This window comes from Pyrus communis, chromosome 4, assembly GCF_041283825.1.
Source record: "Pyrus communis isolate YQ-2024b chromosome 4, ASM4128382v1, whole genome shotgun sequence".
NCBI lineage: Eukaryota > Viridiplantae > Streptophyta > Magnoliopsida > Rosales > Rosaceae > Pyrus > Pyrus communis.
This window is the reverse complement of record NC_142568.1, coordinates 1,668,314-1,915,000: the sequence shown is the minus strand read 5'-3', so window position 1 is coordinate 1,915,000 and position 246,687 is coordinate 1,668,314. Positions and strand designations below refer to the sequence as shown.

The 246,687-nt window shown below is 37.1% G+C and overlaps 22 protein-coding genes, 1 non-coding gene and 4 pseudogenes across 46 annotated transcripts; 17 read left to right on the top strand and 10 right to left on the bottom strand.

Annotated features, from left to right (window-relative positions):
* Positions 1 to 22,640: 22,640 nt before the first annotated feature.
* On the top strand, positions 22,641 to 25,445 carry LOC137721868 (vacuolar-processing enzyme-like). The gene is made up of 9 exons (XM_068460895.2): positions 22,641 to 22,896; positions 22,995 to 23,159; positions 23,263 to 23,419; positions 23,548 to 23,630; positions 23,730 to 23,926; positions 24,078 to 24,126; positions 24,236 to 24,427; positions 24,583 to 24,789; positions 24,928 to 25,445. The coding sequence occupies exons 1-9, from the start codon at positions 22,708 to 22,710 to the stop codon at positions 25,075 to 25,077; spliced, it is 1,389 nt and encodes a 462-aa protein (XP_068316996.2). The 5' UTR covers positions 22,641 to 22,707; the 3' UTR covers positions 25,078 to 25,445.
* A 1,232-nt stretch (positions 25,446 to 26,677) lies between these two features.
* LOC137723202 (uncharacterized) lies at positions 26,678 to 28,312 on the bottom strand (annotated as a pseudogene).
* A 5,953-nt stretch (positions 28,313 to 34,265) lies between these two features.
* Positions 34,266 to 36,810, top strand: LOC137721870 (vacuolar-processing enzyme-like). Its single transcript, XM_068460898.2, has 9 exons — positions 34,266 to 34,520; positions 34,639 to 34,803; positions 34,905 to 35,061; positions 35,182 to 35,264; positions 35,377 to 35,573; positions 35,725 to 35,773; positions 35,880 to 36,071; positions 36,227 to 36,433; positions 36,573 to 36,810. Exons 1-9 carry the CDS (start codon positions 34,332 to 34,334, stop codon positions 36,705 to 36,707), a joined length of 1,374 nt encoding a protein of 457 aa, XP_068316999.2. The 5' UTR covers positions 34,266 to 34,331; the 3' UTR covers positions 36,708 to 36,810.
* On the bottom strand, positions 36,717 to 40,143 carry LOC137721871 (uncharacterized). 10 transcript variants are annotated; one of them, XM_088692217.1, is made up of 5 exons: positions 39,768 to 40,143; positions 38,779 to 38,861; positions 38,438 to 38,658; positions 37,723 to 37,823; positions 36,717 to 37,574 (listed from the first exon to the last, which is right to left on the bottom strand). In XM_088692217.1, the coding sequence occupies exons 3-5, from the start codon at positions 38,533 to 38,535 to the stop codon at positions 37,069 to 37,071; spliced, it is 705 nt and encodes a 234-aa protein (XP_088548343.1). In that variant the 5' UTR covers positions 38,536 to 38,658; positions 38,779 to 38,861; positions 39,768 to 40,143; the 3' UTR covers positions 36,717 to 37,068. The 10 variants fall into 10 exon arrangements, with proteins under 10 accessions (XP_088548343.1, XP_088548346.1, XP_068317002.2 ...); XM_088692220.1 differs by having other exon boundaries at positions 38,438 to 38,590; XM_068460901.2 differs by having other exon boundaries at positions 38,786 to 38,861.
* An 8,109-nt stretch (positions 40,144 to 48,252) lies between these two features.
* LOC137723498 (Nucleic acid-binding proteins superfamily) lies at positions 48,253 to 54,026 on the bottom strand. Of its 2 annotated transcripts, XR_015961372.1 has the most exons (11): positions 53,616 to 53,999; positions 52,951 to 53,110; positions 52,301 to 52,362; positions 50,795 to 50,954; positions 50,581 to 50,701; positions 50,267 to 50,348; positions 50,078 to 50,187; positions 49,030 to 49,137; positions 48,821 to 48,899; positions 48,684 to 48,734; positions 48,253 to 48,529 (listed from the first exon to the last, which is right to left on the bottom strand). XR_015961372.1 is itself a non-coding variant. In XM_068462691.2 (10 exons), exons 1-10 carry the CDS (start codon positions 53,868 to 53,870, stop codon positions 48,446 to 48,448), a joined length of 1,164 nt encoding a protein of 387 aa, XP_068318792.2. In that variant the 5' UTR covers positions 53,871 to 54,026; the 3' UTR covers positions 48,253 to 48,445. The 2 variants fall into 2 exon arrangements, 1 of the variants encoding a protein (XP_068318792.2); XM_068462691.2 differs by lacking the exon at positions 49,030 to 49,137 and having other exon boundaries at positions 53,616 to 54,026.
* A 4,817-nt stretch (positions 54,027 to 58,843) lies between these two features.
* Positions 58,844 to 67,477, bottom strand: PDS3 (phytoene desaturase 3). The gene is made up of 14 exons (XM_068461933.2): positions 67,055 to 67,477; positions 66,827 to 66,959; positions 66,559 to 66,647; positions 65,663 to 65,720; positions 64,507 to 64,662; positions 63,944 to 64,092; positions 62,907 to 63,026; positions 62,322 to 62,535; positions 62,123 to 62,225; positions 61,547 to 61,594; positions 60,931 to 60,976; positions 60,390 to 60,577; positions 59,762 to 59,924; positions 58,844 to 59,127 (listed from the first exon to the last, which is right to left on the bottom strand). Exons 1-14 carry the CDS (start codon positions 67,247 to 67,249, stop codon positions 59,065 to 59,067), a joined length of 1,725 nt encoding a protein of 574 aa, XP_068318034.2. The 5' UTR covers positions 67,250 to 67,477; the 3' UTR covers positions 58,844 to 59,064.
* A 1,782-nt stretch (positions 67,478 to 69,259) lies between these two features.
* LOC137722623 (coatomer subunit beta-1) lies at positions 69,260 to 82,765 on the top strand. Of its 3 annotated transcripts, none has more exons than XM_068461669.2 (6): positions 69,263 to 69,458; positions 76,734 to 78,790; positions 79,599 to 80,108; positions 81,076 to 81,161; positions 82,111 to 82,346; positions 82,522 to 82,765. In XM_068461669.2, the coding sequence occupies exons 2-5, from the start codon at positions 76,748 to 76,750 to the stop codon at positions 82,313 to 82,315; spliced, it is 2,844 nt and encodes a 947-aa protein (XP_068317770.2). In that variant the 5' UTR covers positions 69,263 to 69,458; positions 76,734 to 76,747; the 3' UTR covers positions 82,316 to 82,346; positions 82,522 to 82,765. The 3 variants fall into 3 exon arrangements, with proteins under 3 accessions (XP_068317768.2, XP_068317770.2, XP_068317769.2); XM_068461668.2 differs by having other exon boundaries at positions 82,111 to 82,354; XM_068461667.2 differs by having other exon boundaries at positions 69,260 to 69,458; positions 82,111 to 82,765.
* Positions 82,766 to 84,402: 1,637 nt separating this feature from the next.
* LOC137722599 (DNA topoisomerase, type IA, core) lies at positions 84,403 to 94,875 on the bottom strand. Of its 2 annotated transcripts, none has more exons than XM_068461641.2 (15): positions 94,609 to 94,875; positions 94,397 to 94,453; positions 93,266 to 93,369; positions 92,571 to 92,664; positions 92,378 to 92,477; positions 91,556 to 91,796; positions 90,421 to 90,583; positions 90,219 to 90,338; positions 89,177 to 89,256; positions 88,161 to 88,439; positions 87,242 to 87,410; positions 86,820 to 86,948; positions 86,494 to 86,706; positions 86,052 to 86,231; positions 84,403 to 85,210 (listed from the first exon to the last, which is right to left on the bottom strand). In XM_068461641.2, the coding sequence occupies exons 1-15, from the start codon at positions 94,630 to 94,632 to the stop codon at positions 84,575 to 84,577; spliced, it is 2,589 nt and encodes an 862-aa protein (XP_068317742.2). In that variant the 5' UTR covers positions 94,633 to 94,875; the 3' UTR covers positions 84,403 to 84,574. The 2 variants fall into 2 exon arrangements, with proteins under 2 accessions (XP_068317742.2, XP_068317743.2); XM_068461642.2 differs by having other exon boundaries at positions 92,571 to 92,659; positions 94,609 to 94,835.
* A 10,879-nt stretch (positions 94,876 to 105,754) lies between these two features.
* LOC137722385 (transcription factor bHLH62) lies at positions 105,755 to 108,887 on the top strand. Its single transcript, XM_068461372.2, has 8 exons — positions 105,755 to 107,112; positions 107,243 to 107,428; positions 107,545 to 107,610; positions 107,732 to 107,800; positions 107,900 to 107,971; positions 108,082 to 108,309; positions 108,407 to 108,485; positions 108,581 to 108,887. The coding sequence occupies exons 1-8, from the start codon at positions 105,889 to 105,891 to the stop codon at positions 108,616 to 108,618; spliced, it is 1,962 nt and encodes a 653-aa protein (XP_068317473.2). The 5' UTR covers positions 105,755 to 105,888; the 3' UTR covers positions 108,619 to 108,887.
* A 10,634-nt stretch (positions 108,888 to 119,521) lies between these two features.
* Positions 119,522 to 129,177, bottom strand: KINESIN-12B (phragmoplast-associated kinesin-related protein). Its single transcript, XM_068462354.2, has 16 exons — positions 127,077 to 129,177; positions 126,048 to 126,185; positions 125,884 to 125,967; positions 125,660 to 125,785; positions 125,501 to 125,560; positions 125,354 to 125,407; positions 125,173 to 125,265; positions 124,551 to 124,646; positions 124,259 to 124,401; positions 123,605 to 123,754; positions 123,379 to 123,508; positions 122,040 to 123,284; positions 121,842 to 121,940; positions 121,602 to 121,754; positions 120,707 to 121,504; positions 119,522 to 120,035 (listed from the first exon to the last, which is right to left on the bottom strand). Exons 1-16 carry the CDS (start codon positions 127,371 to 127,373, stop codon positions 119,724 to 119,726), a joined length of 3,978 nt encoding a protein of 1,325 aa, XP_068318455.2. The 5' UTR covers positions 127,374 to 129,177; the 3' UTR covers positions 119,522 to 119,723.
* A 4,919-nt stretch (positions 129,178 to 134,096) lies between these two features.
* On the top strand, positions 134,097 to 134,200 carry LOC137724019 (U6 spliceosomal RNA). Its single transcript, XR_011067142.2, has one exon. It is a non-coding gene; the product is annotated as a U6 spliceosomal RNA (small nuclear RNA).
* Positions 134,201 to 134,652: 452 nt separating this feature from the next.
* Positions 134,653 to 135,337, top strand: CYS2 (PHYTOCYSTATIN 2). The gene has a single exon (XM_068462661.2). It carries the CDS (start codon positions 134,795 to 134,797, stop codon positions 135,164 to 135,166), a length of 372 nt encoding a protein of 123 aa, XP_068318762.2. The 5' UTR covers positions 134,653 to 134,794; the 3' UTR covers positions 135,167 to 135,337.
* A 1,183-nt stretch (positions 135,338 to 136,520) lies between these two features.
* On the top strand, positions 136,521 to 139,122 carry LOC137722495 (small ribosomal subunit protein eS8). Its single transcript, XM_068461510.2, has 5 exons — positions 136,521 to 136,641; positions 136,746 to 136,818; positions 137,655 to 137,988; positions 138,471 to 138,640; positions 138,728 to 139,122. Exons 1-5 carry the CDS (start codon positions 136,638 to 136,640, stop codon positions 138,810 to 138,812), a joined length of 666 nt encoding a protein of 221 aa, XP_068317611.1. The 5' UTR covers positions 136,521 to 136,637; the 3' UTR covers positions 138,813 to 139,122.
* An 8,957-nt stretch (positions 139,123 to 148,079) lies between these two features.
* LOC148697276 (protein SUPPRESSOR OF npr1-1, CONSTITUTIVE 1-like) lies at positions 148,080 to 151,874 on the top strand. Its single transcript, XM_088693194.1, has 3 exons — positions 148,080 to 148,877; positions 149,002 to 149,310; positions 149,403 to 151,874. Exons 1-3 carry the CDS (start codon positions 148,080 to 148,082, stop codon positions 151,872 to 151,874), a joined length of 3,579 nt encoding a protein of 1,192 aa, XP_088549320.1.
* A 1,559-nt stretch (positions 151,875 to 153,433) lies between these two features.
* Positions 153,434 to 156,153, top strand: LOC148697275 (uncharacterized; annotated as a pseudogene). The gene is made up of 7 exons (XR_015961369.1): positions 153,434 to 153,611; positions 153,722 to 153,819; positions 153,991 to 154,042; positions 154,752 to 154,842; positions 154,927 to 155,002; positions 155,098 to 155,176; positions 155,310 to 156,153. The product of XR_015961369.1 is annotated as an uncharacterized LOC148697275 (transcript).
* Positions 156,154 to 159,570: 3,417 nt separating this feature from the next.
* Positions 159,571 to 165,257, top strand: LOC137723717 (TMV resistance protein N-like; annotated as a pseudogene). The gene is made up of 4 exons (XR_015961368.1): positions 159,571 to 160,206; positions 160,964 to 162,059; positions 162,186 to 162,560; positions 162,653 to 165,257. The product of XR_015961368.1 is annotated as a TMV resistance protein N-like (transcript).
* A 104-nt stretch (positions 165,258 to 165,361) lies between these two features.
* On the top strand, positions 165,362 to 168,020 carry LOC137723719 (U11/U12 small nuclear ribonucleoprotein 35 kDa protein-like). Of its 4 annotated transcripts, none has more exons than XR_015961371.1 (7): positions 165,362 to 165,551; positions 165,684 to 165,781; positions 165,984 to 166,035; positions 166,219 to 166,289; positions 166,734 to 166,897; positions 166,993 to 167,071; positions 167,245 to 168,020. XR_015961371.1 is itself a non-coding variant. In XM_088692210.1 (7 exons), exons 1-7 carry the CDS (start codon positions 165,362 to 165,364, stop codon positions 167,259 to 167,261), a joined length of 582 nt encoding a protein of 193 aa, XP_088548336.1. In that variant the 3' UTR covers positions 167,262 to 168,020. The 4 variants fall into 4 exon arrangements, 2 of the variants coding, with proteins under 2 accessions (XP_088548336.1, XP_088548335.1); XR_015961370.1 differs by having other exon boundaries at positions 165,984 to 166,053; XM_088692210.1 differs by having other exon boundaries at positions 166,823 to 166,897.
* Positions 168,021 to 169,198: 1,178 nt separating this feature from the next.
* TPR6 (Tetratricopeptide repeat (TPR)-like superfamily protein) lies at positions 169,199 to 170,124 on the bottom strand (the record flags this gene model as incomplete). The annotated part of the gene is made up of 4 exons (XM_088693192.1): positions 169,199 to 169,352; positions 169,470 to 169,597; positions 169,690 to 169,836; positions 169,930 to 170,124. Coding segments are annotated over 4 exons (606 nt in total), but the record flags the coding sequence as incomplete, so codon positions are not given.
* A 4,532-nt stretch (positions 170,125 to 174,656) lies between these two features.
* On the top strand, positions 174,657 to 177,206 carry LOC137723718 (U11/U12 small nuclear ribonucleoprotein 35 kDa protein). 2 transcript variants are annotated; one of them, XM_088692208.1, is made up of 9 exons: positions 174,657 to 174,843; positions 174,955 to 175,052; positions 175,208 to 175,259; positions 175,412 to 175,482; positions 175,891 to 175,981; positions 176,062 to 176,137; positions 176,233 to 176,311; positions 176,484 to 176,716; positions 176,750 to 177,206. In XM_088692208.1, the coding sequence occupies exons 1-9, from the start codon at positions 174,687 to 174,689 to the stop codon at positions 176,868 to 176,870; spliced, it is 978 nt and encodes a 325-aa protein (XP_088548334.1). In that variant the 5' UTR covers positions 174,657 to 174,686; the 3' UTR covers positions 176,871 to 177,206. The 2 variants fall into 2 exon arrangements, with proteins under 2 accessions (XP_088548334.1, XP_068319013.2); XM_068462912.2 differs by having other exon boundaries at positions 176,484 to 177,206.
* Positions 177,207 to 178,437: 1,231 nt separating this feature from the next.
* Positions 178,438 to 181,875, bottom strand: LOC137723110 (70 kDa peptidyl-prolyl isomerase). Its single transcript, XM_068462273.2, has 12 exons — positions 181,314 to 181,875; positions 181,116 to 181,202; positions 180,584 to 180,844; positions 180,424 to 180,498; positions 180,250 to 180,330; positions 179,955 to 180,149; positions 179,780 to 179,866; positions 179,515 to 179,690; positions 179,308 to 179,430; positions 179,068 to 179,214; positions 178,848 to 178,975; positions 178,438 to 178,745 (listed from the first exon to the last, which is right to left on the bottom strand). The coding sequence occupies exons 1-12, from the start codon at positions 181,516 to 181,518 to the stop codon at positions 178,607 to 178,609; spliced, it is 1,704 nt and encodes a 567-aa protein (XP_068318374.2). The 5' UTR covers positions 181,519 to 181,875; the 3' UTR covers positions 178,438 to 178,606.
* Positions 181,876 to 182,679: 804 nt separating this feature from the next.
* On the top strand, positions 182,680 to 188,592 carry LOC137722363 (putative phosphoribosylformylglycinamidine synthase, chloroplastic/mitochondrial). 2 transcript variants are annotated; one of them, XM_068461349.2, is made up of 4 exons: positions 182,680 to 182,970; positions 183,065 to 183,118; positions 183,245 to 187,470; positions 188,313 to 188,592. In XM_068461349.2, the coding sequence occupies exons 2-3, from the start codon at positions 183,077 to 183,079 to the stop codon at positions 187,439 to 187,441; spliced, it is 4,239 nt and encodes a 1,412-aa protein (XP_068317450.2). In that variant the 5' UTR covers positions 182,680 to 182,970; positions 183,065 to 183,076; the 3' UTR covers positions 187,442 to 187,470; positions 188,313 to 188,592. The 2 variants fall into 2 exon arrangements, with proteins under 2 accessions (XP_068317450.2, XP_068317451.2); XM_068461350.2 differs by having other exon boundaries at positions 182,736 to 182,975.
* Positions 188,593 to 200,626: 12,034 nt separating this feature from the next.
* LOC148697274 (small ribosomal subunit protein eS8 pseudogene) lies at positions 200,627 to 201,570 on the top strand (annotated as a pseudogene).
* A 1,207-nt stretch (positions 201,571 to 202,777) lies between these two features.
* Positions 202,778 to 204,046, bottom strand: LOC137723195 (peptidyl-prolyl cis-trans isomerase FKBP65-like). Its single transcript, XM_088692207.1, has 3 exons — positions 203,702 to 204,046; positions 203,496 to 203,582; positions 202,778 to 203,225 (listed from the first exon to the last, which is right to left on the bottom strand). Exons 1-3 carry the CDS (start codon positions 203,904 to 203,906, stop codon positions 202,894 to 202,896), a joined length of 624 nt encoding a protein of 207 aa, XP_088548333.1. The 5' UTR covers positions 203,907 to 204,046; the 3' UTR covers positions 202,778 to 202,893.
* Positions 204,047 to 204,624: 578 nt separating this feature from the next.
* LOC137722375 (putative phosphoribosylformylglycinamidine synthase, chloroplastic/mitochondrial) lies at positions 204,625 to 210,240 on the top strand. 2 transcript variants are annotated; one of them, XM_068461361.2, is made up of 3 exons: positions 204,625 to 204,768; positions 204,893 to 209,118; positions 209,966 to 210,240. In XM_068461361.2, exons 1-2 carry the CDS (start codon positions 204,727 to 204,729, stop codon positions 209,087 to 209,089), a joined length of 4,239 nt encoding a protein of 1,412 aa, XP_068317462.2. In that variant the 5' UTR covers positions 204,625 to 204,726; the 3' UTR covers positions 209,090 to 209,118; positions 209,966 to 210,240. The 2 variants fall into 2 exon arrangements, with proteins under 2 accessions (XP_068317462.2, XP_068317461.2); XM_068461360.2 differs by having other exon boundaries at positions 209,961 to 210,240.
* Positions 210,241 to 217,222: 6,982 nt separating this feature from the next.
* PRD1 (putative recombination initiation defect 1) lies at positions 217,223 to 223,578 on the top strand. Its single transcript, XM_068461513.2, has 9 exons — positions 217,223 to 217,710; positions 218,365 to 218,474; positions 218,572 to 218,747; positions 219,342 to 219,653; positions 220,098 to 221,064; positions 221,170 to 221,881; positions 221,960 to 222,237; positions 222,321 to 222,990; positions 223,140 to 223,578. The coding sequence occupies exons 1-9, from the start codon at positions 217,225 to 217,227 to the stop codon at positions 223,380 to 223,382; spliced, it is 3,954 nt and encodes a 1,317-aa protein (XP_068317614.2). The 5' UTR covers positions 217,223 to 217,224; the 3' UTR covers positions 223,383 to 223,578.
* Positions 223,579 to 224,017: 439 nt separating this feature from the next.
* On the bottom strand, positions 224,018 to 231,573 carry LOC137722498 (protein transport protein SEC23 E). Its single transcript, XM_068461514.2, has 12 exons — positions 230,412 to 231,573; positions 230,124 to 230,297; positions 229,619 to 229,780; positions 228,236 to 228,378; positions 227,494 to 227,569; positions 227,194 to 227,366; positions 226,990 to 227,071; positions 226,221 to 226,298; positions 225,634 to 225,795; positions 225,254 to 225,517; positions 225,061 to 225,165; positions 224,018 to 224,821 (listed from the first exon to the last, which is right to left on the bottom strand). The coding sequence occupies exons 1-12, from the start codon at positions 231,165 to 231,167 to the stop codon at positions 224,675 to 224,677; spliced, it is 2,322 nt and encodes a 773-aa protein (XP_068317615.1). The 5' UTR covers positions 231,168 to 231,573; the 3' UTR covers positions 224,018 to 224,674.
* A 4,006-nt stretch (positions 231,574 to 235,579) lies between these two features.
* Positions 235,580 to 238,661, top strand: LOC137722625 (uncharacterized). Of its 3 annotated transcripts, none has more exons than XM_068461673.2 (2): positions 235,580 to 235,910; positions 236,511 to 238,661. In XM_068461673.2, exon 2 carries the CDS (start codon positions 236,552 to 236,554, stop codon positions 238,520 to 238,522), a length of 1,971 nt encoding a protein of 656 aa, XP_068317774.1. In that variant the 5' UTR covers positions 235,580 to 235,910; positions 236,511 to 236,551; the 3' UTR covers positions 238,523 to 238,661. The 3 variants fall into 3 exon arrangements, with proteins under 3 accessions (XP_068317774.1, XP_068317773.1, XP_068317772.1); XM_068461672.2 differs by having other exon boundaries at positions 236,429 to 238,661; XM_068461671.2 differs by having other exon boundaries at positions 235,637 to 235,910; positions 236,503 to 238,661.
* Positions 238,662 to 246,687: the final 8,026 nt, after the last annotated feature.

The following is a 246,687-nucleotide window of genomic DNA, read 5'->3' as shown; positions in this document are numbered from 1 at the left end:
GCTTTATTGACAGACACAAAGCTCGCATCGTTGTCAAAGGATACAATCAACAAGAAGGCCTCGACTACCACGAGACCTTCAGTCCTGTGGTCAAACCGGGAACTATTCGGACCATACTTGCCCTTGTTGATTCCAACAATTGGTCCTCCAACAACTCGATGTGCGTAATGCTTTCCTTGATGAGATTCTACACGAGGGAGTTTATACGAAGCAACCACCTAGGTTTGTTGATTCCCAACACTCTAAGTATGTTTGTTGGCTTCATAAAACTCTTTAGAGCAACTCCAGCGTGGGAGCCCTCCCCCCAGGCTATTCACTATTCAATCCACCTAGTGAACAGTAACTACCCTTAATGAACAGTAATTGTCATTTGCATCTCCACCGTTGCACTTGAATAGCCCTAGCAATAGGCAATAAAATAATAGTATTTTTTTTATTTAAAAAATAATAGTATTTTTTTCACAAAACTAGTCTTAATAGTTGCATCTCCACCGTTGATTTCATTTGCTGCTGTTGCCTTTGTCTCTGTCGAAGCGGGTCGACGGAACCCTTTTGTCCTTCCCCACTGGCTTCCTCCGCCAAGCATGCATCCAATCTCACCCCAATTCCTCCCACCCTCTGCAGTGCCGAGCTCTAGAGCTCTGCTTCAGTGTGGCTCTGGAGCGGTTGCCCACTGCCCAAAACATGAGTCCCGGCATGGAGCCTTCCATCTCTAATGCTCTCATGGCCGCCTTGAAGCAAGCTTAGGCTCACCAGTGCCATGGCTGCCCCGAACAGCTGCAGCAACCTCTGTGGCCCTCAAAAAGCATGGAGACGTCGTCCTAACGTCAGCCCACGTCAGATTGCCTTCGGGTGCTCGGGCCGGCACGAATCGACGGGCCTAGCACTCGAGCCTGCTCGGGCTCCCTCACCAACCAACGCTGGACTTCCTCCCTTGGGCAATCCAACCCTGTTCCGGAGCCCGTCCCTCGAGCAGGAGCTCCCGCTGGAGCTGCTCTTATGGCTTGAAACAAGCCCCCCGAGCTTGGTTCCAACAACTTAATGCTTTCCTATGCGAACAAGGATTTTCTCACAGAAAATCTGATGCGTCTTTATTTATTAATCACCCATCTACATATTCGTTGTATGTTCTCGTTTGTGTTGATGACTTGATTGTCACAGGATCTAATTTAGCTACTATTCACATGTTTATTGATTTGTTGTGCGCCATTTTTGCTAGCCGCAAGTTAGGGGATCTTCATTTTTTTTTCTTGGCATGGAGGTCACACGAACAAGAAGTCATATTCTCTCTATCTTAGACTCATTATGCTTCTGACTTGCTCAAGAAGTTCAAGATGGACATGTGCAAGCCAAGTCCTACTCCATTTCTTTCCTCCACCCGCTTGTCCGCATATGATGGCGATCCCGTTTCTGATCCTGAGTCTTATCGAAGTATGGTTGGTGGCCTTCAGTAGTTAACTTTGTCTTGTCCTGACATCGCTTATGCATTCAATCAAGTATGTCATTTCATGCATAATCCTAAGTCCACTCATCTTCAAGCGTTTAAGCGCATTTACCGTTATATCAAGGGAACTGTTGAGCAAGGCATACTCTTTCGCTCCTCTCAAGACTACTCTTTTCGAGGTTTTTCCGACGCCCATTGTGTCGGTTCTGTTGATGATCGTAGGTCCATCAACGGTCCTTGCATTTTTCTGGGTCCCAATCTTCTTACTTGGACCGCTAAGAAGCAAACTATAGTGTCCCGTTCTAGCTCCGAAGCGGAATACCGTGCTCTCGCTCTCGCTACCACTGCGGCTGAAATACGATGGTATCATTATCTTTTTCGTGAGCTAGGCATTCCCATACGCACTCCACCTTGCATTCTTGTTGATAATATTTCAGCCCTACATATGGCTGCCAATCCCGTCTTCCATGCTCGTACTCGTCATGTCGAAATTGACTACCACTTTGTTCGTGAATTACTTGCTCAAGGCGTTCTTCAAACTCGTCACATCTCCTCTCACAATCAGATTGCCGACGTCTTCACCAAAGGCTTTTCTCGCAAACGGTTCTCTTTTCTTACTTTCAAGCTCAATCTTTACTTCGTTCCATTTCGCTTGAGGGGGGATGACAAGAAAATTATCACAGCCACAAATAACTCCACCAAATCTGCAGAAGAATGTTGCACAAGTCAACCAGACAACAATCCCTCAATTGTCTCCACTCAGCCAAGATCTTCTTCATCATATTAAACTTGCTGATTGTATTACATTAATTGTATAATTACTTACCTGTAATTGTTATACAAAAGTCAATGATGTATATACTTATATATGTACCAATTGATATAGCAGATAATCAATTAAGCTATTCTCTGAATTACAGACTTATGACTTCCTGCACTCATTTTCTTTCCGCTGCTCTCTCTGCTGGTCTCTCCTTTTCTACATCTTTAACTGTGTGCAGAATCTATAGACAGAGATTGACTTATCGACACCTGGATCACGGTCTAATCTTGAATGAATAATATGATACCGTGTGTTTTAAATGTCCCACAAGGCATCTCGTTATTGTCTCAATGCACAGTGCTGTACCGAGGTGTAGGAAAGTTTCTCCCGAATATAGGCACTCATTTACCAAGATGCATACTTGGAGTTGTTCTAAAATTAATATTGGATGACCAGTACATTTATCTTTATATTTACTATAACCTTTTGATCCAACTCTGTTTGGGGTCTTCTTCCCTTCTTGTAGTTGAGTTCACATATGAAAAAGAACAATGATAAAAAACAAACAGTGAGAGACAAGCTATTCAATCAGTTGTACACATGTCTTATTTCTTCTTTTTCCCTTTTGGTTCTTCCATTTTCTGCAGTTACAATTCATTGATGGGAACCAAACATCTGAGAAAATATAAACTCAACAACCAAAACCCAGAATTATAAATCCAAGAAGATAATTGAAAGTTTCTACATTTTCTATCCGTATCATTTCCTGTATAGTTGGAGAACAGAAACTAGATCTTACTATTTCCTTGATTAATTCAGTATTATATTTTCAAACTCAAACAAACGCAGAGTACTAATAGAAGTTTACGGGAATTTTTCTTGTATTGCTTCTTTAGAAATATATACATGTACAATCAGTGTTCAACAAGGAAACAAAATAAAGCTTATAAACAAACCTACTTAATAAAGGACTCCTAGTATTTACATTCCTTTTTTTCCTAATATTGACTCATGACTAACACTCCCCCTTAAGTTGGTGCATAGATATCACACATGCCCAACTTGACAAATGAGTCATCAAACTTTCGAATACATACTGCATGAGTTAGAACATCTGCAAGTTGCTCCTCCGAATTCACAAAAGGTATTGACACAATCTTCCTTTCAAGTTTCTCTTTAATAAAATGTCGATCAACTTCTACATGTTTTGTCCTATCATGCTGTACCAGATTATCAACTATATCTCTTGCTGACTTATTATCACAATATAGTCTCATGGTCTCCTTTGGCTTGAACCCAAGCCCCTCAAGGAGTTTTCGAAGCCAGAGAATCTCACAAATGCCGTGAGCCATCCCTCGATACTCAGCCTCAGCTGAGAATCTTGATACTACCTTCTGTTTTTTACTTCTCCATGTAACCAAATTTCCTCCTACAAAAGTAAAATATCCTGAAGTAGACCGTCGGTCACCCACACTTCCTGCCCAATCAGCATCTGTGAACCCTTCAACCCTCAAATGTCCATGCTTCCGATATAAAACTCTTTTCCCAGGTGCAGACTTCAAATATGCTAAGATACACATAACAGCAGCCATATGATCTACACTCGGTGAATGCATAAATTGACTTACTACACTCACTGCATAAGCAATATCAGGACGTGTATGAGCCAAATAAATTAGTCTCCCTACAAGTCTTTGATATCTCCCCTTATCAATTGATTTCTGATTCGAATCTAAACATAGATGGTGTTTTTCAACAATAGGAGTATCTACTGGCTTACATCCCAGCATACCAGTTTCTTTTAACAAATCCAAAACATACTTACGTTGTGACAAGCAAATACCTTTCGAAGATCGAGCAACTTCAACTCCAAGAAAATACTTCAAATCCCCTAGGTTCTTCATTTCAAACTCAGCTGCAAGATTTCTCTCCAACCTTGAAATCTCATCAAAATCATCTCCAGTAATAATCATATCATCTACATAGATGATTAAAGCTGTCACTCTTTCATGTCTCCGTTTAACAAACAATGTATGATCAGAATGACTCTGATAATACCCAATCTTTTTCATAACTTGAGTAAACCTATCAAACCATGCACGAGGCGATTGCTTAAGCCCATAAAGAGACTTACGCAACCGACATACTCCGGTATTTCTACCAGCACTGTATCCAGGAGGAAAATCCATATATACTTCTTCCTCCAAGTTCCCATGGAGGAAAGCATTTTTCACATCAAACTGTTTTAATGGCCAGTCCATATTAGCAGCTAAAGATATCAGAACACGTACCGTATTCATCTTGGCAACTGGAGAGAACGTTTCTTGATAATCTACACCATATGTTTGGGTGTATCCCTTAGCTACCAACCTTGTTTTGTACCTGTCTAATGATCCATCGGCTTTGTATTTGACAGTAAACACCCACCGACATCCAACTGTTTTTTTTCCTTCTGGTAAGGATGTCACCTCCCAGGTATTATTCTTTTGTAATGCCAACATTTCTTCATCCATTGCTTTTGCCCACTTTGGATCCTTTAGAGCCTCCTTCACACGGGTTGGTACTCGAATAGCCTCCATATTGTCCACCAAGGTCTTGCGTTCTAGTGCAAGACCATTGCAGGAGACATAGTTGGCTATTGGATACTTCACTTTGCCTTCCGGAGAAAACCTGTCAGGTGGCACACCCCGATTTTGTCTCGGTGGCAGCTTATATGCATTTACATCATTACTCGCGTTAGTTACATAATCATCCACAATACTTACCTCAAGTATATCCAGAGAAGATTCATTGGGCAGCATTGTGGAGCTAAAGAGAGAGGGGGTTACGTCCGCAGACTTGTCAACAATCTGCCCTGACTGCAAATCACTCTCGACAGCAACCATTCCTGACTGCATGCTGCTCTCGGCAGCAATCACTCCTGACTGCATGCTGCTCTCGGCAGCAATCATTCCTGACTCCATGCTGCTCTCGGCAACAATCTGCCGTGGCATTCCAGCCTCATTATCACGCACGGCATCTATGATCACTGCCTAATTATGCACGACATCAGCTACAGTGTTCCCTCCCAAGTCCAACCATTCCAGATCACCACTAGAGCTCTCCCTCTGGTGATCTGAAGATGAAGATACGGGAGCATAAAAATACTCCGATTCAGAAAATGTCACATCCATGGTAACATACATATGCCGAGTCTTAGGGTGATAACATTTATATCCTTTTTGGTGAGATGAGAAACCAACAAACACACATCGGAGAGCACATGGATCCAACTTAGTGAGATGAATTTTCTGAATATGCACATAAGCCACACACCCAAATACCTGGGGGGTGAGAGTATGAGTAAACACCACTGGAACATGGTGAGTGAGGGCTTAAAGAGCAGTGCAAAAATCAACCACCCGAGAGGGCATACGATTAATCACGTAGACAGCATAAGTAACTGCTTCAGGCCAAAAAATCTTAGGAACCGATGCGCCCAGAAGTAGAGCACGTGCCGTTTCTAAGATATGGCGATTTTTCCGTTCAGCCACCCCATTTTGCTGTGGAGTATAAGGACAAGTTGTTTCATGGAGAATGCCTTGATCACACAGAAACTCCGACAACTCACAATTAATATACTCACCACCATTATCAGAACGGAGAACTTTAATCACAGACAAGTATTGTGTCCGAATCATCTGAGAAAAAAATCGAAATACCATACCAACATCACTTTTGTTTTTTAACACATATAGCCACGTCATACGAGTGCAATCATCCACAAACTTAACAAACCACTTAATCCTAGAAGAAGTAACAACAGGGGAAGGTCCCCAAACATCCGAGTGCACAAGTTCAAATGGTAAAGCTCTTTTATTCATACTAGGAGGAAACGAAGCACGATGACTTTTAGCAAGAATACATACTTCACAATGTAAGTCTGATTCATTTATTCCACTAAATAGACTAGGTAACATATGCCGTAAATACCCAAAAGATGCATGCCCTAACCGGCGATGCAACAACCACACTTCTTGTAAATTACTAGACCGGGACGCTCGAACTGCATTAGCTCTGCCAGAAACGACGTCGTCCACATAGTACAACCCCTCTCTCTTAGTGCCACGCCCAATTATCTCCTTGGTCTGAATATCCTGAAGTAGACAAAAGGACAGATACATTAGAACAACACAATCCAATTGTTTAGTAACCTGTGGTATGGACAACAAGTGATGGGATAAAGAAGGAACAAGCAAGCAATGATGCAAGGGAAGTGACGGGGTGAGATGCACAGTGCCGGCACCACACACGGGTGCCAAAGTACCATTGGTAGTTGATATATTTTTTCTGTGAGATGTAGTCATGTATTGAAACATATTTTTATCATATGTCATATGATCCGTTGCCCCAGAGTCCAGAATCCAACCTGTATGGTGCTGAATTTCGGAGACTAAGTCGGAAGACGAGTCACCTCGAGTACGAGTCAACAAATTTTGACTAGAGTCACTGGAGCTAGGCACGGCTTCCTGGACTGTTGGTGTAGCCGCAGCAAGGGAGGTACGGCCTCCACTGGACCCGGATGCTCCACGCTCCTTGGCACGCAATTTTTTCTTTAACTCTGGAAACCAATCAGGCACCTCATGCTTAGCAAAGCATGTATCTTCAGTATGACGGGTTTGTCCACAGAAAGTACACTTCAAATCATCTTTATTTTCTCGGTTAAAGGGACGAGAATTTAAAGATTGAGTAGAAGAATTACTAGGACGAGAAGCACCAACTGGCCGAGAGATCATGGCCATGGACGGCAACCCTCCGTGATTGTTATTTCCAACCATCATAGTAACATGTTGTTGAGCTTCACGCCGAACAACAGAAAACACCTCTTTAAAAGATGGTAGGGGCTGAGTACGTAAAATATCACTACGCACTTTATCAAACACATTATCCAAACCCGCCAAAAAGGCATACACACGATCAATCTGAATTTCTTCTCGAAGTGTCTTGAGATCCACATCACATTCCATCTTGATTGGTCTCCGTTGATCTAACTCTTGCCAAACGGACTTGAGATCAACATAATACACGCCAACTGGCCGACCCTCTTGACGAAGTCTGAACGATTTAACCTTCAATTCATAAATCTGAGAAATGTCTGAACCATCATAATAGGTCCGAGCCACCTCTTCCCAAATTTCTTTAGCGGTACGCAGGTGAATAAAAAATCCCATGATAGCAGGTTCCATGGAATTGATCAACCACCATTTTACTATTGCATTTCCTGTCTTCCAAGTCTCATACTCAGAATTATTCTCAGCCGGCTCCTTGGTACTCCCAGTCACAAAGCCCTTCCTACCGCGTCCAGCGATGTGGATCTCCAAAACTTTGGACCAAAGAGGATAATTTGATCCATTTAATTTCATGGTATTTGATACAGCAGACGCATCACTCTGAATAACGACCAGATTCAATACTGGATTATTGGTTGAGTTACTGCCCTCTAACTTCAACATGCCACTGCCTCCTCCTGACGCCATTCGGTTTTTCCCAAAAAATCAACACTAATGCACGCACACGGCAAAATTGTGCAGAAACGCCAATTAAACACAGTCCAGCCACACACTGCTGCACACGCAGCAAGATCACCCACTCACGGCTACCCTGTTTTCTGGAGAAAATTTGCAGAAAAAGCAGTCAACCAAGCACAGCGGAAAGAACTAGGGTTTCGGCAACTCTAGCTCTTGATACCAAATAGAACTTTATGGGAATTTTTCTTGTATTGCTTCTTTAGAAATATATACATGTACAATCAGTGTTCAACAAGGAAACAAAATAAAGCTTATAAACAAACCTACTTAATAAAGGACTCCTAGTATTTACATTCTTTTTTTCCTAATATTGACTCATGACTAACAATACTGATGTCAAATATTACCAAGAAAAGAGAGATTTTTGTATCTATGTCAAGAATCAAACAAAAAATCCCACCCAAAGTAAAAATCAATAACAATAATAACAAGGTTTGACAAAAATACTCTTAAAAGGTGGTCAAAGGTTGTTCATCTGACAATTTAATAAGATTTTTCATAGACTTACCAAAGTAATTTACAGTGGACAAAATCAGGGTTTCATTACAATTATGCAATGTCAGAGACCATTTTGGATAAAAATAAAATTAATAAAAATGGATAATACTAGGAAGACTAAATTTACAAATTAAATGATATGTCACTAACAAAAATGAACAAGTTTATTAACGTTTAAGTAACAATTCAATCATCAACTCACATGTCATTTAGTTTACAAAATTTTGTTTATAAATTTAATCTTCCTAACATTACTCAATAAAAAATAGGAGAATAATAGATAATGGGTATGTGGACAAACAATCATAGAAGCATAAACGATGGATGTAAGCAAGTTTTACTAAGATTTCACAAATGGGTACTGAACTGATGTTAGGGTTTTGAAGTTGTACAAATTACTAGAGCCAAAAGCAGATTTCTAGGCTATGAAACTGATCCTAGTCTCTTTCCCTTGAAAACTCAGCCATTTTCTTCTTTAGCTCCTGCAGAGTAACACCTTCTCTTTCTGCAACTCCAACTCCAACTCCAACTCCAACTCCAGCCATATCTCCAACCGCTGAATAATCACCAAACCCTCGAACTCTTACAGACTCAATGTCAGTCTCAAACTCTTCTGGTGGTGGCTGGTCTATTTTCTTCATAAACAGGACCTTATTAGACTGGCTACCGGATTTTGCAGGTTCCATCCGGGGGGATTTTGATTTTCATTTGACAGGCACGCGCCGGTTTGCTGGTAGGGATTTGGGGGGACCATTTGTTGTTGGTTGGGGGAATATCCCCGATGGACATTTTTGGAAAACCGTATCGTGCAAAAGTGCAATGATGGGATAACCTTTGGCTTCGGATGTGGATGGACTCGTGGTCACTCAAACACTAACGTCAAGTTGATTTCATCTTCTGTGTGAAATGGTGCCACACGGTTATCAATCTCTTTTATTTTCATGACGAATAATGTAAAGTAGATTAATTTTTTTTAGTAATGCTAGTTAGATTAAAATTGTAGACTAAGAACTTGTTTAGAAATGTTTTTAAAATAATTGAATGAGTTTTTGGTGAAAGTGTTTTTAGGTTCTAAAAGCACTTCAAGTGCTTTATGCAAGAAGCACCAGTTATGTGTTTCTTGCAGAAAACACCAGTTATGTGCGTCTTGTAGGATTCACCATTTATGTGCTTCTTGCAGGATCACTTGCACTTTTACTAAGAATTGGTTAAAAAAAAAAAAAAAAAAAAAAAAAACTCTCTTCAAAAGCGATTTCAGTCATTTTAAAACCACTTCCAAAAGAGTTCTAAATTTGCAAACTAAATGATGTGTCACTAATAAAAAATAAGCACGTTAATCAACACTTAAGTAATAATTCAATCATCAACTTTCATGTCATTTAGTTTATAATATTTAGACTACATATTTAATCTCTAGCATTAGTGTATCGTGCAAAAATGCAATGATGGGAGAACCTTCGGCTTTGGGTGTGGATGGACATGCGGTCACTCAAACTCTAAAGTCAATTTCATCTTGTGTGTATAGGGGTGTGACACAGTTATTAGTCTCTCTTATTTTTATGAATGCTAGGTAGACTAATTTTTTGAGTAAGCTAGTTAGACTAAATATGTAGACTAAGAGCTCATTTAAAAATGCTTTTAAAATAATTGAAGAGGTTTTTGGGTTCCAAAAGCACTTATATTGCTTCCTGCAAAAAGCACCAGTTTTGTGCTTCTTATAAGAAGCACTTCAAGTACTTTTTTAGGATTCACTTGAATTTTTACTAAGAATTGGTTCAAAAAATATTTTCATCAAAAGCGATTTCAGTCATTTTAAAAGTATTTACAAACGAGCCCTAAAGTTGCTAAAAGATGTGTCACCAATAATAAAAAAAGCATGTTAATTAACACTTAAGTAATAATCCAATCATCAACTTTCATGTCATTTAGTTTATAAAATTTAGTCTATATATTTAATCTCCTTTAGCATTACCGTATTGTGCAAAAATGCAATGATGGGAGAACCTTTGGCTTTGGGTGTGGATGGACATGTGGTCACTCAAACTCTAAAGTCAAGTTGATTTCATCTTGGGTGTACAGGGGCGTGACACAGTTATTAGTCTCTCTTATTTTCTTGAATGTTAGGTAAACTAATTTTTTTAGTAATGCTAGTTAGACTAAATTTGTAGACTAAGAACTTGTTTAGAAATGCTTTTAAAATAATTGAAGGGGGTTTTCGTGAAAGTGTTTTTGGGTTCCAAAAGCACTTAAAGTGCTTCTTGCAAAAAGCACTTCAAGTACTTTTTCAGGATTCACTTGCACTTTTACTAAGAATTGGTTTTAAAAAGACACTATCAAAAGCGATTTAGTCATTTGAAAATAACTTCCAAACGAGACTTAAATTTGCAAACTAAATGATGTATCACTAATAAAAAATAAGCACGTTAATCAACACTTAAATAATAATCCAATCATCAACTTTCATGTCATTTAGTTTATAAAATTTAGTCTACATATTTAATTTCCTTAGCACTACCGTATCGTACAAAAATGCAATGATGGAAGAACCTTTGGCTTTGGGTGTGGATGAACCTGTGGTCACTCAAACTCTAAGTCAAGTTGATTTCATCATGCTTGTATTGGGGTACGACACGATTATCAATTTCTCTTATTTTCACAATGAGTAGTGTTAAGTAGATCAAATTTTTAGATTGAATTTGTAAACTACATAATGTGTCACAACAAAAATAAGATGTTAATCAATACTTAAGTAAATCTGATCATTAACAATCACGTCATATGGCTTATAAAATTTGGTATAAAAAATTGATCTTTGTAATATTACCTTTTTGTGATACAACGGGTCTTAATTAAGAGAGTTTCCCTTGTCTGACCAGTATTTAGTAATGTCATTCCTTAATAAATAAAATTAAACTAGTGAATTCCCAAGTATTATCTATTAACTTGACTCTTTAACGAATGAGAAGGATTTCTTCCCCAATTTACTACGTGTTTGATCGATGGAACTTTATGTGTGACGACCAGTCCCTAATTTTTCATGTAATTTCCTTCCCGAGTGTGTAAAATGACGATTATGCCCTTGTTGACAAAATGGAACCTGACGTTGACGTAGTTATTCGGCTTTTATATATTTTTCCTATTTTCGTAATTCAATAGTACTTGTTGTTACGAATGCGTGAGTGTGAGTTAGACCCGAATTAGATTGGTAACAAAGAAGTTGCGATTAGTTAAAGTACGTTAACAACGGGTAAAATTGTACACGCATGTGCTAATTATTTAGAGTTGGGAATACTATTTTTGATAAGGTGAGCCGGATTATGTATTTTTATATTGTACCAAATCTTATCACTTTTTCTCTTTAAAAATTTGTCACGTGACCATACCTCACCACCAATCAGCTTTTGCCCCATTTCTTCTCACCCAATCAGAGACCTCATTTTTGTCCAATCAAAAGTCTTCCCTCTCTCTCTCTATCTTCTTCTTCTCTCCCTCACACCGAGTCTCCCTTCTCTCTTCAACAACTAAGAACCATCATCAAACCTCATGGATCAGACCTCAAATCACCACCATCGTGATCCTCTCATTCCCACGAGTCTATCCGTACAAACTGATTAAAAAATGATCGAGTTTTGAGCTTCCAACTCGGAGCAACTCGAAGCTCCGACTCAGGTGGTTCTCCAGCGACTTTCCATTCAAGTTGCAAGGTTTTGGAATGTTTAGATGTAACTATGCAACTCCCTGGAGTCCCTAACCTAAGTTTGAAGTCGAGCCAACGTGTAAACACGCGGCTTTGGGAAGTTGGAGTTGGTCCGAGACTTTTGAGCTATTTTCAGTCCATTTCCGTCCATCTTTTGGACTTTCGAAAGGTACAATCTTGTTCTTCTCTTCCCAAGTTTCATTTCCATATCAACTACGTCGAAAATGGTTGAGAAATGACAAAGACATAGAGTTTTAAAGTTTTTACAAAATCTCGGCAAAATTTTCCAAAATCCGGCAAACCAAACGACGGCGGAGGACAATTGGAAAAGAAGGAGAATAATATATTAAAGTTAACGAAATATTCTGACGCTGTTAAGGTAACGCTATTAAATTTAATGGAATATTCTATCAAATCTGACGGAATATTCCCTGGGGATCTACCAACGCGTGGGCAAGCGTGACCTACTCGTGGGCGCACGTGGCCTGCTCGTGGGCGTAAGTGGCCTACGTGTGGGTGCACGTGGCCTGCGCATAGGCACACGTATGGCCGCGACCTGGCGGCGTGTGGTCAACCTATACGGGTCCGTGACGTCGACTAAAATGTTTTCATATATTTAAACCCTCCGTTTGAGCAAAACTATGGGGGATTTTCCTATCCTTTTGGTGTATGTCCTAATTAATTAATTACTATAGTTGTTTCACATATAGGAGAGAATTATCCCGAGGAGGTACGAGGACAAACAAGGCTAGGATGCTACAATCCGACTACGTATCAGTAAGTGGGCATTTATATATATATATATATAAAGTTTTATAGTTTCCAAAAATGCTTTTAGATTGATATTATGCCTGTCATGCCATGTTTTATTTAATTTAAAAAATGCTATTATATTGTTGAGATTTATAAATTGTCATGCATATTCATATACATTATACTTGATCATCATGCATGTTTGCATCGGTGTAGTACTCGCCTGGGCTAAGGCTAGGCTTCACATGTATGTTCAAATTGCAATGCACGCTCACCTTGGATCCATTGTAGGTGCTAGTCCTATCATAGGTTGCAATAGGCAATTAGGACTCGTATGTGATGCGCCTAGCGCCAATCTTCACGTGATTGTAGTACCAGGGTGTATATTATGATTACACCCAGTCCTGGTCATGTTAGAATCCCTCTGCATGAACTCGTGTGTTAGCATAGATTGATGAGCACTAGATTTTTTTTATGCCACGGTTGAGATATCATGATTTGTGTATTTTTAGAATTATTGTTGATTTACATTTGATATCATACTTATACGTAGTATGATTTTCTGGAAACTATAATTGTTTTACGGCTAGGGGTTAGTATGTTCAGAAAATAACTGTATTTTATAAACCTTTGTTTTTGCCCACTCACCCTTCTGTTTTTCGCCCCTCCAGGACCTAGTTAGGTGAATTCTTTGTGGCGTACGAGGGGTTTATGGCGGTTCTGACATCTTCATAAATAAATGTAGGAGCTTATTTCTGGTTGTGTAATAAGTACCTTAATTAGATTCAACTACTCTACTTAGGTCGTAATGTCATCTATGCTCTGACTACTTATGTTTTATGGGTTCTTCCCACTACTGCGCACTCTCTTTATTAGCTTAAATAAATGCTACTTTGGTTTAAATTTATCCATATTTTTATGCATCACCTTCCTTTTGGCTACATCACCTTCAGGTGTCGGCCAACATGCCTCGACTCCGGTCGGAGATGTGTCATTATGATTATGATCGGAATCGTTCATATTAGAAAGTAATTTGTAAGGATCACATGTGCAAAAAATAAATAAAATATGAAATAGTTTAGTCATCAAACTATTTTAAAATAGATGGATGGATTTTATAAACCGACGAGAACCGTCTATTTATTTCTAAAATGATCTTCGTTTTGATTAAGTTTTTGCATTGATAATTTTTATGTACATAATTATAATATGAATGATTAACGTGAAATTTTATGAATCGGCGACTAAGTGAATTGAAGAGGAAGTCTTGAGGAGCCCAGATAACATAATTTTTTTTTTTTTTTTCAATGATGGCATATGAGATTTTATTAGCATCTCTCGAAATTGATTTAACAACTTTCAGTTGGGTTTTGGAGTCAAGCCCACTATTATTTCCTATGGTTGACCTCGTCGTCAACTAAATGTGAAGAATGATTTTCTTCTTGGATATGTGGTAGTGGCACTACTGCTGTTTTCATGTCTCAACCTCAAGGATTTGTTGATTCTATTCACCTTAGTCAAAGTTGTCGACTGCACAATTTGGTTGACTTCTCCGTCAACTGATGTGGGAATGCTTTTCTTCATGAATATGCGAGCACTAATGTTTTTACTCGACCATCCCGGGATTTGTTGATGAGAAGTGATTTTCACACTATTTATAACTTTTTATACAAACCCTTTTTAATCGTGGTTGTTGATTTTGTTCGATTTATTCAATCTGATTACTATAAATAAACAAGGGTATGTGAGAATCTGAGAATCTAAAAAAGATGTGCGAAAATAACTTCTTTTGTTGATTCTGCTCATGTGTCACTTCCTCGAGATTGCCAACTGCACAAAGCTATTTATGGTATTGAGCAAACTGTTTGAGCTTGGTTTTAGTGTATCAGGATTATATCTTTTGCTTGTCTTCTGGTATTATGAATCAGGATTCTATCTTTTGCTTGTCTTCTGGTATTATGGTTCTTATATTGTATTTTGATGCTACGTGTTTCGACTAGCAATCAACCCTATCTTATTTTCTTAGTAACTATTACATGTGGCAATGAGTTCGAACTCTTTTATCTTGGTTCGGCCCGACCTCTAGGTCCTCTATCGATGTTGGACTTCGTCCTTCACAAACCAAGTATACCAGTACCTTCTCAAGTACCACAATATGTCAGATTGTAAGCCATGTAGTTTTCTAGTTTGTACCCTGAAATTGCTAATTTGGTGGATCGAGACCCAGTGCTGACAGTAGTTTCAATCCTACTGTAAAACAGTAAGAACAAACAACACAAGTAGCAGTTCGAAAGCAAAGCTACGAAACACAGATTTGCACGAGTGCGAGGGAAAACAGCTTTTTCACGAAGAGATGATGATGTGTGAATGAATGCTAAGTTTAGAAAACTTTCACCTAGTTGCTCTCAAAACCTAACATATGTTAAAACTCTCCTTTGTCTCACAGATGCAAAATTTGAATATTAGGGTTATGCAAAAGGTGTTTAACGAAAGATGCAGACCTTGTTATTTGAGTTTCGTCGCCTAATTCCTAGGCCAAATCAAAACAGATTTTTCTCTAAAAAATATCCTTAATTAACTAGGTCAAACACTCCTACAGTAAGTCAATAACTAAATGAATTGATCTCACACGCCTAAAATAATTCAGTCACTTAAAGAGTCATTCCCTAAATGAGTGCATAAGAAACTAAGGACTATATGGAAATTAAGGCGAACCATTACAAACTTGTATTGTATACACTCTAGAAAATTAGCCAACTAAAAAAGCTTGCTTTTCATACCTCCAATTTACTGTCCTCTTTGAGGGAGAGTTACATTTATGATGTCATGGAGTACAGATAGCTTGTTGGCTTTCTTCACTATCACACCTTCATTAAAGTCGACATTTCTTTTACACTATGTTTGGATAAGGGAAATGAACTTGAAATTTTGGCAAAAGTAGAATTTTTAAATTGACATGCATTAATTCCCTTGTTTGGATTCATAAACATATAGAAATTTAGAATTTTCACAGGTAAAAAAAGCTTGGAATTTGGGACTACCAATTCCCAAATTTAAATTCTATGTAAATAGGTGTCATTTCCAAATTTCTATGAGTGAGAGTTTTAAAAAATAAATTCCGTATTCAAATTTCATTGTTCTTTTAGGTTAACCAAATAAGAAAATATACAAATTCCAGAAAACAAAGTTCTGTCATTCCAATTTCCATCATTTTAAAATTTCTTAATAATCTTAAATTTCCTCGTCCAACTAGAGTGTTGCATCATAATTTTTTTTGGGGGAAACTTGATATAGGTCCAATTTTTTGAGCCAATAGTAGGAATAGTCCAATTTATTAAAATAAGTCCAATTCCTTAAATCTTATTATTTTATTATCAATAATTATCTCTTAAATGATAAGATTTATTATAAAAATCAAATTTCTTCCTAATTATCTCTTTGATTATTTATTTAATTTTTTTTTGTTCTTTCTTGTTCTTTATCCCTTTTTAAACCCCATTTATAGATTTTATTTTTTATTTTTATAATCAACCTATATCACAGGTTAATTATATTTATATACCTATGTGATAGATTCTTTTTTATAATCAAGTAAGATTCATGTGTCTTACTTGTAAATATATTATGTTTTTTTTCTACCTTTTAGTTAAGTTTCATATCTTACTTATAGGTATGATATACATTCATATATTTATTACTTGAGTTAGGATAGAATGATTTGCAGATAGATTTATGTCAATATATATATTTTTTTTGTTATAAGATATTAATTATATTTTTTGGGGTTGAAAATTCATGATATTAGAAGATTTTAATTGATTTTTAATATTTTTAGAAAATATAAAATGAGCATTAAAAAAAGAAATACATATAATTAGGTAATTGGACTCACTCCTAAAAACTATCTATGTTTTTGGACCTGGATCTAAAAGCCCTCTTTTTTTTTCAGTTATTAAGTGCTCCTCATTCTTCAAATTTGGTTGTTTTTATGCCTATATTTCGCTATTTGTTGGTCTCCATCATATTTGGATTTCTCCTATGCTAATTGACTGTTTGTTCCAACACTCATCAATTGACTATTTATTTTGTATGTTTCTTGGTCTCAACCATATAACTTGGAGTGCTAAAAAACAACCCATTCTTTTATCGATGTTCTTATGAGGCTAAGTACCATTCTCTTGCTCGGTTGTGTGTTGACGCTTGGATTTCTCATTTACTTAATGGGTTGGAAGTTACTCCTACAGTCCTACTTCTACCTTGTTACTTTGTGGCAACCTTATAATTAGCACCACCAATATGGATTTCAATTCGGTGTTTTATGCTCACACAAAGCATGTTAAGGCCGATTACCATGACATATGGGGAGTGCGTGCATTCTTCTGGGTCTCACAATTGGGCCTCAAAACTTTGAAGAGTTCACTCTTTACTACTCTTTCTTTTGAATGGCGACCGGTTTTTAAGTTCCTTTACTTCTCCCATTCTACAGGTGGGGTTTGGTCATCATCCAACCTTTGAGAGCCTGGAAAATAATTTGGGTTACACGTTTTTTTTTTTTTTTTTTTTTTTTTTATAATTTTTGAAGAGACGGATTAAGCGAGATTAGCTCTTCGTCAACAGTGGTGTGCGAGGCACCAACCCTCTCCCGAAGGAGAAAGGACCGTTGCACCCAGAAACTAGACCTGGCATTAGTGTAGTGTTTTTCGTGTTCATATCGTTTTCGTGACATACCCAATATCTTAATGGATTGTATCGTGTAACACCCGTTAAAGTAAACGGATAATATGACCCGAACCGAAACCAGTCTGTTAATGTTATCAAGTAATATGATACGACCCATTATCCGTTAAGAAAAATATGTTTTAAATCAATAAATAATGAAAATGTAAAAAAATAATTTGACCCTAAGAAAATTGAAGAAAAAAGGAAGAGTAAAATAAGCGCGGGAGGAGAGACTAGGCCAATACCCACTAAAAATAATATATTCTAATTTAAGAATTCTTTGACTTCCGTCACCTAAAATTGATTTACTATAAATCCACTGCTCATATTTCACTGCCAAAATCCACCTCCACAACAACAATTTGCTTTCATGAAATTTGGGTTACACGTTGAAAGTGATATGGAGTGCATTCATTATCTTTATTTTCATTATTAAAACTTGATGGGTCTAAATAATCATTTCATATGGTATATAATTCATTTAATAATAAATTTTAATAAAGCTCCTTTCACAATACATAAGGTGCTAATAAAAATAATTATAAAATAAAATATAAATTGTATATTAAAAAAAATACATGAGGTGCTAATAAAAAAATTATAAAATAAAATATAACTTGTATGAAAAAAAAATGGTTGCATTTATTTCCTAGCACAGCTGTTCTTCTAGAAGGGAAAATAAAATAAACATCACACCGTACAAATTACTAGGTCATATAATTTTTTGGTAGACTACATATATATGGAAGACTATGGTGCATGATATCGAAGATAAGCCCACTCCATTGTTGGTCAAATAAAATAAACATTACATGTTCAACGTTGAAATAATTATGTGAGCCATTAATTTGGTTCAATACAAGTAAATTTTTTTTGGTTCGAGAGGAGTTCGGCTAAGTTACATAATAGGCAGCCTAATTTGGTATCGAATTCGCCATCTAACAGATTTCATTACCAATTAGCTCAAATCTCGTGAAGATGAATATCATCAGACCATAAAACTGAGAGATGATACAAGCATTCTTTAAAAACAAGAATTTTGAATTCTAATAACAACCATTGATGTAAGGTGGCTGTGCACATCAAATTAAAGGATGTCCTTTCCATAGCAATTTTTCATGGGTGTCACACAGCAATTCTGTGAGAAATGCCAGTACATAATCAGCAATGTATTCAATTGAACGGAAGAAATTTATCCAAATTTGCATGATTTAATTCCTCAGTTATAGCTACTAATTCCAATGTGAAAATAGAAGATCTATAGTCCAAAACCATGACCCCCTTTTTGGATGACCAAGAATTTTATTGGATGATCCTTGTATGGATGACTTGTGCTGAGAGGCAATTATACCATAGTAAAATATCCAAACCCGAAATCTTTTTTTAGGCAATTAGCTCAAATCAATCTAAGTAGGACATTGTATTAAACATTAAGGAATGGAAAATTTGGCCAAGTTACACAATGTGTTAGTCAAAATAATTTGATGTTAAACTTACTAGATCTACGAAGTCGAATGTAAGACCACTCACTTATAAGTAGAGACAAGTTTTTCATATACAACGATATTGTGGGCTGAAATTTTGGATAAGTCATACGATGAATCAACCATATTTTGGTATCAAATTCAAGGGAGTTGAAACCTATGACCTACCATGCACTTATAATTGAAGAGAAATAACACTAGATTGTAATACTAAGCTTATCATTTTGAAGAATCAAACATAAACCTTATATTTAAAATATAGAAAAATACCAGTAAACTATACTGTAATAAACTAATTTTCATTATCTTTTACACTATATGAGGTTGACAAATGACAAATCGTTGTCCCTAATGGAGGAAAGGGATCATCTCTCCCTTCCACCAAATCCACTAATCCAGATCCTTAAAATTTGATCAAACAGTTAAAATTATTATAACTTTTAAAGAGGGCCCGTATTTTTAGCTGTTGAATCAAATTTCAAGGGTCCAAATTTGTGGATTTGGTGGAACGAATCTTGGAGAGGATCCCTTTTCCCTAATGGATGGTTGTAGTATTTCATTATATTCGTTAGAATTAATTCATGATAAGTGGGCCACGTACGCCTAGGATCACGAAGTTGATGATGACGTGTTTAGTGAACAATACTTGGCTACTTAAAGATGAGTAGGAATTCCTACTCAAAACTTTTAGTATTTTAAACACAGAGTTTTGTACTTATGATCAGAACCGTTTATACTGTGAATCACACTGTAAAAATCATCTCAGCAAAAATAAATTTAAATTAAAGTCGTTTAGGCAATCTATTGTAGCAAATACATAGACGGTTCATAATGCTTTTACCAATACCGTTCATTTGTTTTTAAATAGTTTGATGACTAAACGAACTTAATTTTAATTGATTTTTTGCAGAGATGATCTTTATAGGGTGATTTATAATATGAACGTTCTGATTATAAACACAAAGTTCTATAAATTGGCAATGAACAATTTTGAGGAATTTTAAGTAGGAGTTCCTACTTATCTTTGAGTAGCTAAGTATTGTTCGTGTTGAGTGGGTTGATAAAGTTTGAAAAAAATTATTCGTCAGAGGTTTTTGACATGCATATATATTTTAATCAATTTTCTTAATTGTACATCTCTATAGATAAGGAATCCCTTGTTTATGTCCTACCAAGTCCTAATTGTATAGTACATATGGAACTGTAAGTTTAACTACATTGGTTAGAGTAAATGAGCTCCCGCTTGTACTATTAAAATATAGAGCCTAAACATTGTTATGCATTATTGTCTCTGTCGAGGGATGAATTTATTGAGATACCATCTTTGTTGAGTAAGAAGAAAACATTTTTAATCTATTTTATAACAAAAAATAAAATCCTAACCTTTGTACAAATGGAAGTCTTCCAAGAAAAGAAAAATAAATCACAATTCTATTTTAACTTAGATGTTGACTCACCCCAACGTGAGGACCCGCCAAAATTTGAATTTTCATCCCCAAACTTTAAATTAATTTAAAGTAAAATATAACTTGTATCGAAAAATAAATTGAATATTTATTTCCTAGCACAACTGTTCTTCTAGATGGGAAAATAAAATAAACATGCCACACCATACAAATTATTAGGTCATATAACTTTTTGATAGACTACATATTTATGGAAAGCTGTGGTTGCATGACTTCGGAGACAAGTCCACTCCACTATTTGGTCAAATAAAATAAACATCACATGTTCAACGTGCAAATAATTATGTGAGTCATTAATTTGGTTCGATACAAGTATTTGTTTTTAGTATATCAATATATTTACACTAAAGAAAGAGATGAATTCAGCTAGGTAGCCTATTATTGAATTCGTCAGCTAAGATATTTGAACTTAAGATCTCTTATTTACAAATAAAAAAAAATATCACCAAACAACAATAATGAGTGACGCTACAAATATTCATTAAAAGCTAGAATTTTGAAATCGAATAATCACCATTCATATAAGGTGGTTATGCACATCAAATTAAAGGATGTCCTTTAAAGGATTTGGATCCTCTTCTGAGCCCAAGAAGAGGATCCTCCTGACCAAGACACATGAATTGTTGAATTTTTATCCAACAGTTATAATTATTATAACTTTAAAGGGATCCCTCTGTTTGTAGCCGTTAGATAAAAAATCTAACGATCCACGTGTCTTAATCAGGAGAATCCTCTTCTTAGGCTCCCCTAGGGGAGGATTCAAATCCGTCCTTTACATAGCAATTTTTCATGCGTGTCACACAGCAATTCTCTGAGAAATGCCACTACATCATTTAATTCATCAGTCATAGCTACTAATTCCAATGTGAAAATAGAAGCCATGACCCCCTTTTTGGATGATCAAATTTTTTGAATAGATGACTTGTGCTGAGCGGTAATTATACCATATTAAAATATGAAACTTTAACGAAAAGTTTATGATACTGTTTATTTTAATGAAAATCACATTTTTACGCTAAAAAGTCAATCTTGGTACTATTCACTTTACCTTTTATTTTGTTCTTATCATTAAAACTCAAAATTTTCAAGTCATTTTCATGAGTTTTTCTATTAAAATATCCAAACCCAAAATCTTAATTAAAATATCCAAACCCAAAATCTTAACCTCTAAGGCAATGAGCTCAAATCAATCTTAGGACATTGTATTAAACATTATGAATGGGAAATTTGGCTAAGTTACATTGGTTCTAAAGGACTTTACCTGCTAGTCGGGCGGCGGACTGGGACCTACTGCCTAAGCGGCTAGGCGGGGGTTTAGGCATATTAGACGGATTTAAGTAAATTTATGATATATTGTATAAACAAGTGCCAATTTATACTTTAAAAAACTCATAATTGTAATGGGATACATAAATTGATAAATAATATGACATATAGAATATAAAGTAATAGACAACCATATTGAAAATATGGAGAACAAGCATATAATGAGTGTTCATTCAAATATTCAACAAGTCTCTTGAGAGTCATGATAGAGGTGGGTTTAGGAGTGCTAGGCAGGCTAGGTGGAAGCCTAAGCAGGTTTAGGCGCACTTTCTTAATTTTCAAATGCCTAGGGACTAATCGGGGTTATGTCCAGCCGCCTAGCACTTTTGCGGGAATTTTTAGAACAATATGTGTCAGTCAAAATAATTTGATGTTAAACTCACCAAATCTACGAAGTTGAACGTAAAACCTCTCATTTATAAGTGGACACAAATTTTCATATACAACAATATTGCGGGTTGAAATTTTGGATAAGTCATATGATAAGTCAATCATAATTTGGTATCGAATTCCAGGGAGACGAAACCTATGACCTACCATGCACTTACAAGTGAAGAGGAATACCACTAAACCACAATACTAAGCTTGTCATTTTGAAGAATCAAACATAGACTTCATATTTAAAATAGAGAGAAATACCATTAAACTATACTGTAATAAACTAATATCTATTTTCATTATCTTTTACACTATATGATAGCTGGCGTTTTTCATTATATTTGTTAGAATTAATCCATGATATGGTGGGCCACGTACGTCTAGGATCACAGTTGATGATGAAGAGTTGAGTGGGTTGATGAAGTTTGAAACAATTATTCCTCAGAAGATTTTAGACATGCATTTCCTTCTCGAGCACGTAGGGGGGATTTAATCTGAACCATTCATTTCAACCGTAAGACATCTATAAATTGACTCCTTCATTAGAAGAACATGCAGTCGTACTTGACTTGAGAGTTTGGTTATTGGTTAGTCAAGGTTAATCTGCAGATCATGGATAATCATGGTTATTGTGGGGTTTTACTGTCTCTTACTTTGTTAAGTTTGGCTATTCATGGAAGCTTCTGCTTCCCTGAAATTAATGGAGATAACAAGGGCTCTTCACGTACCACTACTGATAAGGGAAAAGGATGGGCAGTTCTGGTTGCAGGATCAAGTGGTTACGACAACTACAGGCACCAGGTTTAAGCTTGTCCAAAATTTTGATTAATTAGTAACATTTTATGTTAATTGTGTTACAAGTAATAAAATTTAGGGCTAATCCTTGTCGTTCCATGCAGGCTGACATATGCCATGCGTACCAGATACTGAAGAAAGGAGGACTGAAAGACGAGAACATCATCGTTTTCATGTACGATGATATCGCATACAACTCGGAAAATCCTCGAAAAGGTGTCATCATCAACAAGCCAAACGGACCTGATGTTTATAAGGGAGTTCCCAAGGTCGTAACTAATTTTCTGAGTCTGATTTTTAATTTCTAGCTGGTTAATTTGTTAGTTTAACATTGTTTAGTTACCTGTAAGTATTTTTTTTTTTCTGATGCAGGATTATACAGGAGATCATGTTAACGCACGCAATCTCTATGCTGTTATTCTCGGAGACAAAAGTGCTCTCACCGGAGGAAGTGGCAAGGTTCTAAGTAGCGGTCCGAATGACCATGTTTTCATATATTATGCAGACCATGGTTCTGTAGGATTACTTGGTAATTTGCAGCTTTTTTTATTTTAATTTTATTAACTTTGAAAATATATATTTAGTGATCTTATATAGTCCCATAAATTCAGTAAATTTTGTTCTTCGGGTTGCATATAAACAGTATATTGTGTTCAGGGATGCCTAGCGATTATGTTTATGCGAAAGATCTCATACGTGTACTACAGAAGAAGCATGCTTCTAAAGGTTACAAAAGCATGGTAAGAATGTTCACTTGAGTAACAGTCTTACTGAAGTCTTCAACTCTTTTTTTGATGATTTTCTGAGTTTTGATGCATTTATGTGGAAAAAAAAAATAGGTATTTTACCTTGAAGCTTGCGAGGCAGGGAGCATGTTTGAGGGCCTCCTTTCAAGTAATCTGAATATTTATGCTACCACTGCGTCGAATGCAGAAGAGAGTAGTTATGGAACATATTGTCCTGGTGACCGATCACTTCCTGACGAGTTTGATACTTGTTTGGGAGACTTGTATAGCATTTCCTGGATGGAGGATTGGTAATGCAGTGCCTTTCTTTTTGAAAATGCTGTTCTAATTTAACAGAGTACATTACTTTGTCAGTTTCAAACACATTTTCGATCAAATGCCTATACTAATTGCTTTGTTGTTTCGGTGACTTTTGGACCATATTTTCACATTTGAGAGCAGTGACATAAGTGATTTGCATAAAGAAACTTTGGAGAATCAATATGAAAGGGTAATATTTTGAAAGTTTCTCGTGTGTAAAATATTTATGGATATCATAATGTCTAATGTTGGTGAAATTAGAATAATATAACCATGTTACCATGTCGATTGAATTACAGGTTCGAAGAAGAACAACTAATTCGCATGTTATGCAGTACGGAGATATGAGTCATAAACAGGAGTTCCTCTTTGCTTACATGGGTGCAGATCTTTCTAATCGTAGCCATACTTCCACCAGCGATATCTCTTCACCCTCGATCTCAAGGGCTGTTAACCAACGTGACACAAAGCTCCTCTACTTTCAGCAAAAGGTTTCTGCTCTTCTTTTATTCTGAATTCCAAACTTCAATGTGTTTAATTTTCATGTATACACATATATGAATTGATTAGTACATGCCAAACTCTCCGGACAGAGAACTTTTCGTATGTTTTTGACAATTTGTATTTTTTGTTCTATATGTTTCAGCTGCAAAAAGCTCCTACTGGATCTCAAGAGAAACAGGGTGCTCAGAAGCAGCTGCTGCTTGAAATTGCTCATAGGAAAAACGTGGACTATAGCATAACGAAACTAGGGGAGGTTTTGTTCGGACACGAGAAGAGCTCAAACGTTTTAATGAATGTTAGGCCACAGGGGCAACCTGTGGTAGATAATTGGGACTGCTTCAAGAACTTTGTAAGTTTATCTCCTGTAATTCTATACATCAAATTGATACAGACGACACGCAAGTGCTTGTGCTTCTTTGTTCAGTTTTTTGAAGTAAATCAACAACTTTTATCTCTGAGATAATGATTTTGAGTTCTTTCCATGCAGATGAATATTTATGAGAAGTACTGTGGACATTTATCTGCATACGGAATGAAGTACACGCGAGCTATAGCCAACATATGCAATGCTGGGATTACCACAGAGAAAATGGTTGCAGCATCTGATCAAACTTGTGCCAACAAACCCAATGTCTAGAACTTCCTTTCGATCAGATAAATGATCAATACATATATGTGTGATGTGTTGGATGCTAGACTATTTCTGGAGTTGATCTTGAAGTAATTGCAGCAGCTGGACTAATAAAGCCAACGGCTATTTCCTTTGGAAATGTAACGGCCAGTTTAAGTTAAGTGATAGTTTTTCTACAAGTGTAAGGCTTGGATTAAAAGCTCCAATGAAGGGCTAAGATTAGCTTTGTACGAACAGGTTGGTGAGCATTTTGTCAGCTAGCTCCAATGGAGATAAGGGCTGACTGCAATGCCAAAACCCTATCAATGACATATATATGTGTGTTATGAGCTGCCGGAGTAGCCGTCTCCAATAGCCGACAATCCCTTCTTAAATTCTGTGCAATCATCACCATTTTTGGTGATCTCTATCCTTTCCAAAACTAGCATACAAAATGCCATCTTTAATAAGAAAACGAATTAATACAAAATATTTTCGAAAATGGCCTGGCAAGGCTAATCATATGAAGCAAAATCTCTACTGAGAGAAAAGAATTCAACTAAAGAGCGAAAAAAAAAATTAGTTATGTATACCATCGTTGACTAAGTTTGATCCTTTTTAATCGTTGTGAATATTCATCCTTCGTTTCTCTTAAATAATTTGAAGTTTGATATGCCAGCAGTTTCGTTTTTTCATGAAAAGGAGAAAACCTATGTTGGATTTGGCAAAGAAAAGAGTAATATTATTCTTACTACAAATTTATATCACATTTCTTTACCATCTTAGGTGGCATATGAGTTGAACAAGCTACATCATTTAATTTCAATCTTTTTATTAATTAACACACTTAAATAATCTTAGGTGGCAGAAGAAGTCTCATCGTATACCATAATCATCATTTAATTAAAAGTCTTTTTATTAATTATTGATTAACATTTTGAAATTAAATGCTAATTAATTTAGATGATATGACTGTCCACATCAGATGCCACCTAAGGTGGTATACAATTGTGGTACAAAATATGGTAAGAATAGCATTATTGCAAGAGTAATGCTATTCATACCATCTTTTTATACCACATTTCTATACCACCTTAGGTGGCATCTGATGTGGATAGCCATATCATTTGAAAAATTTGCAAAACCCAAAGAAATGAAGGAGAAAGACTCCTCGTATACCACAATCATCATCTAATTAACTAGTTTTTCTTAATTATTAGTTTATTAAATAATGAACTAAATTTAAAAATCTGATTAATTCAAATGATGTGGCTGTCCACATCAAATGCCACCTAAGGTGATATGAAAATGTGGTACAAAACATGGTATGAATAGCATTATTGTTATTGCAAAGGGAATTATATTGCAAGAGGGAAAAAACACTTCTAGTTTTGCAGTTTTGCGAAATGAGGACAGAATAAGTATTGGGAAGATGTTTGGTTGGGCGATTCTTAGTTTGAAGTTCGGTTTCCCAGGCTTTATAATCTATCTAGTTTCCGAAATTCTTCCATTTGTAACATTGGGGAATCTTGCAGAGGAGTGGCGAAATGGAAGTTCAGTTTAGGACAGACCTGAAAGAAGATGAGGTAATTGAACATCCTCTGTTGAAGGTAATATGGGAGGGAGGTACTGCATTGTCTCGTCGTACGCAAGGATTTCCAATCTCATATATTTTCTATTAAACGTCAAATCTTAAATTCAACTAATCAAATAAAATACTAGTTCCAAACTAATTTCAGAATCACAGACAATCATCTAATACTCCTCTTCGACGTTCTCGCTTGCCTTCTAACATTTCTCACCTTGCTAAATTGAAGGCGTCTAGAGCTTCTCACCGTTCGAGACCTGCCCACAACCTGAACAGACCTACCCCGGGACTTTAACCTGACATGGCGATGGCTGCGAGTAACATGCCTACTTGAAGGGTAAATAGAGCTCTGCAGCCTATCCTTTCTTCTCCTGCTGACTGACTTCCGCTTTCTGCTGACGTTTAAGTTATGATAGTTATCCCACAAATCATTTTCTTTACTCGAACTGAAGTCTTGTTTTATGTCTTGAAATTGGTGGCGGCGGTGGCAGTGACCACGTCGGTCTACCCTCCTAGTGTTCCTTAGCTTGTACCACAAGAAACTAGTAGTATCCTCCAATGCAAGCCAATACGTCTCACATGCAGCCCAACACATTTTACATTGGCTTTATCCAATGCATTGGAAGATCCCCAGCTTGAATAATAGATAGAAGAACAATAAAGCTGAAAGAAAATAAAAGATTTGAGTAAGCAACAAATTAACCATTCTGAAAGTGAAACTCAAATTTAAATGCTCTTAGTAGATAATCTTCGAATCGAATGAAATAGTGAATTAAAGATTAAACTTATTAAAGAAGGAAGAATTACTTATGTAGCAGAGGATCGATATCATTAACAGTCTCAACAGATTGGAGACGAAATGATGCTCATAAAACATATCAAATCTCAAGGTCTTGAGATTGACATAACTCTACATTTTGATTTTTGACAATGAAAATCGATAGAAGTGTCCCTAAATGTGTCTACTGTAAATCGTTTTGGTTATTTTGTACAAAAATTTTATCAATATTCTCGTTAAGTGAAGGGGTTAGTCTGACAAAAATACTCTTAAAATGTAGTCATGGGTCGTTCACCTGCAAATTTAATGAGATTTCAAAGAATGACCAAAATAATTTACAACGGACAAAGTCAAGTTTTCATCATTATATAATGTCAAAAACCCATTTTGGATTAAAAAAATTTTAAATTTAAAAAAATTAAAAAAATTAAAAAACCTAATTAAAAGAATAATATTAGGGAAACTAAATTTGTAGACAAAATTTGCAAATTAAATCATGTGTCAGTAATTGGAATAAATAAGTTTATCAATGCTTAAGTAATAAATCAATCATCAACTCTCACATAATTTAGTTTACAAAATTTTATTTACAAATTTAACCTCCGTAACACTACTCAATAAAAAATAGGAGAATAATATATAATGGGTCTGGAAAGACAATCATAGAAGCAGAAACAATGGCTGTAAGCAACTTTTACTAAGATTTGACAAATGGGTACTGAACTAATGTTAGGGTTTTGAAGTTAAACAGATTACCAGAGCCAATAGCAGATTTAAAAGGCTATGAAACTGATCCAGTCTCTCTCCCTTGAAAACTCAGCCATTTTCTTCTTCAGCTCCTGCAGGTTAACACCTTCTCTTTCTGCAACTGCAACTCTAACACCAGCTCCATCCATATCTCCAACCGCTGGATAATCACCAAACCCTCAAACTCTCTTGGTAGTGGCTGGTCTATTTCTTCACAAACAGGACGTCATAAGACTGGCTACCGGATTTTGCCGGTTCTTCCATGGGGGATTTTGATTTTGATTTGACAGGCACGCGCCGCTTTGCTGGTAGGGATCTTGGGGGACCAAACGTTGTTGGTTGGGGGGAAATCCCCGATGGACCATTTTGGAAAACCGTATCGTGCAAAATTGCAATGATGAGAGAAGGGCTGTATCGTGCAAAATTGCAATGATGGGAGAAGGGCTTTGGCTGTGGATAGACCCGTGGTCACTCAAACTCTAAAGTCAAGTTGATTTCATCTTCCTTGTATGAAAGTATTTTTGTTCATCACTATTTAGAGTAGTGTATTTTACCATCCTATTTATCATCGTTATATGAGTTTAAATTTTGAAATTCGTATATAGGATTGTGACACGGTTATCAATTTCTCTTATTTTCATGACAAGTAGTAATAAGTAGATTAAATTTGTAAACTATATGATATGTCATAATAAAAAATAAGAACGTTAATCAATACTTAAGTAATAATCTAATCATTAACAATCACGCCATATGACTTATAAAATTTGAAATTAAACTAGTGATGTCATTCCTTAATAAATAGAAATTAAACTAGTGAATACCTAAGTATTATCTATTAACTTGGCTCCTCAATGAATGAGAAGGATTTCTTCCTTAATTTACCACGTGTTTGATCGACGGAATTTCATGCTTATGATCAGAATTGTTCATATTAGAAAGTAATTTGTAAAGATCACATGTGAAAAAAAATAAATAAAATATGGGATAGTTTAGTCATCGAACTATTTTAAAACAAATGGACTGATTTTGTAAAAGTATCGAGAACCTTCTATTTATTTCTTAAATGACCTTAGTTTTGATTAAGTTTTTGCATTGATAATTTTTATATACAGATTTATAATATGAATCATTAAACCTGAAATTTTATGAACCGGCGTCTTTAGGAGCCCACATAACGCAATTTTTATTCAATGATGGCATATGAGATTTTGTCAGCATCTCGAACTTGATTTGACATAACTTTCAGTTAGGCTTTGGAGTCAAGCCCACTATTGTTAGATTTGTCTTGCATGGATCAATTCCTTTGGTTGCCCTCTTCTTTAACTAAAAGTGAAGAATGGTTTTCTCCTTTGGTTGACCTCTACGTCAACTGAATGTGAAGAATGGTTTTCTTCTTGGATATGTGGCACTGCTGTTTTCATGTCTCAACCTCAAGAATTTGTTGATTCTATTCACCTTAGTTAAAGTTGTCGATTGCACAATTTGGTTGACTTCTCAGTCAACAAGATGTGATAATGTTTTTCTTCATCAGTATGTGAGCACTAATGTTTTCACTCAACCTCTAGGATTTGTTGATAAGAAGTGGTTTTCACACACTATTTTTAAGTTCTTACACAAATCCTATTAATTATGGTCGTTAATTTCGTTTGATTTATTCAATTTGATTGCTATAAATAAAAAGGAATATGTGAGAATGTAAAAAAGATGAGTGAAAATAACTTCTTTTAATTTCCTTTGCTTCTCTCATTCTACAAGTGGGTTTAGTCATCATCCAACCATTCACTATATTCTCTCTGTTTACTTTGACTAACATGCACGCATGGTTTGCTTGTTTCCCGTTCAGCTTATAACCGGATCAACTTGTTGGTTTCTCAACCGACCTCTCCATGCACCGTTTGGAAGTTGGTTGTTTAAAATTCTAGTCCTTTCGGATCGATGGTTTTGGGAGGAGGGTTTGACAACCCACTTAATTTGTGCTTAATTTTTGTTTTAGATATAGTTTACAGTAATCAACTTTTAAATGTACATCTCTATAGATAAGGAATCCCTTGCTTATGTCCTACTAACTCCTAATTGTATTGTACATATACACGTGAGTGTAACTATATTGGCTAAAGCACATGTATTCTCGTTTGTGCTGTTAAAATATAGAGCCTAAAGCTTATGGAGAATATTCTGTTATGCATTATTCTATCTGGAGGCATATATTTTACAGAGATACAATTCCTTGCCGAGTAAGAAGAAAACATTTTTAATTTATACGATAGGAAATAAAATCCTACCTTTATACAAAAATAAATCTTTCAAGAAAAGGAGAATGTATCACAATCTTATTGGATGTTTTTATTTTTTATTTTTAATAAACGATATTATCTAACTAAAGGGAATGAAATGGGTTTAGCCTCATAATGGGCTTGTGGTTCAAATTCTCTTTTGAAGAAAATCAAACCTAAAATATCTCACTTACCAATAAAGAGGAACGTAACTAAACAATAGTACAAGTGTACATGTTGGATGTTGACTCACTTCCATGTGCACCCACCTAAGTTTGAATTTCCATTCGAAATTTTAAATTAGTTTAAAATCAAGAGTTGTTTTATTCACACCACAAATATTGTTGAATACACCTCACATCTACTTTTTTCAATTGATATTCATCTTAAACAACTCACATTCTTTCTCATAGTACCCTCACACCCCACCCTTTCTAATTTTCTCTATGCACACCACAACCCACATTAACCTTTTGTGAACCATATTCGTCTCTTGATTTCAAATTAGATGGTGACGCTACTTCCTTTTGCGCAATTAACCCCATCCTAAGGATGTCTTTCTCTCACTAAGAGAGAGAGGTAAGGAAAAAAAAAAAAAAAACCTTGCATCAATAACATATAACCTAACAGCCTCTTCTCCAACCATTTGGAAAGCAAAAGCAAGTGTACACTTAGTATTGACATATTAGTGCTATTCATACATCTTTTTTTACTTTTCACACACCATTGTTAATCTTTTTCAATTCATTTGATCTGACGACCGAAAATTGAAAGGAGTGTGAAAAGTAAAATTGAATGTGTGGAGAGCACCAACCCATATATGAAGTCTTACCTCATGTGAAAGACCTCTGACAATGTCAATTTTATGTTCTATTTGTCAAAAACAACATTTTCTAATCAACATATTTGTCCTTTTATTGGTTAGAGTTTTGTTATAGAATAGACGATGGGACACTGGGAGTGCCTTTGAGAGCTTAAAAAGTAATTTGGGTTACACTTTGAAAGTGATATGGAGTGCAATCATTATCTTTATTTTTATTGTTAAAACCATATGGGTATAAATAGTCATTTCATATGGCATATAGGTTATTTGACAATAAATTTTAATATACGTCCATTTAACAATACGTGAGGGGTTAATAAAAAAAATCATAAAATAAAATATAACTTGTATTGAAAAAAAAAATGTTTGCATTTATTTCCTAGCACAACTGTTATTCTAAAAGGGAAAATAATATAAACATGTCACACCATACAAATTACTAGGTCATATAATTTTTTGGTAGACTACATATATATGGAAGACTGTGGTGCATGACCTCGGAGATAAGTCCACTAAATTGTTGGTCAAATAAAATAAACATTACATGTTCAACGTTCAAATAATTATGTGAGCCATTAATTTGGTTCGATACAAGTTTTTTTTTTTTTGTTTTTTTGGGTACAACGGTATATTTATAGTAAAGGGAATGGGTGTTCGGTTAAGTCACACAATTGAAAGCCTAATTTGATATCGAATTCACCATCCATAGGATTTCGATACCAATTATCTTAAATCTCGTGCAAAGAAATGTCATCAGACCATAATACTAAGTGATGATACAAGTATTAATTAAAAAAAAAAAAAAGAATTTTGAAATCGAATGACAACCATTCATGTAAGGTGGTTGTGCACATCAAATGAAGGGATGTCCTTTACATAGCAATTTTTCATGGGTGTCACACAGCAATTCTGTGAGAAATGCCAGTACATAATCAGCAATGTAATCAATTGAATGGAAGAAATTTATCCAAATTTGCATGATTTAATTCCCCAGTCATAGCTACTAATTAAATGTGAAAATAGAACATCCATAGTAAAAAACCATGACCCCTATTTTGGATGACCAAGAATTTTATTGGATGATCTTTGTATGGATGATTCGTACTGAGTAGCAATTATACCATTGTAAAATATCCAAACCCAATATCTTAAATTTTTAGGCAATTAGCTCAAATCAATTTAAGTAGGACCTTGTATTAAACATTAAGGAATGGAAAATTTGGCGAAGTTATACAATGTGTCAATCAAAATACTTTGATGTTAAACTCACCAGATCTACGAAGTCGAATGTAAACCTCTCACTTATAAGTAGAGACAAATTTTTCATATACAACGATATTGTGGGTTGAATTTTGGATAAGTCATACAATGAGTCAACCATAGTTTGGTATCGAATTAAATGGAGTCGAAACCTATGACCTACCATGCACTTATAAGTGAAGATGAATACTACTAGACTGTAGTATTAAGCTTGTCATTTGGAAGGATTGAACATAAGAGCAAGTCCAATGTGGGCAATAGCCCTGTGGATTAGCAACAATTGCAAGCCAACTGCACCTAAAGTCATGCTAGCCCAGTTGGACAATTGGGCTGAGGAGGAACCCGTGGTAGAGGTTAGGCAGAAGTCCAAGGCCTAAGCACATGAGGGTGAAGTGATGCAAAGCTGACGTTAGCCACATTCTAAAAGAATTTGCGTCAGGCGCATGGACAACATGCGCGCGTGGGAGAGCGTCTCCGACAGCATTTCAAACGTTGGGGCTCGCGTGGCATCCCACTCAGTTACCGTTTGATGTGGCACAATCTGGACATCTGATTTCTAGATCAACAGCCCACATTCTTCGGCTTTAAAAAAAAAAAAAAAAAAAATGTTACCATTGGGCCATGTGTCAAAATCTCGACTATTGGATTTCAATTTTTGTAATCCAACGCTCCAGACTAACTAAGTTAATAAAATTTCTAAAAATATTAAAAATTAATTACAATTTTTAAAAAAAAAAATGATGATTTTTTTCCTTTCTATAAACATGTAATTTGTATTTTTTTTTTCCTATAAATTTTAAGTTAATAACACCGTTTGGTATGTAATTTGTATTTTAATTTAGTACTTTATGTAATTTCGTATTTATTTAATTTGGTGCTTTATGTAATTTTGCATTTATTTAATTTGGTACTTTGTGTAATTTGTATTTATTAAATTTGACACTTTATTTAAAATTAAACCTGTTCGAAATTAAAAAATAGAATCATTTTTTATTATTTTATAAAATAAATAAAAAATACTAATATTTTAATACGAATTGTCTTGGCTATTCAGTTTTAGGAGAGAAAATGCAATAGACAATTACTGTTCATTAAAGACGATTACTATTCACTTGATTAGCCACACTATACTACGGTTTAGTGGTATTTCTCTTCACTTAGTTGGAAGTGAGAGGTCTTAGGTTCTAATCTCGTGGATGGCTAATTCGATACCAGATTAAGCTGCTCATTGTATGGATTAGCCAAATTCCTCATTCCCTTAATGTAAAAATATCGATGTACTAAAAACAACAAAAAAAAACAAAACAAAAACTCCCCCTTCCCTTAATGTAAAAATATCAATGTAATAAAGACAAAAAAATTTCATGTTGCCAAGAGGGACCTTTATACACTAGACGTACTCTAAACCTCATATTTAAAATATAGAGAAATACTATTAAACTATAATGTAATAAACCATTATCTTTTACACTATATATGAGGTTGACAAATGACAAATCGTTGTCCTTAATGGATGGTTGGAGTATTTCATTATATTTGTTAGTATTAATCCATGATATGGTGTGCCACGTACGTCTAGGATCACCAAGTTGATTATGAAGAGTTGAGTGGGTTGATGAAGTTTGAAACAACTATTCCTCAGAAGATTTTAGACATGCATTTCCTTCTTGAGCACGTAGGGGAGATTTAATCTGAACCATTCATTTCAACCGTAAGACATCTATAAATTGACTCCCTCATTAAAAGAGCATGTATTCGCACTTGACTTGAGAGTTTGGCTATTGGTTTGTCAAGGTTAATCTGCAGATCATGGCTAATCAAGGTTATTGTGTGGTTTTACTATCTTATACTTTGTTAAGTTTGACTATTCATGGAAGCTTGTGCTTCCCTGAAATTAATGGAGATAACAATGGCTCTCCAAGTACCACTGCTGGTAAGGGAAAAATATGGGCAGTTCTTGTTGCAGGATCAAATGGTTACTACAACTATAGGCACCAGGTCTAAGCTTGTCCAAAATTTTGATTATTTATAGTATTATTAGTAAATTATTCATCTTAGATATGTTACAAGTAATAAAAATTAGGGTTACGTCTTAATCTTTTATCGTTCCATGCAGGCTGACATATGCCATGCGTACCAGATACTTAAAAAAGGAGGACTGAAAGACGAGAACATCATCGTTTTCATGTACGATGATATCGCGTACAACTCGGAAAATCCTCGAAAAGGTGTCATCATCAACAAGCCAAACGGACCTGATGTTTATAAAGGAGTTCCCAAGGTTGTAACTAATGTTCTGAGTTTGATTTTTAATTTCTAGCTGGTTAATTTGTTAGTTTAACATTGTTTAATTACCTGTAAGTATTTTTTTTTCTAATGCAGGATTATACAGGAACTCACGTTAACGCACGCAATCTCTATGCTGTTATTCTCGGAGACAAAAGTGCTCTCACCGGAGGAAGTGGCAAGGTTCTAAGTAGCGGTCCGAATGACCATGTTTTCATATATTATGCAGACCATGGTTCTGTAGGATTACTTGGTAATTAGTAGTTCTTTTATTTTTATTTTATTAACTTTGAAAATATATATTTTGTGATCTTATATAGTCCCATAAATTCAGTAAACTTCGGGTTACATATGAACGGTATATTGTGTTCAGGGATGCCTAGTGATCGTGTTTATGCGAAAGATCTCATAAGTGTACTGCAGAAGAAGAATGCTTCTAAAGGTTACAAAAGCATGGTGAGAATTTTCACTTGAGTAACAGTCTTACTGAAGTTTTCAACTCTTTTTTTGATGATTTTCATGTATTTTCTGAGGTTTTGATGTATTTATGTGGAAAAAAAAAAATTAGGTATTTTACATTGAAGCTTGCGAGGCAGGGAGCATGTTTGAGGGCCTCCTTTCAAGTAATCTGAATATTTATGCTACCACCGCATCGAATGCAGAAGAGAGTAGTTATGGAACATATTGTCCCGGTGACCTATCAGTTCCTGCCGAGTTTGATACTTGTTTGGGAGACTTGTATAGCATTTCCTGGATGGAGGATTGGTAAAGCGGTGCCTTTCTTTATGAAAATGCTGTTCTAATGAAACAGAGTACATTACTTTGCCAGTTTCAAATACTTTTTCGATCAAATGCTCATGCTAATTACTTTGTTGTTTTGGTGACTTTTGGACCATATCTTCACATTTGAGAGCAGTGACATAAGTGATTTGCATAAAGAAACTTTGGAGAATCAATATCAAAGGGTAATATTTTGAAAATTTCTCGTATGTAAAATATTTATGGATATCATCTCTAGTGTTGGTGAAATTAGAATAATATGACCATGTGACCATGTCGATTGAATTACAGGTTCGGAGAAGAACAATTAATTCGCATGTTATGCAGTATGGAGATATGAGTCATAAACAGGAGCTCCTCTTTGCTTACATGGGTGTAGATCTTTCTAATCGTAGCCTTACTTCCACCAGCGATATCTCTTCACCTTCATTCTCAAGGGCTGTTAATCAACGTGACACGAAGCTCCTCTACCTTCAGCAAAAGGTTTCTGCTCTTCTTTTATTCTGAATTCCAAACTTCAATGTGTTTAATTTTCATGTACACACATATATGTATTGATTAGTACATGCCAAACTCTCCATATAGAGAACTTTTCATATGTTTTTGACAATTTGTATTTTTTGTTCTATATGTTTCAGCTGCAAAGAGCTCCTACTGGATCTCAAGAGAAACAGGTTGCTCAGAAGCAGCTGCTGCTTGAAATTGCTCTTAGGAAAAACGTGGACTATAGCATAACGAAACTGGGCGAGGTTTTGTTCGGACACGAGAAGAGCTCAAACGTTTTAATGAATGTTAGGCCACAGGGGCAACCTGTGGTAGATAATTGGGACTGCTTCAAGAACTTTGTAAGTTCATCTCCTCTAATTCTATACATCAAATCGATACAGACGACACGCAAGTGAATGTGCTTCTTTGTTCATATTTTTGAAGTAAATCAACAAGTTTTATCTCCGAGATTATTAATTTTGAGTTCTTTCCATGCAGTTGAATATTTATGAGAAGTACTGTGGACATTTATCTGCATACGGAATGAAGTACACGCGAGCTATAGCCAACATATGCAATGCTGGGATTACCACAGAGAAAATGGTTGCAGCATCTGATCAAACTTGTGCCTAACAAACCCAATGTCTAGAACTTCCTTTCTGATCAGACAAATGATCAATACATGTACGTGTGATGCGAATAAGAAAAAAGAAATAATACAAAATATTTTGAGAAATTGTCTTGCAAGGCTAATCATAGGGCAGACCTGAAAGAACCTGAGGTAATTGAACATCCTCTGTTGAAGGTATATGCCTTCATCTGTCCCATGCAGATTCTCAGAAATGGTCTCTGGACTCCGATGGGAGGTATTCGCGCATTGTCTCCTCATACGCGAGGATTTCCAGTCTCATATGTTCATCAAATATATCATATCTTAAATTCAACTAATCAAAATACAATACTAGTTCCAAACTAATTTCAGAATCACAGACAATCATCTAATTCTCCTCCTCTTCAAAGTTCTGGCTTGCCTTCCAACAGTTCTCACCTTGCTTAATTGAAGACGTCTAGAACTTCTCACCGTTCGAGACCTGCCCACAACACGAACAGACCTTCCCCTAGACTTTAACCTTACATGGCGATGGCTGCGAGTATCATGCCTACTTGAAGGGTAAATCGAGCTCTGCAGCCTGTCCTTTCTTCTCCTGCTGACTGACTTCCGCTTTCTACTGACGTTTAAGTTATGATGGTTATCCCACAAGTCATTTTCTTCACTCGAACTGAAGCCTTGTTCTATGTCTCGAAATTGGCGGCGGCAGCGATGGCGGTGACGACGTCGGTCTATCCTCCTAGTGTTCCTTAGCTTGTACCACAAGAAACAAGTAATATCTTCCAATGCAAACCAATACGTCTCACATGCAGCCCAACACATTTTACATAGGCTCTTTCCAACGCATTGGAAGATTCCCAGCTTGAATAATAGATAAAAGAACAACAAAGCTGAAAGAAAATAAAAGATATGAGTAATTAAGCAACAAACCAACCCTTCTGAAAGTGAAGCTCAAATTTAAATGCTCTTCGGAGATAATCTTCGAATCGAAGAAAATTGTGGAATTAAGATTAAACTAATTAAAGAAGGAAGAATTACTTATGTAGCAGAGGATCGATATCATTAACAGTCTCAATAGATTGGAGACACAAAGATGCTCAATGAAACAAATCAAATCCCAGGGTCCTGAACAAACATCCCTGCGGAATCGAAAATATTATAGTATTAGTTGTGAAGTATAATCCAAAGGTAAATTTAGCATACGGTCACATCATCTTTGCTTGAAAATGAACATATGCAAGCCGAGAAGTGTTCATCTTCCCATCTTGCAAAGGAATACTTCCCCTTTCGATCTGCATCAATGCCTACGAGCCTAACGCATTGTTTGTCCACTCAACAACCTCAGAACATAAAGTGCCTATCAATAAGTAAAAATATGAACGCCAATGGCAAAACAAGGACATATAAACTTAAACTTCATGTATAGCGTATCTGTACTAGCATGAAGGGCATTACAATATTTAAGAAGTGCATTACGAAGAAATTCCTTCTGCCAACAAAGTAATTCACCAAAATATTTTACCATCTAAGTAAGTTTACGAGAAAATGGAAAAAAAAAATGTTATACAAAAGAGACTTATAGGAAGCCTCCGAGTCAGTGTAACAAACAAACTACTGCAGATGAAATGAAGTCAGCATCTATTCCGGCAAAGGTGTAGGACATAAACCATCATACTAATTTTTTTTCTGAAATTAGGTCATCTGGTTGGTTGAACAGAACATGGTCAAGAATAAAGAGAACAATACAACTTACTCGCACGAGGTATTGAACATAGTCTTAAATGGAGCCAAAAATGCTTTCTCAAGTAGATCGCCGACCCCATTTGCAGCTTTACTAACGACATCCCCCATTACGATACAAGTTCAAATGATTGTGTTTCCTGCTGCCAACTCCTTTCCAATCGCACTGTGACAAGAAGTCGAACGTTCTTAAGTTAAAGACCAGAGCCCTAGTTAGTCACAACCAAGATCATACTGCACGAATACCAAAAGATCCAGTTACAAAACCAAATTCCATTTTTCTGCTAAATTTTCTGGTAAGTAATAATGCAATGACGGTTACAAATATGAAGTTATCAAATAGGAAATACATACTACTTACGTCTGTCTACTCCATTCCAACGAAGTCGGAGATAAAGTACTTGTTAGGATCGGAGACCTTCTTCCAATCTTCAAGCCTGCTATTAAAAAAACAAACCCACCAAAATCCACGTCAAATACATACTACTCAATCCGGCATAACCTAAAATTTTGATGGAGTTACTCATCCATAATGTATAAAACTAACATTTTCGGACATGCCAAATAACTGTAATTTCATGATCCACATAACAACCCAGTCCAATCAATTATATTGATGTAGGAAAAGGAAAATTACTTAAATTTGAAAAACTAACAGAATCGCCATCTAATTATCTAAACAGAACTTTGACTTGCCAAAAAAAGAAGAAGAAGATGTACGAGGAAGAAGAAGAGGGGAACGATATCTCAGATGTGTAGGGTTCGGTGTTGGGGCGTGAACAAATTACAGATAGGGGAGATGATGCTTGAGAGTGCGTTACAGAGGACAGAAGACGGATATGTGCCATCCGACTTCTAGAGGGGCGGGAGTATAATTTGAAAATGAGAAATTTTATTCGTATCTAACCAATTATATTAGAGTGAATCTCAATTTCCTAACTGAAATTTCGTCAACATTGGTACATGAAATTTTTTTTTATCTTAGAATCATACCTCCAGTTTAAATTTTGGGATAGTTTCATACATTTATTAGAACTTCTATTAACTGATGATGTAGCGTCCACGTAGATAATAATTGAACGCCACGTGTTAAGGCCCACTTCAATATTAAAAAATTATAATAAAAATACAAAAAACCCGCTCGTCGTCTACCTCCCCCAACGCCCTCCCTTCCTTCTTCCCTCTCTGCAACCCGCACCCCTTCCAGATTTGGGTAGAAAATTCAAACAAAAGCCCAAACAGTTGTACTGATACTAAAATGCCTTCGTCTTCCATGGAAGAAATTGAAAATTTAAACCACCCATCAAAGCAGAAAATTACGAGGGAGAAAATCAAATCATTACCTGAGACCCGACGAGAGAGATGCCGAGAGACGTAGAAGAGTGCGAGAAGATGGGAGGATTTTTTTTTTTTTTTTTATCAGATCAAGTTCTAAAGATGCTGGCAGGGTAGCTCGGTGGTGTGCGAGGGGAGAGTGAACTTCTTGTTAGGGTTTAAGAGAGAGTGGTTTTGGGGGTTTCAATTCGAACCGAGAGAGACTGTGCTCGCGAGGATATATTTGTTATTTGAGAACATAGGATAAGGAGGAATGGAGAGAAGGGAGGGAAGGGTGTGGGGGTTGGGGTGCAGGATAAGGAGGAGGAGGAGGAAGAGGAGGGTGGGGGTTAGGAGAGGAATGGTGAAGGGGGGATAAAAATGGGGGAGAGAAAACGGAAAGCCGAAGAGGGTGTTGCAGGTGCAGAAGAGAGAAGAGAGGGAAGGGGGTGCAGGTTAGGGATGGGCAAATAGCCATTGGTTATGGTAACTGCGGTTATCTGTTTATTTAAATTTGACGATTACAGTTATGGGTAATCATTTAAAAAAATAAATGGTTATGGGTATAACCGTTTACCTGTGAAATTTAAATAGACGGTTATGGATATTACTCGTGGTTATAAATGAGTACCCATTTAACCGTCTATTTTAATATATGTAAAGCAAAAAAAAACAAAAAAAAAAAATTAGTTTCTAACTAGATTTAGTATCCCGAGATATATTTGGTTATAAAGGGCTATATAATAAATAAATAAATATATATATATATATATTTATGCCTCACTTGAGAGAAAAATATAATTGATAGAACGGGCTAATGTTTAATATATGTGATTGAATATGCTAAAGTATTACAATGTTCGACAATTTTGTTTTGGAGTCTTTTGAAGTTTTGACCAATTCAAGATAATGATTACCTTGAGCATTTAGAAACATGTTATTATCAGATAATACGTGCCTATATATATTATTAGAGTTGTTAGAGATTGAAGTGAAACGGGAGTCATGTATTATTCTGTTTATTTTCTTCACTAGTATCAGATAAGAGAAATGAACGTAGAGATGGACAAATGAGGAAAACATGATTATTACTTTATGTTTTTTATCTTTTTGTACTACCCATACGATACAAGCATACGCTCTTTTAATGCAATATAATTTTGACTTCTATTCTTCCACTTTCCACCCTTAGCCATATGTGGTTGTTTTTTTTTATGTGGGCATTCACACCAATGTCACAACAGAAATCATTATTTGAATATTTATACTCTCAACAACTACTAATGTTAGTAAGAAACAATTCAAGAATTAATTACAAAAAACAAAAAGGCACAACTTTGTATTACTTGTAGGGCAAGTAACCCCATTATTTTTCTTAAAAAAGGCACAAGGTACGGAGAAATATCATCACAGTAATTCTCAAGCCTATATTTTCTCTTTATGCAACTCCACCCCTCTCTCTCTCCTTTAGTTAATTTAAGCCACAACGCATTGTTAAACACGCTCCTGACACTGAGCTAAGAAACTGAATGCTTGTTTACTACAAAGTCATTCACAATATTCATCAAGCAATCCAAGTAATCTATAAAACATGGTTTCAATTTTGATATTTTTTTTTTAGCAATGATTGCTTGAAACATTCACCATAAAGCATGAACTCTAATTTTAGGTTTTTTTTTTTTTCAAATTATAGATTCAGCTTCAATTTATTGTTCTTATAATTATGGTGAATTGAATATGTGTGAATAAGAGAAGGAAGAAAATGGGGTTTTTCAAACCCTACACGCATAGGAGCCGTAGCCTGAAGCCGCGCTGCCCGAGCCAAGTCGTTCCTATTCCAAAATTCTAAGGTCCAAAACAAAGCCGTTTTACATCACCTTTCTTACAGACCTAGGCTGCCTGCAGTCGACCCGCAATCCAATTGGGCATATGCACCAAACCGTCCCACTTTTTTTTTTTTTTTTTTTCTTTTGGGCCTTATTTTATTTTTGGCTCACATGAAATAACAAGTCTATGGGTTAGGTCTTGTTTTTCACTTTTCCTTCTTAGCCCAATAATTAGGTATATAATTTGTTAACCCATTTACTTCTCCTTTGTTGCCCAGCAACTTAACAACCACTCTTTTTGGTCTACAAGCCACGATAGCCCCATATTTTGGGTCGTCATTCATTCTTTTCGCACATAGGTCCTAAAGCTATTCTCGTTCACTACATATGTATATTGCGTTTGTTTACAGGTATCATGAACCTAGAGTTCGTACTTAAACTTGAACTTGAAGTTTTGAAAATAAGTGTCATAGAAATTCGAAGTTTCATAAAACAATACACCCGTAAAAATCCAGAGTTCTTGTAGGTGATTTATTAGGATTACATGTAGATGATGTTTTTAAAAACAACTGTAAAATTTAGTTTGTGCAAATTACTTTATTGTCCATAATTTTATTTTGTAATAGAAGACAAAAATATTTTTTCACCCTTTTATAGTTGACAAAAAGAGTTTCATTAATATGTGGTTTAAATTAACTTCTTCCTTACAAATCTGGTATGTGTAAATAAACTAGCTTGAAATAGGTCCAATTTTATAGAAAGAGATCCTCTCCAGATCTTTTCCACCAAATTCATTCAATCAATCAATTCAGGCCCTTGAAATTTAATCCAACGGCTACTAACAGGGGACCCATTTAAAAGTTATAATAACTTTAGCCGTTGAACTAAATTTCAAGGATCCGAATTAGGTGATTGGGTGGATTTAGTGGAAGAGATCCGGAAATGATCAATTTCCCAATTTTATGGCCTAACAATTAGATTAGTCCAATTTTTAGTTATTTTTTTATTTAGGTCCATGAATATGACTCCATGTGTCAACACTTTTTGTTGTTAGGTTATACTTTACATTGTGATTACTATTTTACTCTACTATAGCTATTCAATGGAAAAAGAAAAAAAAAATGATACGATCGGTACTTTGCTAACTATTCTTTATCAATATAATCGTTAAAAAGATAGCGACTATTCCTACAAAAAGTCGCTATCTTCCTACCGATCCCTCCTTTTTCAATTTTTTATTTTTCGGTTATTTTTTTATTTTTTTATTTTGTTAATGTTTTTTTTTATTTCTCTTACCATAACAACAAATTATCATATTCGTGTTTTTCAAAATATATTTTTTCCGTGCAAAATATATTATAATTCACTTTTAAACACTTGTAGTCAATGATTTAAAACCTAAATTTAAAGATATTTTTCTATTTTCTCACTTTAAGAATCAATAAAAAATAGTTTCAGGACCTAATAATCGGTAGGATCACATCCAAAAGTTTTGCAATATTTTCCTTAACTCCAACGCAAAATATTTCTTAAAGCTAAAAATTTCAAATTTTTTTTTTCACAAAAAACTGTGTGCTATAAGCCAAAGTTAGAGTCATTCTATTCGCACCAAATATTTCCTAAAATTAATTTAGGACATTTCCAAAATTTCAGACACCTGTAAATCTCTTGGGGGGCCTCGCTATTAGTTATATTATTTTCTTTTTCTTTTTTTTAACTCAGGTACCCTATTAGTCGACATAAACTCAGATTTCAGTTGATCTTTTACAATCTAAGCTACCTATTATATAAGTACTTTTATAATCTAAACTACATGTCATATAAGTACTTGTACAAGCTAAACTACCTATCATATTATAATATTAGTCAACATAAACTTAGATTTCAACTGATCTTTTATAATCTAAACTACATATTATATAAGTATTTTTACAGTCCGAACTACCTGCCATATAAGCACTTGTACAAGCTAAACCACCTATCGTATTGTAACTACCTATCATGGTGGAATAAGTAATTTTACATAATTCTAACAGTAAGATGTAGTCTTCCATCTTGGTAATGTTAAAAGCCCCCGAAGCTAACACAATCAATGTCAAAAGCATCTTGAGCAATTACTTACGTAAGACAATCAATGTATAATACTCACGAATCATGTAGACTAGAATCATGTAACAAATACTAGCAAAAATGAAGCTTACTGTTGTAAACGACTCAACGAAAACATGTAAAATTACTTGTAGTTCTCATAGCTTCATGCGAATTCAAATTCAAATTTGGATACTAATCTGCAAGAATCGTGAGGAAAATTCAAAACATGAGCCGGATAGAGTTTTTGATTAAACCATGAGATTTGATAAGTAACTTTTTTTTTTTTTTTAATACAACAATATATTTTACACTAAAAAAGATGAGAGTTTTTTTATGAAATGATAAGATTTGATGTGTAATTTAAAGTTTCATGTTAATTATGGAAGAGCCATGATAAAACATTCAACGACAGTCGATGCAATTTTGTTTTCAAATTATGGACACTTTAATTGCTCTACTTATTAGACCGTACCTATGAATGTGCAATACATTAGACTCATATCAAAACATACGGATCATGATCCTCTCTTGAGCAAAGGGTGAGGATCCTCTTAACCAAGCCTATCGGGCTGTTGAAATTTTATCCAATGACTACAAACAGAAGGCCCCTCTAAAAGTTATAATAATTGTAGCCGTTGGATAAAATTTCAACAGTCCAATGTGCTTGATGAGGAGGATCCTCACTGCGGGTTGCAAAGGAAAGAAGGAAGGGAGGGGTGGGGGGAGGTAGAAGACGAGTGGTTTTTTTTTTTTTTTTTTTTGAATTTTTTTAATATTGAAGTGGGCCTATATTGACACGTGTCGCTCAGTTATTGTCCACGTAGACGCCCCATCATCAGTTAACAGAAGTTCTAATGAAAAACTTAATGGATGTATTGAACTGTCCCAAAATTAAGACTTGAGGTATGACTCTGGAATGAAAAAACTTCATGTACCAAATGTTGAAAATCATGAAACTTCAAGGTAGTAAACTGAGATTAACCCATTATATTATTACAATTGGTGTACCGACCTTGTCCCGTCACACTAAAAAATCTCAAGTGGAAAAGGGTTCGTTGGGTTTTATTTTAATTTTTTTAGTGGTGTTATACTCACCCTGTTGTCTTATTTTCCCACCCATCTTATATTCTCACCCTGCATAAAAAGTGAAAAAACACATAACTCTTTCCTCACCCACCAATATTCCCAAAACAACCCTAAAGAATTTTTTTGTTAGATTTAACAAAGATATAATTTTATAAAGCAATTATTATTAGACCTTAGTTTAGTTACAGCAATGGAGAACGGGTGCCATTCTCGCTGACATGAATTTGTATCATCTCTTTACACCTAGCCAAACCACCATCGACACCCTCAAATCCTCAGCCCAACCGCACCATTCCCCAAAACCCCATCTCAGACATACCAACACCCTCAAAACCACGCCACATCAACACCCAGTTTCCGCCTAGGTTGCCAACCATCGCAACACCACCACACCTCAAAAATGCTTTAGTGCAAAATCTATATCATCATCCACTTTAATATAAGTCTTCTATGAAATCTTCCACGAAATCCTCTGGGAAAACCTCTTGACGAGAATTCTAACAATTCACTCAATATTATGTTCGTCTTCCTCCACTTTGGTTCCTTGACAACCAAAAAATATGAAATAGTAAATGCAAGGATGGGAAAACCAAAAACCACCAGGTCCTATTGCAATGACTGATACAAGTACAACTCCTGACAAGGATTTTTCATTGTATTGGACTCAGGTTATGTGTATTAATACCGTGATTTATTTTGGGAATGCCAATCCATACGCACGCTATGAATATTTCTGAATTTTGTGCTACAATAAAATGAAAAGAAAAGTTAAAAACATTCATAAACCAGACGAATAACACTTACCCATATAACCCCCTACCAGTAATCTCCACAAGAACACTTGCCTTCTTTAAAGTGATGAAATCTACTAGCATCAAGTACTATGATCTCTCGATTTTTCTATTAGAGATATGTAGTTAATAGCACCATGACAATTGATACAAACCCGCAAATTCTTCATAATCCTTACTTGTACACCCTTAGGAATGTTCATTAAGGCAAAAGCAATCGCCAACTTCTCACTATGATGCTTTAGGTTTCAAAACTTTAAAGCGTATAACTAATAATTATGTGACAAAACTTGATTGGTTGGTCTTTAGGTATTTGGAGGTCATTTTACAAGGATAAATTTGTCCATAAATATATTATTTTCAAACGGGTAAGAAAATAAGACAATGGAGTGTGTTTACTAACACTTTTTTTAGAGCTTTCATGAAAAGGGTTTGGGCTAATTTTATTTTAACAAAAATTCATGCTATAAACTTATTTTTAATGAAAATAATTAAATATTAATGAAAAACCCTTAAATTTTAATTTTTTTAAAAAAAGGAAAAAGAATTTAAATTTTAATGAAAATGACACAATTTTAATATAAAAAATTAAAAAGAAAACCTAATGCTAGGACCCGTGTATCCATCACAGACACTGTTTTTGAAACTGAACATTATTTATGAAACTGGGCACTATTTATGAAACTAAATGGTACTACACTATTTATTGGTCATGTTTCATAAATAGTGTCTAGTTCTTGGTCCACTTTCATAAATAGTGTCTAGTTCTTAGTCATGTTTCATCAATAGTGTCTAGTTATGAGATTCAGTTCCATAAATAGTGTCTAATTATTGGTCCACTTTCATAAATAATGCCTAGTTCTTGGTCAGATTTCATAAATAATGTCTAATTATTGGTCTAATTTCATAAATAGTGTATAGTTTAATTTTATAAATGGTTTCCACCTATAGTTTAAATTTAGAAATAGTGTCTAATTCTTAATTTCATTTCATAAATAATATCTGCAAAATTGAAAAATAACGCAAACTAAATCGATAATGTCAAATACAAAATATCCATCAAATAGTGAGTGCACATATAAAGCTTTCGATCATTTTAGTCTCGGATACTAATTATTTAATTAATCATGATGGCAAGGTCATGCAAGACCCTAGTGGAATAAGCAGGAGATCAAGTTTTGTTGCATTCTCAACTCCTGAATTAAATAAAAAAAATTCTTCATCGTTAATGATTTCCAAGCATTAGTGGAGATCTGGTTTGATGATAAGAACAAGTTGGAGATCAGGTTTGACAAGAAGTTGTACCCAAAACAACGCTTTTGCCGCTTTTCTTACTCTTGCTTTTAATTGGGGTTTTTTTTCTAGTCTTTATCGTTAAATATATATCCACTCATAAAGTGTGTGAAATTTTTTATTCTTTTTTATTTTTGTTTTTTAAATTAAAGAAGAGAGGAAAAGAGGGTGAGAGAACCTAAAAGTAAAGAGAGGGAGGAGAGGTATATTTTTAATTTTTATTTATTTTTTGATTTTTAATTGTTGTAAATTAGGAATGTTAAAGTCACGTGAGATTCAAACAAAAACCAGCAAAATTCTTGTTCTTATCACCAAGCCAGATCTCAACAGAATCAATGATTTTTAATTCTATCATTCGACTTTTCTGTTTACTCACAAAAAATGTGGGTGATTTGAAAACGTGACAAACTTCGGATAATTTCGATCATGACTCATCCATCATCTAACTTCAACTTAAACAAGATATGAAATTTAGGGATGAGTACGGTTTGGTTTGGTGCGATTTTGAAGCCAAAACCGAAATGAAACTAAACCGTTTGGTTTGGTTCAGTACGGTTTCAAATGGTTTCGGTTTGGTTTTTAAGAAAAAAAATGTACAATTTGCAATTTAACATATTAATAAGCATTTCCTAATAGCAATAAGAAAAAGACATTTGTTATCTAAACAATTAGCATGTTGCATGCAATTGTGATGTTAAAACATGTTTGTGCAACAAAAAGGTGTCCCTTACAATGTTTATCATAAAACAAGTTGAATAAATTTGAATTCATTAAACGTGAGCGAAACTTTCATACTAGAATATGTGATATCATGCTTCAAATGAGTGGACTTCATTAGATCATTGTTCAACTCTTGATAACAAGGTTAGTCCACCCTTATACATATATGTGTGTGATGATACAAAATAACAAAGGTCCTTCAAGTTAATGAACCAAAGAAAGTGATGAATGATGACATTCTAGTGTGGTTGAGTCCATACTAAGTATATAAATTCTAACAAACAACCAATTAAACATGAAATCTAATATGGACATTTAATTAAATATTTATTAATATTTGCGGTGTAGTTTGGTTTCAGTGCGGTTTTCAAAAGCTAAAACCAAAACCAAACTGTTTTCTATGTTCGTTTCAAAACCGCAAAACCAAACCGTTTGGTACGGTTCAATTTGATTCGTGTTTCGGTTTCGGTTTTCAGTTCTAAGTGCCCACCCCTAATGAAATCTAATCAAATTCAATCTAAACACCAAACTAGGTTTATATGTAAAACAACGCACAATGATAATTAATTAAAATTGGACTTCAGCTGTTCATCTGTACTTTGAGGCAAATGCAATGAAAACTGAAAAGCCAACTCATTCCTAACAACAACAAAGCGTTCTACTAACTAGGGTTTGCTGTTTGAATTCTAGATCATCATTCCACTCAGTTACGCCAAGTCCCAATTAATTTCTAACAAAAGGAAATTAATGTTAAACATGTATGATATCGACCAACCTTTGCTCGTAATTCTTTTATACAGCTGAGAGCGGAATTTGAAAAAATATATATATTTTTTTTTCTAATTTCTATACAGAAAAAAATCACAACCTGAATATAACTGTGGAATGGAACAGATTCATCTACGGCACACGCTCCAGTACATGCTGCAGGGCTTTTTTGATACCTTCCTGATCAAGTGTTGTAGTCAGTTGTATTTCCTGAACCTGAATCACAGATCATATAAACAACGTTTGTATGTGTGCACTTCCGAAAGCGTACATGTTCTTAACAGTGTTTGATTTGAGAGAGAGAGAGAGAGAGAGAGAGAGAGAGAGAGAGAGAGAGAGAGAGCGTGAGGTCGAACATAATGAAACTCACCTGCCTTCCCGCACGAGCAAGGAGAGTAAATTTCCGATTAATGGCCGGTGACTGTTTAAAAATAAGATAAAAATGAAGGTTTTACAATAAGAAAATAGAGTTGCTTAGATTGAGTCATTTCGCAGAAAGGAACTCACATTCGAAAGCCAAAGCTGCAGGTCCTGTGAAACCACCCTTTTCTCAAACCCCTGGCGACTGATTCGTACATCATCTATACTGGAAAGTATTAAGGCAGCAACAATCAAGACATCAGTTTCTCAAAAACCAAGCAATTCACACGGTATGTTTGAACTCCAAGAAGATAATTAACGAGCAAGATGAATATACACACGCAAAATAAGATTACATTGTGACTACAGAAAATCATTCAAAGGAGGCACATGCTTTTGTAGCTAGCAAACTCCTTCCTCATTTACACCCATTCTGGAAGGCAACATTCATCACGTCTGGAATACTGTTGTTATAACATTACTACTCATATAATATAATAACTGTTAATATATAAATATAATCAATGATCCAAAAATCAAGTTATGAATGGCAAATAAAATATATTGATAGCTCGCTACACTCTCCCTCCTCATGTGTAGCCCCATCCTAGGGATGGAGATCCAAAGAATTGGAGACATCGAAACACATATGGGCGTAGCCCCACCCTGCACCTTGCAAACCAAAGAAGCAGGGAATGGAGATTTGAACCCAGGACCTCATGCAAACCAAGGCTATGATAGAATGTAAGATAATCGCCGACCCTTAAAAGCTTAAGTTGTTGGGGATTGAGCCAATAATGTATATCAAGTAAACAACAAAATACTGTTCCCATTAGATTCAACAAATAAATGTTTACAAGAAACTCCTAATAGACTAATAATCTGAACTGCAACAGTTTACCACTCAGTATTTGAAAGCGTGTAATTTAACCACAACCAATGCTTTGGAAACTTCATGCTTATAAGTGCAATTTTGGAATAATATATTTTGAAAAATATAATGAATTAACTTTTATCTAATGAGAAGCCAAAGATGCCTGGACTACTTTGTTGCAAAAAAATAAAAAAATTAAAATCATCCTTGTGGCCTCAATTCCATGCATGAGTTGTCACCGAAGGAGTTGAGTTTTGACCTCAGAACATGTATGAGTTCATGAATGGAGTTCGATAGTTAATCATTTATTTCTTTATGCACACTTTTTTTGAAGTTCTGACAAAATCTAGTTTTTGGTAACTGTCATCAGTTTATGTTGAGATAAATATTGTCTTGACTCTTGACAGCAATGTTACAGTCTTGGAACTTTTCCAAATCCTAAATATTCATACGGATTCTAGTTTCTCAATCGAAGCCATTAAATTATTCAGAAATAGCTCTTCATAAACCAAAAAATGCAAAAACCTTACCCATCTTCCTGTACTAGCTCTTCAAGTATGGATGCAAGGCCTGGAAGAGGTTCTATATCATTGCTAGTGCTAGTGCTAGTGCTCAAAGAATCAGGATCAATAGAATCATCCTGTGAATCGTCAAACTCATCAGTTGAGAATTATAAACGAGACTACAACTGATATATCAGATATTAGCATGTTACAAACCTGTGGTATTACTTTGTCCAATGTTTCTAGAAGCGGATCTTCCTCCAATTGTTTAATGGAAAGTGTAATTCTTGACTTTTCTCTGCATAAGATTTTCAAATGAAAACTCATCTGAATTTATCTGTATAGGTAAGTCAGGTGGAAACTAAACAATTTTGTTTAATTTTATCATCACATGCACCTTAAGTCTCAACTGTGAACGGTCTTTCTGATCAAACAGATGAGAAATATGGCTTTATTTAAGGACATTTTTGCATGAAATTGTGTGTGCGTGTGCATAACACCTAAAATTTTAATCATACAATAGAACTCACCTATCGATATTAATAATCTTGACCCTTACGTCGTCACCCTCAGTTAAAATGTCTCTTATATCCTGAACTAAATCCCATGAAACCTCTGAGACATGTACTAGTCCAGTCAGATGATAAAGACCTGTTTCATTGTTTTAGATGCCAATTAGGAATTCCGTTCTTTTTTTTTTTTTCATATCGAATCAAAATGTAGAACAGCATATAAGAAAAATACCATCAGGAAATCGCAGGTGAACAAATGCACCATAATCCTCCATAGAACCCACCCGAGCTTCAAAAACATCCCCAACACTAATTTGCTCAGAAAACTTTGACCAGACAGCTTCCTTTTCTGAGAAAATTAGTTTCTTGTTCTCTTCGTCTGCTTGGATCACCTAAAATATCAAGCAACTGAGATAAGTTGTACATTAAAGACAACTCTTTTGTACATTCCAAACAGGAAAAATAGCAAATCTGTATAATAATTGTGACTAGGTAATAGAGTGAAACTTAAAAATGAAATCTTTGCATATCATCATCTGGTCTCACAAAAAGGAAAAACACGACTGTAAAATCTAAAAAAAAGACAAATGCCAAACATTGCACCAACCATGGAAAACGAGTACTGATGCAAGTACAAGTCCAAACTACATTCGTTTTACATCCATATAGTACTAATTTCATCTTCATCTTCTAAGACTCTAGATGACTTTTATGTAATCTGCTTTTTCAAGCTACTTATGTTCTTTAAGTAGTCAGCCTTTCAGCCTTCCATTATTTTTCATTAGTCTTATTGTCGGCCTGACCAATAAGGTCAGAAACAGATTGACCAAATTGACATGATTTTTTTTTTTTTTTTTTTGATTGACATATCAAAGAAATAATGGTTCAGTCATCATTTTGGTTGGAAAGTACAATGATATGACCCTCAACTAGTCACCACTATCATGCACCCAGTTCTCTCTCTCTCTAACTTCCATGCAGAGCTTCAATCAAGCAATTAAAGGTCAAGACACCAAAATTGCTATATCAAAAGCCTTAGATTTACTGATCCCACGCCTTTCCTTCTCTCCACTGTTAGCATGGGGGTGACTAAGCTAACCACTTTAAACATATATACCAAGGGTACTCCTTGGTATCACAAATTCACAATTGAGGAACCATATCACAATTGTTAACCCTCCCATGAGCAATAATCCAATCAAACAACCAAACCTTTGGAGGTACTTTCATCCTTCAAATTGTATTGAGGAGATATAATAGGATATAGAAGGGTCCTCCATCAACTGACTCGAATAAGATTTAAAAGGAAAGACCCCTTATGGCCCCAGCATCCACCTCCACCTATCCATCCTTGATGAACCCACATCTGACTGAGATAATAAGGGCATAAGCTCCCCAACTTCCAAACCATTCAAGTTTCTATGAAAGTTGAAACCCAACATCCCAACTTCTTTGAAACTGAGAGGGATTAACACACCCCCTAGGTATGCAAAAATTTTGACACTGATAGTCTGTATAATCTAGGAAAAGAAAAGGATACGGAATTTTCCCCACCTCTCTTCCGAAACCTCACCCTTTTCCCACTATTCAACACAAAACAGCGAAAAAAAAAACAAGTTAATGCCTAGTGAAATGCCCTTTTGATAAGATGGTTTTTTCTAAAAAGATCAACAGTTTGAGGTGAATGGAATATTTAACAAGTTAATGAAAAATATATTTATGTAATTAAGATCATCACCTTCACGGATATTAGTGAACCAGGTAAACCTTTTGCAATCTCTTGGAGGCCTTTTCCCCGTTCTGCATGAAATGGAATCATAAACATAATAGAATATAAATTACAAGTACACTTCCTAGGACATAAAGTTGGTAAAAATACTCATTCCAATTAACATAGATGTATGGATAATTGGATATCAGCATACTAGTACCAATATGCAGGATTGGTTCCCCTAATAGTAGTCATTCAAAGTAAAGAAGGCAATGCCAAGGCATACTGCATGCCTGTAAGTTTTCTTCATAGGAAGACTTCGAATTTGAATAATATACAAAACAGAGGATCTTTACATGAAACTTCAAGAAAAAAATCATGTCAAATGTTTAACTTCAATGTCATACAACGTATACAAGTAGAAAACAAAAGGCTAACAAATAGAACAGCTACATAGAGAGATATTTCCCACCCTAGCCAAACCTTGCCCCAACATAGGGTCACTCTCTCGTAAGGGAAAGTGAAAGGCATCTCAAATCCATCCACATGAAGACCATGCGACTCAATGGAAATTGTTATCGACACTATGATATCAACAAAACTTAATTAATTAAAAAAAAAAAAATTTGAAAACAAGAACAGAACAAGAAGAGCAACTACAGTTAGTAAATCAGTACCTTTGCAAAAATGTGATGGGCTCAACTGTGGAAATGGAAGAAACCCCACTAGGGAATGAAACTTAATCAGCAAACCTCCACCATTATATCCTTCAACCATGCCCTCATAGATCAATCCACTGTCAATATAAGCCTTTGCTACCTTCCAATCAGCAGATCTCTACTTCTTTGCAGAAATTAAGTATTAGCTCGTACAAGAGTATGGAGAATTAAACTTGTGAAATCAGACCAACTTGAAATGCTTCTCCATTTTCAAATAATTATATTCTTCTTGCGGATAACGAATAAACAGAACAAACCACAGCAATGCCTCCATTTATTCTGGTCTATCCACACCGGTAAGGGAAATATAATAATTTGCATGCTCTGAACCATTGCCATTATATTCATTCGACGGTAAGAACTCAAAAATTAAGGTACTTAACTCTACCTCTGATCACTCCCATTTAAAAACATTGCCCTTAAAACATGGGGTTGGGTTCTGTCATTCCAAGAGGCAAATGGGGTTCTTCGAATTCACATTCAACACATATAAGCATGCCATACAAAACACAAAACCCGAAAGCATGGAAAAATGAAAGTACCCAATACAAAGTTACAAATTCAAAAACACACACTACTAATCAAGCGAAACACATGACAAGAAATTGGAAAATTGAACACACCCGAGCGTCTTGGAGGGCCTCTGCAGAGGGAGCCGAGTCCTGAACCAGTCCAGAATGTTGGGTGCCGGAGACTCTGCTCGACGCGTAAACCGAACATCTTCTCTTGCAGTGAGACTTGTGGGAATGCCTTGAGAAGTTGATGTGATTCAACAGACAAGACTTACTGCCATTGTTGCAGAAGGCAATGGTATCGCCGGTAGTAAAGAGCTTAGAGGAGGCTGAACCCAGAGCCAGTGCACTTGTTTGCAGTGGCATTTCTTCTGCAGAATCTGGATTCTGGGTTTTGGGAATTTGGATAGATTATCTTAGAAACAGGGGTGGATTGGATAACGTTTCATTTTTGGTGGGGAAAAGCTTTTGGGGAACCCTGCTTGAACGTTCCAAGTGTCATATTCTAGCCCACATAAAATCTCTATCCATTTTTGTTAATAAAGGCGGGTTTAGAAAGGTTTTTCAGGTTTAGAAAGTGTTTTTAATATAATTGAAAATGTTTTTAGTAAAGTTAATTTTTTATTTTAAAAAGTTTTTGAAGTGCATTTTTAAGATTCATTTGTGTTTCTACGTCATACATCAACAAATTATGGTTTCAAAGGTTATCCAAAATGAAAAGATCTACTTTTAAGTGGATATGTGAAAGTACGTTATGATTATTAAGAGAAACGTCTGGTTTTTGAACCCACTGAGATGACCCAAGAATTTCTCTATTTCAATTTTACTAGTCCTTGGGAGCAGCGCAGCGACGAATGGTTTAGAATAGAATAGGACAGGACAGATCCTTGGGAAATGCTATTTGATTTGTAAGAATAAGAATAAACTTTTAGGATCGGTTCCAAAAGCATTTTCATCAAACGTGATTTTAGTGATTTTAAAAGCATTTCCAAATGCATCCTAAATGAACGAAAAATCAAGAGATATAAATAAAAGAGAAGTGCAGAATGAGAGAACGAAAGTGCAGAAATTATAGTTTTTCATTTGGAGGGAAGCAGTGAAGCAATGCTACTTAAAACTCCATCGTCTGACTATCGTCTTTGAAGTTGTCAAAAATTAAGTAAACAGAGTTTGGATGCCAAGATTACAAGGAAAACGGTGAGGTACAAATGGAGGTCTGAGCAAGAATCAAGGTCCTGCTTAAATTACAGTCGGCTTCTGTCGCTCGATACACTTCTCATCCAAATCACCAAGAGGTGGATATAATACAAAAATGTCTAGTTCTACAGTTGATTCGGGCAGCTCATGAAGAAGAATTCTCTCCTCTCATACATCTAATAAATTTGACGACCCACGCCCTAAAGATAAATTAAAATGACACAAAATTTGGTCTCCCTCCTTTACTGTGGTGTTTCATCAGCTTGTGGTACCTACCTCGCAAATACAATCAGAACCCAGATTGCATACTAAAAATGTGTAATTTCCGGCAAAAAGTACGGTAGCCTTCAATATCGTATCATATGTTTATTGACATTGCAGGAAAACTGCCTCATCAAACATAAATTGAGTGCAATATCTAGCTATTCGAATGAAAATTTAACATAAAGTTCGGCATAGAACTTTTCGGATATTACAATTAATGGTTTGACAAATAGTGTGTGTCCAAAACAGGGTAAAGATATATGTACCCTTGCAATGGTTGTAGAGGTTACAGCCTTCCCGGTCTGCACAAGGCTTGAGTGGCGGGGAAAGTGCTTTATCTTAATCGAGGAGACTTAAATGAAGAAAGTAGCCTCCCTTGGCTAAATCTCAAGTCATATAAGTTAGCAACAAATTCCATGGCTTTCCAACATAACTGATGGTGATGATGGGATGGAGAAAAAATCATGCATGCTTGAACAGTTTCATGCTGAGCCAGTGAAAATATACAGCTACCACGAGGACCGGCAGAGTCAAGGGCACCAAGAAGCAATAATACCTGTCAAAAATAAAAAACTAAGTTGGAGAAAATATGAAAAACAGGAACTTTCAGTATACTACTACTGCCAACAACAAAAATCCAGTCAATTAAGTTTTCTATATTTGAAGGTCGTGCTAATCTTTATTTTTCCAAAACAACTTGATACCTCTAGGCACTAGTTTTCTATATTTGAAGTTCGTGCTAATCTTGATTTTTCCATATCAACTGGATAGTTCTAGGCACTAGTTCACTTAATCATACTTAAGAGAAGTTGGAATCTGTCAATCCAACATTATTTTGGTCCATCAATGGATTTTCGATCACCACTCAGTACCTTTCGCTTTCTTCTCCATAAAGAGTGATGCTATTGGGAGACACATGAACACACAAAAGCCATATCTCTTGTAATGCACAATTAAACAAGCGAATACAAAAGATACATACAAACATACATACATACATACATACATACATATATATATATATGTATGTATGTATAGGAATCCTTTAACAAGAGGGATCCCCATTTTTCTGAAAAAATGGGGACACCCTCTCATCCATTGGATTTGACTTTAATGAAATTGTGTGGTTGAGATTGTGTGGCCTATGATTTAATCTCAACCACACAATTTTATTAAAGCCAATCCAACGGTCAAGAGGGCGTCCTCATTTTTTTTTTTTTTTTTAAATGGGGATCCCTCTTGTTAAAGGGCCTGTATATATATATGTTTAGTGAACACAAAAAAGCATCCCATTGCATGATCGAGCAACTTCAAAATTTTCCTCTACTATCACTCTACGCCTGTCTTAAATGAGTCTAAATTTAAGAATACAACTTGTAGAATATGTAGTGATTGATAATTTGGACTTTTTGCCTGCCATTAAAGCCAACAGTTGAGATTTTTTAGGTTTTGCGGATAGAACTTGCAAGCATATTTATCATCTTGTGTGTCTGGTTTTGTGGATTTTTTAAGGTTCAAGAATTGAATAATGCAGCATCTTTATTTAAGCACTCTATGATACGTGCTTGCGTCGTGGAGCACAATCAGCTAATAACCTTTTTGTACCTGCAAATTTTGTAAGGATGGCAACAAGGAACACTAACTTCAGCCCTCCAACTCATTGGTGTTGGAACGAACATGTTATGATGTGTGATCTACCATCAGTCTTCACAATTATGAATGATGCCTAAGAGCCCCTACTCTGATGCCTACATTGGTTTGATTAATCTGCCTCACTGCTGTGTTTCATCTTAGGTAATTACACACCTCCTGAATACAATTAAAAACAAGCTTTTCTCACAGATTGTAGCATCTTTGAAAGCTTCATTTCCGTCGAAAAGTAAAACCCTGTTCCTTCATATCATGTTTACCGAGGGCAAACTGCCTCATCAGCATAAATTTGCTGCAGTCTCTACGAATTCAAATGAAACCCGAAAGCCAAGTCTATAATTCTGTCCCAAATTTAGCTTTGCTCAGGGCATGTTTACTTGGTATGGGAAATTGGGTATGCCATAGCTAATTTCGAAGCAGGATCCACTTACTTTTCTATAACTTGTGCGTTAGTAAAACGCAGCATATTCCCGGAATGAAAATGATGCAAACACGCCAACTGACATCAATTTAATGAAATACCGAAAGGTCATATGATCTAGTCGTGGAAACGGCCTCTTTGCAAAGCAAAGGTAAGGCTTCTTACGATAAACATTCCCCCGACCCTCACAAAGCGGGGAGCCTTATTGGCTTGGGGTCGCCCTTCCTACTCCTCTAAAATTTGACAATAATTCAAAAAAAATCCACCAGCTGAAAAGTAACAAGTAAATCATACATATTGCTACCAAAAATCTAAAACCATTCATTGAAAAGATCAAACAAGATCATAATATGGTGAAAAATTAATGCTTGCCCAGAAATATAGACAAATAAAAAATCAGGGAAAACAAAGAGAGAAATATGGAATTACCGGTCGCTTTGGATCGCGGAGACGATAGGATTATCTGAAGGCGGAAGAAGCTTGGATATCACGGCGGCGTAAAGAAAACCCAGAAAGAAAAGGGAGCCAGAGGCGATGAAAACCCATCCCCAAATCAATTTCTGTTGCTGCATTTCCTTCCACTTGTATCCTCCAGACTCGTGACTCCAAACGAAACCAACAAAAACGTCGATTCTTTGGGTCTGATTGTTTGAGCAGAACAGAAGTACCAAATTAGAGAAGGAAGAGAAGCTATGGTGGTGGACTGTGGCCGCAGGAGGAGGCGGAGGAGGAGGAGAAAGCTTTGTAATGGCAGTGAAGATTCTGGGGAAGAAGCCGAGTTCACTACACTTTACGGGGTTCTGTTTCTAATCTCAGCCCTTTGTTGCATCCAACGGTCATCATTTCTTCTGAGTTTTTCTTATATAAAGATTTTTTTTTTAACAAACAATAGTATAGTCTAACACTATATTTGGATAAAGAAATTTAAGACTACTAAGGAATTTTAAAATGATGGGATTTTATTTTCTAGAATTTGTGAATTTTCTTGTTTGGTTAACCCTAAAAGAACAATAGAATTGAATACCGAATTTGTTATTTTTAAACTCTCAATCATAGAAATTGGAAGAAAAAAAAACACCTATTTACATGGAATTTAAACTTGGGAATTGAAGGTCTCAAATTCCAAGTTTTTTTTCCAAACGGAAATTCTAAATTTATATGTTTATGAATCCAAACAAGGGAATTGGTGCATGTCAATTTATAAATTCTGACTTTTATCCAAATTCCAAGTTTATTTCTCTCATTCAAACGTAGTGTAAGGCTTACAACAGGCTTGCCATAATAATGCAGTTCAACTTCATCTTTGGCGAGAATCGAACATAAGACCTCTCACTAAATAGTAAAGAAAAATATACCAGTAGACCGCAATGCTAAGTAACTATAAAGATTTATATTTTCTATTTTCGGATCCCCTCAAATTGAGCCAGGTTTCAACTTTTTTACATTAACCTTGAAATTTTGAAATTGTAACAATTTTATGTCTTTTGCCTGACGTATGAAATTGAAAATTTTGAAAAACATCGTATGATATTGAAATTAGACGAGAAGTTGAGAAGGTTAAATGTAGTTTGGACAAAAAAAAATCGTTCGATGTTTCTGTCTATTGATATGGATCAAATGAAACTCATGCATTACTTCATTTAGGCAAAGAATTTACAAAATCCCCTAAAAAATGTAATAGAAAAAACAGAGGAAAAATTAAGATGCAATGCAATGGATGATCTGATGGAATTTGCTAGTTTCTGACCACATCACAACTCTTAGAGCTCTTTGTGTTGCTTTAGCAAGAACAAACTGTAGAGTAACATTTCGACAACAATTAAACATCGTCTCCACTTAATTTCTTTCCGGAATTGATTTCTTTGTTAACAGATCTCCTTGCTGAATCATAGGGATCATATTTTGTACATTTACACGATAATATCACACGGTAAACAAAAGATAACGTCATTTGTGAAGCGATGCAGTACCAAGGGGCTGAACAGGTTTATTTTCGTATAATTGCTTAAGGGGACATTCAGATTCTCGTCATCGAGCAGCTGCCTCAGGCAACCTTGTTTTTTTTCCCCGGGCAGCAAGCAATTCATAATCCTGCATATTTAATACATGAAAGTTCAAGGGTTTAGGGTACACTATATACAAGCAGAGGAGAGAACAGAAAATATAAATGATTCCCCAAGCACATAAAACTCAATGCTAAAAGGATTGGAAGGAAAAGGAGAAAAAAGTGAGGAGACAGAACATAAATGTGAAGGAGAGGGGAGAATGTTACTCCAGAAATTAAAAGAAAGAAACCTAAAGAGCTTCTTTTTCTTTTTCTTTTTTAAGGTTTCAGCTTTATGCATTCTCTTTTATTTCTCTATCGCCTCTCTCGTTGTCATCTCTTTACATTCATGAAAACAGCAGTTTAAACTCATTCCTCAGAATTTCGCCCGCTTAAGAGATTTTCTTTGAGCATCACAAGAATTATGTTATGGTAATTATAAACACAGAAAACTCAAGTCACTACCAAATACTTCCATCACTTAATAATCAAAAATAAAATTAGGAAGACTTTTGTAAAGTGAAGCTGCCAAAAAATGAAGGCACAAGTGACGCACAATGGACCTTTCTGTTTTTTCCACCGACCATTTTTGTAAGAAATTAGTTTTAAGTAGATTCCGGAATAGATGAACAAAAGATGTTGATCATACCACATAAATTCCAAAATCGTGATGGAAATTACCTGTACAATCGCCTGAGCACAAAGTTTCCCCGATAGAACCGCTCCTTCCATTGAAGCTAAATACTTTTGTTTTGTGTAATCACCAGCTAAATAGAAACCCTCTAGGGGAGATCTTTGCAAAGGACGGCAAGGTTCACAACCTGGTACAGTCTTGTAAACAGACCTGAGACATCAACAAGTCATAATTCAGTTAGAACACTAATATCCATAACCAAGCCGTCAGGCAGTGGTTGTATGGCCATGCCCCCCCCCCCCCCCCCCCTCTTCCTAGAGCATAATTCTTGGCTCAACCGCTTATGAATAGACAATGGAACCCCTTAGGAAAGGTAGGACCACTGAATCCAAAATACCAAGCCAAAAATTACAAGTAAATCAAAATCCAAGTCTTCCAAGGAATTTTGTTGCCACGAAGTTTCCAATTTTTTATTAAAATTTTGCATGAAAATTAGTTGCTCGAAATTCCCATATTATATTGACAATTTAGATAGGTGACTATTAGACAATATGTTAATATTTCAATCAAACAAGTTCATGTGTACGAAAGAGAATCCCTGCCATTTATTTTTCATTGCGTATTGTGACATGATTTTTCAGATAATATTTGAAACTTTTGGCTTTAAAGACAGACCTTGGTGTTTTCACAACATGGTACTTCAAAATCTTTGCTTTGCTTTGATCTGCAGCTATTTCGTCAGGAAAGAGTTTTGCAAGTTCATTGAGTGTAGCATCAATAATTTCTGAATCACTACATGAAATCCATTCTTCTGCCGGTGCAAAAACCAACTCCAGCATAGATTGGTTTGGATTGTAATATTCCTGCCATGATTTACAGTGAATCATGCCCCAATCTAAAGTAAACTAAAATGCAAATACAAACAGAAGGACTTGAAATGAGCTAATACTTTATACGGGAAATAAATTTACTGAAGTTTAATTAACTGATTTTTCCTGGATAAGGAAAACTGGTACAATACACGTTAATATGTTGACATCAAGAATTAATTTAATAATTGTTTAGTTTTTCTAAACTAGGAATATATGGTATGGTTATATCCTCAAAAAATAAATATATGGTTACAATATTACATCAATGGTAGTTAGAAGTTAGAAAGATAAACCAACAAATATCTACTGTTGCTTACTAATAAGTAATAAATAACAGATGTTACCTTACATGTTACGGACATGTCAGCATACACACTTAAAAGAGGACTTCTGCATTAAGGAGAAAAAAGACACGTCAGAAACCATACTGGGACAACAAAATAGTTAAAAGGCAACTCTCACAAGTCAAAGGCAACCAAAAGAATCCATCACACATGTTTTAATACCTCATACACCGAACAGGCTGTAACTTTCGCATTTCTTTTTACTGACAATATTATATAAACAAACTTTTTATAACTTTGAATGTTTAGGCCTGAATGGTATGTCTTAGCATTTTGTGCAACCCTTAGATTTGGGGACCAAACCAACGCATATTATCTAAACCATCCCAACTTTGTTATTGACAATATACCTCCATTGTGGACTCAAAGATGATAAATTCTATCACCAAAAGAGAACAAACTTTTTCTAACGGTTAGGCGTGTGTGGCATGTCTGAGCATCTACACACACAGACACGTATACATATGTGTCATATACTATCAGTAATTGAATATGACAGGGCTAGTCAGAAGGTAAAGCTGAAAGCAACAAGCATCAAAGAACCATGAGATACACCCTGAAAGTAAGAGTTAGAGTAAAATCTATGCTAAACAAAACAACTAAGTATGAGCAAGACCTGCTAAAAAGTAGGTGATCATATGTGTTATTCAGCTTTCTATCGAACCTGCAATTAAAGAAAATCCATAGCATAAGATTATAACATATTACTAAAATTTTACTTCAGTGCAACAAAGAGAAACTTCAGACTGAAATGAAAAAACAGAGAGAAATTGAGTAAAGTAACAGTTAATAGTAGGTTCAACATTACACCTGGAAATCACATTTTTGGGCCATCTAAGCAATGAAACTTAAAAGGTATGGTTTCCTTTTATGATGACTGGTGAAGAGAACTAAAGTGAGAGCCCAAAGAGATTAAAAAAAAGTACCCATGGCAGTGCCAATCTCTAGGGATAAGGCTTGTATTTAACTTAAAGAAATTGCAATGAACCTATTTGAAAAATTCTCTCATTTATTGAAGAATCCCAGTTTAAAGAAAGAAAACCATAAATTGGATCAATTCACAATAGAGACCATCCAGGTTTATTTTCTGATAATGCAAGATTAAGGAATCAAGTGTGTGTATGTGTGAGAAAGAGAGAAAGAGAGAGAGAACTATTTTTGTTCTTGTTTAATTCAGTTAGTCTCCACTTACCATATGTGAACATTGATAACTGGAACTCCAACTAGTTTCTCCAATTTCTTGAAATATGGCATCTCTTTCCAGTTTTCAGGCAATAGAAGCTTTAAGATATCAACTGTTTAAAACAAAATCAAACAATCTCAGGGAAACTTCTTGAATATAAATTAAAGACCAAATTATACAATCTTAAATAATAAAAACTGTGCCAAACCTGGAGTGGCAAACACATACGCATCAGCTTCAATCACACTCCCATTATTTAGTACAAAACTCTTTACAGTTCCATCATTATTTAGATCAATTTTCTGTATTCGGGAATTAGTTCGGACTTCACCGCCCAATGACTGGATATGATCAACAATTGGAGCACAGAGTCTCTCAGGGGGACTACCATCCAAGAAAGCCATCTTGGAACCGTGTTTCTCCTATTCATGTGTGCAAATCTACCGGTCAGCAAGTGCTAGGTTGTAACAAAAATTTGTCCAACTAAGTTATACTTTATTGATCATCTATGTACGATAGTGCATACAGAGAAAGAACTAATCCAAAATTAAATACTGAAGTTCCGCAAGGAATGCTACTCTGGATATGTTGCTTCTGATCTGACTTAAGCTCTGAGTAATATACAAGGAAACGAAAAAGACACGATTCTAAATTTGCATTAACGGTGCACATGAAGCCATAACATTATATCATGAACCGGTTTATTTTCCTCCATACCAAGTTTACCAACATTATATGAAGGAAAAAGGAACAAGATTTTTACTAAAATTCAAGTCCGGGTAATTCAGTATACCTGAAGAAATCGGTTCAAAGCAATCAATATGCATTGCATTGAAAGTTCATCAGGGTTAATAAAGTTAAGGGCCTTTGACATAGCTATAAACACCTCAGTAGTTACTCGATCAGGTATGCCCTGTGACAAAAGGATAAATCATAAGTTACTGGTTGTTTTTCCTTGTATAAACCATCTTCATCAAGATAACAGAATTCAATCTAATCAACCAATGATACAAGATCATAAGAAATATTCAACTGGCCTGCAGAGCACCAAAATTCTGTTCCAATATGCATATTAAATACTATTTTTTTGGCAGCTAGTTCTTCCAATCAATTAATTAAACATAAGTTGTTAAATCACTAAGACAAGCACAGTATTGTGTCAAAATCTCTGAGATTTTTTTCACTTCTATAAGTATCTCTTGCTCTCTCACTGGACATGTAATTTGTGGATTTCATTTATAATTAATTATGAGTACGTATAAGCTTAAGCCTATTTTTTGTTCAAAGAGAAAAACGGTTCAATTTTCTTAGTTTATTTCAAGATTTCGATAAGTTTTTCAAAACTCCTACTTCTTCTCCCATTCACGAGGCTAGCACTGCCTCATTCACATCTTGACCATTATGAAACAAAAGCTGTAAATGGACAACCAGATACTAGTGCCTACATAATTTCACCCATCCAAACTAGTGTCAAATAGGTTTTCTATGTGCCATAAAAAGTAGTGTCCATAGACTAATAATTTACAAGTTTAGCAGATCTCATTTTCATAGTTTCATTGTCTATGTCCTAGTACCAGGAATGTTGACCAGATTAATATTCTCAGCATACTGTACTGAGATCAACAAACCTTGGAACAGTTCAATTTTGTGAAACTGAAGGACCAAGAAGCAGGTTTGTCTAAGCACAATCCTCTTCTGTTAACTCTTTAACTTTCAACTCATTATGAGATGAGTTCATGGCACACAAGCTAGCCTAACAATATGTATCACAAACACGTGACTTGCTCAATAAAACATGCAAAAAGAACATGATCAAATATTTTAGAGTACCTGTTTCCTCATCCAGTCTTTTACGCTCAAGCCATCTTGGGCTTCAACATAAGCCTGCCCACCAAGGATTGCTGGCAGTAGTCCAATTGCAAACTTGATTTTCTCTGGCCAAGTCAGCATCTCATTGTTCTTCAATATGGCCCATATTCCTGCCAGCCGCAATAACAAGAAGCTCAAAAAAAGTAACAATAGACAGTGACATGGAACACAGATGTAGATCATGAAGCACCAGTTGTCTCCAAGAATTTTGAATTGAACTTTTAAAATTGTCTTTTACAATGAGAGTAAAGACATATTTGTATGAATATTTGCAGGGTGCCCTGAAGCTATAGTGCAAGCATTGGTCTTTAGGTCACAGTTAATAACAAAGGGTTGGCAGTGCAAGCGTTGGTTATCAAATATGGACAGTCAGACAATTGGATAGACTAGGTATTGCAATACTTCCATCTATGAAATCTTTTGTAATGCGTGTATAAAGCAAGGTACCTTCCCAGGAACAGAAATAATTTTCTGCATTTGTAAACAAACTACTTTCAATCTTCAAGAGGTGACTAATATCTTACCATTTATGGGTGCTGGCAGAACTTCTAGGAAATCAAACCGACTGAACTCCCCTGGCTTGTTTGGCATTGCAAATATCATAGAATGTTCCTTCCACTGCAATCGATCATTAATACCAAGCTCTCCAAACAGGTTCTGAATATTTGGATATGCTCCAACTTGCCAACACAAACAAAAAGAATTATATCATAAGAAATTAAATCCACAGTGCAACTGTCTATGTAAAAGCACTAGACGACAGTAGTCTACTTTTAAGAGCATTCCTAAAGCAAAGAAATAGAACCAGTTTCATTAAGCAATGTGTAAATAATGTACATTCACCTTGGACAGAAGATGACAATGAAAACAGATGTTGGAAATCCTGGGGTCTGAACCCCTACGGACGTTAGGTACAGCTACGGAGCTACCTTAAATTTTCTGATTTTGTAAGTACTGTTTTAAAACCCTATCAAATATAGGGTCCCGTTCTCTTGGTCAACAGGTGACCAAGGATTCCCTTAAATTTGATATCAAGGGTTGAGATTAAAAGACAAGCACATCCATTTATTTTCCACCCTTCATATCAAATCCAAGGGTGAGTGACCATACATTTCTTAGTCACCTTGTGACCAAGAGAAATCAAATATAATCCTCAACATTTTGTTTCATTAACATATAGAAATGTCCACCCAGAATTAGTTTTATTCCCCCCTCTGTCGCAGTTTGCTTGTTAGCTAAAATATTGTAGTGATATATAATATTATAAATTTATACAACGGCGAATTCTTTCCTTGGTTTAGTGAACATCTCAATCTGACTTTCACTTTATCTTTTCAGAGAAGATAATCACTTGCCAGCGTAATTACCTGACAGTGTAATTTGCTCATCATTCAATACTTCTAAAGAGGGATTTTATTTTCTTTTCTATATATAGAACATAAATAGTGAACTCCATGTACCCTGGCACACTCTGAACTTTGAACCAAACACTGGAAGGAGAATAATGCAAGCTACTAACTACTAGGAATCTCATTCCCAGATTTGTTACACAGTTACACTCTATCATCCTCTCCTATACCAGCCACCCAAATGTAGCATGAAGAATCTATTTGGAAAAAGACTTCTCTATAAGTTTTAAAAAGCATTTTCGTATAAGTAAAAAAGAATAATTAAACTCACAGAATATATGGAGGCCTGTTTCGTACCAGTCCCCATCACTATCTTTCCATGCTGCCACCTGTAGAAAAAATGGAGATTTAAATAAGCAAAAAAAAAAAACAAAACAAAATAATCAGATTTCAGACTTATCGAGTTAGAATGTTGAAATAATTGGACAATGACCCATCTAAATGGCTGCTATTGTTAACACCTAAATAAATAGCAGGGCACCCTTACACATTTAGGACCTGTGAGACAACAAATCCCCCATCCCGACACACACACCGCCACCAAGAGATAAGAGTGCCTGATCAAAAGCACTCAACTCTATAATTCCCAACCCACCATCCTTCATCATAAGAAAATATGTCCTAATCAATAATGGTACTGAAACTCAGCATTCAAACAAGCTAAAAAGAAAATCCATTCTGTCTTTCTTGACTAAACTATTGGGCAATGGTTTGGGATAACAACAAGCACAAGACATAAGTCCGAAGACAAGAAAGCACAATTATACAAGTTGTATCATAACCAAAGAAAACATAAAGCTTCATATTCATAACGTAAGACTGAAGCTTCTACTTTTGCACTTAGTCAATTTTTTTTTATGATTTTTGAGCAATTCCTAATTTAATCCTAAGTAAATAAATACTAAGGGATATGAATACCTAAACCCGAGGATGATTTTTGAGCAATTCCTATTTCAATCCTAAGTAAATAAATTTCCTTAAGCATGTAAAACAATACTTCCCTTGTAGTACTACTAAATTGATTATGTCTCTGTTCCTTATGTTTCCTTTGATAATTTTTTAATAAGAGATTCCAAATTATTAGCCATGAAACATGTAAGTTATAACATTTTCAAGCTAACAGCAATCTGGTTTCATAAAAGGATAAAGTTAGAGAAGCTGAAAAACCTTTCCGCCTAAAACATCTCTGGCTTCTAGTAGTATAGGTTGATGACCCGCATCCGCCAAATATTTTGCAGTTGCCAGACCGGCCAAACCTGCAAAAACACATAGAAAATAAATATTAATCCCTTAATAAAAGAGAAAATACTATATTTCGTATACATACAGGATTCCTGTGAGACAAATTATAAACAGAAGAATAAAACCCAATTCAGTTCTAAGCAATTTAAGAATTGATTTTCCAAAAAATATAAAATCAGATTGAATTAATCACCTGCACCAGCAATCACAACTTTTAACGGCTTGGTTGGGCGAGGAGAAGCTCGGAAAGTGGAAGAGAAGTACGCAGCTTCTAAGAAATTAGCAGTACTGTCAAGGTCTGGTCTTGGATAATCAACGCAAACGACCTGTGCCATTACAATCACACACAAATAACTTGACCACCCTTTTAACAATTCAACAATTTAGCAACAAGAACACAAAAAAATTACAGAAAACAAACCTTCAAAGGGCAAACACCATTCCTGGGCCTTCTATAAACAGCTTGTGGGCTTGAAAATCTCCAGCTCTGAGCCATAAATTCACTGCCTTTGAAAGAAAAGGCATCGCATCGGGGACTGTTTCGTTGCTTCTGAGTGTTTACGATGGTAGCTTGGCAGCTCAAGTTAGCAGCCGAGACACAAGCCCACTGCGCCATTTTATCAAACAGGTTGCGCGCAGATCAAGAGTATCAGCCCCCGCGAAGAAATGGAGCTTTTTTTGAGCTCCAAATTTGGGTGGGGGAGAGGAGGAAAGCTGTGCGAGTGCGATGAGTGATGAAATGGTGAGTGGAAGTAAAGCTGAACACATGAGCTTGTTGGCTGAGTTTTCCGTGTCATCTTTGTCTTGTTGTAAAAGTACGGGCTGGGAATCTGCCAAAATTGGCATTTTGAGTTTGTGGGTTAGGCCAGCCATGACAATATTCTACTAACCGCGTTTAACTGTTGAAAACACATTTTATAATGACTGAAAGCGTTGTAGAGAAAAAAAAAAATTTGTTTTGAAAAGAACATGAAGTGCTTTTTACAAAAAGCATTAGTTAACACACATTGTTGAACAATTCAGTCTAATACGTTAAGGATTAGTTTGGTACTGTTGTGGTTTTGAAAAAATTGATTTTGCTGTCTTGTAAGAATAATTAGCTGTGAAATTAAACAGTTAGGTGTGTTGGTAAATTGTGTTTCTAAAATTGCTTTGAGTAAAAACAAAGGTGTTAAGGTGTTTGGTAAATTTTTACATAAAAGTGTTTTTGTTTGTGTGCAACAATTAAAATGGTCTTCATTGTAGAAATTATTTATTTAATATTCATGGATATCGCTTGTGTCCCTCTATAGGGGACTTTCTTGTCCACCTACTTACTGCTAACGAACATTTACCGCATGAACATCATAATTGGAATCGTTCATTCAGTTTATCATCATCTAGATATCATATCAGCAAAAATTATTCAAGCCTAAAAGGTCTTTAAACCCAGTGTCTTTACATATTGTGAAATAATTAATTGGGAGATAATGGAATTAGGTTTTCCAATTTAGGGAAATTGGAAAACAAAAAACCACACCCTGTACTCCTTGCTGCACCTGCTGGAGGAAAAGGCCCTAGCAGTTTGTTATCTTCCTGCTTCACCAACCAGAAATTCATTTGAGTGGATAATAGTAGAGAGCTAACACGTGGGAGCCTTAACAACGATTTCATCCTCATAAATCTGAAAGGTTGAAATTCTAAACTTAATTTAAGTTTATGCATGTGTTCTTATTTTATATGAACACAAACACGTCGATGAACTTAGATCATGTGGATCAATTTAATAAAATTAACTGGAATCATTCTGCTAACCATGAATGTAAATTAAATTATATATGATTATGTTACCTTGCCATGCTATATTAAAGTAGCACACAACCCAATAGTGGTATCAGATCTTACATATTTTATTTTGGGAGTTTAAAAAATATTTGTATCACAATCGCAAGTGCATTTTATTTATTTTATTTTTCATGTCTCCTGATTTTAATCAAACAACGTGTTTTTTAATTAAAATGCATATTTAGTTCATGATTTCCACATTTGGGTTTTGAATAGATTTCGTGTTATCAAGTTTAGGGAGAGGGAAGGCTACCCCATCCTAGGGTCATCACATACTACAAGTTTCTTTGAGAATTTGCAAGGGTCTTAGCCTTGTTTTAGTTTTTAAAGATGATCCACCAAGAGAAATCGCCGATAGTGAGACTTGAATCTAGATCTTGCTCTAGCAAAGAATGATCATTTAACTCAATCAATCCTCATTGACTATCTTATGGTGTTTTATAAAACGTCTTATTCAAAGGATTTGGATTCCATTCGGATCCAAATTGTGAGGATTCTAAGGATCCTCACATCTTAGCTATTCATTTTAAAATTAAACACAAATAGTAACTGAAAAAAACTGATCGCTCGATGTACGATAAATGACTAAAATGTGAAAATCCTAGCAAAATGGGTATGGAGAGAATCCTCTTCCTTATTCAAAACCAAACAACAACTAATAATCATGATTTAACCTATATAACACATGTAACATTTTTATCAGACAATTTAACACGTGTCAAGTGTCTATCGAAGATATAATTTATTTTTCAAAACACGTGGCAGACATCAATAAGACGAATGACACCACGAAACTATTAGCACCGTGTAAAGGAGCAGGGTAAGTAAAAATGTAAAAGGGTAAAACTGCGCCCCGCAGATCGAACAGCTATATGAGCCTGTAAACTGGTTTTTGTAAATATGATATAAATATTCAACCATTTTGGATCTGATTCCTCTCTGCACTCTCTACGTTGCTGCATCTTCTCAGCTCAAATTTTGACGCAGGACTAGAAAGAAAGGTCAGTTTCTCTCTCTCTCTCTCTTTCTCTGCTAGTCTCCAGATCTCAAAACTTGATCATTCTTTTCTGTTTGGTTACCGAGAAAATTGAGAGAATATATTCTCTTTGACGTATAACGATGCCGGATTTACATGGAATAGAGCTTCTGGTTTTCGTTTGATTTCAGTTTTGCTCTCGTCAACTGATTAGTGCTGAAACTTGTGTTTTGATTGATTAGTGCTTGCTTGTTTTCTCATTCCGAAGCTAAATTCGATAATTTGAGGATTTTTTTTTTCTCCGCTTCAAATTTTGTTGTTGTTGATCTGAAATGGTAGAATTTGATTTGAAATTGAAGAGAATTCTTGTTGTTGCTTATAGAAGTTGAAACCGAGGCTTGGACGTAAATGTAGACGCAGATCAGTAATGTACATTTGATAAATCCACCCGAGTCAATTCCGTTAAAGGCTAGAATTTCAGATCTGATTTGTTCTGTTTCGAGCAAATTCGGAAATTGATTCTCTCTTTTCACACATTTCAAAGTATAGATTTGGTTGATCGAATGTATTTGGTTACCGTTTTCTCGCAAGTTAAAATTGACTGTCTAGTAATCCTGTCCATGAATGGCGGCAGCAAGATCCAGAATATACGTGACAGAAGAGGGGTTTTTGTGAGTCTGTGCACGGCATGATTTTTAATTTTGATTGTACTTAACATGGAAACAGGTGTATATGAAGTAGAAAAGTGAGCTTGTTCGCTATAATAAACTTTTGTATGAGTCCTTCTGGTTCTCTATGAAGACAAATACATAGAGTGCCAGAGTTGTTGGGTGGTATGTATATCTAAATGACATATTGATAAACTCGGTGATTGCATTTTCTGCACTTAAAGCATGGAGTTCAGTTGTTGAGCTAAATATTTTGTATTATTAGGAAGTAAGTCAAATTCAAACATTTTAGATGTGATTACGCAGTAAACCGTATAAGGCATTGTCCTTATGTACCTTGACAAACAGCCCAGTTATTTTATATATATATATATATTTCGACTCTACTGAGATGTGTACGAATTTTTAGGTTTTCGGACTTTAGAAACCTAATTTCGTCTTTGATTTTAATAACTTCACGTTGGAGATCTTTTATTGTGACTTTTTTCTTAGTCTTATTGAACCTTTCTAAGGTTGTGCTAAGAGAGATTTTTAGAGTTGGTTGAGGTTGGCTAGTGCCAGATTCATCAGAAGAAACTAATTTCTTTAGCTTCTTAAGATAGAAAGATTTAAGCATATTGGACAAGGAGTCCCAGATGCAGTCAATACATTGCTTTTCACAATTATAGAACATTTCATAGGAACACCTAGTAATGTCACTTCCAGGATCCATGATCAACTCAGCAATCTGAGATGTCCAACTCTAAGCGACTTTAGATGGTACAAAGATGTGTTCATATCTAGAGTCATGCTCAGAGAAGACAGTAATCAACCTTTTTGGAAAGAAAAATTCATAAATGGATTAACAAACCTTTTTGCACACGAAATCAGAAGTGTCTTAGTTAACGAAGAAGGTATCATACCATATCATACCCTTACTTATGGAAATATAATTAATATTATCCAGAAGGAATGCTTGAAAATGTGTATCGATATGAAGATTTCAAAACAAGTTAACAAAGACAAATCCATAGCCAAGTATGAGCTAGGATCATTATGTGAACAATACGGATTACCTCCTATTGCTTCCTCCAACAAAAAGAAAAAATCTCAAGTTTATCACAAGTACCCTAACAAGTACTCCAGATCATCTGTCACCCAACAAGAGTTAATTAATGATTTAATTAACATCAAGTTAAAGTCAGTCAAAATGACCTCCCAAGTCACACACCTAATATACCAATCCCAAGATCAAGGAGAATAAACTTCTCTTACAGAATCTGATTTTGACGCAGGTCGGATTAATCATCAACTTTTAGTTTTAAACAAACCCTTTAAACCAAATAGAAAAAAGCTCAATGCTGGTATTGAAGCTGAAGAAAATATTCCAAGATGAAATGTTTTCAGAAATAAATATACTCATGAAGAAAAATTAGAAATTCATAAAAAATGGAAATTTTTTATGGAAATACATAGATTTGAAGCATTTTTCTTCGATTATGTTAAAAAGTATTACGAGTCTGAAAAGAAATTAGAAGTAATAACCAAAGAAAATTGGCTTAAGAAGACAAAACTATTGTCTCCTCTAATCATCCTTCACAAGAAACAATTCTTATTTCAACTGCGAATACGCAAATCCCAACAACTCCTTTTAAGCTTCTTAAGGAAGATGCAGGAGTTAAACCTGTTATTGAACAAAACAATTTTACCAATCAAAGTCTCCACACCATTGGTAAACAACTTGATAAAATTGAAACTAAAATTGACAAACTTTCTCAACCAAAGTCGTTAACCAGGGAAAAACCCCTAATTAATTTCCCAGAATCCTCTTCAAAGGCAAGCCTTAAAAACACTCTCCACAAGTCAAAAAATTGATCAAATGTTAACAAAACTAAAACAAGAAAAGACAGGTTATGTCTTAAAATATCATTCTCAATCAGATGTATCTTCATCCTCTTCTGAATCAGATGATTCAGATTCCATTCGAAAAGTTGAACAAGCTTTTCAAAATCTTGAATTAAAAAGGATTACCAATAAAAGAGTCAACCCAACGTCTCTTACCAAGAATTGACATCCCAGGCCAACACCTCCAGATATCCAATTTGAGGAAAGAAATATTCAAAACCAATTCTCAGTCTCTTCTGATAAACTCTATGAATGAAATATAGATGGTTTGTCAGAACAAGAACTTCTCAACAAACTTCAACATATCTCTATGGTTGCTAATAGTTATATTATCAATCATAATCTCAGCCAAACACAAGTTGTCGGCCTTTTGATCACTGGATTTACAGAAATGCTTCATTCCTAGTGGGAGAAACATCTCACAAAAAGATGAAGAAGGAATACCAATTTTTGACAAGCATATTGGACAAGGAGTCCCTTCTAAATGAGGCTACTGACCATTTTTTTTTGTAAATATTTTTACTTGAAACCTTGGGGATGTTCCAATCTCTAAAGTCAACACTTTCATCAGTTTGAAAATCAAGTTTTTGTTCTTCATTAACAATATCTAGTATTGTGCCTAAACTGGATCTAGAGTTAGTGCTGGCCATTGAATTAGATCTAAATAATCTACTCATGAAATTCACAAATCAAGCAAATAAAATACAGAAAACTTATTTGATTCACCTTCCTCTCGTATTCGCTAAATTCCTTCCCTGCTCATGTCTCTCTTAGGACTTATTTTTTGGACCATGCCCTACTGTTTGGCTGGGAATTCAAACAAATTTAGAGGACCGACAAATAAGATAGACTGTAAATTGAAAGACTAATTATGAACCTAACTTGCCAAGACTACATTTATTATGGGGATTAGGACAGCAGATATCAGATTAAAGACTATAGATGCAAAGAAAGAATTGAACAAACGACTGATCAGTATTTACCTTAAATTTGAGATACTCAATGAATTTACTGGGATAAAGACATAATTGCCAATTAAAATCAGTGGTAATGAAAATATTCTTCATAATGAATTTAAATTAATGATGCAGATATATATTTGAAAATAATTTTATTTCAAATTGGGAACCAAGTTACAATTTCGTGTACTGATGATTAATGGGAAAAACAGTGATGCTCGCAGGCATCCTTGATTGAAAATAAAATACAAGTGTTTGATAATTTTACTAGAAATGGGATGGAGCTGAATAATGGCTTATGTTCTTAAGAGAGTTCGTTGAAGTCTCAGCTATGTTTGAACAAAGTTCGACCCTTTGTTCAGAAAATGAATTCTCCTTTTGTAGGAAAAGGAGTCTAGATTATTGCTGTAGAAATCTTGGATTGCATGTGCTATAGACTGTTAAAGCTCGCGAATGATGATACTTTTTTACTGTGTATTCACACTACTGTCTTTTAAAATGATGGATGAATAGTAAAAGTAATTTTACTATTCATGAATAGTGACTTGTCTGGTCCTACTGCTGATGAATAGTGCTTTGTCTGAATGACTGCTGCTGCTGATTTGTGATAAAATCACATGGCTTCTACTGTGCGATTTACAAGGGTAAAAACCCCGAAATGATTTCAAATTATTACATTTTCAAAATACAAGATCCCCTAGATCATGAAATGGAATTAAGAGATCGAAAGAGGTGAAGTCTACCATTCCAGATGGGTCAAATGGTGGGATAAATTTGACTATTAAAAAATCAACTTGGTTTCATCAGAATTTCCCATTGTACCTGTCCCGATGGTATCTCCACCAACAACAAAGGCGTTGCCAAAAATTCCAGAACAAATACAATCTTTATCAGACATTAGTCTTTCATCTTCTTTCAAAAGAAAACCTAAATCATCTAGATCATCCAAATCAAGTTCGAAGAAAAAAAAAGAAATCCTCATATATCAAAGAATTGGCTGACAAGCTTATGGCAGAAGCAGCTTTGCTGCACAATGAAGAAGAAGAAACAAGTTCCAACTCATCAGACGTTTTGTCTCAACCAGTCAAGTGGGCAGATTCTCAAGATCCATTGAAATTTGAATTTTGAAAATATAATAATTTGAAATCATTCTGGGGTTTTTACACTTGTAAATCGCATAGTAGAAGCCATGTGATTTTATCACAAATCAGTAGCAGTAATCATTTAGACAAAGCACTATTCATCAGCAGTAGCAGTAGACAAGTCATTATTCATGAATAGTAAAATTACTTTTACTATTCATCCATCATTTTGAAGGCAGCATCATGAATACACATTAAAAAGTATCATCATTCGTCAGCTTTAACAACATGTAGCATATGCAATCCAGGATTCCCGCATCAATAATCGAGACTCCTTTCCCTACAAAAGGAGAATTCATTTTTAGATCAAAGGGTCGGACTTTGTTTAAAACATAGCTAAAACTTCTACGAATTCTCTTAAGAACAGAAGTTATTATTCAGCTCCATCTCATTCCCAATTAAATTATCAAACACTTGTACTTTATTTTCAATCAAGGATGTCTGCGAGCACTACAGTTTTTTCCATTAATCATCAGTAGACGAAATTATAAGTTGGTTTCCAATTTGAAATAAAATTATTTTCAAATATATATCTGCATCATTAATTTAAATTCATTATGAAGAATATTTTCATTACTACTGATTTTAATTGGCATTTATGTCTTAATCCCAGTCAATTCATTGAGTATTTCAAATTTAAGGTAAATACTGATCAGTTGTTTATTCAATTCTTTTTTTGCATCTATAGTTTTTGGTCTGCTGTCCTAATCCCCATAATGACTGTAGTCTTGAGTGCTGTCCTCATAATTTCTATCATCGTCAATAGACGGTAAGCTTCCACCCCCATTTGGTATCAGAGCCAAGTGGTTAGTAATTGCATTAGCATCTTTATAATCTGCAAGTCAGGTTCATAATTAGTTGTTCGATTTACAGTCTATCTTATTTGTCGGTCCTCTAAATTTGTTTGAATTTCCAACGAAACAGTAAGGCGCTGTCCAAACAATAAGTCCCATGAGAGGGGAAGGAATTTAGCGAATGCGTGAGGAAGGTGAATCAAATAAGTTTTCTATATTTTGTTTGCTTGATTTGTGAATTTCATGTGTAGATTATTTAGATCTAATTCAATGGCCAGCACTAGCTCTAAATCTAGTTTAGGCACAATTTCTTTCGGATCTCTTGAACAAATTGTTTGTTTCCATTCAGGAGTATGGAACTCTGCACAAGCTAATTATAGTACTCAACACATTGTTAAACTTCCTTATATAAAGGAGTTTAATGAATCGAAAATCCTAACTAAAGCTAGACCTATCCAAATGAGTTAAGAAGTCTTAGAATTCTGCAAAACAAAAATACAAGAACTTCTTAATAAAAGAATTATCTGTAAAAGTAAGTCACCATGGTCATGCCCTGCATTTTATGTTCAAAAGAACGCAGAATTAGAAAGAGGTACTCCTAGACTAGTTATTAACTATAAACCTTTGAATGAAGTTTTGGAATGGATTCGGTATCCAATCCCCAACAAAAGAAATTTAATAAAGAGACTTTCTCAAGCAGTCATTTTTTCAAAATTTGATATAAAATCAGGCTTGGCAAATTCAAATATATGAAAATGATAAATACGAAACAGTTTTTGTAACTCATTTCGGACATTATGAATGGAATGTAATGCCTTTTGATCTTAAGAATGCTTCAAGTGAATTTCAAAATATCATGAATGAGATTTTTAATCAATATAGTAATTTTTCGATTATGTATATCGATGATGTTCTTATTTATTCAAAGTCCATAGATGAGCATTGAAAACATATGCATTTGTGTGCTAGGATAATTAAGTCCAATTGATTAGTTGTTTCTGCATATAAAATCAAATTGTTTCAGACCAACCTTAGATTTTTAGGATATAATATTCATCAATCTACCATCCAGCCTATTGATAGAGTCATCCAATTTGCTGATAAATTTCTAGATCAGATTACTGATAAAACTCAACTTCAAAAATTCCTTGGATTACTAAATTATGTATCTGAATTTTATCCTCATCTTCGTCAACAGTGTAAACCATTGTTTGATCGTCTTAAAGATAATCCTCCAGCATGGTCTACCATTCATACCTCTATTTTCAAACAGATCAAATCCCATCTCTTTGTCTTGTCATGGCATTCCAACTCCCAACTCTTTTAAGATAGTTGAGACCGATGCATCTGATATTGGTTATGAAGGTATCCTTAAACAGTCTACTTCTTCCGGATCTCCATCTATGTTATCCAGATTGACTAGACTGTTTGGATAGCTACTGGCTTGCTTTCATTAATCAAACACCAATCTGAAGGTAAACTGATATCTGACCACCTAATGGTTATGGGAACTTTGATGTTTGCATTTTCTTGGTTGGTTTGGATTAAAAGTGTGTGGTCTCTGGGACTCTTGGTTAAGGCTTGGAAATTCATGTTTGTGCCAGTGACTTTATAATATACTCGATATATTAAGGTTAAAGGTTGTGTTCCTTCAAGGACTTGGTATTCCTGAAGTTTTAATGTTTAGAGTGAGTGCTTTAAGGACTTGGTATCCATTATATAAACTTGACTCGATCATTCCAAGTATACTATCACTATATATATATGCATGTGTGTATGTATATGTATTGGTTATCACATGCTTAAGTCATTCTATTGATGGTTTAAACTAATAGGAAACCATTGTTTTTCAGGAAGCAAATTAGAAATGGAGAAATCTTGTAGTCTGCTCGTTCACTTTGATAAGGGGACACCTGCAATTGCAAATGAAATCAAGGAATCTCTCGAGGGCAATGATGTGGATGCAAAGATAGATGCAATGAAAAAGGCAATCATGCTTTTGTTGAATGGTGAAACGTTACCTCAACTTTTTATTACAATCGTAAGATATGTTTTGCCTTCTGAGGACCACACTGTCCAGAAGTTGTTGCTCCTATATTTGGAGATAATCGACAAAACTGATCAAAAGGGTAGAGTCTTGCCTGAAATGATTTTAATATGCCAAAATTTGAGGAACAACCTACAGCACCCCAATGAGTATATTCGTGGTGTAACTTTGAGGTTTCTTTGCCGGTTGAATGAGCCTGAAATAATTGAGCCATTAATCCCTTCTGTTTTGCAAAATTTGGAGCATCGGCATCCTTATATTAGAAGAAATGCTATATTAGCTGTGATGTCCATATATAAGCTACCAAACGGGGAGCAACTCTTGGTTGATGCACCTGAAATGATTGAGAAGATTCTTTCTACAGAGCAGGATCAATCTGCTAAGCGGAATGCGTTTCTCATGCTCTTTACTTGTGCCCAGGAACGTGCAATTAATTACCTTTTGACCAATGTTGATAGGGTGTCTGAATGGGGTGAATTGTTGCAAATGATTGTGTTAGAGCTGATAAGAAAAGTGTGTAGAACAAACCGTGGGGAGAAGGGGAGGTACATTAAGATCATTATATCTTTGCTGAATGCGCCTTCAACTGCAGTTGTATATGAGTGTGCTGGAACACTTGTTTCCTTGTCGTATGCTCCTACTGCTATTAGAGCTGCTGCCAATACCTACTGTCAGCTGCTTCTTTCTCAGAGTGACAACAATGTGAAGCTTATTGTTCTTGATCGGCTGACTGAGCTAAAGTCTTCTCATAGGGAAGTTGTGGCTGATATGTTCATGGACGTGCTTAGGGCACTTTCTAGTCCAAATCTTGATATCAGGAGGAAGACCCTAGACATTGTGCTCGACTTGGTTACGCACAAGAACATCAATGAGGTTGTTCTTACTTTGAAAAAGGAAGTTGTTAAGACTCAGAATGGAGAGCTAGAAAAGAATGGTGAATACAGGCAGATGCTTATTCAAGCCATTCATTCTTGTGCAATAAAGTTCCCAGAAGTTGCGAGCACAGTGGTACATCTGTTGATGGATTTCTTGGGAGACAGCAACGTTGCTTCTGCTGTTGATGTGGTGATTTTTGTCCGAGAGATAATAGAAACCAACCCTAAACTAAGGGTGTCTATAATAACAAGGCTATTGGACACTTTCTACCAAATCCGAGCATCACGGGTTTGTTCTTGTGCCCTTTGGATTATTGGAGAATATTGCATGTCACTTTCTGAAGTTGAGAGCGGAATTGCAACAATTAAACAGTGCCTAGGGGAATTGCCCTTTTTCTCGGTTTCAGAAGAAGAAAGTAATGATTCTTCAAAAAAGGTTCAGCAAGTAAACTCCATGACCGTGTCTTCTAAAAGACCAGCTATTCTTGCTGATGGAACTTATGCCACACAGAGTGCTGCATCTGAAGCTGCTTTCTCTCCCCCTACCCTTGTTCAAGGATCCTTGGCATCTGGGAACTTGAGATCCCTGCTTCTCACTGGTGACTTTTTCCTCGGGGCAGTTGTCGCATGCACTCTGACCAAGCTTGTTCTGAGATTGGAAGAGGTCCAGCCATCAAAAGTTGAAGTGAATAAAGCATCTTCACAAGCACTGTTGATCGTTGTCTCTATGCTGCAATTAGGACAATCTCCAGTTCTTCCACATCCAATTGACAGTGATTCTTATGATAGGATTGTCCTCTGCATAAGATTGCTATGCAATACTGGTGATGAGATCAGAAAAATATGGTTGAAATCTTGCCGTCAAAGTTTTGTTGACATGCTTTCAGAAAAACAATTAAGGGAGACAGAGGAGATAAAAGCAAAGGCTCAGATTTCTCGTGCACAACCAGACGACCTTATTGACTTTTACCATTTAAAGAGCAGGAAGGTACAACTTATGCATTTGTTATCCGTTATATATGTCTAACCGTATCTGCAAATTCTGTGAAGTCTGACAATAATTTCTGGACCTGACATTCACTGTTGTCATTTCAATTTTTTATGTTGACCAATTTATATAACTTGTGATGTACTAGTACACTACACTGTATGGTTGCTTATCTGTTAGTTTTGGCATTTTTTAAGGGTTAATGTTAGTTTAGTACCCTGATGTTGCATGTTCATACCTGTGGTTTCAATTTGTAGACTTTATCACCCTTGCGTCGTGAAATTTTGACAGTATGGTTCCGTCATTAGGTGACTGTCAGGGGAATTGTAAATTGATAATGTGTCATATTTGTGAGACTTTGTCACCCTTGCCACGTAGATAAGATAAATTAATAGAAATTACAATTGTTTACAATGATTACAAAAGTACCATTGTTGACAGTGATTATAGAATACAATTGCTTATGTCGAAATGTATCATATGAGATGTGGTTTCCTCATTCTTTGCTTGCCGAGCTCATGCCTTTTGAGTGACATGCTGATTATCTTGCTATCTTTCACAAGGATATATCATGGTCTTAGTTCTATGTCTCGTATGAAATTTGCTTGCACGCTTAAGTTTTCATTGGAGTTTATTCCCTAAGTCAGATCTGGGTTAGTTTAAAACAAGCCTTTAGTCTTATTTCGAATCTTTTGGATTTTATTGGTTTGTGATAGCTAAATTTGATATTTTGTTAAACTTAAACATATGTGCGTATTGGATTGGTATTATATTTAAATTAATTCTCCATTCTACATCTGAAATGAAGGGTATGAGCCAACTGGAACTGGAAGATGAGGTTCAAGATGATTTAAAACGTGCTACAGGACAGTTTGTCAAAGATGGGGATGATGCAAACAAGCTTAACCGAATCATCCAACTCACTGGATTTAGCGACCCAGTGTATGCCGAAGCATATGTGACTGTCCATCATTATGATATTGTCCTTGATGTCACAGTTATTAATCGAACCAAAGAGACCTTACAGAACTTGTGCTTAGAGTTGGCAACCATGGGTGATCTTAAGCTTGTTGAGCGGCCACAGAATTATACTCTAGCTCCTGAATCTAGTAAGCAAATAAAGGCTAATATCAAGGTGTCCTCAACTGAGACTGGAGTCATATTTGGAAACATTGTTTATGAGACCTCGAATGTGCATGAGCGTACAGTTGTCGTCCTCAATGATATTCATATCGACATAATGGACTACATCTCTCCTGCTGTTTGTAGTGATGGAGCTTTTAGGACCATGTGGGCAGAGTTTGAGTGGGAGAACAAGGTATGCAGCACTCCTTTCTGTCACCGTTCCTACACCAATAATAAAGTTGCTTGCATAAATTTTGCCATCACCACTAGTTTTGGGGGCATAGCAATGTTTCTGTTACTGTTTTATCAAATCTTAAATTGTATTCACCGTTCTGGTTTGATGAATTTGTCTTGTCATACTTGCCTTTTTCTCCCCTTTTGAACTCAGTCAATCTCTTTGTATCTGTTTATCGGTCATGTATAGATTGGTGGATCTTTTATTCCCTCATCTACTATATCGTTTTAGAGCCTCAGTTTCTAGTGACACACATATTCTTGGATATGTAACGACTAGGGAATATAAAAATGCTGTACTTAGTGGGCCAATAGGTGAATACATAACAAGTACATGAATCCTGCAGCATACACTGAATGTAGTACAGTGCCTATGATATTATATATGTACATGCTGATAAAAGATAAGGAAGAATCAAGTTTTCTGCAATTACTCTCTTTAAGTTCTGTGACACATGTTATAGCTAAATATGAAGTGATGTGGTGGTTGAAACTTTCTAGTTCATGGAAATTTTCATTACGCAGGGAAAAGTGTTCTTTCATTCGAAGTTAAGTTGACGTTGTTGCCTTTTTTCTCTCATTGTTACTCTTGTTTGTTTTTTATATATTAACCAGCCAAAGTAAACTTTAATTTAGTGATATCTTGTTTAATGTATTGTGTATGGCTTGCGTGTTGATCTTAAATTTGTATTGGTCATGGACATATACAGTGTGTTCATCTTGTCTTGAGATCTTGGATTTGCTTTGTATTTCAGATCACCGTATTCAGTTCAGTTTCTTGCTTCTACCTTTTCATAAAGGCTCCATTTCTTTTAATTCAAAATTAGTATCTAGTTGAGCAACTGTGAATGGTCTTAATTTTCCTTTTTTGTTTTTGCTTTAGAGTAAATGGAGTTAAATCTTGATGACATTGTGTTCCGTTTCAGGTTGCTGTCAACACTGTAATTCAACATGAGAAGGAATTTCTTGACCATATCATGAAATCAACTAACATGAAGTGCCTCACTGCACCGTAAGTCGTCCTTTCCACTGCTAGAATTCCTTTTACTACAATTAGGGTTCAGTGAGAAGAATGTCCACACCCTATCATGCCTAGTTTGGTGTTATTGCAAGCTGTTAACCATTAAAAAAAATTGTGAATTTGTGATTTCCAGGCTAAACCGCTCATGCTAGGCTTATTGCTGAAGTTGATTTCCATGTTATTTAGTTGAAGTTATGTTGTAAATAGGAAAAGGATTTAAGGGCCTGTTTGGTACTCTATTTGAGTCCAAGTTTTATAACTCAAAAACTGTTTTTCAGTTTTTACCTCAAATACTTGTTTGGTACGTGGTAGTCCCATTTTTAAAAACTGGATTGAAGACTGACTCCAAAAGATAGTCCATTTCATAAAAACATAAATTTTTTTTTTATTTTTAATTTTAATTTTGATTTTTAAGATCTCATAATAGTTTTAAATTCCATACCAAACAAGTTTGAGTAATAAAAAAATTTACAAGTTGATTTTGAAAATTACCAAAGTTTTTTAATAGAATACTGAACAGGCCCTAAGTTTCTGAAATTTCCTGTAATGGTTGGAACATGTTCATTATCGAATGCATTGTGCTGGGGCTGAATATTCAATGGAGTTAGTTGGGCTTGCTATATCAATCTTGTTAGACTGATGACTTTTCGCATTATTTGGTTTTAGATAAGAGATGATGAGGACAGATATAATCGGCAATCTAAACTATGAATCGGCTTCTGTTCTTTATAGCAGATAAATAATCGTTTGATTTCATAAATCTAGATTTTTTTTCATTTCCTTGGGCTATAAGATGTGTGATCAAGCTTGGGTTTGGTTGTGTTGGCTTGCATGAACCAATTCAGATCTCAATGCTGTTGAAGTATTTGTATTTGTATACATCGTTTTGTTTTTCTCACGAAGCATTTGTATTTGTCTCTGACATCCTGTCTGATTTCAGATCGGCACTGGATGGTGAGTGCGGATTCCTGGCTGCCAACTTGTACGCGAAGAGTGTGTTTGGAGAGGACGCCTTGGTGAATGTTAGCATTGAAAAGCAAACAGATGGAAAGCTTAGTGGCTATATCCGGATAAGGAGCAAGACCCAAGGAATTGCTCTCAGTTTGGGCGACAAGATTACTCTCAAGCAGAAGGGAGCCAGTTAAAAAGACGTTGCAGTTGAACATACATACACCGGTACAGTGGTACTCTTCTATCTGAATCTGTGACATCGAAAAATAAACAAATCCGTCGGAGCTTATTAATCATTGCGGTTTCAATAATGCATTTGAATCATGCCTCTCCTCCTGAATGCAAGTTTTGTTCCTTTTCACTCCGTTGGTTGGTACGTCATAAGCTGCAACTTGTGCAGGTGATTCTGTTCAAGTTGAAGGGTTACTCGTCGCAAACATCTTAAATTTGCAACTTAGGGATTCATTTTAGGCATGTATTTGATTCGAGAGGCTGCTGGAACCGCAGCAGTACTCCGTTTTGCTTCTGTTGAGGTGAGTCATTTTTCTTTCGGATAGTCTTTCATAAAATTCAATTGTATGTATTATTTCAACATTACTGTTTGTTCAGAATGCTTAGAAACCAGTACATTATTTGTTCAGCCATTGAGAATTTTCGTATCGGTAGGGTTCTCGAGGATTTGATTAAATGAGTACAACTCAGTAAGTGACTGCAAAACAGTCAAGAGAAAAATGCCGAATGCATGCTGCTTGCACAATGAACTCGTTTTTCATGCTATTTATGAAACGCAACATTCCCTGATATGACAGCTGTGACTGTACTCAAATCCCTCGTGCAATCAATACAAGATAGATATCACCTGGTTATGCATTCCTTTAGGGCTCGTTTGGTGGATCGGACATGATTGGTTATTGTATTTCAGACTGGTTAGGGTAGGATTGGAAGGGATGAGTTAAGATACTTGTCTAGTGTATAGTGTAAACAAAGTCAATTGGATAGGCTGGGATATGAAAAACATTTTAAAGAAAATTTGACAAGTATCTTAGATTCTTAAACCAAACATTAAACAAGTATCTCATCTTAACCCGTCCTTTTCAATTTTAGCCTAACCAATTCGTAATACAATAACCAATCTTGTCCGGTCCACGAAACTAGCCCATAATTCACTTCCTTTCTTTAGATATGAGGGAAAATTTATGCGTTCCTTTTAACTTTCTTTTACATTTTTATGCATTCCTGAGAGAATTCTTCCCCCTTTTTCTTCCCAATCAACGAGAGATTTTTCAGTATGATTGGAATATGGGATGGTACATCATTTGTTACCATGCAAATGGTGGGATATGTGTGTTAAAAAATTAATAATTTAAAAAATAAAATTTCTCACTATGTATATAATAAAAACACGTGGTTTACCATTTGTGTTTCGGTCACAATAAAAAATTTCTCTCAATCAACCAGAAAATCGCAATAAATTGGGCCTCAATTATCTGATTTTTTAGGTTTAAGAGCACTTTTTCTTTTTAAATATAGAAATTGAGATTTTGTATAAAACAGATTACAGAAAGTTTGTGGGCCCAAAAGGGAACTGAAAAAAAAAAACCTTTTATAAAGAAGGAAGCCTAACCATCTTGCTCGCAAATTACATTTAATTATCGTTCTCCAAAGTGGTTCCTCCTCCACCCATAAAGTAAAACCTCCGTTGCTAAGTCCATATTTTGCTAATTCATGAGCTACAATGTTGCCTTCACGTCACTGCCACCATTAGTAAGAAAGATTGAACCTACTCTTCAAATCATTACTGTCCTTTAAAGTACTGTCATCCTAAAATACTGTCATTCCTATCGAAACGAACATCAACTGCATTAATGCACAACGCCTTTAACATCAAGTTCCAAAATAACTAATTAGTACACTCCAAAATCCAACGCAATATCAATCCCTCTTTAAATGACTAATTAGTACACTCTAAAAAAATCACAATAAATCGGACCTCAAACAATTGTTAATCTTTCTAATTACATTCCTTCAATTTCTAATTAGTTCCCTCTTCGGACCCCAATTTCATTCTTCTCCTTTTACGAGTTTGTGCTAAAGAAAATGAAGGAAAATAAATAAATAAATAATTGCCGTCTAAAGGTTAAATCCCTTCTATTTCCAACTACCTCGCCGATTCATGGAATTCTAACCTTTTTAAGCCAAATACATTTAGAGAGAGAATTTACCGTCATGCCGATTCGGGGTGTTAACAAAATTCAACGAAATTTAGCTCCTTCAACCGCGATTATCGTGCTTAAATCTGCTATTATATAGGCCAACTGTAGATTAAGAAAATTCGTCTATGCAATCGAATTCCAGTTCGAGACTGCCATCAAAATCGAAAAGCATTATCTGAACAACGTAAACAACGATGGCAGTTACAAACCACAAAAAAAGGAAGCCAAGATTGGTACAATTCAGAAATCCCGGAAGCTCATTCTGGGATCCACCTTCTTACCCGTAGCTCGCCCTCTTCCCCTATGTCCACCTCTCCTTCCTCTGCCCCTTCCTCTTGATCCGAAAAACGATTTGCCATATTTCATCTCCACTAGTGAATGGAGCAATTCATCACAAAGAATGCAACCGGTATACAAGGTCTCTCCGTTCTCCAAGGGTGTCGTCTTTTTATTGAAATCCACTTCTAAGATTGTGGAGTCACAATCTGGACACCGCTCTCGAGTAGTGGAAATTTGGTGAGCACCTTGGGGTAGCAAGACAAGGAAATTGCACATATTGCAGCAGAGCCGCCACTTGGGAGCACTCACGGGGTCTAGGACAAGTGTTCCACTACATTCCGGGCAAGCACATACTCCTTGGGCTATCAAAGAATGCCGACATGTGGGGTGTGGGCAGAGGAAGCATGGCATGCCGGCTCCCTTTCCCAGCTTGCCAGACGGGCCAGATTTTACAGCACCAAAGAGTGTGTCGATACCTTCAAATGGAGGACTATTGTAGCAGTATGGGCAGAGAGAGAATGACTTGCCATCTGGGCCGGGCATGGAGCAGATTAATAGCTCAAAGTTGTCCAGAGGACAAGTAATTTCCTTGTAGAGCTGCAAAAAAGCAATTGCTTGATTACACATGAGAAGTTTGACAATAAGCTTTTGGAACAAGATACTGGGTCATAAAAGGCATTCTGGATGATGAACGATAAAGTTCACAACTTTGAGCCATATATTCGAACTAATGTTGAAAACTAAAAGATGAAGCGAGGTCATGTTTGTACATTTTTCCAGCTTCAAGATGCGGGAATATATAGAGTTAGTCTTCCGATCCTGTATTATATATATTACACTGTAACTGGGGTATCCGGGTCATCAACCCAACAAATCCCCAAGGGCACATGTCGATTCTCCATCCTGAACAGCCAGGACAAACAATGGAGGTGCCTCACAGGAGTGCACGCATCTGCTGGTCGGACACAAGGCCTAGGCTTCTAGAGCATAAGATGCTATCTGTATAACCTTCGTATACATTTGCTTTTGTTAAAGTGAGAGTACTCAGCCCAAAAGTATATATTTGGTGCAAGGGTTTAAATATTCAAAGAAAATGTATATTATTTTGCTTCGTAATTTACTTCATATAATTTTTTTTTTTTCAATTTTTATGCAAAAATTGTATTTAGAGTCTCACTAGTTTACACTCAGCTTTATAACTTAAATGTCTATTTTCTAAATTCTTAACATTTATGTAAATCTATTACTTCTATATCGTCAAAAAGGGAAAGGCATGCCAGTATAACCTGGAAACTGTATGTTATATTCCATAAAAAAAGATTAGAATACAAAAATGGGTATTTACCGACCCTGATTTTAATTTGTTATGCATATCATATTAAAATTTTGGTTGACGCTTTTCAATCATAACTAAAGAACATCAATTAACAGAGTATACCTTTATGCTACCCTTTTGAGGAAGATAATAAACCTCCTCGCATGTATTACAATACAACCGCGAAGGTTGGCTGGAAATATGCTTCATGTACCGTAGACATTTTCCACATTTACTGAGAACTCGTCCGGAGTCAGCAAGGGGAGAGAATTGTGCTTCAAATAATGCATCCATGTTTTCAATCTGCACCATGTAGCAGAAAATGGATCATAGAAACTTAGAAGCTCGCAATGTAATCAAATAAACCATACAGCTTAATAAGGAGGTTGAATAGCAACATATTCAAGGTGGCCCAAAGTATTTGGAGTACAAGGTTTCATTACCGAACCCAAGTTGGCACAGTCAACATAAACAAGCACTTCACAAATAATTGGCCGTAAAAACATAGCCAAATCATCAAGCAAGCTGTAAAGTAGGCATATTTCAAATGATAAGGTATTCTAACCTGCTTGACAAAATAACTGTATTTTTGCATGAATTGTTGCAGGACATGCTGCACAACACGAAAATGATCTGCTTGACCCTTAGCAACAAGAGTAATCTGTTGCTCAATGAAACTGCGAATATCTGGCAAGCAGAGATCTGGATCGATACACTGATAGCCTCTTATTAGAGTAATACCCAAGGCAGTCGGAACCAACTTCCTGCCAGCTTGTACCTGCCAATTGATTGTACAGCAGAACTACCTCATGGAAATGCAGTTTAAAATATATTTGTATCAACTCCCATAAAACAAACAAAATCCCTATAGAAAAGAAAGAGAATAGAAACCTGCACATAATTGCGCTCGCATATGTTGTTAATATGAACAGATATTGAAGCATCCGTGCCAATTCCATTTTTCTCCATAAGGGAAATTAGCTCACTCTCGCTAAGATAATCTGGAGGTGAAGTCAAACCCTGCACCGTAATTTACGGATTCAAAACTCCAAATTACATACCAAATCACACCATGCTACTAAATTATCCTATTTACACCTTTTCTCTTTCTTTCCCCTTATTCCCAAACATCTCAAACAAGAGCATTTCCCTTTCCATCAAGGAGCAGCAAATGCTTGGAAGACCCGACCAAATGAAGGAACTATTCAAACAGAATCCAATAGAATGCAGATTCGGAGAAGATATTGGATCAATTGAGGAGACTTACAAAAAAAACTGAATAGAAGTGAGATTTGAAGGATATGCACATCTACCTCATGAAGGTCCACTTTTGAAACTTCTAATTTCTCCCCTTTTGTAAACTGAGGAAGATTTTTCTCATTTATTGCCAACCATGGCATGATAGAAGTAAATCCTTTCACCAAAACACGTTGCCCGACACAATGGAAGGATTCTCCACCGATAGAAAAATCTACCTTTGTTCTGGAGTGGACATTTAAAAACCAAAATAATAAACACATTATATATTCAGCATATAATATCTGTCTCATAAACGTTGTTAGAAAAGTAATAAATATCAAACTAATAAGGTCAACTTTAAGCAACTTCAAACAAAGTATCACCTTTACTAGAAAAGCTTATAACATTGCTTACGTAAACTTCCTACCACAAACAGAAGTTTGAACCAGATATAGCAATACATGATGTATAACTTCACTAAACAGGTAACGAGAATTTAACTTCAAAATGATTTCTCATCTCTGTTTGACGTCTTCGAATCAATGGTTTCACCCACCAGCTAGAAAATCCATTTAAAACCAGGCTAGGTAAGTATTGACCAGAAATAAGCCATCTCGCACTGCATCTAGGGTGAAAAACAGCTTCCCCCAATTCTTATATATCAATCTTATTCATTACTGGAATTCCATCTAGCCGACTAAAAAGGGTTACACTGGTCATAACATTAGTATGATTTTTTTTTTTTTTTCACTCAATAGTCAATACTACTATCACATAATAAAGAAAATGAGGTAAACACATACTCTAGGCATACAAGGTGGAAATCATTATGCTTCTTAAGTTGATACAGTGAAATTAATGGGCTCAGCCTTTTGAGTTACATACATTAACAAGATGCAACAGCAAACAGACATCCAATCAAGTGTAAATTAACTCCAATTATGTAGTTGGTCAGGTCATCTAACAGAAAACAGTGAACACTGAAACTTTTACCTTACATATTTGCAGTCAGGAGATACAGTCCCAATGAAGTGTTTACAAATGTACTCATATAGTCTCCAAGCATCATTTCCGAGCATGTCCTCAGTTGCAGACCTCAACGGAGTGACAGGAGGATGGTCACCTACATCTGTCCCTGATCGTGGCTTCTGATAACCATCAGCAAGCAGCCTCTGTACATAATCACCCCATGTTGGGTTATTTACTTGTGCACCAAGTGTGCCTCTAAAGTCAAAAGAAGATGGATAAGCTGTGCTCTCGGTACGCGGATAGCTAGAAAATCAGCATATGAAAATAGTCAGACAACTACGACAATCCTCGAACCAAAAGAAACTTGGCATTAGAAAAGACAAAATAAAATTTGGTGAAATAAGCACACTTCAAGACTAATGGTTGAAGCTAAGTGTAAGTGATGTGCATGAAGGGGTGTCAGGTTTACAGTTTACCACTTCAACCAGCAACACCATGAGATGAAAAATTCTACAAAATAAAAACCTGGACGGCACACTACTTGGAACAAATATTTTTCATTGCAAACAGAACATTCCCTAATAAAATTATATTTGGAACTAGCTATTGAATAGCACTTGATACTAAGATCTTAGAACACCAATTCACATAGAAAGTCTAGAACCATAACAATGTTAGAATATCCCCTTAAATTCATTCACCTGAAAATTTGTCTATCAATAAATACTGTTCTATCGTTGAAATACTTTGCATAGCAAATAAAGTGGTATCAATTTTAACAAATTATGGGTGTGGTATTGGACATTTATGGGAGGACTTTTGAATAAATTGTTTCCCAGACCTCTTCTCATGTAAAGTTATGAGATGGAAGCAAAGCTCCAAAGCCTCCAATTCTATTTTTCTCAAAAATTCATATGGTGAAATTTACTTTTTACTTTGCTAGTTCATGTTTCTTCAATAGCTAACTTGTAATATTCACTGTCCTGGATGAAGAATTTTCTTGAAATTTATTATATCAGATGGAGAATTCCTACAATTACCTGATGAAACCTTGAGTATACAAGCGTTCAGCAATTTGCATAGCCATTTGTGGTCCAAAGCCTAGTGCACTTGAAGCAACCTGAATTAAAAAGTTAAAAAAGTAAAACTCGTCAATGTATTCAAATAGCCAAATGAAATTATCTCATTGCATATATAAAGAACTTGAACAAACTGATTAATCCTTTTTATGTTTTATTGTTTATAATAGAAACTAGAGAACTTTAAAGAATGACTTTTTTAACTTAATTTCAAATTTCTAATGGGGTCACTGAAATTGAACTTAGATAATGATTTAAGAGATTGCTTCATTATAATATTTCAAGCTAATACTGTGCTCACAAATTACAACACTAGCAAACAAGCCAACCCAATGAACTAAGATATCCAGAACAATTGCATTTCTCTTCTAGGTGAAAATGATTACAATATTTTCTTTTATTTTGAAAATTTGATAGAAGAAATCAACTGACTTAGGAGTTGTAATAAGATTGGTTGTCTTTAAGAGCACTTTTTCTTTTTTCAGGTTTATATAAACTTTCAAACAACCAATACTGACATTGACTTACACAGTCATTACTACCATTTTACCTTAACCCACCTTACATCACTGCCTATCGGCATGAATTTCTTAAAATATTTAGCATTCAGGAAATTGGGATCTGGGTCCAATGACTATATTTTGTCCCAAAATTGTGAAGTAGCCAATTACGACCTCGTAGCTCTTTATTTCCAGCACAAAACAGGGCTGGGGAGAATCTAATTTGTACATTCTTTTTTTAGCTGAGGTCAGATGAAAATTATGCTGAACTTTCCATGCAACTATCTAACACACAACGAAGATAAACTTTGTAATCTGCAGTCATCTACTTCTTCATATTTTCCTTTATTAGGCAGTCTTTTTTAAGTGTGTAAGCGACCAACAAGCAATGTCCAATATTATATAAATTGATCACTAAACTTACAGTCACATGATATTAGTAAACAAAAGGTATCATCAATCATCAATCTTTAGTCTTTTTTATTTCTTTGCACTTATCTGACCTTCAGAAGATTGACCGTATTAAGCCCAGAAGGACGACTTTTGCTTTCCTGCTTTTCTACTATTTCAGTCACTACTAGCATTCCATCTTCCATTACTAATTTTTGAAACATTACAGCAACCTGCAACATTAAAAGCCTAAAATATATTATCAATGAAAGGGACATCAAGACAGGAGAAAGTTTATAGTAAAGAAGGCCTCACGTCGAAGTCAAACAACTTGTTACGTTCCCATTCTAGCTGAAGTTCGTAGCCCTTCTGTATTATGTATGGGTGTATGACCCAGAACTTTTCTGGTTTAAAGGTATTTATCTGCAAATACCGCTGTACGCAAAATCCAAGGGTCGGAGTTTGGCAAGGGCCATAGCTGAAAATGAACATTAAGCTTTGATTAGTCTATGGTTCATTGTTGAGATGAAAATGGAACATGGGAAAAACAATCACAAATAAAAGCAAAATGATAGAATAGAATTATAAAGAACCCCCATGCACTATTAGAACATTAATACGAAAAAAAAATTTCCTAAACTCTGCCCAACTTGGTGTCAATCCTTACATTTCCCCTTTTACCCACATCTACTTTGAACTTTTTGATTTCTTTTAAGGTTCTTTCCTTTTTCAAACAAAAAAAAAAGCCATGGCTCTGTGCCAGGGATGAAGGAGAGGAATGGGGAAAGAGGATGGCAGAGAGGCAGAGAAAGAGGGGGTTGAAGGCAGCGGTGAGGGAGACGAATAGCAGTTGCTTTTAGGATTAAAGTGGGGAGGCAGAGGACTGGAGGTAGCTGGCTTTTAGGTTTTAAGTGTGTTCATTTTTGGTAAGTATACATGTTTGTTGTAGTTGCTATGATCAAGGGTTACATTGTTGTTTCTCCATTCTAGTAAAGTTTGGGGAAAAACCAGGTGGCCTTCTGGTTTGCTGTGTTTGTATGGCTATTCTTTCTTTTCTGTAAAATTCCTATTATAAAGAAGAATATAAAATTATAAACAGATGTCCACATTACAAGTTTTCCAGTGCTCAATTATAGTGGCCTTTGTTTACAGCATAAAATTTCTAGGATATAAATGATCCCAATTATAACACAACCACATAGATCTCTACACAGGAAAAAGTTTGATGGCCTTAAGAATGTAACTAACATAGAAGACCAACATACATATACGGATATGCTATTGCACAAACAAGAAGCTGAATTAGAGCAAAATATCTTAAGACGGTCAAGGAAATGCAATATATTCACAAGATACAAGTTCTATGCTTCAGTCAGATAAATGCATAATGGACTGGAAGCCAAACAGTATATTAATAATAATTCGTTAACATAAATGAGAGAGAACCAACGAGATAACTCTGGCATCAAGATTTCCGTATTTCCCCTGGAAAAAGTGTGTTTGAAATCGTGTAAATGCAACTCCAACTTTCAAATCTATCTCTTGCCGAGCATCTACTGACAATGCCTCATCTTTATTAGGTTCAACAAGGTTGTCCATGGCCTTCAAAATGTCTTTCTCAGTAACAGAGGAAAACCGAGCACGATAGATCTTCCTTCTAGTCTCATTTGAATGGCCAATACAATCGATAACTGCAATAAAAAAATTTAGTGCCTTTTAGACATACCAACATTATATTTATTGTGTAGGTAAGGGGAACATAAGAAATGAGTTTCTAAACTCAACCTTTCTAATTACATGTACAAGTATCTCATAGTAGTTGAATATAATTAGTAACAGATTAGCTACAAGACTGCAATTGTACAAATTAACAACCAGATTCCTGGTTACGAACAAAACACAAGTATAGGCTGAAACAAGGTTTGAGCAGGAAAATATATGTTTTACTTGCTATGTGTTGTCAGTCAGTCTAGAATTTTTATGAACTTTTCCATTCTCTTGTTAATCAATGCCAAGGGAAATTAGCCATCAATTTTCTAGTCTTCCCTATTTCATATCAATTACAAAATACATTCGAGATTCCCTTTCTCTCATTAAAAAAGGTTTACCCTAACATATACCTACCGTTTTCTTTTCCCAGATGTCATAACAATAATGATAAATTTGAATTCACTAAATACACACCATATCATGAGAAAACAAACTTATTAACAAGTATTAGATAGAGAAGCAGAGAGAGGAGACTGATAGGGAGAGGGAATGAGAGAGATACCTTCAAAGCAAATGTTTTCCCCTTCACGATCACAGTCCAACCACAAAACCAAGTTACCATAACCGCGAGCTTCTTGGCTTAAATGCCTGCGAATGTGAGCCTTTACACCAAGGTCATCCCAACAAATGACATAAGAATCAGAGGAAAAAGTTTTACGAATCCACAAGAGGACGCAGGGTAAAAAAAGTTGTACCTTTGGATTTGCTTCTGTCTTGAGAACTGGAGCTTGAAAAAGATCCAGAGGATCAGTCAATGTCCAATTTTGATATTTTTCTGGAAAATCTACACTACAGTTTGAAAGAAAAAAAAGCACCGAGTTAGAAACACAACAAATAAACTACTCAACTTATGCATAAAGCTAGACAATTATGCCAGATAACATTGAGAGACGATTGCTAGATTTGCAATGTAATTACATATACTGGTTAAATCAATAAGACGAACAAAAGCAGAAACCCTATACAACAAAAGGAGAAATCCATCCAAAACCAAGTTGAAGCTACTTCAAAACTACTTAATTGGGGTGCGTGTATATCATGACAACCATAGAACCTACTACCTGAACCTACCCATAACCTGCCAAGGAGTTCCATCCACTTAGGAATGGGCAAAGACCAATACGAAAACATCTAAGGACATAGCACATTTGAGCACACATCAAATAAGAAAAGGTTAATAAGTATATGAATAAGGATTTCTTTACAGAGAACGAGAGCAGAAGGAACAAGGTAAAAAAGTTAACTAATGGATTTGAATAAAGAAACTAAACCCCATACAGTAATTGACATAATGACATTGCTTAAAACAAAGTTTAATAAATCATCGCATCATATAACCAAGGAGTATCCAAAGATGATTTTTCTTGTTAGAGATGAGTGGGAAAAGGACCTGAACACATGACCAATAACTGATGTCACTTTAAAATGCACATGCACTCCAAGAAACTTTCCTTCAAATTCATGGACTTCCGTACTACCCCTTCTTGTAGACATCTGTATTATGAAAATATGAGCTGAATGTCAATATAAATCATTTGCGAAAAACATGGAATTATGATTCTTACAAGCAGAACTTCGAATAAAGCATGAAAATGGAAAGAAAAAAAAATGTGTCAAAGTGATACAGGGTACATTAAGTTCAAGAAAAAAGCACATCCATAAACCAAAGAACTAATTTTCCTCACATAATTTCAATGAGAACCTTATTGGCATACTCCACATTACACAAATTATTCAGTTGTTTTCTCTTGATGCTAGTAAACTCCTGGTTAGGTTATATGTGTTCTCTCAAGTTTTCGAAGGCCCACTTTCTTTATACTCTGCAGGCATGCTGAAACCGGATGTAGTTGAGGCTCATGGGTCCTTAACTCAGTTTTACGTAACGAAGCCGGCCTTTGTTATCTTCTTATAAGTTTCACTTTAACGTGTAAGTCATCCATTTAAGAATAAAAAGTTAGCCAAACGGTATAAATGCAGGTAAAGGAGTCAATATAAGGAGCAACCATCTCGCCCTCCCCCGACTGTTTATCTCTTAAGCTAAATTGCTATCCAAAACAAATAGAATAGACACTCACTTACCCTCTATTTCTGTAAACAGATCCTATAACCAACATCGAAGCTAAGCATCTAATAACCCTCCTTAGAAGTTAGAAGTAAAAGTTCTCTACTTTATGGAAGAATAAAGCACCTCTATGCCACTAAAACCAAATCATCCTAATAATTCACCCTCCAATTTCATGCCCGAACAAAAGAACAGAAATCAATCACCATGTTCTTTAACTGAAAAATAAAAATTGGGGTAGCCCAGTTCTCATTTCTAGCTGAGTTCACTCCATCTAAATGCTCATCCAACTAAAAAAAAAAAAAATTGAAATTACAGCTTCTTTGCCGCCTCCTATATTTTATTAGCATTCAAAAAGTCCTTAACTTGGAGCTTTAAAGCTTTGGAGCTAGGGTTTCAAAACGTGAGCTTGTGAGTGCAGGGGGGGGAGAGAGAGAGAGAGAGAGAGAGAGGGCATACCTGGCCATGGGAGAGAACGGAGGCTATAGAAAGAGCTATGCTCGGCTTCTCGGCGACCTGCAAAAATGTAAAAGCACAAACGGAAAGGAGAATCAAAGAAAAAATTGCAGGCTCCGCACAGAATCATCATACATCTTGTATGTCCATATATTGAGAGAGATTTGTGTGTGTGTGCGTGTATGTATACATGTATGTGTAGTTTTCGTTCGCACCATGAAAACTCTGTTGGAAGCCATAATTTTGATTGAAAAGTTTGAATCTTGAGCTTTACACAGCTTCAGTGTGACCCAATTTAAGGGGCGGTGGGTGGCTGGTTTTGTTTCAACTTTCAGCCTTGAGGGAGGAGCTGCTCACTCGACCCGACCGCCTGTTTTTCAAGCGCCAGTGAGGTCTCCGTTTCACTTATATCTCGGCCGTACGATTGAGTTGTTTTAGATCCGACGACTGAAACGTGTTCCCATGCCTCATATGTGGGTCATGGCTTTTTCGAGTGCGAATTTGCTCACATCCCATTCAATGTGATGACCTTTATCAGTACATCTTTTTCTTCGGAATCCTAGGAATTCAATAATCGTGATCGTTCATTGTTCATCATATATTGTGCGATCAGTTTTTATTAAATATTATTTATATTTAATTTTAAATTTTAAAATAATTTTTAACCGTACAATATACGATGAACAGTCACAATCACGGAATATCTAGGATCCTCAAAAAAAAGATCCAACGGGAATTCTTTTCCATCAGTACCACCCTTCTCAAATCGTGATGTGCGCTTGTGATTTAATCATTTTTTATTATATTCTATTACTCATATTTTTTGGTCACTTGAACTCGCGACATTATTTGGTAGTCTCTCTTTTGTCGGGTTACTAGTTCCTTTATATGGGAAATTTTTAAGGGAAGGAATTACTATTTTATTATAAAAACGGAGATTAATTTTAATGTCCACATCACATCGAATTTTAACAATCCGAAACGTCTATTTTTCAAGTTACACCTCATAGATTATTCTTACAAAATATTAACCAAATCAGAAATATTTAAGACATCTAATTTTGAGTTCAAATAAATTAACGAATACTTTGTTACGTAAGAAACAATGAAATTTTATCTTGATAATTAAATAGGCAAATGGGTTTGGATTGAATTGAATTTTTGCATAGATGATCTATGAATTGAGACTAATAAAATAGACGGTTCAAATCGTTAAAGTTCGATGTGGAGTGAGTCCCACACCTAATCTCTATTTTTTTTTCAAAAAATAAAGATCCATTTGCATAGATGGCCTATATATATCACTTGTTGCATTGCTCTTCATGTACCAATAGTGAGTTATAGGCATTGGATGGAGATATGCATCTCAGCAATATGAATTGTAGTATTGTGCCTTCTGTAATTGCTTTATCTATATTTTTTTTTTTAAGAAAATAAATAAAATTCTCTCGTCTGAATTATGCTGCATGCCACCATCTTGATGGAAAAACACGAGAGTGAAATTAATTCATCTTTTGACAAACAAAAAATTAATTCGTTTTGAAATGTTGTAGCGACACTGAAGAACATAGTAATATTATACGTTTGGGTTTTGTTCAATGTATTTTTACAAGCTATATATGGGGAGGAAAAAAACCGGAAACCACTTCTACAGATGAAGGCCCTGCGATTGCTGCTGCAATTAGTCAAGTATTAACTGATTCTCACCATCGGCTTTGCTTGTGGAATATATTTCAAAATGCTGCAAACAACTTGAAGCATGTGTTTTCGGAGTTTCAGAAGGTTGTAGATTTAAGGTTGGAACTGGAAAGTGACGATGGAGTAACACGGAGATATATATATATATATATATAGTTGAGAATTCAGGGGCTCGGACAGTGAGGTCACTTGCATATAACCCTTCTACTCGGTTGGTAACTTGTACTTGCAGAAAATTTGAATTTCAGGGGGTTAGACTTGTCGAGTTTACCACCTAAATATTATTTGAAGAGAGGGAGCACTGATGCTCGACGACGAGATGTTGATTTTGATGCATATGGGGAAGCAAATTTGGGTAATCCAACCTCATCCTCCATGGTTCAATATAGCGAGTTATCTCACACAGCACAAAGAATAGTATCAAAAGGTGCAAATAACAACTCATCGCGTGCTACAGCCAAGTCTGAACTGTTAAAGCTCGAAATTCTTATGAGTTTTGAAAAAGAAAATGCTCCAGCAAGTGATGCTGCACTGCGCGGCAGGATCAAGTGGATGGAGATGTTGTGCATCTTAAATTTGCAAGGCCCAAAAATACAGAAGTCCAAGCACTCTAAAAAGGTTAGTACGTGGTTAATTTGTATGTATTAGGCTTGCATGTGTGTATGAAGCCTGTTAGAACATAATTCACGTGCAAGTGGGTTATGGGGCTCATCAACAGGTTTACATGAGCATATCTAGGTTGTATTTTGTGTGGAAATATCTCATAACAATCTTATCTCTGAGAAAAAGAGAAGGTTTAAATATCTTAACCTTTATTCTAACTGATACTAAGGTCTTTTGTGATAAAATCTCATACATATTGAACTGTGCAGGTAGTAAATAACAAGTTAGGAACAATATCGATGTTGTTGAAAGTGAATCTTTGGCCCATCCTTCTGATAATTTGACATAGTATCAGAGTCAGAAAGTAGGCACGTACTCCCACATGATGTGTGGGTTCCCTTGGCACTGCAATTAAGATGAGTTCCCTTCGCTCTACGTGGGTGCCGATGTATGGATCTCCCACGTGTGGCCTACTAATTTGATTCCACGTGAGGGGGCGTGTGAAAATATCTCACATCGACCATATCTCTAAGAAAAGAAGAGTTTAAATATCATAATCTCCCTCCAACTAATATCGAGGTCTTTTATGATAAAATCCCACACTTGTCAAACTGTGCAAGTGGTAATTAATAACTTAAGGATAATATCGGTGTTAGTAAAAATGGACCTTTGATCCATCTCGCTAATAATTTGACATTTTCATAACTATTTACATTAGCATTCAAGATTTTTATATAGTTTCTTCTCAATCTAGGCTGATCTAATCCGAACTTGATCCATATTACACCTAGAAAATATGGACTACAATTTAGAGTAATATTTTTACAAGCCTTCAAAACCCAAGAAATTTGTGATTTTGACATGTGTATAACTTAGTGTCCTATAAGCTCAAAAAGGAACTACCCATTCATATTAACATTGGGGATATACAATGATATTTTTACACTTAAAAAATAAGTTAATAAATTGGTATCGAATATATATCCATGATATTCAAATCTAAGACTATTCATAGGTACCACCACATCATGTTAATTCATTCAATCAATTTCTTGTTGGTTTAACATTTTGCAAGTTCTTCGAGCTAGAAGGGATGTTATGTGACAAATAATGCATCCAACACTGCACAATCTCGTCCAGTTGCACCCAAGATTACCTTATGATCCTTTGCAAGATTTTGGGGTTGAATTGTTCATTGTACCACGAGTTATAAAGTATCTTAATCAAACAACAGAGAACATCGCGGCCAACGTTGGCGTTTATGAATGTAAGACATAATACCAATAATCTAGATGGTGTCCAAAATGAAGAGGATCATCAAACAACAGAGCATGAAAACAACAACATTTGTGTGGCAAGGACTCAAGTTGAGGAAGATCATTAAACAACGGTGAATGATAACAACAACGTTGATGTGACCTTAATTGTTGGCTCGAGTCGCTGCTGTACCAATGTTGCTGTTATTATACTCCGTTGTTTGATAATCCTCTTCATCTTAGACATCATCTAGATTATTTTTACTAAGTCTTACATCTATAAAGTCAAGGTTGACCGTGGTGTTCTATGTTGTTTGGTTAAGATATTTTATAACTCACGGTACAACGAACAATTCAATCCTAAAATTCTGCGAAGGATGATAAGGTAATTTTGAACGCAAACCGACGAGATTGTGCATTGTTAAATGTATTATTTGTCACACAACACCCCTTCTAGCTTGACGAACTTGCGCAAATGTTAAACCAGCAAGAAATTAATTGAATGAATTAACATGATATGGTGGTATATATTCTAAAGATGTGCATGAATCACTCACGTAGGATTTGACCCGATCACCTTTAAACAACAGAATATTAATCCATGTATCTCCAGCATAATTGTACATCATGCTGCTGTAGTTGAGCCAAAACCTGCGAAAATATTTTATAATGTTAATTAACTAAAAGAAATAAGAAAGAATAAATTTTGGAATTCAATATTTAGCACTTTGGTTTATAAAAAAAAAAATAATGACCTATAAATTGAATAAATATATTATTTATGACGACACCGAAACTCCTTAATCAAAGTTTGGAAAAGACATCGATGTCAATTTATTCCTCGCACCCTTGTTTATGAACATATCTTATTTCCAAAAAAAAAAAAAAAAAATCCTTTGAGAAAGCCCAAAAATTAATATGTAATATGAAAAGCTACTAGACGGACACAAGGCGAAGGATAGCTTACCCGACATGGATACGGAGGAGGATTAGTTGAGACAAGCAGTTCGCGAGAAGTTGGTTCTTGAAGAACAATTACAACAACAAGAACCAGCTTCTCGCGAACCAAATGCAATGCCCGTCATTTATACTACTTTCGGTCGGATTAACTTCAGCAACAACAATTGCGACCATGTTCTTCTTGGAAACATCTTTTCAAATGATAATATGAACCAGTAACGATCCCCAATACAAACTATTTTCCCTATCAAAAGCTCTCACTCTCTGTTTCGCTGCGTTGTGTGGTCGTGTGAAGGGCAAGACTTGCGTTTTAAAAGAGGAAGGAAGGTCTTAGCTGGAATTGTCAGTTTTCAGGAACGCAAGAACTAGTGTGCGTTAAAGGGTGTCACTGACTGATACACGACAACTACACCAACTAACAATTTACTCAGATAAGTAACGTCAATTGATGTATATCACTATATCTTGGCTACATTCATTGAACCTAGTTTTTTGAGCTAGCAAAGCAGCAGTTACAACGTATAATGTATTCAATGTTCTCGTTTCTTCTTTTTTTGGTTTTTTTGGGTTTTGTTCATCAATACAAGTGTATGCCCCCACACACATACAAAGTGTGAAATTTTTTACTTTTGTTTTTTAAATTTGAAGGAGAGTGGAAGTGGGTGAGAGAGAACGTGGGAGTGGGGAGAGAGGGAGAGAGGTTTTTTTTTTCTTAATTAGAGATGATAAAATCATCTTGAGATGAGGCTTAAACAAAAAACAGCAAAACTTTATTTTGTAAAATTACGTTATTGTCCTTAAGTTTTTTGTTACGATAATTAAAAAAGTTGAATTCAAGTAGAGCACCAAACAGATCCTAAAATTTTAACACTCTTCTAAATTTAAACTCTTCACTCTCCATCATTTTAATGTAGATAATATCATTTATTAAAATAAAAAAAACAATTATACTCTTCTACTATGTTATATTAATTTTCGACCAAAAAGAAAAAAAAAAAAAATTTGGGCCTTTAGAAACTGAATTGCCACTCTTTTGATCAACTGGGCAAGGGCCAATTCTGTCTCTAGCTATGCTTTGGGCTAGGCTCTTTGCTAAACCCGTAACGTAGGCTTCCATTCCTCAACCCAAAAATTGTCCCACTCAACAAGGGAAAACTTGAAATTTCAATAACCTACTTGACTCTCAAAATAATTTGGCAATGCTTGGCAATAAGGAGTAGCCAACTTAATTTATAGCTAATGTAAAGTCCCTTCTCTTATCCATATGAGAATTATTGTCAACAAATCCTTTCACATGTAACGAATTTTCAAGCCTAACACGTAGATAACACAACGGGATGACGTGGAGCCCGTATGGTCGTTTGGCTTCACATGTGGGACAACATGCTCTTGTACCATATAGAAAGTTGTGGTTCCATCGTAAAACTAATTGGCAATATGAGAGTAGTCCAACTTACTCATAAGCCCATAAAGATCGCTCCTCTCATCAACATATGATTCATTCTCAACACTGAGTACTTAATTTTTGTTAGAGAAGTTCTAAGGTGACTTTATTAAAAGTGAAATTCTTTATAAACTCTATGTCACCTCATGTTTTTGACACAGTATTTTATAATATTGGTATGAAAATTGACGTTAAACTGTAAAACGTCAAAGAATCTATAAAACGTCAAAGAATCTATAAAAAGTCTTAGGAAAATTTCCTTTGCATTTTTCTTTTTCTGCCGACAACAGATCATCAACTATCTAGCTTCCTTGAAAACGAATATTGACCCCTCTTCCAAGAAAAGCAAACCTACCAACGAATTGAAAAAAACAAACCAAATTGTCATAAAAATAATGTAAAAAATTCTGACACAAACTACTTCAAGCTTAATAAATAAATAAAAAGTTTACAAGGCAAACAATATTATAAGGTAATGTTATGAATATTAAATTTGCAAACTAAATTATGTATCACCAATAAGAATAAACATGTTTATCAATATATAAGTAATAAATCAATCATCAATTTTTATGTCTTTTAATTTTTAAAACTTTGTCTACAAATTTAGTCTCTCTAACATTACTCATATTAAAATCAAAGTACTAAGCTTAATTATCGATCAAACCCTAACTTTAACCTAACCACCCCTCCTCCCTTGCATTATATGTGTGTGTGTGTGTATTGATTCCTTCAAAGCTTGATTGGATTGGAAGACTCAGTTACTTGTATCTTTGTAAAACGACGTAAATAAAGCACAAAAGCTAAAACAACTGCTAGCTAACTGTTAACTTATATATTACTTTTTAATTAATTAAGGGATAAAATAATTAAATAAAGTATATAGTCTAATGAACTTGCACCATCGTGCCCCAGGAGCCAACCAGAAACCGACACACGTTTCTCTGAGAATATAAAACTGTATAGCATGGAGGAGGGAGGTGCATATGAATGTGTGCATCAATGATTGAAGGTCACGTTAGATCAGAGAGAAGGCTCTGCATTGCATGAATTTATATTTGCCGACACGCTGCAGAGGCATCTTTCTTTCTTTTTTTTCGTATCAAGTTTTGAAAATTTAGACACAACACACGGTTTAGCGTTTACACCCAGAGAGAGAGAGAGAGAGAGAGAGAGAGGATGGCGGAATGGTGGGCGACAGGGATGTAGCTTCAAGGTCCGATACAGCAGATATATATCATATTCGGTGGGCGGCATATATTCAAGGCCAGAGCCAGTATAATGTTATTGGTTATCTTTGACTCCAACAAAACTTCTATATATTTGTTTGTATATTGTATGTGACTTCTATAAATAGGGCAAATTAAATTACAACATCTTCCTCCTACTTTTATTTCTTTTATTATATTTGTCTTTCCTTTTCTTACTTCTTGTGTGCGACTCTATTATGCGCATCATGTGCTCGATGAAATACTTTAGTTGAAAAGTCTTGATCGCTTTCAACATTACTCTAACATATCCTACATATTATAAGTCTATTTGAGGACTTATAGTTATAGAGGGATCTTAGTCTCTCTTTTAGTTTTTACAAATCACTAAATAAAACAATTTACTGGCAACGGAACTCGAACCTAAATCTTAATTTAAGAAAGAAAACGATATTATCAGTTCAATCAACCGTGGTTTTTACCACGACAATTTACATGCATGCATTTTTTACCACGACAAGTTGAACAAACAGCAGGGTTTTTTTTTTTTTTTTTTTTTTTTGGACAAAAGAATAATAAGAGTATCGTTTTGGGATTGGGTGCAAAGATCCGTCGGTTGACTAATTTTAGCATCTTTAATTGTACATATGGTTATGTGTGGTTTAATCAAACTTTATTTTTTTTAATGATTTGTGAACTGAGTGAAACTTTTAAATATGAAGCAACTTGTTGATCAAAAAAATATATATATGAAGCAACTTGAGTTTTTAAAACACCCTTATCAATGATTAACTATTATTCAATATTAAAAATTTGCGCGGATTACACAGATTTTCTTTTCATAGTTTTTACTTTTGAAACATTAGTTGCGATCCATATATAAATTCATAAAATGAGGATCTAAACGGTTTAATTATGTTGCATCATGTATGGTACGATATGTCTTAGTTTGTTTGGTTTTTTTAGTCATGTCCCTTAGATATGATAGTGTAATGTTTAATCTTGATGTTTCACAACAAAGTTACGTCGTAATAATTGGTAAGTCATAATTAGGTAACGGACTCATTACAAATTATATCGTCCTCTCGCATTGATATGAGTTATATTTGACATCTCCTCGGGCACAATAGAGACAACTACATTTGAGCAAAGACAGCTAAAAAATTAAAAGTAAATACTAAATGAGTTTTTAATTTTCAATAAAATAAAAACTAAAAAATGAAAACGAAAGGATTACCTATAAGTTACTTTGTAGGGAAAACTTTAAATTTATATCTTGTGAACAATAACTTATAATGTTTTTTTTCAAACTAAAGTTTATTATATTTTAATAAATTTTGAACTATATAATACCTTAATTTTTCGAGTAGTGTTTTGTAAATTCCCGTACAATCTTTCAAAAAATGGCAAAAATGCTTTGTTTGTCATTCAGTTTGTTTTTTTTTTTTTCATAAATTTTTTTATAGCAAATGTTACAATATATCACTTTCAAAATCGAACAAATTTGTCCGTAACATTCATATCCGCATATCAATTTGATCCTTCTGTTTATGTTTCATCAATTATTTTATTAGATGTGGTACATATGTGGTGTCACATCCCGGTCTGAGGGGGACCATTTTCCGAGTCCGCTCCACCACCGTAGCACGATATTGTCCGCTTTGGGCTCCGACCACGCCCTCACGGTTTTGTTTCTGGGAACTCACACGAGAACTTCCCAGTAAGTCACCCATCATGGGAGTGCTCTCGCGCGCGACTCGCTTAACTTCGGAGTTCCCATGGAACCCGAAGCCAGTGAGCTCCCAAAAAGCCTTGTGCTAGATAGAGATGGGAATATACATATAAGGATCACTTCCCTGGGCGATGTGGAATGTCACAATCCACCCCCCTTAGGAGCCCGACGTCCTCGTCGGCACACCACGACCAGGGTTAGGCTCTGATACCAAATTGTCACATCCCCGCCCGGGGCGGATCACTTCCCGGACCCGCTCCACCACCGTAGCACTATATTGTCCGTTTTGGGCCCCGACGACGCCCTCACGGTTTTGTTTTTGGGAACTCACACAAGAACTTCCCAGTGGGTCACCCATCATGTGAGTGCTCTCACGCGCTACTTGCTTAACTTCGAAGTTCCCATGGAACCCGAAGCTAGTGAGCTCCCAAAAGACCTCATGCTAGGTAGCGATGGGAATATATATATATATATATATATAAGGATCACTCCCCTGGGCGATGTGCTGGGCGATGTGGGATGTCACATGTGGGGGCTCACAAATCCAATATAGTAGTGCCACATAAATTATACACATCGGACAAATTACAAAATAATATACAACTTATATATGGGAATCCCACCTTTACTGTCACCGTTGCCTCTTGTGATAAAACGAACATCTAGCATTAAGTGGTAAGTTAGGGCAATATTTGTAATGCTAGTGGTGGGCTATTCAGGCCTAAAAAGTTTATTGGTGAAGAGATACAACGATGATGGATATGGATATACAATGGGCTAATAATAATTTAATATTAAGCTCACTTTTCATATGGATCGAACTTAAGATTTCTCACATCGTCGTGGTGCAAGTGATCATCATCCTCTTAATAAATAAAAAATGGAAAAGAAATCTGATCTTTTGTACAGTACTTCGATCTGTTAGTTTGTTGGGCCGTATAAGCAGTTGGTGGGCTGTATCTTGTCTGGCCCACTCCATCCAGCACCCTCGATTTTAACTCAAGTTGGATGGAAAGAATACTGAACAGAAGGAAAAGAGGGTGGGGGAGAATAAATTCCTCAAATGTGGACCACACACAAGTCGTTAAAACTGGATTTGAAAAAATATTCCACCCAGAAAAAAATTAAGTTAAAGAGTTTATTAATGTTTTTCTTGATCTTCACATATCACCCGAATTTATATCATTTCTGGACCTTAATGTTAGAAGCTTAAGAATTAGGAAATTTAAGTTCTTGATATGTGAGAGATCGAAACCCATAATTTATATGAGATAGGCCAGCAAAATAAATCAATGGAAATCATCAAATTCAATTTAAGTGGTTCACAGACAACCAGATATGGACAAAGGCTTCGTCCACATCACCCACTACGAGTCCACATGCACAACACAAACCCAGAGAGGTCCCACCACTTTGGCAAATGAAGGTTAAAAAGTGAAAGATCAGTTAAATTATAATGAATTAATATTCCACTAATTACATAGCTTAGTCTTTAACTATGAATCCATGAGAACAATTAAACAAATCCTAGGTGCATTAATCATTGATGATTAACACAAACAAACAGTGGCAGAGTGACAGTGATTTGTTTAGTAAATATGTGTTTATATTATAACATTAAATATTGTGTAAAACGTTAGCATATTCGAATTACAACTTCTATTAGATGGAATTAAAAACATTGTATAAACCCATAAACTCAAATATGATGTAAAAAGAAGCAAGAATTTAAAAAATATATATAACTTAAAGCCAAAGAAAAGTTAAAATAAGGAGAGGAAGTGAAGACTGCACCGCAATAAGAGGGACAGAGAGAAAAGAGGTTTGGCCTAGAACGGAACAAAATTTGGATTGAGAACACACTTGAATTTTAAGGTATTAGACTGATATGTAACAACATTTGTTATACTAGCAAAAAAAGGCAGGATAGGCCAAAAACCATTATGTTTCCTTAGTGGCTCCGCCACTAATTAAGACTTTACATCTTTTGACAAAAAAAAAAAAAAAAAAAACTAATATGATCAATAGTTAGATTAACAGTCTAACAACATCGTCTATCAAAATACACTTCTACAATGTTATTCTACCATATACTTTTAGTTTTGCACCTGATAAATGAGGTTTTATTGACATTTTAACAAGTTATGTTTTGGACTGTAAAAATATGATTTCAAACGGTCTTGACTTATAGATCACAAGTTTGAAAAAATTTTATCAAACTGTTTAGATAAAAAAAAAAAAAAATTATCAAACTGTTTAGGTAAAAAATAATAAAAATAGAAAAACAAAAAATAAAAATAAAATTGAAAATATTCAGACCTTTCTTTTTCGTTGAGACTTGAGTGAGGTCCTGATGGCATTGCATTCCCACCCATTCAACGGTCCACCGACTGATACACGGTTGTAAATATAAATACGTCGTATAAATACTATAAATACATGGTTATTGGCCTATTCCTCATGCTCATTTTCTATCCCGCAAACTTGTATAAAGATGTCAATTTCCATTTAGACATTAGCATAATTTCATCACATACGTATGGACTAGAAAAACGATAAATAAAATGATTATAAATATCTCATTGTTTTACTAAATGTTTGAAAGGTCAAACAGAAATTTCCTTTCTTTTATGTGCCTTGCTTCATCTCCACTTTCCTCGTCTCTCTCCCCCTCTGTTTGCTCTCTTTTCACTCGCTCCCCACCTTCTTTTAAGCTTTCCTTTTGCTTTTTCCTCCACATTTTGAGTGACAAACAAGGACACCACATCACCTTCATCATATCCTGTCCTTCTGATAGCAGCAACCACAGTTCCAACCTCTCTCCTTCCTTATTTGTACTCAAACAAAGCCACCCACTTGAAGATTTTCCCAAGAAATTTCTGGGTTTTCTTTCCCACTCCCTACCTTCTCACCTGGATCTTCACTTTTTTCTTGGATTCAGCTCCATAACCCTCCTTGATTCCATGGAAAAGGGCAGCCTAGCCAAACCCACCTGGAACCCTTCAGGGTTTTCCATGGAAATGCAGTCCAATGAGCTCAATTGTGCTCCCCAGCAACTTCCCAATTCACTTTTTAATGCCAATTGGGACAATTCCTTGGATCAGACCGATCCTTTTGAATCTGCCTTGAGCTCCATTGTCTCTTCCCCCATCGCCGCAGCGGGGAACGGCGGCGAGGGAGGAGATATGATTAGAGAATTAATTGGAAGATTAGGAAGCATTTCCAATTCAGGAGAAATATCTCCGCACTCATACATTTCTAGCAACTACAACAATAGTAGTACTAACACTTCATGTTATAGCACCCCATTGAACTCTTCACAGAGAGGCAGTCTGCCAATTGAAAATTTGGCTCAATTTCAGGCAGACCCTGGATTTGTTGAGAGGGCTGCAAGATTTTCCTGCTTCGGTGCTGGTGCTGGTGGCAATTTTGGTGGCCAATTCAACTTGAATGAAGCTGAATTGGCCTACAGATCAATGGCAAGGATTGACTCTCGCAAGCTTTCAAGAGTTTCCAGCAACCAATCACTGAAAGTTGCTGCTGGATCTCAACTTGCTGCTCAAGAAACCAACAAAAGCTCTCCCCTTGATGGGAATTCAGCTCCTGATAAGAAGTTCATCAGCCGGTTTTCAAGGGCCTCCACGCCGGAAAATGGTGAGTTGGGTGATTCCAGGGAGGGATCATCAGTTTCTCAGCAGATCCCAGGTGGGGATTTGAGTGTGAAAGCTGAAATTGTTACCAATTCAAGGAAAAGAAAATCTGCTGCAAGAGGAAAAGCCAAAGCTTCCTCTTCATCTCCCTCTGTTAAAGATGCCAAGGTAATTACTTTAAATTCTGTCACCAATTGTCCAATTTTTTACCCAAATTTTTTAGTTTTTTTTTTTGTCAATTTCTGTAGAGAATTGTTTGTAAACTGTAAAAATAATGAGTGAATCTACTTTTCTGCAGGTTGTGGCAGAAAAAGAAGAACCAAATGCCAAGAAAAGCAAAAATGATGAAGCTTCTGGGAAAGAAAAGGAAACTTCAAAGGCAAAGACAAAGGCCAATTCAGAGACTCCTGAGGCTCCAAAGGACTACATCCATGTCAGAGCCAGAAGGGGTCAAGCTACTGATAGCCATAGTCTTGCAGAAAGGGTATGTTTAAATTCAATGCTCTGTTCTGTGGATTTGTGTTTTTTTGTTGTTTTGGAATTTGGTTTTGGATTAAAGTTTTTGTTGCTAAATCTTGTTTATCATCGTTACCTGGTCAGGTTCGAAGAGAGAAAATTAGCGAAAGGATGAAGTTTCTTCAAGATCTTGTTCCTGGTTGCAACAAGGTACCTAAATTATTCATATTTGAGTTTAATTAAGTGATTTAATTACTCGTTCTGAAACTGATGTCGAAAACAATGAGAATTAGAGTACTAAATTGGACAATGAATAAAAAAAATTTGTCAGGTGACCGGGAAAGCAGTGATGCTAGATGAAATTATAAACTATGTGCAGTCGTTGCAGTGCCAGGTTGAGGTAAATTCAGATTGTCTCAGTGTTCAACCTTTCCTACTTTGCGATCGCAACACATAGTTTTGTTGCTAAATTGTGTTGGTTGAATTTTTGTTGGCTCAGTTTCTTTCTATGAAGTTGTCAACTGTGAATCCGAGGATGGATTTGAACATGGAGGCTCTTCTGTCAAAGGATGTAAGTTACCGATTTTTCAACTACGTTGTCACATGGCATTGATCCCGAATCCTGATGCATTTGCCAGTAGTTACGAACGTTAACTTTATATATTCCAACGCAAATTTCAGATCATTCAGTCTCGTGGATCTTTACAAAATGCGCTGTACCAGTTAGATTCTTCTGTGCCTTCATTCCCTTTCGGATACCAGCCCCAGCAACTGCCGCCTTTACATAGCAGCAGCATCTCTAGTGCGACAGACACACAATTTCCAGCAAACCCTCTAAGTTCCGCACTGCGTCAAAGTCACGGCATGCAATTGCCTGCTTTTGACAGATTTGGTGAAGCAGCATCTCAAGTAATTAACCGAAAAACTTGGCTCTGTAAACCTTTATGAAATAGTTTTACTTCGCTTTCGTTTTCTCAAGGCTTACTCAAAAAAATTCATATTCCAGATGCCAACATTGTTCGAGGATGACCTCCAAAGCGTGGTGCAGATGGGTTTTGGCCAGATTCAGCAGGAGAGTTTTCATGGTAATAAAGTATACTTTTATAAGATAACCTGCAATCGTCAAATTGTCGGGATCGAATGTTTCAACGTTTAATCCATCATTTTGTGTTATCTGCAGGCTCAGGGGCTTCAGCTCGGATGAAAGTAGAGCTTTAATCAACAGAAATAACTGTATATACAGAGCAGTTCCAGTTTGAGTGGATCTTTAGCCCCTGGAGGAAAATAACAGTTTCTTCTTTTCAACATGATTGGCAGATTGATTCAGCAACTCATTCTTTTGGAGAATTCCACTTTAATGTAAATTCTAGTACTAATTGCAACAATTCCATAAGACCAATTTTTCAGATTATGTAGCATGGTAGCATGAGTGTTGGAGGGGTAAAAACTTACCATTTGATAAATATTATTACTCATATTCGTTATAATGTTCGGGAAGTGATTTCCGAGATGCATTTTTTCTCTCTGTGCACATTTGTGTTTATTTTCAGCCGTTAAATTGAATACTCAAAGAATTAACAAACAAATACGAGCGGAAGAAATGCACACAAGAAAAAACATAGTGTGCGGAAATCATTTATCATTATGTTTCTTAGTTCATGTTATTTTGTGTGTAAATTCTTTGTTGTTGTAATTTTCTTTTTGTTGGGAGAATCTTATGCCCTGTTTGGTTGATGGGAAAATGGATTGACAAATGAAAAGTGAAAAAGCAAGGGCTTGGAACCACCATTTCAACAACCAATAGGATTGGAGAATGCCTGATCTCTCTGTCTTGCTTTTGCCCCTACCCACCTTCTCTCTCAGGGTTGCTTTCATTTGTGTGCTGGAAACTGGAAAGCAGATAATTTGATGACGGGGCCCACAATTTTAACGGAATTGTTATATAATAATCTTATTATGATTGTTAAAATTACTTAAATTGCGTAACTTGTGGCCTAACAGCTGTTAAGTAGGGACAGATGGTGTCTTAAGTCCAACTCATGATTATGAATTATTTTTTGTCTTAAGGTATATTGTCTTATTAATCCTTTAGTCCTAACATGACAATACGATACATGAGACTCGTTCTGTTGTAAGTGACTCTGCGGGTGATTCTCTTGCTATCACATTAGCAGTTAACGTTTGCATGTGGTCTAATATTTTAGTGAAATAGGAGGTATCCCAGGTTAGAAACTTCCCTTTCCTACATTTTTTCTTTCTTTTAAAAAGACGATCAGCTGGTGGCTTTGCCACAGCAATCCACATTTTCAGGGCCTTGAAGACTCACAAAGGCATTTCAGCCTTTTCTGACCACTATCGTATGATTCACCAGTGTTAAGAATTGAACACAAGACGTCCCACGTGAAATATGGGCATGAAATTTGTTCCTAACCACTAGGTCACTCCGTGATGATTCTTCTTCTCGCTTCTTTAAATTATTATAATAGTTTCAAACTATTTCTTTTCTCTTAATAATAATAACAGTTAACTAGACGATTAGCCTAAGATAAGGTATAAAGTAAAATTGGTTAAATATTAAAAGATTAGAGTGTAAAGTGGGAAAATTAAAACCAGACCCTAAAAGTTTGATGGCAGAAAATGTACTTAATCCAACATAAGATAAATAAATTAATGTATTTCTTAGCTGCAGCATAAAGTCCTTTGAGAGCTTTGGAATTCACTGCCCAGAAAATCAAACCAATCATGTAGACTGTTATTTTCTTAATTCCTAAATGTTTATTTATTTTATTTTATTTTATCATTTTTGTTCAAAAGTTTGATTATTTTTTAATTAGCAATGAAATTAAGGAACACCAGTGGGCCAGGTTGGCAGCAGTGAAGTTCTGACTTGGCTGAGGAATCACAGAGAACTTTACAATCCGAACAACTTTAGAAAATTATGGAAAGAAAATCTAAATGGATAAACAAGTGGAAAGAAAAAAAGGAATAAAGAAGAGGAACTTGGGACGTCGATTGATACCCTCCCAACGATAAAAGCAACTTTCCATCAAAGGCTGTCGTCGTTTGAATTATCTTGATTTCGAGTTTTCGTCACCAGCTAGTCATCTTTTTGAAGGGAAATAAAAAAAGCAAAGCCTGTCTGTGGAAAATCTAGTTTCCAAACATTTGCAAAAGATATCTCTAATATGCTCTTTGTCTAGTAAAATCCAGCCATTATTTACCTAATAAGTAACCTTAACAATAGTAGTAGCGAGACGAATTTCGGACTAGTATTTTATAAGACACGTATTGAGTTTGATTTATGACGTGATGAATCACACGATGATGGCCACAAAGAGGATAAAATACATCTGTAGGTTTTTTGGCTACTGAAAAGATAAACGACGAAACCACCAACTGATCTTTTTTTTAAAAGAAAAACTATAGTAGTAGTAAAATGCTCGATTACATATATTACCCTTTTAAAGTTACAAATTATTACATCATTTACTCTATATGTCAATTTTTTATATGACACATAAAGGACTTGATTTTATTTGTATAGACGCCAAATTGTTGTCATGTATATCATTTTTGTATTTATCTTTTAAAAGTAAAATATCAATTTTCTTTTAAATTAAAAATTCTTACTTGTCTTCTTATGGAATCCGTTAACCCATGCAGCATTCATTGATTTACCGTTCATATAAGCAAAAAAACTAAGTCTATCAAGTGCTACACTGGAGTTCGATTTTTAATATTGATGAATTATAAGATGGTGGTCAAAAGAAGTTGAAATATTTTTATGAGTCTTTTCAACTCTGCGTTCCACAAAAGATAAACTATCGTATGACAATAGTGGGGTTCAAGATTATGAATTAACGAATTCTATCTTATCATGCCCTCGCTCAATCTTATCATAAGTGACGGTGGAGGTGGAGGATTTTGTAGCCAAAAGTTTGGTATGGATCTATCGATGCACCTCCTTAATTAAGGGTTTGCTAAAATGTTTTCAAACTAATACGAAGCCTGTATTTTCATTCACATTGATCGATCTCACATTGACTGACACGAACAATTGACAGTGACATCCAAACAAATGATTCAATTAACCAGTCTTGGTCATTGCTGTCCAGGTAAGGGTTGGAGTAACCTTCACATTTTTCAACAAAATAGGACAATGTTTGACTACTCAAAATTCTATGTTCGAATTATAGATTTTTCTATTTATGATTAAAACCGTTCATATTATGAATCACACAACAAAGATTATCTTTGTAGAAAATGAATTAAAACTAAGTCATTTAATCAATTTATTGTAGTAAATACATACAAGGTTTGTAATGTTTTTACCAATTGTGTTTGTATGTTTTAATACAATTCGATGACTAAACAAATTTAGTTTAATTAATTTTTCGTTGGGACAATCTTTATAGAGTAAATTATAGTATGAACGGTTCTGATCATAAACACAAAGTTCTATAAATCATCAACTAACAATTTTGAGTAGAAATTCCTATTGCTTTGTTAAAGAAACAAAAAAAATGCTTAAAATGATTTAACCTACTAGATTTTAAGGGGTGGGTGATTTGCGTCAGATTTTTCTTTCAACCAACTAGAGTTTGGTTTAGCGGTAGTTGTCTATATTTAGTTGTAGAAAATCTCAAATTCGATTCGAAAGAATGTGGACAACACTTTGTGATGGTGACGAGTCACAGAAAGAAAGTAAATTTCACATTTCCGTTTTCTCTTCCTACATAATCTTATTCATATATAATCTTAAAATAAACTAATAAAATGAGAATCAATAAATAAAAATAAATAAGAATATGCAAAAAGATAAAAAGACTGGGGGAATATTACTTCCCGTCAGAGAAGTAAGGCAAAGACTTCTTTATGTTACAAACGACAGCGAAGTCCTTGCAATAATTTAGACAGGTGGCGAGCGAGTTGGATATTGTGCCGCTTGAAGTCTTTGAATCCTATTAATTAAGTTGGTCCTGAATACTAGTCAATTATTTCTCAAACTATTTAGCAAAAGTTACTGGTTTGTTTGGTACTGCAATGCTTCCATAAAAAGTGAATATTAAAAAAAATTGAATTAAAAAATATATTTGGTAAAGACTAAAAAATAGTTTATTTTCACAGTTTTGACTGAAAAAAAGTTGAAAACGTGAAGTAGCAAAAATGAGCTTATTCTCACAGTACAGCAGAATCAATTTTTTTTTTAAATACAGCAATACCAAACCAGCCTAACTAATGTTATCAAATGACTTGGAAACTAATTTATTATTTAATGATTGTTTTATGGTAACTAAATATGTACTGGTCGTAGAAGGGATGACATTAATTGTGTACCAAAGCAGACTTAGTTGATTAGGAGTTGCTCTTAGGGTTTGGGTAGCACTTAATTCTCGTGTGGGTTAACATTATATACAAGAGGGGATGTTTCATCGTAAATCATGCATATTATGGTAGATACTTCTGGCAGGCTAGGTACTCTCCACGCCTCACGTGATGGAATCACATAAATCAAGGCACCCAAGAAAGACTCTGCGAGCCCGGAAGGGCTTACGGACGAAATCAACCCAGAAGAGCCTGATAAGACAAGACTTCCAAGAGATAATGATCCTTATAATCATATGGCTCAAACATAGACTATGATCGTTGATGCTTAAAAGTCATCTTTAAACGTAATTCTTGATTGGTTTCCTTTATCACGTCTTACATAATCAAACATTGTTGGTTAAATGGGGGAGATGACGTGGGGTTCAAACCCATCACTTATGTAGTTCCCATGCGTGCCCTAATGAACCGTCTTCAATCTTCAAGTTCATACCAGACTATACGCAGGCATGTTCGACAAAATTTTCTAAGATTATACCCACAAAAAAAAAAAAAAAAAAAAAAAAAAGGGAATATTGAGACCTGCCTTCTTGATTGGGCCCCAGCCAAGCCAACCCATCTGAGATAATTGCAATTCCTATCAAACACTCCATGTTTTGCTTTGTGTTCAAATCAGTTACTTGTATTGATTTAGATTTTACACACATGATCCCATTCATTTTTGTTATGATTTAACAGGTGGTAAGATGTAAGCGGAGATCAGTCATGGAGAACAAATTTTAATGCTCAGTGGTCCAAATTATCAACTAAATTAGGAAGAACTCCCAACTAACTGACCCTAGCGATAGTGAGAGTAATGGGTCCTCACTACTTTGGTAGGGAAGTTTGATTTGGAAAGACACGTGTAATGTGTTTGTTTTGTGGGGTTATAACTTAATACACTCAATTTTATCTTATACATGATTAAAAGGGGGATAACTGGTGTCAAATCACAGTTATTCACTCCTTTTGTGCCTGGAAGAGGTTAGTTGGGAATTTCACCCTACTTGTGGCCACGATCAAGCAAATTCACAACTTATTGAACTCAGGACCTTCTTGTATTTTTTTTCTTTAAGGAGCTGTTGTTCGCACTTTTTTATTGGACCACTTGTTGTGGTTCATCATCTTAGTCTTCCAATTCACTCGAATTTAGTTGATAAATACATTATTAATCTCTATACTATAAGAGCGTATTACTTTTCAGTAAATAGTAGATATAAGTATTATGGTCGCACACGAAAATTATAAGTCCTTCTACTCTTTAGGTCTCTATCCTTCGTTTTTCTTTTCTTTAGACCATGAGTACCCTTTATGTCTCTTTCTTTCTCCTCAAGAGAATTTAAATGATAAGTACACTGTCAATCTCTATATATTGTTGATCTTTATGTAGTAATAGCGTGTTATTTTTTAGTAAAATAGCAAATATAGTGTTACCGTTGCACCCGAAAATTATAAGTCTTCCTACTCTTTAGGCATGAGTACTCTTTATGTCTCTTTCCTTCACCTCAAGAAGCATTAATCCTTAACTTTGGATGGTACATGACCTTTGATGTGGGGTTAGGGTTGGGGATCAACAGTGGCGGTGGCCAGTTGGAAACTATCATTTTACACCACCAACCATGGCCATTAAGCCTTTCCTTAAGCACTAGTTTACACCTTTACATTGAGAGATTTTCAGTGTGCCGATAATACGGTCTAATACATTAAGTGTCATAATATAAGTAGTAACCACTTGTATTATAACATTTAATGTACTGAACCGTGTTTCCAAAAAACTTTAGTTTTACTGAAAAATGACAAATAAGGATGTAGTGAATAGTACTAGGAAAAGGTAAAAATATGATTTTTTGTTAAAAGTGAACAGTACCGTAAGTGTTTCGTTAAAACTCTCTTTCTCCTTTCCATGCATGCCAATGCCAATTATATTTGTACCAAAACCTTATCAGGGTTGGCTGAGTGACTCAACAATGAAGGTGATGATTCTGATGACAGCTTGTTGGGCTTATAATTGCAATGAGATAGATAGCACAGATTATTGCTTAGAAGGAAAGGAATTGATTGATGTTTTTTAATAGGACGATATTATTATACTTGGTATTCATTAAATTCAAACTTAAGATCTTTTACGGGTAAAAACAAATTAATGGAGATTAGTTTGTTCATTTTACAAGTTTGAGAGTAACTGAAGGGTTGGGAGAACTTGCCATTCAGTTGATTGAAAACGTTGAAACTGAGTTTCAAGGATTCCTTTTTTGTCAGTATCATTTGTATTTTTTCATTAAAAAGAAGTGATTGAAGAGACTGTGAAACTAAAATTTCACAAGAAAAATATTGTGGATTAGACTTTGATTTTAGACAAAAACCACACCTTGTCTACCCACCTGTAGGGCAGTGCAAAACTTTTATTTCCAGACAGTCCTCTTCTCTCCTTCTAATTGATTGTTTCCATTTTATGAAAAATGGTTGGGAATGATTCATGTGTTTGTGTTTTTATTTATTTATTTATTTTATTTTATATTTGTTTTATGGTCATCTCAATTTAATGAAAGAATATCAAATAGCATTACTCTACCCCAACATCCCATGGCCTCAAGAGATTGACATGCTACTGATTACTTTTTGAGAAATGTTAAGGGGAGTCTTTCGAAAATGTGATTTTTAACGGATTTTTTGTCGCCTTATGTTTTTTACACATATTTTATAATGTTAACACGAGAATTCACGTTAGACTATGAGTTGGCAGAGAATTCATAGAGAATTCCAGTTTGAGAGTCTTCTTACATATTTCCTTTTTTTTTTCTTTTTTTTTTTTAAACCAAGTTTTTTTAACATTAAACCAATTGATTTTGGCTCCACAATATTGTCGAGAAATTTCTACACAAAAAACTGTTCATGGTTGATTAAGAAAATTTCTGTTATAAATCACCATGTAAAGAACTTCTCTATAAAAGGATAGTTTAATATATTACAAACCCTCAATTTGTTTGCTACAGTTGATTGACTAATTGACTTTAATTTCAATTGATTTTTTTAAGAGATAATTTTTATATAATGTTTTTAATCCAAACGATTCCAATCATAAGTATGAAGATTAGTGGCTCCACCACAAACTATTTTGAGGAATTCCTTTCCAATTTCGATGAGCCAAGTATCTGTCATCTTTGAGTTTGAAATCTGTTAGACTTTGTTCTGGTAATTGTGATAGGCTAATTCATCTTAGAGTGTCAAACAAATGCAAAATCTATAGATTTTTAGTTGTAACACAAAGCTAACAAGTTACAAATAAATCGGCGAACACATTTGGCTTGTTAACTTTCGATGGCTTCAACTTTCTCAAAACTAATACTTTTAAACCCCTAAAAACAAGTGGTGGATTACCCTGGTGGTTAGAGTCTTTATCTTTATCTCAAAACTATTACCAAATTCCCAATTACCATTGGGGCTTTTGTTGTTGGCGCCATTGGGTACTATAAATTCGAGTGCGCCGTCGCTAGTACGAGAGACCTGGCAGCGATTTTGATTTCAATTGTGAAATTGCGAAGAAGTTGTGAAATTTGGGATTTGTGAGAAAGTTGTGAAATTTGGGATTTGTGTTTTGTAATTTGTGAGAAGAGGAAGAGGGAGTTGGACGGGAAACGAGGGAGGGGGTAGAGAGAGAGGTTTTGCGAGAGGGAGAGAGTGTTCTAGAATAAGGAAAGGAAAAAAAAAGAAAAAATAAATAAATAAATTTTATTATCTTGCTTGTTGTTTGATACTGCATCAAACGCTTTACTAAGTTAGTCCAGGTTGGTCTATTCTAAGTCAGTCCAACTTAATCCTTGAAGTTAGTCCAGGTTAGTCTATTCTAAGATAATCCAACTTAGTCCCTAAAGTTAGGCCAGTCCGAAATAATCCAATGCAACTAATGCATGCTTAATAAACGAGGGTACATGCCAAAACAATTAATTATTGAAAAAAAAAAAAAAAAAAAAAAAAAAAAAAAAAAAAGAGATGAAAGAAGATATGTATTTCTTTTCCAGTTGGGTTTGAACCAATGGCTAGTGTATGAGGCCTACCTGTTTGCCTTGTATCCCCAGGCTCAAGGTCTGAAATGTGCAATGGTCCCGTGGTAGGGATAGAGAGGTGTCAGAGAGGGACAAGGCAACAACAAACGTCTAAAAACCCTCTTGTTTTATGGTCTCCACAACAAGCTAAAACTAGTAAATGCTTGTGCCCTCCCATTTCCCACAGGCATGGACATGCTTCTTTCACCCACTTGAACATTGCCTCCTTGTCCTTTTGACAGACCAAACCCACACCAATCACCAAACAAATTGAATGTGCAGCCCAAAATCTTCCACCAAAAGCCACCAATTTTATATGCATACACACAATCCACATGTACACATGTACATGTAGCTTTCCATGTATGTAATAAGTATGTTGCAGGACCCACCGTATCCAAACTTTCAAAGCTTAGCATTTCTTGGTTGAGTTTTGTTCTATTAGGGCTAGTTTGAAATTGTTATGTTTTTTTTAAGACTGTTTCTGCTTTGCTGTGAAAAAAAAAAAAAAAATAGTTGTGAAAAAAAAAAAACAAGTGTTTGGTAAATTATAATGCTAAAAATGCTTTTAGCAAAAAAAGATATGGAGTAAGATTGTCAATATGAAAGTTTTCTTAATTGGTATTGTTCACCAGCCTCCTATTAAAAAAGCGCTTTTTCAGAAGCGTGGATAGAGTTACTTCTGCTTTCTGTTGTTTTATACTCATGATTTTGAAAAGAAAAACATAATTTTAGCCTCAACTTTTGGAAAAAAAAAAAAAAAATTATATGCATACACACAATACACATACATGTAGCTATCAATGGGATGAGGATCTTAGGAATCCTCACATCCTAACCGTTCATCGTATATCATGCGGCCAGTTTTCATTAATTACTATTTGTGTTTAATTTTAAATAATACAATTCAAATGATTTATAACCGCATGATGTATGATGAATGATTAAGATGTGAGGATCTCTAGGATCCCCACAATTTAGATCCGGATGGGATCCAAATCCCTATCAATGCATGTAACAAGTAGATGGAAAATGATCATTTCCGGATCCCTTCCTCCTAATCCACCAAATCAGGGAATCTGTACTGGTGAAATTTGATCAAAAGGCTGAAGTTATTATAACTTTTACAATGGGCCCCTGTTTGTAGCCGTTGGATCAAATTTCAACGGTACAGATTCCCTAATGTGGTGGATTAGGAGGAAAGAATCCGGAGATGATACCTTTCCAAGTAGATTGCCTCCTCAATTGGTACTCACCATATCCAAATTTCCAAAGCCTCCCATTTCTTCGTTGAGTTTAGTTCTCTTAGGGGGCGTTTGTTGCGCCGGACTATCTCGGACTGGATTAGCTTCAAGGACTAAGCTGGACTGGCTTAGACTAGACTAAACTGGACTAACTTAGTGAAGCGTTTGGTGCAGTATTGGACTAAGAAGCTGGATAATAACAAATTCTAATATTATATTATTTAATATATAAATTATTAATATTTTATTATGATCTTATCTTTTTCTCCATCTTTTCCTACCATTTCCGTCCCACTCTTTTCCTCTTCTCTCATCGTCCCACCCTCTCCTTCTTTTTTTCCTCTTAGACCTCTCAATTCATGTCTCTTTCTTATTCCTAGTCAAACTCCTTATTGATTTAAGTCTCTATTTCTCTGTCCTCCCTCCCTCTCTAGCTATGCGTTGTTCGAACGGAACCTCACGGCTTCAATTTTCCCGACGAGTTGCAGGTTTCCCGATGTGTTTTCCGGCCAACCCTCATTAAATTGGATGAAGTTAGCACCGCCAAAAAATTCATCACCATCCCTGGACCGAGATCTTAGCTTTGAATGCTCGAATCTGTCATGGATTTGAAGAAGCCCAAACAGGCCGAGACTTCCAGGCCATTTTCCAGCCACATTCGACCACATTTTAGCCTCGATTCAGGTAAAATCGTAATCTTGTCACTCCCAGCTTCAATTTGGTATATTTTATATGAAAGTTAGTTGTGAAATGGATTTGAAAGAGAGTCGGAAAGTTAATGATTGATCTAGGTGACCGGAGATGACGAGGAGTCTGTCGGGAGTGGTCGTTGAGCATGACGAGGACGAGAAAGAGAGGATAGTCTTAGCTAGTCCCATGGTTATTGGGGGGTCTCGCTAAGACCTCTTAGTGAAGGGTTTTGTCCATGCTAGTCCCCTTTAGTCTCATTAATGTTAGTCCCAGCATGGAACAAACACAGTATTGGACTAATAGCTAGTCCAGTCCAGTCCAGTCCAACTTAGTGAGGGCAAACAAACGCCCCCTTAGTTACCTAGTTAAGAGGAATTCATGGTCATCCATTTTTAGATTTAATATCAAGGGTTTCAATTTTTTTTCAATGGTATGTAATGCTGAGTGATGCAGAAAATGAGTGAATGAGATTAAAATAGATCTACCAATTTGTCAAAATCAAATCTAACAGCTCAAACATGTAGCATCGATTGCTATGTAACGTTATAATCGACCCCAGAGATTGAGATTAAAACACTAAAAGCACACCCGTTTACTCCGCTTCCTCGATATCAAATACAGGGGTGAGCGACTGCATTTCTTGGTCACATTGCCCATTTCTTTGCAGCATTGGCAGTTATTATGCATATCCACATTCTAGTATATACTCTGAACCAAAAGGAGTGAACAGATTTTGTGTTACTAGGAAGATTGGGCATGAAGAGATCATACATAGCTGGATAAAAGAATACAACCATTCATTCATTCATTCATCTCTTATGAAAGAATCTGATACAGAACACAAAGTGCAGTGAAAAAAAAATTCATGGAAATGGTCGAACCGGTACACAACCAGATGACATGCATACAATGGAGCTATTTGACACAAAATGTTACTGGTTTTAAGTTTATACACTGTATATATCACCACTAAATTCGATTTCTATATGTTGCATCGGTCGTAACCAGAGAACCATGATGAGGGTTGGGCGAGTTTTCGCAACTCGCCCTCTTCCCCATTGTAGAATGGTTCAAATTCCTCTCTCCATCTTTGATCACTTAAGCTATGGGGCTCACCTGCATCGTATGTTGCCATATTGGAACCGTCATAAGCAGGTTGGGTTGCTTGTTTGGGCAAACGAGACTCGGCAATGAGCTCATTAAGACTGCTGATCTCCTTCTCATGTTTTTTCTTCAGTTTTTCAATCTTCATGTAAGCCTTGTCTGCTTCTTGCTTGGCCTCCATTGCTTGCTTCTGCAGGTTATTGGAAGTTTAGTAAGATATCAAATACAAGAAAATGGCCGTATACATGGGGGAAGGAGAGAGCAAGCTAATAGTGTCAAGAGTTTACTAGATAACATGAATGAATTCTATGAAACCGAAAAAGATAGAGAGCATATCTGAAATGATTCAAAACATAAAACTCTCCATCAAAATGCAGTATCTCAGCTCAACATGGTTGCATGTATTGATCTCAGAGAAAAAATTCAATACAATTTCAATTAGTCTCTCATTGTCAGTAAATTTAAGTGTTATATTTAGGGTTCTGGCTAATTGGACTGGAAGTTACTACGATTAACCTACAGGTCTTTGCAACTATTAGTTAAGCTCATGAATGATGGTTTTCTACAGGTCTTTGCAACTCGTTCTGAAGGAGGGAGGGGAAGTTGTTAGGCAGGTAGTTACAAAAGGAGACAAAAAAAGAACAGCATTTGTGTTCCTTTGCATCATCTTGAGTAGTGAAACTTACAAGGAAAATGGTTTGAGATCAAATTCAGAACTTAATTGCAAAGAAAAAACAAGGATGAAAATGGAAATAATTTATCAAATTAGGATGGAAAAGGAAAGTCATTAGAATCCTGAAAGCAAGGATCTCAACCGAGGAAAACGGAAAAACATCAAAGCACAAACAACTTTTAACACACCTGAGCAGTTGCAACAGCCTCATCTGCTTCTTTGAGTCGCACGAGTAATTCGCCTGCAGCCTGCACAGCTTCAGCAGTATCCCGCAATTGTGCCTGAAGCCCCTTATTTTCATCCCTCAGATATCGCCTCTCTCTTTCTCTCTCTACTCTCAATGCCGAAATTTCTGCAGCGATAGCATTTATGAATTTGGACTCGGCACCCCTGACTCCTGCCTTAGCAGCTGCTTTCTTCACATCCTCCACTCCATCCCGTATCATTCTATGCCTCGCAAGCAGTTGCATATGTTTCTCTTCCAAATCCGCATACTGTTCCAACATTCGTGATTGCCCCTCCATAGCCAGTTGCATTGCTTCCTTGAGCTCGTCTGCACATTTCTTTTCAGTTTCTAATTCTTGCATTGTCTTTTCGGCCAGTGATCTGCTAGCCTCAAGTTCCATTCTTAATTCCTCAGCAAGAGATATCCACTTACTTTCTACCTCATTCCACTGTTGTCTCTCTTGTTCAAGTTTCTGTTCAGAGCTTTCCTCATTTGACTCCGAAATTGTACTTAGAGGAACCATATTTGGGTCACGTGAATGGGTCAACTTCATCATAGAGTTTCGTGTCCGGGCTGATGTGGATGAACAGTCTACATAAAACTGTAGCTGGCTTCTTAAATCTTGAATCTCTTCCAACAACACTTCCCTTTCACCCATATCACAAAAGTTTCGTAAATTTTCCAGCTCATCTTGAACTCTTTTCAATTCAATATTTGTCCTTAAAAGTTCTGGGTGATTCTCGTATTTCTCCTTCAAAAGCTGTATGCGATGGATAATCTATAAGCATAAAGACAACATCTGGCAAAAAAAAAAGAGAGAAAAACACATAAATGGTGCCTTCATAGACAGTTTATACCTTATACTCGTGTGTGAGAGACACTAGCTCTTCCTCCATGAACTCCTCGGTCGGTAAAACACCATCCATGAGGCTCTCAAGGCGTAGAATCTTATCCTCCCTTGTCTGGGCTATAATGCCATTGCATTCTCTCTCATGCTTGTACTGCTGAACCTGTAAAGTACAGCTAAAAAACGTCAAGCAAACAATAGAGGAAAATAATTGTTGTGGATGGCTGTCAGAGAATTTGGAGAAACCTACCAATCGGTTTAGCTGCATAATTTCAGAAGTTTTCTTGGCACATATGTCTTCTAATGCCATTTCTCTCCTAATAGCTCCAGCTAAAACCTTCACCACAGCCTGTTCAGTAATGGGGAAAATGTCAAGTAACTGTTGCTAATGAATAAAAAAAATTCGGAAAAAATAACTGAAAATCCAGCTTTTCTCTCTTGAGCTTACTTTGGGAACTTGTATCTTGGATTTGTCAGCAGATTCTGATCCATCAACAGGTACCAATTGCATAATCTCACTGGCCTCGACTTCTAGCTGCATCCTGTTCTTGCAATTACTACACATAAACTCCACTGAATCATCTTTTACTATTTCTTGACTAGTTTGTACTCCCACATCAGCTTTAGAAACTGGCACAATCACCCTAGACTCTGAAGGTTTCAATGAAAACCTAAATGACGACTTCCTTAAAGCTGAACTTTGGCGGTGACTACCAATAATTTCAAGGCCATGCCGAATGCTTGCTGCCAACTGTTCAGCAGGTGCCGAAAAGTTATTACATGTTTGAGCAGATAGGTCATTTGCTGAGCTCTTTATTGCAGGTTTTGCCAAAGATATGCACATGCCGTCTGGGCTTAACGTACTCCGACCAGTAAGATCCTTCTGAGAAGCAGTCAACATTGAGGAGGTCCTCAAACTTTTCCTGCTGGCGTTGACCCTGGGTGAAACACTGGGGGTAGGAGACTTCAGAACTTGGGGTGCGTCGCATGGAACTATGCTCAGGCATGGAGAAACACAGTTAACTAAGCCATTTGAAGAACCAATGCATTCATCTGCAACTGAAAGGCAGCCAGGCATGCTTCCAGGAGGATCAGAGGCTGCACATGAGGAACCTTTCTCTGCACTTTTGCAGGCTGATTCTTCAATTAGAAAATCACTAATGGAGGACATTAGAATATTTTCCTCCTGAACGGGCTGCATGGAGGTATCTTCTATAAGATTGTGAATATCTGATGCACTAGCACTGGGAATAACTGGGGTGCTGGTACCACATTCAACAATCATGTCCCCTTCTTGTTCAGAGATTCCTTCTTCCATATTAACATCTGCATCAACACCTTGTTCTTTGATACAACCACTTCCAGATGCATGGTTTTGAGGACCTTCGGAGCTTCCAATTTCAACAGCCACAAGTTGTGAATGCGATTTCATTGTTTCTACACTGTTCACATCAGCTCTGTTGTTAGCTTCACTGACAACTGTCTGGTTACTTACTTCAGCACAAAGCCTCTCAACAGCTTCCTCATCAATTTCCATCTCCTCATCACTGTCATCATCGACATGGGGTAATGTCATCGAAGGTTTAAGGCTAGCCTTGAGCATATTCAAACTTTGACGAAACCATGCTGCACTGTGACCCCCATTTGAAGCAGCTGGGTTGTTTCCGTGTGCCTTAATCCGCCGTAGTTCATCCTGTCAAATTAACAAGCTCATAGGGATGATTCACATGTTTAATTTGTAAATGGATGAATCACAATATTCCAAACTACAGTGAGAGAGAACATACCCTAAGCTGTTGTATCACCTCGCGCAACTGATTCACATCTTCCTGCATTACTTCATTAACAACTGCCTTGTTCTTGATAGCCTTAGCCCGCTGTGCAAATCTCAATGTACTGAAAGTCTCACTCTTACAGCTGCAAGATTATATCAGTTACTTCCAATTCACAAAGACAGATTAAAAAAAAAAAGCTAAATGTTACTTTCAAGGAAGAAAGGGGTTGCAGTACTACCTTTGTGTTGGAGAAATAGCACAGACCATTGCTAATTTTGCATTTCCACCCAGAGATTCCTGTAATAAGAATGTAAGCCTGGAATCTCTATAGGGAATATGCCTTTGCTTTCCCGTTTGAGAAATTTCAGCAAGAATGTTTATAAGGTTCCTGCATGAAATAATAAGCTGCAATCAGCATAAAAGTATAAAAGAAAAGAACAAAATCTCGAAAATAACAAAACTCTGAATCTGAGATAAAATTTCAATGACACGCTCAGCTCAGTATTAAGCTTTGGATAAAGAATTAAAACATGATATTATTCTTATCCATTTAGTTAAACTGATACCACTGTATTACAAATCACTCTATCAAGCTTGTGTGACTTTATGATGCAGCACTCTAGCCAGGTAAAGCTAGGCTCAGCACAGCTTTGTTTCAAGTGTGTAAGCTCAAAATTTGGATTAAGTGTTGGATACAGAATTCAAACTTGCTAGTATTCTTGACCTATTTAGGTATAGTAAACTGATACCACGGTATTACAAATCACTGTAATCTGTAATTAACCTCTGTGCTTCAACCAAACAAATAAATAACAGCTATACTAAATAGGACATTTAGAAAGCTTGAAATGCACCTATAATGGAACTATGAAAGAAGATAGATAAACCATACCCAAGCTGTGAGAGTGATCGATTGATATTCCCTGCTTCCTTCAAGCGCTCTCCTGCTGCCCCTGTTAACTTCTGACGTTCTGATCCAGCTAGATCAACAAGATTTATTCTACTGGTTTTAAAGCTTATACCATTTGTCACATTCTACAAAAGTGAAAGTTCATAAGTGAGTACCAAAATGAGAATAGATATAAATCTCAATCTTGCACATAAGTAAAATTATGATGAACAAGTTCATTGGTAAAGTATTATGTTCATAGGTCCTGCACATAGGTCCTAAAATCAGTTATTACCTTGCATTGAGATTCAACAACACATGTAAATACAGTATGTGAGCGGGAACTCTCAGCATTGATACTAGTTGAACCTGTTCTCCTGTTTGACAAGCCCTGTATAAAGCACATGTTAATAATAGAATTCCTGAAAGAAAAAAAATTTATCCAAGCTCCAATCATTCATCAACAATGCCGTTTTCTATAAAGATTATCTGATTATGTATAAAGCATTGCCACTGGGAATAAATATCTGAAGTGTCGGAAACAAAATCAATAATCATGAGACTCTTCTAATTCATATATTTCTTCTCCCTGGTTGTAATCTGCATCCTGAGAACTTTCTTTCATAATACAACCACTTCCAAGTTCCCTTATTCTAATCTACTCTATATTTTTTACTTGCTTAAGAAGCCACCCTAAATGCAAGCTACTAGATTGCAAAAATAATCAGGATGTATTATTGAAAATACAAACAAACCTAAATTTCCACATCTTGAAAGACAAAGGTTCCTGAGAGAGAACTATATGTATTCCAGAAACTGTTAAGATCTGCTCAAAAGTAATCTGACAATGTTTCTCCTTAGTATTATTATATGCACTTACACTATGAATATTGTACAGGTGAAATAATAAAGCAAACCTTTATCAAAAGCTGAGTCACATCTTTGATTGTACGTACACACTCCTCGGTGAGATTTTCGACATAAACGCCTGATTTAACATCTTCTCTTATCTAGAAAAATAATGTAGAAGACCTATGAACACCAGCCCACATACTGTACAAAAGGTTGATGATTAAAAAAGACAAATATTCCATTTACCTGAAGGCTTTTTTGATTTGGATCCAAAAGATCTGTGATTTGTTCATTGTAAATCTACAAGCGAGCCGATAAATTAAGTGAAATAAGTTAACAGGCAATTGACCAATAATCAGTCAACCAAAATGAATAATTACGTAATGCTTCTACCTCAAGAAAAGAACAGTGGCACTGATACTTGAGTTCTTTGTCAGCATGCTTAATTTGCTCCTGTAAAGACGAATTCCCAAAAATTGTGGGAAAACTTTAATACAATATAACTTTAAAGGGTGTTATCTTAATTTACTAATGAGCAAAATTAAAGCTCACCTCATTTAAGCGAGCAAAAAGACGCTCAAAAACACGGGGGGTTAACCCTTGTTGATCACTTGATAGATTCTCATCCATCAATGCATTGGCTGGACCCCACATGGTATATGTCTTTCCGCTTCCTGTCTGATAAATTCAATAACCAAACATATATAACAGAAATAGCATCAGCATCCTAACATAGCGCAGACACAGAATGAAGCAAAAGACGAATGGAAACAGACCTGTCCGTATGCAAATACAGAACTGTTAAAACCTGCCATACAATTCTCAACTAGAGGTGCTCCTACAAGCTGGAAAATATCTAGCTGCAATGACAAGCACAGCAAAAGGTAAGACTTTACTCTAAATCAGCTATTGAAGAGTACCATTTTGTAAGAGTTCATGCCTGTGATGCATCTGCGTCGCAAACCGAGTCAAACGTGAAGGTCTGGCCATTTATCGACAAAGAGTCACTAGATAATTTCTGCACCATCATATCTCCTTCATCCTTGTCCTTTCGTGGTGGTCGCATTCTCACTACTACCTATACATATTAAGAAAAGAAGAGTAATAAAGAAGATTATTTCGAATCCTTTAGCAGATATCTTTTTCGTTTTGTTTTCTTTCAGTGAGCCCTTTTTTAAATAGAATAAGCAAAATAACAGCCATATGGTGAACCACAGAATAATTAGAGACTAAGGTTAGCATATACAAAGCACTCCTTGGTGGAAAACCGACATTTTCCTTAATTCACTCTCATTCTTAACTAATTATATTTTGATTTTTCTCGGCAGCCAAGGAAAACAAAAGTGGGTCAATAATCATGAACTGCAGTCAGCAATCAAACTGTAACGATACTGAAATTAGAGAAAGAATGATATCCACCCAAAATAAAAATAAAAATTTCAACAAAACAGATTTCGCCAATCTTATGAATTTAAATATATAGAAAAAAGAACAAAAATGTTGAAAAGTGATGAAGGTTAACAATAAGAATTCAATGTCAGTATATAAGAATCGCTCCCTAGTTGAGGTGAAAACGCAATTATCTTTAATTCTTCTGAGTCTTAATGCCTGATTGTTTACTTAACCTTTTATATTTCACAGCAGCCAAACAATCATTTCAAAACCTACAGACAAAGATAGTAGTTGAGATGTAAACATTTTGAAATAGAGGGAATGATGATATCAAGTCAAAATTAAGAAAGATTTCAACAAAAATCACAAGATTTTACAGAGCCCAAGCAGAAGTGATTCAAGAACAACGTGCCACAGACAGCAATCGAAGTGTAGGCAATACAAAAATGGAGAAATCCAAACGATATCAACTCAAAGGGTAAAAGATAATTCAACAAATCCCACAAGATTTCTAGGCAACCAAACAGATTTTAGCAATTTGTCAATTTAAAATTTAAAGAAAGAAAGAAGAAAGTACCTGGACACCAGAATCGGAGGTTCCAGCGGCGGAGTTTTCAGTCTGAGAGTCAACGCTGAGCTTCCGCTTGAGAGGGTTCGACGACGGTGGCCGAGGCGGCAATGGGCTCTTCAACTTCGCGGCCGGCGAAGGTTTTGAATCGGAGATCATGGTGCTCGGATCGGACGGGGGAGTGTTCTCCTTGGAGGCCTTGGGCTTCCGAGGTGGCCTGGGCTTGACGGAGCTAGGGTTTGGCGACGAGGGAGGCTCCGTCGTCTCCCTCAATATTGTGTTTCTCGGCTGCATGAAGTGCTTCATCGAGAAATGTAGAGAGAGAAAGCGAGGGTTTCAGAGAGAGAGGGTGGGACTGAGAGAGTAGGGTTTGGATGGACAGAAGAGCGAGATAGAAGGGGAAGAGAGACAAGGAAGAGAGAAATGAGGGGTAGCCGTTGCAGAGGAGAGAGAAAGGGCAATTTGAATTTTGGGGAGATTTGGGGAAATTGAAAAAGCACGTGAGGGTGGGGTCTTTTTTTATTGAAGTCAAAAAAAAAAAAAAAAAAAAGCAATTTGAATTTGTGTTGGATCTGGAGCGTTGTGATGGAGTTTTTGGGTAACCCGATTCGCATATGGACCCTTGATTTACTTTCCTTAAACATGGACGTCCAGGATCCATTTGCAATTATCCAACGAACAAAAAAGGCATTCCTTTGCAACTTGCAACTTGCAACTACGTTTTTATACATGGTAAATGCTAAATGGAAATACTAAATTGCTACCTGATTTTCGAACGCAGTGGATCGAAAAAGAAGATCCTGACCACAAGAAAGATTTATTGCACTTGAGCTAACTTTCAAGAGGATATTACAGGTGGTGGATTGATCTGATAAATGAATTTTTAACTTACTGCGTCACACATTCAAATACTCTTGTTTTTTGCAGTTGAGTTGAATTTAATGTTAACTATTCTATCATTTTACTAAATCATTTCTGATTTGTTGGTTTAGATCATTGTGCAATACCATAAGGCGAGAAAGGGAACCAAAAATGTAGAACGAAAATGTTCAAATGAGAAGATTACTAACGTTTCTCAGTATTAAAATTTGTCAATTTTTTCATTTTAGGCAAGAAAATTTGAACTGCGTTCCAAAGAAGATTAATTATTAAAGCCACCTTCCTTCACCAGTGTTTGCAACTAATGGAATATTGATGTGAAATTGAATCAATTATAAGCAATCATGACAGAGAGAGAGATGAGAGATGGGAGACAGGGGAAGATTAAGGGATGAATTGGGTTGTGAGTTGAACTGAATTGAAGTTTTGCTGATATATGTTGATTTGTACATAATAAATGTAGTAATTTAATAAACTGATTTTTTTTTTTTAACGCGCTTGCATTATATTTCTATTTAAAAATGAATTTTTATCATAAATGATTTTTGATATTGATCAAACTCATCATTTTTGTCTCTCACTTTCAAAATCAATCAATGTCATCTCTGAGATTCATCTCACATCAATTTGGTCCTTCCATTAAGATTTCGTCAACTATTCTGTTAGTTTGTATGTGGAACCTACAAATCCCATCAAATGACGACACGTGAATTACACAAAATAAGGGTTTTTATCGCAAACGATCCTTGACAATGATCTAACTCCTTATTTTAATCCTTGAGTTTCAAAAATCGATAAATTTGGTCATTGACTTTCACTACCGCGCATCAATTTGTTCCCTCCATTAATATGGTCCCAATAATCCAATTATATGGCCCAACGTGGATCAACTATAAGAAATTATTTTTTTAAGAGTGAACCAAAATAAGAGTATTCTGCGCTTACATTTTTCTCGCATCCCACAACCCCAATTTGAAAAAAAAAATTCAATCTAAATTCAATAAAATCAAATCCAAATTCAATTCAAATTTGATAGGATTTAAGATTATAACCAACTAGGGAGAATGAGAAGTAAGTTAAGGAGGCTAAGTACTTTAGTGGTGTGCCTTCATTTTCCTTTTGAGCATACCTTGATGAAGACGACGATGACCTATTTTTCTTCTTTTAGTTTTGGTTTTTAGTATCTTATTTTACTTTTAGTTTAAAATCTTAAAAAAAAAAAAAAAAAAAAAAAAAAGGTTTCTTATAGTTAATCCATGTGTGCCATATGATTGGATTAGTGGAACAACAAATATTGACGAAACTTTAACGGAATGATTAAATTGATGTGTGGTATTGAAAGTCAAGGACCAAATTTATTGTTTTTTGAAACTCATGGACCAAAATGAGTAGTTGGATCAATATTAGGGATCATTTGCGATAAAAATCCTTATTTTGTGTAATTCACGTGTCACCATTTTATTGGATTTATGGGTACCACATACAAAATAACAGAATAGTTGATGGAATCTTAACGGAAATACCAAATTGATATGCGGTAGTGAATGTTAGAGACAACATTAATTAATTTTAAAAATGAATAATCAGAATGATGAATTTGATCCATCTTAAAGATCATTAAGATGAAAACCTTTTCAAAATTTGTATTTAGCACTAGAACTTTCCAAAGTTCAAATCCCGAATCCCAAACTACTCCAAACTTTTTCAGTACATATCTCCCATGTGAATGTCGTCAATTGTGTTTTTGGCTTTTACTTGATACAAAACTCTTTCCACCTCTCCAGTCCACAGCAGCTTAGCTAGTTGCATGCATGCAATCCCCAACGTGGCTGCACTCTCCCTACCAGATCCACACGTGTCGCTCTCTCATACTCTCTGTGTCATTCAGATAAAACCAAAACCAGCCTCTGCCACCGTACTCTTCCCCCCATTATCCATGCTCCATGCTCCATGCTCCATGCTCCGTCACCTGCAGAGACCGAGGCGATAAGCATCACAACAGTAGGACAGAGAATTGAATTATACCAAACGAGTTTATGCAAGCAGTCCTTTGTTAAATTGTTAAATAAAGGTATTGAGTTCTTGTATAATAATGTGCGTTCAAATTTAATCGACAAAAAGTCTAGTAATTAATTTAATAAAATTTGTCATTGATAAAAAGAAAAGAAAAACGAGTTTATCCTCATGTGATTCGATTTTACAATATACGTTATGCTTGGATGTGTAAATTTATGCATCCAATATTATCTGATCATGACGTCACAACCACCTTGAATTCATCTTGAGTAAGTTCTTCGCTAATAATAATAGGCAGATGTGATGACTTCCAAATGTAATAACCAATTGTTTGAAGTTATTATCTTCATATAGAAATTTCCACTTACATTAATATAAAACTAGTCTTCATACAAGCGCTCACGCACGTGTAGAAAATGTATTTATATGCGTAAATTAACAAAGCAAATGAATAATATTAGATTATGCTAGAAGAAACCCCTCATAAATAAATTAAAGCAGCTGAATCCACTAATAAATCGATCTCTATAAAATTTACATTAAGAATAGAGAAAATTGTTGTATCCCACATCGCCCGTGAGGGCGTGGTCTTTGGGCCTTATATATCCATGCCTAGAGCTTTAACTTCAGAGAGGCCTTTTGTGGACTACGGTCCACAAGAACAAAACCGTGCGGTAGCTGGGTGGCTGCGACATAGTCCAGGCCCAGAATGCCAAAGCGGACAATATCCGAGAGGTTGGAGTCTGGGATGTGACAATTTGGTATCAGAGCCAGACTCACGGTCATGGTGTGCCGATGAGGACGTCGGGCTCCCTAAAGGGGGTGGATTGTTGTATCCCACATCGCCCGTGAGGGCGTGGTCTTTGGGCCTTATATATCCATGCCCAAAGCTTTAACTTCAGAGAGGCCTTTTGTGGACTACGGTCCACAAGAACAAAACTGTGCGGTAGCTGGGTGGCTACGACATAGTCCATGCCCAGAATGCCAAAGCGGACAATATCCGAGAGGTTGGAGTCTGGGATGTGACAATTTGGTATCAGAGCCAGACTCACGGTCGTGGTGTGTCGACGAGGACGTCGGGCTCCCTAAGGGGGGTGGATTGTTGTATCCCACATCGCCCGTGAGGGCGTGGTCTTTGGGCCTTATATATCCATGCCCAGAGCTTTAACTTCAGAGAGGCCTTTTGTGGACTACGGTCCACAAGAACAAAACCGTGCGGTAGCTGGGTGGCTGCGACATAGTCCAGGCCCAGAATGCCAAAGCGGACAATATCCGAAAGGTTGGAGTCTGGGATGTGACAAAATAATATTTAATAAACAACTTATTAAATCACATTATTGCTAGCTCATTGTGAGGCTGAGCCCACCCCCTCTCCCTTAGTGTAGATAACATCGTTTGTTTAAAAAAAATATACAATCATTTGATAACTAATTTAATCACATTATTATCCACATGCGAAAGACCTTTTTTATAACCGGCATTATGACATACCCCCGCCGATGAAGGTCGAAGCATGATGGGCGTCACTGTGAGATGACGTAACCATAAGGGTAAGTAATGTGAAAAGGTGAATAAATTAAAACTAAATTAGAACTGATTTAAATAAAACGGTGAAAGAGTGTGCAGTCGTGGGAAAAACCTACTACAATTATTCAGAGCATAATAGACAGTACGACTACAGTAAAGTAGTCAAAATAGCTAAAGTACACTTATAAGCTCATACTTCTAAACAGAGCTAACGTCAGAACTGCCTGAGGTTTCTCGAAGGCCACAAAGAGTACAATTATCTAGGTCTTGGAGGGGTGAAAGACAAAGTTGAGTCAGCCAGCAAAAAAATGTTTGTAAGAAAACCTTTATATTCGAATATGGTAACCCCTCACTGTAAAACAAATATAGTTTCCTTAAAACATACTAAGTAAGTATTTAAACAACAGTACAACAACAATAACTAGAAATATGCCAAGTCATGATATATCAAATGCCGCAATAATATAATTATGTGATAAACAAGTATAACTAAGTGCTTATCCATCTAAGCTGACACACGAGTTCGTACATAAAATTTCTGATACCAACAAGACTGGGTATAATTAGTAAATGACCGTCTCTGGCCTTGGGGCAAAGTACTAACACTATGATGCAGCAAGATGAGCATATACAAATATGTATGAATGTCATGATAGTAATATCCCAACCATATAGCAGCATTTATCACAATAACGATATTTGGCAATATAAGCGTAAAAAATGAGGTAAATACAGATTCATGGAAACTATAATTATATATAGGTATAAAAACAAACTGCTCACTCACAAATACGTCGTCGGATCGTAGCCCCCGAGCCTTGCCTAACCCCTCAAGTCATCGAGATAAGTTTCCCCTATATTCGAAATAACTATTTTTAAATTAATTAAAACACGTATACGGAAACTTAAATAAAACCCTCATAGTTTGCTCAAACCTAGGGTTTAATTATATGAAATTAACCTACTCAACGTCACAGACCTACACAAATTTATAGAAAGCAAATCGAAGGCTGGACGCGCCCTTACGCGCCGTCTAGGGCACGGCCATACGCCACCACGCGTAGGCAGAAGCTAATGGAGGCCTGACGACCGTTAGAAATATTCTGTTAAAGCATTAACAGAGGTTAACAGCATTAACTGACGCAGTTAGAATATTCCATCAGAGTTAACGGAATATTCCGTCATCTTCTCTGGTGGTCCTCGCCGGTTGCCACCGTTTGAACTTGCTGAAAACTGGAAAATTTCGCCAATTTTTGGAAAAATTTCAAACCTTCATATCTTCTTCATTTCTCAACCATTTGTCAAAAAATTATATGGAAATGAAGCTTATGAAGTGTAGAATCACGTTATATCTTCCAAAAGTCCAAAAAGTGGACGGAGGTGGCCTGAAAAGGGCTTGAAATATCCGGCCAAAACTGGGCTCCTCGAAACTTGGTTGCTTAAACGTCAAAGCTTCTTCAAAATTGTCCTAGGAGCCTCTGGGAGTTGTGAGAGAGCTTCCCCGAGTCCTAAAGTGCCATGACTCGGTCAAAAATACGTTGATCTAAAACTGGTCCGATTCGGACCTTCCGAGTTCGCAAGTCAAAACTCGTCCGTTCTGAATTTGGTTGGTATGGTTGTGTTCGTGGAGTGGAGATGAACACAATGGTGTGATTTTTGGGCTCGATCTACGAACTTTGCTGCTCGTTCATGGCGATTACAGAGAAAGAGAGACTTTGGGAGGGACACAGAGAGAATGCTTTTCTCTTCTTTTTTCTTCTTCTTCAGATTAGGTGCAGGGAAGTGGGAAGAGATGTGATTGGTGAGAGTGAAAATGGTAAAGTTTGATTGGTGAGTGACAAAGGAAGGCATGTGTTGGGTTAAAAAGAAAATATGGGGGTTTTTTAGATTTCCTACAGTAAAAGGATTCAGAAAATCTATCCAGCATAGTGGTTCTAACACTGATAATTTAATACACACGCGTGTACAAATCTACTTGTTATCCTTGTACTTTGATGGAGCATAACTTTTACGTTACAAGTCCGATTCGAGTCTAACACGCGCTCATGCGTTCGTAGTGACGAGTACAATTTAATTACGATAGCGAGAAAAATAATTTAAGAACAAATAAACATGTCCACGTCACTTGCCAACAAGGGCATAAATGTCAATTCACATACTCTGGGAGAAATTACATAGAAAATTAGGGACGGGTCATCACACATTGCACGCCTCTTAAGATGTTTTGAACATGTTTAAAAATAGAAAAAATAATATTGAATGAACTGCTGATTGAATTACATTATTGCTAGCCTATTGTGAGGTACTAATTAAAAAAAATTACAAAAAATTAATTATTAAAAAAAACATTGTTAAAATGACGAAAATACCGTTGCATTATTTTGGGATGCCTTTGAAGTTTTTTATTTTTGAGGCATTTTTGTCCAAATATTTTTGTTGAAGCTTGGTGACACCAAAAACACTATTCATCTTTTGCGTTGGTTTTATATATAAATTAATGACTCATATAATAGTTTGTTTGCTCACTCTACACTCGAGTTTGAATTTCTCTTTCACAATTGTAACAATTTTGTAAAATATTTTATAAATGAAAGAGTCAGTGTGTTTGTCCTCTATGAAGGACATCCGATAAAATTGGATGATTCAAAAAAGATTAGCATGATCTCTCCACAAGAATGACAAGCATAAAACGAAAAATTGTCCAATTTTTTTTGTGAATAAGAATTTGTTCACTATATGAGATTTTTGTTCATCAAATTTATGCGACCGACACTTTTAAGATTAGAATCGCTCGCACAAGGTGACTGAATTTAACATAATTCTACATTTTCTAATGTGATTCTTAACAAAATTTCAGAAAATTCACTTAGGCAAAGATGATCATCCGGTGAAGCAGCTACAAAACAGAAAACTATAAGACATGAATTTTGGCTTCTCCAAAAAGCAGAAATTGAAGGGAGAAAAAGGAACACCCATCAAAACCTCTATCCCGTTCATCATAAAAAAAAAAAAATCCCTCAGTGCCAGTTGGTGTGCCTACACGTAGGTGGTTTGCGACGTGTCGTTTCCCAGCAAACTAAGACGCGGCACGCCGTCTGTGTTGCAATCCCCACCTTCTTAATTTGCGCGTCCAAACGTCCCCTATTTTTTCCACAATATACCCCAGAAATATAACTATAAGACCCACCAGATTCTGCCAAAACCCATCAATTTCAATCCTCATTCGCAGCAAATTTCGAAAACCCAGAAAAACCCACTAGCAAAGTCGAATCAATATCCTGTTTTCCAATAAACAATACAAAATCATGATGAAAGTTCCGATTTTTGCCCTTATGATCTGCCTCCTCTTCGTCGCGTCGAATGGGTACGGCGGCATGCTCGGGGGAAGGAAGGAGATCGAGAACGTGAAGACGAACAAGGAGGTTCAAGAGTTGGGGAGGTTTTCGGTAGAGGAGTACAACAGGCAGAGGGGTACCCAGAAGATGGACGGCGGCGGAGAGCTTCAGTTCTTGGAGGTGGTGGAGGCGCAGAGCCAGGTGGTTTCCGGGCTCAAGTACTACCTCAAGATGTCGGCGGTGAGGAATGGGGTCCACATGTTGTTCGATTCGGAGGTGGTGGTGAAGCCGTGGCTCCGTTCCAAGCAATTGCTCAACTTTGCCCCTCACGGTCCCAAATGATTGATTCGAATTTGGATTCAAAATGTTTGATCTCGAATCTGTGTTTTGTTTCTGGGTTTTTGTTTTGTTATTTGTGTTGGGAATCTGGGTTGTGTAAAATATGGAATGTGTTCATGCAGTTGTATCAATAAATGGGGTCCGCTGTGAATCCGTGAACCGCTTTCTTTGCAAGCTTTCGAGTTTTTCGAAACGTCACGTAACTGTGAATCCGTGAATCCGCTTTCTCGGCAGGTTTTTATCTAAGTTCAACGTGTAAGAAACTGTGCACCATGCAAGCCAGAGAAGGACCTCTCACCGCCTCAGCCTCCGCCAAACTCAAAGCACATGCTCCACCCGGACCACCTCTCCAGGCTCCAGCCACAGACCATGATTGACCTCCACCTTCCTAAATTCAATTACTTAACTGAAAAGGCAAAGGCAAAAGCGAGTTGAACCCGTACTTCAACTTCTTGACGGACGTATCCAATGGGTACGTATTAGAGGCAGATTGTCTGCTTGGATGTCCTTCCCATCTCCTCTTATATTCTTATTACTTTTTGTTTTATTATTTTTATAAAAAAATCAATATAAAATATTGACGTGATTTAATCGTGATCGCACAAAATAAGAGAGAGAGATGAGAAGGGCTCTCAAAGAAGACGGCAGACAATCTGCCTCCATCCAATACGATGGTAATTGAAAATGAAATGTTAGAGATGGTCAAATATAGTACAAAATATAAATGTTTTTATAATATTTAAGATATAGGGACGATATCTCTCGATTCTGATTTAAACATAAAAAGTTTTTATTTTTATTTTTTAAAAAAGATAATTGATGGGAAGTTATGATTATCCATCATTTTGAAAGTCGAAAAAACTTATACAGTTTAGACTTTAGCTCATTTTTATGTCTTTATGTGATAACTACTATATCTGCATACTCACCATCGTAAAATGTATATTATAACCAAACATGAATCGGTATTTTCCTATCAAACACGTTTTAATGTTTTTTATTTTCTTAAAATCATTCTCAAATTAAACCAGCGCACACATTTGTAAAAATACGAATCTCTACTTGAAAAAATATTTTATAAAATTCGCACAATAACATTTTAAAATTTGCACAATAATATTTTATAAAATTATCACAATAACATCTTAAAAAAATATTATAAAATTCGCACAATAACTTTATTTAGTGAAATAATACTTGATTGTTTGTTTTTTAAGTTACCGAACGGTTCGAAATTGTCAGATGGTATTTGTGCAATTTTTCAATAAAAACACAAGAAGGAAAAAGGAAAAATAAAATAAAATAAAAATAGCCACCTAAAAGGACGAAAATATCCTTCAGGCTCGTATAATCTCCCTAGGGTTTTGACAGCCACCCTCTTTTAAAAGAACAAGGTTTCAGGGTTTTACTTTAGCCGAAGCGCGGAGGAGGAGGAGGAGGTGGTCTCGCCGAAGCTCTCTCTCACTCCGGAACCATGGGTACCACTCAGACCCTCTCTCTCTCTCTCTCTCTCTCTCTCTCTCTCTTCCTCTCACTCTCTCTGTATGTGTGTCACTGGTTTTGTATATGTGATAATATGCAGGTATCTCACGTGATTCGATGCACAAGCGCCGTGCTACTGGAGGCAAGAAGAAGGCATGGAGGAAGAAGAGAAAGTAATGCTTTCTACCTTCAACCCCATTTCTCTCTCTGCTTTACTCTTTGATTGCTTGTTAATTTTCCTTCATTTTCTATTATTTGCCCTTTGTAATATTTTTTTTAGTGATTTGTTATGTTGTAATTAGGCGACTGATCTGTTATTAATCGTAAATTATTTCTAAGTTTTTCGTTGTGTTCTCCGATTTTTTGTGAGTATGTTGGTGCCCACATTGGATTGCTAGGCTAAATACTGGGTTCTATGTGGAAATTATGATTAGTGCTTGTCTTAGAGAATGTGATTTGTATCTTAACTTCTAGATAGCAAATGCAACTGAAGTCTCGCATTTTTATTCGAATTTGTTTACGCTGAAACACCATGTTTCATCTGTTTTGATTTTTCGGGTTGGTATGCTTTTGTGAGGTTTAAAATTTTGCTACATGGCTCTATCTATTTCATGGTATCTAGGCTTTACAATTTTGGCGCATAAAACTTAAAAGAATCTTAATTTCAATATGTCATTTCTGCCGTTAATGAATTTTGGAGTTTGTTAGTCCTGCTAAACATTCTCATTTGTTAGCTTAGTCGAAGCAGTGATATCGCTAGAAAGAATGTGAAATGAACCGTCACAGGTTTTCCTTTGGGATTCCCAGGAAGAGAATAGAATAGGATAGAACTAGCGTAGATCTTGAATCCCATTGGTACTGTGCATGTGGCATTGCCTAGAATGGGGAATTAAGAGGGAATTTAACCATCTAGGATTTTTGAGGAATAAAATTGTTGATTTTGCTTGAAAGATAGACAATTGTAAGGTTATGAATTTTTAATTGTTTCTCATTCTTTGGACTGAACCAGGTATGAGCTCGGCCGTCAGCCTGCAAATACTAAGCTCTCCAGCAACAAGACTGTAAGGAGAATCCGTGTGCGAGGAGGCAATGTCAAATGGAGAGCTCTCAGGTTGGATACTGGGAACTTCTCGTGGGGCAGTGAAGCCGTTACTCGCAAAACCCGTCTCCTGGATGTTGTATACAATGCGTCAAACAATGAGCTTGTTAGAACACAAACTCTGGTGAAAAGCGCCATTGTCCAGGTGGATGCAGCTCCATTTAAGCAGTGGTACCTCCAGCATTACGGAGTTGAAATTGGCAGAAAGAAGAAGTCTGCTGTTGCTAAGAAGGATACCCCAGAGGTAAGCTTTTTGTGAATTCAGACACCTTTTGTTTGCTACATTGGGCGGGATAATTTATTGACCCTCTACTTACTTACATATCATCATTGTCAATGTAGAACAACCTGGCTTGAAAATTAGTATTCACTTCTGAATGGTTGCACTGACTTGTAACTGCACATAGTTGTTGAATTGCATTGTGAGGGTAGTGAGGTTAGCGTGGAGAGAAGTATTGAGAAGTGATGTCAAATCTCACTGTCCTATTTGGTTATAATAAAAACACGAATGATGTGGGTATGTATTGTTAGGGCCCATCAAGGTTTTTTCAGTAACTTATAGGCGACGGTGTGCATGTGTATGGTTTGTGAAATAAGGATAAGTGGTTTCGTATAGGCTTTCATGTCATCACCCGTCCTTTGCAGTTCTCACTTTGTATTTGTTAGTGGACGGTAATTTCATTTCATTATCACACTAACTAGTTCTATCTTTATATGTACAAGCAGGAAGGAGAAGGAACTACAGAGGAAGCAAAAAAGAGTAATCATGTTGCCAGGAAACTTGAGAAACGTCAGCAAGGTCGCACTCTAGACCCCCATATTGAAGAGCAGTTTGGAGGTGGGAGATTGCTGGCTTGCATATCTTCCCGTCCAGGCCAATGTGGGAGATGTGATGGGTGAGTCTAATAACTCGTGTTACTATTCTCTTCAGTTGTATTTCTGTGTTTGCATCATCTTATTTTGTCTTGCATACTTTTCGTCAGGTACATCTTGGAGGGTAAGGAACTTGAGTTTTACATGAAGAAGCTCCAGAGGAAGAAGGGAAAGGGTGCTGGCGCTGCTGCATAAACAGTTTGTTGACGAGGTTCTTTCTTTTGTTGGCTTTCTATGATATCTGTTTTAGCTGGGATGTTTATCATTTGCCTAGGCCATATCTAACGCAAATCTTTCTGAGTTTTGCTTGGCATATCCGGTATTTCATGATTTTACTAGATGTTGACCCTCTTTTTTATACCTATTACTAGTCATTTAATATTTTTATGGCGCGAGTCGAAGCAAACTGGTGTAGTGAATGTTGAGTTTGGTGGATCTGGATACAATTCAATCCGGAGTTTTATGAACTCTATAAATCTTGGTGTTCGAGCGCTGTTTGATCTAATCCTATTTTACTAGAGCTTTGAAATTTTGTTGATCAACGACGGTGTGCTAAGTTTATTCAGTTTCTTCGACATACTAGTTTTAATTCTTTCGTTGAAGCTTGTTTGCTGAGTTTGTGAACCGAGAAAGCAGTTTCTGCAATGCGTCCAGTTTCCTTTGACGATGCCATTCTCGTAAAAGACCTTCCAATGTGAATGTTTTACATGAATTAATTTGTCGCCACAATGATGGTTCAAACAAGCAGGCCTCAATTTTCCCACCACTCTTGTGCTGGGCGAATTGTTAATTTATGTTTTATTTTTCTGTATAAGCAATATTAGCACGGTGGAGTGATTACTTATTTAAATGAGTTACAAGTAGGGATGGGCAATGGTTATGGCGGGCGGATAACTGCGGTTATTTATCCAGAACCGTTTGAGTTTTTACCCACATAACTGTTCATCCATTGGGTATTTATATAAACGGGTATACCAATACCCATAACTGTTTATAAACGGTTAATCATACCTATTTATCCATAATCGCGTACTCATTTACATTTTTTATTTACCCGTCTATCTATCTTTTTAACAACTTGAAAATTAAAAAGAAATTTGTCATAATTTTCTTTTTTTTTTAACTATTAAATACCGTTATAAGTACATTTAACATGTATTTTTTATATTAATGGCAATATTATTTATGAATATATGCGATGTCTCCCAATTAGGTGACGGTCAATCTATTACAAGAATCATGCATGGTTGTAGGTTAGTTAATATTCTTGTATACATACATACATACATATATATATATATGTAAGTACGCATCAGTCTGTTAATAGGCTAATTTGATAAATATTTGGATTTTTATTTAAAAACATATGTTCATCGATCCAAGCTATTTAATCGATTTCTAATTTTGGGGTCAAATATTTATTGAAAACTCGAGGCCAATTAAATATATATATATATATATATATATGTAGGTACGCATCTGTTGATTCTAAAAATTACAAAGCCTACGTGGCGCGCATGTTTAGTAATTAATAGGCTAACTAAGTCCTTCAGTTAAATGCGGGGCGTGCCAACTCGTCGGCCGAGGTCGGTCGAGGAGTAAAATTCGTTGTTGTCGCTTTAAGCGCGTTGCTGACTTCTTAATCTTGCAACTGCGACCGAGGAAGGAACACTCTCGGTCTTTGGGTTCTAAAGCCTGAAGACGAGGCTGCTAGTTCTGCGAAGTTCACAAATCGTCGGTGCCTGATTCGATCACCGTGATTATATTCGTAAGAGTATAAGTACGTCGAATCGACACCAGACTATACGGGCACAAATATTCAAAGGTGATGTATGTCTTGATAGTGAACGTGGTTCGGCCGTTAGAATGCCGAACTCTAAAACTCACTTGTGAATACCCAATCATAAAATCACTCGCGTCCGATACGCCGAATGTCGTAACTCGTGACACCTTACTTTGCCGAGAAGGTTGATAAGATGACCCCTGCCAATAAGGATTCGAAAACCCTCCTCGGCCGAGACTTGGATAGGTAACCAGTCGGCCTAAACGCAGTGCTGTTTATCCAAACTGAAGATGTGTTGGTGGAAAAAGAAAATAAAAAATCTCAAGATGTTTGAGAGGTTTTGCGCAAGGCAGTTGTGTGTTGAATTGAACGTCCTTCTTTGTTGCATGATTTCTTGTATTTATAGCACCCACTCCTTGAGACCGAATCAAACCCCTATCTGGATTGGGAGTCCTTGCCCCGTTCCAACTTTACTTCGAACAACCCTACTCCCATTAGGACTTTGAACTTACCCCCCTTCGAGGCTTTATTCCTCGATGGCCGAGAATCCTAGTTGCACCAGGACTTCCTCGACCCTCTTTATTTATCTGGCATACTCCTTCTTATGATAGGACTCGACCGACCCTGCTAAATGGCCCAGAATCCATCAGGCAGCCCATAGTATTTGACACAGCTTTGGGCTGAGCACAACCCTATGCTCGGCCCAACAATATTATTTCGAGCCCAAACAGCATCATCTAATAATAACATATTTCTAAATGCTCAAGGTAATCATTATCTTGAATTGGTCAAAACTCCAAAAGACTCCAAAACAAAATTGTCGAACACTAATGCTTCATCACATTCAATCACATATATTAAACATTAACCCGTTCTATCAACTATATTTTTCTCTCAAGTGAGGCATATATATATATTATATGACCCTTTATAACCAAATATATCTCGACATACTAAACTTAGTTAGAAACTAATTTTTTATTTATTTATTTATTTTTTTTTTTGTAGTTTTACATATATTAAAATAAAGGTTAAGTGGGTACCTGTTTATAACCACGGATAATACCCATAACCGTCCATTTAAATTTCACGGGTAAACGGTTACCCATAATCGTAACCATCAAATTTAAATGGGCAGATAACCGCAGTCACCCATAACCAATAGGTATTTGCCCATTCCTAGTGAGGATCCTCCTAACCAAGCCTATCGGGCCGTTGAAATTTTATCCAACGGCTGCAATTATTTAACTTTTAGAGGGGGCCCCTGTTTGTAGTTGTGGATAAAATTTTAATGGCCCAATGGGCTTGGTCAGGAGGATCCTCACCCTTTGCTCAGGAGAGGATCCTGATCCGCATGTTTTGATATGGATCTAATGTATTGCACAGTCATAGGTAGGGTCTAATAAGTAGAGCAATTAAAGTGTCCATAATTTGAAAACAAAATTGCACCGACTATCGTTGAATGTTTTATCATGACTCTTCCAGAATTAACATGGAACTTTAAGTTACACATCAAATCTCATCATTTCATAAAAAAACTCTCATCTTTTTTAGTGTAAAATATATTGTTGTATTAGGAAAAAAAAAAAAAAAAAAAAAAGCTACTCATCAAATCTCGTCGTTTCATCAAAAACTATATCCGATTCCTATTTTGAATTTTCCTCGCGATTCTTGCAAATTAGTATCCAAATTTGAATTTGAATTCACATGAAGCTATGAGAACTACAAGTAATTTTACATGTTTTCGTTGTGTCGTTTACAGTAAGCTTCATTTTTGCTGGTATTTGTTACATGATTCTAGTCTACATGATTCGCGAGCATTATACATTGATTGTCTTATGTAAATAATTGCTCAAGGGGCTTTTGACATTGATTGTGTTAGCTTCGGGGGCTTTTAACATTACCAAGATGAAAGACTACATCTTACTGTTAGAATCATGTAAAATTACTTATTCCACCATGATAGGTAGTTACAATATGATATGTAGTTTAGCTTGTACAAGTACTTATATGACAGGTAGTTCAGATTGTAAAAGTACTTGTATGATAGGTAGTTTAGATTATAAAAGATCAGTTGAAATCTAAGTTTATGCCGACTAATATTATAATATGATAGGTAGTTTAGCTTGTACAAGTACTTATATGATATATAGTTTAGACTGTAAAAATACTTGTATGATAGGTAATTTAGATTGTAAAAGATCAGTTGAAATATGGGTTTATGCCGACTAATAGGTTACCTGAGTTGAAAAAAAAAATAGAAAAATAATATAACTAATAGCGAGGCCCAGCAAGAGACTTATAGGTGTCCGGAATTTTGAAAATGTCCAAAATTAATTTTAGGAAATATGTGGTGCAAATAGAATGACTCTAACTTTGGCTTATAGCACACAATTTTTTGTGAAAAAAGAAATTGAAATTTTTAGTTTTAAGAAATATTTTGCGCTGGAGTTAAGGAAAATATTGCAAAACCTTTGGATGTGATCCTACCGATTATTAGGTCCTGAAACTACTTTTTATTGATTCTTAAAGTGAGAAAATAGAAAAATATCTTTAAATTTAGGTTTTAAATCATTGATTCCAAGTATTTAAAAATGAATTATAATATATTTTGAAAAACACGAATATTAACAAAATAAAAATAAAATAAAAAACTGAAAAAAAAAATTGAAAAGGGATGGATCGGTATGAAAATAGCGACTCTTTTGTGTAATAGTCGCTATGTTTATAACGATTATTAACAAATAGAATCGCTATCAAAGTACCGATCATATCATTTTCTATTTTTTCTTTTCCCATTGAATAGATATAGTAGAGTAAAATAGTAATCACAATGCAAAGTATCAACCTAACAACAAAAAGTGCTGACATATGGAGTCCTATTCATGGACCTAAATAAAAAAATAACTAAAAATTGGACTAATCTAATTGTTAGGCCATAAAATTGGGAAAGGGATCCTTTCCGGATCTCTTCCACCAAATCCATCCAATTACCTAATTCGGACCCTTGAAATTTAGTTCAACGGCTACAGTAGTTATAACTTTTAAAGAGGCCCCCTGTTTGTAGCCGTTGGATCAAATTTCAAGGGTCTGTATTGATTGATTGGGTGGATTTGGTGGAAAGGATCCGAAGAGGATCTCTTTCCATAAAATTGGACATATTTCAAGTTAGTTTATTTACACATAACATATTTGTAAGGAAGAAGTTAAATTAAACCACATATTAATGAAACTCTTTTTGTCAACTATAAGATGGTGAAAAAATATTTTTGTCTTCTATCACAAAATAAAATTATGGACAATAAAGTAATTTGCACAAACTAAATTTTACAGTTGTTTTTAAAAGCATCATCTACATGTAATCCTAACAAATCACCTACAAGAACTTTGGAATTTTACGGGTGTATTGTTTTATGAAATTTCGAATTTCTATAGCACTTATTTTCAAAACTGCAAGTTCGAGTTTAAGTACGAACTCTAGGTTCATGATACTTGCAAACAAACACAATATACATATGTAGTGAACAGGAATAGCTTCAGGACCTATGTGTGAAAAGAATGAAGGACGACCCAAAATATGGGGCTGTCGTGGCTTGCAGGCCCAAAAGGGTGGTTGTTGGGTTGCTGGGCAACAAAGGAGAAGTAAATGGGTTAACAGATTATATACCCAATTATTGGGCTAAGAAGGAAAAGTGAAAAATCAAGCCTAACCCATGGGCTTGTTATTTCATGAGAGCCAAAAAAAAAAAAAAAAAAAAAAACAAGGCCCAAAAGAAAAAAAAAAAAGAAAAAAAAAAGTGGGACGGTTTGGTGCATATGCCCAATTGGGTTGTGGGTCGACTGCAAGCAGCCCAGGTCCATAAGAAAGGTGATGCAAAATGGTTTTGTTTTGGACCTTAGAGTTTTGGAGCAGGAACGACTTGGTGGCTCAAGAAGCGCGGTTTCAGGCTGCGGCTCCCATGTGTGTAGGGTTTGAAAAATCCCATTTTTTTTCTTCTCTTATTCACACATATTCAATTCACCACAATTATAAGAACAATAAATTTAAGCTAAATCTATAATTTGAACAAAAAAAAAAGGTAAAATTAGAGTTCATGCTGCATGGTGAATGTTTCATGCAATCATTGCTGAAAAAATATCAAAATTGAAACCATGTTTTATAGATTACTTGGATTGCTTGATGAATATTGTGAATGCCTTTGTAGTAAACAAGCGTTCAATTCCTTAGCTCAATGTCAAGAGCGTGTTTAACAATGCGTTGTGGCCTAAATTTAACTGAAGGAGAGAGAGAGGGGTGCAGCTGCATAAAGAGAAAAGATAGGCTTGGGAATTACTATGATTAACAATGCGTTGTAACTTACAAGGCGCAATTTTTTTTTTTCAATAAACGATGTTGGAGGGTTAAATCATTCAATGAGTTAATTATAATTAAATAGGCAACGGTTTCAGGGTTTAGAAACTGGATTTGTCTCACTTTTGTGTTCATGTTAACAAAATATATGACAATTTTAGAAGTTTAGGGCAGTCTGAAAATTTCTTACCTTGCCAACCAAAGGCTCATTATTGTCATCATGATATGTGTGGACTCTAAAATAATCCCTAAAAGTTCTAGAGGTGACATGTGGATTTTTGCTCAAGAAGGACAAGATTGCCCTCATTAAATGGGCAAGCTTCTCAGATACTCCCATGCGCACCTCAATAGTCGGAAGGTTTAATCAGCTAAATATGATTGGCCACTTAGTACTACGGTCTAGTGATATTCATCTTCACTTGTAAGTGAGAGGTCTTGGGCTCGATTCTTGCCAAAGGTGAATTTGAACCAGGTTATTGCTAACCCATTGTGAGGTTAAGCCCACCCTCTCTCTTTAGTGTAAATAATATCGTTTGTCCAAAAAAAAAAAAATCAACTGAATACAACTGCGCATAGCTCACCTGCCCATGACAATGAAAAGTTAAAGCATTAAATATAAGAATTAATTACCTAAATCCTATATTTAATACATTCTCAATTGAAGATTGACTATATTTAAGTTAGTAATTCATATTTAAATCAATTAGGTATATTTATTCAAGATGTTATATCCTATTTAATATCTTGAGACAATTCTCTCCATAAACCTTGGCCAATAGGATGTCGTAGGACAAAACCCTAACAACATGGACGACCCCTTCTCCTATAAATACTTCCATCTCTACCAAATTTCGTTAAGCCCTTGATACCCTTCAAAGCCCTAAACACATAATCTTTTCAGAGAAACTAAATTAGGCATCGGAGATCCATTGGCCTAATCCCCCACCTCATGGGTGCGTGGGGCTTAGGTTTTTGATCAAATGTGTTGATTGTTTTGCAGGTGCATTTTCATCAAGACTGAAGATGACGAAAATTTGTATTGACAATATGAAATGTCTCGACTGCCCTTTCATTTGACATCCGTAACGAAAATAGGGTAGAATGACTCAATTTTGGTTGTTTTAAAGGAAAAATTAGACAAATTCAAATTAAAAATGTACATTGAGACCAAAAAGGGAATTTTAGGGAGCAAATTAATTGAATATCAAATTTTAAATCAAACTTCAAACTTCTTGTGGACAAACAAAGATAGAATAATACTTCATAGTGGTAGTGAACAAGGTGCCATTAGAGACTTAAGAGTCAAGAGAAATGTTCTCCATGAACTTTCAATCACTTTATTTTTTTTACTTATATAATGTTGTTACAAAAATTGTGCCACAAACATGAATACGACGGAAAGTTCAATAGAGTCAAAGTAGAGTCACGTTAACATTTCTCCCAGAGCCAAGGGACAAAACTTGGCTGCTTAATCAGGAACTCCTGCTGAATAGCCACTGTGGCTGCTTACCAGTTTGACACCTGTCCACTATTTTTCTTCTTTCTTAAAAAAGTTATGCAATATTAAAATATCATGTAAAGGACCAAAATACCCTTGTACTCCCGTTCAATTTGTCCAGTCTTCTCCCTTGCCTCTCTTTCGTTCACAGACCCCAACTTTGTTTTGTTCCTCTTCTTGGCGAAAGCACATGCACCCACCAATTTTAATTTTCAAGTTTAGGCAAATTTAATTAATGGGTTCTTTAATTTTTTTTTTAATGAAATTTTAAAAATACTTGTATAAAATATTAGAATAACTATTTTAGAAAGCAGTTATGCCAATTCAAAGACAATTACAAGTTATTTTAACTTTAGCAGCCACACATGAGAATTGTTTTTTTCAAACATATTGCTTGCAAATTGATGAATCGAAAAAGACAACTTTGGATTAACTACACAACCCAATGAACCAAATAAATGAAAAAGAATAAGCCACTTTTCAAAATAATAGATTACGAGTTTGTATACGCACACTGTACAAGGCATAAGCATCTAATGAAAAGAAAATTAAATGCTTGGAAAACAAGTGAAAGAACAGTAACCCTAAATAACAAGAATTAGAGTTGTAATTCCTAAATATCAAAAACCCACTAATTAAATTTGCCAAAACTTGAAATTAAAATGGGTGCATATATACCTGATGTTGTTGATGAGATATGAAGATTAAAGAGAATCCATGAGTAAGAGGATTGGCTTTTGTCTAAGAAGAGGAACAAAAGAAAAGTTGGGGTCAGTGCGAAACAAAAGAGAGGAAAGGGAGAAGACTGGACAAATTGAACCGGGGCATAAGGTTATTTTGGTCATTTACATAATATTTTAATATTGCATAATTCTTTTAGGGGTGCTACTAGACCCATCTCAGTGTTTTATTTTCTCATCCACATGATAATCTCATCCACCATAGAAAATTAAAAAAGTAAAATATTATTTCCCCATCCACCATTATTTCCAAAATAACAATTATATTTTTTTTAAATGATTCTAATATATCTTTAAATAATATTATAAATAAAGAAATAAAAACAGAAAAAAAATGAAAGAAAATGCAAGACCTAAAACCCAAACATTCATCATCTTCTTCACACCTAACGCCGCCCTGCAGAGAACCCGTATCTCCAAACCACTCTTCTTCCTCCTTTATTGTCAAAACCGCAAATCTCACACCAAATTCTTTTTTTTCTCCATTGAAGTTTCTTGCCTTCATCTAGCACACGTCCATTCCTTCCTCCAACCTTTATGTCGATTCTAACCCAAATCTTTCCCAACCTCTTTCCACCAAAGATATCACACCCCACCCACCATTATATATTTATTATTTTAAATTATTTTTTGTTTTTTCAAAATTTTAGTACTGAATTAAATAGGGGTTTAAGAGTCTTCTTTTAAAATGATAAATATGTAATTAACATTTTCATTAAATGGTGGGTGAGGAAATAAGACATTGATGTAAGAATATCACCGCTCTTCTTTTAGAAAGGAAAAAAAACAATGGACAAGTGTCTTACCGATAAGCAGCCACCGTGGCTATTTAGCAGGACTTCCTGCAAACTATTAAGCAGCCAAGTTTTGTCCAGAGCCAAATGGTAGGAGGCAATTTCGGGGGCAAATCTCTCGACATTATTGGTATTACCGTCGGGATACGGGTGGTGAATTGTTCTTTCTTGGACTCATCATCATACGGGTGGTGAACCATTGCCAGAGCTGTTTATGAGGAAATCGCTTGTCAATTTGAAGCTTACTGCTTTCTTGAAAATGTCAAGGAAATTTCTCCAGGCATGGTGCAGTACATATGCAGGAAGAGCTTTTATCCAGAATCTTGAAGGAAAAGGTGCGAAGTTTAGGAACTTTGGACAAAGGTTCCAAGATGCTAAGGAAAAGGCTAGCTAAGAAAAAGGTTTTCCTTGTTCTTGATGATGTGGACAATATAGAACAAGTTGAAGGCTTACTAGGAAAACAACGTTCATTTGGCTGCGGAAGTAGAATTATTATAACAACACGAGATGTGCAATTACTAAGCGGAGTTGATGCAATATGTAGGCCCCGGTTTTTAAGTGACGATGAAGCTGTTGACCTCTTTATGCAATATGCCTTCAGAACAAGCCAACCCACAAGAGACTACAATCATCTCACATGCCATGCCATAGAATATGCTCAAGGCTTGCCCTTAGCGCTCAAAGTCCTGGGGGCCTTTCTTGATAACAAAAGTGTACGCGAGTGGGAAGATGTGTTAGAGAAGATAAGGAAAATCCCACACGTGGGAATTCAGGATGTGCTTAGAACAAGTTTTGATGGGCTGGATGATTCGGAGAAGGACATTTTTTTGGACATTGCTTGTTTCTTTAAAGGAATGGAAAAAGATTATGCAACAAAAATCCTGGACGGTTGTGGCTTCTATCCTAATAGTGGATTAAGAGTTCTAATTGATAGATCTCTCATAGCAATCTCATATTATGGCACAATCGAGATGCATGATTTACTAGAAGAAATGGGTTGGGAAATTGTCCGCCAAGAATCTATTAAAGAGCCCGGGAGACGCAGTAGGCTGTGGAGTTATGAAGATGTTCATCCTGTGTTAACTCAAAATACAGTAAGATATAATCATCCACTGTCCTTTTCATATGCAATTAGTGTAGAAACATTTATTTATTTTATATACGTAATTAAGGTTATGGGTATTTGCACTTACTTAAATTCCCCCATTCTCTATCCAGGCAACAAAAGCTATTGAGAGCATAGTCCTGGACTTGTCAAACAAATCAGAAGAAGCATACTTAAATGCTGAAGCTTTTGTTGGAATGACGAGGCTAAGACTGCTCCGTATCAAATATCATAACCCCTTTAGAAACTATGATTTCATACAACACCTGAGTGGAGACTTAAAGTATCTTTCTCAAGAGTTGAGGTGTCTCTTTTGGCATGGCTGCCCCCTAAAGTCTTTGCCATCCAATTTTCACCCCAACAACCTAGTTGACCTTGACATGCTATATAGTAACATCCAACAACTTTGGGAAGGAACCAGGGTACAATCATCTCTTTCATATTTTTCTTTAAAATTGGCTAATTTCTCATTTGCTTTGTTAAGTAATCCATGTTTTCCTGGATATTTGAACAGCATTTGAAAAGGTTGAAGTTCATCAATTTAAACCACTCTCAATACCTTGAAAGAACCCCCAACTTAACTGAGGCGAAAAATCTGGAGGCATTATTCCTTGAAAATTGTAAGAGTTTATTTGAGGTTCATCCATCCATTTCATCTCTTCAAAATCTTCTTGTTTTGAGTCTAGGAGGGTGCAAAGAACTGAGGAAATTTCCAAGCAGCATTCATATGAAATCTCTCAAAAGCCTTATTCTTTCTGGCTGCTCTAGTTTTGAAAAGTTTCCGGATGTTTCAGAAGGTATGGAGAAGCTATCAGTGCTTCGTTTAAATGAGACTGCAATTAAAGAATTGCCCTCATCAATCAAATATCTTACAGGGCTAGTTTCTTTAGACTTAAGATGTTGCAAAAATCTTCAGGGTCTTCCAAGTAGCATTAATATGAGATCTCTCAAATCTCTTAATCTTTCTGGCTACTCAAAATTTGAGAAGTTTCCAGAGATCTTAGACGTCATGAAGGAACTTTCAGAACTTCATTTAGATGGGACTGCAATTAAAGAACTGCCCTCATCAATTAAAAATCTTACACGGCTTGTTACTTTGAACTTAAAAGATTGCATAGAGCTTCAAAGTCTTCCAAGCAGCATCTGCCAACTGAAATCCCTAAAAGATGTTACTCTTTATGGCTGTAAAAGTCTCAAGATGTTTCTAGAGATTTTAGGAGTTTTGAAGAATCTTTTGAAACTTTGTTTGGATGGCACTACAGTTAGAGATTTGCCCTTTTCAATTAAAAATCTTACAGGACTTCATACTTTTAACCTAAAAGGTTGCCTACAACTTAAAAGTCTTCCAAGCAGCATCTGCCAACTTAAGTCCCTTAGATGGTTTTCTCTTTCTAGCTCCAAAAATCTTGAGAAGTTTCTTGAGATTTCAGAAACTATAAAGCAACTTTTACAGCTTCATTTGGATGAGACTGCAATTGAAGAACTGCCATCATCGATAAATAATCTTACAAGGCTTAATGGTTTGAGCCTTAAAGGCTGCTTGAAGCTTAAAAGTTTGCCATGCAATATCTATCAACTCAAGTCCCTGAAAGATTTTACTCTTTTTGGCTGCTCAAATCTTGAGAAGTTTCCAGTGATTTTAGAAGTTATGCAAGAACTCCGGTCGCTTTGTTTGGATGAGACTGCAATTGAAGAACTGCCATCGTCGATAAATAATCTTACGGGGCTTCGTAGTTTGAGCCTTGAAGGTTGCTTGAAGCTTAAAAGTCTGCCATGCAGTATCTGTCATCTCAAGTCCCTTAGATGGTTTTCTCTTTCTTGCTCCAAAAATCTTGAGAAGTTTCCAGAGATTTTAGAAGTTATGGGAAAACTCAATTGGCTTTGTTTGGATGGGACTGCAATTGAAGAACTGCCATCGTCGATAAATAATCTTATGGGGCTTTGTAGTTTGAGCCTTGAAGGCTGCTTGAAGCTTAAAAGTCTGCCATGCAGTATCTGTCAACTCAAGTCCCTTAGATGGTTTTCTTTTTCTGGCTCAAAAAATCTTGAGAAGTTTCCAGAGATTTTAGAAGTTATGGGTGAACTCAAATGGCTTTGTTTGGATGAGGCTGCAATTGAAGAACTGCCATCGTCGATAAATAATCTTACGAGGCTTCGTAGTTTAAGCCTTAAAGGTTGCTTGAAGCTTAAAAGTCTGCCATGCAGTATCTGTCAACTCAAGTCCCTAAAAGATTTTACTCTTTCTGGTTGCTCAAATCTTGAGAAGTTTCCAGAGATTCTAGAAGTTATGGAAGAACTCCAGTGGCTTTGTTTGGATGAGATTGCAATTAAAGAATTGCCATCGTCGATAAATAATCTTACGGGGCTTCGGAGTTTGAGCCTTGAAGGCTGCTTAAAGCTTAAAAGTCTACCATGCAATATCGATCAACTCAAGTCCCTAAAAGATTTTACTCTTTCTGGCTGCTCAAATCTTGAGAAGTTTCCAGAGATTTTAGAAGTTATGGGAGAACTCAATTCACTTTTTTTGGATGAGACTGCAATTGAAGAACTGCCATCGTCGATAAATAATCTTACGGGGCTTTGTAGTTTGAGCCTTGAAGGTTGCTTGAAGCTTAAAAGTCTGCCATGCAGTATCTGTCAACTCAAGTCCCTTAGATGGTTTTCTCTTTCTGGCTCCAAAAATCTTAAGAAGTTTCCAGAGATTTTAGAAGTTATGGGAGAACTCAAATGGCTTTGTTTGGATGAGACTGCAATTGAAGAACTGCCATTGTCGATAAATAATCTTACGGGGCTTCGTAGTTTAAGCCTTAAAAGCTGCTTGAAGCTTAAAAGTCCGCAATGTAGTATCTGTCAACTCAAATCCCTGGAAAATTTTACTCTTTTTGGCTGCTCAAATCTTGAGAAGTTTCCAGAGATTTTAGTATGGAAGAACTCCAATGGCTTTGTTTGGATGAGACTGCAATTGAAGAACTGCCATTGTCGATAATTGTTAGGGTGATATTACATGCATGTTTTATACCTCTTTTACTTATTATTTGGTCACGATTTTATATTAAATTGGTGAGTTTGATGTGTTTTGTGTGAGTTTTGTAGAAATAATAGTCGGACATAAGTGTGGATTTTTAAGAAGAATTATAAAGAAAGTATAAAGGAATAACAAATTGGACTGCTGCTATGTGAGGGTTGTGCTGGAATTTGGGCATTATCAAATTAAATCCAATTTGAGCTTCATAAAAAGTGGCGTTGGACTTTTCCAAGAATGAGAAGGGTTTTAATCCCCTTGTTAAGAGGCAGACGGGGGGAGAATAAAAGGAGGTATTTTTGGCAGATCCTCAGGGTGTGCCGCAAGAAAGGTGGAGAACTCCAGAGAGGCTCCAAGTTTTTCCCAGCGCATGTACACACTCAAACACAAAGTTGGAGATCAAGATTTATAGCATGTCATCGAAATCATCCATATTTGTTATTAGTTTGATCATGAACTAAGTTTTTTTTGCTAGGACTAGGGTGCACTCTTATCATGAACATATAATTCTCGTTATTATATATTGATCTCAGTTATTTCCTATGTTGAGTAGTTGTTATTGTGCTTCGTTGTTAGCAAATAACTGGCCTTTATTTGTGTGAAAAACTAAATTGTGATTTACAGGTTGAGTTTAGTAGATTGCTTCATGTAACAATTACCATGAATTACATAATTGAGTAGACATACTGGTTCTAATTTGTGTAGCTTCATGTAATTATCCATTTAGCGTAAAAGGTTTTGATTATCTATATTTGTGGCTAGACATAGCATGGGTAGATGATTAGAAAAACGGTTAGTATATTCTGACAGGAAATATTGACAAATCAAGGGATAATTGCTGGCAACATGGGAATAATTTGATGTTAATATGAATAATGGGATTAGATGGGATTGAGAATGAGGAACCTGAAGTCCTAGTGCTTCCATATTTTAATCTTTTATAATTCATTCACTTTTACTTTGTGGTCGATCAATTGTTATTTTTAGTTTCGTTTCGTTTCTTTGCATATTTGAATTTGTCAACGTAATCCTTGTTTTATTTAAGTTTAGTTTGAAGTCAATCTCAATAGTAAATTTAGGTTAATTAATCCCTGTTTGAATGACTCTCTACTTATCACTATATTACTTAGACGATATTGTACACTTGCAATTATCAACAACAATAATCTTATGGGTCTTGTTCATTTGAGCCTTGACGGCTGCTTGAAGCTTAAAAGTATACCATGCAGTAATTTTCTTAGTGACAGCCCAAATCTTGAGACACAGAACTTACCGACTTTAGGGTTTCAATTGTAATGAATTCGATTCTCTATGTTGTCGGAACCATTTGAAAACCCACATACTTTTTGAGTCAATATACTCCCTCGGTTCAAAACCGAGAAAACATGGGCTGATCATCAGATTTTCTTGGCCCGTTTGAGTCAATGCGTTGCAAGCAAAAATGTGGGCAGGAAACAAAATGGGCCCAAAAAATACCTCTATGAAGCCCACCTGTTTGTCCATGAATTTGCGTTGCCCCTAAAGACAGGGATAGATTATGCGACGATGAGCGGGGGCGGACCAAACGTGAACGGAAACTTAAACGCGATGTTTTTGCGGAGGCGTATCAACCGATTCAGGCGGGAAGCATAGGCGGTACTGACACACTTCCCCACGACAACGCCGACTACTGAGCCTTCCTCTGCTCCTCCGCTGGCCTCTGTAAGCACACATTCTCTCTCTTCTCCTTCTTTTTTCCTTTTTCTCTAATCTCCCCACCCTTTGCTTCTTTTTACTTATACTTTGTCCCTGTAACTCTTTTGCTTTTGCAGATGACCCCCTGGGAGATCCCAAGCTCCTCGGCGACCCATTTTGCACTCTCTTCGTCGGTCACCTTTCTCATCTCACCACCGAACGCGCTCTTCGCAAGGTTCATCTCTTTTTTTTTTTGTTTCTCTCTCTCTCTCTCACATTCTGTTTGGTTGCTCAGAAAATTGAGCAAAGAAAGAAATAGAGAGAAGGTTGTTCGACTGTGATCGGTAGAAACCCAATTCAGTGGAAATTCTTGGCCTAAAAACGAATTTTGAATTTGGGTTTTCAGGCTATGAGCAAGCATGGTCGGGTCAAAAACTTGCGCTTGGTCAGGCACATTGGTGAGCTTCTTAATTTTGCTTTGAATTCGAGCTCCATATAGAATGTCAAAACATTACAACTACAATGCTCTTGAATATCATGCGTATTGGTTTGCAGAGTTTTATGTGTTTATTTTTTTTTTTTTGACACAATACTATGAAAGTCCATCTTTGTAATTTGATTGGTGCAATTTTTCCGGTAACTGGAGCCTCGCTTGGATATGCTTTTGTTGAATATGAAACCGAAAGGGAGATGGAGTGTGCGTATAAGGGGCTGCAACTTTTGAAGCACTCTCTGTAGTCTATACAATATGGAATCTCTTCATATATTTTCATATATATATATATATACACATATTTATGTGGCGGGGAATTCTAATTTGACACTCTGGTACTGTTGATGGATTTCGCTTCAAGCATAATAGTGTTGGTGATTGTTCTCATATACACATCCTTCTCTCACGAAATTAAATTTATTGGCTGTGCTTGCTAGTGTTGTGAGAAAAGACATGCATATCAATTTATGTAATTAAATTTATTGGCTGTGCTTGCTAGTGTTGTGAGAAAAGAGATGCATATCAATTTTATGTGGTTGGATAACATATTTTGTAATGGTATGACGAGGCAGGCCAGAAGTTTAAGGAAAAGAAAATAGGGGACAATGTGAAAATATGATCTGCATAAGTCATAACATGTGTATGATGAGCTTAGATTAGTTGCTTGTTTGCAGGAAGCTCACCATTCCTTGATTGATGATTCTAAAGTTATTGTTGATTACAACAGACAGCAGTTGATGCCAGGGTGGATTCCAAGAAGATTAGGTCAGTTAAGTTTTCGTATTCTTCTACCTTCAGTTTGCATATGCCTATAGAGGTCAAGTTCATGTGATTTTGTTGTTTTACCAGGAGGTGGTTTCTGTGGTAAGAAGGAATCTGGACAGCTTCGTTTTGGAGGACGAGAAAAACCATTTCGAGCTCCCCTGTATGCATAACTTTCTTAATTATGTAATATATCTCGTAAACTTGCAGTGAATTAGATGTACGGACTCTTTACCTTTTATTTATCTTGGTAACCAGGCGTCCAATCCCGTATGACGAGCTGGAGAGACTTGGGATCCCACCTCCACCAGAAGGAAGATAGATGTCACCCTATCAGGTATTTTTCTTCTTTTGGTCCCATTAGCCATGTATTTTCCTCCCTGATTAGCTAGTAGCAGTTGCTCAAAGCAGTTTAGATCGTTTAGCTTTCGAGCATTATGAGATCTCTCCTCACGGAACTTCTATCGCAGAGTCTTTGTTTCTTGTTTGTGTTTGTTGGTCCCGTCCCCACCTACAAGTAAAAGAGCTCCATGGATAGAGAAGCAAGTACCCATAAAAGGTCCATGGACAGGGAAGCGAACATGTGCAAAAGTAGTCCTGTGGAGAACGAAGAAAGGTTTTACAAAAGATCTATTGACCCAGAGGACAGTTCTGTAAGGAGCTCAACTGAGACAGAAGAACACTATCACAACGGGAGCTCGGTTGACAGAGCAGAACGCTCTCACAGGAGCTCTAGGGATAGGGATGAGCGCTCTCACAGGAGGATCTCTAGGGATAGGGACGAGCATTCTCACAAATGGAGGTCGAGGGATAGGGACGAGCATTCTCACAAAAGGAGCTCGAGGGATAGGGATGAGCGTGCTCACAAGGGGCACAAGTCCTGTCACCGTGAGAGGTCCACCAGCCGTGATTGCTATTAAGATTTTCAGCTGGAGGCAGCAAGGGGTTATGGAAAGACCAAGGAGAGAAGTCACTCGTGATTTTGTAAGACCCGTTGGAACGCGGAAGTCACAGTATACTCATGAGCTAGTCGTAAACACAAGCAAAAGGACCGTCCAATTTGCTTGACTTTCTCCTTCACAAATTCCCTCTCAACTTCTTCCACCATCGTCGGTTGATGGTGTCAATATGTATCACGTTTTGCTCACTCACATTTAGAAATGTAGGGATCATGCTATATAGAACTGTGTGCATTCAAATTTAGAACAAGAGCTCATGGAATGTATGGAAATTTAGGTCGCCGATTATTTTGAAACACACACAGAAGTAGAAATTGGTATATACTTTTAATGATACAGAATTACCTTTTTAACATTTCACGAGCAGGGTAAATGTTTTCATCCATATGAATCGATTTGATCGGTTTGGTTTGAAGAAGGTCAAACAATTTAAATACCGAAATTGACCAATTTATGTTCGGCGTGGTTCCTTTTTCAAATTTTTGGAGTGAGGGGAATTTTTCAAAATAGTGTGTGAACTTACATTTTTCAATTTCGTATGAATAAAAATTTTAAACGATTTTTGCCAATTTTTCAAAATCATTAATTAATTATCACTCTACTTCCATTTAATTTTCCATCTAAAATAAATTAAACATCACCTGTATTCAAGATTATTTTGATCATTACAACACCTCGCTCCCCCTCTGTTAAGTTGTCTTTGACAATAAAAATTCTAGGTTTTCTAAAAAAATACAAAAATAAAAATAAAATTTGATTGACCTGGTATACGATGATTTGGTAGTTTGCCATTCATAAAAAAACAACCAACTTGCACTCGCTTCTCTCTATTCCGAAATGTAGATTCAAAATATGGACGCTAAAAACCCTCTAATTTATGATATAGTAAAATAATGTTCTTGGTGTAAATAGTCGAAATGTATGCCCACATACCAGTAGTAACTTTCTCATATGCCTAACATTGTTGTTTTTGTTTGTTGTATGGCAATCATTCACTTTTTGTAAGTTTTCCACAGAAGTTGCTCTATATAAAGAGCACTTTGTGTGATCAAAGTACACAACTTAGAAAAGAAGTAAAACAATAATATCAGTGTCCCTCACTTCCCTTGCAATGATATTTTGCACTTGCTTCGCTCCTGTCACTAGCAAAGGTTATCTCTCTAACTTTTGCCTATTTATAACTCGTTATCAGCACGACTCTTTAACCCTAAACAGTTCTCATCTCACTTCACCGAAAAATGCTTCCTCCAAGGATTTTACTGTTCTTCTTCCTCCTTTGCCTCATCTGCCTGATATACCCTTGTGAAGATCTTCTAGCACCATGCCTGCTTCTAGTTCTCAATATAACGATTACATATATCTTTGATTTCTTGTTTGGTGTAGTCCCTGATTACTAACCTAGTGTTTATTTATGTTAATTTTACTGCAATTGAAGATGGTGCGGTATTATTGCCCATCTTGAACTGCAGATTTAATTTTACTGCAATTTTAGGTGGTGCGGTATAATCGTTCATCCTGCTCTGCATATTTAAATTTTCTTGTTGTTTGAGTGGTGCGGAATAATCATCCATCCTATGCTATTTTGTTTTCAATGAGAATGGTGCAGTATAATCGCCCTCCTTAGTAATCATGTTAATCTCGAGCCTGAAATCTCGAGTGCTAATCATTTTGGCCTGAAGATCAAAATGAAAAATTTGTAAGAACATAAGTTCTAACACTATATTCCTCCAGAATACATATTATTGTAAGTTCTTTCACATCTCATTTTTCTTCCAGAAAAGAAAATGGCAAACTTGGCACAACTTGATTTTGTTGCCCTGGACATTACTAGAAAGAACTACCTTACCTGGGTAGTGGATGCCAAGATCTATCTGGAGGCAGAGAATCTTGGAGAAACCATCAAGGAGGAGAACATTGCATTTTCTCAAGATCGGGCGAAAGCCATGATCTTTATTTATCGCCACCTTGATGAAGGACTGAAGAGCGAATACCTAACGGTTGAAGATCCATTAGCCCTCTAGAAGGCACTGAGAAATAGATACAATCACCAAAAAATGATGATTCTTCTAAAGGCTTGTTATGAGTGAACTCACTTAAGAATCCAGGATTTCAAATCGGTGGCTGAGTACAATTCTGCAATGTTCAGAATTAGCTCCCAGATGAAACTTTGTGGGGAAGCCATCATTAAGGAATATATGCTGGAAAAGACTTTCAGCACCTTTCATGCCTCCAATGTGCTCTTGTAGCAGCAGTATAGAGAGCGAGGCTTTACTGAGTACAACCAACTGATATCTATGTTCCTTGTAGCTGAACAAAACAATGAGCTCCTGATGAAGAATCATCAGTATCGACCTACTGGATATGCACCATTCCCAAAAATGAATGCTGATTCCCCCGAAATGAACCCCACACCCTCTCGCGACAATAATTCCAAAGGAGGACGTGGCCATAGGTGAGGTCGGTGGAACGGAAAATAAAAGACTCATGGTGTGCAGTTTCACAACCAAGTTCCAAGGCATAATTCAGGCCCGAGCATCAAGAATGCAAATCGCCACAAATGCAAAGCTCATATGAATAACACTCCTTTAAATCTTGAAAGAGTTTGCCATATGTGTGGTGGCAATAGGCACTGGGCGCGTACTTGTAGTTTAAAACTCACATTTCAAATTCAATAAAAGTAGCATGTCAATTTCCTTTTATTATAAATAAATTGTTTTTAACTGTGATTCCCTTACTCAGAGAGCATGGATAAAAACTATGGTTGTTCTCACAACAAGAGCAATGACGGAGTTATTTGTCTTGTAGACAGCGCAACCATGCATACAGTACTTCGAGATCGAAAATATTTCTCAAGCTTGGTTCTTACAAAAGTAAAGGTAACAACAATATTAAGCCAATCAGATGTGATTCAAGGCTCAGGGAAAGCCTAGATCATGTTACCAAATGGAACAGTATTGTCCATGCAAAATGCGTTGTATGTTACTCGATCTACTATAAATTTGTTGAGCTTTAAAGACATACGTTTAAATAGATACCACATTGAAACAAAAAGTGCAGAAAATGTGGAGTATTTATGCATTGCCTCCAATGATACCTAGAAGCGTACATTGAAGAAGTTGCGTTGTATTATACATACATAAAAACAATTGAAGCACATACTGTCATGAACTAGAAGTTCATTGATAAAAAAATTTACATGCTTTTGGATGATCGTATGGGTCATCCAAGATCCACTATGATGCGTATAGTCATTACCAACTCTAATGAACATCCATTATTGAGCAGACACATTGATATCTCAAATGATAACCCTTGCAAGGCTTATTCTCAAAGGAAGCTGGTAATTATACAATCACAACTAAAGATAGATACTGAATCCCCATCATTTTTGCAAAGAATTCAAGGGGATATTTGTGGACCTATTCAACCACCTTGTAGAACATTTCGATATTATATGGTTTTGGTTGATGCATCTATTCGATGGTCATATGTTTGCCTCGTCTTGAAATGTAGCTTTTACCCCACCCCCAATTATTTTGTGAATTTCATCAATTCCCCAAAGGTTTTCGAAAGTTTCATGTTGGTCCCCTTATATCCTAACCCAATCCGGACCCACTTTCCAGATTTCTCCACTTTTCCTCCTATCACTGCTTGCCACGTGGCAAGCACTCATTCTGGCTCTTTCTTTCCTCTTCCCCGAGCTCTCTCTCTCTCTCTCTCTCTCTCTCTCTCTCTTTCTCTCTCTCACTCACTCATTGCCACAATTGCCACATTTTTTTCCTTCCCTCTACGTCTCATCATTTTCCACTCCTCTCGTCATCGCCGATCATTCACTCACTCATTGCCACAATTGCCACATTTTTTTCCTTCCCTCTACGTCTCATCATTTTCCACTCATCTCGTCATCGCCGATCATTCTCCGTCAATGGCTTCTTCTTCTTTTTTTTTTTTCCGACTCGGGGAAATACGACGTCTTCCTCAACTTCAGAGGCGAAGAAACTCGCAGGTCCTTCGTCAGCCATCTCTACAGAGCTCTGGCCCAGAAAACCATCCACACTTTCATCGACGCCGAAGAGCTCCGAAAAGGCAACCACCTCTCCGACCTACTCACAGCCATTCGAAACTCCAGGGTCTCGATCATAGTTTTCTCTCCAAACTATGCTTCTTCCACCTGGTGCCTCAAAGAACTCGTTCAAATTCTGGAATGTATGGACTCGGACGGCCAGACTGTGGTGCCCGTCTTCTACGATGTCGATCCGTCTGACGTCCGCAAGTGCAAGAGGAGTTTTGCGGAGGCGTTTGCGAGACACGAACTCGACTCCGTGGCTGAGATGGCGGAGGTGCGAAGATGGAAGTCAGCTCTTACAAGAGCCTGCAATATATCGGGCTGGGATTCGCGAAATTACGAGTAATTCTACTTTGTTCATAATCTAATTATATTTTTGGTTCTTGTTTTCGAATTTCTTGTATGCCAATTTTACTTTCGATTCGCGAAATTACAAGTAATTCTACTTTGTTCATAATCTAATTATAGTTTTGGTTCCTGTTTTCAGATTTCTTATATGCAAATTTTACTTTCGATTCGCGAAATTAGATGTAATTCTACTTTGTTTATAGCTAATTGTAGTTTTGGCTCCTGTTTTCGTATTTCTTATTTGCAAATTTTACTTCCGATTCCCTAAATTACAATTAATTCTACTTTGTTCATAATCTAATTATAGTTTTGGATCCTGTTTCCGGATTTCTTGTATGCTCTTTGTTCATGGTCTAATTATAGTGTTGGTTCCTGTTTTTGGATTTCTTGTATGCAAATTTTACTTCCGATTCCCGAAATTCCAGTTAATTCTACTTTGTTCATAGTCTAATTATAGTTTTGTTTCCTGCTTTAAGATTTCTTTTGTGCAAATTGTACTTTCGATTTGTGAAATTACAAGTAATTCTACTTTGTTCATATTCTGATTAGTTTGGTTTCCTAATTTGGGATTTCTTGGATGCAAATACTTTGGATTCGTGAAATTATAAGTAATTTTACTTTGTTCAGTCTTAACCTCTTAATTGGTGTTGGTATTACAATATTATTGTTTACTATCAAATGCAGTAAGACTTGCTTTGATTCTTTACAGACGAAATGCTGAACTTTTATTTGTTTATTCTTAATTTCACAGGGATGATGCAAGGCTTATTGAAGAAATTGTACAAGATATCTTTGATAAATTGACCCATATGTCGTCAAGTGAAGGCGAGGGCTTGGTTGGAATGGATTCCCAGCTAGATGAAATGAATTTGCAATTATGCCTTGGCACGGAGGATGTTCGCTTTGTTGGAATATGGGGTATGGGTGGAATAGGCAAAACAACCATTGCCAAAGCTGTTTATGATAAAATTGCTTGTCAATTTGAAGCTTACTGCTTTCTTGAAAATGTCAAGGAAGGTTTCTCCAGGCATGGTGCAATACATATGCAGGAAGAGCTTTTATCCAGAATCTTGAAGGAAAGGGTGCGAAGTTTAGGAACTTTGGACAAAGGTTCCAAGATGATAAGGGAAAGACTAGCTAAGAAAAAAGTTTTCCTTGTTCTTGATGACGTGGACAATATAGACCAAATTGAAGGCTTACTAGGAAAGCAACGTTCATTTGGCTGCGGAAGTAGAATTATTATAACAACACGAGATGAGCAATTACTAAGACTAAGCAGAGTTGATGCAATATATAGGCCCAAGTTTTTAAGTGACAATGAAGCTCGTGACCTCTTTATGCAATATGCCTTCAGAACAAACCAACCCACAAGTGACTACAATCATCTCACATGCCATGCTATAGAATATGCTAAAGGTTTGCCTTTAGCGCTCAAAGTCTTGGGAGGTTTTCTTGATAACAAAAGTGTATGCGAGTGGGAAGATGTGTTAGAGAAGATAAGGAAAATCCCACGCATGGGAATTCAGGAGGTACTTAGAACGAGTTTTTATGGGCTGGACGATTCAGAGAAGGACATTTTTTTGGACATTGCTTGTTTCTTTAAAGGAATGAAAAAAGATTATGCAACAAATATCCTGGAAGGTTGTGGCTTCTATCCTCACAGTGGATTAAGAGTTCTAATTAATAGATCTCTCATAACAATCTCAGATTATGGCACACTCAAGATGCATGATTTACTACAAGAAATGGGTTGGGAAATTGTCCGCCAAGAATCTATTAAAGAGCCCGGGAGACGCAGTAGGCTGTGGAGTTATGAAGATGTTCATCCCGTGTTAACTCAAAATACAGTAAGATATAATCATCAATACTGTCCTTTTCATATGCAATTAGTGTAGAAATATGTATTTATTTTATATACATAATCAAGGTTATGGGTATTTGCACTTACTTAAATTCCCCCATTCTCTATCCAGGCTACAGAAGCTATTGAGAGCATAGTCCTGAACTTGTCAAACAAATCAGAAGAAGTATACTTAAATGCTGAAGCTTTTGTTGGAATGACGAGGCTAAGACTGCTCCGTATCCAATATCATAACCCCGCTAGAGACCATGTTTTCATACAACACCTGCGTGAAGACTTTCCTTCTTATATACAATACCTGAGTGGAGACTGTCCTTCTCATAAACAACACCTGAGTGGAGACTTAAAGTATCTTTCTCATGAATTGAGGTATCTCGTTTGGCATGGCTGCCCTCTTAAATCTTTGCCATCCAATTTTAACCCCAACAACCTAGTTGACCTTGACATGCAATATAGTAAAATCCAACAACTTTGGGAAGGAACCAAGGTACAATCATCTTTTTCATATTTTTCTTTGAAATTGGCTAATTTCTCATTTGCTTTGTTATGTAATCCATGTTTTCCTGGATATTTGGACAGCATTTGAAAAGCTTGAAGTTCATCAATTTAAACCACTCTCAATACCTTGAAAGAACCCCCGACTTAACCGAGGCAAAAAATCTGGAGGCATTATACCTTGAAAATTGTAAGAGTTTATTTGAGGTTCATCCATCCATTTCATCTCTTCGAAATCTTCTTGTTTTGAGTCTAAGAGGGTGCAAAAAACTGAGGAAATTTCAAAGCAGCATTTATATGAGATCTCTCAAATCTCTTAATCTTTCTGGCTGCTCAAAATTTGAGAAGTTTCCAGAGATCTCAAACGTCATGAAGGAACTTTCAAAACTTCATTTAGATGGGACTGCAATTAAAGAACTGCCCTCGTCAATTAAAAATCTTACAGGGCTTGTTACTTTGAACTTAAAAGATTGCATAGAGCTTCAAAGTCTTCCAAGCAGCATTTATATGAGATCTCTCAAATCTCTTAATCTTTCTGGCTGCCGAAAATTTGAGAAGTTTCCAGAGATCTTAGACATCATGAAGGAACTTTCAGAACTTCATTTAGATGGGACTGCAATTAAAGAGCTGCCCTCATCAATTAAAAATCTTACAGGGCTTGTTACTTTGAACTTAAAAGATTGCATAGAGCTTCAAAGTCTTCCAAGCAGCATTTATATCAGATCTCTCAAATTTCTTAATCTTTCTGGCTGCTCAAAATTTGAGAAGTTTCCAGAGATCTCAGATGTCTTGAAGGAACTTTCAGAACTTCATTTAGATGACTGCAATTAAAGAACTGCCCTCATCAATTAAAAACCTTACAGGGCTTGTTACCTTGAACTTAAAAGATTGCATAGAGCTTCAAAGTCTTCCAAGCAGCATTTATATCAGATCTCTCAAATCTCTTAATCTTTCTGGCTGCTCAAAATTTGAGAAGTTTCCAGAGATCTCAGATGTCTTGAAGGAACTTTCAGAACTTCATTTAGATGGGACTGCAATTAAAGAAGTGCCCTCATCAATTAAAAACCTTACAGGGCTTGTTACTTTGAACTTAAAAGATTGCATAGAGCTTCAAAGTCTTCCAAGCAGCATCTGCCAACTGAAATCCCTAAAAGATGTTACTCTTTATGGCTGTAAAAGTCTCAAGATGTTTCCAGAGATTTTAGAGGTTTCGAAGAATCCTTCAAACCTTTGTTTGGATGGCACTGCAATTAGAGATTTGCCCTTTTCAATTAAAAATCTTACAGGACTTCGTACTTTCAACCTAAAAGGCAGCCTACAACTGAAAAGTCTTCCAAGCAGCATCTGCCAACTCAAGTCCCTTAGATGGTTTTCTCTTTCCGGCTGCTCAAATCTTGAGAAGTTTCCAGAGATTTTAGAAGTTATGGAAGAACTCTGGTCGCTTTGTTTGGATGAGACTGCAATTGAAGAATTGCCATCGTCGATAAATAATCTTACGGGGCTTCGTAGTTTGAGCCTTAGGGGCTGCTTGAAGCTTAAAAGTCTGCCAAGCAGCATCTGCCAACTCAAGTCCCTGGAAGATTTTACTCTTTCCGGCTGCTCAAATCTTGAAAAGTTTCCAGAGATTTTAGAAGTTATGGAAGAACTCCGGTTGCTTTGTTTGGAGAAGATTGCAATTGAAGAACTGCCATCGTCGATAAATAATCTTACGGGGCTTCGTTTATTGAGCCTTGAAGGCTGCTTGAAGCTTAAAAGTCTGCCATGCAGTATCTGTCAACTCAAGTCCCTTAGATGGTTTTCTCTTTCCGGCTGCTCAAATCTTGAGAAGTTTCCAGAGATTTTAGAAGTTATGGAAGAACTCGAGTTGCTTTGTTTGGATGAGACTGCTATTGAAGAATTGCCATCGTCGATAAATAATCTTACGGGGCTTCGTAGTTTGAGCCTTAAGGGCTGCTTGAAGCTTAAAAGTCTGCCATGCAGCATCTGTCAACTCATGTCCCTGAATCTTTCTGGCTGCTCAAATCTTGAGAAGTTTCCAGAGATTTTAGAAGTTATGGAAGAACTCCGGTCGCTTTGTTTGGATGAGACTGCAATTGAAGAACTACCATCGTCGATAAATAATCTTACGGGGCTTCGTAGTTTGAGCCTTAAAGGCTGCTTGAAGCTTAAAAGTCTGCCATGCAGTATCTGTCAACTCAAGTCACTTAGACGGTTTTCTCTTTCTGGCTCCAAAAATCTTGAGAAGTTTCCAGAGATTTTAGAAGTTATGGGAGAACTCAAATGGCTTTGTTTGGATGAGACTGCAATTGAAGAACTACCATCGTCGATAAATAATCTTACGGGGCTTCGTAGTTTGAGCCTTAAAGGCTGCTTGAAGCTTAAAAGTCTGCCATGCAGTATCTGTCAACTCAAGTCCCTGAAAGATTTTACTCTTTCTGGCTGCTCAAATCTTGAGAAGTTTCCAGAGATTTTAGAAGTTATGAAAGAACTTCAGTGGCTTTGTTTGGATGGGACTGCAATTGAAGAACTGCCATCGTCGATAAATAATCTTACGGGGCTTTGGAGTTTGAGCCTTGACGACTGCTTGAAGCTTAAAAGTCTACCATGCAGTATCGATCAACTCCAGTCCCTGATATATATTTTTCGTAGTGACTGCCCAAATCTTGAGACAGAGAACTTACCGAATTGAGGGTTTCAATTGTAATGAATTCAATTCTCTATGTTGTCGGAACCATTTGAAAACCCACATACTTTTTGAGTCAATATGCTCCCTCGGTTCAAGACTGAGAAAACATGGGCGGGGGCGGACAGAGAGAGTATGCGACGATGAGCGGGGGCGGACGAAACGTGAACGGAAACTTAAACGCGGTGTTTTATGCGAAGGCGTATCATCCGATTCAGGCAGGAAGCATAGACGGTACTGACACACTTCCGCACGACAACACCGTCTACCGAGCCTTCCTCTGCTCCTCCGCCGGCCTCTGTAACCACTCATTCTCTCTCTTCTCCTTTTTTCCTTTTTCTCTAATCTCCCCACCCTTTGCTTCTACTTCTTTTCTTTCAACCATGAGCTTTTTACTTATACTTTGTCCCTGTAACTCTTTTGCTTTTGCAGATGACCCCCTGGGCGATCCCCGGCTCCTCAGCGACCCTCTTTGCACTCTTTTCGTCGGTCACCTTTCTCATCTCACCACCGAACGCACTCTTCGCAAGGTTCATCTCTTTTTTTTTTTTTCCTCTCTCTCTTTCTCTCTCTCTCTCTCTCTCTCACACACACACACACACATTCTGTTTGGTTGCTCAGAAAATTGAGCAAAGAAAGAAATAGAGAGAAAGTTGTTCGACTGTGATCGGTAGAAACCCAATGCAGTGGAAATTCTTGGTCTAAAAACGAATTTTGAATTTGGGTTTTCAGGCTATGAGCAAGTATGGTCGGGTCAAAAACTTGTGCTTGGTCAGACACATTGGTGAACTTCTTAATTTTGGTTTGAATTCGAACTCCGTATAGAATGTCAAAACATTACAACTACAATGCTCTTGAATATTATGCATTTTGGTTTGCAGAGTTTTATGTGTGTGTGTTTTTTTTTTTTTTTGACACAATACTATGAGAGTCCGTCTTTGGAATTTGATTGGTGCAATTTTTCCAGTAACTGGTGCCTCGCGTGGATATGCTTTTGTTGAATATGAAACCGAAAGGGAGATGCAGTGTGCATATAAGGTGCTGCAACTTTTTAAGCACTCTCTGTAGTCTATACAATATGGAATCTCTTCTTATATTTTCATATATGCATATGCATATTTATGTGGAGGGGAATTCTAATTTGACACTCTGGTACTGTTGATGGATTTCGCTTCAAGCATAATAGTATTGGTGATTGTTCTCATATACACATCCTTCTCTCACGAAATTAAATTTATTGGCTGTGCTTGCTAGTTTTGTGAAAAAAGACATGCATATCAATTTTATGTGGTTGGATAGCATATTTCGTAATGGTATGACGAGGCAAGCCAGAAGTTTAAGGAAAAGAAAATAGGGGACAATGTGAAAATATGATCTGCATATGTCATAACATGTCTATGATGAGCTTAGATTAGTTGCTTGTTTGCACGAAGCTCACCATTCCTTGATTGATGATTCTAAAGTTATTGTTGATTACAACAGACAGCAGTTGATAACCAGGCGTATTCTTCTTCCTTCAGTTTGCATATGCCTATAGGGGTCAAGTTCATGTGATTTTATTGTTTTACCAGGAGGTGGTTTCTGTGGCAAGAAGGAATCTAGACAGCTTCGTTTTGGAGGATGAGAAAACCATTTCGAGCTCCCCTGTATGCATAACTTTCTTAATTACGTAATATATTTTGTAAACTTGCAGTGAAGTAGATGTACCGACTCTTTACCGTTTATTTATTGTGGTAACCAGGCGTCCAATCCCGTAGGACGAGCTGGAGAGACTTGGGATCCCACCTCCACCAGAAGGAAGATACATGTCACCCTATCAGGCATTTTTCTTCTTTTGGTCCCATTAGCCATTTATTTTCCTCCCTGATTTCAGCAGCCTATAGCTAGTAGCAGTTGCTCAAAGCAGTTTAGATCATTTAGCCTTCGAGCATTATGAGATCTCTCCTCATGGAACTTCTATCACAGAGTCTTTGTTTCTTGTTTGTGTTTGTAGGTCCCGTCTCCACCTAGAAGGAAAAGGAGCCCCATGGATAGTGAAGAAAGTACCCATAAAAGGTCCATGGACAGGGAAGCGAACATGTGCAAAAGTAGTCCTGTGGAGAAGGAAGAAAGGTTTTACAAAAGATCTATTGACCCAGAGGACAGTTATGTAAGGAGCTCAACTGAGACAGAAGAACACTATCACAACAGGAGCTCGGTTGACAGAGCAGAATGCTCTCACAGGAGCTCTAGGGATAGGGATGAATGCTCTCACAGGAGGTTCTCTAGGGATAGGGACGAGCATTCTCACAAAAGGAGCTCGAGGGATAGGGATGAGTGTGCTCACAAGCGGCACAAGTCCTGTCACCGTGAGAGGTCCACCAGCCGTGATCGCTATTGAGATTTTCAGCTGGAGTTAGGAAGGGGTTATGGAAAGATCGAGGAGAGCAGTCACTCATGATTTCGTAAGACCCGTCGGGAACTCGAAAGTCACAATATACTCATGAGCTAGTCGTAAACACAAGCAAAAAGAATGTCCAATTTGCTTGACTTTCTCCTTCACACTCAACTTCTTCCACCATCGTCGGTTGATGGTGTCAATATGTATCACGATTTGCTCATTCACATTTAGAAATGCAGGGATCATGCTATGTAGAACTGTGTGCATTCAAATTTAGAACAAGAGCTCATGCAATGTATGGAAATTCAGGTCGCCGATTATTTTGGAACACACACAAGTAGAAATTGGTATATACTTTTAACGATACAGAATTACCTTTAAGGCTTTAACATTGCACGAGCAGGGTAAATGTTTTCATCCATATTAATCGATTTGATCGGTTTGGTTTGAGGTCAAACAATTTAAATACCGAAATAAACCAATTTATGTTTTGTTTGGTTCGTTTTTCAAAATTTTGAAGGCGGGGGAATTTTTCAAAATGTCATGTGAACTTATATTTTTCAATGTCATATGGAATAAAATTTAAGCGATTTATGCCAATTTTTTAAATTCATTAATTTATTCTCACCCTAAATCGTTTCAACACCTCACTCCTCTTCTAATAAGTTGTCTTTGACAACAAAAATTCTAGGTTTTCTCCAAAAATACAAAAAAAAAAAAATGATTAATTTGATATACAATGATCTGAGAGTTTGCCGTTAAGAAAAAATGAATGACTTGCACTCACTTATCTGTATTTCAGAGTGTAAATTGAAAATATAATCACTAAAAACCCTCTAATTTATGATACAGTAAAATAATATTCACTATATTAGAATGTTCGAAATAACTCTGTACACAATTTATGTGCAGGGAACATGACTTGAAAAACTTAACAAAATATGGATAAGATAACTAATAAAAATTTCAAAAAATTAGTATGTAAACTTAAACAAAATATGGATGGGATGACGAATAATAATTTTAAAAAATTAGTATGACTACGCTTATAATTTAGCTCTTATGACAAGAATTGAACAAACGTTTATAAATTCAATGACATTTCAAAAGTTTAAATGGCTCTTTACTACAATGAAAATTTTACGATAGTGAAAAGGTGTTGTATACTTACATAACAACGTAAGTTCAAAACCCATCAGTGACAATATTATACTTAGAAAAATGATCATGCTGCTTCATCCCCGGACCTCTTATTCAGGTAACGGGTGTTCTTTTGTGTACGTTGTACTACTTGGTAAGAAACCGTTTGGAATTGATTTTGTAGCAACCACTTGTGAGGCTCACAAGTGCTTCTACCATCTTAGAAAATTTCTTGAAAGTCGAACACTTCATGAAAAACAATAGAAGCAAGCACTTCTCAAATACGCTTATATGGTGCAAAAGCACTTTTATTTAGAAGCACTTTTTAACTGTCAGAAGCACATTTAGCCACAAACATTTTGACAAACCCGAGGTTTTACATTACTAATCTTGTTCAAAAATGCACACAACCTCAAATTTTGTTTCGATTACATGACAACCTCAATCATGCCTTGCTGTCGATGGTCATCGGCACCGGCTCCTGTTTGTTCATTTTTGCAAATATGTTGCCGTAGAACTGCGTGTCCTTGTTGTACTCTCTCACTTTCTGCTTCAATACCTTGTACTCCAGTTTCACATCCCTGGAAATACATAACCGCAATCCCACACAAGTTAATCGACACACGAAACACAAAAACGACACAACTCATCAACGAACCATCTAAAACGAACAAAAACGACACGACTCATCTACGAACCTGTTGTCGGGGTCTATCTCAAGGGCCTTCTTGATATCCAGCTCTGCTAAGTCCAAATCCACAAGTTGGATATACGCTTGCGCCCTTCTGTACAGAGCCTTCACATTCCGACAGTCTAAATCCAAAACCTGCATATCAGTGCTCTCACACATTAGAAGAGAAACAAACTACACTACCCTTGCACTCGCATGGAGATCTGGGAAACCGGCGAGCCTTGTACCTTTGTGCAGAGCTTCTCAGCCTGCTTGTAGTCTTTGAGTTTCAGCTTGCACGCAGCATCATTCAGATTGCACGTTATTTTCAGCGCCTTCGCCTGCTGCTTCTCCTCGTCGCTGAAAGTGGAGTCATATTCGATTAACCTCACAGCCTGTCACTGAAAATTAGAGGTTTTTATGAGTTGCCATAAACGTCCAAGTAAAATCGGTGTCACTGAAGCAAGAGGCAAGACTGCTGGATATACCTTTTCGTATCTCTTGGAGGCTCTTTCGTGTTTACCAGCCTTGAAGAGTGCATTCCCTTCTTCCTTCTTCTTCCCAGCGGTTTCGATTTTTTCTTGTGTGTTCGTGTCCCAAGACTCCTTGTACTGCAACCAGTAAAGTAAGTTAGACCGGCTTAATTCACAACGGGGAACGGGGACTGCGTCGAGGGGAACATATCATACTTACCTTGACAAAGGGGACCAGCTCCACCTCATAATGGACCGTCGAATTTGCAGGAACAACAGCCAAATCTTGTGCTGATTTGGTCAACCCGAATGCATATTTTGGTTGAATGGTCACAAGAGCCACTTCACCGTTCTTCATGTTCTTCACAGCTCTATCGAGTCCCTCAATTACTTGCTCTGCAAACAATCAATACATCTCAAGTTTTCCTGTTTGGAATTTTAACTCAATAGTTTCAGAGAAATGACGTCGAAAGGACATGATTATCTTCATCCATCTTGAAGATCGTGCTGTCAGGCAACTTCCCAACAAGTTGCACTGCCAGACCAAAAAAAATACAGAATTTAATATCCGCGAACATTCGGGTGCTCATATCCCTCTCCCTCCTTCAATGTCTTTTTCAGGACCTTATCTTTGGTAACATCAGAAACCGTCTTCCACGATAGCAACTGGAGTGCTATTTCAAGGGTCGCATTTGGCGGCACTGCGCCTTCATCCCCTATAGCTGGCCTGCCCACCTCGCCAAATCCATCTACAAAATTATAGCCGTCAAGTTTTCATCTAGTGAATAAATTTGAATACTCTCAATAAATAAGTAATCAACAAGTAAGCATATGGGCACAGGATGCACATTGTGGCTTTACAGTCAAAAGGACCTTTTCCGCCTTTCTTCATTGTTTTCACAGCTTTTGCCAAGGCGGGGCAGAAATAGCCGGCAATCATAGAGGTTTCACACTCAGATTATTTGGAAAAAAGCGATTCTTTGTGTCGCAAGTAAACATATGAGATACGGCAATGAAACTAACCATCCTGGACAGTAAACTCGACCCAATCGGATTTCGAAACAAGAGTCCCATCTTCAAGCCGAGCCACGTACTTAACTGAGATGCCAACAAAGCAATGTGTGAGAAACCAATGAGATAAGGCTGCTTACAACGTAAAAGTCTTCCAAGTAGCGTCTCCCAACTCAAGTCCCTTAGATGTGTTACTCTCTCTGGCTGCAAAAATCTTGAGAAGTTTCCAGAAATTTCAGTAGCTATGAAGTAGCTTTCAGAGCTTTATATGGATGAGACTGCAATTGAAGAATTGCCAACGTCGATAAAACATCTTCCGGGGCTTGAAACTTTGAGCCTAAAAGGATGCTCGAAGCTTAAAATACTGCCATGCAGTATCTGTCAACTTAAGTCCCTGAGATATTTTACTCTTTCTGGCTGCTCAAATCTTGAGAAGTTTCCAGAGATTTTAAAAGTTATGGAAGAGCTCTGGTGCCTTTATTTAGATGGGACCGCAATTATGGAACTACCCTCGTCAATTGAAAATCTTACCGGGCTAAATACTTTGAAGCTAAATGGTTGTCTTGGGCTTCAAGGTCTTCCAAGCAGCATCTGCCAACTCAAGTCTCTTAGAGATGTTTCTCTTTCTGGCTGCTCAAGTTTTGAGAAGTTTCCTGAGATTTGAACTTTCTGGGGTCGAATCTTTGAACCTAAAAGGTTGCCGAGGCCTTAAAAGTCTTCCATGCAGCATCTGGGAACTCAAGTGCCTTGGAGATGTCAATCTTTCTCGTTGCTCAAATTTTCAGAAGTTTCCAGAGATTTCAATGGTTGTGAAGGGGTTATCGAGTCTTCGTTTGGATGAGACTGCAACTGAAGAATTGCCTTCGTCGATAAAACATCTTACTGGGCTGAGTACTTTGAATCTCAGAGGTTGCCGAGGGCTTAAAGTTCTTCCAAGCAGCATATTTCAACTCAAGTCCCTCAGGGATGTTACTCTTTCTGGCTGTTCAAATTTTGAGAAGTTTCCAGAGATATCAGAAGCTAGGAAGGTGATTACGTACCTTTCTTTAGATAGGACTGCAATGAGAGAACTGCCATCCTCAATTGAAAATCTTAAGGGTCTTGTTTCTTTGAACCTTAAGGACTGCAGAGAACTTAAGAGTCTTCCAAGCAGCATATGTCAACTCAAGTCCCTCAAATATGTCACTCTTTCTGGTTGTCCAAAGCTTGAAGTGCTTCCAAGTATTTTAGAGTATATTCAAGGATTATGGAATGTTTGATTTAGGTGGAACATTTAACAAAGTTGTTTCTGGATCTGTTACAGCTCTTATAAACCTTGGTTCCTTGAATTTCAAAGAAGTATGGATTTTTCCAAGCATTACTGGTAGGAAATCTTTGTAATCTTTGATCTTATTTGCTGCTCAAATATTGGGAAGTTTCCAAGTATTTCAGAAGTTATGAAGGAGAGCAATCAGTGCTCCACCAAATATGTGAGTGCAACTAAGTTTGGTCGGTTGGTTGTTGCTTCAGATCTGATTTTCTATCAACCTGTTGATGGAGTTGTGGCTGATGGAGTTAATGTGTTGTTGATACCTTTGGGGCTGGATTGTCTATTTCTGGGAAAGTTTGGCTGTAGCTGCTTATGGGGCTATGGAGATGGGTTTTTGTAGTTCTGCTTGGTTAGGAATGGAAGACATGGCTCTAGCAGCTTACGAATTGCTCAGTTGGATACCCACAGTTGGTACGAAGTGGCAAGTGGCAGAACTGTTGGAGTTTCACTTTATGCTTTAAAAAACTCTAGAGCAATTGCAACTCTAGCATTTCTTGGGAGGAGGGTTGGGTTTGGCCATCTCCTGTTGTGGCATTTTCATTCAGAGGACCCAATTTCCGAGCCCTGAAATTCTCAAGCCTGATGTGGCGGGCACCAGGGACGAACGTTTTTCCTTGGACTGGAGAGTTAGGTGTACTTCAGTATCATGCCCTCATGTGTGTGTCATCGCTGCTCTCCTCAAGGCTAACCACACCTCGAACAGTAAAACAGCAATAAATCTGTCTTGATGACGGCTTATTTTCTTGACAACACACGAAAGCGTCTACAAGATGTCAGCAGCTGAAGTTTCAAACTCCAGATGATCGTGGCAGTGAAAACATAAATCCAATGCGAGCTCTCTACCCAGGTTCGATTTATGATATTCAAGCCCGGATTATCTGGAATTCCTCTGCACCAAAGGCTAAAACACAGAGATGCCAGCACTCTCTATAGCTAGTCCAGGGGACATTAACTTCCTGTTTTATTTCAGATGTGTTCTCAGAGGAATACAAATGGTTTCCGTTTATCCTTCGCAGAACGGTTACTAATGTTCGCCGTGCAATTTCAACTTAAAATGCCATGGTTTCTCCATTCAAGTCATGTTAAAGTTAAGCATCGGACCCTGATTTTCACCAGAGCTAATCAATAGCCATCTTGTAAATGGGTTTTGAGGCACAGGTGAGCATCGGACCCCGAGTATGGAGGCTTGGTATGGAATGATGGAGAGTGCACAGGTGAGATGCCCTGGCTGCCACGATGAATCATGCACTGTATTTTATTTGTTGTATTTTACTTGAATGAATCTAAATGAGTTTTATTACTCATTTATCTTTTGTTCAGTGGTTAGTTAACCCTCCTCTACTTGCCATGATCTTCTAATCATCACTGCCTCATGTGCTTTGTAAAAAAGAATGGGAGATCCCAAGTTAACAAGGCTTCCCGCTTTGCGAGAGTTGGAGGAAGAACGTCTATTGTACGCAGCCTTGCTTAGCAAAGATGCTGTTTTCACGTCTCATGTGCTGTATAATGCATTTGAAATTCCGGAATTTCCCATTGCCTAGCTTCTTTCACGATGCTTAATATACAAAATTTAAATGGAGGAAATGAGAATTTTTAAGCTCAATACCATGATCAATGGATTGTGTTATGTTTTTTTATCATGGGGTGAATGACTAATTCATTTCATCATCACACTAACTAGTTCTATCTTTATATGTACAAGCAGGTAGGAGAAGGAACTACGGAGGAAGCAAAGAAGAGTAATGTCGCCGGAAAGCTTGAGAAGCATCAGCAAGTTTGCACGCTAAACTCCCAGATTGAAGGACAGTTTGGGGGTGAGTGATTTTTGGCTTTGCATATATCTTCCCGTCGATGCGAATGTGGCAGGGCAGAGCTGATGGCTGAGTTAATAACTCGTTTTAATACATTCGATTGTATTTGTTTTCTGCATCATCTTATTTTGTTTCGTAAACTAATCTGTCAGGCACATCTTGGAAGGTAAGGAGCCTGAGTTTTACATGGCCAAGCTCTAGAGGAAGAAGCGAGAGGGTGTTGGCGTTGCTGCATAAACAGTTTGTTGACGCTGATATAAGAGCCACCACTTTACATTGATGACAGACTAATCCCGCTTGTTAAACAGTCCCGGAACTACACAACATCGTACTTTCGATAACGAAATACATTCATGGGAGTTCAAACCCCGATTGAGGGTTTCAGTTGTTATGAATTCGATTCCAAATGTTGTTGGAATCATTTGAAAACCCACATATTTTTTCAGTCAATATGCTCCCTCGGTTCAAAACCGAGAAAGCATGGGCTGAGCATCATATTTTTTTGGCCCGTTTGAGTCAATGCGTTGCAAATAAAAATGTGGGCCGGAAACAAAATGGGCCCAGAAAATACCTCTATAAAGCCCACCTGTTCTGTCCATGAATTTGCATTGCTTCTGAAGACAGAGAGAGATTATGCGACGATGAGTGGGGGCGGACGAAACGTGAACGGAAACTTAAACGCGGTGTTCTACTCGGAGGCGTATCATCCGATTCAGGCGGGAAGCATAGACGGCACCGACACTCTCCCTCACGACAACGCCGTCTACCGAGCCTTCCTCTGCTCCTCCGCTGGCCTCTGTAACCACACACACTCTCTCTTCTCCTCCTTTTTTCCTTTTTTCTCTTATATCCCTACCCTTTGCTTCTTCTTATTTATACTTTGGCCCTGTAACTCTTTTTCTTTTGCAGATGACCCCCTGGGCGACCCCAAGCTCCTCGGCGATCCTTATTGCACTCTCTTCGTTGGTCACCTTTCTCATCTCACTACCGAACGCACTCTTCGCAAGGTTCATCTCTCTCGCTCTCTCTCACTTTCTGTTTGGTTGCCCAGAAAATTGAGAAAAGAAAGAAATAGGAAGAAAGTTGTTCAACTGTGATCGGTAGAAACCCAATTAAGTGGAAGTTCTTGGTCTAAAAACAAATTTTGAACTTGGGTTTTCAGGCTATGAGCAAGTACGGTCGGGTCAAAAGCTTGCGCTTGGTCAGGCACATTGGTGAGCTTCTTAATTTTGCTTTGAATTCGAGCTCCGTACAAAATTTCACAACATTACAACTACAATGCTCTTGCAGAATTTTATGTTTCTATTTTGACACTGTAATGCTATGAGAGTCCATCTTTGTAATTTGATTGGTGCAATTTTTCCAGTAACTGGTGCTTCGCGCGGATATGCTTTTGTTGAATATGAAACCGAAGGGGAGATGCAGCGTGCATATAAGGTGCTCCAACTTTTTAGCCACTCTCTCTAGTCTATACGATATGGAATCTCTTCATTTATTTTCATATATGTATTGCATGTCTGTGTGGTGGGGAATTCTAATTTTACATTCTTGTAGTGTTGATGGATTTCGCTTCAAGCATGATGGTATTGGTGTTTGTTCTCATAGACACGTCCTTCTCTCACAAAATTAAATTGATTTGGCTGTGCTTGCTAGTTTTGTGAGAAAAGACATGTGCATATCAATTGTAGGTGGTTGGATACTATATTTCATAATGGTATGCTTAATGTCTTAATTGTGGATAGACGAGGCAAGCCAAGGAAAAGAAAATTGGGGACGATGTGAAAATATGATCTGCATAAGTCGTAACATGTCTATGATGAGCTTAGATTAGTTGCTTGTTTTCAGGAAGCTCACCATTCCTTGATTGATGATTCTAAAGTTATTGTTGATTACAACAGACAGCAGTTGATGCCAGGGTGGATTCCAAGAAGATTAGGTCAGTTTTTCGTATTTTTCTACCTTCAGTTTGCATATGCCTATAGGGGTCAAGTTCATGTGATTTTATTGTTTTACCAGGAGGTGGTTTCTGTGGTAAGAAGGAATCTGGACAGCTTCGTTTTGGAGGACGAGAAAAACCATTTCGAGCTCCCCTGTATGCATAACTTTCTAAATTATGTAATATATTTCATAAACTTGCAGTGAATTAGATGTACCGACTCTTCACCTTTTATTTATCTTGGTAACCAGGCGTCCAATCCCATATGACGAGCTGGAGAGACTTGGGATCCCACCTCCACCAGAAGGAAGATACATGTCACCCTATCAGGTATTTTTCTTCTTTGGTCCCATTAGCCATGTATTTTCCTCCCTGATTTCTGCAGCCTATAGCTAGTAGCGGTTGCTCAAAGCAGTTTAGATCGTTTGGCTTTTGAGCATTATCAGATCTCTCCTCATGGAACTTCTATCACAGAGTCTTTGTTTCTCGTTTGTGTTTGTAGGTCCCCTCCCCACCTAGAAGGAAAAGGAGCTCCATGGATAGAGAAGAAAGTACCCATAAAAGGTCCATGGACAGGGAAGCGAACATGTGCAAAAGCAGTCCTGTGGAGAAGGAAGAAAGGTTTTACAAAAGATCTATTGACCCAGAGGACAGTTCTGTAAGGAGCTCAACTGAGACAGAAGAACACTATCACAACAGGAGCTCGGTTGACAGAGCAGAACGCTCTCACAGGAGCTCTAGGGATAGGGATGAGCGCTCTCACAGGAGGATCTCTAGGGATAGGGATGAGCATTCTCACAAAAGGAGCTCGAGGGATAGGGATGAGCGTGCTCATAAGCGGCACAAGTCCCGTCACCGTGAGAGGTCCACCAGCCGTGATCGCTATTAAGATTTTCAGCTGGAGGCAGGAAGGGGTTATGGAAAGACCAAGGAGAGCAGTCACTCATGATTTCGTAAGAACCGTCGGGAACGCGTAAGTCACAATATACTCATGAGCTAGTCGTAAACACAAGCAAAAAGAATGTCCAATTTGCTTGACTTTCTCCTTCACAAATTCCCTCACAACTTCTTCCACCATCGTCGGTTGATAGTGTCAATATGTATCACGTTTTGCTTATTCACATTTAGAAATGTAGGGAACATGCTATGTAGAACTGTGTGCATTCAAATGCAGAACAAGAGCTCATGGAATGTATGGAAATTCAAGTCGCCGATTATTTTGAAACACACACAAAAGTAGAAATTGGTATATACTTTTAACGATACAGAATTACCTAACGAGCAGCCACTTAGTAGTGTCTAGTGGTATTAGTAGTATGGTCCAATGGCATTCGTCTATTTATATGTGAGGTTTTAGATTCGTTTTTCGTCAAAAGTGAATTTGAACCACGTAATTGCTAGCTCATTATCCCTCATTCTTAATGTAGATAATATTGTTTGTTAAAAAAAAAAAAAAAAAAAAAAACAAACAAACAAACAAACATACATACAAACATACATTTCACGAGCGGGTAAATGTTTTCATCCATATGAATCGATTTGATCGGTTTGGTTTGAAGAATGTCAAACAATTTAAATACCGAAATATACCAATTTATGTTATGTTTGGCTCGTTTTTCATATTTTTGAAGGGGGAGAATTTTTCAAATTGTCTTGTGAACTTACATTTTTCAATGTCATATGTAATAAAATTTAAGCGATTTATGCTAATTTTTTAAAATCGTTAATTTGTTCTCACCCCACCTAGGTTTAATTTTCCATCTAAAATAAATTACATATGACATGTATTCAAGATTATTTCGATCGTTTTAACACCTCACTCCCTTTCTAATAAGTTGTCTTCAACAATAAAAATTCTAGGTTTTCTCAAAAAATACAAAAAAGAATAAAAACTAAAAGATTGATTGATTTGGTATACAATCTGAGAGTTTACCATTCATAAAAAACATACAACGTGCGCTCATTTCTCTCTATTCCAAAGTGTAGATTCAAAATATGATCGCTAAAAACCCTCTAATTTATGATAATAAAATAAAATTCTCTATATTAAAATGTTCGAAATAACTATATACACAAATTGTGCGCAAAGCATATGATTTGTTTTAGATAAAAAAAACTTAATAAAATACGCAAAGCATATGATTTGTTTTAGATAAAAAAACTTAATAAAATACGAATGAGATGACTAACAATGATTTCAAAACACAGTAAGTATGACAGAACGCTTGTAATTTACCTTATGAGACGAATTAAAGAAGTGTTCATAAATTCGATAACAGTTCAGAAGTATACTACTTGAAAAATGATACGCTGCATCATAATATATTGTACTACTTGGTAAGGTAGCGTTTGGAATTGATTTTGTAGCAACCACTTGCGGCTCACAAGTGCTTCTGCCGTCTTTAGAAAATTTCTTGAAAGTCGAACACACCTTGAAAAACAATAGAAGCAAACACTTTTCAAATACGCTTATATTGTGCAAAAGCACTTTTATTCACAAGCACTTTCAACTGTCAGAAGCACATTTAGCCACAACATTTTGACAAATCCGAGGCTTTACATTACTAATGTTGTTCAAAAAAGCACACAACCTCAAATTTTGTTTCAATTACATGACAACCTCAATCAAGCCTTGCTGTCGATGGTCATCGGCACCGGCTCCTGTTTGTTCATTTTTGCAAATATATTGCCGTAGAACTGCGCGTCCTTCTTGTTGTACTCTCTCACTTTCTGCTTCAATACCTTGTACTCCAGTTTCACATCCCTGAAAACACACAACCACACTCCCGTAAACACGTTAATCGACACACAAATGCTACAAAAGCTCGTCCAAAACGAACAAAAACGACACAACTCATCAACAAACCTGTTGTCGGGGTCTATCTCAAGGGCCTTCTTGATATCCAGCTCTGCTAAGTCCAATTCGACAAGTTGGATATACGCTTGCGCCCTTCTGTACAGAGCCTTCACATTCCGACAGTCTAAATCCAAAACCTGCATATCAGTGCTCTCACACATTAGAAGAGAAACAAACTACACTACCCTTGCACTCGCATGGAGATCTGGGAAACCGGCGAGCCTTGTACCTTTGTGCAGAGCTTCTCAGCCTGCTTGTAGTCTTTGAGTTTCAGCTTGCACGCAGCATCATTCAGATTGCACGTTATTTTCAGCGCCTTCGCCTGCTGCTTCTCCTCGTCGCTGAAAGTGGAGTCATATTCGATTAACCTCACAGCCTGTCACCGAAAATTAGAGGTTTTTATAAGTTGCTATAAACTTCTAAGTAGAATCGGTGTCACAGGAGCACGAGGCAAGACTGCTGGATATACCTTTTCGTATCTCTTGGAGGCTCGTTCGTATTTACCAGCCTTGAAGAGTACATTCCCTTCTTCCTTCTTCTTCCCAGCGGTTTCGATTTTTTCTTGTGTGTTCATGTCCCAAGACTCCTTGTCCTGCAACCGGTAAAGTTAAGTTAGTCCGGCTTAATTCACAACAGGGGAACGGCGACTGCGTCGAGGGGGACATATCATCCTTACCTTGACAAAGGAGACCAGCTCCACCTCATAATGCACCGTCGAATTTGCAGGAACAACAGCCAAATCTTGTGCTGATTCGGTTGACCCGAATGCATATTCTGGTTGAATGGTCACAAGAGCCACTTCACCTTTCTTCATGTTCTTCACAGCTCTATCCAGTCCCTCAATTACTTGCTCTGCGAACAATCAATACATCTCAAGTTTTCCTGTTTTGGAATTTTAACTCAATAGTTTCAGAGAAACGATGTCGAAGGGACATGATTACCTTCATCCGTCTTGAACTCGAATGGCTCGTCATCATGGCCCTTCTCTGTGAAGATCGTGCCGTCAGGCAACTTCCCAACAAGCTTCACTGCCAGACCAAAACAAATACAGAACTTAAGATCCACGAACATTAAGAATGTAATTACCCACGAAATTTTATGCATCACTCGTATTACCTTTAACTACCGCCCCATCATTCGGGCGCTCATATCCCTCTCCCTCCTTCAATGTCTTTTTCAGGACCTTCTTATCTTTGGTAACATCAGAAACCGTCTTCCACGATACCAACTCGAGTGCTATCTCAAGGGTCGCATTTGGCGGCACTGCGCCTTCATCCCCTGTAGCTGGCCTACCCGCCTCGCCAAATCCATCTACAAAATTATGGCCGTTAAGTTTGCATCTTGTGAATAAATTTGAATACTCTCAATAAAATAAGCAATCAACAAGTAATCATATGGGCACAGGACTCACATTGTGGCTTTACAGTCAAAAGGACCTTTTCGCCTTTCTTCATTGTTTTCACAGCTTTTGCCAAGGCGGGGCAGAAATAGCCTGCAATCAAAGAGAATTCACACTCAGATTATTCCAAAAAAACCAATTCTTTGCGTCACAAGTAAATATATGAGATAAGGCAATGAAACAAACCATCCTGGACAGTAAACTCGACCCCATCGGATTTCGAAACAAGAGTCCCATCTTCAAGCCGAGCCTCGTACTTAACTGAGATGCCAACAAAAAATTGTGTAAGAAACCAATGAGTTTCAATGCCATTCATCAATTTTTAGTCATCGGATAGACAACGTACCAAACACTTCGTCAAGATCTTTCGGATTCTCCCATTTCTCTCCTTCGATGATAATTTTCTTCATAACTCCGCCGTCCTTGAGAATATCCTTCACACTCGTCCAGGAAAGCAACTCCACATCGAACTGAAGTGTGGCATTCGGAGGAATCGTTGGAGGGGATCCAGACTCGCCGTAAGCCAACTCAGGCGGTATGGTGAAAACCGCATTTTCGCCCTTCTTCATGGTTTTGATTCCTTCATCCCATCCCTTAATCACTTGTCCTGAAATTAACCAATTGAATCATAACCCAAAATACGGCTCAGTAAGAGGAAAAATTTAACAAAATGTTATCCTCTCGAATCAAGAATTGCTCCATTGGGACCGAAAGGTCACGAATTCGAGTCATAAAAACAGCCTCATTTCAAAGCAAGAGTAAGGCTGCGATAAATGTTCCCCACCCCTCACAAAGTGAAAGCCTTGTTGGCTTATGGTCACCCTTTACATATATAAACACAATTGAAAACAATGATAAAGTGGAAATGAATCAATCACCTTGTCCGAGATTGAACTTGAAAGGGGTCCCACGGTCACGGCTCGAATCGAATTTCGTTCCGTCCAGCAGAGTCCCAGTGTAATGCACTGTAAAATTATCACCAGCCAATTAGTACCAACGCTCACCATCAAACAACACACATACATGTGTATGTATGTACGCGTGTGTGTATAAGTATAGTATATCTATAATTATACCTTCAACTTCGTCGCCGGAGCCGGGAGTGTCCCAGCCTTCACCCTCCTTAAGGAGCTTCTTCTTGAGGCCATTCTTCCCGATCTCCTTCTCATCACCAACCTTGAGAGTTGGGCTCGTTGCGTCGTCCTCGGCGTCGGGAAGGTCCAAGTCACCGGGGTCGTTGAGGCTGTTGGTGGCAGCTGAGAAATCAAAGTCGTCTTCCATGGCAACTTCCTGACCCGATTGCGATGGGCGTTTAATGTTATTGAACAAGCAAGCGCGAAACAGAACAGCGAAACAGAACAGTGAATGCAGAGGCTTTTTCGAATTGCGGAGAAAGAGAGAGCTTGCCAATGGAATTTATAGAGAGAGAGGCAGAGGAGAGAGAAAAAGAGAGGAGAGTCTAGAGAGTTCTGAAACGTGACATGGTCAGGATGGTTCCAGAATTATCTCCATTTTTGACGAACTTTGTTATAAGATACAGTCATGCAATAAAAAAAATAATTATTCCATTAAAAATAAATAAAATATATAAATTAGTTTGGCCTCCATCACAGGATTTTTTTTTTTTTCTAAAGATTTTAAGAATATAGTGATCAGGACCGTCCATCCGATAAGAATCCTTTTCCGTTTAGGGCCAGTTCATAATTTGAATCATAATATAATTGAATGATCATCTCAACGAAATTTAACTAAAATTGAAAGACGTTTAATTATTTAACGAGAATTTATTATATATAATTAAAATTTAATCTCTAATTTCATAAATATTAGGTTTCATAAAGATTATCAATTATGGCAACAAATAAAAAAAATAATTATTCCATTAAAAATAAATAAAATATATAAATTAGTTTGGCCCATGATTTTTTTTTTCTGAGGATTTTAAGAATATAGCAATCAGGACCGTCCATTCGATAAGAATCATTTTCCGTTTAGGGCCGGTTCATAATTTGAATCGTAATAGAATTGAATGATCATCTCAACGAAGTTTAACTAAAATTGAAAGACGTTTAATTATTTAACAATAATTTATTATATATAATTAAAATTTAATCTCTAATTTCATAAATATTAGGTTTCATAAAGATTATCAATTATGGCAACAAATAAAAAACATAATTATTCCATTAAAAATAAATAAAATATATAAATTAGTTTGGCCTCGGGATTTCTTTTCTAAGGATTTTAGGAATATAGTGATCAGTACCGTCCATCCAATGAGAATCCTTTTCCGTTTAAGGCTGGTTCATAATTTGAATCGTAATAGAATTGAATGATCATCTCAACGAAGTTTAACTAAAATTGAAAGACGTTTAATTATTTAACAAGAATTTATTATATATAATTAAAATTTAATATCTAAATTCATAAATATTGGGTTTCATAAAGATTATCAATTATGGCAACAAATAAAAAAATTCATGAGACCTAAATGCCGTAAGATTTGATACATAATTACTCTAAACCCTAAGAATTTATACACTACCGTGCTTCAGCATCTCCATCGCGCCTCCCCTCCTCTCCCGACAACTTTTCTCTGCGTTCTTCGTTCTGTCTCTGCCAGAACCCCACTTCTTCACGCGCCGCCGTCATGGCTGTTGAGTAATTAAAAGCCCTCTCTCTCGCTCGTCGGATACTGTCAACTTCCACACCCAATTAGTAATCGAATTGAAGGTGAGGTGGGTTTTCTCTGCTTCTGTGTTTGTTTCAATGTAAAGCATCAATTTTTCTGGAAATTAATTATTTGATTTTTTTTGTTTGTTTTTAGTTTCTTCAGGTTATGGCCGGTATTCGGGAAACAGCTGCCGCCGAGTTCTTACGAGTAAGTATTCTTCGTTACCATTTTTTTTTTTTTTTTTTTTTATTATTGCTTTGAAAAATTGTAGCATTTTGGTAGAAAATGTCGATCAAAATCGAAAGCTGTATGTCGCTTGGTTTTATTTGGCAGGGCACGAATAGGCAGAGCCTTTTTTTGCAGAGGAACTCGGTTAAGGGAAGAAGCCAGGTGCTTTGGGGCTCGCTTCACGGGAGAAGTTCAGCTCCCAGTTTTGGTAATAGGAGAGGTGTTTCTTTGAGGTGTCGTGCTCAAGAAAAGCCCAGAGCTGTGGTTTCTGGTGGTGTGAGCAGCTTGGTAGATGATGAGCAGTCAAGCTTGGTTGAGAAGCCTGCAGCTGAAGTTATTCATTTTTTTCGCATCCCGCTCATTCAGGAGAGTGCAACAGCTGAGCTTCTGAAGACGGTTCAGACAAAGATCACGGATCAGATTGTAGGTTTGAAAACTGAGCAGTGCTTCAACATTGGCCTTGACTCGCCACTTTCTAGCGACAAGGTTTTGGTTTTGAAGTGGCTTCTTCAGGAGACTTATGAGCCCGAGAATTTGGGGACTGAGAGCTTTCTTGAAAAGAAAAGGCAGGAAGGCCTTAGTACAGTTATTGTTGAGGTTGGTCCTAGGTTGTCATTTACAACAGCCTGGTCTTCTAATGCTGTATCAATTTGTCGAGCATGTGGGTTGACAGAGGTGACTCGTTTGGAACGGTCAAGGAGGTACTTGCTGTTTAGTAAGGGATCACTTCAAGATCATCAGATTAATGAGTTTGCTGCACTGGTTCATGATCGAATGACTGAGTGTGTGTATGCCCAGAAGCTAGTTTCATTTGAAACGAGTGTAGTTCCGGATGAAGTTCGTCATGTACATGTCATGGAGAGGGGTCGGAAGGCATTGGAGGAGATAAATCAGGAAATGGGTTTGGCATTTGATGAGCAGGATCTCCAGTACTACACTAGGCTATTCAAGGATGAAATCCAGAGGAATCCAACAACAGTTGAGCTGTTTGATATTGCACAATCCAACAGTGAGCATAGTAGGCACTGGTTTTTTACTGGCAAAATTATTATAGATGGACAGCCTATGGATAGAACTCTGATGCAGATTGTGAAGAGCACGTTGCAGGCAAACCCAAACAATTCTGTAATTGGCTTCAAGGATAACTCAAGTGCAATCAAGGGGTTTCTTGTAAAGCAAATGCGACCGGTTGAGCCAGGTTCAACATGTCCATTGAGCATAGCTACTCGGTACCTTGATATTTTATTTACTGCTGAGACCCATAATTTCCCATGTGCTGTAGCGCCTTACCCTGGTGCGGAGACAGGCGCAGGAGGTCGAATCAGGGATACCCATGCGACTGGAAGAGGGTCTTTTGTTGTAGCATCTACAGCTGGTTATTGTGTTGGGAATCTCAATATGGAGGGCTCTTATGCACCTTGGGAAGATCCGTCTTTTGCTTATCCATCAAATTTGGCTCCACCTCTGCAGATCCTTATAGATGCTAGCAATGGTGCATCAGACTACGGGAACAAATTTGGTGAGCCCTTGATTCAGGGCTACACTAGAACATTTGGAATGAGACTTCCAAGTGGAGACAGGAGAGAATGGTTGAAGCCAATCATGTTTAGTGGAGGCATTGGGCAGATTGATCACACCCATATAACAAAAGGTGAGCCTGACATTGGTATGCTGGTTGTTAAAATTGGAGGCCCTGCTTATCGTATTGGAATGGGGGGTGGGGCAGCATCGAGCATGGTTAGCGGCCAGAATGATGCGGAGCTTGATTTTAATGCCGTACAGCGTGGAGATGCAGAGATGGCACAGAAACTTTATCGTGTGGTCCGTGCCTGTATTGAGATGGGGGATAATAACCCTATCATTAGCATTCATGATCAGGGGGCAGGTGGAAACTGCAATGTTGTTAAGGAAATTATATACCCCAAGGGCGGCCAGATTGATATCCGGGCAATTGTAGTTGGTGATCACACAATGTCTGTCTTGGAGATATGGGGTGCAGAATACCAGGAGCAAGATGCAATCTTGGTGAAGCCTGAAAGCCGCCACCTCTTGCAATCAATATGTGAAAGAGAAAGGGTTTCTATGGCTGTTATTGGAACAATAAATGGTGAGGGACGTGCTGTTTTAATTGATAGCTTAGCTATTAAAAAATGTGAATCTAGTGGACTCCCTCCCCCTCCTCCTGCAGTCGATTTGGAGCTTGAGAAAGTACTTGGTGATATGCCACAGAAAAGTTTTGAATTCCACAGGACGATTGATGCACGAGAACCACTTGATATTGCTCCTGGAATAACAGTGATGGATTCACTTAAGAGGGTGTTGAGACTTCCATCTGTTTGTTCAAAGCGCTTCTTGACATCCAAAGTAGACAGGTGTGTTACAGGTCTAGTAGCACAGCAGCAAACTGTTGGGCCCTTGCAAATTCCTCTCTCTGATGTTGCAGTAATAGCGCAGACTTTTACTGATGTGACTGGAGGTGCATGTGCCATTGGGGAGCAGCCAATCAAAGGTTTGCTGGATCCAAAAGCAATGGCAAGATTGGCTGTGGGAGAAGCACTCACAAATCTTGTTTGGGCAAAGGTCACTTCTCTATCTGATGTTAAAGCCAGCGGGAATTGGATGTATGCAGCCAAGCTTGATGGGGAAGGAGCAGCTATGTATGATGCTGCTACAGCTCTTTCAGAGGCAATGATCGAACTTGGTATTGCAATTGATGGCGGGAAGGACAGTCTTTCCATGGCAGCCCATGTTGCAGGCGAGGTTGTTAAGGCACCTGGCAATCTTGTAATGAGTGTTTATTGCACTTGTCCTGACATAACAAAAACAGTAACCCCAGATTTAAAGCTCAAGGATGATGGTGTGCTGCTTCACATTGATTTGGCAAAGGGAAAGCGGAGGTTAGGTGGGTCTGCTCTTGCTCAGGTTTTTGACCAAGTTGGCAATGACTGCCCTGACATTGAGGATGTTCCTTATCTAAAACGAGTTTTTGAGGGAGTTCAGGACCTTCTTTCTGACGAATTGATCTCTGCTGGTCATGATATTAGTGATGGTGGGCTACTGGTCTGTGCCCTTGAAATGGCATTTTCTGGGAATTGTGGCATAACTTTGGACTTGACTTCACATGGGAAGGGCCTATTCCAAACGCTTTTTGCTGAAGAACTTGGTCTGGTTATTGAGGTAAGCCGGAATGACTTAGATTTGGTGTTGGAAAAACTGAGCAGTTACAATATTTTGGCTGAGATTATTGGTCAAGTAAGTGCCACACCCTCAGTAGAGTTAAAGGTTGATGGGGTTACACATTTGAATGAGAGTACTTCTTTTCTAAGGGACTTGTGGGAGGACACTAGTTTTCAGCTGGAAAGACTTCAAAGGTTGGCTTCTTGTGTGGATCTAGAAAAAGAAGGGTTGAAAGATAGGCATGAGCCTTCATGGGATTTGTCTTTCACTCCTTCTTTCACAGATAAAAAGTATATGACCGTCGCTTGCAAACCAAAAGTGGCTATAATCCGAGAAGAAGGCAGCAATGGGGACAGAGAAATGTCGGCAGCATTTTATGCTTCTGGTTTTGAACCATGGGATGTTACAATGTCAGACCTTCTTAATGGAACCATTTCATTGCATGAATTCCGTGGAATTGCGTTTGTTGGAGGTTTTAGCTACGCCGATGTGCTTGATTCTGCAAAAGGTTGGTCTGCATCGGTTCGATTTAATCAGCCCCTTCTAAATCAATTTCAAGAGTTTTACAAGCGGCCAGACACTTTTAGTCTTGGAGTTTGCAACGGGTGTCAGCTTATGGCCCTTTTGGGGTGGGTCCCGGGTCCTCAAGTTGGTGGTGTGCTAGGTGGTGGTGGGGACCCTTCGCAGCCCAGGTTCATTCACAACGAGTCTGGACGGTTTGAATGCCGATTCACCAGTGTGGCAATAAAGGACTCGCCAGCTATAATGTTTAAAGGAATGGAGGGCAGTACATTGGGTGTGTGGGCTGCACATGGTGAAGGAAGAGCATATTTCCCCGATGATGGTGTTCTTGATCGTTTGCTTCACTCAAAGTTGGCACCAGTAAGGTATTGCGATGATGATGGTAATGAGACAGAAGTTTACCCTTTCAACGTCAATGGCTCTCCCTTGGGGGTTGCAGCAATTTGTTCTCCAGATGGGAGGCATCTAGCCATGATGCCTCATCCAGAGCGTTGCTTCTTAATGTGGCAATTACCCTGGTATCCCAAGCAATGGGATGTGGAAAAGAAAGGCCCTAGTCCCTGGTTGCGAATGTTCCAGAATGCTAGAGAGTGGTGTTCTTGAAAAACAGTATTCCTTTTCGTACAAGAATGGTCAGTATTTCAGTCTTCTTTAGAGTTCTGCTTTATTTTATTTTTTTGCCAGTTACATGGGAGTCGTGTTTTTCTTTAGAGTATGCTTGCATGAGGGCTGTGGAAATAGGCATTTAGATTTTCATGTCTCGCTAATATGCTTTTTGGACTCGATATTATATGGTTTAATTATTGAAATCGACAAATATGAGGTATAATGAGTTAGTTCCTTTTTTTCATCTGATGCAAAACCGAGCACAGTGGCGTTCTAGGATTCCATACAAGCAACCCCACTTAGTGGGATGAGGCTTGTTTGCTGTTGTATGTATATAAAATAAGTTGGACAATTAAAATGCGAATCTGATGAATATCATACGTGGTTAAGTTTTTAAATGTTACTGAGCTTCAATCATCTGACCAGGGCCAAAAAAGTGTAATATATTCGGTTGATGACCCTGATTTGCCTTGCTATTTCATTATCATTGTGAAATTTTTGGGAACTAGGGTTATGATGCAGGCTTCCCTTAATTGTGTGCAATTGTTGACCTATATTCGATGGATCTGGGGTTATCATTTGAATTATCCACAATTGGATTAATGGTCCTCGTGGTGATAGGACATTCAGAAGATAGACCATTTGGTTAAAAAACTTAGGATTTAAACCTACGAGGGGTATCTTCCGAAAAAATTACCCGGTCACCATGAGGAGCGTTAATCCGATTTGGCTGTTGAATGAATTCTTTTTCTATAATGTTAACGAGAGCTTTAGCTGTCTGTTGAAGAGGATTTGAATCATGCATGCTGTGGGGTGCTTTCACTTTTTGTTGCTGACATGAATTTTGTTTTCCTTATCGTTTTGGCAGAACAGATGACGACGATGATGACTGATCGGAATCTGTTGCATTAGCCGCGACAGCAGGACGACCGGAGTCAAAACTTGAACTTATTTCGAACTTCATGTACGAATATGCTTGCAATTTTGTATGCTGCGTCTTTAAGTTTATGAGTTTAACATGTGTTTGTTTCGTATGTATTTATATATTTTCGGTACACAGGAAGGGATTGAACCCTTGACCTATCTTAAACTCTTAATCTGCGTTGATGCTGATTAGTTCAAAATAAATTGCAGTGGGTTAAAGAACAGACTGTCGATATGGTATTGATATTATATGTGTCATTGTCCCTGACAAAACGTTGCAACATGTTCATGATATATCTTCAACATCGATACGACACCTAGGCTACGACAAAGTACGGATTATGGTTTAAACTTTAAATGGTAATTCAGGAGCGTCACCTTTCTCAAGTATTATCTTGGATGGAAGCATGTGGTCTTTTAGTAGATAGAATGTTAGGTTTTTATTCATGCGTTTCGAGTTCAAAATTCTTGTATTTTTTAAATTATTGTGATAATTTCGAACTCTCCTCAAGCGCCTAATAGTAGTAAAATTTTTCTTAAAAAAAATTCTTGGATAGAAAATTTAATTGCTAATTCAAATTGAAATTTAATTTTGTAGATAACAAGGTGCAAAAACACAATAATTCTGTAAATGACGTCTTATTGTAGCGGTAGAAAATATGCATTCTAGTGTGAGTTTGATCTCCATCGATTCTCCTTCCCTAACATTTGATAATTTAATCTACTAAGTCCTAGTTTGGTATTGCTTGTTTTCACAAAAAACTAATCCATTTTAAAATTAAATAATAAAATAAATGTTTAATAAAATAAATATTCGGCTTATTTTAAAATCAATGACCTTTAAACAACTTTTAAAAGTAGCATGTATGTTGCTTTTAAAGTTGTCTTAATAAAAAGTGGAGTTAAGCCCTTTGATGAAATATTTTTTAATTCAATCATTAATTTAAAACAATTACAGAATGCATCCGTCTTGACACAATTTATCTATGGAGAGCAACCACCACCACCTACCATTACAAATGCTCCTTCTACACTATCATAGCCACTACCACCACCATTGTTGCCATTACCACTACGCCACAATCGTGCATACATGCCGCCATTACTGTGACAATCTGTCCCTAATTTTATGATTTTATTAATTTAAAAAGAGTGAATTGACTACAATGCTCCTGGAGGCGAGATTGTTAACTTTCATTAATTGTCTTTTCGTGATGCGTACGAGTTACTATTTTATTGTATTCTCGAAGTACTTAATAGTACGAACGTGTAGACGCAAGCGGAATCAAAACTGGAATTATGGTTAAAATTTTACGAACTCACGATGTTCAAGGCCATTCTGGTAAATTCATTATTCTAGATAAACTACTTCTGCATGGTGGGACCCCCCCCCCCCCCACGTGAGTCTCTTATCTCCTTTGTCCCCGTGTCACTTCTTCTCCCATACGCTCTCAGATTCCCTCACCTTTATAGCAACTCCACCACTAAAAATGCGCTAGCACCCAGCCCATTTAATCCACTTAAATGAATAGTGATTTACCCCAATGAACAGTAATTGGCCAAATGCATCTCCAACCCTAAAAAATGTGTTGGCACAAAGTCTAAAAAATGCGCTGGTACAAATGCATCTCCATCCCTACAAATTGTACTGGCACCCAACCCATTTAAAATATTATTAATTTTTTTATAAAATAATAAATAAAAAATTTAGTTTTAATTTTGGATAGGATTTTCAACCAATCTTGTCACGACACGTGTCATTATCCAAATATACTATTTTGTAGATAGATTTCCGATAAGATTTTCAACCAATCCTGACACGCCACGTGTCACTATCTGTTTACAATAATTTAACCAAGATTTCAATCAGATTTTCAACCAATCTTGTCATGCCACATGTCATTATTCGAATGTACTATTTTGTGGATAGATTTTTTATAAGATTTTCAACCAATCCTAACGCGTCACGTATCACTATCTGTTTACAATAATTTAGCCAAGATTTCGATAAGATTTTCAACCAATCACACAGTGCCACGTGGCATTGTCCAGAACCGCATCCTTTCATTTTTTGTCCATATAAACCCTACATCCATCCTCATTCATACACCAAACTCAATCCTTCTTTTTTAGCTCAGAATCCCTCTTCATCGTTTTTAAATCTTAAGTTCTTACAATGTCTTCTTCAAGGAGATTGCATGAAATCGATGAGCAACAGAAAAGATTGTTGGCACAACAGGAAGAATTGTTCAATTTCGAGGAAAGTGGAGATGAGGCTTTCGCAATGGAAGAGGATGAAGATGATGAACATAGAAGGCAAAGAGCCTTATATTCCCGTTTTGTCATGGAAGTTGTGGGTCAGATATCCAAACCCAGACGTGCTGCAAACTTGGATAAAAAGAGGGAAAGACGAGGTAAAGATCTCTTGAAAGATTATTTTATCCCCAATAGTTTATTCCCTATATTTGCGTTATCTGCTCATCGTGTGCTGCACTGGTATTAATACTCGTCCGGGCTAAGACCAGTTTTTCACGTGTATGTTCACATCGCACCGTACGCTCACTTTGGATCCATTGCATGTGCCAGTCCTGTCCTAGATTGCTATAGGCAATTAGGACTCATATATGATGCGCATAGCGCCAGTCTTCACATGATTGTAATACTAGAGCGTAAATTATTATTACACCGAGTCATGTTCATTTTAGAATACCTCTGCATGAACCGTATGTTAGCATATATCAATGAGCACTCGATGTGATATGTTTATTTCTACGAGATATTACGATTACTGGAAGTTATATGCCTATTTAAAAATTTTGTGACGTATTGAATTCTTGCGATATTGCAGACTACAACAAGTACTTACATACTATACATAGTATGTATATTTTGGAAACTATACTTGTTTTACGGCGATGGGTTATTATGTTTTCGAAAGGGTTTTTACAAAGCTTTATTTTTAGGCCCACTCACCCTTATTTTTTGTCCCTCTAGGTTTTAGTAGCTGAGCTTTCGTGTCGACGAGGATTCTTGGCAAACTTGGTATAGGTGATTACCTTCGACGGTATAATTCTTATCCTACCTTTGCTATACTTTTCTTACGCTTGACATTACGTGTGAATTGGATTCATTCTCGCTCACAAGCGCACTTATACATTTAGGCACATTTAGATTTAAATTTACTCACATTTTCCACATCACTACACTTTATGGCTTCGTCATCTGCATGGTGTCGGCCAACACAACTTGATTCGGAGTCCAAGTAGACATCCCGGATCGGGGTGTGTCAATTACCACTACAACCACCGCCGCAACCATACCTGCCACCATTACCACTACAACTGCCACTATCATCGAAGCCGCCACCCCCACTACCACCACAACCACAATTGTCACTACCATTGTGTTCTTGTATTTACCAAGTCAAGTTAAATAAGAGTTTTTATCATAAATAACCAAAATTAAGACTCTAATTTTATAAATATCAGTTTTTAGAAAAACTTTCAAATATGATCAAAATCACACTTCAATAGACTTTAATACCCTCCAAATTAAAAGCAATCCAACCCTGAAAATCCAAACCTTCGATTTTTTTTTTGTCAAATGATAGATTTTGTTAGATTAGTCATGAATTTGAACGCCATCATGCAAACAATCATATGTATTCATCAAGAATTGAATTTCTTTTGTTTATCAATCACAGCCTCATCTCCACCTCCCCAAGAAATAAAAATGTTTTTTTTTTTTTTTTTTTTTTTTTTCCAATTGAATTTTTTTTAACATACAATTTTGATGATTTTTAATAAAAGGTAAAGGTTGTGATTATCAGATGATGGATGACTGCCGTCGTCTCCTTCATGTGATGCTCCACCCTCATTTAACTTTGCTTCTCCAAGAAATAAAAAATGTTTTTTTTTTTTTTTTTTTTTTTTTTTTGCAATTGAATTTTTTAACATACAATTTTGATAATTTTTAACAAAAGGTAAAGGTTGTGATTATCAAATAATGGATGACTACCGTCGTCTCCTTCATATGATGCTTCACCCTACTTTAACTTTGCTTTCCTTGATTTGTTAGGTTTTGAAGACAAACAGAAAGTATATAACCAGTCGACTTAGTTGTAAGAACTCAGCGGCAGCTGTTGTTTCCCAAACACCTGCCATAACCTCGATCTTGAAGAAACTAAAAACAAACAAAAAAAATTCAAAAAATTAATTTCCAGAAAAATTGTTGCTTTACATTGAAATAAACACAGGAGCAGAGTAAAAAACCCACCTCACCTTCAATTCGATTACTAATCAGTCGGGTGTGGAAGTTGACAAGTATCCGACGAGCGAGAGAGGTGGCAGTCTGTTAATTACTGAACAGCCATGACGGCGACGCGTGAAGAAGTAGGGTTTTGGTTGAGACCGAAAACTTTCCACTAGTTTTTTCGTTCGGTCTCGGCCAAAACCCTACTTCTTCACGCGTCGCCGTCATGGCTGTCCAGTAATTACCAAACTGCCACCTCTCTCGCTCGTCGGATACTTGTCGACTTCCACACCCCGCTGATTAGTAATCAAATTGAAGGTGATGTGGGTTTTTAACTCTGCTTCTGTGTTTGTTTCAATGTAAAGCATCAATTTTTCTGGAAATTAATTTTTTTGATATTTTTGTTTGCTTTTAGTTTCTTCAAGGTCAAGGTTATGGCTGGTGTTTGGGAAACCTTTACCTTTAGTTAAAAATCATCAAAATTGTACGTTAAAAAAATTTAATTGCAAAAAAAAATGAATAGAAAAAAAGAACATTTTTATTTCTTTGAAAGGTGGAGATGAGGCCATGATTGATAAACAAAAGAAATTTAGTTCTTGATGAATACATATGATTGTTTGCATGACGATATTTGAATCCATGGTTAATCTAACAAAATTTATCGTTTGGCAAAAAAAAAAAAAAAAAAAAAAATCTAAGGTTTGGGTTTTCAGGTATTTTTCTTCTAATTTGGTCCCATTAGCCATGTACCAGGTATTTTTCTTCTTTTGGTCCCATAGCCATGTATTTTCCTCCCTGATTTCTGCAGCCTATAGCCAGTAGCAGTTGCTCAAAGCAGTTTAGATCGTTTAGCTTTTGAGCATTATCAGATCTCTCCTCATGGAACTTCTATCACGGAGTCTTTGTTTCTCGCTTGTGTTTGTAGGTCCCGTCTCCACCTAGAAGGAAAAGGAGCTCCATGGATAGAGAAGAAAGTACCCTTAAAAGGTCCACGGACAGGGAAGCGAACATGTGCAAAAGTAGTCCTGTGGAGAACGAAGAAAGGTTTTACAAAAGATCTATTGACCCAGAAGACAGTTCTGTAAGGAACTCAACTGAGACGTAAGAACACTATCACAACAGGAGCTTGGTCGACAGGGCATAACGCACTCACAGGAGCTCTAGGGATAGGGATGAGTGCTCTCACAGGATGATCTCTAGGAATAGGGACGAGCATTCTCACAAAAGGAGCTCGAGGGATAGGGATGAGCGTGCTCACAAGAGGCACAAGTCCTGTCAACGTGAGAGGTCCACCAGCCATCATCGCTATTAAGATTTTCAACTGGTGGCAGGAAGGGGTTATGGAAAGACCAAGGAGAGCAGTCACTCATGATTTCGTAAGAACTGTCGGGAACTCGAAAGTCACAATATACTCACGAGCTAGTCGTAAACACAAGCAAAAAGAATGTCCAATTTGCTTGACTTTCTCCTTCACAAATTCCCTCACAACTTCTTCCACCATCGTCGGTTGATGGTGTCAATATGTATCACGTTTTGCTTATTCACATTTAGAAATGTAGGGATCATGCTATGTAGAACTGTGTGCATTCAAATTTAGAACAAGAGCTCATGGATTGTATGGAAATTCAAGTCGCTGATTATTTTGAAACACACACAAAAGTAGAAAGTGGTATATACTTTTAACGATACAGTACCTTTAAGTTAACATTTCACGAGCAGGGTAAATGTTTTCATCCATATGAATCGATTTGATCGGTTTGGTTTGAAGGTCAAACAATTTAAATACCGAAATAAACCAATTTATTGTTAGACAAATAAGGAATATGGTTGGAGTCCTTGTGTAATTGTATATAATATTATTATTGGAAGAATAAGCCGTCCTACAACCGTCAAGCCGTCCTACAGCCGTCAAGCCGTCCTACAGCAGTCAAGCCGTCCTACCTTGTCCTACCTACACACTAGCCGTCCTACAGCCGTCCTACCTTGTCCTCTACAGCCGTCCTACCTTGTCCTACCTACACACTAGGACGGCTACCTTGTCCTACCTACACATTTGTATCATGTATATATATCCTTGTAATCTTGTAGAGAAAGATAATGAAAAATTAAGCATTCTCTTCCATTTGCATTCTCTTCCATAAGCATTCTCTTCCATTTGCATTCTCTTCCATTTTTCCACATTCATGTATCAATAACAAATATAATTTTTAGCCTACATACCTTTTTCTACATGGTATACAGAGCAGGTTTATAACCCTAGCCCTAATTTTTTTTTTTGGCAGCTTTCTCTGCCGTTCCCATGGCTGTTCGTGGCCCGTCCCGTCCCTCCTCTGCTCGTCCTCCCCTCCACTGCACCTACTGCAATTTTGATTATCATACCCGAGACACCTGCCATCAACTTCATGGCTATCCCGTTGGCCATCCCCTCCATGGCCAACCGTGGCGACCACCGCGTCGTGCCACTGCTTCCAGTTCTTCCCGCAGCTATGCACCTTCCAGTCCTCCTCGGCAGCCACGGTTTTCTGCTTCCCGGCCCCATAATTTCACCCAGGCCCATCACGTGCAAGGCACCCAGGCCCCCGCCTCCTCTTCTACTTCAACGATCCACCAAGTGCACGGGACCCAGCCCACTTTGCATGACTTGCAGCTTGCCATGCCTGACCTCTCTGCCGAGCAGCACTCCCGTGTTCTAGCTGCTCTACGTGACACCACCACCCCTCCTCAGGCCAATGCCGTGCTCACTACTGATTTTGCCCAAGGTTTGTTACCTGTCACCTCTCGTCATGGTCAATGGATTCTTGACAGTGGTGCTACGGATCATATTACTTCTTCCGCTTCATGTTTGGTTAATCGTTCTCCTTCACATTTGCCGCCTGTTTCTTTGCCTAGTGGTGCTTCCGCTCCCATTACTTTTACCGACACTCTTCCTTTAAATTCCTCAGTTACTTTGAAGGATGTTTTATGTGTCCCTAATTTCCGAGTGGACCTTTTATCGGTTGGTAAACTTACAGATGGATTATCGTGTTCCATAACCTTCTTTCCTTCTTGGTGTGTTTTGCAGGACTTGGTTTCGAAGGCGATGATTGGTGTGGGTAAGCGACGTGGCGATCTGTATTACCTTGTGGCCCTTACCTCTTCTCTCCCCACCCGTCAACCTCTCTGCAACATCATTACCATCCCCTCCTCCCTCTGGCATAGGCGTCTTGGTCACCCCTCCTCCACTCGTTTGCAAGCTTTAGCATCTAGCTCTCTTAATTGCACTTTTGATTCTAGTCATATTTGTGATGTTTGTCCGTTGGCAAAACAAACTCGTCAACCTTTTCTTTTGAGTTCAATTTCATCAACTTTCCCTTTTGCTTTAATTCATTGTGATATTTGGGGCCCGAATCGTCAATCTTCTCTTTCTGGTGCTAATTATTTCTTAACCATTGTGGATGATTTTTCTCGCTTTACGTGGGTCTTCCTCATGAAACATAAATCCGACACTCAACAATTAATTAAGGATTTTTTTGCTTATGTCACTACCCAATTTCGCACTACCATCCAATGCATTCGTACTGACAATGGTGGTGAATTTTTATCTCTTCGTAGTTTTTTCTCTGATCATGGGGTGCTTTTACAAACTTCTTGTGTTTATACCCCCCAACAAAATGGCGTTGTTGAAAGAAAACATCGTCATCTTCTTGAAACCGCTCGCGCCCTTCGTTTTCAATCCCATCTTCCTATCAAGTTTTGGGGGGAATGTGTTCTTACCACTACTTATCTCATCAATCGTCTCCCTACCCGTCTTCTCCATCATAAATCCCCATTTGAGGTTCTTTTTTCGAAAACCCCATCTTATGACCACTTCCGCGTCTTTGGTTGTCTGGCATATGCCACCTCTGTCACTCCCACCACCAAATTTTCCCCTTGGGTTCATCGTTGCATTTTTCTCGGTTATCCTCATGGACAAAAGGCCTATACCCTTTACGATCTCGACAATCACCGCATTTTCACTAGTCGAGACGTCATCTTTCACGAAAGTACTTTCCCTTATGCCGTTTCTCACCCTCCTATCCCATCCTCTTCGCCTACCCTACCCATCCCACCCCCTCTGGACTTTACATATAACCCACCCCTTCCTGCCCCGACGCCTCACCCTCCTCCACCTTCCTCCCCTTCCACGCCTCCCACAGATTCCCTTGCTGCCCCATTACCCGTCCCTCCCCATGCCCCTGCCCTCTCGGCATCCCCTTCTTCCCCCCCCCCCCCCCGCTACTTCCTTACCTTTCACCCTTTTACCCACAGACATCCCTACCCCCCCACTACCTACCAATCCTCCCCTTCCCCGCACCTCTTCCCGTGCCCATAAACCTCCATCCTATTTAAAAGACTACGTTTGCTCGCAGGTGATTCTTCCATCCCACCCATCTTCGACTTCGCAACCCGGTTCTACACAAGGTACGCGATATCCACTTTGTAATTTTCTCTCTTATCACCGTTACTCTCCCAGGCATTTTTCTTACATTAACTCTGTCAGTCGGACTGTGGAGCCTTCCTCCTTTGCCGAGGCTGCCACTGACCCCAATTGGCAACGTGCTATGACTGAGGAGCTTCAAGCTTTACATGCTAATGGTACTTGGACTTTAACTTCCTTGCCCCCTGGCAAAATTCCCATTGGTTGTAAGTGGGTGTACAAACTCAAGCACAATTCCGACGGCTCTATTGACCGCTACAAAGCTCGTTTGGTTGCTAAAGGCTTCACTCAGGTTGAAGGTATTGATTATCATGACACTTTTTCTCCTACTGCTAAGATGATTACGGTGCGTTGTCTTCTTGCTCTTGCTGCTAGTCAGTCTTGGTCTCTTCATCAGCTTGATGTTAATAATGCTTTCTTACATGGTGACTTACATGAAGAAATCTATATGTCTCCTCCTCCTGGTCTTCGGCGACAGGGGGAGAATCTTGTGTGTCGCCTTCACAAGTCACTTTATGGTCTTAAGCAGGCTTCTCGCCAATGGTTTGCCAAATTCACTAGTGCCATCATTTCTGCCGGTTTTCAACAATCCAAAGCTGACTATTCATTGTTCACTAAAAAGTCTGGTATTTCTTTCACAGCTTTGCTCATTTATGTGGATGATATTGTGATTACAGGCAATGATGCTAGTGCCATTAATTCTCTGAAGTCTTTTCTCCGTGATCATTTTCGGATAAAAGACCTTGGTGATTTAAAATATTTTTTGGGTATTGAGGTTTCTCGTTCCAAACAAGGGATTTATATTTCTCAACGCAAGTATGCATTAGAGATTCTCAATGACTATGGTTTTTTGGGAGCACGACCCATTGCTTTTCCTATGGATGACACAAAATTATCTGATAAAGGAGAACTTCTCAAGGATCCTGAAAAGTATTGACGATTAGTAGGTCGGTTAATATATCTCACTATCACTCGGCCGGATATCACCTATTCTGTGCATGTTCTAAGCCGTTTTATGCACGAGCCAAGGATATCTCATATGGATGCTGCGTTTCGTATTGTTCGTTATTTGAAGGCTACTCCAGGTCAAGGTTTATTATTTCGTTCTGACAACCAGACCAAGTTAACTGTGTTTTGTGATTCTGATTGGGCAGGTTGCCCTATCACTCGCCGTTCGACTACTGGGTATTGTGTATTCTTGGGCGGTTCTTTGATTTCTTGGCGGACGAAACGACAGAAAACCGTTTCGCTCTCTTCAGCAGAGGCGGAATATAGGGCCATGGCAGGTGCTTGTTGCGAGATAGTTTGGCTTCGTTTTTTGTTGAAGGATTTGAACATTCCTTTGGATGGTCCTTCCATTTTATTTTGTGATAATCAAGCAGCGTTACATATAGCTGCCAATCCTGTTTTTCATGAACGAACTCGTCACATTGAGATGGATTGTCACTTTATACGAGATAAGATTGTAGATGGCACAATAGAGACCAAGCATGTGGGTACGGCACAACAGTTGGCAGACTTGTTTACCAAACCTCTTGGGAAAGAAAAGTTTTCGGGTATGTTACGCAAGTTGGGAGTTCTTGACATCCACTCTCCAACTTGAGGGGGAGTGTTAGACAAATAAGGAATATGGTTGGAGTCCTTGTGTAATTGTATATAATATTATTATTGGAAGAATAAGCCGTCCTACAGTCGTCCTACCTTGTCCTACCTTGTCCTACCTACACACTAGCCGTCCTACAGCCGTCAAGCCGTCCTACAGCCGTCCTACCTTGTCCTCTACAGCCGTCCTACCTTGTCCTACCTACACACTAGGACGGCTACCTTGTCCTACCTACACATTTGTATCATGTATATATATCCTTGTAATCTTGTAGAGAAAGATAATGAAAAATTAAGCATTCTCTTCCATTTGCATTCTCTTCCATAAGCATTCTCTTCCATTTGCATTCTCTTCCATTTTTCCACATTCATGTATCAATAACAAATATAATTTTTAGCCTACATACCTTTTTCTACATTTATGTTCTATTTGGTTTGTTTTTCATATTTTTGAAGAAGGGGAATTTTCCAAATGTCATGTCAACTTACATTTTCAATGTCATATGAATTAAAATTTGAGCAATTTATGCTAATTTTTTTAAATCATTAATTTGTTCTTACCATACTTCTGTTTAATTTTCCATGCAAAATAAATTGCACATTACCTGTGTTCAAGGTTATTTCGATGGTTTCAACACCTCACTCTCCTTCTAATAAGTTGTCTTCGACAATAAAAATTCTAGGTTTTCTCAAAAAATACAAACAAAGAAAAATTGATTGATGTGGTATACGATGATCTAAGAGTTTCCCATTCATAAAAAACAAACAACTTGCACTCACTTCTCTTTATTCCGAAGTGTAGATTCAAAATATGATCACTGAAAACCCTCTAATTTATGATGTAGTAAAATAATTTCTTTATATTAAAATGTTAAAAAAAAACCTCTATACGCAAATTATGTGCAAGTCACATGACTTGAAAAACTTAACAAAATATGGATAAGATAACTACAAGGATGAGATGACGAATGATAATAATTTCAAAAATTTAGTATGTAAACTTAAAACAAAACATGGATGAGATGACGAATAATAATTTTGAAAAATTAGTATGACAATACGAGAATTGAAAAAATGTTTATAAATTCAATGACATTTCAAAAGTGTAAGTGACTCTATACTACAATAGTAAAATGGTGTAGTATACTTATGCAACAGGGTAAGTTTAAATCCCATTCTACTTGAAAAATGATCATGCAGCTTCATCCCCATACCTCTCACTCAGGCAACGGGTGTTCTTTTTATTCTTTTTTTTTTTTTTTTTTTTTCTTTTTTTTTCTTTTGTGTTCACGTTCAGAACTCTTCTATGGTCATATTATATTGTACTACTTGGTAAGAGATCGTTTGGAATTGATTTTGTAGCAACCACTTGGAGGCTCACAAGTGCTTCTGCCGTCTTTAGGAAGGGTGTTTCTTGAAAGTCGAACACACCTTGAAAAGCAATGGAAGCAAACACTTCTCAAATACGCTTATATGGTGCAAAAGAACTTTTATTTACGAGCACTTTTAACTGTCAGAAGCACATTTAGCCACAAACATTTTGACAGATCCCAGGTTTTGCATTACTAATCTTGTTCAAAAATGCACACAACCTCAAATTTTGTTTCAATTACAGGACAACCTCAATCAAGCCTTACTGTCGATGGTCATCGGCACCAGCTCCTGTTGTTCATTTTTGCAAATATGTTGCCGTAGAACTGCGCGTCCTTCTTGTTGTACTCTCTCACTTTTTGAGGACCTTGTTATCTTTGGTAACATCAGAAACCGTCTTCCACGATACCAACTTGAGCGCTATCTCAAGGGTCGCATTTGGTGGCACAGCGCCTTCATCCCCTATAGCTGGCCTTCCCGCCTCGCCAAATCCATCTACAAAATTACAGCTGTTAAGTTTTCATCTTGTGAATAAATTTGAATACTCTCAATAAAATAAGCAATCGACAAGTAAGCATATGGGCACAGGACTCACATTGTGGCTTTATTGTCAAAAGGACCTTTTCTCAAAAACCCGTCTCCTGGATGTTGTATACAATGCCTTAAACAATGAGCTTGTTAGAACACAAACTCGGGTGAAAAGCACCATTGTCCAGGTGGATGCAGCTCCATTTAAGCAATGGTACCTCCAGCATTATGGAGTTGAAATTGGCAGAAAGAAGAAGTCTGCTGTTGCTAAGAAGGATACCCCATAGGCAGGCTTTTTGTGAATTCACACACCTTTTGTGAATTCAGGTCTTGGCGAGCAATTCCCAAGTTTGGAGGCTTGGTATGGAATGACGGAGAGTGCACAGGTGAGATGCCCTGGCTGCCACGATGAATCATGCACTGTATTTTATTTGTTGTTTTTTACTTGAATGAATCTAAACGGGTTTTATTACTCATTTATGTTTCGTCCAGTGGTTAGTTAACCCTCCTCTACTTGCCATAATCTTCTAATCATCACTGCCTCATGTGCTTTATAAAAAAAGAATGGGCGATCCCAAGTCAACAAGGCTCCCGGGTTGCGAGAGTTGGGGGAAGAACGTCTATTGTACGCAGCCTTGCTTAGCAAAGAGGCTGTTTCTCCGTCTCATGTGCTGTATAATGCATTTGATATTCCTGGATTTCCCATTGCCTAGTTTCTTTCACGATGCTTAATATACAAAATTTAGATGGAGGAAATGAGAATTTTTAAGCTCAATACCATGATCAATGGATTGTGTTATGTTTTTTTATCATGAGGTGAATGACAATTTCATTTCATCATCACACTAACTAGTTCTATCTTTATATGTACAAGCAGGAAGGAGAAGGAACTACGGAGGAAGCAAAGAAGAGTAATGCCGCCGGAAAGCTTGAGAAGCATCAGCAAGTTTGCACGCTAAACTCCCAGATTGAAGGACAGTTTGGGGGTGAGTGATTTTTGGCTTTGCATATATCTTCCCGTCCTTGCGAATGTGGCAGGGCAGAGCTGATGGCTGAGTTTAATAACTCGTTTTAATACATTCGATTGTATTTGTTTTCTGCATCATCTTATTTTGTTTCGTAAACTAATCTGTCAGGCACATCTTGGAAGGTAAGGAGCCTGAGTTTTACATGACCAAGCTCTAGAGGAAGAAGCGAGAGGGTGTTGGCGTTGCTGCATAAACAGTTTGTTGACGCTGATATAAGAGCCACCATCTTACATTGATGACAGACTAATCCCGCTTGTTAAACAGTCCCAGAACTACACAACATCGTACTTTCGATAACGAAATACATTCATGGGAGTTCAAACCCGGATTGAGGATTTCAGTTGTTATGAATTCGATTCCAAATGTTGTTGGAATCATTTGAAAACCCACATACTTTTTTCAGTCGATATGCTCCCTCGGTTCAAAACCGAGAAAGCATGGGCTGAGCATCATATTTTTTTGGCCCGTTTGAGTCAATGCGTTGCAAATAAAAACGTGGGCCGGAAACAAAATGGGCCCAGAAAATACCTCTATAAAGCCCACCTGTTCTGTCCATGAATTTGCATTGCTTCTGAAGACAGAGAGAGATTATGCGACGATGAGTGGGGGCGGACGAAACGTGAACGGAAACTTAAACGCGGTGTTCTACTCGGAGGCGTATCATCCGATTCAGGCGGGAAGCATAGACGGCACCGACACTCTCCCTCACGACAACGCCGTCTACCGAGCCTTCCTCTGCTCCTCCGCTGGCCTCTGTAACCACACACTCTCTCTCTTCTCCTCCTTTTTTTCCTTTTTTCTCTTATATCCCTACCCTTTGCTTCTTCTTATTTATACTTTGGCCCTGTAACTCTTTTTCTTTTGCAGAGGACCCCCTGGGCGACCCCAAGCTCCTCGGCGATCCTTATTGCACTCTCTTCGTTGGTCACCTTTCTCATCTCACTACCGAACGCACTCTTCGCAAGGTTCATCTCTCTCGCTCTCTCTCACTTTCTGTTTGGTTGCCCAGAAAATTGAGAAAAGAAAGAAACAGGAAGAAAGTTGTTCAACTGTGATCGGTAGAAACCCAATTAAGTGGAAGTTCTTGGTCTAAAAACGAATTTTGAACTTGGGTTTTCAGGCTATGAGCAAGTACGGTCGGGTCAAAAGCTTGCGCTTGGTCAGGCACATTGGTGAGCTTCTTAATTTTGCTTTGAATTCGAGCTCCGTACAAAATTTCACAACATTACAACTACAATGCTCTTGAATAGTAATATAGTCTGCATACTGGCTTGCAGAATTTTATGTTTCTATTTTGACACTGTAATGCTATGAGAGTCCATCTTTGTAATTTGATTGGTGCAATTTTTCCAGTAACTGGTGCTTCGCGCGGATATGCTTTTGTTGAATATGAAACCGAAGGGGAGATGCAGCGTGCATATAAGGTGCTCCAACTTTTTAGCCACTCTCTCTAGTCTATACGATAATGGTATTGGTGATGGATTCTTGTACTGTTGATGCAGCGTGCACATTCTTGTACTGTTGATGGATTTCGCTTCAAGCATAATGGTATTGGTGAAAACCGCATTTTCGCCCTTCTTCATGGTTTTGATTCCTTCATCCCATCCCTTAATCACTTGTCCTGAAATTAACCAATTGAATCATAACCCAAAATACGGCTCAGTAAGAGGAAAATTTAACAAAATGTTATCCCCTCGAATCAAGAATTGCTCCATTGGGACCGAAAGATCACGAATTCGAGTCATAAAAACAGCCTCATTTCAAAGCAAGAGTAAGGCTGCGATAAATGTTCCCCACCCCTCACAAAGTGAGAGCCTTGTTGGCTTATGGTCGCCCTTTACATATATAAACACAATTGAAAACAATGATAAAGTGGAAATGAATCAATCACCTTGTCCGAGATTGAACTTGAAAGGGGTCCCACGGTCACGGCTTGAATCGAATTTGGTTCCGTCCAGCAGAGTCCCAGTGTAATGCACTGCAAAATTACCACCAGCCAAATAGTACCAACGCTCACCATCAAACAACACACATATACATATATGTATGTATGCGCGTGTGTATAAGTATAGTGTATATATATATATATAATTATACCTTCAACTTCGTCGCCGGAGCCGGGAGTGTCCCAGCCTTCACCCTCTTTAAGGAGCTTCTTCTTGAGGCCGTTCTTCCCGATCTCCTTCTCATCACCAACCTTGAGAGTTGGGCTAGTTGCGTCGTCCTCGGCGTCGGGAAGGTCCAAGTCACCGGGGTCGTTGAGGCTGTTGGTGGCAGCTGAGAAATCAAAGTCGTCTTCCATGGCCACTTCCTGACCCGATTGCAATGGGCGTTTAATGCTATTGAACAAGCAAGCGCGAAACAGAACAGTGAATGCAGAGGCTTTTTCGAATTGCGGAGAGAGAGAGGCAGAGGAGAGAGAAAAAGAGAGGAGAGTCTAGAGAGTTCTGAAACGTGACATGGTCAGGATGGTTCCAGAATTATCACCATTTTTGACGAACTTTGTTATAAGATACAGTCTTGCAATAAAAAAAAATAATTATTCCATTAAAAATAAATAAAATATATAAATTAGTTTGGCCTCCATTACAGGATTTTTTTTCTTATAAGGATTTTAAGAATATAGTGATCAGGACCGTCCATCTGATAAGAATCTTTTTTCGTTTAGGGTCGGTTCATAATTTGAATCATAATATAATTGAATGATCATCTCAACGAAGTTTAACTAAAATTGAAAGACGTTTAATTATTTAATAAGAATTTATTATATATAATTAAAATTTAATCTCTAATTTCATAAATATTAGGTTTCATAAAGATTATCAATTATGGCAACAAATAAAAGAAATAATTATTCCATTAAAAATAAATAAAATATATAAATTAGTTTGGCCTCCATCGCAGGATTTTTTTTTTCTGAGGATTTTAAGAATATAGTGATCAGGACCGTCCATCCGATGAGAATCCTTTTCCGTTTAGGGCCGATTCATAATTTGAATTGTAATAGAATTGAATGATCATCTCAACGAAGTTTAACTAAAATTGAAAGACGTTTAATTATTTAACAAGAATTTATTATATATAATTAAAATTTAATCTCTAGTTTCTTCAAGGTTGAGATTATGGCCGGTATTCGGGAAACAGCCGCCGCCGAGTTCTTACGAGTAAGTATTCTTCGTTACCATTTTTTTCTTTGTTTTTTTATTATTGCTTTGAAAAATTGTAGCATTTTGGTAGAAAATGTCGATCAAAATCGAAAGCTGTATGTCGCTTGGTTTTATTTGGCAGGGCACGAATAGGCAGAGCCTTTTTTTGCAGAGGAACTCGGTTAAGGGAAGAAGCCAGGTGCTTTGGGGCTCGCTTCAAGGGAGAAGTTCAGCTCCCAGTTTTGGTAATAGGAGAGGTGTTTCTTTGAGGTGTCGTGCTCAAGAAAAGCCCAGAGCTGTGGTTTCTGGTGGTGTGAGCAGCTTGGTAGATGATGAGCAGTCAAGCTTGGTTGAGAAGCCTGCAGCTGAAGTTATTCATTTTTTTCGCATCCCGCTCATTCAGGAGAGTGCAACAGCTGAGCTTCTGAAGACGGTTCAGACAAAGATCACGGATCAGATTGTAGGTTTGAAAACTGAGCAGTGCTTCAACATTGGCCTTGACTCGCCACTTTCTAGCGACAAGGTTTTGGTTTTGAAGTGGCTTCTTCAGGAGACTTATGAGCCCGAGAATTTGGGGACTGAGAGCTTTCTTGAAAAGAAAAGGCAGGAAGGCCTTAGTACAGTTATTGTTGAGGTTGGTCCTAGGTTGTCATTTACAACAGCCTGGTCTTCTAATGCTGTATCAATTTGTCGAGCATGTGGGTTGACAGAGGTGACTCGTTTGGAACGGTCAAGGAGGTACTTGCTGTTTAGTAAGGGATCACTTCAAGATCATCAGATTAATGAGTTTGCTGCACTGGTTCATGATCGAATGACTGAGTGTGTGTATGCCCAGAAGCTAGTTTCATTTGAAACGAGTGTAGTTCCGGATGAAGTTCGTCATGTACATGTCATGGAGAGGGGTCGGAAGGCATTGGAGGAGATAAATCAGGAAATGGGTTTGGCATTTGATGAGCAGGATCTCCAGTACTACACTAGGCTATTCAAGGATGAAATCCAGAGGAATCCAACAACAGTTGAGCTGTTTGATATTGCACAATCCAACAGTGAGCATAGTAGGCACTGGTTTTTTACTGGCAAAATTATTATAGATGGACAGCCTATGGATAGAACTCTGATGCAGATTGTGAAGAGCACGTTGCAGGCAAACCCAAACAATTCTGTAATTGGCTTCAAGGATAACTCAAGTGCAATCAAGGGGTTTCTTGTAAAGCAAATGCGACCGGTTGAGCCAGGTTCAACATGTCCATTGAGCATAGCTACTCGGTACCTTGATATTTTATTTACTGCTGAGACCCATAATTTCCCATGTGCTGTAGCGCCTTACCCTGGTGCGGAGACAGGCGCAGGAGGTCGAATCAGGGATACCCATGCGACTGGAAGAGGGTCTTTTGTTGTAGCATCTACAGCTGGTTATTGTGTTGGGAATCTCAATATGGAGGGCTCTTATGCACCTTGGGAAGATCCGTCTTTTGCTTATCCATCAAATTTGGCTCCACCTCTGCAGATCCTTATAGATGCTAGCAATGGTGCATCAGACTACGGGAACAAATTTGGTGAGCCCTTGATTCAGGGCTACACTAGAACATTTGGAATGAGACTTCCAAGTGGAGACAGGAGAGAATGGTTGAAGCCAATCATGTTTAGTGGAGGCATTGGGCAGATTGATCACACCCATATAACAAAAGGTGAGCCTGACATTGGTATGCTGGTTGTTAAAATTGGAGGCCCTGCTTATCGTATTGGAATGGGGGGTGGGGCAGCATCGAGCATGGTTAGCGGCCAGAATGATGCGGAGCTTGATTTTAATGCCGTACAGCGTGGAGATGCAGAGATGGCACAGAAACTTTATCGTGTGGTCCGTGCCTGTATTGAGATGGGGGATAATAACCCTATCATTAGCATTCATGATCAGGGGGCAGGTGGAAACTGCAATGTTGTTAAGGAAATTATATACCCCAAGGGCGGCCAGATTGATATCCGGGCAATTGTAGTTGGTGATCACACAATGTCTGTCTTGGAGATATGGGGTGCAGAATACCAGGAGCAAGATGCAATCTTGGTGAAGCCTGAAAGCCGCCACCTCTTGCAATCAATATGTGAAAGAGAAAGGGTTTCTATGGCTGTTATTGGAACAATAAATGGTGAGGGACGTGCTGTTTTAATTGATAGCTTAGCTATTAAAAAATGTGAATCTAGTGGACTCCCTCCCCCTCCTCCTGCAGTCGATTTGGAGCTTGAGAAAGTACTTGGTGATATGCCACAGAAAAGTTTTGAATTCCACAGGACGATTGATGCACGAGAACCACTTGATATTGCTCCTGGAATAACAGTGATGGATTCACTTAAGAGGGTGTTGAGACTTCCATCTGTTTGTTCAAAGCGCTTCTTGACATCCAAAGTAGACAGGTGTGTTACAGGTCTAGTAGCACAGCAGCAAACTGTTGGGCCCTTGCAAATTCCTCTCTCTGATGTTGCAGTAATAGCGCAGACTTTTACTGATGTGACTGGAGGTGCATGTGCCATTGGGGAGCAGCCAATCAAAGGTTTGCTGGATCCAAAAGCAATGGCAAGATTGGCTGTGGGAGAAGCACTCACAAATCTTGTTTGGGCAAAGGTCACTTCTCTATCTGATGTTAAAGCCAGCGGGAATTGGATGTATGCAGCCAAGCTTGATGGGGAAGGAGCAGCTATGTATGATGCTGCTACAGCTCTTTCAGAGGCAATGATCGAACTTGGTATTGCAATTGATGGCGGGAAGGACAGTCTTTCCATGGCAGCCCATGTTGCAGGCGAGGTTGTTAAGGCACCTGGCAATCTTGTAATGAGTGTTTATTGCACTTGTCCTGACATAACAAAAACAGTAACCCCAGATTTAAAGCTCAAGGATGATGGTGTGCTGCTTCACATTGATTTGGCAAAGGGAAAGCGGAGGTTAGGTGGGTCTGCTCTTGCTCAGGTTTTTGACCAAGTTGGCAATGACTGCCCTGACATTGAGGATGTTCCTTATCTAAAACGAGTTTTTGAGGGAGTTCAGGACCTTCTTTCTGACGAATTGATCTCTGCTGGTCATGATATTAGTGATGGTGGGCTACTGGTCTGTGCCCTTGAAATGGCATTTTCTGGGAATTGTGGCATAACTTTGGACTTGACTTCACATGGGAAGGGCCTATTCCAAACGCTTTTTGCTGAAGAACTTGGTCTGGTTATTGAGGTAAGCCGGAATGACTTAGATTTGGTGTTGGAAAAACTGAGCAGTTACAATATTTTGGCTGAGATTATTGGTCAAGTAAGTGCCACACCCTCAGTAGAGTTAAAGGTTGATGGGGTTACACATTTGAATGAGAGTACTTCTTTTCTAAGGGACTTGTGGGAGGACACTAGTTTTCAGCTGGAAAGACTTCAAAGGTTGGCTTCTTGTGTGGATCTAGAAAAAGAAGGGTTGAAAGATAGGCATGAGCCTTCATGGGATTTGTCTTTCACTCCTTCTTTCACAGATAAAAAGTATATGACCGTCGCTTGCAAACCAAAAGTGGCTATAATCCGAGAAGAAGGCAGCAATGGGGACAGAGAAATGTCGGCAGCATTTTATGCTTCTGGTTTTGAACCATGGGATGTTACAATGTCAGACCTTCTTAATGGAACCATTTCATTGCATGAATTCCGTGGAATTGCGTTTGTTGGAGGTTTTAGCTACGCCGATGTGCTTGATTCTGCAAAAGGTTGGTCTGCATCGGTTCGATTTAATCAGCCCCTTCTAAATCAATTTCAAGAGTTTTACAAGCGGCCAGACACTTTTAGTCTTGGAGTTTGCAACGGGTGTCAGCTTATGGCCCTTTTGGGGTGGGTCCCGGGTCCTCAAGTTGGTGGTGTGCTAGGTGGTGGTGGGGACCCTTCGCAGCCCAGGTTCATTCACAACGAGTCTGGACGGTTTGAATGCCGATTCACCAGTGTGGCAATAAAGGACTCGCCAGCTATAATGTTTAAAGGAATGGAGGGCAGTACATTGGGTGTGTGGGCTGCACATGGTGAAGGAAGAGCATATTTCCCCGATGATGGTGTTCTTGATCGTTTGCTTCACTCAAAGTTGGCACCAGTAAGGTATTGCGATGATGATGGTAATGAGACAGAAGTTTACCCTTTCAACGTCAATGGCTCTCCCTTGGGGGTTGCAGCAATTTGTTCTCCAGATGGGAGGCATCTAGCCATGATGCCTCATCCAGAGCGTTGCTTCTTAATGTGGCAATTACCCTGGTATCCCAAGCAATGGGATGTGGAAAAGAAAGGCCCTAGTCCCTGGTTGCGAATGTTCCAGAATGCTAGAGAGTGGTGTTCTTGAAAAACAGTATTCCTTTTCGTACAAGAATGGTCAGTATTTCAGTCTTCTTTAGAGTTCTGCTTTATTTTATTTTTTTGCCAGTTACATGGGAGTCGTGTTTTTCTTTAGAGTATGCTTGCATGAGGGCTGTGGAAATAGGCATTTAGATTTTCATGTCTCGCTAATATGCTTTTTGGACTCGATATTATATGGTTTAATTATTGAAATCGACAAATATGAGGTATAATGAGTTAGTTCCTTTTTTTCATCTGATGCAAAACCGAGCGCAGTGGCGTTCTAGGATTCCATACAGGCAACCCCACTTAGTGGGATGAGGCTTGTTTGCTGTTGTATGTATATAAAATAAGTTGGACAAAGAAAATGCGAATCTGATGAATATCATACGTGGTTAAGTTTTTAAATGTTACTGAGCTTCAATCATCTGACCAGGGCCAAAAAAGTGTAATATATTCGGTTGATTACCCTGATTTGCCTTGCTATTTCATTATCATTGTGAAATTTTTGGGAACTAGGGTTATGATGCAGGCTTCCCTTAATTGTGTGCAATTGTTGACCTATATTCGATGGATCTGGGGTTATCATTTGAATTACCCACAATTGGATTAATGGTCCTCGTGGTGATAGGACATTCAGAAGATAGACCATTTGGTTAAGAAACTTAGGATTTAAACCTACGAGGGGTATCTTCCGAAAAAATTACCCGGTCACCATGAGGAGCGTTAATCCGATTTGGCTGTTGAATGAATTCTTTTTCTATAATGTTAACGAGAGCTTTAGCTGTCTGTTGAAGAGGATTTGAATCATGCATGCTGTGGGGTGCTTTCAGTTTTTGTTGCTGACATGAATTTTGTTTTCCTTATCGTTTTGGCAGAACAGATGACGACGATGATGACTGATCGGAATCTGTTGAATTAGCCGCGACAGCAGGACGACCGGAGTCAAAACTTGAACTTATTTCGAACTTCATGAACGAATATGCTTGCAATTTTGTATGCTGCATCTTTAAGTTTATGAGTTTAACATGTGTTTGTTTCGTATGTATTTATTTATTTTCGGTACATAGGAAGGGATTGAACCCTTGACCTATCTTAAACTCTTAATCTGCGTTGATGCTGATTAGTTCAAAATAAATTGTAGTGGGTTAAAGAACAGACTGTCGATATGGTATTGATATTATATGTGTCATTGTCGCTGCATTTTCGCTGACAAAACGTTGCAACATGTTCATGATATATCTTCAACATCGATACGACACCTAGGCTAGGACAAAGTACGGATTATGGTTTAAACTTTAAATAGTGGTAATTCAGGAGCGTCTCCTTTCTCAAGTATTATCTTGGATTGGAGCATGGGGTCTTTTAGTGGATAGAATGTTAGGTTTCTATTCATGCATTTTAAGTTCAAAATTCTTGTATCTTTTAAATTATCGTGATAATTTCGAACTCTTCCCAAGCGCCTAATAGTAGTAAATTTTTTTTTAAAAAAAAAAATTCTTGGATAGAAAATTTAATTGCTAATTCAAATTGAAATTTAATTTTGTAGATAACAAGGTGCAAAAACACAATAATTCTGTAAATGACGTCTTATTGTAGTGGTAGAAAATATGCATTCTAGTGTGAGTTTGATCTCCATCGATTCTCCTTCCCTAACATTTGATAATTTAATCTACTAAGTCCTAGTTTGGTATTGCTTGTTTTCACCAAAAACTAATCCATTTTAAAATTAAATAATAAAATAAATGTTTAACAAAATAAATATTCGGCTTATTTTAAAACCAATGACCTTTAAACAACTTTTAAAAGTAGCATGTAGGTTGCTTTTAAAGTTGTCTTAATAAAAAGTGGAGTTAAGCCCTTTGATGAAATATTTTTTAATTCAATCATTAATTTAAAACAATTACAGAATGCATCCGTCTTGACACAATTTATCTATGGAGAGCTACCACCACCACCTACCATTACAAATGCTCCTTCTACACTATCATAGCCACTACCACCACCATTGTTGCCATTACCACTACGCCACAATCGTGCATACATGCCGCCATTACTGTGACAATCTGTCCCTAATTTTATGATTTTATTAATTTAAAAAGAGTGAATTGACTACAATGCTCCTGGAGGTGAGATTGTTAACTTTCATTAATTGTCTTTTCGTGATGCATACGAGTTACTACTTTATTGTATTCTCGAAGTACTTAATAGTACGAACGTGTAGACGCAAAGCGGAATCAAAACTGGAATTATGGTTAAAATTTTACGAACTCACGATCTTCAAGGCCATTCTGGTAAATTCATTATTCTAGATAAACTACGCTTTATTATTTTAATATTTTTCGTGTCGGATTTTCCGCATGGTGGGACCCCCCCTCACGTGAGTCTCTTATCTCCTTTGTCCCCGCGTCACTTCTTCTCCCATATGCTCTCAGATTCCCTCACCTTTATAGCAACTCCACCACTAAAAATGCGCTGGCACCCAGCCCATTTAATCCACTTAAATGAATAGTGATTTACCCCAATGAACAGTAATTGGCCAAATGCATCTCCAACCCTAAAAAATGTGTTGGCACAAAGTCTAAAAAATGCGCTGGTACAAATGCATCTCCATCCCTACAAATTGTGCTGGCACCCAACCCATTTAAAATATTATTAATTTTTTTATAAAATAATAAATAAAAAATTTTAGTTTTAATTTTGGATAGGATTTTCAATCAATCTTGTCATGACACGTGTCATTATCCAAAGGTACTATTTTGTAGATAGATTTCCGATAAGATTTTCAACCAATCCTGACACGCCACGTGTCACTATCTGTTTACAATAATTTAACCAAGATTTCAATCAGATTTTCAACCAATCTTGTCATGCCACATGTCATTATTTGAATGTACTATTTTGTGGATAGATTTTTTATAAGATTTTCAACCAATCTCAACGCGTCATGTATCACTATCTGTTTACAATAATTTAGCCAAGATTTCGATAAGATTTTCAACCAATCACATAGTGCCACGTGGTATTGTCCAGAACCTCATCCTTTCATTTTTTGTCCATATAAACCACCAAACTCAATCCTTCTTTTTTAGCTCAGAATCCCTCTTCATCGTTTTTAAATCTTAAGTTCTTACAATGTCTTCTTCAAGGAGATTGCATGAAATCGATGAGCAACAGAAAAGATTGTTGGCACAACAGGAAGAATTGTTCAATCTCGAGGAAAGTGAAGATGAGGCTTTCGCAATGGAAGAGGATGAAGATGATGAACATAGAAGGCAAAGAGCCTTATATTCCCGTTTTGTCATGGAAGCTGTGGGTCAGATATCCAAACCCAGACGTGCTGCAAACTTGGATAAAAAGAGGGAAAGACGAGGTAAAGATCTCTTGGAAGATTATTTTATCCCTAATAGTTTATTCCTTATATTTGCGTTATCTGCTCATCGTGTGCTGCACTGGTATTAATACTCGTTCGGGCTAAGACCAATCTTTCACATGTATGTTCACATCGCACCGTACGCTCACTTTGGATCCATTGCATGTGCCAGTCCTGTCCTAGATTGCTATAGGCAATTAGGACTCATATATGATGCGCATAGTGCCAGTCTTCACATGATTGTAATACTAGAGCGTAAATTATTATTACACCCAGTCATGTTCATGTTAGAATACCTCTGCATGAACCGTATGTCAGCATATATCAATGAGCACTCGATGTGATATGTTTATTTCTACGAGATATTACGATTATTGGAAGTTATATGCCTATTTAAAAATTTTGTGACGTATTGAATTCTTGAGATATTGCAGACTACAACAAGTACTTACATACTATACATAGTATGTAAATTTTGGAAACTATACTTGTTTTACGGCGATGTGTTATTATGTTTTCAAAAGGGTTTTTACAAAGCTTTATTTTTAGGCCCACTCACCCTTATTTTTTGTCCCTCTAGGTTTTAGTAGTTGAGCTTTCGTGTCGACGAAGATTCTTGGCAAACTTGGTATAGGTGATTACCTTCGATGGTATAATTCTTATCCTACCTTTGCTATACTTTTCTTACGCTTGACATTACGTGTGAATTGGATTCATTCTCGCTCACAAGCGCACTTATACATTTAGGCACATTTAGGTTTAAATTTACTCACATTTTCCACATCACTACACTTTATGGCTTCGTCATCTGTATGGTGTCGGCCAACACAACTTGATTCGGAGTCCAAGTAAACATCCCGGATCGGGGTGTGTCAATTACCACTACAACCACCGCCGCAACCATACCTGCCACCATTACCACTACAACTGCCACTATCATTGAAGCCGCCACCCCCACTACCACCACAACCACAATTGTCACTACCATTGTGTTCTTGTATTTACCAAGTCATAGTTAAATAAGAGTTTTTATCATAAATAACCAAAATTAAGACTCTAATTTTATAAATGTCAGTTTTTAGAAAAACTTTCAAATATGATCAAAAGCACACTTCAATAGACTTTAATACCCTCCAAATTAAAAGCAATACAACCCTGAAAATCCAAACCTTTGATTTTTTTTTTTTTTGTCAAATGATAGATTTTGTTAGATTAGTCATGAATTTGAACGCCATCACGCAAACAATCATATGTATTCATCAAGAATAGAATTTCTTTTGTTTATCAATCACAGCCTCATCTCCACCTCCCCAAGAAATAAAAATGTTCTTCTTTTCTTTTTTTTTTTTTTTTTTTTTTTTTTTTTTGCTATTGATTTTTTTTTAACATACAATTTTGATGATTTTTAATAAAAGGTAAAGGTTGTGATTATCAGATGATGGATGACTACCGTCGTCTCCTTCATGTGATGCTCCACCCTCATTTAACCTTGCTTCTCCAAGAAATAAAAAATGTTCTTTTTTTTTTTTTTTTGCAATTGAATTTTTTAACATACAATTTTGATGATTTTTAACAAAGGGTAAAGGTTGTGATTATCAAATAATGGATGACTACCGTCGTCTCCTTCATATGATGCTTCACCCTCCTTTAACTTTGCTTTCCTTGATTTGTTAGGTTTTGAAGACAAACAGAAAGTATAAAACCAGTCGACTTAGTTGTAAGAACTCAACGGCAGCTGTTGTTTCCCAAACACCTGCCATAACCTTGACCTTGAAGAAACTAAAAACAAACAAAAAAAATCAAATAATTAATTTCCAGAAAAATTGATGCTTTACATTGAAACAAACACAGAAGCAGAGAAAACCCACCTCACCTTCAATTCGATTACTAATTGGTTGTGTATAAATTCTTAGGGTTTAGAGTAATTATGTATCAAATCTTACGGCATTTAGGTCTCATGAATTTTTTTTATTTGTTGTCATAATTGATAATCTTTATGAAACCCAATATTTATGAATTTAAAGATTAAATTTTAATTATATATAATAAATTCTTGTTAAATAATTAAACGTCTTTCAATTTTAGTTAAACTAAAACTAAAATTTAATATATAATTAAAATTTAATCTCTAAATTCATAAATATTGGGTTTCATAAAGATTATCAATTATGGCAACAAATAAAAAAAATTCATGACACCTAAATGCCGTAAGATTTGATACATAATTACTCTAAACCCTAAGAATTTATACACACCCAATTAGTAGTCGAATTGAAGGTGAGGTGGGTTTTCTCTGCTTCTGTGTTTGTTTCAATGTAAAGCATCAATTTTTCTGGAAATTAATTATTTGATTTTTTTGTTTGTTTTTAGTTTCTTCAAGGTTGAGATTATGGCCGGTATTCGGGAAACAGCCGCCGCCGAGTTCTTACGAGTAAGTATTCTTCGTTACCATTTTTTTCTTTGTTTTTTTATTATTGCTTTGAAAAATTGTAGCATTTTGGTAGAAAATGTCGATCAAAATCGAAAGCTGTATGTCGCTTGGTTTTATTTGGCAGGGCACGAATAGGCAGAGCCTTTTTTTGCAGAGGAACTCGGTTAAGGGAAGAAGCCAGGTGCTTTGGGGCTCGCTTCACGGGAGAAGTTCAGCTCCCAGTTTTGGTAATAGGAGAGGTGTTTCTTTGAGGTGTCGTGCTCAAGAAAAGCCCAGAGCTGTGGTTTCTGGTGGTGTGAGCAGCTTGGTAGATGATGAGCAGTCAAGCTTGGTTGAGAAGCCTGCAGCTGAACTTTAAGGGACTTGTGGTAATTCAGGAGCGTCTCCTTTCTCAAGTATTATCTTGGATAGAAGCATGTGGTCTTTTAGTGGATAGAATGTTAGGTTTCTATTCATATATTTCGACTCAAAATTCTTGTATCTTTTAAATTATTATGATAATTTCAAACTCTCTTTGAGCGCCTAATAGTATTAAAAAATTTCTTCAAAAAAAAATTCTTGGATAGAAAATTTAATTTTGTAGATAACAAGGTGCAAAAATACAATAATTCTGTAAATGATGTCTTACTGCAGTAGTAGAAAATATGCATTCTAGTGAGAGTTTGATCTCCATCAATTCTCCTTCCCTAACATTTGATAATTTAATCTACTAAGTCCTAGTTTGGTATTGCTTGTTTTCACCAAAAACTAATTCATTTTAAAACTAAATAGTAAAAAAAATGTTTAATAAAATAAATATTCGGCTTATTTTAAAACCAATGACCTTCAAACAACAACTTTTAAAAACAGCATGTAGGTTGCTTTTAAAGCTATCTTAATAAAAAGTGGAGTTAAGTCTTTGATGAAATATTTTTTAATTCGATCATTAATTTAAAACAATTACAGTATGCATCCGTCTTGACACAATTTATCTTTGGAGAGCGACCACCACCACCTACCATACAAATGCTCCTTCTACACTATCATTGCCACTACCACCACCATTGTTGCCATGATCACTACGCTACAATCGTGCCACCACCACCACTACTACAACCACCACTACAACCATACCCGCCACCATTCCTGTGACAATTCGTCCCTAATTTTACGATTTTATTAATTTTAAAAGAGCGAATTGACGAAAATGCTCTTGGAGGTGAGATTGTTGACTTTCGTTAATCGTCTTTTCGTGACGTGTACGATTACTATTTTATCGTATTCTTGAAGTACTCGATAGTACGAACGCGTAGGCGCAAGCGGAATCAAAACCGGAGTTACGGTTAAAATTTTACGGACTTACAATGTTCAAGAGCATTTTGATAAATTCATTATTCTAGATAAATTACGCTTTATTCATTATTCCAGATAAATTCATTATTCTATTTCTATATATATATATATATATATATATATATATTCCATGTTTGGTAATGAATAGGAAAATAATGAAATGTCAATTTTCAGGGATATAATGGGCATTTCCACTTATAAAAAAAAAAAAAAAGGCAACAAAACAAACCGAGTTGGAGCTATGGTACTCATAACGCTCGCAAACATCTTGTATCTTTTTATGAGATAACTTGATTCACCCATTGAAGTTTGCCTTGTAAACATCAAACTTTTTAATCCAATAATTAAATAAAAATGTCATGAAAAATCAAATCCAACATTTATATTGGTTAGGGAAAGGAATATCCAGGGTTTGGAAAATGCTACTCTAGGTTTGGTCGTCAAACTTGGATCGTGTTGTGGGAACTCGTTTCTAGGTCTAGATCTTTTGCTATCGTCAATGGATTTTTTAATAAATCTCTAGATTATTTTTTTTGCATTCCAATTCATTTGAACTATTCAATCTTATGGAAGATTGTTAATTGAGAAAAAATATGACCAATTTTTTGATATGGTCCAATATCCTAAAAGCCAAGTCAAAGGAAAGAGCGATGCTCGCATGAAAAAATGGATTTGTCGCAGGTTAAAGAACCACATCTAGATCTAGCTTCAAATCCCGAATTTTTTGGTTGAAGTTGACCTGCCACAAGCGCATCTGCTGAACTCAGCCGACATTCTGCAATTAAAAGTTCGAAACTCACCCATCTCGAAAATTAATGTAATAACTGCGAACTTTCCTCTCCTCTTAATAATAGTAAATTAAAAAAAAACAATTGAGAAAAATAAAATGTGAAATTGTAGAAAATAAAATAAAATATGAAATTAGAGCGGCCATTTTGCAATATTCCCACCCAGTCCTCATTCCTCTATTTTCTCTGGCGCCAAAATTCAAACACTGTTCGCCAAAATGTACTTCGACGACTCACAGTCACAGCAGATTCAACACTACTACGACGAAGAAGAAGAAGATGAAGCTTCCAATTCAGCGGTGTCGCCGCCGTCGCCGACTGCATGCTCGCAGGGCCACAGATCCACGCTCATCCTCCAAACCAAGCAAGGTGGCTCAATCTGCTTGCTCTGCTTCTCCAACCTCATCTCCAACCCTCAATCTCCCACCGTCCACGTGTCCTACGCCCTCTCTCAGCTCTCTCAGGCCATCTCCGACCCCCCTTTCCTCCGATCTCTCCTCACCTTCCACTCTCACTTCCTCGTCTCGCCTCTCGTTCACGCTCTCTCCTCCTTCGACGACGACCCCATCGCACGACAAGTCGTCCGTCTCGTTTCCGCTCTCTGCGATTCCGCCGATGCCTCGCTTTCTGCTGACTTCGTCGCTAGGGTTTCCGATAGCCTCTCTTCCGGTTCCCTCGCTTGGAGTCGCCGTCAGGTTTATACGGTATTTCCATCGTCCGATCGACCAATTGTCTCTTTGGTTTTTATAATTAAATCAAATAATCCTCTTTTAATGCTTTGTTTACTGTTTGGTTGCTGAGAAAGTAAAGGAAAACTGTCCAATCCAACAGCATAGGAAATTTATTCTCTGTTCGTTTGTTTTAGTGGGAACTTACAAATTAGTTTCGAGATTTTGATAAAATTTTCGGTAATGCTAGAACTTTTCGGTTTTGTGAAATTGAACTCAATCAGATTTGTTAGATTCCTGAAATTTGCCTTATTTTTCCTTTGTTCTAAGTTGCGACGGGAACTTTAGACTGAATCGTTACAAATGCACTACACGGACACTACAAATGAACTACTAAGCACGACAAAACTACCACTAAATCACTACAAATGCACTACAAAACCTAACAAATTAGCCTAAGCTCCATGAAACTTTAAAGTTGCTCATCCAAACGCACCATTGGTGACCTGATGTTCTAATTCAAATGGGGGGATTAGTTAGTGTTTCTTTGAAATATTATTAGTGGATTTATCTCTCATGTATTTTGGCTACTTGGTTTCCCTCGTTTATCATAGTTGAGTCCACGATGAGGTGCCTGGTAAATGTAATGATTTGCATCCATACACCGTATGACTCACTCTTTAACTGCAGCTTCACTGCTTAGGGGTTCTGTTAAACTGCCAGCATACTAATCCTTATGCTCACATTCGGGACAAATATGGCCTCATTACCAATCTCATTGCAGGTCTTCAATTGCCAAGGTAACAAATATAGAATTCAGAAAGAGAGCATGTTCCCTTTTCTAATTTATTTACCACATTATAACTCAACTTTTGTGCTCTAATTCTTTTAACGTAGTGAAGAGATCCGGGGAGAAATCCTGTTTGTTCTATACAAAGTGTCTGTTCTTCAATTCGCCTCAGAGGATGGTGACGGAACTGATCTTTTATTTGCCTTTTGCCCCAAGCTATTGCGCTTGTCTCTGGAGGCACTCATGAAGACCCAAAGCGATGATGTCCGATTGAATTGTGTAGGTCCGTTTTCCACTCCTTTGCTACTTATTTTCTGTTCCTTGAAAGTTGGGTCCATTGGCCTTTAGAGAACCATAGTTCAGCAAGATTTGAGTAGCATTTTAGTCAGCTCGTTTTATTTTTTATCTGTCAATTTAAGTTTTCTTTTTGGGCACATAGGTATATGTAGACACCAAGCATGGAAAGGTCCTCCCTAAGCTACACTACCATTGTTTCTTATTGATCTCATTCCATATCTTCACAATGAAGGTGAAGGTCCTTACAATTTTTATCATCAACAGTTCGATCTGTTAGTTTAAACAACTGTTGAACAGTTCTAGTTAATGAGTTCAATCAATTAGTTTGAACAGTTATGTGCATGTTAAGTTTATTTAAAACAAACGATAGACACATTACAGCTCTCAGAAACAGTGCTTGATGTTAAAACTTAATCCCTGCAGTGGTTACAAGTATAAGTTTAAACCTTTCAGGTTATGTATGAATCTTTGGGGGAATTCATCCTGATAGAGCATAGAATGCTTACTCTTCGCTGGCACATTGCCTCATTCGTATCAAACCTGTTTTCTCTCAACTAACTATTCCGTATTACTTGTTCAGCACTCTTGACAGTGTTGACGCAGAGAGGGCTTTTCGGGACTGCATATGCACTTGATTCAAACAGTATGAATTCATCAGAAGGTGACAGCTTTGAGCAAGCAACAGAAGATGGAAAAGATGTGAATCCGATGAATGTCTTATTTACTGAGGCCATCAAAGGCCCACTTTTTTCAACAGACAGCCAAGTCCAGATCAGCACTCTGGATTTACTATTTCATTACATGTCCTGGGAAGGCACTTCAGGCAAAGAACTCCAAGCCCTACTTGAAGAAAACATTGCAGATTATGTATTTGAGATACTGAGGTTGTCAGGTTAGTAAATTTTTTCGTGCCAAATAAAACCATAACAACTGTCCTTAAAATGCTGAGCTTGTCAGCTTGTATGTTTTTCTGGATGTTAGAGTAGCCATTTGAGTATTGCCAATCATCAGGAAACCAGAAACTATCTTTTAAGTAAGGAGTCGGCAACCAGCATTGATCAAAAGCAATTACTGAATTTAAGAAGTTTTAAACTGTTCTTAGTGTAGGTAGCTCAAGCCTTTTATATGGTCTTATTTATTTATGAATATTATTCTGTCCAGCCCTTAGAAAGTCCAGTTTCATGAACCCAAAGCATCTTAGTTTCTAAAAGTGCGTTTTAAATATATTTAAAAATCGAGTGCTTCTTGGACAAACTGGTTTTCAGCTAATAAGCCTAGTTAAACTTCATTTCCTTAATAAAAATGAAAATAGCTTATAAGTGTTGTTGATGAACAGAATGCAAGGATCCACTGGTCAAATCATGTGTTCTGGTGCTTGATATTTTATCAAAATCTAAGCAGGCTTTCAAACAGAGGCTTGTTGTCGGGTTTGCAACTTTAGTTCCAGTACTTAATTATGTGGCCGATGTTCCTTTCCATCCAGTTCAAAGTCAGACATTAAAGCTCATTTTGAACTGCATTTCTGATTGCCCCGGAATGGTATCCTCCTCTCATATAGCAGAGCTAGTACCTACTCTCACAAAGATGCTTAGAAAGCATTCTGATGGGGAGATGGGGATGGTTGAGGAAACATTTATATTGACCTGCTCAGTGCTTGTATCTATCATCAGAACTCCATCTGCTCATGTGAATTCGAATCTACAAACGCCAATTGAAGAAGCAATGCAACATGCTGTTTTTGCTTGTCTAAATACCTCTGAGAAGCATACATGTCAACTTTTGCATTCTTTGTTCCTACTTAAGGAGGCTTATTATACGTACAGTCAGGAAGGAAATTCTACCGAATCCGCTAAAGTGGAAATACGACAATTTGTTGTGAATGTATGTACAAAACATTTGTTACCTTGGTTTGTAACCAACTTCAATGAAATGGATGAGGATACTGCCCTTGGAGTACTGGAAACATTTCATTCGATACTGCTTCAGGACTCCAATAACCAAGCAGCGGAACTTGCAAACAGCCTGGTTTCAAGCACATGGTTCAGTTTGTCATTTGGATGCCTTGGCTTATTTCCTACAGAAAAGATGAAACAGAGGGTATATATTATGCTCAGTTCACTAGTAGATGTTCTTATGGGAAATGATGCGGGGCAACCCATTAGAGATGTTGCTTTATGTCTCCCATCTGATCCCATTGATTTACTCTTTCTACTTGGGCAAAAGAACTCCCGTAATTTGGAATTATCTTCTTGCCAATCTGCCATCTTGTTGATTTTATACACCAGTTCCTTATATGATGAAAGGTAATTGAACTTTCGATTTCCAGCCTTCTATTTTTATACGTTTGACGGTAAATTTAACAACTGCAAACCTACTTTTCTTCACATCTTTAATACTTTGCTCCCCAGACTTGCAGATGATAAGTTGGTTTTAGCTTCCCTGGAGCAATATATTCTGGTCAACAGTAGTGATCTCCAAGGTCGGGGCACAGATCCAATCACAGTAATGAGGCTTGTGTATCTTTATGGTCTTTATAGGGGTCTCGCCAAGGTTAGCTACCAAATCCCCTACAGTCCAGAAGCGGAAAGAATCCTGTTCGAGACATTAAGTGAAACCGAATGGGATTTGCCTTCTGCAAGAATTCATCCAATATCATTGAAATGGCTGTTCCAAGAAGAGAAAATCAGCGGGATATTATCTTATCAGCTTCTGAAATTTTGTGGAAGGAATGTAGCAAATGATTCTGACATCATAGTCCATGGAAACATTAGTCGTATGGTAAATGTTAATTCAATTGCAGAGTTAATTGCCGGAGGAGATAATCATGCAGCAATACTTTTGGTGTCCTTGTTGACACAACTTCTCGAGAAAGGACACGAGCATGACATAATTTCTGTATTGAATCTAATGACATCTAGTATCAACATATTTCCAACTGTTTCCAACCAGTTATGCCTGCATGGTATCGGAAATGCTTTCCAAAATTTCTTTTGCGAATCAACTCATACGCAGTCGCCTCAGATATCCAGAGCCGCCTTGGTTTTAATATTTAAAACTTTATGCTCTGCACACCATGGAACTCTTTCTGATGAAGAATCTTGGCTTGCAGTGACTCTGAAGGTAACTAACTAAATTTTTCTGATACCAGTTTGGTTACCATAATAGGAATTTAATCCGACAGTTTATCTTCTTTTGTAGTTAATAAATATCGTCACTCCAAGAGCTCCAGACGCGTGGAATCATGAATGTCTCTTAGTAATAGGCATCCTTTCCTTAGTTATGCACCATTCTTCCAACGAAGTGCTCCTAGCACCTTCAAAAGCCATTGTTCTCAGTACTTCTCTGGTCTCTGCAATCAATAGCGTAATTCATGTAGCGTGTCTAAAGGGACCGGCATTGGCTGACCATGATGAGGAGACAAGCTCTGGAGAAGTTTTAATCTATGTGCTTCTACTAAATTACTTCTCTTTACGAAGGTCAGTTCCTACTACTAAATTCAACCATAGAATTGCATTTTTCTTTCGAAAACTGACTTTTCTTTTTTCTTGGTTTCCTCCAGTTTGCACACTGTTTTACCTGGCATTGTGGACTGGAAACATTTCTTTGATCCTCCAGATAGGGTGCAGCCGATTTCCTTTATCGGAATCTATTGCCACGACCTCTGCAGACTATTGCATTTTGGATCTGGTTCGGTCAAACTTTTTGCTTCATACTGCCTGTTGGAGTTGTTTAACAGATTGTCCGATCAGCAGAACAGAACAGGGAAGGAGATTATATGCACCACGAAGCACCAAATGTCTATAACGGCTGTCCTCGAAGGCCTTATTTTCTACACTGACCTCAGAGTGGCTATGAACTGTGGCCTCTGCCTATCAATGATTTTGAGGTGGGAATCAGCGGGAATGCAAGGGACAAGTGCGAGTACAAAGAATAACTGGAGCAGGATGATCGTGGAAGAGCTGGCAATGTCGTTAGCAGTCCCGAGCTTAGCATCAAAATCGTTCATTAATCTTCACAAGCCTGCAATTTATGTCGCAGTCACATTGCTAAGACGTCAGAAGGTTCCTGAGTGGATGAGGTCCGTATTTGACGATTCTTGCATATCTGCAGTAATTCAAAACCTCGAAGCTCATAATCTGAGCGCAGAGATTGTACTTTTATTTCGAGCTTTACTGAACTCTGAGTTCCTTAAGACGGAACAAGTTGCTAGTGTGAATCAGTTGCTCCAGGTGACCATTCCTCTCTCTCCTCATGCATTTTTCGAGTCATTATACTTCTTTCCAGTTGGTTTTAGAATGAACATGAGACAAGATGAAATTTCGAACAGCAGCCCGAAGTTCTGCAAAAAGAGTTAACGAAGTTATTTGGTACATTGCAGGTGTGCAGAAAACGCAAGTACAGCGGCAACAGCCGAGGCGAAATTGCAGAAGAGTATAAAATGAAGGCGAAGGCGGCGACCGTCCTGGACGACATGGGAGAAGTTTGTGAGTTTCTCATCGACTTGATGGCGTCCGAGTCGTCTTTAGATAGGGATCCAGGAGGATTACAGGTTGGGGATAAGAGATTGTTGGAAGAAATAGAGCTTTTCTTCAAAACTCAAACAGAAACGAACGGAAGCTAAGAAAATTATCCGTACTGAATCCATCTTGGCAAAAATGGTGAGCTTCAGCTGAGGAGTACCCCTGTGGGGCTCTCAACGGTCTAACCGTCTATCTCTAGATCTTCTCTCATAGATCATGTCGATCAATAATCGTTCAAATCTAAAATCATATTACTATCGGATTGAATGGTAGTCACTGTAGTGATTCTTCGAAGCACCTCGTTTGTCTAATATCTTCACGTCAATTGACGCATTAAGCCTAGTGTTATTTATGGTATTAAAATACGGTACAAATATGTGGTAAGCTTAGCATTGTGCCAAAAGGCAAAGTTGGAAGTTAAAAAAGCAGCTTAACCCGAACGCTTGAGGTAGCTCATCATAGTGCTGCTATTCCTGGAAGGATTTTCTATGGTCGACCAGAGTGAGATACTACGAGATTTTTAACTGTCAAATCTTTGATTAAAAATACAAAAATCAAGACCTAATCGCAACCCGGAGCACCACAGAACTTAAGCTTGAAGAGCGTTACATTTAAATTCAAGGATGACGGAATCAAGTTCTACCACCATGGAAGAACATAAAAAGGGCAACATAAACGAACAACCACCAAAATATAGTTCACATCGAGGAAACGAGCTCAACACTTCACATATAAATTTGGCAAATGAACGACAACATTTAAGCCGACCTCAATTAGTGGAATAAGGCTTTGTTGTTGTAACTATAACATTTCTATTGGGAAGTCAATATAACGGCAGATATCCGGTAACATGGATGTCCTCAATTTCAACCTGAATGAATCCAAACACTTCCTTTTCTGGGCGTAATATATGTTAAAAATAAAAGCAAATACAGCCTAAGCTTCATGAACCCACAAGAGCATATAACTTAAAAATTAACACACAAGAAAGTACCTCCTGACCTCGTTGAATGCAGAAAATGTAAAGATAACATCTCACAAAATATCCTCCTGACTTGGCTGTGCTACCGAAGCAGGAACGCTCGCTCTTTAAGTCACATTCCTGTCACACACCTTTCTTTCCAAATATATCAAACACATTTGGCCTTTCGTGTCCCTTACTCTACCAAAAGGAAGCACTAAATACCCTCCCCGCACCCCAAAGAATGTTGTGAGCTTTTTTTTCCTTATTAAAAGAATGTGGGGGGTGGGACCTCTTGCTTTTAGACACATTGGAAATAAAGGAAAGCAACTGAATGGAACAGGAGGACGAGAGGGGGTTGAAAATCTAAACCGAGTTTCCCCGCACCAAAATCGAGTGTAGCTGCAGAATTCGAAATTCTACCTGGCTCTCTCAAGATTGCACTGCCAGCCTCTGAAGATGCTCAAAGAAAACTTGAAGGCTTACATCATCTGTGAAGATAACATCTGAACCGGCAGCCATTTCATGCGCATTGTTGTATGTTGCTGACGGGTTCAACTTTGCTAACAAGAACCTTGCCTGCAGAGCATATCAGTAGAAAATAAGTAGGCGTTCAGAAAAAATAAAATTTTAGTCATCGCCCTCTCGTACCAACAACAACAAAGTATATACCAAATGAGCACTCTCTACACAAACGGTTTACCAAAATTTTTAAATTGTAAGTTCTAACAAATTAAGATCAAGCCCAGATCAAAACTATCAACCATGCAACTGGGGAAGCAAGAAACTAAAACTAAGATTTTAAGAAAGTTAAAAACCTGGGAGCCATGCTGATCGCACACCACCAATCTAGGGACAGGGAAACGGTCCCTAACAATCAATTGTGTATCATCTTGGGGAGCTTGCAGTAGTTGTGCAAATGCCTGGACACAAAATATGTACACAGTAAGTTGAGACATTAACAACATTTGCACACCACCAGTCCGGGAATCATAAACTTAGCATTCATACCTGGTGTTCTGGCTGATTCTGGTATCCCATGTTACGCCACTGTGCTATTGTCATTCCATGGAAAATGACTATACTAAAATATGAATCCAACAACAGAATACGGTCAGCTGCAATGGATGCCACATCCAACAATGCTGGCTGAGGCAGCGAATTAAATGAATATGATATTAATGATGGTTGTATCATGACAGCAGCATTGCTGATATTTTCCCGATTTAACAACATGCGAAAATATGCTGTTTCATCTGGGCTGTTGTTGAAAACCTGCAAACAAACCATTTCAGATCCCAAAGTGGGAAAAAAGATAAAATATTAGCAATAGTTTGCGATATTAGTATCAAAACAAAAGAGATGAAAAGGAGAGGAGCAATCATGGTTACCTGCACAAATTGTGAGCGTCGGAGGTTAAACATAAATTGAGGGAATAATGAGAAAGAGGGATTTAAAGTAAAGGACGATGGATCATCTTTTCGATAATCACCAAATTTCGAACAGAGGCGAATAAGTCCTCGATCCAACCATCGTGTAGCATCAAAAGATTCCTATATGAAACAACGTCAAACCTTTTTTGAGAATTCTATACTTGAAAATTACAAGAAAAATAATTCAAGAAAAAAAAAATCATCGGTGAAGAACAAACAAAATACAAGTAATCTACAATATAAGGGAGAAAGCTCAAGATATTATAAGAAAGCAAAACCTATAAATTGTGTTAAGAATTTGCTATCAATCAAATTAAAGAAACGATGACTAAAAGTTTGATATATCAACAGTCCTGAGATAAAAATTGGCGTACTAAGAAAGCAAGACATATAAATTGTGTTAAGAATTTGATATCAATTAAATTTAAGGCTTAACTTTAGGATACCTTCTAACCCGAAGTTGTGAGATATGAACATAACAAATTGGAAAAGGTGTGCAATAGGGATATACAAGATAATGGAAGATGAGAATGGCTGTGAGCTACCTCTGACTCCATTTTCAAGGAAGTTTTTCTTGCCATTACTACAGCAGCAGTCTCTTGGTCAAATCCTTGAACCAATTCCTGTAAAGTCAAGATCCCTCTGTGTCAGTGATATCCTTTCAGTCAAGCTCGGTAATTAATAATCAATTGGCAGCATAAGAAAATATAACTAAGAAGAAAACATATCATTCCACACAAGGTTCAGGCTCCTATTACATGGCCAACTATTTGATAGCAGCCTTAACAAGCAAAGAGAAAAATGACAATTCAACAACTCTAGGAAACCAATCAATGTGCTAGAACATGATACATTTCTTTTTGGCGATATACAACAAACATTGGCAACTAAGAACAAAATAATAAGTACTGTTTATTCAAAATGCATACTCACACTTGTACATATATCCACGCTCCAACCAATTTCACAATTTTCGCACAATGATGAAACCATATTATACCTTTTTACAAACATTTGTATTCTTTCTCCATTATCCAACTCTTACTTGGACTTAATAAAAGGATTAACAGAAAAATATTAAAAAGGAAAAGAGAAAGCAGAATAGTTTTTCCTTGCTCGTTTATCTAAATAAAAGGAAGTACATGTGTGTGAATGTGTCACAGCACAATCATGCAACGTGAACAAGGGTGTTTATGATATCCAAGGAAAAAGGTGAATTTAAAAGAACCAAACTTCACCAGCTATAGCAAAGGCTAAACTATTTTACAACCTAAACAAATATTTTGACAAAAAAATGAGAGAAACTGAAATAACCTCTGAGCTAACTGAACTATCTATCCATTGTCTAGTAATTGTTGTCACTCGAAGCATCATTTGACCTTCAGGGTTTTGAAAACTGCAATTACAAAGAAAGCACCCAAAATTCAGTCTTCACATAGAACTAACAAGAAAAATTTAACCAAAGGGTTCCATAAGATGTTTCATCGTTGAAGGTCGTGATACAATCTTCAAGCATACCTTGTAAGAAACTGCAGATACAATTGTGGATTTACAGTCCCCGGTGTATTTGAATGATCACTAGATGACAAATCAAAGAAAACTGTCAAGCAAGTACTCTTGTCAAGGCCACACATTTTCCACGCTGTTGTATTCCCCTCCCCTATAGCGGTATCAGCAACAGCAGGTCCTTTCTGCCAGGCTTGGAAAATTTAACATCAAACTCCCCAAACACGTGTAAACCAAATACATTTCAATGACTCTAAACATTATGCCACAAAAGCAAATAAATACAAGCTCTAAATCATCAAATGGTCCAACCTTCTCCAAAGATGTGCAAGGTCCAATAATCCCTTGAATTTTTATGTCCTTAGAACAGTTGATCTCAAGCGTACCACTGAAACAAATAATGTCATGTAATTAGAGTTTGAACACAAATTTGTTAATGATAAAAGTCAAAGCATAGAGAAGTAAAAAAAGGAAAAGAATTTTTAACATGTCCATGCACATGAAAAAGGCATTGGGAGTACAAATACCTAACCTAAGGGATATGACCGTATAAGCAATAGGAATCCCATATAATGATAAATAGGCCACTGGTACATATAACAAGCAGCCACTCACCTTCAGATATTATAATGCTAACAATCATACACTACCTTATGGGTCTCCTTCTCACTCTATTCTTCGATTCTTCCACCGACCCAAAATGAAAAAGGAAAAGACAAGAAAAAGAATCGTGTGTATTGAAAAAGAAACTGAAAAGAGCCAGCTAGTATCATTGGTAGCATTTGAACGCATCTTCTATAAGCTTAAAGGTCAAAAATCAAGGAATATGATTCTCAAGCCATAGCTACATTCCTATAACTATGCTCAAGGTGTATCACCAAAATAACAAGTTACAAGAATCACATTTGGAGCATCACTAGAGCATGTCAAATTCAGCTACATGGTTAGCGATACAACTTTAAAGTTGATTGCCAAGCTAATTATAATGAACTCAAAATGTGAAGTGTGAACAAAGACCAGGTCCATCCATATGTTTAATGATTATTACACTTACTTGAAACAAAGGCCAAGCGACTGTTCCCCTTCTTCAAAAACACGCTTGAAAGAGTCTTTGAATACAGAATGACCAAAACTTTCTGCCAGAACAACAAGCCCACCAGTTCTTTCAATTGCAACTTTCATTTCTGCAACCCCAACCTACACAAAAGAATTGCCTCAAGTCAATGCATAATTAAAATACAATCCAGGTGCATAAATTTCTTAAAAACAAATGAAGAATACACAGTTTTACAAACTAATTATATCTTAAGATTCGTTGCAGAACCATAGGCACATATCCACAGTTCTTATTCCAGCAAACAAATTTGCCTTGAAAAAAAAAAATTAAAACTGACGATAATGACCGTTAAATATATATATGTGAGTGTGTATACTGCAATGAACTAAGACAAATTTCATGAATTACACACTGAGAACTCACATTGCATGACCAAACCTATAAAAAAAAAAAGGAACTAGAGTATGGTGATCATTCCAATAATTATAATATTGCTATTTCACCATTCAACAAACATAATTCAAAATTTACTTCCCACACTTTGAAGTTTTAAGTTACCATTATATACTGTTTTTTTCTCGATAATCCGCCTGAGGTCAAATAAAGAATGAAACATAAATTAAGGCACGAAAAGTGGTGTTTCTATCTTAACTCTGAACTATCATAAGAAAAGAAAAATCAATAGACATTAGATTCTGAGACATAAACGTGAGTGCATCTGATCCTTTGCAGCTTTAATAGCTCATGGACAAATTTAAAAAGGATCCCAAACTACGGGTATACATCTGTGACTCTACTTTAGTTAGCGATTTCATACAGCAATAAGGAAGAAGCCATGGCCTGGCATTCAACCATTTTACATTTCAAACTTACTATTTCCAATTTTCAATTAAACCTTACCTATGTAGTAAAAGAAGTATAACCCACTAAATTAGCAAAGGTGAGTCTAACAAGCAGTATTCTGACCAGAAATTTTTCTGTTAGGTGATAAATTTTAAGAAGAACTTAATCTAGTCACCAATATCCAAGGAAGGCCATTAAGGACTGCATTGGAGTCGATCACATGATTGTGAAGTTGCATTGTCAAATTGTCCAAAGCTGAATACAATGCTCATTTGATTCTATCAACGAATCACAAATGGTTCACCTAATGCCTCAGAGAAGCGACATACAGATTGAGAAACGCAAGCAATCCATGAACAACAGTGATGGAAATTTGATTGATGGTCAACAATGCTATGTTAACAGTCTGGATGCTAATGCAGCTCAACCATGCACAAACAAGAACATAAGCCCTAATAACTGAATTGATGATAAAGTTTATGCTTGGGAAAAAAAAAGGCCAGAACCACAGGAATAATTGCTGAAACAAAGAAAGACCTGATCGAGTGCAGATGCAAACAGGTCCAAGACATGGCCCTGGCTAACCAGCTGCTTTGCAAGATTTTCATAAAATTTGATTGCTTTCTTAAAGTATGGTGCTGCATCCTTATCCAGATCCTTATGGGAACGTACTGGATCTGATAAATCTTTCGATACAATCTGCATAACTTTTGTAAATCAGTATCTTTATTGTCTAAAACTTGAATAAATCGCATCACTGAAGTATATAAAACTAAGTGATAATAAGCACCAATGGAACCATCCCCTTCATTATGCCTACATACACTGTAATGCACAACGATTGTAGATTTCCGAAGTAATTTAAGACCAGAAAGACTCAAAATTTGTAATTTAAATCATCAGAGAAAAGCAAGCAAGCTAAACGGAAGCCGAAGGCAGCCAAAAACACCTGTCAACATTTGTTATCATATGCGTTTAGATTCACATCTGCATGCATTCCTGAACATCAAATTGAAAACAGAATAGAATTCTAAAGCTTTACCGCGCCAGGCCCTTCAGTGCATGGACCGCCAACCAAAGCTACAATGCGAGCCCCAGTTCCAGGCACACAAGCTCCAAGTAACCCGGCAGCAACACTCAAAGCCACTCCTGTGCACCTGGAAGCACGGCTTCCTTGCGGCACAGGCCACTGGTCCGTTTGCAATTCATCCAACAACTGAAAATTCACAACAATTCAAACCCAAATAGCAGAACCGAAGAATCAACAACACCATTTATTAGAATCAAACACACAAATACAGAAACCAATCAATCACACTTAAAATCTCACCGTGTTCAATGTGTATTCGCAATCCGAAGCGGGCAACAAGAACCGGGTCACACCAGCATTGGGAAGTCCATTTTGTACCCCCTTCAGCTGGTACCCTCCGCCACCAATTGGACCAGGTCTCCGACCCAAATTGCCGAGACCCAATTGCTCCAAAACGTGTTCCTTTGAAATCTCCTTACTCCCCCGAAAGACATACACTTTCGACAAATCAGAGAACCCCAATTCATGGACCTGAACTTGGGTCCCATACGAAACGAACCCAACAAGCGCATTATCGGGCAGCAATCCAATTGCCCTTTTGAGCGCCGATTTGACATATCCCATCTCCTCCTCGATCATACACGTGTCGAGCACGAAGAGAAAGACCGGGGACGGCAGAGATTGAGGGGCAGAGGAATCCGTCGGCAGAGCGTATTGGAGGGTGGTGTACTGAGGGTATAGCTCACCGGGGAGGTTGGTCTCGGAGATCGCGGCGTAGTGAGGCGGGAAGTGGTTGCGCTGGTAGCAGAAAGGGCAGATCCAGATCTTGGCGGTGAAGTCGACGCGCGCAAAAGGGTTGAGCGCGGCAGAGCAGGTCTTGCAGCGGAGCGGCGCGTAGGGGAGCGTGGGGATGTCAGGGTGGGAGCGGATCGGAGAGATGCAGGCGGCCAGTGGGATCACGCACTTGCTGGCCTCCACCTTGGTGCGCGGCCAGACGTTCCATGTCATCCGAACTCCGTCGATCCCTTCCGCGTCAGTGTTCGCCATCTCCGACATCTTTCAAATTCTCAGCTCCCTGAATGCGAATTGGGGTTTTGGGGTTTGATCGGATTGAAATTGGAAGCCTGTTTTTCTGGGTTCCTTTTCTTTCAAAATTTTATCCTTTTTCTGGGGAGAGAGGAGGAGAGTGGACAGAGGAGGCGACGACCCCTCGAGAAAGGAGAGAGAAAAGGGGTCACCGCAATTCGCAGAGGTCAGAGAGAGAGAGGCTCTCTGAGATGTCGAGAAAATAGATATGTGTTATGGAGTTTAAAGAGATGCGTTTTAGGGGCTGCTCGATCGAGAGAGAGAGAGAGAGAAAGCGGGGGGGATGATCTGAATCAAGGATTGTTACGAAATTGTACGTGTGTAGGAGCGTGGCTGCCGTTATTCATTTTCTATTCCGAACATGTCAAATTAAAATGTTTTTGTGTATGCTTGTAAAATTGAGAGTTTTAACGAAAAACTCATGATATTGTTCATTTTAACGAATATTTTTACATTAAAAAGTTAATTCTGGTACTATTTATTTTACTTTTTATTTTGTCCTTATCATTAAAATTCAAAATTTTCAAACTTTTTTTCATTAGTTTTTCTTATAAAATTAAGTGGGTTAAAATTTAGATGAAATTAGAGTAATGGCTTTTCAATTTTAATTTAATTGAAACAATGATTTCTCAACTAAAAATATATGATCACTCATCTTTTAACTCATCAAAACATGCAGTTATGATCCTTTTAATCAATTGTTTTAGAACTTCTGTCAAAACGAGACGTGCTGAAAGAATCATTGCTGCAATTAAGTTAAAGCTAATGTACCATTTCTGCAATTGGGCTAAAGTTGACCATTTCTACAATTTGGGCATTTACTTTCCCACGTTTGCCCCTTGATTCTAACCTCACGTTCATGACATATGATTCATTTTGACAAAAGTTTTTACAGAGTTGACCAAAATGACTATAACTGCACGTTTTGATGAGTTAAGAGACCAATGGTTATGAATTTTGAGTTGAGGGAGCATTGTTATAATTTTCTCTAAAATTGAAGGTCCATTGTTATAATTTTCTCTTAAATTTAATGATAAAAATAATTAGTAAGGGAAAAAATAAAGAAATATGTGGATTTTTTTTTGTTGAAAAAAGGGGAATAAGAACCCAAACAAACCTACTTAATAATAAATTTAGACCGAACAACCCAAATCGATCTTTACAAATAAAACTAACTGAATAAGGAGTGTCAAAATAAAATTTACCTAAATTTAAATCAAGACTATAGTTACTGTATGCCACAAAAAAATTTCTCTGCAAACATGCTGAAGTTCGCATTGCCAAGATCTTGAAAGCAATTTTCGGCTTGTCAAAACAAGGGGACCTAAAGGATGATTATTGCAAGCTACTTGCAACACCAAATGAAGTGACTACAAAGTCTAATTCCATCAGTAATTTATCAATCTGTAATCTTCATGCTAATTGTAAGCCCAAGTAAAGACCTCATAGCTCAACACTAAGAATCCCACATGTGCCCAAATTGGCGCAAAACTCATAAATCCTTTTATCATCAAAATCTCTAAAAACACCACCTACTCTAATAGAATTATTACTTCCCTTCTTACAACCACCAACATTAAGCTTAAACTAATCCGAATGCGGAGTTTCCCAATGGACAAAAGATTGAAACCTATGTAGTTTATCAACCTTGTGAGTATTAGCCTTCAATCTTCTTCAAATGAAGATAAGTACAAATAGCAACTGTAGGCTCATTAGTTATTCCAAAATCTTGCTAAAAAATAATTTATCAATTACAACGTGACATATGTCAACATCAGAATAAGGCATGTGGAGTCCCACATCAACTACGGACGAAAGCCGGAGACTCTCCTCAACTATAAAAGAAGATCATTCTCCTACAATTAATTTATAATGCCATTATTGTATTTAAACTCGTGATTAGAACCCACTAATGATGATTATGTTTGAACCTATGTATTTGTGTAAACCCTTCACTATTAATGAGCACTAATCCGTGGACGTAGCCAAACTTAGGATGAACCACGTACATCTTGTGTGTTGCTTCCCTATCTCTATCTCTTTACATACTATCATCACTAGGTGACCAAAGCAGCTGAGTGAATGTCACAAACTTAACACTTTACGTTGTTCCAAAGTCTTGTTGATTTTGTGCATTAACATTTGGCACCGTTTGTGGGAAGGACATTTATTCCTACTCCCACCAATTTCGTCAAGCTAATTTCTGTTGTTTGTACACTTTCTTTTGATCAAGCATCTCTCTCCAACGTGGGGAGAGAAGGAAGCCACACGACGCAGAATGACACCCCTCTCGTGCCTAGTGTGAAGCAACGAAGGAAGGAAAGAAAGAAGTTTGCCTTCTAGGCCAAGGTCGAAGAGCTGGAGGCTCAGAACAACAAGATAACAATCAGAAATGAGATCCTCCAGAACAATATGAAAAACTTTTCAAGATGCTCCACGAGGCTAGACAGACTCAGTCTTATGAGTTTATCGCCCCCGTGACTGTGGATCACCACATGAGTACCCACCAATGTGAGAGTTCACATGTCATTAGCATGAACGTTCTTAATGAGGAACAACCTTCTCACCAAAGATATCGATCAATACGAGACTTTTCTCAACCCAGCTACTTCAAACCGAAGCAAGATAAATGGAGGAAGACAACTTCTTGCAAAAGGAATGGAAAAATCAAGAGCCGTTTACCATGACTGTCGAGACTTCTTGAAGCAGCGTTGAGAAAAATCTATCCACATAGGCTCAAGAATCGAACACCTAAATGTCATCGAAGAGCTCAGTCACCTACCACAATGTAGGCCAGCCCCCAAATAAACTAACAAGCAATAGAAAAGCTAACCTCCACCTCTAATATGAGAGATTTATGGGTGAGATTAAAATGAGACAAATATTTTGACATTGCAATCAAATTTGGCAGCAAAATGGACAAGTATTTTGACATCGCATTTAAAATTGGCAACAAAAAATGGAGAATGTCAATCTAAGTAGGATTTTGGCATCTCTTTAGGTACCAGAAAACCACCTTTTTTTTGGTCTAAACAGTCCCCGTTGTACTTTTGACGTCTTCTTGGAGACACTTTTAAGTACTAGGCACAATTTTTTATACTACAAATTTTGAAAAATAGGTAATGTTAAGAAGACCATCAAACTGACCTGACTTGCCGGTGTCGGACTGGTCGAAGATGAAGTTGTTAGGGCGGAAGATCTGGCCAAAGGGGCCGGATCAGATGTTGTCCATGGTACTAGGCTCAAGATCCATGAGGACGACGCGAGGGACGTACTTGCCGCCGAATGCCTCATTGTAGTAGATGTTGATCCTTTTGAGCTGGAGATCAGAGCTGGCGTCTCCGCGATACCTTCCAGTGGGCTCAATGTCGTGCTCGTCGCAAATAACCTTGCAGAACTTGGAGTCGATCTGGTTGCTGCATTGGCCTCCCTAGATGTGCAGGTTTTCTCTCTCAAGGAGATAAGACTCTTGAAAGTTGTGGAATTTGGACGAAAAAAAGGGAGAGGGAAGAGAGATTCTTAGTCCAGAATTGTGGAATTTGGACGAAAAAAAGTCTGAGGGAAGAGAGAGGTTTCTTAGTCCAAAGAGAGTGTTCTAGAACAAGAAAAAGAAAAAGAAAAAAAAATAAACAGAACTAATTATTATTATTTTCATTATTTTGCTTTTTAGTTTGACACTTCATCAAACGCTTCACAAAGATAGTCCAACTTAGTCTAGTCTAGACCAGTCCAGCTTAGTCCTTAAAGCTAGTTCAATCCGAGATAATCTGGTGTAACAAACGCACCCTAAGGGACAAAAGTGATTACACTTTGCAAATAAGAGAAAACTTTAGGTGTATTTATACACACCCTATACCGCACCATAGCAAGGTTCTGACGCCATGGGCTTTATCCCACACGCCAAGCCCTTCTTCATTTGCCCTCTTGAACTTGTTACTCGGATCCTTTTAATTAAATAAAACTCAAAACATATTTAATTAAAACATGTCCAATTGGCCAAAATAATTGAAGGAAAACTAATGAAAATGACTTGAAAATTTTGAGTTTTAACGATAAGGACAAAATAAAGAGTAAAGTGAATAGTACCAGATTTGACTTTTTAGTGTAAAAATATGGTTTTTTGTTAAAGTAAACAGTACTGTGGGCTTTTCGTTAAAACTCCCAATAATTAATCCAATATAACCAAGATATAAATGTGATTCTAGTTTTGTTTATTTTTGGTAAGATCCAGCTAAAATAATATCTGCGGAAAAAGGTTGTTTGGGTAAAAAATACTTAAAAAGTTTGTTGTAACAAAATAAAAATAAAAATACCAAATAGTTTGTTATTTAAAATGGAAAAAAAAATAAAAAAAATTCTCCGAAACCGGTGTGGTGGTCGCTGTGGCACCCAAACACCAAATCATTCCCCCAATGTTTAAAAGTCTCCCGATCCTTTTTACCCTAACTATTTTCTCTTGACCCAAAAACCAGAAAATCGAAAAACATTTAAAATTAAAAATTAAAATTCCGAACCCTAAGCCCCAACTCATCGCCCAAACCGCTGCGCCCTCTCTCTCTCTCTCTCTCTCTCTCTCCCTCCCCCCCCCCCCCCTTCTCCGGGCCTCTGATTCGCCTTAATCGTTGAACACAATTGCGTCAGATTCTTGCATTCCACCAGAAACCCGATTTCCACCGCCTCTTGAGATCGACGGCGATCACCTAACGCAGAGAGGTACGCTCCCCCAATCGATTCCCACCGCCCTCTCCTTTTGGTTCTTCAATTGCCGTCGTTTGTTGTTGTGATTGAATTCCTTGTTTACGAATTGCAATTCTTGTTTTTTGTTACATTTGTTTTGAATTCCTATTTTACGAATTTCAATTGTTGTTTTTGTTTCAATTGTTGTTGTGATTGAATTGCCTGGGGTGTTCTCTGATTTGGGTTTGCAATTGTTTGGTTCGATAAATGGAAATTTGACTTAGTTGGGTGTTTTGGGTTGGATTTTGTTTAAGATTTGAACCGTTTAATTCGTGATTTGTTCTATGCCAATTCAAATTGACCGTGGATTTGATTGGTAGGAATCTTGCACCCAATTTATTAATGTTCTTGAATTTTGCCAAGAAAATGTGGGTTTGGTAGGAATTTTTCTTAAATGTTTGAGAAAGTGTAACTGGAACTCTAAAAGTTTGCAATTCTTTGATTTTATGTGTGATGGGTTACTTTGGTTTCGTATCGAAATGCTGCTTTCGCAGAACAATTTGTTAGAAACAACATGTGGCGAGATACAATTTCGTTTGTACTGAGCGCATGAATTCCATATCTGAAGCGCTGTAGGAATTGTTGTGCTTGCTTGCTTGCTTCCAAGTTTCGAGGAGATGTCTCCAGCATCATCCAGATCTAAGTCCAAGGACAAGAAGGCTGGGAAAGAAACCCAGACACCTATAAAGCCTTCGACGGGGCCTGCTAATGCAGGTAGTGGGATCCCAGCTAGTGCATACAATCCACTTTTAGGAACATTCCATGCCCTTGAATTATCACCAACATCTTCTGTGTCGCCTCTTCACAGTAACGGTCGTTTCCGCAACATAGATGAAACAGATGACCATTCTGGGGGCTCGGTTGCTACCGGAGTGGAGTATGATTCTGTTTCCAATAACGGTAGCTGGTCAGGTGAGTCGGAAGACCATAAAGATAAGACATCTAATCCTCCTACCAAGCAGGAAGCAGTGCCAGGAGCTGACAATGACAAGCGAGAGAAAATCCGTCAGAAGAATGAGAGGAAGCATCAGCGACAGAAAGAGCGGCGAGCTCAGGAGTTGCATGAACGATGCAGTGGTTATCTCATGTCAAGAAAGCTTGAGGCACTTGCTCAACAGCTTGTGGCAATGGGGTTTTCACAAGAACGGGCAACCATGGCTCTCATACTGAATGAAGGCAGAGTAGAGGAATCAGTAGCATGGCTTTTTGAGGGTGGTGAAGATACAGATAAGCCAAGGGATCAAAACTTTGGTGGGGATAATTTGAAAATTGACATATCAGAAGAACTTGAGCGGATTGCTGATTTGGTAACACGGTTCAATTGCTCAAAGCAGGAGGTTGAAAGAGCTATTGTAGCCTGTGAGGGTGATCTTCAGAAGGCTGCTGAAAGCTTAAGAGCATCAAAGCAAGAATCACCCTCTGTATCAACTAAGCCTGAAGAAACTGGTGATCCTCCATCTGGTACTAATGGCAAGCTTCCTGTTGCTGTTAGCCATAACTTGAGGCCACAAACAAAACCTAATCCTCCTCCAACTATACAACAAAGAAGGGATGACAAGGACTTTAATTACACAAAACAAGCAGCTGCAGTTGGAGGGTCTTTAGAATCTGCAAGCAAAACTCTGCAGCCTCTGAAGAGAGGACAGCCAAAGTTGGAGTGGGCGAAACCCCAACCGACACCAGTTCTTGCTGAGAGAAGGTTGACAAATTCGGGATCGAATCCTTCAGTTTCCTATTCTTTGGCATCACCTTTGCAGGTCTTAACTCCACCAGTCAAGACAGAAACTCGTTATGTAGCTGTAGGGGGTGAGTTGAAGAACCTTCAGCCTGGAACAGTAAGGGAACCGGTTATAATGATGCAGCGCCCTCAATCTGTCAATATAAAGCAAGTCCCTGCCACCAGTATGAGCTCATCACCTCCTGGATCCGCTGCGAATTGGTATCCTTCTACTAATGTCGAGATTATGAGGGCCGGTGGTTATGTGCCCCACATGCCTAGCAATAGAAGCCCAAGCCCTAGTAATTTGAGTTCAAATCAGATGTACCACCAGTTTCAGTATCAACAGCAACAGCAGCAGCATTTTGTTCCTGGAAGCAGCCCAGCTGAATCCCCTGGAACAAGCCGCGGGAATAATCTATGGAGTAGGGCAGGTGCATCTCCGACACTTGCTGCCGCTTCCTCCCTTGGACTTTTCTCAGGGTTGGGTTCAGTTGGTTCATCAGGGGCAGCTTCTCCGGCAGACTGGAACGCAGGTGGCGGCTCATCTGGACAGATGGATTACACCAACATTGACTGGAGTTTGGATAGAGGTTTGTCTGCGCCAAGGCCCAACGGGCTGTGGACAGGACTGCCTTCTATCATGAAGAGCAATCCCAATTTTTATGATCCAAAGCCTACTGGTATGGGTGCACAGCCTGGAATGAGAGCGGCTTCCTCTAACATGAGCGGCATCTCCTTTGTGGGACTGCAGGATGGAGCTGCTAATGGTGAAGCATCAGCCGCGGCCTCCCGAGAGTGGACTTCGCCATTCGAAGGAGAGGATCTTTTTAGTTTACCCAGACAGTTTGTTTCTTCTTCCCCTAGGTGAGCAAAGTATTTCAATGAATAAAATTAAAAAAGAAGACGAAACATTGTGCGTGGATTTGATGTTGGTGTTGATGCTACAGTGTTCCTTGTTGGGGGATAACCTTTCAGTAGAAAAGCATCCCTGAGTCTTTTGCTTGGTACTTTCTTCTTTTGATAGTTTTATGCATTTTGGCAGAGAGATAAAAAAAATGCTGCGCTCTAAGATTGAATTGGAATGTATAACCCGCTATAATCAAGGCAAGGTATGTTGAAAAAAGAAATGTCGAACTTGAATATAGCGGGTTCCGATACGATCCTAGACCCAAATGAGACTAAATCTGAGGTTTGAACCTATGTCTTACTTCCTTGGATAGAGTAAAACAGAGACAGGCATAGAGGTGGATTTTCGACGAATTCTATCGGAAACGAGGTTTCAATTTCCATTCCGAATTTTTTAGATAAGATCGGATCGCAATTTTCAAATTCGGAAATTTTGGATTTTTCGAAACCTTTGGAAGCGGAGTACCCTTGGAAATTTGTAGAATATTATTCGGAATTCATATATTTTATCTGTTAATTCGATCTTATTTTTTTGTCAAACGATAGAATTTGTTACATTAGATGTTAGATTAGTCATCGACGGAGTTTGAACCTACGCCGTCATGCAAGGGCTCAACACCTTTCTACTACTGTGGTTAAAGGGACATTAGCATGTTCGATCAATTTGGTTCTCCATGTTTTCTCCTAGACATCAATTTGGTCCTTCCGATTGTGTTATGTTAACCTACGTGGCACCATGTGATTGATGAGAGTAAACATTGGAGGATCAAATTCGAAATTAAATGATGAAAGTTGTGAGTTTTCAAAACATCAAGGACCATTTGCAGTAAAATATAAATAACTAAAAAAATTTGAAAATTTTGAAATCTTGTTTATTAGTAAAATTTGGATAAAAATCTCGGAACTTTCAGAATCTTTAGATGCACTTTAATTTTCATTCTATTTTTCGGAATATTCAAATTCATAAGTGTTTAGGTTCATATAAATTTTTTTAAGGAAAACTAATAAAAAAGGTTTGAAAACTTTGAGTTTAATGATAGCGATAAAATAAAGGGTAAAATGAATAGTACTATGATTAACTTTTTAATGTAAAAATGTAGGTTTTCGTTAAAATGAACAATATTAGGAACTTTTCGTTAAAGTTCTCAAAATTTTAATAGCAGAATTAGAAATCTCAAGTTTAGTTTTAACTTCTCTTTTTTTTTTTTTTCTCTTCTTCTTTTATATATTTTTAAGTTTTAAAATTGTTGAAATTAAGTTATCCTGATATAATGATATAGTGACACTAAAAAATAGATAATAAATTAACTGTGAATTCGCCATTCTGAAATTCAAACCATAATATTATTGACAAGTTTGAATTTGACTGATTCTTTTCATACACAAATCGTAAAAGAGAAACCTTAGAATCACAGGTTTGACCATCCACTATTTAAAATTAAGCATGCGCAGTAAATAAGTGGAAATTAGGGGGTGAGCTGGTGGAGTGCACTGTTCAAAAAGTTATTGTCTAACAGTGCTTAGGTCCCCACCTAGACGTTAGGCGGTTGGTCACTGTCCCAGTTCGTCTTTAAGCGTTTGAAAATTAAGAAAATGCACCTAGACCCACTTAGGCGTCCGCCGCACCCGCCTAGGCCGCCTTAACCCACCTTACCTAGGTCTCGACTCTCACCTAGACAGAAAATTAAAGTTCTCATTTTGCATTTTATTAAAAATAAAATATAAAAGACTTGTTAAATACTTGGGTGAACACCATTGTATACTTGTTCCTCATGTTTTCAATATGTTCTAATACTTAATAATCTATATGTCATTTTATTTTGCAATTTATGTATACAAATACAATTATGTGTTTTTTTTAATTATGTATAAATAGACACTTATTTATTTAATTTATAATAAATCTATTTAAATATGCCTAGTTCGCCTAGGCATTATGACACACCCCGACCGAGATCAGGGCGTGCTGGCCGTCACACGAAGGTGACGTAGCCATGTGCGCGTGCGGAAGCTAATGAGATAGTAATATAAAAATACGAATAATTAAAAACTAACTAGCATACAAAGTACTAGTGTATGTGAGACACAATTTCAGAGCAAGTCTAAAGCAGTCAAGAAGGAAAAATGCGACATATATACACCCGAAGGTGACCCTACAATGGTGAGTGTCTGTCAGAAATGCCGGGACGCCCTCTGGGAAAAACCACTGAACTTGCTAGACCACTAGAACCTGGAGGGGCGCAAAAACAAAAGCGTGAGTGGGCAAAAACAAAGTTCTTTGAAAACTCTTTAGCAAAATACATTCTAACCCTTCGCCGTAAAACCTGTATACTTCCCAGAAAATGAACATATATACGTATGTATAGATATGCCAATCATGCTCTAAAATATGTCATTCATGCTCGAGAATATGCCACAACAGAATCTCATAATCAAATGTAAATGCTCAAGCGTAAATCACATCAATAACATATAATCTGGCAGCCGGGAGTCACCTAACGTGACCTGTACGGCTGCATATAGAGCTCCAATCTCAACTCAATAACTGAATCTGCACACGAGTCGGAACCACCTAACGTGGTCTGTACGACAAGACTGGGTGTATCATATATACGCTCTAGTGCTACGATCACGTGAAGACTATGCGAATAATCGCGGGTCATCTACGAGTCGGAACCACCTAATGTGGTCTGTACGACAAGCCTATGCACCTATCTTGGATCTAAGCTGAGCGTGTGGTGCGGGTGAACATCACGTGAAGGACTATGCCCTGGCCCCGGGCGGGAGCACTAACACCGGGGTGCAGATTATGAGCTCTCTAAGCATCTCAAGCTAATATTGAATACAAACATGAATACCACTTACCTGGCACTTACCTGTGCGTCCACAGCACCAAATACACATATATATAAATAACGTATATGCAACTAATCATGCATAACCACCAATTATATAAAAGGAGTGACATATAACAAATAAGCATTTATACTAAATTTCTGGGAATTAATATGTATATAGGTATATACGGAAAACAAAAGCCCACTCACTGATAAGTGGAAGGGTCGTAGCCCCCCTGCCTCGAGTGCGTACGCTCGTCCTCGGAAAACGTATCACCTATACGCGCAAAAGCTACGAAAACGTTAATTTAAAAGCACATAACCAACTTCTCGTAATAACTTCTCATACATTGCTCAAATTGGACAATTGAATATACCAACGTGCTCTACACAACCTCAGGGTCACAACCATATTTTAAAAATAATTTTTGGACCCCGCACGCGCCCCCACGGGCCGTCCTAGGCACGGACCTACGCGCCCCCCACGCGCGGCCACGTGCCATGCACACTGACGGTGTCAACTGACGCCGTCAGGAATATTCCGTTAAACTGACGGAATATTCCGTTAAACCTAACTGACGCCGTTACTGCCGTTAGGAATATTCCGTTAAACTTAACGGAATATTCTCCTTTCTTCTCCGACGAGACTCCGGCGCCGGAAAACTGGGAAAAATTCAAACTTAGTTTTCTCACTCGTTTCTCAACCAATTTTCATGATTTTTGAACCAAAATGAAGCTTAGGACTAGTAGAATCACGTTAGACTAGTTTTAAGGCCTAAAAATTACTAGATCATACCTGTCCACAACTTCAAAAGTCGGCCAACTTTGAACAGGACGATCCCGACGTCCACTTCCGTCCAACGATACACTCCGAGGTTCCTTGGGACCTCACAAACACAACTACAAGCTTCAAAATTCCAAAAACAAGCTAGTTTAAGGGTTGCATGAACAGTACATAATTCGGCCATGGCGATATCGACGTGAAAACAACTATATCCTTACCTGAAAATGGCACCACTGGACTCCTCTCAGCCTCACGAGCACGAGGGTGGTCTTGGTTTCTTGATTGGTGAAGGTTTGAGTATATGTGTATGTATGTCCGTATGTTTGCAGAAGGAAGAAGAAGAACTCGGGGAGAGAGAGAGAGACAGAGACAGAGAGTGACAAAAAGTGAGGGAAAGAGGGAGGGAATCCCGGGAGAGAAAGAGAGTGTATGAGTGTGTGTGGTCCTACAACACCACACAACACAACACTAATGTGATAAAAACGAACTAGGGGGTAAAATTGTAAATTCAAATGTACGTTTCGTTAGTTTCGGGACGGGATGTTACACATTAGGCCTCAGCCCACCCCCGACTAGAACCTAGATATGTTTAGAACCTTGTTTTTGACAAAAATGTAAATTTTTTATTTTCGCAAAATATTTTTCCTGAGCATTAAGTTAAACTATTTAAGGAATGAAATTAGTTTTACAGTTTATTGAGCAACAAATGTATATTTAGTAGAATATTTAACCCGAAAACTAAAAAAAAAAGTGAAAAATATAATAGTGAGGCCCATAACATTGTCAAATTGGGTTCTACACTCAAGAATCTCAAATGAAAGCATCACCTTAATTTTTAAAATTTCACAGTGAGGCGAAGGCGAAAATGAAAAAATTGAATGGTGATTTATATACAAATTTTCAAAACTAACAGAAAACCGTGAGTGTTAATCCACGTTTTTTTTGTAAAAAATGCAAATTTTTTATTTTCTCGAAATTTTTTTCATGAGCATTAAGAAAATCTTTATAATGTATTTGGAAGCGGATTTGCAATTTATTGACCAATAAATGTATATTTAGTAGAATATTTAAGCCCAAAAGTAATAAGTATAAATGAAAAATATAGAGATGTTAAAATGTATAGTTCATTTTTTTAATATATATTTTTAAAAAAATTAAAGATGTTAAAATCACCTGTAGTTTGTAGATGAGGCGTAAACAAAAAATAGCAAAATTTTGTTTTGTTAAATAGTCTTTCACCCTATTTTGGACAAAGAAGCTTCTATTAATATATATTTTAGATTTAGATAAAAGAAAAATTAACAAAAAAAATAGTTCAAGTATTTTTAAATTTCGATTTTGAAATCGTTGATTACAAGTGTTTAAATACGAATTATAATAAATTTTTCATAGAAAAATATATTTTGAAGAATATGAATATGATAGCGGTAAGAGAAATAAAAGAAAAATTAACAAAAAAATTCAAATTCTTGGGGTGCCAAATAGTCACGCGTGACTTGTTAATTTTTCTTTTATTTCTCTTACCACTATCATATTCATGTTCTTCAAATTATATTTTTTTCGTACGTAGAGCCCAACTCGTTTTCTAAGCACTAGGGAGTTCGCCTCGTTTTACGTGCATGGAGCTCGCTTCGTCTTGTGTGCTTGGGTTCGCCTCGTTCTGCATGTGAGGTGTCTACATCATTTTGCATATCAGAAGTCCACCCCTTTTTGCGTCCACAAAGCCTGCATTGTTTGGCGTGCACAGAGCCAGCATCGTTTTCTGTGCGCAGGGCTAGCTTCGATTTGTGCGACGTATCCTGTCTCGTTTTCCATGCACGAAGTTTGCCTCATTTTGCTTGTCAGAAGCTCGCCCCATTTCTATGAGCGGGGCTCCGCCTTGTTTTGCATGCCATGGTTCACCTCGGTCTATGTGAGTTGAGTCTGCCCCATTTTGCATGCGTCGAGCCTACCTAATACCCATGTTTTTTTGCTAGAGTGTGTGTGTGAAAGTGAACACAAGACCTCAAAGAGGTTTATAATTTGTTTGGGAAGTGCTAGCAACCTCTATATTTGGTTTATTTTTCAAATGCTATATATAGGAAAACTTTTCTGTACTGATACTTTATATTAAATAATCTCTTTAAAGTTATAAAAATTTGACCAGTTATGTATTAGAACAAACTCTATATTGTAATAAGTTGAAATTTTTCTTGGTCCTATCTTTAGGAAATACGTCTCTACATAATTATAGTTGTCGAGATTAAATCTTCTGCACTCATTTTGCGTGTGACTTCTCTGTGAACTCTATCATTGATTAACATAGGCTAAGTTTATAATAACAAATTTAAGAAGGGTTAAGTTTATTAACATGTGTTAATCAATGTTAGATGTCACACAGAGATCACACACAAAATGGGTGCAAAATATTTGAATTCATAATTGTCAATGAGTATAGAAATATGCAAGAAATAAGATATTTGGCACCCAAAGAAAAATACAACATTCATTAAGGATAAATAAGTCAATAAATAATTTTTTTTTAACTACACCTCTATTAAGTAAGAGTGGTGTTATACCCACCCAGCGTCTTATTTCCCCACCCACCTTATATTCACACCCACCATAAAAAGACAAAACACACATAAACTCTTTCCCCACCCACCATTATTCCCAAAATAACCCTATATATTTCTTCTTCTAATTTTCTTTGCTTTAAAAAATTTATTATAATTTAACAAAAATGAAAATTATCGTTAAACAAATATGCCCAACAACTCCAACTCCAAATATCATAGTAGTCCCCTCCCCAAAAATTTCCCAAAACCATCATTATCAACACACCCAAACCTTAACCCAACCGCCCCCCCACCCCTCAAAAACACACCCAGCGCCCTTTCTTGCGCAAAATCCTCGGTTGGCCTCAATGGCGTGTTTTGGGAATCAGGAGATGGTTCTCAAGTCCCCATTTGATCGAGTCTTTGGAGGACTGCAGAGGAGATCAGTGGATGAGATAGGCTTGCCGTCTGAGCACAGCCTCGACGAATTTGACGAAGGTCTCAACCATGGCGAGCGAGACGATCGGTGAGAAAGCCAATGCATAAGAGAGAGGGAGAGGAGAAAAAAGAGGGAAGGAGGAAGAAGCAGTAGTGTTTGGGGTTGAAGCAGTGAGGTAGGAAATTAAAATGGGGTGAAGTTGTGGAGGCTGAGGTCAAGGAAGGTGGTGGTTATGGGGTTCTTCAAGTTTTTTTTTAATTTTTTAGTTTTTTAATTTTAATTTTTATGTTAAATAAGTTTTAAGTCCAGTTGTATAATAATTGTATATGTGTTAAATTTTGAGTGGAAGTTATGTGCTGATGTGGTAATACTAAATTATCTAATGATTTATCCTAATTGTGGAGGTGAAGGGGTTTGTGGCAAGATATAATCGGTTGGTTTTTAAGTCTTTGAAGGTCATTTTATACAAAAATAAATTTGTCAATAAAAGTATTATTTTAAAATGAGTAAAGTGATAAGACACTGAGCTGGGTTTAGTAGCACTCTTAAATAATAACCTTCATAAAATCATAAAATTGTTCACAAAGGTTTTACTGTTTCGCTTTTTTCCAAAACAAAAAAGACCTTTAATGCTTTTGGCTATAAATTAAATAAGAAAAAAAAAATGATTTCAAAGGCTTTAAATATCTTGACTTTTGTCCATAAGATAAATTATTGCGTTTTGTGTAAAAAATAGCACTTGTCATTTATTAAAGCTCAAAAACTAGTGCAAAGTTGTAACATTTTTCTAATTTTATTAGCCAAAAGTTATAAATGAGAGACCACTCTAATCTTGTGGCTGATTGTAGTTACTTTTTTAGGGTAAAACTACGGCGTAATTTTAGTTTATGCTTTGGACTTATTTTTCTCTTAATTACCAATTTATGTATTTTTACACCTATATCTTTTTCTTGTCAAACTAATACCGTGTAAAATAAATGCTCTTAACCAACTGAACAACAAACAACTTGCACTCTTTCATTATTTTTGTAATATTAATAATCTTATTTGATTAATGTGATTTCCAATTCCATCTGTAATTTGCATTTCTAGTGTAACCTCGTTATTATGAGAAAAGTATATATGAGAAAAGTATACATGAGAAATCAAGAAACCACAATTTTCAACGAAAACCAGAAATACTACAGTTTCAAACAAATTTAAAGAAAAAGAAAATAATCCAACAAATCTCGCGATTAATTGTAATGGAATGAAAATTAGAACTTCACTCAAACTGAGACAAATATATCAAAATAGTACTCGGTTGTTCTCCATATCAAAATATCAATGATCATCTTACAAAAAATATGATTAAATAGCGTTAGTTTTCCCAAACAGAGTTGGATTATCTAGTTTCTTGGGAAGCAAGGTTGGCTCGGGAGAGTTTTATTTGGGCAGTACACCACATATTATAACTTATATATATATATTAGCGGTTAACTAGGGTTTCTATTTCTCACTCTGCATCACATCCATTCCCTCTACCTTTAC

What these genes read in the sequence shown, in the direction of transcription:
- LOC137721870 (XM_068460898.2), top strand. Translation starts at nt 34,332, where the DNA reads ATGGCTAATCAAGGTTATTGTGTGGTTTTACTATCTTATACTTTGTTA. An exon ending in ACTACAACTATAGGCACCAG is followed by an intron (nt 34,521 to 34,638) that starts GTCTAAGCTTGT and finishes CGTTCCATGCAG; the next exon opens with GCTGACATATGCCATGCGTA. An exon ending in GGGACTGCTTCAAGAACTTT is followed by an intron (nt 36,434 to 36,572) that starts GTAAGTTCATCT and finishes CTTTCCATGCAG; the next exon opens with TTGAATATTTATGAGAAGTA.
- LOC137722375 (XM_068461361.2), top strand. Translation starts at nt 204,727, where the DNA reads ATGGCCGGTATTCGGGAAACAGCCGCCGCCGAGTTCTTACGA. An exon ending in CCGCCGCCGAGTTCTTACGA is followed by an intron (nt 204,769 to 204,892) that starts GTAAGTATTCTT and finishes TTTATTTGGCAG; the next exon opens with GGCACGAATAGGCAGAGCCT.
- LOC137723718 (XM_068462912.2), top strand. Translation starts at nt 174,687, where the DNA reads ATGAGTGGGGGCGGACGAAACGTGAACGGAAACTTAAACGCGGTGTTC. An exon ending in AGATGCAGCGTGCATATAAG is followed by an intron (nt 175,483 to 175,890) that starts GTGCTCCAACTT and finishes GCTTGTTTTCAG; the next exon opens with GAAGCTCACCATTCCTTGAT. An exon ending in GTGGATTCCAAGAAGATTAG is followed by an intron (nt 175,982 to 176,061) that starts GTCAGTTTTTCG and finishes TTGTTTTACCAG; the next exon opens with GAGGTGGTTTCTGTGGTAAG.
- PDS3 (XM_068461933.2), bottom strand. Translation starts at nt 67,249, where the DNA reads ATGGCGCAGTGGGCTTGTGTCTCGGCTGCTAACTTGAGCTGCCAAGCT. An exon ending in ATGGTGTTTGCCCTTTGAAG is followed by an intron (nt 66,960 to 67,054) that starts GTTTGTTTTCTG and finishes GTAATGGCACAG; the next exon opens with GTCGTTTGCGTTGATTATCC. An exon ending in ACATGTCCGTAACATGTAAG is followed by an intron (nt 60,578 to 60,930) that starts GTAACATCTGTT and finishes AAATCATGGCAG; the next exon opens with GAATATTACAATCCAAACCA.
- CYS2 (XM_068462661.2), top strand. Translation starts at nt 134,795, where the DNA reads ATGATGAAAGTTCCGATTTTTGCCCTTATGATCTGCCTCCTCTTCGTC.
- LOC137722495 (XM_068461510.2), top strand. An exon ending in GCATGGAGGAAGAAGAGAAA is followed by an intron (nt 136,819 to 137,654) that starts GTAATGCTTTCT and finishes GGACTGAACCAG; the next exon opens with GTATGAGCTCGGCCGTCAGC. An exon ending in CAATGTGGGAGATGTGATGG is followed by an intron (nt 138,641 to 138,727) that starts GTGAGTCTAATA and finishes ACTTTTCGTCAG; the next exon opens with GTACATCTTGGAGGGTAAGG.
- LOC137722623 (XM_068461667.2), top strand. Translation starts at nt 76,748, where the DNA reads ATGGAGAAATCTTGTAGTCTGCTCGTTCACTTTGATAAGGGGACACCT. An exon ending in ACCATTTAAAGAGCAGGAAG is followed by an intron (nt 78,791 to 79,598) that starts GTACAACTTATG and finishes TCTGAAATGAAG; the next exon opens with GGTATGAGCCAACTGGAACT. An exon ending in ATGAAGTGCCTCACTGCACC is followed by an intron (nt 81,162 to 82,110) that starts GTAAGTCGTCCT and finishes GTCTGATTTCAG; the next exon opens with ATCGGCACTGGATGGTGAGT.
- LOC137723110 (XM_068462273.2), bottom strand. Translation starts at nt 181,518, where the DNA reads ATGGAAGACGACTTTGATTTCTCAGCTGCCACCAACAGCCTCAACGAC. An exon ending in TGATGGGGCGGTAGTTAAAG is followed by an intron (nt 179,867 to 179,954) that starts GTAATACGAGTG and finishes TTGGTCTGGCAG; the next exon opens with TGAAGCTTGTTGGGAAGTTG. An exon ending in CGAGTTCAAGACGGATGAAG is followed by an intron (nt 179,691 to 179,779) that starts GTAATCATGTCC and finishes GATTGTTCGCAG; the next exon opens with AGCAAGTAATTGAGGGACTG.
- LOC137722363 (XM_068461349.2), top strand. Translation starts at nt 183,077, where the DNA reads ATGGCCGGTATTCGGGAAACAGCTGCCGCCGAGTTCTTACGA. An exon ending in CTGCCGCCGAGTTCTTACGA is followed by an intron (nt 183,119 to 183,244) that starts GTAAGTATTCTT and finishes TTTATTTGGCAG; the next exon opens with GGCACGAATAGGCAGAGCCT.
- LOC137721871 (XM_088692217.1), bottom strand. Translation starts at nt 38,535, where the DNA reads ATGGGGGATGTCGTTAGTAAAGCTGCAAATGGGGTCGGCGATCTACTT. An exon ending in ATGTTCAATACCTCGTGCGA is followed by an intron (nt 37,824 to 38,437) that starts GTAAGTTGTATT and finishes TCGATTCCGCAG; the next exon opens with GGATGTTTGTTCAGGACCCT. An exon ending in ATCGATCCTCTGCTACATAA is followed by an intron (nt 37,575 to 37,722) that starts GTAATTCTTCCT and finishes ATTTTCTTTCAG; the next exon opens with CTTTGTTGTTCTTTTATCTA.
- KINESIN-12B (XM_068462354.2), bottom strand. Translation starts at nt 127,373, where the DNA reads ATGAAGCACTTCATGCAGCCGAGAAACACAATATTGAGGGAGACGACG. An exon ending in GCGACGCAGATGCATCACAG is followed by an intron (nt 125,968 to 126,047) that starts GCATGAACTCTT and finishes TTGTCATTGCAG; the next exon opens with CTAGATATTTTCCAGCTTGT. An exon ending in CTCTCACACACGAGTATAAG is followed by an intron (nt 121,505 to 121,601) that starts GTATAAACTGTC and finishes CATCGCATACAG; the next exon opens with CTTTTGAAGGAGAAATACGA.
- LOC137722599 (XM_068461641.2), bottom strand. Translation starts at nt 94,632, where the DNA reads ATGGCTTCCAACAGAGTTTTCATG. An exon ending in CTTCCAACAGAGTTTTCATG is followed by an intron (nt 94,454 to 94,608) that starts GTGCGAACGAAA and finishes ACATTTTTGCAG; the next exon opens with GTCGCCGAGAAGCCGAGCAT. An exon ending in AGACAGAAGCAAATCCAAAG is followed by an intron (nt 92,478 to 92,570) that starts GTACAACTTTTT and finishes CTTGGTGTAAAG; the next exon opens with GCTCACATTCGCAGGCATTT.
- LOC137721868 (XM_068460895.2), top strand. Translation starts at nt 22,708, where the DNA reads ATGGATAATCATGGTTATTGTGGGGTTTTACTGTCTCTTACTTTGTTA. An exon ending in TGGTTCTGTAGGATTACTTG is followed by an intron (nt 23,420 to 23,547) that starts GTAATTTGCAGC and finishes TATTGTGTTCAG; the next exon opens with GGATGCCTAGCGATTATGTT. An exon ending in CTAAAGGTTACAAAAGCATG is followed by an intron (nt 23,631 to 23,729) that starts GTAAGAATGTTC and finishes AAAAAAAAATAG; the next exon opens with GTATTTTACCTTGAAGCTTG.
- LOC137723195 (XM_088692207.1), bottom strand. Translation starts at nt 203,906, where the DNA reads ATGGAAGACGACTTTGATTTCTCAGCTGCCACCAACAGCCTCAACGAC. An exon ending in CTCCGGCGACGAAGTTGAAG is followed by an intron (nt 203,583 to 203,701) that starts GTATAATTATAT and finishes GTAATTTTGCAG; the next exon opens with TGCATTACACTGGGACTCTG. An exon ending in CAAGTTCAATCTCGGACAAG is followed by an intron (nt 203,226 to 203,495) that starts GTGATTGATTCA and finishes GGTTAATTTCAG; the next exon opens with GACAAGTGATTAAGGGATGG.
- LOC148697276 (XM_088693194.1), top strand. Translation starts at nt 148,080, where the DNA reads ATGCAGGAAGAGCTTTTATCCAGAATCTTGAAGGAAAAGGTGCGAAGT. An exon ending in CTGTGTTAACTCAAAATACA is followed by an intron (nt 148,878 to 149,001) that starts GTAAGATATAAT and finishes TTCTCTATCCAG; the next exon opens with GCAACAAAAGCTATTGAGAG. An exon ending in AACTTTGGGAAGGAACCAGG is followed by an intron (nt 149,311 to 149,402) that starts GTACAATCATCT and finishes ATATTTGAACAG; the next exon opens with CATTTGAAAAGGTTGAAGTT.
- LOC137722385 (XM_068461372.2), top strand. Translation starts at nt 105,889, where the DNA reads ATGTTTGAAAGGTCAAACAGAAATTTCCTTTCTTTTATGTGCCTTGCT. An exon ending in CCTCTGTTAAAGATGCCAAG is followed by an intron (nt 107,113 to 107,242) that starts GTAATTACTTTA and finishes ACTTTTCTGCAG; the next exon opens with GTTGTGGCAGAAAAAGAAGA. An exon ending in GCCATAGTCTTGCAGAAAGG is followed by an intron (nt 107,429 to 107,544) that starts GTATGTTTAAAT and finishes TTACCTGGTCAG; the next exon opens with GTTCGAAGAGAGAAAATTAG.
- LOC137722498 (XM_068461514.2), bottom strand. Translation starts at nt 231,167, where the DNA reads ATGTCGGAGATGGCGAACACTGACGCGGAAGGGATCGACGGAGTTCGG. An exon ending in GCGAATACACATTGAACACG is followed by an intron (nt 230,298 to 230,411) that starts GTGAGATTTTAA and finishes GTGAATTTTCAG; the next exon opens with TTGTTGGATGAATTGCAAAC. An exon ending in GACGCTCACAATTTGTGCAG is followed by an intron (nt 225,518 to 225,633) that starts GTAACCATGATT and finishes GTTTGTTTGCAG; the next exon opens with GTTTTCAACAACAGCCCAGA.
- PRD1 (XM_068461513.2), top strand. Translation starts at nt 217,225, where the DNA reads ATGTACTTCGACGACTCACAGTCACAGCAGATTCAACACTACTACGAC. An exon ending in TGTCCGATTGAATTGTGTAG is followed by an intron (nt 218,748 to 219,341) that starts GTCCGTTTTCCA and finishes TTACTTGTTCAG; the next exon opens with CACTCTTGACAGTGTTGACG. An exon ending in AATTACTTCTCTTTACGAAG is followed by an intron (nt 222,238 to 222,320) that starts GTCAGTTCCTAC and finishes GGTTTCCTCCAG; the next exon opens with TTTGCACACTGTTTTACCTG.
- LOC137723498 (XM_068462691.2), bottom strand. Translation starts at nt 53,870, where the DNA reads ATGCCACTGCAAACAAGTGCACTGGCTCTGGGTTCAGCCTCCTCTAAG. An exon ending in AGGCCCTCCAAGACGCTCGG is followed by an intron (nt 53,111 to 53,615) that starts GTGTGTTCAATT and finishes GCAAAGAAGTAG; the next exon opens with AGATCTGCTGATTGGAAGGT. An exon ending in AAGATTATTAATATCGATAG is followed by an intron (nt 50,349 to 50,580) that starts GTGAGTTCTATT and finishes AATCTTATGCAG; the next exon opens with AGAAAAGTCAAGAATTACAC.
- LOC137722625 (XM_068461673.2), top strand. Translation starts at nt 236,552, where the DNA reads ATGTCTCCAGCATCATCCAGATCTAAGTCCAAGGACAAGAAGGCTGGG.
- LOC137723719 (XM_088692209.1), top strand. Translation starts at nt 165,362, where the DNA reads ATGGGCGGGGGCGGACAGAGAGAGTATGCGACGATGAGCGGGGGCGGA. An exon ending in CTGCTCCTCCGCCGGCCTCT is followed by an intron (nt 165,552 to 165,683) that starts GTAACCACTCAT and finishes TTGCTTTTGCAG; the next exon opens with ATGACCCCCTGGGCGATCCC. An exon ending in AAACCATTTCGAGCTCCCCT is followed by an intron (nt 166,898 to 166,992) that starts GTATGCATAACT and finishes TGTGGTAACCAG; the next exon opens with GCGTCCAATCCCGTAGGACG.